This window comes from Tenrec ecaudatus, chromosome 7 (assembly GCF_050624435.1).
Source record: "Tenrec ecaudatus isolate mTenEca1 chromosome 7, mTenEca1.hap1, whole genome shotgun sequence".
Lineage (NCBI taxonomy): Eukaryota > Metazoa > Chordata > Mammalia > Afrosoricida > Tenrecidae > Tenrec > Tenrec ecaudatus.
The window spans coordinates 36,979,191-37,267,548 of record NC_134536.1 but is presented as its reverse complement, the minus strand read 5'-3'; the positions used below and the strand labels follow the sequence as shown (position 1 = coordinate 37,267,548).

The 288,358-nt window shown below is 41.0% G+C and overlaps 2 protein-coding genes across 2 annotated transcripts; both read right to left on the bottom strand.

Annotated features, from left to right (window-relative positions):
- Positions 1-48,239: 48,239 nt before the first annotated feature.
- MOXD1 (monooxygenase DBH like 1) lies at positions 48,240-182,024 on the bottom strand. Its single transcript, XM_075553930.1, has 12 exons — positions 181,761-182,024; positions 144,718-144,864; positions 141,273-141,440; positions 141,002-141,085; positions 94,359-94,538; positions 93,073-93,175; positions 89,045-89,211; positions 87,355-87,546; positions 85,565-85,624; positions 81,811-81,953; positions 51,518-51,686; positions 48,240-50,115 (listed from the first exon to the last, which is right to left on the bottom strand). Exons 1-12 carry the CDS (start codon positions 182,022-182,024, stop codon positions 49,945-49,947), a joined length of 1,848 nt encoding a protein of 615 aa, XP_075410045.1. The 3' UTR covers positions 48,240-49,944.
- A 55,419-nt stretch (positions 182,025-237,443) lies between these two features.
- STX7 (syntaxin 7) lies at positions 237,444-288,086 on the bottom strand. Its single transcript, XM_075554530.1, has 10 exons — positions 287,963-288,086; positions 274,851-275,005; positions 255,087-255,156; positions 252,618-252,711; positions 251,852-251,989; positions 250,803-250,855; positions 249,381-249,477; positions 247,731-247,803; positions 245,643-245,725; positions 237,444-241,423 (listed from the first exon to the last, which is right to left on the bottom strand). Exons 2-10 carry the CDS (start codon positions 274,933-274,935, stop codon positions 241,331-241,333), a joined length of 786 nt encoding a protein of 261 aa, XP_075410645.1. The 5' UTR covers positions 274,936-275,005; positions 287,963-288,086; the 3' UTR covers positions 237,444-241,330.
- Positions 288,087-288,358: the final 272 nt, after the last annotated feature.

Genomic DNA, 288,358 nt, shown 5'->3' with positions numbered 1-288,358 from the left:
GCCTGTGTATACTCACCCAGAACACTCAGAATCTTAATTTAGTAACATGTCTCTTCTCAGAACAGTGTTATATTCTGCTTCATTTAGTTATTGTCAACTCAGCCTTATACTTAATAAAGGATAAGCCAGCACCTACTATGCACCGGGGATTGTGTAAAGCACAAGGATTGCTGGCAAAGCAGAAGCACCACCGCTTGCTGGTTTGGCACGGAATGTTGTCGTTTTTGTCAGGTGCTACAGAGTTAGTTCTCAGTCAGAGCGACCCTACGTCCAACAGAGCAAAACACCCCGATCTTGCATCGGCCTCATAATTGTCACTAATTTTGAGCCATTGCTTGCAGTCACTGTGTCAATCCATCTTGTTGACTACCTTCCTCTCTTCCACTGCCCCTCTACTTTACCAAACTTGATGTCCTTCTCCAGGGACTGGTCTCTCCTGACAACATATCCCAAGTACCTGTCCTGCTGTCCTGGCTTCTAAGAATCACTCTGGCTGTACATCTTCCACCATGGCTTTGGATGGTCCATGGTACTTTCAATATTCTTCTCCAGCATCATAATTCAAGTGAATTGATTCTTCTTTGGGCTTCTTTATTCAAAGTTCAACGTTCACATGCAGATGAGATAATTGCAAATACCATGGCTTGGGTCAGGTACAATGGAAATGAATAAGGAAACCATGACGAATAGATATATTTGAATAATGGTGTGGGTAAAACATAGTGGAAGTACCCTAGTCTGCCACAAGAACAAACAGATCTGTCTTGGAAGAAATACAGCTACAATACTTGTAAGCAAAGATGATGGAACTTGGCCTCGTACTTTGGACATGTAATAAGGAGAGACCAGTCTCCTGCACCACTAGGGCTCCCAGTTACCGCCATATTGTAGTGAACCACCTGAAAATTTGACAAAATAAGCCGCTTATTTGGTCAAACAAACAAACAAAAATGTTATAGCAGGTGCAGGTGGAACTATGGTTCTTTCGATCATCGTTGCAACTATGTAATAATGACAACTCTGCCCAGAGCCCATTAGAGATCTCAAATGTAAATCATCACCATGGGCATCTCAGTACGTTTAAACAGGGATTCCAAGAAATGTTTTTGTTGTTGTTGTTATGGGGACGCAGTTGGGGGAATTTTCAGATGAAACGCTGCACAGAAATCTGTACTCATTTTGGTGTCTCCCATGCTGACGGTTCAGGACAGCTGGTGGTGTGCTGGGTGATGTTTTGGCCTGCGAACCGCAATGTCAGCAGTGCGAAGCCACCAAACGCAGGAGAAAGATGAGCCTTTCTACTCCCATAAAGATACCGTCTCCGAAAACTACAAGGGCACTTCCACTCTGTCCTATAGGATCTATATGAGTCGGTGAGCCTTGATGGCAGTGAGATTGGTTTTGAATTTACTCTAACAATAAACAATATGTCCTGTTTTGGCCCTTACCCCACAAGCCTTCTAGTGACACTACTGGGCCCGCTTTCTTCCCTTGGACTGACCCTCGCACTTCAGCTCTCTTTCTCCCTGTGGACCCACCAACCCAATTGCCTCCATCTTCAGCGTGGCAGCACTCTTTTCTGGGTCTAGAAGGTTTTCCATGCAGAGACGTTGAAGCTGCTGAACTTGCACCACCGTAAACTCTTCGTGATGGTAGTGAGGTCCTCTGAACCTCTGCGAGATGGGCTTTATCTAAAGGAAGCAGGGTTAAAAATGGGACAACCCTTTGGCTGAATCAGAAGAGGCTCAGTCCTACTGGATAGACCAGGGGTCCGCAAACTTTTTAAACAGGGGGACAGTTCACTGTCCCTCAGACCTGTTGGAGGGCTGGACTATAGTTGTTTTTTTTAAAAAAAACTATGAACAAATTCCTATGCACACTGCACATAACTTATTTAGAAGTAAAAAATGGGGCAAAAACACCCGGCGGGCTGGATAAATGTCCTCGGCGGGCCCGCGGGCTGTAGTTTGAGGACGCCTGATTCAAGCCATTATCTGCATACTAAATTGACCAATCCCTCCCGAGATTGTGGCCCTGACAATCATTTTGTTGAAGTTAAAAGAGCATGACTAGAAAGGACAAATAAAAATTATTTCTTGCAGGGCAGATGCTGTGATACATCGATGAATTCGCTCTTATGGGACCATTTGGGTGTGACTGCTGATGCGATTTGGGGCAAGGAGTTATGAGATAATTTTTGTTAATGCTTCCGAAGCTTAGAGTTGAAATACCAACTGCTTCTGCAAGAGGAGCCCTGGTGGCCTAGTGATGGAGTTGAGCTGCTAACTGGAAGGTCAGAAGTTTGAAACCACCAGGCATTCCACGGGAGAAACAGGGACTTCCTACCACGGTAAAGGCAGTCTCAGAAACTCACAAAGAGCAGTGCTGCCTGTGAGATTCCCTACAAGGCAGCATCAACTCAAAGACAGTTAGTTTGTGTTTTCGGTTTACCACTAAAAGAGGACCTGTAGCCATGTTAATACAAAAGAACAGAGGAGGTGAAGTTGAACGCTGTTTCCTTAACCCCAAACAGCAGGTATGCTCACCTTACAGTGATGTATTCCAAGAAACCAAGAGGGAAAATGTTATTGTGTTCACTGCATAGAACTTCCTCCTAATCTTTTATAAATTGAAAATTAACAGCCAATTACCTTCAGTCTACGACTGTTTTACTCAGCTCATTGCCATCGAGTAAATGCTGCCTCAGGGAGCCCTCTGTGAGTTTCTGAGACTGGAACTGTTTACGGGAAAAGGAATCCCAGTCCGTCGCCCAAGTTGCTGCTGGTGGCTTCAAATTGCCAACCCAACACGTGACTGCTGCGTTACCAAGGCTCCAAATCAGGAATGAGAGGTCAAATTGTTAAAGTTAAATTTCAGCTTTTTGGAAGATGTTTTTTTCCTTCAGACTCTATATCCCGGATATCATTCAATAAATAAAATTAATTTCAGATATTAAGTAAAATGGCTCCAGCAGTTTCTACAAGCAAGATGTAGAAAATATTAACTTTGTGTAATCTACATTTTATTCTTGGGTAAACCTAAGTCCTCCTACCAAAGAATGAAGTGCCCAAATCCATTCCTTTTGAAGGTCATTAATGATTTTAGTTACTTGGATGGAACAATAGGCTGCTTTGTGAGAAAACAGTGACATCACTCTATTAATCTGGAGGTAAGGGTGGAAATTGAGCTGCTCTGAATTTTAACAGCCCAATTAGCATTTATTTTGCAGTTAATATTTTTAAACATACAATCTATTTGTCTGTGTTACTATTTTGCAGTTGCTATAGTTTGCAGAGGCCCCAAGATTTATGTCATTAAACCATTACCATATTATAAAGAGATTTTGATCTTAATCAGAAAAATTAAGGGGCTTTATCTTCCACCATTTATTTTCATCTGTAAATCTAAGGTATAGAGATTTACCAAGAGTTAGGGATGGTAACAATACAGAGAATTCAGCAATAAATCAGAAAGAGGTTTTAGATAGCCAAATAGGAGATTTGTTTGGGGTAAGGTTATAGATACTTGTCAGAATTTTGTTAAATCAAATTGTTTCTTTATCAAGGATTCAACCTTTATTGCCAAACCTGTCATTCACCTGCCAATACGTTTTTGATGCATTCTGTTTAATGGTTTCTTCTCCAGAACCCACACATTCTGTCAATGGCACACTAACCACTAATGCTCCCATGAAGTTGGTTCAGTAGAAAATAATCTGCATCTTAAATTTTGTTTCCGACTTTAAGCAAGAAACACCCAATTGAGGTGATCACTCATAATTTAATATATCACCACTCCCAACTCCACCATGTAAAATTGAAAATTTCAAATAAAAGATACCAAATTATGTGCTTTATGATACAATAGACTACCTACTACTGTTGTAGGCACATAAAACCAACCAAATAAACAGTTGCTAGAAAGTTGATTCTAACCCATAGGGTTAAAATAAAACATGTTCCATAAGGGTATCAGGTTTTTCTTTGCAAGCTACCTTTGGGTGGACTGAAGCATCCCAGCGACAATTCTTGGATCATAGAGGGTAGTCCACATCTTCCATGTGGACTTAGTCGATGCCTCACATAGATGGTTGCTTGTCTGAAGACAAGCCTATAAGACCCCAAAAGCCATTCCATCTGAGAGCTGGGCACCATCTAGTTTCTTCATCACACTTTTATCTTCAAACCATATCTTCAGTGATCTCCTCAGGAATCATGTGATCTTTTTTTGCCCTTTATTAACTATGTCTGAAATGGCACGGAAGAAGTACAGCCAAAATGATACTTAGAAACAAGGGTGGTGAGACTTCCTCTCATATACTTTGAATGTGGTAACAAGAGAGGAAAGTCTCTGGGAAAGGACATCAATGGATTGACGTAGTGGCTGCAACAGGGAGCTCAAATAAAACCATAGGATAATACGAGGCTGTGCAGTGTTTCATTCTGTTTTACATAGCATTGCTGAGTCAGAAATGACTCAATAGCACCTTATAACATAATTATTAAATGTCATATAATAATATAAAATTATCATATGTAATAGAATAATGAGGGCTCTATGAGTTGGAACCAACTTGATGGCACCTAACAATAACAACACGGCTGAACTGGACATTACAGAAGACCATAGAGTTGAAAGAAGGAGATGAGGTCCCAAAGCAGAGGGGACAAGTAGCAGGACAATCCAAAAAATGAGTATGTGACAGTGGGAGTAACAGAGTAGCCAACAGAACAAGAGAAAATTGTTTGTAGGTGGTTCATTAGAGAGTCCCAAAATGGACGAGACTGCAGTGTCCAAACTCCATGGGTGCTTTGTGTAGTTCTTAAAGAGACACTGTTCTTAAAGAGACAACCGCCAGCAACGCTTTGCCACTGAGGCATAAAATTCATCAAATCAGACTATGATGGCTTTGGGGTTTGCGAAAATGGATAGGAATTTGGTCCCTACACTAAATGATCCCTACCTCTGTATATACTTTTCAAGTATGTTGGATTTCTTCCTTTCTTTCTTTTTTAGCATTTGCCCATCTTCTCCTGGGAACATATTGGAATCCCCTTGAGTTTTAAATCATTTATGTCTGGAGTAGCAATTAGATACACTGTGTGGCATTGTACGTTGTGAGTCTTTTCAGACCCAGGTTGACCCAGTGGTAATAACTGCACAGTAACAGATAATACAAAGTGAAGGCCTACCATGCTCTCCAATGGTTATTTCTTTGGGGTATGGAATCCCATGCAATACACACAGAGATAGAAGTGAATACTTGGAAACGTGAACATGGCTTGAGATGAATGGAAATTAGAAAATTTTAAAATTATATCTCTGGAGGGTGTGAGGGCATTTTGGAGTCTAGAAAATGTAATACTGTATTTCCACTTTCATCAATATTTTGAAGATCTAAATTTTTTTTTCTTCCAACTATTCAGTCAAGATTTTAGAACACATTTTAATATATAAAAATCAATGTATAACTCATATTAAATGTTTCAGAAGTGAGGTTGACACCAAATTGCTTTATAAGAAAATTTCTAGCTTTTCTTTTAAGACTTTTTGTGCACAGGTGGAGAATTTGTACCATCTTATAATAAGATTGGACTATTTTAATTTTAATAAAGGATTTTGAACTCTGACAAACCCATTTTGGGTTTCAGAACATTGGAATCTCTTATTGTACCAAACTCATGACCAGCCAGTCAATGATGATGTATAGATACATTATAGGATGGAGTGGACCTTCTCCTGTAAGGTTCTGAGGCTGTATACCTTTATGGGAACAAAAAGTCCCATCTTCCTCTTAAGAGCAGCTCGTGGATGGAATAGCTGACCTTGTGGTTAGCAATGAAACACATAACCCACTGTTCCACTAGGACTCTTTATTTATTGTACAATAACTCTTTTTTCTAACCACTTTTAAGATGACAAATTGGAACTGCCTGTTAGTTCCTAATAAAGGTGAAATGATAGCTGGGGAGCACTCCGAGTTCACATAATTTTCACTGCTCAAATATATCTTGGGATCAAAGGACAACATGTGTGATAAATATCTTGACCCAAATATCTAGGACAACTTTAAATAAAGTCAGTGTGCACTTCCTCCTTCTCAGGCTAGCTAACACTACATTCAAATAGTCTGATCCTTTTATGGGCGAGCAGCATAAAGAGCATAATGTGGCGCATGTTCTGTAGCTCAAAACACTAGAGCGGATAGGAGAAAACTGGTCCCACTTTTAGTAATCAGCAGGTCAACTGTACGTAGAAACAAGTCTAACCTTTGAGGCGCCGTAATATGTGTTGGCCAGTGTTACATGGAGAATCCATGACACCATGCCAATCAGCTACAAAGCTCTCAATGAACATTAGCTTTTATATCACTGTTATTGCTGTTTTTGGTTGTTGTTGTTATTGTTAGGTGCTATCAAATAGGTTACAGGTCATAGTGATTCTATGCACAACTGAATGAAATATTACCTGGTCCTGTATCATCACAATCTTTGACAGGTTTGAGCCCATTGTTGCAACCATGGTCAATCCATCCTTTTAGCTGCCCTTCTGATTTATCAGCCATGACGTTCTTCTCCATGGACTGCATTCCCCTGACAACATGGCCAAAGTTGGCCCAATTGAAGACCTTGAGTTGTGGGGCTCTCGGTGTAAACTGTGTCACTGCCTGTGCTCATTATCCATGGATCATCTGGAACCATGCCTCCAGCAAAGACTATTTCCAAATGAATTTCTCCCTGTCTTTGAAACCCCAGGAGAAATTTTTTATCATTCTGGATTTTGGTACTTTGCTTATTCTACCTATAATTTGAGTCACTGGCAATCCTGACTCACCTTCCCAAAAGAAGAAAGCTCCAAATAGGGCAAAAACTATCTTGATCATCTTGAGCCCGAACTTTAAGACCAATCAAAAAATTCATTTTGATTTGATAGTAAAGGTAAATATACGTATTCATCAGCTCTTTTCCTTAACATTTATTCAGACATTAATTCTTAAGAACCCCTGATGGATGATCATCTCATGAGAGAAAAACAAAAAAGCAAACAAACCTGCCTTTGGGCTCTATCGTGTTTACCTGGAAAATAAAGTTGTCTGTGGGCTTGATGAGGCTGCCACCTCTCCGGTCTGTAAATCAGGAGAAACACCAACCCCCATCCCCTAAAGAATGTGAGTCTCGAAACAGCACACCTTCCCTTTTGTGCCCAGACGCTGCTCTGGGAAAGGAAAATCAATATCCTGCGGGGAATTTTCCAGGTGGGTTTCCCCCCCCCCCGCGGTGCCTGGCTCTGGCGTTGCATGTGGACAGCCCCAGGTGGAGAATATTGAAACACTCCTCCAGGTGCTCTCCCCACCACGATGAGCCAAAGGCTGTGGATTATCCTATGGCTGTATCTACTGCTTTCTCACACTCTTTCCATTCCCTGCAGTGAGGAGAGGATGGTGAGTAACATAATAGCTGATTTGTTTGAATTATGAACTGTCCGTTCTCATGCATGGGCAGTTCACAGTTTAAGAGAATGAATGGGCTCTTAAGTCAAATGTGTGTATGGCTGCGGAGAGCAGTGGCATGCTATTGGATATGGGTATTGTGTGGCTGTAACTAAGAACATGAATTTACCTTTGAAACTAGCATAGGAAGAGAGATCTGCAGATCTGGAGTCATTGAAGTGGAGGTGTGAGAGCTATTGCTGTCTTGAAGAAGGAGAGGGAATCCACTGCGGAAGGACCCATGCACCAAGGTTTTCGGCCCACAAGGAAGCAACTCTTGCACGGGCTAGACTTCTGCTTTATGGCCTCTGCCCCTGTACTGCTTCCCTCTCCCATCTGTACAGGAACATCCAGCTGGGCTGAGCTCTTCATACCGCCTGCTGGCAACTTCTAACAACGTTCACAGGCTGTTTTTGTGGTCTCTTGACTCAGAAGTTGTTCCAGAAGTGTTCATGCAGCTCTTCCTTTTCCAGTTAAATGAGTATTTCTCACACCGCTTGATAATTCAAACTTTGCAATATGCTCTTAAATAAATAAAACATAGATGATTTCGCACACACCTGGCTGCTAAATGAGTGATGGGAGTTTGAGTTCACCCTGAGTTGTCTTGAAAGAGAAGTTGACTTTGTGGGGATGTGCAGCCACAGCGTCAACCATTGGACGAATGTGGAGCAGAGGGCAACTCTGACACCAGGGCTTTCAGTCGTTGGTTCAGTCATGGCGATAATATGAATCTGGGACAGACATGAATTTTTGAAATTTGGATTATCCAGAACAGTAACCAGAAGGGGGGAAAGTGTGCTCAAAGTCTTGGAATCAGAAATTCAAAAGAGGCGTGATCGACCTTTTCAGGAAACCCTAATATGTGAAATTAGATTGTTGCCAAGACTGGAGAGAGTCACACACATCCAAGTGCCACCATCGGCCACCAAGTTTGAACTGAGCAGTGAGCTGGCTGCAGTTTCTCTCTACTAAGTTGATCAAGAGATTCGGCTGCTAAATAGTGTACATGTCACCCTTGTTTTCTAAGAGGGAGACTACGTTTCTAGTAGGACTGCAATTTGTCATTTCCTCAATTCCAGTTAGTATTCTGGCTTATTCTCATTTTACAAATATGGGTCCAGTCCAGTGTTGCTTTGCTGGCCATGTCTGAACCAGGCGGAACCGGTTTGATGCCTTGTCTGACATATCCAAGTGAGTTTTTAACAAGAGCATAAGTTGCTCTTCAGGATATCTAATCAATATTTCTATTATCATTAATTTTGTGCTTCTGACAACCAGCACAATTTTATAATATAAACTCTTTCTTAGTTAGAAATGTTAAAACAGAACTATCTCTAGTCAATGAATCAATGATAGTATGAACTATGTAAGATAATAATAAGATAAAATTATAATATTAGGAAGGATGTGCAGAAAGAAAAATATGTTGGGCCTGTTGAGGTTCGCTTAGGGTCTCTGGCCTTCATGCTTACATGTCACCGAAAAGCACAGGTCGTTGCCTACCCTTCTGCTTGTTTAAGCAAGCACCTCTTTAAATGATCTATAACAATCCTAAGCTTACTGTTCTTCTTTCCCCCTTTTAATAAAATTCTTATGAATAACTGATGCCTCCAAGCCTTTCTAAAAGATTCAGTAGCATGAAAAATATATGGCGTGTTTACTTGAAAGGTAAAATCTCCAAACAAGAGAAATGCTGTGTTTGAAAGAGATTCACGAGAGCATTTGGATTCGGTTCAGTGTAGAAGGGAAAGCTAAAGACAAGGAGGTGTCCCTGGATGAGAAGAAATGTTGACTACACAGAGAGACTTGGAGACTTAAAAAGAAAACATCGAATCTAAAGAAGCAAAAAGACATAGAATCAAAGCCACACACAAACCATCCACTGGCCCAAGGGGAAGTGACTTTAGATCGTCCACCATTGGATTTTCCTTTCTGCAGCAAGGGAAGAGACTTAGGAATTCATCCGCATAACACAAACGGAGCAAAATACGCAGTGAGAGTAACACACCCTCTGGATCGTAATTCTACATCTAGACCTATTTGAATGCATATTCTTGGCTGTATGCATTCCATAGAATTCCTTATGAAATAAGGGAAAGCTGACACTGTGTTCTAACCATCGAGATGACTCCGTGTGTAAGCAACAAGGGCTATGCTGGGGTTGGTGACAGTAGTAAGAGCAGATTTCAGCAGATGGTTAGAACAAACTTCATCATTAGGTGAGTTACGGACTTATAGCAACTGCAGATTTGATCCTCCAGTCTGAGCAAGAGGCCTCTGGAGAAAGCTTAGGATGGAGTATGGGATGGGCAGCCTTCCCTAGGCGTATCTCAGTTACGGCAAAGCCAGATTGCTCTATGACCGTTATCTGTTCTAAACTGGATCAGCCATGGGTGTCAGCGGAAACTCCACTAACATAAATTCTAAGTAACATCACAACCTGGTTTACTATATTGTGCTAAGGATAATTTCTCTCTTATAGTCGTATAGAAGAAAACCCCCTCTAACTTGAACGATGACACCCTTGGCAGTATTTATATGACAGTTGGAGCTGAACTTAAAGGTAGTATGGCAAGGAAGGACTGGTATGACATGGTATCTGGCTCAATTCAAAGCACATGGCACGCTATCATAGCTGTCACTCCTGTGGAACACATCAAATGTCGACATGCTGAAATTTCTATTGTGGCAGGCTTCGGCTTGACACTCTTAAAAACTTTTTTCAGCTTTTTGCCAGTAGTATTGTATCCCTTAAAAGAGATGCATTGTTTATGCTTCCAATTAAATGTGTATAAAATACAGGGAAGACACCAAGGGAAGTTGCATACAAGATTCTGACCTTATCCGTGATCTACATATGCAAGTTATGGGTGGTGGGCATTATCAAGGTATCATAACCAGTAGCATGTGATTATAGTCTTCATCTACTATTCTTAGATGAAAATGCAATAATATATGTATATGTGTAATGATATATGTAATATCTCAGCATACAAGTCTTCTTTCAGAAATATTACAGCCTGGGAAACACTGAGATAGGTCTCCTCTAGGGTTGCTATGAATTGGAGTCGACTCAGTGGCACCCAGCAGGACACACAGAGAGTGAAAGCTGAGGAACCACAAAACGGTGGCAAAGAGAATGTCCTCCGTCATGTAATTCTGATTCTCATATGTGCAAATTAAGGATAAGTAGCCTTTGAGTACTGAGTTACATAATGCAATGACAATACTGACTATCCCAGGCACAGACTGAATACACTAAAAATGTCATCTGTAGTCAGAATTAAACTAGATCAGTGCCTTGAGTAGAAGTTGGAAAAAGGTAATAATCTATGTTTTGTTCAAATTACTAGAAATATTAAAAATATTTGAAAGCAGCCAATTATTTTTAATTTAGAAAACATAGACTTATTCTTCCATTTTATTTTAAGCAGCTCATTTCCAAAGTGTGACTAGCCCAGTGCTTTGCATATAGTTATAATAGTATCAGTGCTTGTAATATCAATAAAAAATTTTTAAATGAATGATTAATGAATTGTTATTCATCATATAACATTTACTTTGTGCTTTCAAACCCTCTATCCTATGAATATGCATTTATATTCTGTGTATAAAATATATCGCTATCTTTCATTTTCCTATATGAGAATTATAAAAGACTTAATTGAAGAGAATGAATACTATTTTCTTGGCTTTCATTTATAAGGATGTAGTCATTCCTATTGAGGATTATGTTGGCCACAGTGGTAATACCTTACTATACTAGAATGTCTCCCAATTTTTAAAGCACTTTTACATAAAAGAGTTCAATTAAACATTATAGGTGAAGTATGGGGGGATTATTATTTTATACACAATGGTAAATATTCATGGAGATTGTGACTCATCTAAGTTCGTGTAACTAGTAAATTCTTGAGAAGGAGAATTTTGTACAGGACTAGTGTTCAATACATGGTTTGTGAGTGAATGTGTGGATGAATGAGCCTGCTGTGCATACCCAAAATGTCTTAGGCTTTCTAGTGCATCAAACAGAAATTATAAAGTTGTGCATAGTACTTGACTCTCCTCCTCCATTTTATACATTTTATATGTATAAAACATTTTATATGTTTATGGCAAAATTGCTTACTCTATCAGCTTAGTAAGTCAGTTTATTTTCAAACAATCATGGATTCCTACTACGACTTGGCATTGACAATATATTTGTGAACAGAAAGAGTGACTGTCTTCAAAGACATGTTCTTTAGGGGATTGGAGAACATAGACAATATACATTACTACAGAAAGACAGAAAAAACAGGGTGATCGTTTCATTTTCTAAGACTGCTATAGAGAAGACACAAATGGAATAATATAGGAAGAATTAGAATGTGGGGTTTGGGTTAACTTTTTTGCAGTTTGCTGGGGAACCATCTCTGCAGTGATAAGCAGACAGAAAAGAGTTGGGAAGAGGTTGAAAGGGAGTCAACATTCTCTCCTAATAAGTATTTGTTTCCCAATGTCTTTGAGATTATCTATATCTATTTTCCATGTTAGTGCTTATAAACGCTGTATATTAATATCTAGTAATCACACTCTTGCTTATAAGTGTTCCATCCTACTTATTATAACTAGTATCTAGTTCTTAGTACTCTTGAAATTACTTGTAATTATATTTTTCAGTGATGTTGTTTAAGCTGACACCTTAAAATCTCCTGTATTGTTTTGCTATGTTCTCTGAATTTAATATGTCAAATTTTAGAAACTAAAACTTTCTTTTTGTCCTTTTAGGAAATTTCACTTGCATCCAGCCAATCTGATTAAAACATTCATACAAAATTATTTATGAAAGACTAGAGTAAAATGAGAATATTATGAACAGAGGAGCATGCTCTTTTTTGTCCAGAACTTTATTGATTTTTTCCCAAGAAAATTGTTCAAGAAGAAATGTGTCATCGATGTAATGTACAGCTCAAGAGACTTGGAATTTCTGACCATAAAAAAATGAGATACTTAGCAAAGGCTGAGAGAGAAAGGTGAGTAGCATCTTGTGAAGCTCATCGCTTTACATTTGTTGTATGTTGTTGCAAAGGAATTGTGTCAAACCATGGACATTTCAGCAAATATCATGACCCCCTCCTGTTGGGCACGGTCTTTTGTTGATGCTTCATGAGGTCAAGTCAGGTGCAGAATGCATAGCGTAAAATTTGCTGTGGATTTCAGACAGATGAATCAGCTGAAGACAAAAAGAACCCAGTCTTTGCAGCCTGTCAGTTCATAAGTATGCCAAAAGAAAAGAATTCATCATGTCCAAGAAGACACACTATATTTTATAATATTATATATAAAGAAGACATATAATATCGAAACCTGAGACTCAACGGAGGTGTCTCTGTGTACTCCAATTGCATAAAATGGGAATCACTCAAAGAGACAATATTTGCAGGAAATTGTTGATCAGTAAAGAGCTCCAGTAACACAGCAGCTAAGCACTGAGCTGCTAACCAAAACATCAGTGGTTTGAACCTACCAGCGGCTACGTCGCAGAAAGATGTGTCAGTTGGCTTCCACACAACCGTGGAAACCCTATGGGTCAGTTCTGCTCTGTATTATAGGGCTGATATGAGTCAGAATCCATTGGACAGCAATAAGTTTGCTTGTTTGGAAACAAGACTCTGAATTGGGCAAATCCCAGTAGTTGTTCTTATGTTTGCTGGGATAAGTCAAAGCTAAGAGACTCGTGCACACAACTCTGATCACAAGGACACCCTGCAAGATTGAAATAAGCTCACTCCTACATATAAGTCTAGAAATATCTGGTCCTATAGGAATTAGCCCCTTTCCAAGAAGGGTTATAATTTTATAAAAAGACAAGGATAAAAAAGATCCTTCCTAAAATGTAAAGAAGAACCTAGGGAGAAGTGGTAGGTAAAGACTAAGCATCAGAATAAATGTTTCCAAAGAGCCTATAAAAATGTGACCAAATACATTGCCATTATTTTTTTTAATAATGTAAAAATGGCCTCCATCAAGTAAGAAGTACAAGCGGAAATCCATGATCATCAGGGAGATATTTTTATACTAATTTCCACAGGGGCATGTTTTTCATTAGATGGATTACTAGTCATTTGCAGTTGGCAGTTCTCATTTTCTCATTTGAAAACTCGAGTTTTCAAACTTTAGAAAAAGAATGATATTTATAAACTAAAAGGAAACTGAGAAGATTTAATTGTAAAGAATCAATAGACAAAAATAGTTTGCCTCCTTAAGGTTCTTATGAAGGGTACCTCCCCCAGAACAGAAAAAGCTCCACTGGACAAAGCTTTCTTAGTACCCATTTTTTACCACTAGGCGAGCATCTAGCAACTCGATCTGAGTTAGGGCACCCAATGATGTCGCCCAGGGAGGTTTTCTCTGGTCATAGTGAATTTTTACGTAAAATCAGTTTCACTTGAATCTCGTTTTTAATGTGACGACTGATTTAAGAGAACAGCGTGCTGCTGTGAAATATTGTTTCCTGCTCGGGAAAAATGCCACAGAAACTGTTGTGATGTTGAACACAGCTTACAAGGACAGCAGTATGGGAAAACCTCAAGAGTCCTAGTGGTTTTCTCATTTCAAAATAGATGAAATGTTGACTGATGGCAAAACCTCGTTCTGGATGTCTGCCAATTTCCCAAACAGATGAAAATGTTGACTTGTAGTGCATTTGGAGTTCATTCCACCAAGTCAGACTTTTAACCAAGCTTTCTATTTAGAGATTGTGAAACAGTGTGTGACAAAAAAAGCCCTGATGTGTGGCAGATGGGGGACTGGTTTTGCCACCATGACAATGCACCTGCTCACACAGCCATCTCAGCGCTTCAGTTTTTGACAAAAAAACAAACAGCACGCTTCCCTTGCCCACACACCTGACTCACCTGCCCTCGCTCTGTGCAACTTCTTTTTGTTTCTGCAAATAGAGAGGGACATGAAAGTACAGCAATCTGACAATGGAGAAGAGGTGGAGACTAAAAAAATGAGGGAGCAGCTGTCAGTCATCCAAACAGGAGAATTTGAAAAATGTTTCCAATAATAGAATCACAGATTTGACAAATATATTAAGTATAATGGAGAGTACTTTGAGGGTGATTAGGTTGTTTTGTAAAAAAAAAAAAATTAAATTCATAGCTTTGAAAAATAATTATGCTTTTTGGGGGATACTCCCTCACATATTCCATATGAAATACAAAATTAAATACCACTTGTGGCTGGTCAAGCAGTCTATGGGTAGCACAAATGTCTAAGCCCTGTGCTAGCAACCAAAAGTTTTGAGGTTCAGATCCACCCAGAAGCACCTCAGAAGAAAGATCTGGTGATCTGCCTTCAAAAGATCCAAATCACACTCCCCGCCATGGAGTCGATTCCAACGCAGTGTGGGTGACCTTACAGGACAGGCAGACCTGCCTCTGTGGGGTTCCTAGACTGTAGCTTATAGGAATAGAAAGTTTCACTTTTCCCCTGTGGGGCCACCAGTGTTTACAAACTGCTGGCCTTGTAGTCAGCAGCCCACTATGTCACCATGAAAACTACCGAGCACAATTCTTCCTGGACACCTGTGAGTCACTGTGAGTGGAAACTGATTCCTGGCAATGGGTTTTTGACTGGTGTCTTGTGATAAGATTTCTTTCATAGAAATCATCTCATTTGGGCGATGCTTGTTTCAGAATGCAGTAGGGGCTTCCTGTAACAAAATTTCCCAGAATTCAAGAGAGAGCCAATACGAACATCTTACTAAGAGCACATGGACTTTACAAAACAAAGAGAAAGTTGATGTACATTACGTAGTAGAATGTTCTGATTTTTGTTTTATAATTACAAAGCAAATCTTTGTTATTCAACTAATAGTATCCAATATTTTAAACCACTTGGAATGACAGTGAGTTATCAGGAAAAGTCAACAGAATAAAATGAGTTGCTTTAAGAAAAGTAAGAGTTATAGCATAAAAGACAGCTGATTTTCAAGTAACACTGATTGGGACAATTACATGTCCTTTGGGAATTTTTGTTTTCTACCTCTTCGGAAGGCGTTTTTGGTCAAATGCAGTAACCAGAATCCACAGGAAAGTCATCTTCCGTCCAAGCATTTTTTATGTTCAATTCCCACTATTTTTAGCTGTACGCAGTTGTTCCAAGAACATACCTTTTCTCAGAAAGCAATATTTCTACCACCTTCAAAAGAAAACAGGGAAAGTTCAGGAAGCACAGACTCCTGAAAAATGTACTTGGCCTGCTACTCCTCAGACATGTGTTAAAAAGCGAACTTTTCTTTGGCCCAGTACCTCTGAAGGACAAAGCAGCGGAGTGAGCTAATGTAGTGGGACAATTCAGCCAGCTGTCAAATATCAAACACAGGCCTCAGTCTTATCAAATCACTATGTCCTCACCATTGATGAACTTACCTTGTCTGGAACTTGGCTCCTTATTGTAATTGCCTCTCACGGTTACACTGTTCTTGTTGGTCTTGAACACACTCGACAAAAATAGTTGGTGGTTGCGTTCCAGTTTTTCTTTTTAAAAGTAGTAAGAATTTTCCAGAGGGATCATAATTGATCATAGAAATTATCGTGTGACCATTGGCTAGGATATACAGTAATTTAACTTATGCTTTTTTGTAAAAATATATGGTAAGTTACAAATGAGACCAAGTGATACTCATGTAAAATACCTAGCCAAAGCATAGGCTCAGAATTCAAATATAATCCATAGATATAACATTATTTGACACGAAAACTGACATGGTTATTTCTACTTTTTAGGGAGGGAGGTTCAAGTATTGTAATAATTGATAGCAGTGAGAAAAACTGATCTCTACTCTTCATTCCACCTGCAGAGTCTGTCAGAGCAGGGAAGGACTGACATCACAAAGCCTCTGCTCTGTGTGTGCCTGCTAATGGTGAGGGTGAGGCACACATGACTGGGTCAATGGCTATGCAACGGGCTGCTAACCTTAAAATCAGCCGCTAGAAACACCAGCCTGCGTTCCGTTCTGTTCTATGTATTGAAATCAACTTAATGACAGTGAGTTTAGTCTTTTGACTTGGAGATAAAAAGTGGCTTTAGAGGTGAGTGGGCAGAAGGAGAACTAATTGAGGGCACATTAGACCAACAGTTCTCAACCTGTGGGTCGCAACCCCTTGAGGGGGTCAAACAACCCTTTACAGGGGTCACTCAATTCATAACAGTAGCAAAGTTAGAGTTAGGAAGTAGCAACAGAAATCATTTTATGGTTGGGAGTCATCACAACATGAGGAACTGTATTAAAGGTTGAGAGCAACTGCATTAGAGTATCCAGAAAAAAAATAGTTGAATTGAGAGGGAATGGGCTAAATAACCGACCATAGTCATCTCACTGCCGTGGAGTTGATTCTGACTCTTAGTGACCTGACAGCACAGGGCAGAATTGTCCTTGTGGTTTTCCAAGGCTGTGACTGTATATAAGAGTAGAAAGCATCACCGGAAGATGTTTCCAAGTTAGGAAACATCTCTCCACATGAGACCTTGACCTTCTCAGACGTCTCCAAACTCTTCCAGCCCAATTAGCAAGCAATGTACACTATCTTGTAAGACCCCGAATTACTATCTGAAATTGTGCTGTTGTCTCCAGTCCTGTTACCTTGCCAACCTGATGAGAATGTGGCAGCTAGCTGGAGAGCCAGAGCAGGCCGGAGACCCAGGAAAATGCCGGAGACCTGAAGCATGCCAAAGACCTACATTTAGGCCGAGATCCATGAGCCGGCTGGAGAATTGGAGCAGGCTGGAGAGCCACCAGCAGACAGAGATCCACAAGCAGGCTGCAGATACAGAGCATAGCTGTTATATTCTCTTGGCTGTAGACACCAAGGTAAGTCAGTTTCCAAGGACATCCGCAGTCAATGCAGCAAAGGGGTCAAACTGCCCCATCCTCTTCCAACCCCAAACATCAGAAATATAGCCAGTGTCACCCCAAACAATAAATCAAAACAAAAGAATTATGTACAAAATGTGTATAATTTCTGTGTACTGATCCTCAAAGCAACCAATAAAACAGCAGTTACCAATTTATAAAACAGAGTAGAAATCCTCATTGTTCTCCCTCAGAGCAGTCAGTGGTTTTGAACTTATGCTTTGACCAGGTGTTAGCAGCCCAACATATAACCACTAAGTGACCAGGACTCCTACCATAGCCATTAGGATGATCAAATAGACAGCATGGGCAACACCATACTGTCTTTGAGCTATTTACATTACTTGGCTTTTAAAAACCCACTTGGTTGCACATGAACATTATTAAAATCTGACATCAATACACTGCCATGTTTAGTCTGGTGAACTCTTACTCCCTGTTAGGATTAGCGCAGCTGTCAACTTCCACCTTTGCCTTTGCTCACCAGAGAAAAGTCATATTTTCTTGATTAGTCTGCTCAAAGGACTTCAGACATAACTTCTCAAACTTACCTACTGAATTACAATATAGCTCTGAAAGCCCGTCTTACCCAGAGGACCGTCAATCATGGGTTTTTCCTATTTATCTTTGTGACCTCAAATACCCATCAGTGAGGTTGGAACCTAATAAGCAGTCAATGAAGACAGGTTCAAATGAATCCGCCACGGCATTCTTCAAAAAAGAAGTAAACTCTTTCAAAAAGAAAGAAAATGTCAAAAGAAAGAAGCTGCATTAAGAACATATATGCATACCTACAAGGGGATACACAAAAACAAAATTGAACTGGGCAGAGTGGAGTTTTCATAGTACACATTTATCCTGCTAGGGGAGTTTTGAGCAATTTCCTCTGAGTTAGTGCGCCCAGTGGCGTCACCTAGGAAGTTCCTCTCTGGTCACAATGAATATTTTTTGCTCAAATCTCATTTTTCTGTGATGGCCAATTTAAACGAACAAGTCACTGTGAATTTTTTTTTTCCTGCTTGGAGAAAATGCTGCAGAAATTGTTGTGATGTTGTGACACAGCTTACAAGGACAACATTATGGAAAAACTCAAGTGTAAGAGTGGTTTTCTCATTTCAAAAAAGGTGGAATGGAAATTGATGACAAATCTCATTCCAGATGTCTGCCAACTTCCCAAAAGGACAAAAAAGTTGACTCATGACTCATAGTGTATTTGGAGTGTGTTCCATCAGGTCAGACTGCTAATCAAGCTTTCTATTTAGAGGTTCTGAAAAGCTTGCCTAACGCTATGTGATAAAAAAGGCCCGATTTGTGCCAGACGGGAGACTGATATTGCCACTAAGACAAGGAACCTGATCACTCAGTCATCTCGGTGCTCCAGTTTTTGGCAAAAAAGAAAAGCATGCCTCCCTTGCCCACACACCTGACTCACCTGCCTCACTCTGTGCGACCTCTTTTGTTTTTGCAAATGAAAAGGGACATGAAAGAACAGCGGTTTGACTGTGTAGAAGAGGTGAAGAAAAAAACAAGGGAGGTGCTGTCAGCCATCCAAACAGATGAATTTGAAAAATGTTTCAAGAATGGAATCACAGATTTGACAAGCATATTAAGTGTAATGGTTGTTTTGTAAAAAATTTGAATACCGTCCCTACCCCCAGCCAGTCCTGGGGCTTTGGGGCTTGGCTCAAGGGGAGTCCCTCTGGGACATGGGGGTACAGTGAATGGTATGACTCTTTGCTGGGCATGCCTACACAGTAGGGTATGCTGGCCTCCCCGCTAGGGTTTCCCGTATGGGCTCCAATAAATTTCTTCCCTTTTGCTTAAAAAAAAACTTAAATACATAACTGAAAAATATTTGGTTCATTTTAGGTATCCCCTCATATATATACATTATGTATATATTGTTGTCATTAGGTAAAATTGAGTTTGTTCTAATTCAAACTGACCCAATAGACATTGTTTGATCGTGCAGCAAATAATAAGTTGATGTCAAGTTCATTAAGACCCATGGAAATCCTATGGATGTCTCGGTAAAGCTGTGGTCTACAATGTTTTCAAGTGTGATATTTTCAGAAGATAATCATCAGACTTTTACTGTAAGGCATTTCTGGGTAGACTTGATAACCACTCAGTGAACAGAAACTGTTTGCACTACCTAGGGTCTGACATATATGTGAGAGGAAATTAAAATGAATTTTGTCATAATTGTGTATTATATATTCATATGTGTATTAATATATTCATATGTGTATAAATTAAGTTTATTTAAGTTTATTATAATAGCAATTAGAGTGTGGCTTCTAATTTTCTGCAGATCACTGTATTGCTCAAAACATACAGCACTACTGGGGGAGTGCAGTGGAACAGCAAGGGAATGGAGTGGCAAGGTCCCCAGGGAATGCTGAAAGTGGACTTTGGGGCCAGGGCGTGGTGCCCCAACAGACTGGACTGGAAAACGCTCCTAAGGGCCAGCAAACGATCCTTGAATGAACTACAAGCCTTTCTTTTGTGAAGTGTTTTGTTCTTTGTCAGTGGTTTGTTTTTGTTGTTTTATTGTCTGGTTGTATACTGTTGCTTTGTTTTCCTCTGTCTTGTTTTCGTGCATGTTAGTGTCTCCACAGGTCTGTCTGAATAGGACAGGCTGGATGAACTATCTGAAGGAAAAACAATAGGACAGACAGTTCCGGGGGGAACAGACAGTTCCGGGTGGGGGAGGGGGAGGAGGGTAAGGAAGTGGTGTTAATAAACACAGGGACAAGGGAACAACATGGGGCCCAAAATGGTAGTGAGGGGGGAGTGGCAGGCCTGATGGGGAACGATCAAGGGTAAGGTTGCGTAGAGAAGAGGTATAGCTGTAGCCCAGGTGGGGACGGAGCATGGTGGTGGGGCAGGAGGAAAGTCAAGGGAGATGGAGGAAGGAGCTGGGAGTCAAGGGGCATTCATGGAGGTCTAGACAAAGACATGTACATGCAAACATATATATGAGTATGGGGAAATAGATCTAATTGTCTACATTTATAGGTTTAATATTAAGGTGGCGGAAGGACCTTGGGCCTCTACTCAAGCACTCCCTCAATGCATGAATACTTTCGTTTATTAAATTGGTACTCTATGATGCTCACTCTCCTGACATAACTGCTGAAGCCAAAGTGGGTGAACAAGTAAATGTGGTGAAGAAAGCTGATGGTGCCCGGCTATCAAAAGAGATAGTGACTGGGGTCTTAAAGGCTTGAAGATAAACAAGCGGCCATCTAGCTCAGAAGCAACAAAGCCCACATGGAAGAACTCACCAGCCTGTGTGAGCGAGTGATCCCAAAGGGATCAGTTATCAGGCATCAAAGAACAAAAAATCATCATATCATTGGCTGCACACCTCCATGATAGATTCGCTGAAGACAAATGGGTGCATAAGCAAATGTAGTGAAGAAAGCTGATGGTGCCCGGCTATCAAAAGAGATAGTGTCTGGGGTCTTAAAGGCTTGAAGATAAACAAGCGGCCATCTAGCTCAGAAGCAAAAAAGCCCACATGGAAGAAGCACACCAGCCAGTGCGATAACGAGGTGCCAAAGGGACCAGGTATAAGGCATCATGCAAAAAAAAAAAAAGAATATATATATATACCATATTGAATGAAGGGGGAAGTGCAGAGTGGAGACCCAAGGCCCAAGTGTCGGCCACTGGAGATCCCCTCAGAGGGGTTTAGGAGAGGAGATGGGTCAGTCAGGGTGCGAGGTAGTACCGATGAAGAGCACAGCTTTCCCCCAGATCCTGGATGCTTCCTCACCCCAACCACCATGATCCGAATTCTACCTTGCAGGGCTGGATAGGGCAGAGGTTGTACACTGGTACATATGAGGGCTGGAGGCACAGGGAATCCAGGGTGGATGATACCTTCAGGACAAAGGGTGTGAGGGGCAATGCTGGGAGAGTTTAGGGTGAGTGGGTTGGAAAGGGGGAACTGATTACAGGGATCCACATGTGACCTCCTCCCTGGGAGAGGGACGGCAGAGAAGGGGGGGAAGGGAGACTCCGGATAGAGCAAGATATGACAAAATAATGATGTATAAATTACAAAGGGCACATGAGGGAGGGGGGAGCGGGGAGGGAGGGGAAAAAAAGAGGACCTGATGCAAAGGGCTTAAGTGGAGAGCAAATGCTTTGAGAATGATTGGGGCAGGGAATGTATGGATGTGCTTTATACAATTGATGTATGTATATGTATGGATTGTGATAAGAGTTGTATGAGTCCCTAATAAAATGTAAAAAAAGAAAAGGAAAAAAGAAAGAAAGAAAGAAAAGAAAACGATTAGGGCAAAGAATGTACAGATGTGCTTTATACAATTGATGTATGTATATGTATGGACTGTGATAAGAGTTGTATGAGCCCCTAATAAAATGTTTAAAACAAACAAACAAAAAAAAACATACAGCACTTTGTATGCAAGTTTCTTCCGACACTTAGCTGGTTGTATGGTTTTTAAGTCTCCACCTAGATTAAAAGTACCCATTTCTAGTAGCTGCATAGAACCTGACATGTATGAAGGGACTTCAGAAAGTTTGTGGGAAAATTTAACTCTCTTTTATTTCCATTTTTTGAAGCCTCTTTGTATAGCGACAGCTTCGAAAATAGTTTGAGGAAAGGGGAGTGAGGGGAGGGATAATACAGAATATAAAATTTAAGACCTCAAACCCAAACCCACTGCCACCAAGCTGATTCTGACTCATAGCGACCCTCTATAGGACTGCTGAGGTTGCACATCTTTACAGGAGCAGACAGCCTCGGCTTTCGCCCTCAGAGTGGCTGGTATGGTTTGAGCTGCTGACGTTGCAGTTAGCCATCCAACAGTCCGCGTATTAAAACATGTTATAAAAGCTACGAGGGTGGAAAGGGTCGTCTGTCCAGGGCAAAGAAAGCACTCAGATGTCTAAGTATTTCCAAGCTGACAGTGGTGGAGCCAAAAGACATTCCGATTCGTCCCGGTCCCTTCCTTGCCCCTTAGGTGCCACATACGCATCTGACGAATGTCAAAACAGCAAGCTGGGTTCCTCCGATAAAAATGTGCTGGCAAGACACCCGGTGACCTTTCAGAAGCAATCATTGCAAATGGGCACCCAGACTAGAGGAAATGATCTTCAGCTGGGTTGTTTCTCCCCTGCGTACGCTGGCGAAGAGGCCGGCATTGAATTACAAGGAGCACCGTTCTTGCTTTCGATCTGCCTGCCCAAACCTTCCAGTATTTTCCATAGCGTTGCTGCAAAAAGTAACACACACACCCCAAGTTTCACAGGATGTGAAAACTCCCTGCATGTCCGGATTTTTACACTCCCTACAATTTCCCTCTTCTGTCATTTAGCTCACAGGCCTCTCCTTATTCGGTCCAGTGGGATCTGCGTAAACCCTCCTAACAGCCAGGTGCGAAGAGCAAATGTGTCTTCCTCCTTCCGGTGTCTCTGAACTTTCCCTTTGTCCAAGCGCATCTTGCAACTCATGGAAGAAGGGGCGATTGGCCAGGTCTTGTTTATGAACTCCGTGTGGGTACACACAGCTGCTCTCCAACAGCAGTCCACCATCCTGACTCAGCCCTGCTTTCTCTGCTCCAAGCAGAGGGATGAGCTGTTCCTTCGAAAGGGCCCTTTGTTAGAAGAGCACCGAGTATGGAGTGTCAAGAAGCAGCAGATGCAGAAGATGCTCCTCAGACCTCGAAAACCAGAGAGCAGATATGACTGCTCGAGCAATCGTTTTCCAGAAACATCTTTCTTTGTCATTTTCCAGATGACCTATTTGCCAATATAGGCATTGTTTGCATCTGAATATTAGTGGAAACATGAAAAGGGAAAACTCCTGCTTTTCTAAGGAAGACACACACAGGCACAGTCTAGCCAGAAAGCATGTGGCTTATTTGTTTTCAGAACAGGAAGGAGAATGCATAGGAAAGACGGTGGCTTGTTTTTAAGTTAACATTGCTTAACAATTTAAACACACACACACACATTGTGTGACATTGGACATATTGTTCAGAGATGGATCTGACATCGTAGATCAAATACTACTGATGAAAATTTTGTTTCCATTTTGTACAAATCTGGTTCTGAGTAGAGCTACTTTCTGCCTGGTTTCCACTGACGGATTATTTAGGATGTGTTACCAGTCTTGCCTTCAGGTGTCTCTGGGTGGATTGCAAACCCCACCTTTTGGTAGCTGAATGCTTCGTCAGCTGTGCTACCCAGACTGTAGCACACGCAGCACGCAATGTAATGTCAAGGTGCGAGTAAAGTGTAGTCTGAAATGCTTTTGAATAAAATTCAAACACTATCACCCCCTGAAAACGTTACTGGCATTGTCTTTTCATTTTCATATATTATACGGAAATGGATGATAAAATATCGCATTGTGTGTTCTCTCCTGTTTCTATTGACAAGTCGGAGGGGAAGGTATCCTTGGGACCACAAAGTCACTTGAGCTTTAGGAGTCCATTTCTCTGCTGTCCTCCTAAGCAGGGGGAATGGCTTCTTCGAGTTAAGTTCATGGAAAAGTAGCTGGTCAAAAGGACATCACTCGACTGTCTTAACACCAAGTGCAGATAACACTAATTAAGGAAACTATTTCCTCCTACAGATTATAAATCAGACTCAGAACAATGAGAACTACCCATAGAACTGGAGTAAGTTGATTTCATCTACTAACCTCCCTCTCAATGTCTCACTGAGTTTTGATACCTTCTCTGTCACAGAAGGAGCCCTGACAGCTCAATGTTAGCTGTTAACAGAAGGGTCACAAGTTCAAATCTGTCTTTTACCGCTAGAGAGAAAAGCCTTGCTGATCTAATCTGGTAAAGATGAAAAACTAGGAAACCCTATATAACCCAGTTCTACTTTGGCCTAACTTGTTATTAAGTACTGTCACGTTGTTTCCATTCAGAATGATCCTATGTTCAGCAGAATGATATACTACCTGGTCCTCACAATCATTGCTGAAGGAGTCCATTGTTGCAGCTCCTGTGTCATTTCATCTGATTGAGAGCCTTGCTCTCTTTCTGCATTTTCCAGTAGGATGTCCTTCTTGAGAACATGAACAAAGAACTTGGGAAAGAGGTCTCTTCACCCTTGTTTCCGAGGAGCATTCTGACTGTACTTCTTCTAAGACCATTTTTTGTTCCTTTGGCAGTCCGTGGGACTTGCAATATTCTTTGCCAGCATCATAATTCAAAGGCACCAATTCTTTCTTCTTCTATCATTGCCCAACTTTTGTATGCATATGAAGTGATTGAAAATACCATGGTTTAAGTCAGGCACACCTTAGTCTTCAAAGTGACACCTTTGGTTATTAACATTTTAAAGAGTAATTTTTAGGCTGATTTTTCATCACTATAGGTCATTTGATTTCTTGTCTGTTGGTTGCATGAGCATTTATTATGAATCCAATTAAAATTAAATCATGATGTTGCCTGAGGTAGTTTATCATGATGTTGCCTGAGGTAGTTAGTTTATTGTGCCAATCTGGCCAATAAACACATGTGGGATTAATTGAAGGGCAGAGGGGTAAATGGCTCAATGAGCTTCACCTTTCTAGTTGTCAGAATCTCTTGCTTTCTGATGGTCAGACCAGAGAGCAGCCGCCTTAGCCAGTTGCCTGCTTCAGCTGGCAAGACTCACTTCCTTCAAGACATCCCTGAGGAGAAGCCACATGGACCTACCCCGATGCAGCCCTGGGTGCTGGAGCAGCCGTGTGGAGACCCCTGCCAGTACTGAGATAATTACATATTCATTAACTCGGCTTTCCTCTTGCAGTCGGCATCATTGCATCTGTTTTGTGAGATGGTGGAGGACTTTGTGAATTGTGGTGTTGGACATATGGGTTAATGTTGGACTTGTGGGCTTAAGCAGCACTGGGTTGGGATGTTTTATTGAGGTGCACTTAACCTTTATATAAAATTCTCTCTTATACATATGAGTTTCTGTGGATTTGTTTCTCTAAAGTACCCAGACTAACAAAGTGGTATATTGTACCTGCTGCTTCCCAAATGGACACCAGTTTCCCCCTATCAGCTTAGTTTTTTGAGCTACTGAACATATGCCATATACCAGAATGTGTTAATATAGGGTTAGCTAGCATGAGATAGAGGAAGCGCACAGTGACTTTACTGAAAGTAGTTTGTGTTGTCCTCAATGTTTAGGCCAAGTTATACTTCACATGGTGTCCTTTGATCCAACAAGGGGTTTGACATTTTGAACAGGGAAAATTACATGACCCTGGAATTCTCCCAAATATCATTTCACCTTTATTTAGGACTGAATAGCAAGCAGCTTCAATTCGTTATATTATAGTGGGGCCAGAAATAAGAATGATAGTATAATGAATAAGGAGCCCTAATGGTGTAATTGGTTATGTATTTGACTGCTCACCACAAGATCAGTTATTTGAGACTTTCTGTTCCCATAAATATTGACAGCCTCAGGAATCCACAACATCTAGGAGTCATCATTAACTGACTGGTAGTGATCTTGGTCTCAGAAATAGAGATTCAAATATTCTGAAACCAAAAATGGGTCAGTTAGGATCCAAACTCCCTTATTAACATAAAAAGGTTCTAGTCTTGTTTTAAGATGGCAGAACTTCTCTATCTGGGCACAAAACCATCAAAAGAAAAATCAGATATTTTCTTATAAAGAAGCTTGAGTGCCTCACCTCTGAAACATTTAACTTGAGTTATCCATTTACATGTATATATTAAAATGTGTTCTAAAATGTTGACTGCATAATTTTAAGAAAAAACACTTATATCTTCAAAATATTTATGAAAATGGCTATGCAGCCTTACATTCTCTGCACTCAAATGGCCTTCGCATCTTCCATGAATGTGCCTTTTCAATTTTTTTTAAATTTTCCACTTGTCTCAAGCTGTGTTCTGGGTTTTCAGGACCCACTTGTAGTCTCTTTATGTATAGCACAGTCTCCCACACCAAAAAGACAAACCCAGTGCCATCTAATCAATTCTAAGTCACAGTTACCCTGTAGAACAGTGAAAACTGCCTCTTTGGGTTTCCAGACCTTTAAATCTTTTAAAGGCTGCAGAATGACCGGTGGTGTCAAACAACTGACCTTGTGATTGGAAACTCCAGGTGTAACCAGGTAGCCACCATAAGCACATGTACAGCTTCCACTGGATGTCCCCATTACCCATTTCTTTTTCAAATGTTTCTTACCATTTTTGTCTTATCTTGGAATGTGTGGGTCTGAATTTTTCTCATACTTAAAACTACAATAATAAATTCATAAATTATAACTTAATAGCTAGAAACAATAGACATCCTATCTAAGAAACTAGAGCTGATGTGGTCTGCCCAATGCAATTGTCTGAATCAGCCCCCAAAGAACCCAGGAAGAGGCATAAAAACCGAGACACCAAGAAAACAGTACTTTTGTTGGACTGTATAATATTTAATCTTCCGAACAACCTCATAAGTTGGGGCTTTCCTCTATTTTATAGCAATGACAACGTTACACAGCGGCTACGCATCAAAGTCAGCATTTGCAAGCAGCACAGTCCAATGACAGAGCCCAGTCTCTCTGACAAACCTCACTGTAAAGCTGGCATGAGTCAACTCTTCTTCTGTACCCAATCTACTGAGGAACTTATCCTGTTGGCAACTTATTCATGTGTGACACAATTGTACCCAATAAAGGAAGAAAAAAACGTAAAATCCTTCTGGCTGCTAAACAAAACCTAGCACACTATGTCAAGGCGCCGAGAGCACAGCTGCCCTCCTCTGTATTCTCCATTACTACGCAGACATTTATCTTGTCCTGGTGGTGTAGTCATGACCATGCTATCAGCATGGTCAACAGTTTGAAACCACCAGCAGCTGCAAGAAAGACAGACTAGACTTTCTACATTTGTAAACAGTTAGTCTTGGAAACCCACAGAGGCGTTGCTATGACTAGGCACTCACTTGAAGGCAGTTTGTTTGTTTGTTTGCTTGCTTGCTTGCTTGCTTGTTTGTTCTAATGCAGGCATTGCCACTGAATCAACCTGAGTCACTACTGTGCAACATATCTAAGGGTTGCTATAGACATACATTATTTCCAACTTCAAGGAAACTCAGATATGATCCCAGGGATATTTACATCCTATCGAGAGAAGATGGGAAAATGCTAAAAAATGGAACAAAGAAAGAAAAAGAGAGAAATCCAACACATTTTATATGTCTATATGGAGTGAGGGGTCATTTAGTGTAAGAGCCAAATTCCTATGCACATTAGCAAACCCCAAGGCCATCATAGGGTGACTGAGTGATTTTATACTCCAAAGTCTAGTGGGGTCCATGCGTATTACTAGCCATTTGTGTTAGTGATGGATAGGTCCTTTGTCTGACAGTTTTGTCACGCCATCTTCAGGTGCATTTCTATCACTGAGTTCATATATTCTAGTTACTGACCCTTTTCCTTTGTTTCCAAACTTGGCATCCCAATCACTAATAATAATTAATTATTAATTCAACTTAGTTGCATGGTTGATTGATTTTAGAATACTGCAATTAATTTTTTTAAATCTTCCATATCTTCATTGCTGGGAGTTTTGGTTGGTGTGTACATTTGAATAACAGTTGCATTCATTTGTTTTCTGTCCAAAACCAAATGCACTGCCATTGAGTCAATGCTGACTCGTAACGACCCCACTGGGTTTCTGAGTCTGTAACTGTTTATGGGAGTAGACAGCCCAGCCTTTGCTGGTGGGGCACAGTCTAATGCATATAAATACTATCCTACCAGGGGCAGCATCGTACTTCAGAGTAGCTATTGAAAAGTTCTCTTTGACAACAAATACAAAGGCATTACTCTTCAATGTGTCATCCCTGTCCTCGAACACCACATGATTGTCCACTTGACATTGCCAACACCAGCCCATGTCAGCTCAGAGTCTCGGATATGGATCTTCAAGGGTACCATTTTATTTTTAACCACTTTCAATTTCCTGGTTTCACGCCTCACACATTCCACATCCCAGTGGAGTTGGCAGCTCTTTCTGCACATCTTTAGTTGTGCCACATGGGCAAATGCGGGGTCTCTGCACTGTAGGTTTCTGCACCGCGGCTGTCTGCTTTCTCGGTGCCTGCACTGTTTGTGGGGTCACTATAAGTCAGGACAGTAATCGTCTCCTTCATAATAACCTCAGCACCTCAGACAGCCTGTTTACAAAATCAAGGCCATTCAATGATTGGGTGCTGCTTTTCTGCAGTTCTGTACTAAAGAGAGGAATGTTTTCGACTTCTCCTATTTTATGAGTCAGAGAAATTTCCATCCTGGTCAGCTCTGGGAAAGACCCTGGTCCTGGAAAAACTCACGCCCCAACAGGAGGGCTCCACAGGAGGAGAGGCACATTCTGTTCTTTTTCCTGCTTGGCAAGCCAGACGAAGTAAGAGTGAGGCTCCCTTCTCCTCCCGGCTGCGTTCCAGCGTGGACTGGAGAGGTGCCCCTGACACGCAGACGCTGCTTCCTAGTTGGAAATGTGCTAAAATTAACCAGAGTTCCTGACGAGCGGGCTGGACAGTGAGCATCCCGCAGCACAGTTGGCCTCCCCTCCATCAGCATGCTGTTTCCCTTGCTATCTCGGGAGGGAACTGGTTTTCCTTGGCATTGGGAGGATCTAGAATGGTTGTGTCTTCAACTTGCACCTTTCTAGTAATGACCAAAGAGGGAAGATTTCAATGAGCCGTGCTTTCTACTAGCCCCAGTCATGGGCAACAAGCAGGAAGAAAGATGCTTTTTCTTTGATAGGCCTCTTCTGGCATTGGCAGCCCCGTTGCTGGACAGCGGAGGCAGAACTAGAAGCATCCAGTGCTGGTGTCTGTTACTGATTGGGCCTCCTTTTTAGAATTACCTCTTTTATGGGTATGTAAACCTTTACAATATACTATGCAGAGTACAGATACCTGTCCTGTTAGCAAGGTAAAATATATCAAGTCATGAAGATGGAGGAGGGGAGGCCTGACTTCTGAGGCCTGCTTAGGGGGCTCACACAGCTGGGCTCCCACAGCTGAGCGGAGGGCAGAAGCACCCGCACCAGTTCACCAAGTCCTCGGAGGTAAATGTCCCCAGGTCTCCTCAAAGAGCTTGTCAGGGCATGGTCAACTGCTGAGGCACTTCCTGCTTTCCTAAGCCAAACTGACTGCAAGCTTTTAATACCAACGTTTGCCACTGGATCTGCCCTCCTCTTCCCTACACCCTTCAGCTCTCCCTTTGGCCATCCTTCAGCTCAGGTCTGGCTCTGGGAACCTCTCCCCATCATGGTACCAAATGGTCCCAAATGCTGCCTTCCTGTAGAGTTCGAAGTACTGGCTGGGAGAACTATTGGGTATTCATGTCTGATCTTATATGAAGCTCATAACCTCCCTGAACCTCTGTTTTTCATCCTAAAAAGGGGTGAGGATTAATATCCAAGGACTGATTGTACTGTGCAATCATAGCACCCACAGATGCCTTGGAAGAAAGGCCTGGCGAACTTTTTCTGAGAGGTCACAGCCTTGAACCCCTTATGGAGTACAGTTCTACTCTGAAACACAGGGCTCCCAGGAGTCAGACCTGACTTAATGGCAGTAGGCTAGTTTTGGATAAGTGGTGTAGTAGTAACATATTGGGCAGTCATCCGAATGGTTGGCAGTTTGAAACCACCAGCTACTCCACAGGAAAAAGGACTGGGCTTTTTACTCCTGTGAACAGTTACAGACTCAGAAACCCACAGGGGGTTGCTATGGGTCAGCACTGACTCAATGGCAGGGTGTTTGAGTCCGTTATTATAACTGCCATTGCTGGAGGTGCCATCAACTCAATTCTGATTCCCAGCTACCCTATGTGACATAGTAGAACTTGTTTCCTAGGCTCCTTCCTTGCATTTGGGGTAAGTGTTGGACTGCTAACCTCAAGGTTGGCTGTTCAAACCCACTAACCACCCTTCAGGAGAAAAATGAGGCTGTTTTTAAATAAATTTGTAAATAAAGATTTACAAATCCCTAGAAACCCAAAGTCACTCTGACTTGGAATTGACCTAATGAAAATGCATTTGGTTCTTTTGGGGATTTTATTGAAATAGGTCACCTGGTCTTTCTCCTTCAGAGCCCCTGAGTGGTTGGACCCTTTTGATTAACTGCAAGCACACCACCATTGGGTCACCAATTAATTATTACTACTATTTTTTAATAATAGTAAGAATTCCTACAAAATGAAACAAAACTAAACATTTCCACATCGTTGAACTAAGTTTTTTCCCCAAATTTGTTTACCGATGGATGATTGCCTTTCTGGTGATTAGTGGAAAGTTCTAACTACATGAAATGAAACTCTGTAGAGACGCATGATTCTCAAAAAGAACCTCACGGAGCTGTGGTGTTTTTGCCAGAAGACATTTGCATAAAAAGCCAAAAACCAACTCACTGCCATCGAGTTGATCCCAAGGTACAAGGCTCCTATAGGACAGTGCAGAGCTGCCCCGTGTGGATTTCTGAGACGGTAGCTCTTCTACAGGAGTAGAAAGTCTTCTCTTCCTACCAGGGACTCGAGGACTTTGCCCTGCACTTCCTTGACAAATGAGGTTCAGCATGTGGGGAGAGAAATCTGAGGAGGACCCAGCGATGCCAAATTAGCAGGGTTCAAAGTCAAGATGACTAAAAGCGAGAGCATCCTTGCAGCATGCCAGGAGCTTCACGCTCTGCAAGAGGGGGTCCAAATTCTCCTGAGAACCCTGCTTTCTCTTCCAGATGGGAGGAGCGATCTAGCCTCCCTCCCCTTTGGCTGCTGTGTGAAGGAAGATTGAAGAAGAATCCATACTTTGAACTGTAGTGCTGACAAAGAATATTGAATGTGTCGGGGGGTGACCAAAAGAGTGCACAAATCTGTCTTGGGAGAAGGACAGGTAGAATCAAGCATGGCAAGAATTTGTCTCACATCCTTTGGACATGTTATCCGGAGAGACCGGTCCCCAGAAAACGACATCAGGCTTGATAGAGAAAAGGAGGCGCAAGAAGGAGGAAAGACCCTCGGCAGGATGGATCGAATGATGGGCTCAAATCTAACAGTTGTGAGGATGGTTGTGTGAGTCTGGGTTGACCAGAGAAACAAATCCAGAGACATTCATATGGGTATAAGACAGAGCTTTCTATAAAAGAACAATTGTATATTAAGAAAACATCCCAACCCAATCCAGATCAAGTCCATAAGTCCAATATTAGGCCATATGTCCCATACCAGTCTATAAATTCCTCTTCAGACTCATGCAACACATGCAATGATGCCAAATGCAGGACAATCACAGGCCAGGGCGTGAAAAGTCTGTGGATCCAGTGAGGGTGGAACCATCTTGGCTCTGGCATGGATCTCCACGTGGCTTCTCCGGCTGTAAGACTCAGGTTGCCATCAGCACTGCTCCACGTGGCTTGTGGAATACCTCGCAGGGAGTTTCCGTGTAGCTAGCTTCCAGTGAGCTATTTATCTCCCTGGCCCCTCCAAATGAGGTCTTCAAGCTGAGACCTGATGGGCAGGCTAGACCGCACCCCTCTGCAAGTTGACGCCAGGGGACGTAACTGCCTCCGTGATGAAGGACCAGGCAGTGTTTGGGTCTGTTGTTCTTAGTGTCTCTCCAAGTTGGAACCAACTTGATGGCCCCGAACAGCAACATGTAGGCTATCTTATCTGCGAAGTCTGCGTTCTGGTGACTGCGTCATCAGAACATACCCCAGCGCAACCAAGAGCCACGGCGTAAGTGCCTTTCTGCCCCAGAAGTTGCTCCAGAAGTTATACCCGCAAGAAATCATACCTCTTATTTCTCTAATCATTACATTTGCCTTACTGAATCCCACTGTTGCTCCAGAACAGTGTTGCTCCAGAAGTTATACCCGCAAGAAATCATACCTCTCAGTTGCTCTAATCTATTATGTTTGCTTTACTAAGTCCCACTGCAGTGTAATGGTTACATACTGGGTCGCAGACCCTAAGGTGAGCACTTTGAAACCAGCAGGCATTCTTAGGAAGACAGACAAGCTCCCACTCCTGTAAGCAGTGCCAGTCTCGAAACCCACAGGAGTTCTCTCTACCCTGGCCTGTAGGGTCGCTGTGGGTTAGCATCAACCGGATGGCTGCGAGTTGCCTTCTTATTGCCTTTCTTATGATGATTCCAGAGTAGAGCAGGTGCTGACCCACTGGAGGATTAACGGAAAGGTTGGAGACAGAAACTCACTTGGGGGGCACTCAGAGGACAGGCCGGGTGACCTGCTGGCTTCTGAGCGGTCACGGTTTTGACCACCCGGTGGGAGCTCCACTCTGCACACACAGGGTGGCCACGCTTGGAATCGACGAGAGGGCACCTACCACCACCAACGGTGCTCCCCGAACGATGGAGACTTCAGCGAGATACATGATCCTGCCTGGAAATTCCTCCTAGAAATGAGAACATGTGCCCGCAGCGTATGGCCCCTGCCGCAGAGCTCTGGACCTGCCTGTATTGTTTGTGTTCTGTTGGCCACCGGGACACATGGTGTCTTGCATTGAGATCTTTCGCTGATCCAACTGGTGGTTCTGCAAAGCAGGACTGTCACTTCCCTGTTCTCCCTGCCCTTGGCTAAGGACCCAGATGAGGGCCGCGTAGCAGAGAGGAGAGGTTGGGCTGGTCCTGGGGAAGGAGTGCTGGAGCTTCTGACCGGAGAGCAGGCATCCCCAGCCCAGCGTCTCTCTGCGGTTGTGAGGGGCCTTTGAGTCCGTTCTCATCCACCGCGCCCCGGTGCACAACCAAAGGAAACCCTGCCCACTCGGTTCTTCACCACCCGCAATTGTTCCTGTGCCTGAGCCCGGGGTTGCTGCCACTGTGTCCACCCTTCAAATCCAGATCTGAGAAGAAAGTCTGTAAAGACGAAGCGTGCTTACTCTGTATTCCCTGCGGAAAAGAACGCTAGGTATATCTTATTCTCGCCAATTAAAATATTCTTAGAGTTCAACCTCTAATTAAAGACGCAAAAGCCTACGAATAATTTGGTCCCCAGAAGATGAATTTTCCGGAATTCCTTTGTTCATCGCCAGACCTTCAGTAGTTTCCAAGGAGCTCTGAGGACTTAGTGGGTCAGCAGTTGGACACCACCAGCACTCTTGGCAACAGACAGATGAGGCCTTTTCTCTCAGAGTTCCAGGCTCAGAAGCACACAGGGCTGTTCTACTTGTCCTAGAAGACAGCTAAGAGTCCGAATCAACTCAATGGCAGTGAGGTTTATTTTGTTTTGTTTTGTTTTAGTTTGGTATCTAGGAGTCCTGATGACACAATGGGTTACTGATAGGTCTTTTAAACACACCCTTCAGCAATTCAAAACCACTAGCGACTCCTTGGAAGAAAGACGAGGCTTTCTATTTCCACAAAGATCTGTAGTCTCTAGAAGTATGTGCCACAGAGAACAACACTAATCCTTCAGGTTGGGGAAAGGAACCAACTGACCATGCCCACATGGAAGCAAACCAAGAAGGAAAAGGAGAAAGGGTCCGTCAGCCTAGGCCCTGTGGTGGCGCAGCAAGCCCGGAGGATGATGTCACTTCATGGAGCTGCTAAGGCACAGAGAGGACTGTGGGACCGCCAACAACTCAAGACATGTTGTCCTCCAGCTGGAGCAGACGACGACAGGGGGCAATAATGCGGACACATGGTGGGGAGCTAATGTGGCCTGAATTCCCTGCAGCAGGACAAAACAAGAAGTCAGCGTAACCGATCAGCAATTGGAGCAAAGCCCATCCACAAAGCCCTTGAAGAGTCCCCCCCAAAACACTTCAGACTAGGAGGAGCAGCTCCGGAACACCCCCTCCCCCAGGACCAGTGGGGAGAGACTCATAAAGGCCAGTGGACAGACATGGAACTCTGTATGGTTTTTTCTTCTTTTTTCTCTCCTTTTCTTGTTTCAACCTTTGGTGTCATGAGCAAACAACACCATAGACAGTGGAACAATCAGGGAATTAAAACCAGCATCTAGGAGGCTGTAAAGATCATGTGGGTATTAGAGCAACACCAGTCTGGCTGAGAGGAAGTCCTAAAGAGGTGAGAGGAGGAGAGCGTGATGGTGGGGCAGGAGGAGGCAAAAGGAAACAGAGGAAAGCCCTAGGAGCAAAGCGATAGATATAGAGGTATTAACATAATTGTGTACTTATGTAAATACATTGATCCACAAAAATAGAGGTATTGGCCTATCTACATACATTTATAAGGCAATACACTGAGGCTGCAGACGGGCCTTGGCCTCAGCTCATACCTTCCCTCAAAACAAGAACACTTTGTTCTAACAAAATGGCATTTTGTGATGCTCATCTTCCCCCACACACATGATTGCTGAAGACAAAATGGGTATACAAGCAGATGTGGTGAAGACAGCAGATGGTGCCCTGCTATTCAAAGCTATAGCATCTGGGCTCTTAAAGGCTTGAAGTTAAACAAGCCACCATCCAAGAGTGAAGCAACAAGTCCACATGAAAGAAGCACACCAGCTGGTGGGATCATAAGGTGTCATTGGGACCAGGTAACAGGTAACAGAAGATTCATAAACAATAGACCAAAAAATGTGTTGGTGAGAATGGGGGGTTCTGAGCAAAGACGCAAAGCCCATCTGTGGAAAATGGAACATCCCCCCACAGAGGCGTCGCAGGGAGGGGATGAGTCCGTCAGGGTGCAGTAGAGCATCAATGGATCACAGAGTGTATCCCTGGTTCCTTGAGGGATCCTCACCCCGCACTATGATGACCCAAGTGCTGCTTCATATCACACACACACACACACACACACACACACAATCTCATGGCACACACACAAGCTCATGGCACACGGAACCCAGAACAAGAATGGGAATAGCCATAGCAAAAGGGTAGGGAGAAGCGGGGGAGCAATGAATGACACATAACCACACACACACACACACACACACACACACACACACACACACCGCCAACAGGGAGAAACTACAGGGGAAAGGAAACAGCACTCAGTGTGAGATATGGAAATAATAGCAATCTGTAATCTATCAAGAGGCCACAAGGGTGGTGGGGGGAGGGGGTGGGAAGAGGAGCTGATCCCAAGGACTCAATAAAAATAAATGTCTAGAAAAGAACAATGACAGTACATGTATTTAAACGTCTGATACAATTGATGTATGAATTGTAACAAGAGTTCTAAGAGCCCTCAATAAAATGATCTTAATAAAAAAGTAAAATGAAAGGTCTGTAGTCTCCCCAAACCAATAGTGTTGTTCTACCCTGCCCTGTAGTGTTGCTATGAGTCAGAATCAACTCAATGGCAGTAAGATCAATTTTTGGTTTGGGGTAAGTAGCTTCAAAGTAGCTTTTGAGTAAGTCTCTAGGTGGGGAAAATAGTTTCCTTGGCTACTGATGAGAAGGTTGTTAGTTCAAATCTACCCAGCAGCATCATGAAAGCAAAGTTCGACAACCAGGTTCCCTAAAGATGACAGCCAAGAAAATCCTACAGCAGTCACTTCTGCTCTGTACACAGGAGGTTCTCAGAAGTCCTGATTGTCTCTGGGAGCCAGGTGTGTTTTTAAATTTTCTGTTATTACGGTGTTGTTAGATGCCACTGAGTGGCATGTGCTATGTAGGTAATTTTATACGAAGTCCAGAATTTTATTTCTTTTGCCTTTTAAAATGAGATATTGGAAAAATCAATCGCCAAGCTATACCTCCTTTGGGGTAACTATAAATTAGTGCGTAGTTTATTTTTAGAGAAATGTTGTGATGACTCAGGCTTAAGAGAATAAAAGCCCAGGCAGTATCCTCTACGAAAGCAAGGCCCTTGCCTTTGCTCTGCACCCACTTGACTTCCCATGCTCCCTGGAGATATTGGGGTTTTGAGTTGGGCTGCTAACCTCACAGGCAGCGGTTCAAGATCATCAGCCATCCTCTGGCGAAAAGACAGGTCTTTCTGCTCCTGTAAAGAGCTACAGTCATGGAAACCCATGGAGGCAGTTCTACCCTGTCCTATGAGTTAGAACAAATTCCATGGCAGGTAGTTTTGACATACTTTATAAGCTGTGTGTGGTGTTGGAGAATCCTGAAAGTGCCATGGACAGCTCAAAGGACAAAGGGACCTGTGCTGGGAGAAGTCAGGTTCCTTAGAGGCAAGAACGTCAAGACTTCACCTGATATGTTTTGGAAAGCCTTGATGGCCTTCCTCTCCATCACTGTCCCTCCATGTGGTAGTTATAGAATCACTTGTCAATGTGAGGAATTAGAATGTAGGGGTGGAGTCTGACCTGTCAGATCATAACCAATGAGGTCTCTGTGTGGGCATGACCTTCTTCTGAGAACTCTGGGAAATCCAGCATTTCCTCCTTGCATATGGGATACTCTGCTGACACCCTGGGAGACATAGCAGCTGACAAGACACATGGACTCACCCTGATGCAATCAGACCTCTGAAGCCAGAGAAGCCATGCAGCTGAGATGTTCCCAATGCCACTGGATCCAAAGACTGTCTACCCACTGGCCTGTGATCTTCTACATTTGGCGTCAATGCATGTGTTTTGTGAGTCTGAAGAGGACTTTATGGATTGGTGTCGGACATATGGGCTAAAATATCGGAATTATGGACTTGATCTAGACTGGGCTGGTATGTTTTCTCAATGTTCAATTGCTCTTGTATATTAATCTCTTTCTTATACACATATGTGTCCATGGATTTGTTTCTCTAGTCTACCCAAACTAACACACTCCACTTTACCAAACATGATGTCCATCTCTAGGAACTGATCTCTCCTAACAACATGCCCAAAGCGTGTTAGTACAACGACACATGCTGCTTGTGTTGTAATGTTTAGGTGCCATCAAGTTGGTTCCGACCCATAGCAACCCTATGCATACAGAATGAAACACTGCCTGGGTCTGTGATATTCTCCTATGCCTGAGCCCATCGATACAGCCACTGTGTCAATCCATTTCAGTGAGGTCCTTTCTATTTTGCGCTGTCCCTCTGTACCAAATATTACATTTTCCTCCAAGGCCTGGTCTCACCTGATAATATGTCCAAAATATGTAAGGTGAAGTCTTGCCATCCAAGCATGCAGATTTGTTTGTCCTGTTAGTGGGCCATGGTACTTTCAAAGTTCTTATTGAGCACCATAATTCAAATGCATCTATTTTTCTACAGGCTTCCTTATTCAGTGTCTAACTTTCACATGCATATGATTCAATGGAAACTATGGCTTGGGTCAGATGCACCTTAGTCCTCAAAGTAGCATCCTTGCTCAATACCCTAAAGGTGTCTTGTGTGGTAGATTTATCTATAATGCAACACGTTTTTGATCTCTTGACTGCTGTTTCCATGAACAATAATTGTGGATAGAAGTAAGAAAAAATCCTTGAAACTTAAATCTTCTCTCCCTTTATCATATTACCTATTGCACCCGTTGTGAGGATTTTGATCTTCCTTACATTGGGTTGTTATCCATACCGAAGGCTACTATCCTTGAACTTCACCAACAAGTGCGTCATTTCCTCCTCACCGTCAACAAGCAAGGTTGTGTCATCTGCACATCATATGTTAATAAGCTCACCTCCAATCCTGATGTCCCACTCTTCTTCACAGAAGCCAGGTTTTCTGATCATTTGCTTAGTGCACAGATTGAACAGGTCTGGTGAGAGGGTACCACCCTGACGCACACCTTTCCTGATTTTAACCATGCAGCGTTCCCTTGTTGTGTTCCCACAACTGCCTCTTGATCCCTGTACAAGTTCCTGGGCGAACACACTGAAATGCTCTGGAATTCCCATTCTTCTCAACATTTGGAAACCTCTATCCACTATTGGGGACAAAGATGTGACTGCCTACTCCCATGATGAATTGCAGTCTGGGAAACTCACAGGGGAAGTTCTACCCTGTCCTACAAGGTCAATAGGAGCCAGTGTGGACGCAAGGACAGTGAGTTTGGTTTGGGTTTATTTAGCATACACAGCCTTCATTACTTAATCCAGCGATTTTATGAGAAAGGATCATATCTAGTTTTACAGGCAGATTTTTGTTCATTAAAAAAATCAACGTGAACCAATGTGCTTTTTATGTCAGACACCTGCTAAACATCTACCTTCTTAAGATATTAAAAGTCACTGCCATCAAGTCGATTATGATTCTTAGCAGCTCTGCAGGACAGGGTAGAATTGCCCCAGAGGGTTTCTGAGTCTGAACTATCAGCTCCTTACAGGAATGGAACGCCTCATGTGTCTCTCACGGAGCAGTGGTTTCAAATTGCTCACTCACCTTGCAGTTAGCAACCCCAAATGTAGCCACTGTACCCCGGGCGTATCGGCACTGAAGTTGAGCAGCCGTTCTCACACCTAAGAAGCCCGGGTTCGCTGCTCACGGTCTGGGGTTGGCACCCCCAGCTGCTATGAATTAGACAGCTAAGCTTTCCAGCCATGGGAACACCTGGGGCAGTGCCACTGTGCCCTCCACCGGTGGCTAGGAGGGTGTCTGCCCTTGCATCGGGGCTTCTCAAAAATTGAGGATAAATTTGGAGAGGCTTTTTGTTTGTTTACTTATTTTCATGGAAGTAACACACGGCCATGGTTTTATTCTCAGTAAATTGAACTGATGCACATGAGATTCAGCGAAGGAACCATTGCAGTAAAAAGCCAATAGGTTTTTTTGTTTGCTTGTTTGTTTTAAACTTGCTTTTTAAAAGACTGCACTGATAATAACTTTCTTGTCCTTCTTCTGTAATACTAATAAAAATGAACATTTCCAAGTCCGGGTGTTCAAGATTTCTATGCAGATCCTCAAATGGCCACCTAATCCTCTGACATATTCAAGTCATTAAAATGTTACTTGAAAATCCACTTCAGTAATTTACCACACCCTCTGGAATGTGATGTGTCTACCACAAGAGGGCGCTATACTTCCTAATTCTCAAAAGGTAGTTCAAATTGGCACCTGCGGAAACCCCAGGAGGAAGAGCAGGCTTTCTTCTCCTGTGCAGAGTCAGTCTCTGCATCCCCCACCCCCCGCAGCGTTCCACACGGTCCTAAAGGGTCACGAGGAGTCGAAATTGGCTTGATGGTACTGAGGTTGGTTGATTTCGTTTGCAAAAAGGACAACCCAGAAAGTTGCAACCGTTGCAAAAGGAATGTTTGCGTGTGTCTCCTGCATTTTTGATGAGTATAAAACAGGAAAAGCCATTAAAAGCTCAATAGCCCCAAAAGCACGAAAACAAGAGTGAAAACCGGTTTCCGGACAGCAGTTTATTTTTCACCAGTGCCACAAGATGGCGACGCTTCCTCACTCATAACTATGATGTCCCACTGAGCCTGCCAATAATTCCTTTTATAAAACTGAGTTGATCAATATTGCCACTATGGAAACAATATTTATTATAAATAGAAGTTTTATTAAGAAACATCGTGATAGGCATGTTAATCTTCTTTTCTGTTCTTGATCTCACATGAAAAATTACATTTAGAGAATGTGTTTCTGCCAACCCATTGCTGTCTGTGTGCTCCACACCAAATCACAGACAACTGGATATTAAGAACAATAAAATGTAGCTATCTTTTCACAGTATCTGAGAGAGTCTCATCAGTCCCTGAGTACAGGATCCATTCAGTATAGATAATGTTGAATTTCACGTTGTGACTGGTCTCCAGTGTTAAGCAAAACTGGCAGAAATCCTTATTTTAAAGGAATCAATTGAGACCATTTTCATCCACCCAAATTATGAAAAATATTAGCTTTTGAGGAATACAACGTTATTACTTAATGTTGCTAAATCAGACGCAACTTTTTCCGGGTTCCCTGGATATTTTTCTCCTTTTTCTTTTTGCCGTGCATAGTCCATTATTAACGTGCAACATCCCTGAACATATTACATCATAGCGAGCTGAGGCTTCTCTCGGGCCCCCTCTGCCAATAAGAATACGGAGTTCTTTGGAATAAATCCACACTGCTTAACAAAATGCACCCCAAGTGTTCTAGATCCATAGCAATGATGCGTGAGTAGGTATGAGATGGGGCTGCGGATCTTCAGTTCACAACATGCCCCAGGTGATTCTAACTCACAGGTTTTGGAATCAAGGGCAAGAAAATTACCAGAAAAGACCAAATGGAGGATAATAAGGATTTGAATGCAACTTGTAACAATGAGGGTGGCAGTGTGGGAAATAAAGACTTTCCCTAGCTTTGTTTCCTCCAAAGACATGCCAAACTTTAGAGGCTGATTGCCAGCACTTGGTGGGAGGTCAGAAGCTTAGAGATAGTCTCCCTGAAGGCATTCAGCCTTCAGACTATTGTCTACTCCCACCACAGGTGGGGCTCACTCCCAGCTGTTAGGGAAATGGATTTCTTCCCCTGAAAGCTTGGAGTCTTCAGCTCAAGGGCAATCAAGGTTAGGCTGCCTTCATGAATCTAGGGTCCACCCATCTTGTCACATGTGTACCCCCAATCCCTCCTCTTCCTATAGTGTGTGTACCCCTAGATTGTCCCCCTCCCATTACTGTATTACCTATAGTACAACCCTTTCCTGTGATATATGTCTTTACCTGTAATTAGGGGGCTTGCACACCCCAAGGTATATAAACCTTGGTTAGCAATAAATCTCTATCCTGCCCTGTACCACCAAGAGGAGTTGAAGTGAGCATGCTACCAGGAAATGTGTCTGACTTCTGTATTTTACTCTCTCCTCTTATTCTCCATGACTTTATCATAATCTTTACTTATTATCATTGTTGTGGGGGGCTGGCCTCCCACAGCAAAGAAGAAAGGAACACTTCAGAGGTTAAAATCTGCAGGGAGGCCTTGTGTTCACTGGACTATTAATTCGATTCACTACTGGTATTTGAAGGAACTCTGGTGGTATAGTGGTTATGAACAGGGCTTCAGTCCATATGGTTGGCAGTTCAAAACCACCCGTGGAGAAAGACTGGGCTTTTCTAACCCTTTAAACAGCTACAGCTGGGAACCCACATGGGGTCACTGTGAGTCAGCAGAGCCTCAATGGCAGGGAGAGACTGATATTTGGGGACTTATTGCAGAAGCTCCCATTACCTAACTCATATATCCAAAATAGCAGAAAATAAGGATGTTAATTTCATGTTCATGTATAGTTCAATGTGTATATTTCTGCCAGAAGAAACATGGGATACTAATTTGAACACTTTAAGAAAAATGTTGGGGATAAAAATGAAACAAACAAAATGTTGACATGCAGTGGAAGCCCTGAGGTAGGTACAATCAGCATGTCAGGAATCGAAGAATAAACATCCATCCCACAATAAACGGGTGGAAGCATAGATAGTTGGAGGGAGGAGGGCAGGCTACACCGAGGGAGGTACATGAGAGCCCAGCATAAAGAAGGGGAAGTGGGGCAAGGGGAGGGAGAAACGGGGTGGGGAGAAACCGAGTGGATGGTATGGGGGGAACAGGGTATAACCCACCTGGGAGACAGCATTGGTTGCGTCCCCACAGAACTGGAACATGCATACAGACCCCACCATGACACGCCAAACTAGAAGCGCAATGTAAAGTACGAAGGAATACACACAGACTGGACCATACGCCAGCCCCAACCAGAATTAGCCCAACCCCCACAATCGAAGGGAGTACCACAGATAATGAAAATAGACCGTCTGGTGTGGGAGAGGAACTGACTTACCACACCACACCCAGAAGGAAGCTGAAGCAAAGGAAGGAGGAGGAACTGAGCAGAGCACACCTGGCCCACCAAGCTCAGAGGACGATAGCCCGAAGTGAAGGGCCCAATGTACAGAGAGGACCATATAGCCGGCCCCACCGCGAGATGCGACATCCTGCACTGACCATGGCCCTACACGGGACAGCACTAGAGACCTAATGTGGCACGTGCAACTGAGCTGTCCCCGCCACACTGAGGCAAAACACTGGGGGCCTGCAATGGAGCGGCGGGAGAAGCAGAGCAAGGAGATCCCGAGGGAGTACAATGTATAAAGGTGCCAGGATGGCACCCCACCAGACTCATCTGGAAAACACTCCTAAAGGCCAACAAACAGACCTCGAACTACTAATAGAATTTTTTTTTGGCTGTCTTTTTGTTTTGTTTTTTCTTTTAAATTTTATATGTCAGTGGCTTTTTTGTCTGACAGCGTGTCGGTGTTATTGCTGTCGATGCCATGCTCTTATGCCCCACTTGGGTGCTGCCAAAGCCATCTGCATTTGTATGCACACATTACTATATCTGCAGGTCCACCTCGATAAGATAGGCTGGACAAACAATGTGAGAAGAAAATATTGGGATCAATGGTCCCGGAAGGACATGAGAGTGTGGGAGGTAGGGGTAGGGAGGAGGTGTTGGCCAACCCAGGGACAAGGGAAGAACGAGTGGTTCAAAACCAGTGGAGGGAGGGGACAGGAGGACTGGTAGGGAGTGACCAAGGGCAAGGTAACTGAGGAATTACTGAAACCAGAATGAAGGCTGAACATGGTAGTGGGACAGGAGGAAAGCATAAGGAAATAGAGGAAAGGAGTAGGAGGCAAAGTGCATACAGAGACGCCTAAATACAGACATGTACATATGTAAATATATTTATGATTATGGGGGCAATAGACTTATGTGCATATATTTATAGGTTCAGTAGTAGGGTAGCAGGTGGATATTGGGCCTCCTCACGAACACGCCCTCAATACAATAGCACCTTGCTCAGCTAAATGGCCATTCCATGATACCCACCCTCCCAACATGATCACTGAAGGCAGACGTGTGCATAAGCAAATGTGGTGAAGAAAGCTGATGGTGCCCGGCTATCAAAAAGATATAGTGTCTGGGGTCTTAAAGGCTTGAAGATAAACAAGCAGCCATCTAACTGAGAAGGGGGGGAGGAAAATGAGCTGATTCCAGGAACCCAAGTGGAAGGCAAATTTTGAGAATGACGAGGGCAGCGAATGTATAAGGGTGCTTTACTCAATTGCTGTATGTATGGATTGTGATAAGAGTTGTATGAGCCCCAATAAAATGATTTTTTTTAAAAAAGCTCTGTGGATGCTGTATGTTTTACTTTGGGTTACTGACCCCAAGATCCTAGGCTCAAATCTACCAACCACTCTTCAGGAGAAGGATAGGGCTGTCTGTTCCTATAAAGATTCTCAGGTTCAGAAACACTGCAGAGGATCACTATGTGCCATAATTGACTAGATGGAATTGAGTTGGAGTGTCGGTTTGTTTTTTTTTTGTTTTTTTTGGGGGGGGGGAGTGTTGATCATAGATATCTGCTTCATAGAGTTTTCTTGGCTGTGACCTCTCTGAAACAGGTCACCTCGCCTTTTCATAAGGCACCTCGGGATGGGCTCCAATTGCCAACTTTTGGTTAATTGTAATCCAGTGCCTCACCCTTTGTGCAACCCAAGGGCTCGAGTTTGGGATTTTATTTAGAAAGATATATTTCTATTTATTTATTTACAGCCTTTTCATTATTGGGCTTTAAGAATTCTTTATATATCCTAAATACAAGACCTTTATTAGATATATGATTTGCAAATATTTTCCATTCAATGTCTTCTATTTTCTTTTTCTTTAAACAGTTTTATTGGTAAATAATCCACATATCATACAATAGTTCAGTATCATACAGTAGTAATGCCATATCAAGAACAGTTATACAATACTTATTACAATTTTAAAATATTTTCTTCTTTCTCGTAGTCATTGCTGTTGCCCCTCATTTCTTCTCAACCTTCTGTGCTATATATACTGCTCAGACACGGTTAATCCCATTCCTGTCTCCATAGATTCACCTATCCTGGGTTTTATATGCAGAAAGAAAAACACACACATACACATAAACCACACACAAGCACAATTGCAAAGTAAAATAGAGAAAAAACTCAATTAAAAAGAAAGTAGTAAATATTAAAAACTAAAACAAATTTAAAGTGGTCAAAAGGGAGATCAAATGGTAAGGTGTTAATTCCTAACCTGACGGCACCTGCAATAGTCCACTTTCTGATGCACTCTGCAGGACAGCCAGGGTAGTCACACCCCTGGGCGAGGGTCAGAGGGGATGCTCCAGAGGCTTCATCCGTGGGGATTTCACTTTCACTTTTTGAAAAACCTGAAGCAACTTTAAAATAGTTCAAAGGGGAGATAAAATGATACGGCATTCCATTTTAAACTAACTACATTTGCTATAATCAACTTTACAATGTTCTCTATCTGATGACAAGGTGATTCACATCCCTGGTCAGAGGAAATTCACTGGAGGCTTAATCTATGTGGAGACCCTGCAAACGCATTTTGGCCTTCCATGATCATCCATAGCCTTCTGCAAACCAGGGGTTCACAGTTTACACTCTGATATCATTCCCTCCTTTGGGTTTGAATAATGTCCAATCCTTGGATCACACAACATGGTGTGCTTCCTCCATGTGCACTTAGTTGAAACCTCACTTCCGTGGGTGCTTGTTTGAAAATAAGCCTTAGGGCCCCAGATGCTATTCTCCCTAACAGCCATCTAGTTTCTTCGCCATACTTTGCTGTAGCACCCACATCTCTGTCATCTCTTCCTGATCATCAAGCAGGGCCATATCTAAGAGCTAATTAAATTCAAGCCCCAAACCCATTCATAAGGCTATGTTTTATGTAAGCCTCTTGTTCACCTTAGATATACCATTGTCATTTCATGTTAGAGAACATTAGCAATCACTCCACCCCCACTCGGCAACTCTTCATCTCTATTAATTGTTCAAACTAAAATTTTTCCATTAATGTTTGGAAGCTTATTGTTTTGTGTGTGTGTGTGTGCATGTCTTCATGCAGCTCATACTTCATTCTTTCATACCATTGGCTCTTGTCATACACTGTCTCCTTGAACAGTTGAATGGCAACCAGTTCTCTCAGTGCAGTGACTGTATATTCATGTTTTATTGATGCTTCCTGCACCATTCAATACTTTTCTAGAATCCTTCAACATGGAAGCTCAAGGTTTGAACTTTTTTCCTTAGAAATGCTTCCTTTTTCAGATTCTAAGGCTCTCTTTGCACATGCCAACATAGCACTTCACATTGTCTTTCTGAGTTGCCCTTTGTAACCTCTGTTCCTCTCCTTTGCATCGCCATTTCTCCCATTCCCTTGAGTTCCTCTCCATTTGTGACCTCGTTTCAGATATCATACTGCTCCCTGCAATATCATACTGTTCCCCAAGTCCCCTGTTTGCCACTCATAGCCACTAGGCCAGGGTAAAGTTCAAAACCTCTTTGTTGAAGCTGTCTCCAAGTTAGCCAGGTCCCAGATAAGCATGCTGTGCAGTCACTTTGGGGGACCATATTGTGTTTGGACTGGAAGTAGACCTCCAGGCTCTTCTTTCTGATCTTTCTTAAACTAAAAGCTCTCGAAAACTGGTCCATCATGTGCATCCCTGTTAGTATTTGCAATACTGGTGATGTGGTGCTTAGCATTATGTCTCAAACAGCCTGCAAGCTCTGCATCCTGCCTCCCTCTCCTGCATCATCTCCCTGCTGTCTTCATGGATAAGAGCCAACATAAATCAAATTCCTAAAATGGGAAGATTAATCCAATTTTGAGCTTCTCACTTCTCAATTATGTCTGACACAAACCATGTATGGGGCATTTTCTTCCCCTGCCACTAGTAACCCAGAGCTAGGTCAGAGCTTGCAAGTCGAAAGGATGTGGTCTTTCAGATTTCCAAGTTGGCATACAATAGCTACAAACTCAATAGTCTACACGGCATTCTAATTTCTGATATGTTAACTGCACATATTAATTTTTCCTCACTTATTACCCCTTCAGGGTGTCAGCCATATACCCAAGAGCCGCTCCATTGGTCCTTCACTTTTATTTGCTAGCTCCCACTTCTGTGGCCTTGATTACTGGGATGACTCAGATCGCACAGATTACAATTTTATAGATTACAGCACAAGGATGTAAATTAGGATCCTCATGAGGAAGAGATGCATGCTTGGGGTCTGGAGGGGTGCTCAATGCAGATCCTATCGCCTTATTGAGGGCTGGTCACTCTCCCTTTGCCAGCCAGGAAGCTCTTACAGCCTCTGTGCTCAGTCTTTATTGGCCTCAATCATGATTGAGGCTGATTGAGGCCCGCTGCATATGGATGGTAAGTGAACTCATGATGTCTGGGGTTAGTTGATATCAGCTACCAGGTGACCTTGCTGGTCTGGTCGGGCCCCAATCATTGGCACTAACCTTCAAGTGTGGCCTAGTTAACCACCTGTTGCATTGCGTCTGTTGCAGCTCATAGATTTTCCTTGGTTGTAATCACCCTGAAAGTATATTGCCACATATTTCTCCCATGAAGGTTGATGGGTTTTAATCACTTTCAGTTAACAGCTAAGCACTGAACCACGGAGTCATTGGCTCTCCTTCAGGTCACAAAGTGAACTTATAGGGAACAGAATGAGCCCAGAGGGTTGCCAGTGGTGTGCATCTCAATGAACACAGAGCGCCACCTCTCTCCCATGGGCAGCTGGGGGTGGGTTGGGTGAGCACCACCTTCCAGAGAGCAGCTGAGCATTGCCACTCGCCTCCTCTATTATTCAGGACATCCCTGAGTTTAGAGTTCTCTTTTCCGGAGACAAGGGCAAGATCGCACTGTTTGAGGTACAGTTGCATAGTCTGTCGTACTTTCTGTGTCCCCGACCAATTGTCTTTCATTCAGCATTGCAAATATGCTACCAACACCAAGGGTCTGGGTGGTTTCTACCATCCTTTTGGCCTGGGTAGCTTCCCTGCCTTCTTCACCTGCCTAACACCTGTCTGTTATTCCTTCTGATTTAGGTCAATGGTCACCTCTTCATGGAACTTCCCCCTGAAACAATCATCAGGAAGGACGCCCTGTGGGACCCTGGAGCAGAATCACATGGCATGTTCCTTTCCTTCACGGGTACTCAATCCCGTTTTTGTGTAGACACGCTTTCTTGTGAAATTATTGGATCAGTCCCGATGAGGGGGACTTCAAAAAAGTATGTGGAAAACTCCCGTTTTTTTTTTCATTCTATTTCCCATGAATCTTCTGAACCAAATCACTCTAATCCCTGTCAAGATTCCCTTCTAGGAAAAACGATGACCCAAGTTTTCACCACGCGGTTGTGATGAATAGCGGCTCTTGTGCGGATCAAGCCAGGGACCAACGGACATGGGGACCCCATCCTCCCTTGGCTCTCAGCTTTTCCTTTCTGATGGTCTAAGAAACAGGCAGTGTGACTTGATCCAGGGCAGTGATTAAAAAAAAACCCAAAAAACCTTCTATAACGAGTGGGCTTCTCAGGAATGTTGGCCCAATGTAACTTACAGCACGTTATCTATTTAAATTTCAACTAGTCAATTCCCCAACTCTATTCATATTCATGAAAATGTCCAGGAGTAGAAGAATGTGAGCTTTGTTCTTAGTAAAATCCCCACTGGATAAGACAGGGTCCCTGCCTTGACAAATGTAAACTTCCCCAAACTGTTTATTCTTCCTCAGACCCTATGTCTATCTTCCCACCAAAGACCAAGGAGGAGAATAAAATGCTGCATACTATCCAAAGGAGAGCATTTCACCTTGGCATCTCCAATTCAGAAGTTCGGAAGTAAAAATAAACATGAGACTTCAAATTGAGAATGTCTGGGAATTCTTATTTTTCCCAAAAGTATTTGGATGGAAAATCAGAGAAACTGATATGGCACTTATAAAATAATAAGGATCCCAGCCAACTATAAAATATGTCTCGTAAACATTACAGACATTTCATCCAATGGACAAATTCCAAGAATCAGGAAGGAAATACTCCAACCATAATATTTATTGACGAGGTGAACTGGTCTGGGTGAAGACATTATTTACAAGGGAAAGAGAGCTCAAACACAGGACAGAAAATGTAACACATTGAATTGATGCCCCTGGCAATATCAGAACCTGAATCACGTGCCTGTTCCGTTGCGTGTATAGATCCCACAGAGATCCCACAGAGAAACGTCATTTCATACAGTTTATTAATGTGATCCAGGCACATTCAGCTTGAAAGGTAAGGAAAGGACACAAAACAAAGGTTGGCTGAACTACACAAAGACAGCAAAGAAAGGGACGCGATTGTTAAACGGTGGCAACTTTATTAGGAAAAGTTAGTTTATTGACTAGTAGAAAAATAAATCTACAAGGACAACCATGTCTCAGATTGAGCCCAGGCATACCCCTCCCAAAGAAAAGCGACACCCATGTGAGTGAGGGAAGCGCCCCAGAGCTCACCCCTCCCTGTACTGCCCACAGCCCGACCTTCGACGAGGAGCCTATGAAGGAATTCTCACGGCAAGAGTGTGCAGCCAGCTCCATGTTCTCCTCTGCCTGCAGCCAGCACATACCAGGGCCTCTTGCTGTGGAGGTAGGGCAAGGCTCAAGAAACACAATTCACCCGACCAGTAGAGAGCCAGGAGAGAAGAGAGCAGTCCTTGAGACGGGTACAGGTACTGAGGAGCCCGGACTGGGCACCGGTAAGAAAGCGCTGTGGTCAAGGGGTCTGCGGTGACTCACAGCAGAGGACAGAAGGGATAATGCTCAAAGATGAAGATGGACTCATGTTCGATGGAAATCACACGCGAAGCCCAATAAAGAGGAACATGGGAACGTGGGGTACTTCCTCTTCTGTTTTTAGGATTAAAGCATTTGTTAAAAGGAATTACGTGCCCAAATGTAAAAGTCAAGTCAAAACTGAGCATTTTAAAAGACTGGAACGGGGGTCCCTGGCTAAGACCCATGAGAGAGGGTGGTGGTTGGACCACGGGCACTTCTGCAGGAGAAGCGCCTGACATGCTGCTTCCACAGAGGCTCCAGCTATGAAAAGCCGATGGGTGGTTCTCATGTGTCATGTGGGGTGATTGTACTTTGAAATAGACTTGGTAACAACTGAACAGATGAACAGTGAGGATGTCTTCAGAAGTTAATATTTGATGGAGAGTTATAATAGTAAAAAGAAGGTCAGGTCCATTGTCAAAGCCTGTTGCGAATACAAGGACAGATGGGTTGTTGGCAGGTGCCACCGAGGACTATGCCACACAGAAGGCAGAACTGCCGCATCCTGAGCCATCTGCACAACCGGTCCCATGCTTGAGCCCACTGCTGCAACCACGGTGTCACTCTCTTTCTCTGAGGGTCCCCTTTCCCAAACATGTTACTGTTTTCCAGGTTGCTCTTGGTAACCTGGCCGATAGCATGTAAAACATACGGATTATCATGCAAGGGAAATAAATCCGTTGAATTAGAGTGGAATATAAAAGGAATTGAATTTTTTTCACTTCCATTCCACTTGGTTATTTTGTCTTTTAAAGAAATGCTTCATCAGGGCACTTTGGAGTTAGTTGGACCATCTGTACATTACAGCAAATCTTTGTGAAGGGAAGAAGAGGCATGATTAATATCTCTGGGGTGAACAGGAGGGGGGGACAGAGAGGTGTGAAAGGCAAGTGTCCCCACTCTGCATGCCCACAGTGGACACCACCAGTAGCCTGCACTTTCAATGAGAGCTTCAGATCACAGAAAATAGCGTCACCAAGTATCGCCAGGTTATGACCACACACGACTGCTACTCAGCATGCCACTGAGCACCAGAGAGCACACGAGTGTCGCCACAGAGACACAGCCACGCAGAGAGGAGGACGCCGGAGCTTTACACACCAAAGGCTCCGCTTTGTAGGGCCTGGTTGTCTCTGGGGGTAACGCCGTCATCCCTTGAATCTGAAAATTAAAGAGGAGATAACACAAGTGAGTGAGTGGCACTGCTGAGACGGTAGGAGGCAATGGAGGCCGGGGGCCATGTGGTTGCTGAAGAAGTCAAACTTCAACACCGTCAGCGAGCAGAGTCCGTTGTCAAAGGAAAGAACTACAGAAGAGGTTTCCCTGCATTGGGAACTTCTCAATCATTCCTAGTCCTGCTCCCGGCCAACACTGCTGGCCTTGGATGCCACCCGGTGAATTCTGAATCACAGAACCCCTTGAGACACAGAACTTCCCCACAGGGTTTTCCAGGCTGGAGTTGTTATTGGGAGTCATAGTGATGCAGTAGTTCTGTGTTAGGCTGTGATTTCTGTGTTAGGCAGTTTGAAACCACCAGCAGCTCCTCCGGTGAAAGACTAGACTTTCGACTCTCCTAAACCACTGGTTCTCAACATTCCTAATGCCACGGCCCTTTAATACAGCTCCTCATGTTGTGGTGGCCCTCAATCAGAAAATTATTTTCATTGCTACTTCATAACTATAATGTGGCTACTGTTATGAATCAGGCAGCCCTGTGAAAGGGTTGTTCAACACCTCCCCACCCAAAGGTGTCAAGACCCACAGGTTGTAAACCACTGTTTAGTTATTGTCTCAGCAACCCACAGGGGTCACTATGAGTCAATATTGGCTCAATGGCAGTGAAATTGGTTTCTTTCTTTCTTTCTTTCTTTCTTTCTTTCTTTCTTTCTTTCTTTCTTTCTTTCTTTCTTTCTTTCTCTTTCTTTCATCGTTATAGAACAGAAAGAGGCATAAGGAGTTACAGTGTCTAAAGCCAGACCCTTCTCTATTGGGTCACTGTGGGGTGGATTTCACTCAATGGCAGTGAGGTTTGAGTATCTTTATAGGTGCAGACCGGCAGGTCTCTCTCCGGATTTTTTGTTAGTAGCTGAGTCTTGAAGGACCAGTCCCTGGAGAAGGACATCATGCTTGGTAAAGTGGAGGGGCAATGAAAAAGAGGAAAGGCCTTGACAAGATGGATCAACCCAGTGGCTGCAACAATGGGAACCGTGGTGAGGATGGTATAGGGCTGTGTGGTGTTTCATTCTGTTGTGCATGGGGTCGCTATGGGTCTGAACAGACTCAAGGGCACCTAACAACAAGAACAGTAGAACAGTAGTTGAGTACTTGATACTGCTCAACCATTGAAGCCCAGCATTATTTCTTAAATAAGTCATCCTATTCAAAAGGAGAGGAATCAGGAGTTTCTAATCAACCCAAGTAATCAATGGCCAAGTGAATCGCCAGACATACCAAATCACACCAAACCTTCAGATTTATGGATGTGTTCCTTGGACTCTCCTATTGTGGACTCAGGGGAAAGGTGGCATGTAGCCTCTCACGGATTATAGTACGCAGAGCTTACCGACCACTCAGCATTGTCCGTCTTGGAACACCTCACGTTCACTGGCAGGCCAAGGACCAGCTTATTGAAGGAGAGGCCTTCTTTTTTAGTCCATTTAAACTTGTTCATTGCATCCATGAAAGAAAGGTTTTTGTATTGCTTGGGGCTTTTGATAATGAAAGGCCAGGTCCTGAAATTAAAACAGAGTCATCATTAGTCACAGTCAGAACGAAAGCACTATGCTTCCCTTGCTCTGAAAATAAATGGTTTGAAGGAGCGCTTGTGGCAAAGCATTTACATGTTAAGCTGCTAACTGCAAGGTTGGCAGTTTGAAACCACGAGACATTGTACAGGAGAAAGGACTTTCTACTCCCGTAAAGACTTATGGCCTTAGGAACCCACAGGGGCAATTCTACTCTGTCCTACAAGGTCACTATGAGTTGACATCAACTAAATAGCAGTGAGATTTTTTTGGTCATTTTTATATACATATTGATAAATTTACTAGCAATTGCAAAAGGAAATACATGCAAAATAAGAGGTCTTTGAAAAATAGACTATTCCTGGTTTTAATAACAGATTTTATCATGGCTAATGGTCTGCACCAACTTTGCTAGGCTACGGTGCATAATGATATCTACATGTAATTAGCATTTACAATTTGTTAATCAATTATGGCAGATGTACTTAGGTTAAATGTAATACCTAATCATTTGATCTCCCTTTTGACCTATTTTAAAGTTGTTTCAGCTTTTCATATTTTCTGCTGTCTTTTTGATTTAGGTTTTTTGAGGTTTCATTTAGTCAATATTATTGGATTTGGGTTGTTTGCCTTTGTTCACCTCTGGCTTCTGTCTTGTCTCGTTTTCTGTAAATGAAATTCTGGATAAGTAGCTCTATAGAGACAGTAACTGGACTGGTAACTGCCTATGGGACTGGCAGGGAGGATGCAGGAAATGGGGAGTTAAAACAATGAGCACAAGGTGAAACAGACTGGTGATGACAGCACAAAAGTTCTCCATGTGACTGAACAATTAAATAGTGTGATATATGAAGATTGTGTCGATAATTTTTTTTAATTTACAAATTGTTGATTTTAAGTAGAGGAGCCCTGGTAACACATTGGTTAAAGCACTTGGCTACCAAAAAGTGGGCAATTTGAACCCCTCAGCCATTCTGTGGGAGAAAGATGTGGCAATTTGTTTCCATACATATTACAGCCTTAAAAATCCATAGGACAGCCGTACAACCCTACATTGTATCTGTGAGTTCTAACTGACTTTAAGAATGATGCCTTTGGTTTTTGCTTTAAGGATATTAGCCATATGGTGATAATTTCCTTATAAATCAACCCTCATTCATGTGGATCAGCCTAAGTCAATCAGCCTAAAACCTTAAGACCGAAAGAAGTTCCCAAGAGGAGAATTCTGCCTCAACTTTATAGGGCAGACATCCTGCCAGAGGCTGGCCCACACATTTAAGACTTCAGACTACCAGTTTCCATCCTTCTCCTTGACCTAAGAAGTTGAGGCTTGGAATATATATATATATTAGTATTATTGCATATATTCTTAAAGGCATTTTAAGATCTAACTTCAAGTACAATGCTCTCTTTGATAGGACAATGTCTATCTACATACAGGGAAATCTTATCAATACAACTGCTATTCAAATTTATGGACAGACCACTAAATCTGGTGATGAAGAAATTGAAGAATCCAACCACTGCCTTCAGTCTAACATTGATCAAACATACAATCAAGATGTATTGATAATTATTGGCTATTGGAATACAAAAGTTGGAAACAATGAGGAAGGAACAGTAGTTGGAAATTGTGATTTTGAGGATAGAAATGAGGCTTTCAGGAGATCCCAGATCTGGAGCTGGTATATCCCATGATAGAATTTTGCAAAACCAACGACTTGTTCATAATAAGTATCTTTTTCCAACCGAACAAAAGGCAATAATACATGCAGATTTCTCCAGATGGAATACACAGAATCAAATTGACAACATCTGTGGAAAGAGATGATAGAGAAGCTCAGTATTAGCCACTAAAACCAGGCCAGAGGCCAACTGGGGAAGAGACCATCAATTGATCATATGTAAGTTCAGATTTGAGTTGAAGAAAAAGAAAACAAGTCTACAAGAACCAAAGTACTACCTGGAATCTATCTCACCCCAATTTGGAGAGCATCTCAAGGGCGGATTTGATGCATTAAACGCTAATGATAGAAGACCCCGTGAGCCGTGGGAGGACGTCCAGACCGCACACAAGAAGAAAGCAAAATTTCATTAACAATACAAGAAAGAAAGAAAATATCCAAGTGGATGCATAAGAAATTCTGAAAGTGTTTTTAATTGTAGAGAAGCTAAAGCAAATGGAAGAAAAGATGAAGGCAAAGAGCCAAATCGAAAATTTCAAAAGGCAGCTCTAGAAGACAAAGAATGATATTAGAATGGAATGTGCAAGGACCTAGTTACAAAACCAAAAATGAAAAGCAGACTCAGCATATCTTAAACTGAAAGAACAAAAGATAAAAAGTCAAGCCTTGAGTTGCAATAGTAAAAAATTCTATGGGTAAAATGTTGAATTCTGAAGGAAGCGTCAAAAGAAGGAGAAAAGAATAAAGATTTGCTATACCAACAAGAATTAGACAACTTTCAACCACTTCGTGAAATGAACAAAACAAGAACAACATAATAGATCGTACTGAAGGAAGAAACCCAATCTTCACTGAAAACATTAGCCCAAACTAACGCTCTAGGTATTGCTGGGCTGCCGATGAAATGTTCCATCAAGCTTACAAGCACTAGAAGCACTCGGCCATCTCTGCCAGGAAATTTGGAAGACAGCTTCGTAGCCAACTGATTGGAAGAGATTCATATTTATACCCTTTCCAAAGAAAGTTGACCCACAGAATGCTCAAATTATAGGACAATATCATTTAGCTCACATGCCACTAACATCTTGCTGAAGATCATCCAACAATGGTTGCAGCAGCACATTGGCGGGGAACTGCCAGAGGTTCGGGCCAGATTTAGAAGATTCAGAACAAGGGATATCACTGCTGACATCAGATAGCTGCTTAGCTCAAAGCAGAAAATACCACAGAGATGTTTACTTGTGTTTCGTTGACATGCAAAGGCCTTTGACTGTGTGGACCATAACAAACTATAGATAGCCTTGAGAAGCGTTTCATTCGGTTGTATACAGGATCAATATAAGTCAGAAATAATGTGAATGACACCTCACAAGAAGAACATAATGATCATACGTAGTATAATATAATCTTAAAGAATAAGATCTATATTCTCCCATCTCAATTGTGTTCGATCCCTATATACATAGTATATTGGCTATGTCTCCCGGAGAACCCAGACTCAAACAGCTGCAGATCAACAATTTTGGCAGGGAAAGTTTTCTCAGAGCCTCCCAATGTTGCTACGATTCATTTCGAGTAAGTATAGCGCATAAGACTGATTTCTAAAGACCCTAATACTAACAAATACCATACAGAAATTTAGAGGTTTTAAAGGGTATTATAATATGGGTGTGAATTTCAAGCCATAGAGTTTAAAAATCTCATTCTTGCTAGTTCCCATGGTTCAGTTTTCCTAAGATGTGAGGAGATAAACACAAGATCTGAATTTGAACAAGTGTGTCTCAAATTTTCCCATGGACGAACAATGTCCTATTGATCATGCACTTTGCTTCCACTCTTCACTCTAAAATAGCACATGCTCAATGTCCAAGAAAGATGCAATCCCAGAAGGACGTCAAGTAATGTCTCTCATTAAATGTTTTATTTTGTAAATTCCTGATAAAAGGAAAAGCACAGAAACGTGGCTACATCTATGTGAAATCTGCATGAACTAAATTAACCCATGGATCTACAAGGATATTATCACAGACGACCAGTAGCTAAATGTTTACCATTATAGGTGGCTCCCATGACAACCCCAAAAGGACAATTCTCATAGGCTCCCCGTGAGAAAACAACTGGCCAGGCAGGGTGGACCTTTGCCACACGGAAAGTCAAGGGCAATGTTAAGACATGGAGACTTGTGAGCAACTTATCCATCACCAGAAGTAACTCTCCCGATTGCTTCACATTCTTAAACATCAACGGGTATGCACCTTTCTTAGTCTGAGATTTGGTGAGAATAGTTTTATATATGAGCTTCCATCCTCTCGATTAAAATATCTTGGAAGAAGTAAAAATCTCAATTGTAATGTGTTCTATTATTTTTCCTTTTACATTTTTATTATCGTAAAATATACATAACACACTTGCCATTTTTCCATGTACAATTGACTGAGACCAATGACAGCACACATGCACTGCCACCATCATCAATAGATTGATTGATACTACATAACTGTCACTCAGAAACCTAATCTGATTTTTCTGGCCACAGAGTCTGTATCAACATAACTCTATTTGGCACTTCATATAAATATATAAATTTACCAAAAATCTCCAGCATAGAGTCAGTTCTGGTTCAGAGGCGCCACCTGTGGGTTTCTGAGAGTGAGGCTGTTTATGGAGTAGAAAGCCCAGTTGGACTCCCAAGAAGCTGCTGCTGGTGCACACTAGGTCAACAGTTCGGACCCATCAGCTGCTTCCCGAAAGAATGAGGAGGCTCAACTGTTTCAGCCTCCCCAGAGAGCACACCTGAGCAATTACCTTCCTGGGAATAGAGAGGAGAGGAGGATCCTGAGTGGGAAGGGGGGCTGACTGGGCCTGGGTGTTTCTGTAAAATGAGATGCTCCAGGGCAGAAGCATGGGGTGCCATTGCTTCACTTTCACAATGTCTTCTTTTAATCGCTGACTAAACCTCCATTAAGTGAAACGCCAGTTGAGATACCTACATTTTTTTTGATACCTACATTTTTAATGTGTGCTCTTTCCCAATTCTTCATGCGTCTACCCTCCACTCTCGCACACAAAGACAGCCATGACATGTCACCCGTTGAAGTAAATCATGTATTGGAGTTGTGAAGTTATTGTCATGTATTGGAGTTGTGAAGTTACCTTAATAATGGCTAAACTGAATGACATCGAAACATAACCCGTCCTACTCTAATAGATGACATAGTTTTTTTAATGGAAAATATATAACCAAGATCTTTATATTTTTCTTTTGTAATCACCTAAAGTTAAGTACCATAAAATAAGATTAATTAGCACCACACTACATTAAATATACCCAAGCAAGGACAAAACTACAACCATTTCAAATTAAGGATGCTGTACTGACTTATAGAGGTATGACCTAAAATTAATATAAAGTAAAAACTTGACTCAAAGACTACTGCGCTTAGCTAGAATATTTTATTATGTATCTAGGCTTTATTAAAAATGAAAAAATATTCAATCAAGTGATAAAACTCAAATTTGCTTTAAAAAAAGAGACAATATATTTGAAAAGTATAACCAGGAAAATGCTGGAAGGAAAAAAAATCATGAAACTATAAGCACATGAGGAACCACAAGGTGGCACTGGCGTCTCTGCTAAGAGCTTAGTGGCATAAATGGGACTTTCTGCAGCATTTCGGATAACCGTGAGTAGTGTACTAGTTATACGTACATGGAACTTTATAAAGCTTTGCTGCTTTGAGAGATAAATTAGGATTAATTAAGATGGTCCAGCATTAGCGATGTTGTGTTTTAGTGGTCAAGTAGGTTCCAACTCATAGCAACCTGATGTACAACAGAAGGAACCACTGCCCAGTCCTGTGTCAACATCACAATGGTTTGAAGCCATTGCTTGAGGCCATTGATCAGCCACTGTGTCAACTTATCTCACCAAGGGCCTTCCTCTTTTTTGCTGCCCCTCCACTTTAAAAAGAAGGATAAGGTCCTTCTCCAGGGACTGGTCTTTCCTGATAACATGCCCAAAGTTTATGAGACCACAGCTGGCCATTCTTGCCTCCAAAGAGCCTTCTGACTGCACGTCTTCCAAACAGATCTCTCGTAGTTTAGGCAATCCTCGATACTCCCAATACTCTGACAACAGCGTAGTTACCATGCATCCATTTTCCTCTCATCTTCTTTCTTCACTAACTTTCACATACAGGTGACTGGAAATACCATAGCTTGGGACAGGTGCACCTTAGTCTTCCAAGTGTCACCTTTGCTTTTCAGTCCCCTAAAAGACGACTCGTGCTGCCTATTTACCTAATCGACTCCTTCCCAGGATCACAACTGCCGCTTCCCTGAGCACTGATTGTGGACACAAACAAGATGAACTTGACAACTACCATTTCCCCATTTATCATGTTGTTACAGCTGTGAGGACTTGGGTTTTCTATTCAATGAATTGCAACCCACACTGAAGGCTGCCGTCCTAGATCGTTATCAGCAAATGCTTTAAGTCTTCCTCACAGTTAGCTAGCAAGGTTGTGTCCTCTCCATTTCATAGGTTATTAATAAATCGTCCTCCACGCCTACTGTCTCAACCGTTTTCATTTAATCCATTTTTTCAGTATACATGTTGAAAAATATGGTGAGGGGATGCAGCCGTGACACACGTTTCCTGATTTCAAACCCTGCATATTCCCCTTTCTGTTCTAACGCCTGACCCTTGGCCATGTACAAGTTACTGTTCAATCCGGTGGGCAAGTAGCTGTCTGCCAAATCTCCTGCTTTAGACCAGTGAGTGCTTCCAGTACTTCATCAGATTTTTGAAACATTGTAATGGGTAATCCATCAATTCCTGGAGCCTTGATTTTGGCTCATGCTTTCAGTGAAGCTTGGATTTCTTTCAGTATCATCAGTTCTTGCTCATCTGCTACCTCTGGAAATGGTTGGGTGTCAATTAGTTCTTTGGGGTACAGTGACTCTCCATCTCCTTTTGACGCTTCCCGCATTATTAAATGGTTGACCCAGAGACTCCTCCAACGATGGAACTCGAGGCTTGAATTTTTCTTTCCTTCTTTCCGTTTAAAATCTGCCAAGTGTGTTCTTCCTGTTTGGTTTTCTAACTAGTATCTTGCATATTTCATAATACTTTACTTTGTCTTCACGAACTGCCCCTTGTAATTTTCTGGTCAGTTCTTTTTTAATTTTGTGTTGTTGAAACAGGGTATTTGTTATGAATAAGTCATTGGTCTTGAAAACTGTTCTGTTAAATATTTGCTTCATTATTTCTTCCATTCACCGTAGCTACTCTCATGATTAAGAGCAAGCTTCAAAGTCTCTTCTGACATCCCCTTTGATTTTTCATTTCCTGTTATTTTTAATGACTTTTTGTTTTTTTCATGTAAAATGTTCTTAATGTCTTTCCACACTCATCATGTCTTCTGTCAAATGTGTTCTTGACATTCAGATGGGATAGATGATTTTGGTTCTTCTGACTTGTTTTCATTTTCTTAAACTGCAACCTGCATGCAATTACATATCAGAAACTGATGGTTTATTCCACAGTTGGCTCCTGCTGATATTAGGTTTCTCAATCATTTCTTCTCAGAGATGTATTCAATTTGATTTCTGTGTATTCCATCTGGAAAAATCCATGTGTATTGTCACAATTTGTGTTACTAAAAAAAGGTATTTGCTATGAGCAAATCATTGGTCTTGCAAAATTCTATCATGGACTCTCCGGCTTTGTTTCTATCACCAAGTCATATTTCCCACTACTATTCCTTTTTCATTGTTTCCAACTTGTGTATTCCAATAGCTAATAACTATCGATGCATCTTGGGTGCTTATTTGAGGGACTTCATACTGAAGACATTGGTAGCATCCAATGGCTTCATCTCTATATTTAGTGGTTGGTGCATACATTAAATAATAGTTATTGGATTTCCATGCATGTGGACAGACATTGTCCTATCACAGACAGTACTGAACTTCAAGGCAGCTCTTGGGATGTCCTTTTTGATGATTGAGGCAAAGTCACTCCTCTTGACTCTGTCATTTCTGGAAGAGTCAACCATTTGATTTTCTGATTCAAAAGGGCCAATAAACATCTACGTCAGCTCACTAATGCCTCAAATATCGGTATTTCTGTGTTCCATTTTAAATAATTTCTCTTTTCCCATTTTAATACTTCACATACTCCACCTTCCAATTATTAATAGAAGTTTTCCTTTGTTTCTCTCATGTTGAGTTGTGACCCATCAGCTAATGAAGGTCTCAAAGGCTTTACTCCTCCAGTGTTTACTCCATCCATCTGAATCATTATGATGGACTGTACTTTCAGAAGGCAGATCATCCTTAGGCATATATTGCATGATGTCTCACCTGAGGGGCTTATATTCTGACATCATCTCTAACAATATTTCTGCTTCCATTCATTAGGTTTTCAGTAGCCTACAGTGTTTGCGTGCAGTCCATGGGGTTCTCAGGGGCTACTGCCTCTAAAATGGACAGTGTTCCTTATTCATAGTCTGTTCTTAGTCTGGAAGCTCTGCTGAAACCTGTTCACTTTGGGTGACCCTGCTGGTGTTTAGAATATCAGTGACATCATTTCCAGCATCACAGCAACACACAAGCCACTACAGTAGAACAAACTGACCAAGTAAAATCAAGTTTGTTAACTTATTAAAGATAGAATGTGGAAGAGATCAAACTCAAGGATTCCTATATTGGAGACAAGCTTAATATATAATAGAGCAAAACACGTCACAGTCCCGTGGCATCCTAACAATCATTATGTTTGAGTCCCTCCTTGGTAACTGTGTCCGTCCAACTCCTTGAAAGTCAGCTTCTTTTTTTGCTGACCTTCTACTTTACCAATCACTGTCCTTTTCTACGTTTCAGTCCATGTACAAGTTCCACACGAGCACAATGAAATGTTCTAGAAGCTCCCATTTTTTTCAATGTTATCTGCAATTTGTTACAATCGATGCAGTCACTAAAACACCCTGCTGACAGCGATTTGGCATCAGTAGTGATAGCCCTCTTCTGAATCTGCCTTGAATTGCTAGCAACTCCCTGTTGATGTACTGCTGCAACCCCTGCTGAATGTTATTTGCAATATTTTCTTGTGTGTGATATTAGTGCTATTTTCAATATTTTCCTCAGTGCCGGGTCACTTTTTTGGAATGGGCACAAATATGGAGCTCCTCCACTTGGTTGGTCAAGGAGCTATCCTTTAAAGTTACTGGCATAGAAAAGCGAGTGTTTTTGTGCTTCATTAGATGGATGAAACAGTTCCATTGTGATCCTATCAGTTCCTATAGTCCTATTTTCCCTAATGCCTTCAGAGCAACTTGGACTTCTTCTTTCAGTACCATTGGTTTTAGATTTCATGTTACCTCCTGAAATGGCTGGATGTAGACCAGTTCTCTTTTTGGCGCAGAGACTCTGTGTATTCCTGCCATCTTCTTACAGTGCTTTCTGTATTGTTCAATATTTTCCCCATAGAATCTTTCTGTATTCCAAATTCAGGCATGAATTTTTCTTCAATACTTTTAGTTCAATAACCTCTAAATGTGTTCTTCTTTTTTGGATGTCTATCTCCAGTTCTTTGAAAATGTCATTTTAATACTTTATCCTCTCAAGCTACCCTTTGAAATTTTCTGTTCACTTTTGTCTTCACTTCTTCCACTTGCTTCAGCTACTCTACATTCAAGAACATTTTCCAGTCTCGTCTAACATCCACTTTTCTCTTGTCTTTCTTGTCATTTGAATGACCTTTTGTTTCAAGTATATGATGTTCTTGATATCACTTCACAGTTCTTCAGGTCTACTGCTATTAGTGGTCAATGGGTCAAATCTGTTCTTGAAAAGTTCTCAAAATTCAGGTGAGATAGACTCAAGGTTGTATTTTGGTTGTCATGGACTTGTCTTAATTTTCTTTAACTTCAACTTGAACTTATATAAGAGCAATTAATAACCTGTACCATCATCAGCTCTTAGCACTGTTTTAACTAATGATATAGAACTTCTACAGACGTAGCCAACTCGATGCCTACATATACCATCCCATGAGGTTCATGTGAAAACAGGTATTTCCAATGAAATCCATTTTGTGAAACAATACCATACTTCCTGATTGTTCAATCTATCTACTACCTACCTACATACATAGCTACCTGCGTATCTACTCATTTAACTTTCGAGTTGCCATTGTGCCACTTCTGGCTCATGGAAACTGCATGTGCTAGCTATTTCCACACCCCAGAGACCCTACAGCCAAGCTGCCCAGTTGCCCTTGAGTCAACTTTGACTTGTGGTGTCCCCAGGTGGATCAGATTAGAACTATATTCTATGAACAATTTAATAGCTGACTTTTCAGGAGTAATCACTAGTTGTTCCATCTCAGGCACCTCTGTATAGATTCAAGCCTCCACTCGTGTTAGAAAATAAGCTCTTTAATCACTTGCACTACCTAGGAGCTCCCCATTTCCGGACTAAACATAGAGAAAAGACAAGAAAAGAACAGAAAAAAGGGGCAACCCTGAATAAGTATTTTCTTGTATATTTTTCTAAGAGAGACTAAACTATAAACCAAAAACAATTAACCCTGAAGTATCAAGTTTAATTTCTGCTGTCTTTGCTATGGATATTAAAAGAGTTACATTTCTGTACATCTGAACCGTGGATGAATGTATAATTTAAAAGTTTTTTAATTAAAATGTCATTGTAATTGATTTTAAAAATTCAAGATAAATATTAAGAATTAACATTGATGGGTAATGTTTCTTTATAAGGCTGATATAAATTCTGGAATGTGTTTTTCAGAGAAAAAAAGGCAAAGGATGTGCCAATACCCAATGGTGAAACAGGTCTTGGTTCTCCAACAAAAATTTTAAAAATATATTTGTAAATTCAGACTAATAATTGAAAATGTATATGTTAAATGGATCCCTCTGGTTTGTATAAATTGACCATCACGTGGAAGAAGGCAATTTAGGGGTATATTTCTTTCTTGTATCTCTCTGGATGTCCTATCCTAATTTAAAAGTCTTATTGCCAGTGTCTTACTTGGGAGTAAAGGGGGAGGGAGGAAGAGAAGAAATGGAAAATGTAACCAAAAGAAACAGTTTCCTAAATGAAGCTGCATCCCAGATTCTCCCTCCAGCAATCAAGTAAATAAACCATGCAACCAGAACCTAGTAAAGCAAACAGACACTCATCACTCGACTTCCGCTTCTGGCCAAGCTGGCATAAGTGAGAGCAGATTTACCCACATTCTGCAAATGATTCAGAAACCGAGCAAATGATAGCAAAGAACTGTTTCTGGACACTGGACAACTTGCAGCATAGAATGATGATATCCACGTACCTGTGCATATAGTAAACTCTACATTCATCCGGCTCTCTGCCTGGAGGCATTTTCTACCACAATGCAGAAAGGGAGAGTCCTAAACAAGGAACTAAAATCTCTGTTTTACAGGGACAAAGATCATGATTAGGAAATCCTGAGGCAGAGGACCAGTGAGGATAAAACTGTACAGAGAAATGCACATCAGAAATCTACAGAAGGGTCTCCTGAACCTGGAATTGAATGATAAGTTATTAATAACATCAGCATTGCCTACAAGTATATTCTGACCTCTCCATTTGATCTTCTTGGCTGAGATCTTTATGGAAGCAGATTACCACACCTTTTCCCATGGCACCGAATTTCCAAACATTAGGTTAGTAATTGAATGCACACCACCTGCCCCACCTTGAAATCTTCATGGCTAGAGAAAACTCAGCCGAAAAACTGTTACTCAAATGATTCCTTCAACCTCCCACAAGGATGGCAGACAGTGCCATCAGCCAGAATGGATACCTTTATTGAACCTCCAGCCATTAAGTAGAAACTCAAGTATGGGTCAGGCTTTAGTAACAGAGTTAAATCATAAAAGAGTAAAAGGCTATTCTGGATTCCAATAAGGCTTCTGACAGAGGTTTTTTGGTTTTTTTATTTTTAAATCAAGTACTCATCAATGTCAAAACCCCAGTGTCCAGTATTCAGACCGAGCAAAAAATTACTAGATAGGCAAAAAGCATGTTGAGTGTGACCCTGAACCAGGAGAAAATTCAGAGACTTGGAAGTGGCAGAAATCTAAGAATTAGCACATATGATATTAAAAGAGACACAAGAAATACTACTAAGAAAATACATGTAAAAACCTCTCCGCTAAAAACTACATAAACCATGTTGGGAAAATAAAAAACAATGGTAATCAGAAGGTATGCCTTGTTTCTGTAATATCAGATCCCATGTAATAAGATGTAAAGATGCAAACGAATCCCCTGAGATCTCAGCAGGCTTAAAACAATTGCCAAGTTGATTTTAAAGTATAAGTGGAAACGGAAAGAACCTGGGACTGTTAAAATAAATTTAGAAAAAAGAGAACCATGACAAAGTTTGGAGACTAAATGCTGTTTTCACTTATTATAAGACTTAATTTAAAACCATAGCAATAAAAAATGGCATTAGAGTAAATCTAAACATGTAGAGCAACACAGTAGAAAAGAGAGTCCAGAAATAATTAACTATTTTAACAAAGATTCTAATGTAATTTAATAGGAAAAGGATAGTCATTTTCATTCAAAAGTTTCTTTAATAAATATATATATATATATGAAAATTCAGTGAAGTTTTATATTTACTACCCATCACAGACACAAAGTGACTCAACCTAAATGTAAATACTAAAACTAAAATTTTAGGGAAGCAAGTCAGAGAAAAGCTTCCTAACCTGGTGCAACAGTTCTTAAATCAGACACCAAAAATTTGAAACAGCAAAATATTAAAAGCAACTGCAAAAAATACAGTTAAGAAGGTAAAAATAGGGACTTCCGGGAAGATGGCGACTGAGTAACATGTACCAAAGGGACTTCTCAGAAATCAGCCCAGGAGAGTTACTAAGAGGGAAATTCAACACTGCTAGATTGCAACAGGAGCATTATAAAGATAAGTAGGCACTGATCCACAAGGTTTTGAGGGACTGGGGGCATTTTGGCTTACCACAGTGGAGGCCGGCTAGGATTTGACTTTAGCCCCGCCACTGTCTTAGCCATAGACAGGACAATTTGAAACCAGCGGAGAGGCTTTATCTCAACAGAGGCACAGCTTGCCGCTGCCACGGGCCAGGGATTAAACCCTTGCAGTGCCATGGGCAGGGATCGGGCTCAGCTATATTGCTACTTTTGTTTACCTCTCTTCTCTCTATCCCCCCCCCACATACTCAGCGTGCTTAGTTTTTTATTTTTTCCTCTTTGTCTCTTCCCTGTTCTCTCACACACCACTGCTGACTTCCAGATGATGCCCCTTAGCCTAGGATATTTATATCTGCCCATGAACCAGTTAGGTGAGCGCTACCCTATGCAGCATAGGCCCAGGTCAGGGAAAGACCTGGAACCCTCCACCAGGGGATATTCCACCCAATTTCTTACAGGGGAATTCCTGCATGTGTGGCTGAGGGAGATCCTGTTTTTTCTTTGTGCCCACTTGACTGAGGGAACTTCCTCCCACCTTCCCTAGTGCCTCACATGGCCTAAGGCAGCTGAGTCAACACTCGCCAACGTTCCAAGCTGCTGCAAGAGCTCTGGCCAAATTCTGCAGTGATCTATCTGACCAGGGAAATTCTACCCACCATTCAGTGTTCTACACCAAAGCAGGCAAACCACCAGCCTTTTAGGGCACTCCACTTAAGAGTGAATCCATAGGAGGATAAAGTGGTAAGCTATTTCCATAGTGAAATAAGCTGTAGGCAGTTCAAAGAAGCATTCCTACGAGTCTCCCAGAGCCAGTGCTCTTTAACTCCCTGTAAATTGGCACAGGGCTCCTCTAAAACACCGCAACACAAACAGCAATCAGTCCCAATGACCTCAACGAAAAAAACAGGAGAAACAAAAGGCAATGACAGAAGATGTCTTAAACATAATGACATGCATAGAAGAAGCAGATGTTGATCAGCCACAGAAAGAAATCTTCAGAATGCTGATTGGAGTCATACAGGATATGAGGGAAACAATATAGAAAAAGGATGAAATGATAAAAGAGATAAGATCCATACACCAAAGGGAGATACATGAGCTTAGGGAGGAGATAACAAAACCCAGTAGCAGACTCATGGACCTCAAGAATCGACTGGAGGAAGCAGAGAACCGCACCAGTGACTTGGAGGACAGCAAAGCAGACTTTAACAAACATGAACAAAAATCTAATAAGATCATCAGAGAAGCTGAAGAAAACCCAAGAGCTATGTCTCATGCTATGAATAAGAACAACATCAGAATAATTGGATTACCAGAGGAAGACAAAATGAAGAAGTTATCTGCAATAATAGTGAGAGAATTCTTTCAGGAAAATGTCCCCAGCTTAATGAATGAAAACCAGGCAACCATTCAGGAGGCTGAAAGAACACCAGAAAAAATGAATCCCAAGAAGTCACCAAGGCACATAATAATTAAACTATCCAACTTTGAGGTAAAGGATAATATAATGAGAGCAGGTAGGCGGGGGGAAAGCAATCACATATAAAGCTTCCCAAATAAGAATATGATCAGACCTATCAGCAGAAACTATGAAGACGAGGAGACAGTGGAGTAACATATTCCAAAAATTGAAGGAAAACAACACAAACCCAAGAATACTCTACCCAGCCAAATTATCAATCAAGATAGATGGAGAAGTAAGAGTCTTCCCATCCATACAAGGAAAAACTCAAAGAATACATGAGAAGAAACCCAGTCCTACAGAATCCTTGCCAACCCAGTAGGGGCAGAAGAACAACACTCACCAAGCATAAATAAGAGACCGCCACATAGAACAACCTCACTCAGAGAGCAACAAAGTGAAAACAGGCCCCAAGATAGCATTGGTTTAAGAATGGAAAGAAGTTAAGAATGATCCACACACAAAAACATGTACAACACATTAATAAGAAAGGAAGGTACGAATTCACCCAACATAAAAGGTATAAAATGACATCACAGAGTCCGCAGATGGAGATAATAATCCTGAATATCAATGGAATGAACTCAGGCATTAAAAGACTGAGGCTAGCACACTGATTTAGAAAACACAACTCATCAATCTGCTGCTACAGGAAACACATCTCAAGGTTACAGACAAAAAATGGTTGAGAATCAAAGACTGGAGAAAGGCATACCAAGGAAAGCGCAATTAAAAAACGTAGGGTTTGCAATGCTATTCTCAGATAAAATTGACCTCAAAGTGCAAACCATAAAAAGAGATAAGGAGGCACACTAGATAATGCTCAAGGAAACAATAGACAAAGAACCTCTAAGCATTGTAAACATATATTCCCTGAATGAGAGAACAACTGAATACATCAACCAAACACTTCAAAAAATGAAAAAAGAAATCACAGCCTCAACAATTATAGTGGGTGACTTCAATACATCACTCTCTGAGAAAGATATTTCTCAGGGAAAGAAACTCAACAGGGAGGCTAGAGATCTAAACACTACAATTAGACAATTTGACCTGATAGATAGTTACAGAGCTTTTTATCTAAATAAAAAAAATATTCACATTTTTTCAAGTCCGCATAGCACATAGTCAAAGACACACCATATGTTGGGGCATAAGGTGAATCTACATAAACTTAAGCACACTGATGTCATACAGACCTCTCTCTGACCACAGTGCCCTAAGACTGGAAATCAACAAAACAAAGATCAAGAAAATAAGAGCAAACAATTGGAGGATGAATAACTCTCTATTTCAAAATGAGTGCATACTGGCACAGATCAGAGATGAAATTAGGACATTTCTAGAAACCAATGAGAATGAGAACATGATGTACCAAAGTTAATGGGACACAGCAAAGGCAGTTATCAGAGGAAGTTTCATAACCATATATGCACATCTGAAAAAGGAAGAGAAACTTATGATTGATATGCTGGTGCAAAATTTACAACTACAGCAGAGTAAGCAGGACAATCCTACTAAAACAAAAGAAAAGAAATAATAAAAATCATGGTTGAGATTCAGGAGAGAGAAAATAAGTAAATTATGGAAAAATTAATGCTGCTAAAAGTTGGTTCTTTGAAAGGATAAACAGAATCAACACACTGCTGGCAAACCTAACCAAAGAAAGAAGGGAACAAATTTCAATAGCAAGAATGAGGGATGAAAGAGGGGACATTACCATAGACCCTAATGAAATCTAAAGGATAATTACACAGTACTATGAAGGATTATACTTCAATGAATTCAACAACTGGAAGACATGGACAAATTCTTGGAAAAACAATCCCTCTCTATACTATCCTGAATGGATGTCAAGGTTCTCAACAAGCCCATAGTAATAGAAGAAATAGTCAAGGTTATCAAGGGATTACCAACAAAAAAATCCCCTGGACCAGATGGCTTCACAGGAGAATTCTACCAAGCATTTAGGGAAGAATTAACACCAATCCTACACAAATTCTTCCAGAACATAGAAAAAGATCGCAAGCTCCCTAATTCCTTCTATGAAGCTAGTATAACTCTGATACCAAAACCGGGCAAGGATCTCACAAGAATTGAGAACTACAGACCAAGATTCCTAATGAACATCGATGCAAAAATCCTTTACAAAATACTGTCCAATACAATATAAAAGGGTATAAAACAAATAATTTACCATGACCAAGTGGGATTCATAACAGGATGCAGGGACAGGTCAACATATGAAAGACCATTAGTATCATTTGCCACATTGACATGTAAAACTGTAAGCACCACATGACAATATTTATAGATGCTGAAAACAGACAATATCCAACACCAATTCCTGTTTAAGACACCCAAGAATATAGGAATGGAAGGAAAATTCCTTAAGACAATATAAGCTATATATGAAAAACCAATAGCCAACATAGTAGTTAATGGAGAAAAGACTAAAACAATCCCGCTGAAAAAGGAGACCAGACAAGGATGCCCCTTGTCCCCACTCTTAGTTAATATCGTACTGGAGGTTTTAGCTAACAGCATAATGCAAAGAAAAGACATCAAAGTTATTCATCTGGGGAAGGAAGAGGTGAAACTATCATTATTTGTAGATGATATGATTTTCCACATGGAGAATCCCAAAAGCTCCACAAGGGGAGTATTGGAAACAATAGAATCATATGGCAGAGTGGCAGGATACAAGATCCACAAACAGAATTCCATTGAACTGCTATACACATTGGCTAACACTACAGAAGAGATCAAAAAGGTGGGACGCTTCACAATAGCTAAGCACAAATTGAAATATCTAGGGATATACCTGACTAAAGGAGCAAAACAGCTATATAAGGAAAACTACAGAACACTATTACAAGAAACCAAGAGTGACCTCAACAAATGGAAGAATATCCCATACTCGTGGATTGGAAGGCTTGATGTCAGTTCTGCCAAAGGCACTATATAAGTTTAATGCAATCCCGATACAATCACGCTCATCTTTCTTCAAAGAAATGTAAAACTGATCACCAACTTCATATGGAGAGGGAAGAAGCCCAGAATTAGCAGAGAACTCCTCAAAAAGAAGGACACAGTGGTAGGGCTTGCTTTACCTGACTAGCACATATTATACAGCCACCGTTGTCAAAACATCATGGTATTGGTACAATGACAGATACTCAGACCAATGGAAAAGAACTGACAACCCAGAAATTAAATCATCAGCACACAGACAACTGATTTTTGATAAGGGCCCAAAAGAACATAAAATGGGAAGCAGATGCCCTCTTTAACAAGTGGTGCTGGAAAAAATGGATCTACCTGCAGAAAAATGAAGCAAGACCCTTATCTCACTCCATGCACAAGAATAAACTCAGGTGGATCACAGACCTTGAAGTAAGACTCCAAACTATTAGGGCCATCAATGAGGGAACTGGGACCGACTTGAGAACTTTGGCACAGGGAATACATAGACTATCAGAATTAGGGAAGAAAAAAACACAGAGGAGGCACAAATTGACAACTGGGATATTCTGAAAATAAAACACCTGTGTACATCAAAAGAATTCACCAAGAGAGAATAAGAGAGTCCACAAACTGGGAAAACATCTTTATCAATGACACATCAGACAACAGCCTTATTACTAAAATATACAATACTCTGCTAGCTTCCAAGAAGAAAAAAACTAATTGCCTACTCAAGAGGTGGCCAAAGGACCTGAACAGAAGTTTCACAGAAATCCGAGTGGCCAATAACCATATGAGAAAATGTTCCCTATCTTTAGCCATAAGAGAAATGCAAATTAAAACAACGAGATACCACCTAACACCATCAAAGGTAGCCCAATTCAAAAATTCGAAAGCAACAAGAACAGGAACTCATTCACTGCTGGTGGACCTGTAAGTATGTACAGCCACTATGGAAATTGATCTGGCAATAACTAAAACAGATGGAAATTGAGCTACCATACCACCCAGCAATCCCGCTACTGGGCATATATCCAGAAGAGGCAAGAAACAAACCATGGCCAGACATCTGTGTTCTAATGTTCATTGTATTACAGTTCACAATTGCAAGGAGTTGGAAACAACTCAAATTTCCATCAACTGACAAGTGGATTAAAACATGGTGGTACACATATACAATAGAGTATTACACATCCCTAAATAGCAGCGATGAACATATGGAGCATATTGCTGCATGGGAAGAACTGGAGGAAATCATGCTAAGCGAGGTAAGCCAAGGACAAAAGGACAAGTACAATATGAGTCCACTGAGGTAAGCTTAAAAAACTGCAAAAGGGGCACAGGGAAAAAGCTACTGTATACAAACATTCCTGGGGTGAGGACCAGGTAGTATTGCAGAGACCAGACTAAATCCAGGGATACATATGATAGCCAACTGAAAAGGAGTGGGGGGAAGGAAAAAGAAAAAAGAAATGGGTAGCAGGGCAACAGGGTACTAACCCACCCAAGGGAAGGGTAATATTTATATCTCCACAGGGAATGAGGGACCAGACTTCAACCTGGTGCTCCAAGATATGAATGCAACATGCTGGCATGGAGTAGGGAACCAGTGGAGAGGCCTGTGGGGGCCAGCCCCAAACTCAACTATGTGTACAGCTGCCCCTTCCCCTAGAAGAATTTATTTTAGAGGACAGCACTGAAACGGCAGCTCCGGGAGAGGGACATGTCTGATCAGAGCACAAGAGAGCAAATGAAGGGGGAGGAAGAGAGAGTGGAGCACATCCTGTCCCACCAAGCTTTGATGATATTCCCGCTCAGAGCAGCCAATCTACAGAGAAGACTACATGGCAAGGCCCACTGAGACAAGACATCCCTCACTGACCCATAGCCCTATTGGGGACAACATTGGAGACACAGTGTGGGAATCACACCCCATCTGATCCCACCACACGGAGGCAAAGCACTAAGGGCGTGGAACAGAACAGCAAGAGGAACAGAGCAACGAAGTCCCCAGGGAATAAAAAAAATAGACTTTGAGGACAGAGCTTGGCACCCCATCAGACTCAACCGGTAAACATTCCTAAAGGGCAACAAACAGTCCTTGAATTAATTACGAGCTTTTCTTTTTTGTTGTTGTTTTGTGTGTGCATTTGGGGGGGGGTCATTGGCTTTTTGTTGTTGCTGTTTTGTTTTCTTCTGTTGCTTGGTTTTGCTCTATCTTATTTTTGTGCATGTTACTATATCCACAGGTCTGTCTAAATAAGATAGACTGTATAAACAACATGGAGGAGAAAACAACGGACCAACAGTTGCTGGGGGACATGGGAGAGGAGGAAGTGGGGGGGTAGAAAGTGGTGTTAACAACCTGGGAACAAGGGAACAACAAGTGTTCCAAATCAGTGGTGACGAGGGTATGGGAGGCCTGGTAGGGAATGATCAAGGGTAATGTAACCGAGAGGAATTACTGAAACCCAAATGAAGGCTGAGTATGATAGTGGGACAAGAGGAAAGTAAAAGGAAATAGAGGAAAGAGCTAGGAGACAAAAGGCATTTATAGAGGTCTAAATAATGGCATGCACATATGTAAATATATTTATATATGGGGAAGTGGAAATAGATTTATTTGCATATATTTATAGGTAGTATTCAGGTAGCAGATGGACATTGGGCCTCCACTCATGTATTCCCTCAATGCAAGCATATTTTGGTCTATTAAACTAGCATTCCATGATGCTCTCCTTCCCAATACATTAGATGAAGACAAAGCGGGTACATAAAGCAAATGTAGTGAAGAAAAGTGATGGAGCCTGGCTATCAAAAGATATAGTGTCTAGGGTCTTAAAGACTTGAAGGTAAACAAGCGGCCATCTAGCTCAGAAACAACAATGCCCACATGGAAGAAGCACACCAGCCTGTGATCACAAGGTGTCCAAGGGATCAGGTATCAGGCATCAAAGAACAAAAAAATCGAATCATTGTAAATGAGAGGAGTGAAGATTGGGAACACAAAGCCCATCTGTAGGCAACTGGACATCCACTTACAGAAGGGTCACGGGGAGTAGATAAGCCAATCAGGATGCAATGTAGCAATGATGAAACATACAACTTTCCTGTAGTTTCTAAATGCGTCCCATACCCCGACTATCATGATCCCAATTCTACTTTACAAATCTGGCCAGACCAGATGTGCACTGGTACAGATAGGATCTGGAACCACAAGAAACCCAGAACAGATGATCCCTTCAGGATCAGTGGTGAGAGTGGTGATACTGGGAAAGTGGAGGGAATGTGGGGTAGAAAGGGGGATCCAATTTCAGGGATCTACATATAATCTTCTCCCTGGGAAACGGACAACAGAAAAGTGGGTGAAGGGAAATGACGGATAGTGTAAGATATGACAAAATAATAATTTATAAATTATCAGGGTTCATGAGGGAAGGGGGTTTGGGGAGGGAAGGAGGTTTGGGGAGGGAGGGGGAAAATGAGGAGCTGATGCCCGGGGCTTAAGTGGAGAGAAAATGTTTTGAGAACGATGCGGGCAATGAATGTACAAATGTGCTTTACACAATTGATGTATCTATGGATTTTGATAAGAGTTGTATGAACCCCCAATAAAAAGATTTTAAAAAAAGAAACTTAAAAATAAGACCCCAAAGTTGGGAGAAATTATTTGTAACAATATATCTGACAAAAGACTTCTATCTAAAATACAAAGAACTCTTAGAAAACAAAACAAGAATGTTTACAACTCAACAGTAAGATCCAACAATAAATCTCCAACAAGGAATATATATACATCCAGTAAGCATGTAAAAAGAGTGAATTATAAGGGCAATAGAAATTAAAGCCACAATGACATAGCTCTACATATACATTAAAAAAGCAAAAAGGAATGAAAACTGAAAAAAAGAAAGAAAAATGAATGCAATTGAAAAGATATAAAATATAGTACATTAATAATAAGAGCAAGAGAAACTCAGATACATTACTGAAGAAAATGCAAACTAGTATTTTTTGGAAAAGATTTAGGTGTCTTAAAAAGTCAAACATACACGTGGTGCACAGTTTACCGAGTAGACCACTAGCTGTTAACTCAGGGAAATGAAAACCTATATTCATACAAAGACTAATACATGAATGTTCATAGCAGCTTTCTTCATAGGAGCCAGGAATTGGAAAGAGCAAGGAGTCCTTCACTCGATACATTAATGTGTTAAATATGTTTTGTATCCATACAAGAGATTACTATTCAGTAATAAAAAGGCATAGGCTGCTGGTGCATAAACATATTCTGAGTAAAAGAACACAGGCACAAAAGAGGACTATTACGACATGATCCCACTTACATAAACTTCTAAGAAAGATAAAACATACATTGACAGAAACAATAGTTGCGGTTTCTGGGGTCTAACTTTGGGAAATGAGATATCCTGTAAATCAGTATAAAAGAAAAGGCTCTCTATCTAGTTTGTTGCAGGCTTGCCTGGTTGCTGCTGCTGCTGTCGCGAGGTCCGGTTTGGTCATTCTGAATGACAGCGACCCTGCTACAACAGAATGAAACACTACCTGTCCTGCTTCATCCTCAAAGCATTGTTCTGCTGCACCCATTGCATTATTTCCTTGAGGCTTTCTCTTTTTCACTTATTCTCTACTTTACCAATGTACTTTCAATAGATGCCATTATTGAAAGTCCACACGGCACTTTCAATATATAAAAATAGTTAAAGTAGTATGGACTGCCAGGAGAGCAAACACATCTGTCTTGGATCCCTAAAAGCGCGGATAGAGAGATTTCATCTCAAGGACTTTGGTTATGTTATTAGGAGAGTTCAGTCCCTGAAAAAGTGCACTGGAAAAGTGGGTGAGGGGCAACAGAGGACAATGTAAGATATGGATATAATAATCTATAACTTATCAAGGGTTTGTGATAGAAGGTGGGTGGGGAGGGAGGGGAAAGAAATGGGGAGCTGATATCAAGGGCTCAAGTGGGAAGAGAATGCTTTGAAAATGATGATGGTGGCATATGTGCAAATGTGCTTGTCACACTGGATGAATGTATGGATTGTGGTAAGAGATGTAAAAGCGCCTCCAATAAAAAAATTTTAAGGGCACCGAGCTTGGTAAAGTAATATGGATTGACAGAGTGGTTGCAACAATGGGCTTAAACTTGTGTGGTTCGCACAGGACCAGACAATGTTTCGTTCTGTTGTGCATAGGTTCATGGGATGGCTGGGACTCAGAACCAACTCAATGGCCCCTAACAACTACACTACTTTATCCAACCAGATGCCCTTCTCCAGGGGCTGGTCCTTCTAGTAACTTGTCCAAAGTACTTAAAAGAAACTCTCACAATTCTTCCTTCTAAGGAGAATTCTAGGTATAATTCTTCCAAGACAGTTTGTGGTATATAGGACATTCTCTCTCCATCAACGCCCTAACTCTAAGGCATCAATTCTTCTGCAGTCTTCCTTACTCATGGTCTCACTTTGCATTCCTATGAAGTGACTGAAAATACCATGAGTAAGCGCGGGTCTAGCTTAGAGTTCAAGTGGCATTTTTACCTTTTAACACCTTAAAAAGTTGTTTTGCAGTAGATTTTCTCCATGCAATATGCTATTTTATTTCTTGACTGCTGGTTCTATGGTCTTTCTTTTTCAATGCTCAACTTTTATATGCACATGAGGCAATTGAAAATATGTTGGCTTGAGCCAGGCACCTTTACTTCTTAAAATAGCATCCTTTTTCAATATTATAAAGCAGTCCTGTGCAGATTTACCCAGTGCAACACGTCTTTTGATCTCTTCTGCTTCCATGAGCATTGATTGTGGACCCAAACAAGGCAAAAATCCTTGACAATTCCAATCTTTTCTCCATTTATCCTTCAGTTGTGAGGTTTTTGGTCTTCTTTACATTGAGCTACAATCCACACTTAAGGCTACAATCCTTGATCTCCATCAGCAAGAGCTTCAAGTCCTCCTCACTTTCAGCAAGCAAGGTTGTGCCATCTACACACCCCAGATGGTTAATCAACCTTCCTCCAATCCTGATGCTACCTTCTTCTTCATACCAGCCAGGGTTTCTCCCTGTTTTCTCAGTGCATAGATTGAACAAGTATGGTGAGAGGATACAACTCTGATATACACCTAATTTTAGACCAGGCAGCATTCTCTTGTTCTATGCACACAACTGCCTCGTGATCCATGTACAAGTTCTGAATGAAGAAATGCAGTGTTCTGGAGTTCCTATTCTTCTTATGGCTTTCTATAGTTTATTATGGTCACACAGTTTAATGTCTTGGCATAGTCAATAAAACACAAGTAAACATCTTTCTGGTAGTCTCTGCTTTGAACCAAGATCCATCTGATATCAGCAATGATATCCCTCGTTCCACATCCTCTTCTCAATTCAGCCTAAACTTCTGGAAGTTCCCTGTCAATGGTCTGCTGCCACCATTGTTGGTTGATCTTCAGCAGATATTTGCTTGTATGCATTATCAATGATATCGCTCTGTAATTTGGACATTGTTGGATCACCCTCATAGAATCCTTTAACATTCCAACTTTAGAGGCCTGAGTTTTTTTCTTCATTGCTTTTAGCTTGATAAATGCTGACCACATTCTTCCCATTGGAGTTCTAATTCCAAGTCTATCACACTTCACTATGATTATTTTGTGTTTCTTCTTGAGCTATTCTTTGAAATCTTTGGCAGTTCTCATACTTTGCCATTTCTTTTGTCCACACAATCTAGTCTATAACTAAGAGCACGTTTCACAGTCTCTTCTGGCAGATACCTTTTGTTTTATTTCTGATTGACCATTTGTTTTCCTCTTCTAGGGTATCCTTGATGTCATTCCACAACTTGTCTGATCTTCAGTCATTGGTGTTCTATCTGTCAAACCTATTCTTGAGATAGTCTCTATATTCAGGTGGGATGCACTTAAAGTTGTAATTTGGCACTCATGGACTTAGTTTTAGCTAAAACATGGACTCATGTTTTAGTTTTTCTTCAGCTCTGAATTGAATTTAAGAGTTATTGAGAGTTTGTTCCACAGTTGGCCCCTGGCCTTGTTCAAACTGACAATATTGAGCTTCTCCAATGTCCCTTCCTCCAGAGTCAGTTAATGTTATTCCTGTGTAGTTCATCTGGCAAAGGCACAGTAGAGCCAATGTTTGTGTTATTGAAAAATGATATTTCCAATGAATAATTCAAGTCATTGGTCTTGAAAAATTGTATGATGCAACCTCTCACCCCATTTCTATCACTATGATTCTTTCTCTAATGATTGATTCTTTTCAGGAGCCACAGTGAGTTAAAAGCTGGACTGCTAACTAAAAGGTCAGTAGTCAAATTCATGAGAGTCTCTTTGGGGAAATGAAAAAGCAGTGTGCTTCAAGGATTTGCAGTCCCAGGAATCCTATGGAACAGTTCTTCTCTGCACTCTAAGGTCACTGTGTGTTGGAATTGACTTGTTGACCACATAGGCAGGACTCTTTCCTTTATTGACAGCTTTCAAGTCCCAATCCATGCATCTTGAGTGAATGTTCCATCCGCTTCAGATGTTGGTAAAAATCTGCAATTTCTTCATCTCTGGCATTATTGATTGGTGTATAAACTTGAGTAGTACTAGCAGTAACTGCTTTGTTCCCTAGATAGACATGGATATGTTCTACCTTGAACAGCATTATTCTTCAGGATATATCTTGAATTTTTTTCAGCAATGGCAACACCATTCCTCTTCCACTTGTCCTTCCCAGCATAAAAGATCATATGCTCATCTCATTCAAAGGGACCAATATTAGTTCATTTCTACTCACTAATACCTAAGGTTTCAAGCTTAATGCACCCCACTTTAAAAGTATATACATAAAATGAATGACCCACAACCCAAACTTCGGTGTGTAGACAAAGGAAATTAGTCGCATAAATATTAGTAAGGAAGTCATACTGTACCTACATTGTTCCATACCTAAGAAACGTTTTGGACAGAACTCTGACATCATATAAAAGTAATGTCATAAACCACTGAAAACATTGGACAAAAAGGAAATTGTATCTCATTAAAAAATGCAGATCAATTGTACAATGGCTTTACCAATGGGCTTAAGCGTAACAACAATTGTGAAGATGGTGTGGAACTGAGCAGTGTTTGATTCTGTTCCATCTAGGGCCACCACGAATCAGAACTGACTTGACTGTACTCAGCAATAACAACAATGAGCCACCAATATTTCAAATGCCAACAGTTTTGTGGAGCATCTACACCAAAACAGTCTAGCAAGCACAGTCTGTTGATCCAGCTCCAAAAATTGACCAATAAAGCAGACCCAGTGGATCATGATACACACTATCGCTTGATATGATCCTAGAAGAGGAGACCCTCAGTTGGAAGGCACTCAAAACACACTGGCCATAACAATAGAGTCAAATACACCAATAGTCATGCAGGACCAACCAGGCATGGGTCCCTTGTGTTGTACTAAGGCCACCGTGAATCAGAGCCAACTTGACAACCACAGACAACATTAGCAAAGCATATCTCTGTAGTGAAATTTGAGGTTTTACTTTTGCCTTCTTTTTAAACAAGATTCTTGACAATAGAACATATGATATTTTACACATTAAAAATAAGATGCTTTTTCGTGCAAAGAAACAACTTCCTTGTTTCTCGTTCAGAAATAGGAAAAATAACTCAGGAGCTTCCCATCACGTAACCCCACGAGGACTGAGTAGACAGTGTCCATGTGCAGCATAGCAGAGTACACAATATATCGCAAGGCATTAGCTATTCTGTCATCTGATCACTGCAGGCTTTTGTTTTGTTATTTTCCTTGAGACTTGCCAAATCTGAATGAGGCAGAGAAAAACTGCATCCCCAAGAACAGACAATGAAATTAAGATAGGATGTGGTTTTCTTTATTTTCTACCTCTAATCCTAAGATTGCTACAGAATGTTTACAATAAACCACAGCACCTAATTAATCATTACATTAAATGCACAAGATAAAAGATTTGGAAGAATAAACTGTATGATATCCCCCCTTTTGGGCACTGTACCCTGAAACCAAAATAGCAATATCCTTTTGAGCAAAGAAAGGAAAAAAAACTTCTAAGCCATTTACGGTCTTCTGATCTTTTAGCCAGCACCTTGTTGGTTTGGCTGTCAACATCATTTAAGTCACTGTGGTGATGAACTTGTCCTGAAAGTCTGATTTAGAGTCGAAGCATGTATTTTAAAGAGACTCTTTTCCACTTGTATTTCTGATGAATAAATAAATTTAACCATAACATCGGTTTATGTGGGCAATGGCAACTGAAAACCGGCCTTGTCCGGTGGAGCAGTTCTCCCTCTTCCCCAAGGATGCAACCTCAACTTCTAGATTTCTAGAGGCAACTGAGCATTTGGACGCTGACAGGCTCCTTTGGAAATGGGAGGGAGAGCATTTGGGGAGACTTCACACAGGTTAAAACACAGAAGACGAATTACACCATAGAATTAATTCCATTCATTTGCAACCAACATTGAAATGAATGTCCGTTTCAACATTTTCTAAAATTACTCCTAAGAAACATTCCTATTCTATTTGTAAACATTTCTTCAAAAGAAAAAAAAAAGCAACTCAGTCTCAGTAGGAATGATTTCATACCAATATTTTCCAAACAAGGCTATATTTTGCTCTTTGTAGAATGATATCTTAGTGATAGAATATTTTTAATTAATAATTTATTGATTTACTTGCATTTATACTTATTTATTTTTCACCTAAAAGTAGTAGGATAGATGTATGTCAGGAAATCACACTTTCAACCCTAGCTTCCTTATTGTGTTCTTTGTGATGTTGAATAGCTTCTGCATCTCTTACTCTTTATTTCATCCTCCTTAAAACTGGGACAACCCAATGTCACAATGATGTAAAAATAAATTAAATGAATTGATTTACAAGGAAGTGCTTGATAAATTATAAGCTAATTTACTTCGCCTTTTTGTTAATGGTATTTTATAACGTTGTTATTTGATGGATATTGGTTATTTGGATAGGAACTCAGTAGAGTTTATCTACTAATGATACCTAAAGAAGAAGGCAGTTTTCTTACAATTCATAATTTATCATCTATTTCCCTGTCATCGAGTCATTCTGACTCACAACAACCCCTGTGGGTTTTTGAGACAGTAACTGTTTAGAGGTGCAGAAAGCCTGGTCTTTCTCCTGTGGAGCTGCTGGTGGTTTCAAAGTGCTGATCAAGAGGATTGCAGCCCAACATACAACCCACCTGGGCTCCTTTATAACTTATAGTTATGTGAAAAAAGCAAAAAGTATTTATGTTCAGTCATTCAGCATTTGGAACCACATCCTTGTTATGTGGTCTTCTTAGTCCCCCTTAAATATACTCCCTTAAAAATTGCATATACCATTTGAATAATCATACCCATCTATTTCATTTTGGAAATGCATATTTATTAGAGAATTCTTCCTTCCATTGAAGTAAGATCTCACCCTTCCATACTCACTCATGCTCTCTGCTTGATCCCAGCCCAGAGAGGCCCTACAGGGTAGAGTAGAACTGCCCATAAGCCTCTGAGATTGTATGGGAGCACACAGGATCCTCTATCTCTCTACATTCCTACTAGTGAAGCTAATTCTTCTCCCAGAGTTAACAAGAATAGACCTTTTAAAAACAAATAGACCATAATACATCAATAACAGACTTATTTTTGTTTGAAACATGCTCCCCTAATGCTATCCAATCATGACAATAGAGCCTTTATTTTTCTCTTGCTCCATCACCCTTGAGATGCAATCTATCAAAAATTCCTATGGGTGCTACCTCCAAAAGTGAGCCTCACTGTAACCACTTCTCATCAATTCCAGGGCCACCCCCTTGGTCTCAGGTGTCCGCACCTCTCAACAGGACAATGACAGCTGTCTCTAGATCATATTCTTTCCAGTCTTGACCCCATGGAGTCCTTTCTAAACACAGCTGTCAACTTGACTTTGCTGATACTGTAAATGGCTTCCTTTGCACTTCAAACCAAAGTCTCTGTGCTGCCTCTAAAGTTCTACCTAACCCAGTTCCATCTTTTCCTGAACCTCTTCATTTACTCTCTAGCTCACTTCACAACTCCAGCTCACTTCGCCTTCTTGCATCCCTTGAGCATGCTAGCTTGATACCCACCTTAGCTTCTCTCTCATAGAATGTACCTGCATATCTGTCCAAAGATAGATGCTGATTATTTAGTTGTTTGTTCCAATATCCCATTCCCAGAAAGTCTACTGAGGGTGGCAACACATAGCCTTCATGGTTTCTATCGTCCTTATAACACCTACTATTAACTTTTTAAATTTGTATTGGCTTGTTTATTACCTCTCCCCTTTCCAGAAGGTACTCATACGAGGATACGAAAAAGATCTATCTTATTTATAATTTTATCTTTGGTAGCTCCTGTGACCTGCCATTATGTTCAAACAAGCCTCAGCTTGCTGACTCTTAGAAACAGCCTCCTTGGATGGCTGACCATTCATTGGCTGGTGTTAGAGATTGTGTTATGTGTTACAAAACCTAACTCCTACCTGTGCTTCTAATCCCAGTGGGGAATGGGTTTTTGGTGCACGTTTCTTAGGCAGTATTAGTGTGTCTTAAGTAGACCTCTTTTGAGCCGTTGAAGAGCAAGAATGGTGAAAGACAGAAGCAGGCCATATGAAGGTCACCAAGGAGAAAAGAAACAGAAGCGGAAAGAAAAGGCACAAGGATCTTCCTGAAGCAGACCAAAAAAGCAAGTCTTCCCCAAGAGCCAGCAGCCTGTTTGTGAAAGCCACTCATTTGTGTTTCTGTGAAGCACCACTAGGGAACTAGGGAACTTTATCATTAGACTGGTTCCTTGCGCCAAGGTGCCAAGACTAGTTGTGCAAACGGTGTAGTTTGTTGAGTGTCTACTTTCTTTCTAGGCATCTATAATTTGGGTATGGGTAGCCTGCCTCTACTGACTTCTCTGTGCATTAAGCACGCAATGAGTGGCCTAAATGGATAAATATCATAAATACAATTAGATAACGGTGGCATCAAGCATGTCCTGTGTGATTCTAAGAAGCCCTGGAGACCCTGTTTGTAAATATCGCACTGCTAACCAGCAGCCACTCCTCAGGAGAAAAATGAGGCTTTTTACTCCTGTAAAGATTTACAATTTGGGCAATCCACAGCTGCAGTTCTACTCCGTCTCATAGGGTCACTTTGAGTTGGGATTGGGAGTGATGGGATGCTGAATTCTTTAGGCCCTTCAAGCAAGTCATTGAACGTGAGTGGTCTTGGGGGTTTTACAACTGGGCAACCACGAAGCTTATCTCAGCCTCAAACAGTTCAGAACAACTGAATAGAACAACACATAAAAGAATCCCATAGAGTGGGAACAAATCTGTTATAAAAATAAAACATCCTTCTTTGTCACATACTCCCCGGTGGTAGTTACATAACATAAGCTGGTGTCAACTTGAGACTATTAAGAATGAAGGGGTGAAGTTTAGCCTGTCAATCAGGTTGCAACTTGATGATCTCATTTGGAGGCACTAAGGAGATAAATAGCTCTCCGGAGGTGGGACACACAGACTCCCTGTGAGACATCCCATCTGACAAGACACATGGAGCTACATTAGTGCCCTGGAGATGAAGGAGTCACGTGGATACACCTGCCAGCAGTGAGATGCTTCCACTGCCATTGGATCCACAAGACTTTCCACCAATTGGCCTGTGATCTTCCTTTATTTGGCATCATTGCATAGCTCTGTGAGTCTAAAGAGGCATTTATGGACTACTATTGGACATATGGGCTAATATTAGACTTATGAAATTGATCTGGATTGGGCTGGGATATTTCTCAATATACAGTTGTTCTTTTATATATAAGCTCTTTCTTATACACATAAGAGCGTCCATGAATTTGTTTCTCTAGTCAAACCCAGACTAACACGTCCCATACCAGGAAAACAATTCACTACTTACGTAACCGGCCTGTAGATTTCCTTAACACCAATGAACTGAAGTTGTTCCATTATGTCTGGAATACTTGCACATCGAGTCAGATTAATTCTTGGGTAATAAAGAAGGTAGGAGAGGCACATTTCATTCCTGGTGCTTAGTCCTCCCTGAAATTGGAAACATTGTATAAAGAAAGTTGTATGTTCTACCAATTATGACATTTATAACATCTAAACCAGTAATATCACACTATTCCTTCCAACAGTGATATATAATACATTTCAAACCTGAGGAGGAATAATCTAAATGATGATATAGCTATTAAGAAGATAATGACACTCACGCAGGAGATAGAAATATCAAAGTAGGAGGACTTAATACCCTCCCATAAACTAAAAGACATTTGATCAAGAGGACTAAGGTGCTCCCAATTTTTGATTCACTAAGCGGCTACATTCTAGTTCACTGCAAATTCTTCTTGCCCAGCCATGAGCTCCCTATTGCATGAAGAGAGAGAACAGGTCGGCTAGTCCATGGATATGCCATTTTATCACCTGTCCTGCGTCTCTAAGTAGAAGAGAAAAATTAGGTAGAGGGTTATAAGAATCAATAAAGGAACTATGAATCATATTTTGAGTGTTCATAATAAAAATCAAGGTGAAAAAGAAAAGAAGGTATTACCACATTTAAAAATTAGCAAATCGTTCCATCTCTAAAAGTTGTCTTTCTTTATTAACTAACTTTGTCATCTCTTTATGCAACGCAAAATCCTCACTACAATGAACATTTCAGAGATCTATGGGGATGCTGGGATAACATAACACCAATTAGTTTGATAGCTTTTTGCCTGATTATATTTTACAAACCTGAGGCCATCATATGTATAAGCATGTCTAATATAGAGGAGTGACATTTCACTTTTTAAAAAAAAACCCTTGCCGGGTGTGGTGGTGCGTGCCTGTAGTCCTAGCAACTCAGGAGGCTGGGGCTGGAGGAGGCTTCAGTGCAGGAGCTCTGGGCTGTCGTGTGCTGTGCCGATCAGGTGTCCGCACTAAGTTTGGCATTAATATGGTGACCTCCCGGTAGTGGGGACCACCAAGTTGCCTAAGGAGGGGTGAACCGGTCCAGGTCGGAAATGGAGCAGGTTAAAAAAATACCCTTAATTGTGATTTGGGTGGAAGTTTACAGAGCAAATTGCTTATCCTTTCAAGAACTGTACACATTTTGTTTCGTGACATGGAATGCAATCCCCATAAATTCGCAGCACTCTTCCCACATCCTTCCTTTTTAACTATTTCCATTTTTCTTTCCTTCCTATTCCTTCTTGCCTTCTAAGCTCTCGTTCTCGCTGGGCAAATGTTGCCCTTTCATTTCATAGAGTTGATTGTTCTAAAGGGTGCACCCCTCCATGATGTTATTGCTTACCATATAGGCCTATTATTTGGCTGAATGTTGAGCCACTGGCATGAGTTCAGCTTCAGGCTTGAAGAGCATCTAAGGAAACTTTATCAGGGATTCCCCCAGTCTCTAATACACCCACAGATATATATGTATACACACATGCACTTATATGTGCTACAAATATACTTATGTATATCATGGAGCAAAATTAAAGCTTCTTGGATAAAACCAAACACTTTGAGGGAATGAGTCACTGAGGCAAGGAGCACAGGACTGTCTTGGGAACACAGGCAATTGGCACGCCATCATCAAAAAACATGCTCTACAGCTTACTTTGGTGAGCAGCAGCTGGGGTCTAAAAGCTGTGAATGACCATCTCAGGTGCAACTATTAGTTTCTCCTTGAGCAAGAAGGGTGAAAAAAAATCAAAGACTCATGAAATCCATTGGTCCAAAGGACTAAGGGACCATGAGCAGTCTACATGACCCTGAGACCAGAAGCACTAGATGATGTCTCCCCACCACTCTGGCCACTCTGAAAGGATCATAAAGGAAGTCCTACATAGAGTAGGAAAGAAATGTGACTCAAAGCTCAAAATCAAACCAAGGGTCAGGTTGACTGGAAATATGCCACATTAGAAATAAAAGCAAATTAATGATCTACTAAACTTGGTTACTATTGCTTTAATCGGTCTTAATAGACAGAAACTCATTCCCCAACTGGCTTTTCCTTTTGTGGAATGGATTGCCGCTCTTTGAGGGATCCTGGCAGTGTGGTGGGTATGTGCTCAGCTGCTGAATGAAAGTGGATAAACTCACCAGTCAGCCATTGGGCGTCCATCAAGATTACAGTTTTAGAAACTCTGAGAGGCCATTTTACTTTGTCCTTTATGAATGGCATCAGTCAAAACCCATTCAGTAACAAGAGGGCTATTGCATATGCTTACACCTTTGCTCTTCCATGTGGATTATAGTCAACTCGTTACATATAAGTGTAAAAAATTGTGAAATTTTTAGAAATAAAGAGATAGAAGGAAATATACAAGTTTTCCTAGGTGAAGATCTCTTAGGTTACCAAATTTTCAATTCATATATCGCTTATATATTTTTTAGTTACTGGAATCACATCAAATTTATAGATCAATGCGAATATAGAGAATTTTAGTGAGTTTTCTCTTAATTCCTTAGGTATACATTAAAATCTATCAAAATTTACTATTTACCTTCACAGAGACAGAACACATATTACATTAAATCTTCTTTCCACATAACCTATCATTTAAATAACATTGTTTTGAAAACAGTTGACTGAGCACTAAAATGAAATATATTTCATAAATTACCAATTGTGTTGTGAGAGTGAAGGTAACAAATCACAACGCCTGTGAATAACATGATTCTTCCTTCTTGGTGCCATGTCTCCTACATTTTCTTTTCCAGTAAAACATTATACAGAAGCAGTATATATTCTGTGTTCTTCCAGATTTTAATAAATTCTTCTAAAATTCTATTAACTTCTAATTTTCTATCAGTTTTCTTAATGCTAGGCTTTATCTAGTTATGGCAATTCCATTCTATTCCTCATTTGTTAAATGTCATTTTTCCCCTCATTAATGATTTAAGGTTTATAAGTGCCTTTTCTATCAATCTTGAAAGAATCAGACTTTTTTTTACCCTTGCATCTTTTCCCCTTAATATTTTCTAATCTAAACCAGTTTCCCATTCTTTACCTAAACAAAATTTGCTTCTGGCAATGCACTTTTACCCCTCATATTTTTATAAAAATATGTCCATCTAAGTGGAAGCTATTGGCATTTCTCAAATTGCTTTAATCAAGTTTTAGTATTGAGATCATGACAGGTTCATAAAATGAGTTGGTGGGAGGTGCTCCCTCTTGCTGGGTTTGCTGCAAGACAGTGAGTGAGTTGGAGCTTATTTCTTGAATATTTGGTAGCACTCCCACTAAATCTGTTGACACAAGGTTTATCTTTGGGTCACATGCCCCAGAGTTATGAAACAGAAATTCTTCCTTTAGGAGTCTTGGTTTGTCTGATTAAAACCAGACTCAAGTACATACTCATTTCATGACCACAAGCATTTTACTAAAATATTTGGTGAGGAGATGAAAAGATAAAGGATAACTTGTCATAAAAGAGCTAATAAATCACATTGTACTTATTACCGTCATGTCATTAATTAACACCACATCTGATAAAACACTGAAACAACCCTGATTTCACTTTTACAAGATTTCATGCTAGAAATTTTGATGAATTTTGTTCCCAAGCAGAAATGCTACTTGATTTTTGTTTATTCTTCGAAAATCAAAGTATACCACTCCTCTTCAAAATGAACTTTAATCATAAAATGTTTCTTACCCAAGTCATCCGAGCTCTGTCCTTTGTGTTATAGCGGCACTCAGTAATCAGGTTATCTCCCTAAAACATAAAAGCAAAAGCTTTTAAACTGAAGTGGTTTACTGTTTGTTTGTTTGTGTTTTATCTGATTCACTTGTAGGCCAGCGGTTGACATTTGCTGTATGAATGTCTGCATCAAGTATTTCATTCAAAAGGAGGCCTTTGATCGATTTAATTGTAGGATAGTTATATGATAACCTAGCTCACCAACAAGTCAGGTTCTCTGTGCTCAGCTCAGACACTGCAACTAGCTTGTGCGTAACAGCAGGTAATGACCTGCACCACCTTGTTATTTTAAATAATTCTGAAAATAGCCCATGCCTTGCACTATGATTGTGGGGAGATGATGGTAGGTGCAAGTTTGCTTTTTAGCACAGATTAAGCACTTAATTAATGTAATGAGAGCTACCAGCCATTGTGTTCACCCCTTCATTTACATTTTTCCTTTGATGGTGTGTAGTCATGCTTTACTGCCTTGAAACAGAACGATGAGGCACATTAATAGTAATTTTTCCTCTTAGCGCCTTTCAACCTTTTAAAGATTACAGCACAAGTAGAAAGCAGTGACAGGTTTATGGCTCAGCACTCGGGCAAACAGCGGAAGTCACGCAGTCATGGGCCACCGTGAGGCAGCCAAACACGGCTTCCCTGTTCAGGTGCTACCATCCGACTCTCAGTGGACCCCAAGGTCAATACCTTTACACACACACCCTCCTTGTGGCTTCCCCTACAGAGGCTCTGGGGTAAAAGGATAGAGTGGGTGGAAGTGCCCGGAACAAGGCAATAAAAGAGAAGTATAGGCATTAAGAATTTTGAAGGATCATCTTTCCACTCTTAGAATATGTCAAAGTATTTCTGAACAGAATATTGACTTAGCGGTGAGTTAATGGAACAACCACTGGGCAAAAAACAAAGGGAGAACCTCTCCTTTTCCGTACCTTTTTGTTTGTTTGTTTTTTCACCTTCTCACCTAGTAGCATATGGTGCTATGCCTTTTCCCCAACTGCTCAGCCGATTAAAAAACCCCTGTCCTCAGCACCATGCTGGAAAGATGCTGATATTACTCTCATTCCATAAACAGTGTAAGAATTTCATACATTTAGGAGCAGAATAAAGGTCCACAACTGTATGATGACTGAGCTTGTAGTATCATGCAATAGAAATTGTTGAGGAAACAGATAAGACTTGGTAAAATAAACAAAAACAACTTTCATTATTAGAAGATGTAAGATTCTCTTCTAGCCTTCCACCACTCCCCTAAATACTGTTGGATTACATCAAACCCTTACACCCAAACCCACTGCCATTGAGTTAATCCCAACTCATAGCAATTTATACAGTACCATGTAATCACCTAAGTCTGGATGCCTTTCTCAAATGAAAGAATCCTCATTAGATTTTACTTAAATGAGACTTCTAAAAGTATCCTGTCTAATCAAAATGTTATAAGAAAACTTCTGATTTTTACGAGTGACACACGAAGGACTCCTTACCGGAAAGTCAGAATCTAAGTCCGTTTTAAAAATCAACAAGTTGACTTCCCTTGCGAACCTTTAAGATAAATGAATTTTACTTTTGTGAAGCAGATCAAACGCATTCCATCTAGGTTGTGCAACACCCGCGGTGGGTGGCTTGACGGATAGGGATATGATGAGCCATTCATTTCACCAGAAGCAACCTAAATGAATCTCAGCAGATGTACGTGTCATGAGTTTTATAACATTCATGGGAAAAAAAACAAATATTCATACTGGTAAGATGGTTCGCTCTTCCTTTAGATATTGAAATTCTTGGAAATTGAAGTCAAAATCATCATCATATGAGAGTAATTTCATCTCCTCCCCTTTCCGCAAATGTCGCAACCTGATTCCTCTGCCAGCCAGGTGAGCGTGGAGGAGAACGGCAAACACATGGATTCCAGTGGGCTTTTCAGCTTCCAGGGCCTGCGGGGACCCAGAGGAAGGGCTGATTAGCCAAAGCAAGTGCATGTTCAGACAGTCTGTGTTGGAAGGTACTTGGGTGGGGGCGGGGAGGGAAAGGAGGGGGCCTGGGGCTAACGAAATCTGAGTAAATGCTTAAGTGCTTGAACTGCCAAACAACATTTTTAATTTGAATTTTTCATGACTTATTTCAAACAACAGGGACTTTGTGATGTGATGTTTGTCAGGCGAAAAGAAAAGGGACAGATCAGCCTGAGGACCATCTCTTACGCAGCTCTCGTTTTCCTTCTCAGAGAAGGTGAAAGGGTAGACAAAATGATTCCACTATGTGATTAACCTACGAAGCACAAATCTTAAAAGGGAAAATTATTTCCAATTTTCTAGATGAGAAGACAGATGAGGGTCAGTGGAAATAAGCCAATTTCCGCTGGTCCCACGGCAAGCAAACAATGTAATAAAACAAACAAGCAAAAACCTCCTGGCCGTCAGGATGGTTCTGACTCACAGCAACCCTCTAGGGCAGGCCAGGACTGCCTCCCCCTGTGGTTCCCCAAACTAACTCTTTACGGGAATGGAAGCCTCATCTCTCTCCTGCAGAGCCACTGGTGGTTTCAAATCGCTGACTTGCGGTTAAAAGCCCGACAAGTAGCCACGATGTCATCTCTACCTCTAAAGAAGGGGACGGCAGTTTGAGCTGTGGTCTGAGTCATTTAGGACATTATCGTTCCAATTCACCCGTCTGCCATATTGTCCGCCGCTTCAGAATAACGACGTCCTTAAATAGGAACCACAGAAACATGTTTTGGATGGGGGCAGGGGACTGTAAATAGAAGCAACCGTTCTTGAACACTTCTCTATGGTGTTCTTTTTTTCAATTTATCTTTTTATGATTAAATATTCTTACCCGTTATTAGAGAAGAGACAAACTGTAAAGAAGTACACACACACTGAAAAATATATTCAAATGAGTGAAAGAAAAAGAATGTGAATAAAAGGTGTCATAGGAGAAAGAAAGAAGAGGCAACACAAAGGTGGAAATTGTAAGAGATAAAATAAAAGTGTCCTGTATGAAATAAATCAAGGGGAAAGACTAGGGAGGAAAACATCCAGAAATTACTCTTCTCAGAATTCCACTCCTTTGTGATGGGTGCACTGATTAAGTGCTGGGTTGCTAACCAAAAAAGGCGAGAGGTTCAAGTCCACTTGCTGCTTCTTGAGAGAGAAGATTTGGTCATATGTTGTCATGAAAATTACAGCCTAGCGTCCCCTGTGGAGCACTTCCACTCCATCCAGTGAGGTGACAGTGAGTGGCTTGGTGGCACTCAGTAACTAGAGCAGCAAACACTGGAAAAGGGAATTGAAGGTCCTGCGAAAAGCTTAACAGTTTTGCAAAGTGCTGACTAAATCGGGAAAAATGATTAGCAGGCATAACGTTTTTTACAACACCCTTTTCTGAGAACATCACTGTACCAGTAAACAACAACTCATAGAAGCTGCGTACCTCTTCTAAGCATTCCCGAGAGCAGTGACCCTCAGACCGGAACTCGGGCATCCCTGGAGGGATGGTGTGGAAAAGGCTTACCCAGAGGCCAGCCTCAATCACCCCGGCATCATATTTCCTTATATCAGTTGTATGAAATAACTTCAGTCCCGAATTGTCTATTAATCCTGGAACAAGAGCACATCATTTAAAATTGAGCTGGACTTCTTTAAAAAGTTCCCCAAATTTAGTGAGAATGAGTTCATTCCTATTCCTTGGAGCCTCCACAATGGAAATGAATAAAGTCAGACACAACCTTCCACTTCACAAATATCCTGGCCCCAACCACAATGGACTCACACCACCCACCCCGGGACAAGTATCTGTTCTGTGACACCTTTCACAATTCCATACTTCGCAATTCTCTTACATGACATGTGGGAGTCCTAAGCTCATTTATTATAATACAAAATAATGTACCCAAACTTATTTTATACTGTTCCTAAGTGAAGTTTAATAATATTTACTTTAAGGTGAAAGTTCTTTGGTTGAGAACTATCTGTGTGTGGAGAAATTTGCTAATGATGGGCTTTCTAATTTTATGTTATCATCATCCACCAGTTCATTCAGAAAGCAGCCATCCAATAGAAAGTTCCCAGGAGTCTATGATCTGTGTAGCTCTCTCTGTAGGCTTGGTAGAGAGAAATAATTAATAAACTCCTCGCTGTCACAGAACTATAGTAAGGAGGGAGATGATGAGTTCCAAACACTTCATTAGTCTCCCCCACTAACTCTGAAATTAATTGACTCCCCTCCTTTAGTGAGAACTTAGTTACACATGACTACCAAATTGACCCTTTCTCCTCATTCTGGTTTTCCGTCATCTTTAAATTGACCAACTTACTTATTTCACTTAACATCAAAGACTTTATACTGACTACTTTTCATTTCGTATTATATACTTCACAAATGTACACACACATATTTAGAAAATATACATTACTTTGAATGATTTGGGCTTGATGGGTTATTATAATTAACACATTACTTTGAATGATTTGGGCTTGATGGGTTATTATAATTAACTATCCCAGTATCTAATTATCCCAGGAAATCCTTAACTCTCACTCAACCTCTTTAACAGCTTTGAAAAAAATAATAATCCAAGCTTCTCTTGTGTAGTGAGTCTGTGATCACGAACACACATTAGTTATTGATTGTTGACTCGGGTTGATTCGGATCTTCAGAATCCTCATGAGGATGAAAAGCAATGCCTCTGGAGTTGACTTCCTCAACTTCGAATGCCAGCTCTGTGCTTTACCAGCTGTGTGGTCTTCAGAAAGTTACCTCGTGCTTCTGTGCTTTAGCTTCACAATCTGTAAAGTGGAACTTCATAGCAACAATGCTGTAAGGGTGGCATGAGGATGAAAAGCAAAGTACTTAGAATGCTGTTTGGCACAAAAGATGTGTCTTTGATAGAGAAGGACATCATGCTTGGTAAAGTAGAAGGGCAGCAAAAAGAGGAAGGCTCTAAAGAGATGACTTGACACAGTGGCTGCAACAATGGGCTCAAGCAGAGGAACAGCTATGGGGATGGCTCAGGACCGGGCAGCGTTTCCTTCTGTTGTGCAGAGGGTCACTGTGAGTCAGAATCAACTCAGTGGCACCTAAACACATAGCAGTGGCAGCTAATTCACAAGGTCCCAGAGGCTACTGTCTGTGTCTTTCTATCTTTGTATCTCTAGGACCTGGTGGGTAGACATATACCAGGGACTGACTCTTCTGTTATAAAAACAAATCATGAAGTCAAAATTTATTTTTATATTATCAGTGCACATACAAATGTACAGTGCAGTAGGGAAGGACTAGTCCAGCTTTAAAATATTATTTGAACATATTTAGGGCAACTTTTTTTGTGTTTTATATATGTCTTCAATATGGTCCCATTTTTTACAAGTTATAAAAAGGAAAAATAACTCCAGTTCCATTTTTCAGTTGTTAAATTCATTCATTGCATTAGCTGTCTAGACCACTAATAGGTCATCTAGTGAAACAAAGTAAAATTTTATTAAGTAAATAAATATGTATTAAAAGAGCTTTTCTAGTAATACAAATCCATATAGCACAATACCTTTGGAGGCAAAATTAACATAATTCCAAGAATACATTCTGATTATGACTATGAAAAAAGAGTACTAAAAATATTGAGTTCTAGATTAACATATTCATAGGGTGCGCTTGCATTCCATTTATGCACTAAAGCATCATGAGAAATAATTTCACTGAAAACACACAAGGCAAATCAAATACTCTATCTTTATAATTCTTTAAAAAATAAATGGTACATGTTGCATTTCTAATTGCAGAATTTTTGTATAGTGCATGAAACATTGCTACTATGGATAACATAGAGTTTTTCACGTTTTTAATTAAAATTGCAATATAAACAAGATATTTATGCATTCTCTATTATCAATATTAATGAAACCTAGAAGCGTGTTAGACTTTTACCTATTAGATATATTTCCATAGGTATGCAAATTTTTAAATTGGTAAAAGGTGACTCAAAATTTTTTTGATTTTATGAATATTTTGCTTTAATTTGTACAAATTCAATGTTCAGAGTAATTGGCATAATTTATGAGTGAGACTGAAAGTAAATTCAGGAAAAAAAGTATGTTGTTTCAATTACTTTGGACATAAAAATAATTCATAAGTGAGCTAGTAGACACAAAATCTTGATCATTGCTCTGAATGCAGAGAAATGTCACGTTTGAAAACTTTCCCAACAAGAGTCCTCCTTATTTTCCAAGTCGCAGCAGAGGAGTCCCGTCTCAATCTCTCGCTCCATTCTTTAAAGTGCTTCAAGCACTTCCCATTGCCCTTACGATGAAGATCATATTGAAACTAACATTATAGGGGTTTTAGAATTTTACACAAATTTAAAATCAAATTTTACATAAGTAAATATAAAAACCCAATCAAAGAAAAGGTTAAAATCCCTTCTACTTAATATCCTATTACACAGTGCCACTACACAAATATTTCTTAAGTATATTTATGATTTTTCCCATCACACAACAAAGTGCTTAATACCTTTTTAATGGAACGAATAGCAGCATTTTTGCATGTTCAGTTAGAAAGTAAATGTTGAAATAGTTAGGACAAATTTCGACTCCACACCCAAGAAGGAGCAAGAAGTAGGTCCTGATTAGCAGTGTAGACAACACTTTCTAAGATTCGGAACCACACATGACCATTCCTGGTTCAGTTCCAATTAATGTTTGGATGTAACTATTAACACTCTTAAAATGTATCTCAAAAGTATCTTTATTTGGATAATATACTATAGGTTTACATTAACTCTACCATCCACCGTTCATCTGTCAATAGGTGATTTGCTAGGTAAAAGTCTATTGCTGGTATGTCAATGCCAGCAGGTTTACCTGTGATGAACATGTTTCAGCAGAGTTCCAGTCTACGGCATACCAGAAATGAAAGCCTGCTGCTATACTTCTAAAAACTAACCAATGAAAGCCCTATGTGTCAAAAATATATACATTTCCAATATAGTCTTGGAAAAGGAGCCTCCTAGTTTGGAAGGCACTCAAAATACAGTAGCTAGATAGGACTACAGTTTACCAATGATCACAGCATTGTAGGAGTGAGCCCTGAATAGTGGGTAATGAGTCAGGCTGTTAACCACAAGGTCAGCAGTTCAAAACCACCAGCTTACTCCACTGGAGAAAGATAAGGTTTTCTACTCCTATGAAGATTTACAGTCTCAGAAACCCACATGGACTTTCTGTCTGTCATACAGGGTTGTGATGAATCGGAATCGACTCGATGGCAGTAAGTATGTTGTTATTTTTGTTTTGTTTTGAGGACTAGACAGGTTTTGGTCTCTGTACGTGGGGCTGTTGTGAGTTGGAGCCACCCCCGGGCAGCTGACAAGCTACTAGCATGTGCTGCATCTTTGCTTAGCAATACTAACATACGAGCTACAGAACAGTTTTTAGAAAGCAACAGTATATGAAAAATAGACGCACCTTCTTTATATGTTGGGTTGTCGTAATGGACCTCCAGGAGCACATAATGAGGGTCTAGTGGAGTACCAAGGGATAAGCCAACGTGAGGTGGGTAGGAAAATCCCTGCGCATGGAGAGATGCAAGAATCAGTGTTGTACAACAGCTGTAAGGAGCTCTATTCCACCCAAACCCCGTCTATTCTCAAAGACACGTCAATATTCTAGAACTGCCACTTATCTATCATCAAATAAAATGACTTAAAGAAAAAGTCACCTCCCAGAAAATTGGATATAGCCACTTTTATATGAAAAAAGTGCTTTACTTATAATTACAACATAGTCAAGCTAAAATGAACCCCACCTCAGGACCATCAGTGTATCTGGAACACGGCCTACTCGTGGAAAGAAGTTACAGGGAAATGCGTGCAAGGGACCCAGGAAAAATTGCTGAACTATGTGAGCACGCTACATGCATGGAGTCGGGACGATATGATGTCCGAGATGCATGCCAAAGGGACCCAAATGAGAAGAATATGGAATTCTGAACTGGATATCGACAACATTTAACAACTCAACGATCTCAAAGAAGGGGAACCGACAGAGCAAGGCTAATGGATTTTGAAGAGGAAAGAAATGCTGAAGAAGAAAGAAATTATAAGAAAGGGAAGGATAGAACTTGTCAGTTTTTTGTTTGTGTGTTTGTTTTACAGTGAAAAGAAATTTCTCTAAAATAAACCAGGGGCTGGAGTTGCTTGCAAACATGGACTCAAATGATGATTGCTTGACCAAAGTTAATCGGTCCATTCAGGAAAGAGTGGGATGTGAAATACATTATTGAAAAAAGAAAAGGCACCTGGAGATAACACTCACTAACTTCCTCACGAGAAATGCCTACCCGTTCCCCAGGGCAACCCAGGCGCCCAGGCACCCAGGCGGTCCAGAAGCTGCCACAGGCGAGTTGCTACCACAGCTGACAAAAGGCCAATGTCAGTCACCATTTCTAAATTTTTATAACGTGTGTACTTCTTAATACCTGCATATTTGAATTAAAATATATCTGTAAGTCTATAGTGTTTCCAGTCCCCAAAGACAAATTCAGATCCGATTTTAAATGATGCTTATAATAATGGAAATAATTATGAAAACTAAAAACAAAACAAAGTTCAGCCTATATCAGAATCAACTTAGGATGGAGTCATTGTGATGGAGCCCTGTCATAGCCAGGGACTACGTATATTAGAACCTTATTTTAGTGGTGCATGTGTGGACAATTAATTGTACTGCCTCACAGCTAGCGTCGACCTCACCTCTCCACCAATGGCCCAGGCAAAGATAACGGTCTCGCAGGTGAGGAAGGCATCAGGCATGTTGGGGTGGTAGCACTCATGGCCATGGTCCAGGACACTGTCGTTAAAGTTGCTGCTGCACTGGTAGAGCAGGATGTGATGGACCAGACTCTCATGGCCTCTCTGTATCACCGGCTCAACCTGCACAAGCACAAATGAGAGGGCGGATGCAATAAATAAACCAAACCTCAACCTCTAGCAACAAACCCGAAACAAGTCAGTTATCATCAGGGGGCTGGTGTCCTTCATCAGCAATCAAAGTCGCTTTCCAAGGACTGTTCTTCTCTAAGTTCTCTGAAAGGGCCGTGCTCCAGTATAACTGATGCTGGAGATGATGACATTGATAATGATGGCGGTGGGAAGAATGAAGATGGTGATAACCATCGGCTTCTAGAATCCTAGGATTTTGCTAATCTATCATTCTTAACTTAGCCTTGTTTCCTTGACCCATCCTCATAGCGATGGTATGGACACAGCGACTGCCCTCTTCCAGAGATTCCTCAGCCCCCCTCTCTTTCCCTCATGGTGTTGTTGTCTTTCCTACATACCAACTGGAAGTGACAGAGGCCATGTCCCATTCGCTTTTATGTACCTGGTGCTGAGCACTACGCCAGGCTTTGACTTGGCTCAATAAGTGGTGATTAAGTGATTAAGCATGAGTTGTAATAACAAAAGCAAAGCAAAACCTGTATCAATGCACTTCCAAGACATTGTTCAGGTAAGGAGAGGCAAGCTAAAACTGGTTTAAAAAGAATGGACCATGAAGGTGGTCCTAATATTAAATCATGTGATCCCTAAGCTGTTCCCATGTCAGTCCCCTTTCTAACACTTGCTCACTGCAGTGCAGAAACCTGGGGACCAAGTGAGAGTGATCTACTTTAAATCAAAAATAAATGTACAAACCCAAGCTCATGGTAGTCAAATCAATTAGGACTCAAAGCGACCCATGTGTTTCAGAAAAAAAAAATGGAGCTATAGATTTTCTTGTCTGTAATAACTGCAGACACAGATCTCCAGGTCTTTCCTCTGCTGCACTCCTGAGTGGGTTCATACTGTCAACCTGGAGCTGGGCAGTCAAGCACGATCCATATGCACTATCAAAGGATCTTCTAATACCCCCAAACTAAAACCAGAACAAGCCCACTGCTCTCTAGTCGATTCCCACTCACAGCAAACCCATAGGAGAGACTAGAACTGCCTCACAGGATTTCAGACACCATAAACTTTCATGGAAGCAGGCCATCTCACCTTTCTTCTGAAGAGTGGCCAGGGGTTCTGAAGCACCAGTTAGTGGTCCCCTACATAACTCATCCTGCCACCAGGCTCTCTCAAATAGCTCAGAGGCTCCTACAGCCAGAGGATATAGGAGCTGTGTTATGAGGGGGCTCAAAAAAGTTTGTGGAAAACTTTTGTTATCTTTAAATTTAAATTTTCTATGAACTTCTTGAAAGCCTCTTTGCTGAGCCTACCTGGGCTCTAGGTGTTGTCCTCAGTTACAGGGCTCTTTGAGCTTTCAGCCTGAAAGCTCCACAGTCTGTCCATGGTAGAGTTTATCCACACAGGCGCTTGTGGTCCTAACTCTGAATCCCTTGATGTGCTCTCTAGTTTACATAGACACGGGAAAGACAAGACTTTTAAGCTCTATACTCCTAGGGCACTCCGTTTTCATTTTCTCCCTTGTGATCTTCTTGCTTTCCCCCCATCTCTCTCTTTCAGTCCCTTCCTTCCTTTCCTCCCCTCTGGTCCCCCCCCCCCCTCTTGAGTCCTCCCTTCTTTCTTTTAAATGGGAAAGCGAAAGTGGCCTGAAGGGGCAGGGGGCCTGTAGTGCATAGAGGTGTGAATGGGCAGCCAAGGAGCTAAGGTTTGAATCGACTCTTTCACTGTGTTACACAGTGAGTCAAGCCCCATCCTGTGCCCATTTCCAACACCACAGGCACTGTGGCATTGAACATGGCATTGCACGTGGCTTTGTTTGCACTTTCTCTCTCTCTGAAAGGTCACGTATTCTGAACGCAGAAATGGGTTTTTATTTTCCTTGCAAATGCCATCATTATTGTTGGACCATGTTCGCATGAACATGAACTGAACCTGGAGCCTCTGCTGGTTCTTAGCTTCCACCTGTAGTTGACGGTGACCCGTGGGATCTGATTGTTGTTGGTGCCTCAGCACTCCAAGGAAACAGGGTTTTGCTCATGTATCAGTGATAAAGCACTCAGGAAAACTTGGGGTGCTAGTAAAGGCAGAGCATGCAGGGTGTATTTCAGATCCTGGGGAAGAGCCATAAGCACACATGAGAGTTACCTGTTTTCAAGGTAGCAAGAGAAAGTCGTGACCTTCATTAAGGGTGAGCAAGAGGGAGCTAAGAGAGTGGAGGCTGACCACCTAATGCTGGGTGGTGCCTGACTTGACAGTGCTTCAAATAAGCTGCTTAAGAGAAACTCATAAAAGCAAAGCAAAGACTTTTTTTTTTAAGTAGGGTCTGCTGAAAGTAACACCCAGATGTCAAGCCACTGATGCTTTCTAGGAATTCATTAACACCTACCCTTTCTTTGGGATGCCCTGGGGAGTAAAAAGGAGCACTGGTGGCATAGCGGGCTACACACTGACCTGCTAACTATCAAGACCAGCAGTTCAAACCCACCAGATATCCCATGGGAGAGAGGTGAGGCTTTCTGCTCCATAAAGATGTACTGCCTATCAAAAGATACAGCGGCTTGAAGATAAATAAGTGGTCATCTAGCTGAGAAGCAACAAAGCCCACATGGATGAAGCATGCCAGCCTGTGTGATCACCAGGTGTCGATGGATCAGGTATCGGGCATCAAAGAAGAAAAAAACATATAATTGTGAAAGAGGGGGAGTACGGGGTGGAGACCCAAAGTGCATCTGTAGGCAAATGGACATTCCCTTACAGAAGGGTCACAGGGAAGAGACGAGCCAGTCAAGGTACAGTATAGCACCAATTCCTCCCCCCACTATCATGATCCCAATTCTACCTTGCAAATCCAGCTAGACCAGAGTATGTACACTGATACAAATCAGAGCTAGAAACACATGGAATCCAGGACAGAAAAAAACCCTCAGGACCAATACTGAGTGAGATACCAGGAGGGAAATGGGAAAGTTTGGGAGAAAGAGGGAACTGACCACAATGATCTACATATAACCCCCTCCCTGGGGAATGGACAACAGAAATGTGTGTGAAGGGAGATGTCAGAAAGTATAAGACATGGAAAAATAATAATTTATAAATTATCAAGGCTTTGTGAGGCAGTGAGGGTGGAGGAGGAAAATGGGGGGCTGATACCAAGGACTCAAGTGTAAAGAAAATGTTTTCAGAATGATAATGGCAACAAATGTACACATGTGCTTGACACAATGGATGGATGGATGGGTTGTGATAAGAGTTGTATGAGCCCCCAATAAATGATTTATATTAAAGAAAGAAAGCAAGAAAGAAGATTTGCAGCCTTGGAAATCCACAGGGGCAGTTCTACCCTGTTCTACATAGTCACTCTGAGCCAATCTTACAGCTCAATGACCATGAGAGTCTTTTGTGTGCTTGGTAGTTCAAATGGTTAACACACTCAGTTGTTAATCCAAATGTTAGAGGTTGGGGTCCACACAGAGACATGTTTAAGATAAGGCTTGAAAACTCAGGCCCTTGGCCTCCTGGGGGAGGGGCGGAGCAGAGTCTTGCAAGGCCCTCCTCTCTGAGGAGGGAAAACAGCAATGTCTCTCCGTGAACCCCAGCGAGGACTTCAAGGAGAATTACACAGCAATCTGGCCTGTGGATCGAGGCCCAGACTCCGAAACAAGGATGCCCTAAGAAAAAGTCCCCTCGGAAAACAACCCCACGCTGTGCTGCATGCAAACCCAGGAGCCGGTCATTGAAGAGAGGAGGAGCGCTCAGACAAAGCGGAGCCCTTGACCAAGCAGACAGGATGAGGTGCTGAGAGAGAAAGAAGCAGAGGGTCTGAGAATTACATGGAAGGGTCTGCTGAACTGAGGATCGAGCGTGTCGTCCCTGGGTGGTGCCAACAGTAAAACACACAGCTGCTGCTGCTGCTACGCCAGGCCCTAGAAGTAGCTCCGCAGAAGAAAGGCCTGGTGCCTGCTCCTGCACACTCCGTCGCAAGCCTGATGGCGCGCTCGAGGTCTCCCTAAGGGCAGTCGACACAACTGCAACTGGTGTGAGGATGCTTACTTTTGTGTGTGTTTTGTGGGGAGGGAAAGGAAATGATGGGGGAGAGTTAACTGAGACACAAAAACAGTATCTGTAAAAGCAGAGGACCTGCTCTGAGATCTCTGATCCCAGGAGGACAGGGTTGTTGTCTCGCCGTGCCCAATACGGAATGGAGTTTCCCAGGATGCTCCAGGTCCTCCAAGCTGCTGCCATACTTACAAAGCCAAAATGATAACAGTGCCTGTCGACCAATTCCGAAACCCTCAGCCCGTGCCACAAGCATGTTTAGCAGGTATCCGACTCCTAGTTTAAAGTCCTGATGTTATTCTTGAGTTCAACTGAACCTGCGGAGGCTTACACAGGACCAGCTGAGGAGAGAGGACCACCAGTGTTCCGTGACTAAGGACCAATAAGGACACAAGAGTTTGGTGACTAAGAGTCTACTTTGGATCCCTCCTGCTTGTCGGCAGAATAAAATTCCCAAACCCACTGCTGTTGAATGGATCCCAAAGCAGAAGGACTCAGTAGGGCTGAGCAGAACTGTTCCACAGGGTCTCTGAGACTGTAAACCGTTATCGGAGCAAACTGTGCCCATCTTTCTTCCATGGAGCAGCTGGTGGATTCGAACTGCGCACCCTGTGGTTAGCAACCCAACATGAAATCCACTACGCCACTGTTCTCTTTCATATACTAAGTCACTGTCCATGGGAGAAGACAATTTCCTTTTGCATCATTGCGTTGGTTAGAACAAAATTTTCGTAGTGAAAATATGCCTGAGATAATACTAATTATGTGTTATGCGAAACAGCCCTTCACTGCTTTGCCTTCTTTTGGTTTTTTCCCAGATGTCGAATTATGATCACAATCAAAATGGAATGCTAAAAGTTGCCTCTTAATTGAAAAACTATGAGAATTACAGAAATCATTCAATGAAATCTAAGCAACATACCTAGAAATCATTAAATGAAATCTTATAGATAAGTCAGTATATCTGAGATAAGAGTGACATTTCATTTCATTCTACTTTTAGTGTACCTCTATAATGGTAGAGCAAATACAAAGAAATACAAGTCAGTGCAAATGGAGTGGGCGGCAGTGATGCAGACACGGAAATAAATCTACCCAATTGCATTGCAAGTTGTGTCCTGGAATCACTGTATTATTTCACATCAGCGAGGTTTCCAGACCAGGCAGAGGGTATATCCACTTGCATATGAGACAGAGACTGAGCCAGGCTGGCCTGGCAGCTGTGGGTTGCCTGTTAGCCTCAGGGCTGAAAGTAGTGGCTTGGGAATCAAAACACAGATGAAAAAGAGAAGGAAAGGCAGCCACCTGAAAGATCCTTTAAAGAAGAGTGACACAGTCCCTCCAGTTAGTTCCAGTAACCAGAGCACAGCCAAGACCAAGTTGGAAATTAAGACTGACCATGAAACTGAACCTAAAAAAATGAAACGCTCTAAATATTAAGGCACTTTCTCCAGACCATCGCCTCCTCCTCTCTTCATCCAAGTAAAATATGCCCAGGGTAGCCCCTGCAACTCAGAGTTCTTAATAACTATTCATTGAACTGAAATAAACACTGCCCTTCCCAGGAAGCTAATATTCATGAGGATGAGTCATCAAATTAATTTTCCTCCTTCACTGGGCCTGGGGATTCAGGATCATAATCTTGAGGGACACAAGTTAACTGGCCCAACAGTCCACAAAGACAATATCCTAAGGCCTAAGTTAGTGAAGAGTGACTTGGGACTTAGAACCTTGTGAACGGCCATATAATGGCCAACTATTGGTCTCGCCCCATCAGGAGCAAAGAAGAAGGAAGATAAGTGAAGACACATGGATACACCTGGATGAATGGCCCAAATGCACTTCTGGACGACAGGAACCTAAGCATCTGTGGATGGTGTCTGACTACCACTGCCAACTGCTCTGAGGGCCACTTTAGAAGGTCATGGAAAAGTGGGAAGAAAATGTGTAAACCAACTCAAAGTAAAAAAATAAAAATAAATAACCACAACAACAGAGATTACTGGTTGGCTAAAAACTAGTCGACCCTCCAAGACTAGGGACCTTAGTGAGGTCTGGAAATGAATTCATGCCTGTGGCTCAATTTTCAAAACTGAACAATAACACCCAGGAGACATTCACTCCTTAGAATAGTCAACCATTGGAGATCAAATGGGCAATAGTTGACCAAGGACCAAATTCAGAAGGGAGAAAGGGGTAGGAAAGACTGACGAGATGTAGAGTAGAAAGAGAAGGGGACATTACTGACATCACATTGTGGGGACTGCAATCGATGACAGAAAACAAAATGTGTGTGGATTATAAAGGGAAAACTGAGTTGGTTTGTAAACCTTCACCTGGTTCCCAATAAAAACTTTCCATTTGCCTACTAGCTTCTCAATGATCTCCACCCAATCCCATTGTCACATGCTGTTCTATAGCCACCCCAGGCTGATCAAACTCTGACACTTTTTCTGTGCCTTTCCCCTGTTCTTTTAGCCCCCTCACATCTGTCTCCTTACTCAGCCCACTGTTTCCCCTGAAACTCGTTGGAATGCTCAGAGAATCCCTAGAGACTAGAGGAGAACTCTCCATAGGATTTCCAAGATGACAATTCCTATGAATGCCGTTTCCCACATCTGGTTTTCCTTAGTGAAGCAGTTAGTGGTTTCAAACTGCCAACCTCCTGGTTAGCTGGTGAGCACTTAACCACAGTTCCACCTCAACAATTGAGGAGTACACCCCTCAGCAATTCAGGTAAGACCTCAAAATATGTAATATACACTTTGCACATCACACCTATATATGCTTTGCTTTACATTCTGTTCCTTTCCCTGCAGTAAATTCCATTTTTTTGCCTCTGCGCATACCTCCTAATCTCAATCAGTTATTTTAGTAAGACAAAAACGGTTTTCATCTGCTTTGTCGTTGTCTGTGGGCAGAGCAGGGACTGGAGCCTGATGCCAAGGGCACAGTGTGATATTGACATTCTTTACATCAGCAGCCCATTTTAATACTTAATAAGTGTTGGGAAGCATAAAGCGAAGGAAAGCTCCTCAAGTCAGTATCGTCTTCCTCTAGTGATCCTGGAGGGCACAGATTGGGCGAGATAAGGAGATCCAAGGATCAAGGGCCTCAACGCTAGGATAAGACAAAAAGGCTAGACGCGATAGAATTCCTGGGAACTCAACTAGGGACTGTCAAGTTGATTCCGATTCACGGGGGCCCATGTGTATCAGAGTAGAACTGTGCTCCCTATGGTCTTCGGTTTCAGAAGCAGAGCACCAAGACCTGCCTCCAAGGCATCTCTGCGTGGTCTGTAACCTCTAACCTTCTGATTAGCAGCTGAGTGTCTACACTGTCTGTACCGCCCAGGGACTCCCCTGCGGATTTACAGCCAGCCAGCAAGCTCAGAACAGACGGTAAGAAAACCTTATCTGAAACGTGTTATGGTGCTATTATCCTTGGAGGAAGAGAATTTTATTTTTTAAGTAACCCCATGACGTTTCTACCTGCTTGTCTCTTCTCATCGTTTGTGAAAGCAGACAGCATAAAAATGACTTCCTTTGATAGTCAAAGCAAAACAGCAAATGAAACCTACATGATGCTCTTTCAGATTTCGGATGGCCAGTGATCTCCACAGTGACCAACACTGGCTGTGGAGAACATATCTTTTGGTCCGTTCCCCTATCCTTGCTTCGCTCTCAGCACCTCTCACTTGGCAGGTTTGTACACTTATACCCGGGACTCGCGTGTCCCTGGACCTGTTTGTGATTTAGATCACATACATGTTTCCCTTACCATGATCGAGGTCAGGCACGTTTCATTCTCTTTAGTTAAATATGTGTATTTTGGTTTCATTTTTACTATTACTACTATTTTTATTATTAAGGTGGGAAATGGTCCTTCTTTTCTAGGCACACCGAGCTCAGTGTGTGGAAAACAATGTTATCAGAGCTTTCATAAACAACTTTCCTATGCTTTCCAAGTCACTCCTTTAAGATGTGGCTCCTTGCTTGTTGAAACATGAGCTAAACATGGTTCTCCAAAAACAACGCTGAACTGAATAAATTAAAATCTAAAACAAAAGGAAGATGTGGTGGGTGGAATGTGTAATGAGGTGGAATTTGGTAAATCCCCATCACTATTCTTCCTGTCTGTTCTTGTTCCTGGCACCCTGCTCTGCCTACCCACCCAGGCCTAGGTTGCTGTCCAGGTGAAAGGGAGTAAAGCATCTCTGACAAAGGTTATCAGAAGGTCAGCTACCCAAACAGAAATGCTTCCCAGCAGGGCACGTTCAGTGAGCCAATAACTTAGACCCATGATCACGCTCTTCTTACAAATGTGGGATCAAGTTATCTGCCCCATTAATCTCTCTCCCTCCTCTTCTTCCAATGTTCTTAGGAAAGCTCTTTTGTATACAAGTTATCCAAAGGCATTGTTTTTCCCCAAAGACATTGTTTGTGGTACCATCTAGTCAGTTCAGAATCTTGGTGACTCTATTGGCAACAGAACAAGTCAACGCCCAGTGCGACATCATCCGCACAACTGTTCTTTTGTTTGAGCCCACGCTTACAATCCATCCATCTCATTAAGGGCCTTCTTCTTTCTCATTGCTCCTTTGCTTTCCTAATCATGCGGTCCTTATTCCAGGACTAGTCTTTTCTAATAGGTCCAAAGTAGCTGAGACAAAAATCTTGCTATTCTTGCCTCTAAGGAGCATTCTGTCTGTACGTCTTTCAAGACAGATCTGTTTATTCTTTTGGCAATCAATGGGGTGTTCAATATTCTTCGCCCACACCATAATTCCAATGCATTGACTTTTTCTTCCACCTTCCTCCTTCTCTATCTAACTTTTACATGCATATGAGGCAATGGCAATGACCATGGCTTGGGTTAGGTGAACCTTGTCCTCAAAGTAGCATCCTTGCTTTTTCCAACACGTTAAAGAGGCCATGTGGTAGATTTTCCCAGTGCAATGTGTCCTTTGATCTCTTGAGTACTGCTTCCATGAGCATTGATTGCTGATGCAAGCAAGATGAAATCTTGACAACTTCAATCTTTTCTCCATCCAAGAGGCAACCAAATTTGCCATGAGACTGGGATCTTTATCCCAAAGGCAATGTGCGCTGAGAAAAGATGAGGATTTGGAGCTAAAGACAAAGTTCTGATGCGGTTTCAAGAGGTCACAGGATGAATGAAATTAGCATCGAAGGCACCAGTCATGGTGTCAAGATGGCATCCAATGAGATAGAAATGATGAAAAAGGTCCTATCATATGTTTAAAAACCAGCGTTTTCCCCCAAGAGAACACTAAGCATTATGTATGACGAATGCCAAAGAAGCATGACTTGACATATTTCCTATTTCTCATCTTCAAAATGGCCTGTAGTGTTGTTACTCTGTAGGCACAGGAATCATTCTAGCTCACGCTTTCCATCCATCCTGACTGACACACTCTGAAAGCCCGTTACTTAGTCTTGAATATTGAGGGTCCGGCCTTCTGGTCGGTTTGGCATACCTGAGCCAAACAATCTTCTCAGATCAGCACCTCTCATCTAGTCGGCCCTCGGACAAACAGTACTCACCGGGCAGCTCTAAGCCACCTCTGTTTGGAAAAGTCCACCCTGTTCCCTAATATTGAGGTCCCTCTCTCATTGGTCTAAAATTGACTCTACGGCCGTGAGTGAGTGTCACTGATGGAGAGCTCTCGTGGCACTATGGGCTGGTTAGTCATTGGCTTGCTAGCAAGGTCAGCAGTACAAACCCACCGTGTGAGAAAGATGAGACTGTGCTCCTGTGAAGATGGACAGTCTCAAAAACCTTATATCGGGAACCTATGAGGTTGAATTGACTGGTTGGCAATGACATTTTGGCTTGGTCATCAATCTACCATAAGGCAGTGCGCTTGACTTGCTTGTGGTCTCTGACTTACCAAAAGGCACTGCAAAGAAAGGTCTGGTGATCTTTTCTCAAAAAGATTACTTGTTGCCACTGAGTGGATTCCTATTCATGATGGCCCTATAGGATCGAGTAGTACTGCTGCATAGGGTTTCTGAGGCTGTAAATCTTTACAGAAGCAGACTGTCACAACATTCTCCCACCGAGTGGGTGTTGTGTTCAAACTGCCAACCTTTTGGTTATCAGCCAAGGGTTTAACGACGGGACCACTAGGGCCCCTTCCATTACAGCCAACATTTTAGCTCAGCCAATCCTCTGGAGCTCAGTTTTACTTTCAACTCACAAAGCCTCCACGGGTTGGAACTAACTCAGTGGCAAAGGGTTTCATGTGAGCTCTGCTCACTGCCTGCATTTAGGCTCACGATCCCATGTGCATGAATCCCAAGTCATCGGATGGATCCCTTCCCTGCTATGCCCTCCCTATGTTCACCTCCATGGTTTGACTCCCTGTTTTGTCCACATCCCCCAAAGCCTCCTCCTTCAGCTTTGCTCTTATTAATTTTGGAAAGCCCCAATCTCGTTTTCCTGGATGCCTTCGGTGATGATCTTGGCTGATATATTTCTTGCTTCTCTGAACTTCTTTCAGGATGTAGTATTGTGGGGTGGCTTGAAATCAAATCCAAAATCCAGTTTAGAATCCGAAATCTGCCACGTCGCAGCTGTGAGATCTTGAGGCACGTTACTGAACCTTACTGAAATTCAGGTTTTAGTACATGACAAAAACTGAAGAGAAAATATGTTTAGCCAGTTGTAGAAAGCATTGATTTAAAAACTCTACTTAGTTCTGTCACTTTACCACTCATGTAATTTTGTTATCGAATATAATTACCATATATACTCATGTATAAGCTGGGTTTTTCCAGCACATTTCTTATGCAGTTTTTGTGGTAAAATTAGGTGCCTCAGCTGATATTCAGGTCGGCTTATACTCAAGTATATACGGTATTTCATGTATGAGTTGTTGTTTTGGGGTTTGTTTGTTTTTTTCACTCTTGGGTTAGAGTAGCAACTCTTGTTGTACCACTTATTACCAATTCCTCACTCAAACCAAACCAAACTCATTACCATTGAGTCCATTCTGACTAGAAGACTTTTCCAAAACCTTTTTTGATATGTGTGTGAAATTAAGAATGATTAATATCATAACTAGATCTTGTTTGTTCTTCTTTGATATGTTGTATACAGTTTTACAAGTCTGAATTGTTTAAAGTAATGCACTGAATTGTTCTTTAGGTTACCTAGCATTCAAATTCTAGTAATAAATAAAGTAAAAATTCCATACAGTTCATATAAAGTACATTTGATATTGCTGCTTCCCATTGCTGCAAAATAGTTCAAAGACATTTTCCCAATAGTTTTATTGGTCACAACATGCTCTTCAATAAAACAATACATTAAAAGGATGAGTGTGCCTGGATTTCTGCCCATCTCATGCAGGACAGATAGACACCCGGGGATCAACATGCTTTCTGGGGAATTAACATTGTCAAGTGTAGACCATCTTCTTATGAACACAGGTCCACATCCCAGAATCTCAAGGAGACAGAACTGTGCATTCATTCACTTGCATAGACACTCCAACTTTGTTTTAGATAACCCATCTTCCTCACTTGGAAAAGGAAAGGAGAGGATAGTCGGGAAATACGAAGCAACGTTTAGCTAAGAAAAGATAAACAAGCATCATGCTGCCAAGACAACAGAGAAAATAATGGTAGTATCTAAGTCAGACAAATGTTTAAATACCTTCATATTCGAAGACTTTGATTTTTTAAAGGAGACTACAATGAAAATGGGCAAAGTATATAGACAAAGAGTTCATATAAAATGTTAATTTTATATAAATTTTGGTTTAAATACATAGTACTTGACTGACCTGCAATGAGTTAATTAGCTATAGACACCTCTAAATCCTACTTACCAAGCGAGCTGAGATCTGGGGAACCAGCATAGGGTATTACATATGCAAAGAATTCATCAAATGGTAGTCTCATGTTTGCCATCTATAAAGTACCTATGCAGGACCCTCGAAAACCTGTATGTCTTCTACTAACCCTCTGCTATTATGCTCAGTGAAGCAGAGGGCCAGCAAACGAGAGGAAAGCCATCAACAAGGTGGCGGCAACAAGGACTCAGACACGAGAACTATTGTGAGGACGGCGGCACAGGACTGGGTGGTGTTTTCTGTTGTGTATAAGGTTTGGACCTGACCTGACAGCACCTACTAAACAATCATGTTTAATTATATAATAAGGAGTCCCCCCAAAGCTTTTGAAAACAATGGTTTTTCTAACAATGAGTCAATGCCATCTCATCGACCTCCTCTCACCCTTTTATAAGTTCATCTTGAAAGCAGTCATTGAGTGGGACAGGCTGAGGGTTAGGTTTCTGGAAGAGCATATTGTTCCCCTGAAAGCCCTTATTTTGTGTTTTGAGGTCTTTAATCAACCAGTAGCTGCTGAGTTGACGCTGACTCATGTTGACTTCATGGCTTTTCCTGGCTGCTTTTTCAGGAGACCATCTTGTGGTTGGTTCTTCCCAGGTATCTGGGAGGGCTTGAACCACCTACCTTTCCGTTAGCAGCCAAGGTTATAAACAATTACCACTTCCCAGGAACTCCTTAAAATCCTGAGTGAGTTTTCTTCCCCAAACCTTCTCTCCAGGCTTCACAACCTCAATAACAGATGTCAGGAAATGGGTCTACCCCTGGGCAGTGAGAGGCTCTACTCTCTTTGCCTGGTTTTTGCCTCCAACTTTTTTTGTTGTTCTCTCTGGGTTGATTTTTGCTTTTGAAGTTAGAGTTATTAGTCTGTTTTGTTTTGTTTTACAATTTCAGGTCTAATAATTCCATCCTTGAGAGGGCAGAACTTAATTAATAACACATGTTCCTCATGATAAAATCCATAGTCCCGAATTAAGGGAAAGAAAACATAAACAAAAACAAAATTTACTTTTTCATTGAATCTAATACAATTTTTCATATAAAAATAACCCACGTAACTCAGCATATTAAAAAATAACCTATCTTAAAATTGCCTTAATGCTCAAACATTTCTAGTACCTGTATTTATGTATAATCTAAAATGCTTGAAAGTCTTAAATAAAGTGTATTATCTTAGCACTGATTCATCATGATTTAAAGATTTTTACCTCTTGGAGAAATTTAATACATGAGGGTTTTTTTTTTTTTTAGGAGTCAGGAAATAATCACTGAATGACATTTTTTATTCCTTAAGGCCCAGTTGTAAGATAAGATCTAACTGTAAGCAATGCAAACTCATAACGTTGCCAGAATTCTTCACTGGCTTTCATCGGGGCTCTTCAAAATGTCTACAAAGTGCACTATTTAATATTGCAATTAAAGTAAGAGACACTTATATAAATTGTTCTCATTCTAAGATAAAAAATAAAGTTGTCTTAGATCTGGCAATAAATCTAGACCTACACATCACAGCCTGCATTATTAAGCCGTGCACTCCCTCTATGGAACATCTTCCAGTTGCACAATAGCATCATTCAAGTCAATCCTTAAATTAGATACCTAATCCATGGCTTGCAAATGCACAAAGTTCATTCATCCCAGGGATAAACGGATTTCAAAACATCATTATGAACCCCCTTAGTGGAATTTGAGTCTAGCTTTGAGTCACTTGTCCAGAAACATTCATCAAGCACCACTGCTCTGAAGTGCACACAGGGCGGACCAACTGCAGACAAGGGTGGCACGGTAGTCTGGAGGCTTAAGTTCTAGAAACGAAAAACGCAACTGCCACGAAGTGAATTCTGACTCATAGCAACCCTGGTGGCATGCAGGTCTCTGTGTTGGACTACTAATTACCAGGTCAAATAGTTTGAAACCACCAGATGCTCTTATGGAAAAAGAGGAGACTTGCTACTGGAAATATTTACAGCCTCAGAAACCCACAGGGGCAGGGTCTTACAGGGTCACTATGAGCATATGTTCTAATATGATGAGTCCTCTGAAAAAAATACAGGTGGCTGCTTTGGTATCAATGTTGTTGATTTTGTCAACTGCTGTTGAGTTGATTCCAACTCATGGTGACCCTATGGAAAAACAGAGAAGATTATGACCCACTCCTGCAACATCCTCACAATTCCCAGCATGCCTGCTGTCATCGTTGCAGCTACTGTGCCATTCCAACCCGCCCAGGGTGTCTCCTGCCCTCAGTGATTACTTCACCAAGCATGCTCCAGTGACTGATACCCATAGCGAAGGAGTCAGACAATGCTCTGTTAAGAAGCATAAAATTTTTCCCTATGTATGCATGTTTTCTCAATTAATACTTTTATCAGAGTTGTAGTCTTAGAAAACATGAAAATTGAATCTATTTATAAAGGAAACCAAAAAGCTCCAGTGACTTAAACCAAATTTCTTCAGTCAGCTAGAAGTCACATTCACTTTGACCTTCATACAAGTAATCAGGCCTCAAAGTTCAGTGATTTGTCTCCATGAACATATGTATTCCAAGAGAAATGTGCCATTTCTGAAATGTGAACAGGAACCTGTTGATGAATCTCTTCTGTTAATAGAAGCCTGAAAGAGATCTGATAAACCCAACTATTGCTATCATTCCAAAAGAAAACTCATCATTGTTCTCCAACCCCCAGAAAAGAACCCTGTTGAGGGACTTATTTATTTTTAAATCATTTTATTGGGGGCTCAGACAACTCTTCTCATGAACCATCCATCCATCTATCGTGCCAAGCACTTTTGTACATGTGTTGCCATCATCATTCTCAAAACAGTTGCTTTCTGCTTGAGCCCTTGGTATCAGCTCATTTCCCCCTCCTTCCCCATTCCCCCTCCCTCATGAAACCTCGAAAAATTGTAAATTATTATTTTGTCATATCTTACACTGTCCATCATCTCCCTTCACCCATTTTTCTGTTTTCCATCCCCCAGGGAGGAGGTTAAATGTAGATCCTTGTAACTGGTTCCCCCTTTCTGCCCCACCCTGCTGGTATCGCCTCTCTCAGCACTAGTCCTGAAGGGATCATCTATCCGGGATTCCCTGTGTTTCCAGTTCCTATCTGTACCAGTGTACATCCTCTGGTCTGGCCAGATTTGTAAGGTAGAATTGGGATCATGATAGTGGGGTGAGGTTGGGGTGGGGAGGAAGCATTTAGGAACTAGAGGAAAGTTGTATGTTTCATTGCCTCCTGACTGGCTCATCTCCTCCCTGCGACCCTTTTGTAAAGGGATGTCCAGTTGCCTACAGATGGGTCTTGGATCCCTGATCTGCACTCCCACTCATTCACAATGATATGATTTTTTTTCTTTGATGTCTGATACCTGATCCCTTCGACACCTCGTGATCACACAGGCTCATGTGCTTCTTCGATGTGGGCTTTGCTGCTTCTGAACTAGTTGGCCGCTTCTTTAGTTTCAAGTCTTTCAGACCCTAGTGCTATATCTTTTGATAACCTGGCTTTGTTTATGACTGTGCTTTGTCTTCAGCCATCGTGTTGGGAAGGTGAGCATCATGGAATGCCAGTTTAATAGAACAAAGTGTTCTTACATTGATGGAGTACTTGAGTGGAGGCTTTTAGAGGATTTATTATTGAGCCCTGGAAACATAGTGCTTATAGGTTGGCCTGTGGCGTGAAGGGTCCGGAGTTTGAAACCAACAGGCACCCCATGGGAGAAAGTCAGGGTTTTCTACTCCCTTAAATCATTACCGTCTTGGCAGTTCTACTTTGTCCTATAGTGTTGGTATGAATTGGCACTGACTTGATGGCAGTGAGTTTGGGTTTTTGTGATCCTTTAACATCTGCAAATATTCCAAGTATTTCATCACTTACCTCCCCAGCAATCCTTCCACACATTCGTTCCTAATTTCCAATGACCTTTTCCCAGTTAAGGATGCCTTTTCCTTTCATCTAAAATATCCTTATTGGATTAAAAAATACATTAATCTAAAAAACCTAGTAAGATAAAATAAAATGTCTAAGTGGGGCTATACATTAAGCATTGAGCTGTTTACTGAAAGTTAACAGTTAGCAGTTCAAATCCTCCAGCTGCACAGTCAGAAAAAGCTGAGGCTGTCTGCACCTGGGAAGATTTTCAGTCTCAGAGACCCTGTGTAGGGTTGCCACGAGTCAGACTCAACTCAGTGGCAGTGGGATTTACATTTCCCTAATACATAAGGAGCTCTGATGGCATCATGGGTAGATCCATTGGGCTGCTAGCCACATGGTTGGCAATTCAAACCCACCAGCTGCACTGTGGGAGACAGATGAGCTTTCTGCTCCCATGAAGATTTACAGCCACAGGGGAGTTCTACTTTGTCCTATAGGGTTGCTATTAGTCAGAATCCACTTAGTGGAAGTGAGAACTCAAGAAAGACACATGCTAATTCATCCAGACTAAATTGTTATCGGGTATAATCTTCTGTGTTCTAAATATTTTGCAACAAACCATGCACTTCTCCAAACAAAATTTCAATAGCTCTACTTATCTCAAGAGTGACTCACTTCTTGGATTTTGTGACAACATCGCCAGAAGAGAAGTACAAAATCTTCGAGAAGTATCTTTGCCCTGTGTCTTTAGTTATGTCATCACAGCCTTCTCTATTCTCATGCCAGCAAAATTGTATCTGTCAGAATGTGCGCTTCCAGCAAAAGGAAAACTAACTGAATCATTACAATAAGTGTGTTTTAAAATGTATTGCTAAATTCAGTAAAAGGGTGAGGGGGTAGACATTGAAATCCACAGGATCAACAAAAATAGAAGCAATAGCTGTTCTGAAAACACTACTCACAGAATAACTCAGGAGTTTGCTGGAATAATAGCCATATACAGGCTAAGAGGAACTCTGGTGGTGTAGTGATTATGTGTTGGGCTGATAACCACAAGATCAGCAGTTCGAAAGCAGCAGCCACTGTGGGAGAAAGATGAGGCTATCTACTCCTAGAAAGACTTACAGTCTCCAGCAACACGTTCAAGGTATCTCAAAGATCTGTGGGACCTGCCTCCCTGAGTCTGCTCGCCTTTACAGTCTATGAGGCTCCAAAGAATAATTCACCCAACACAAATCCTCTCAAGATTGGTGAGCTGTTACTCAGTTCCAAAAGATCAGTCTAAGTGTATGGAGGAGGCAAGCCCGGCCTTTAAAGATAACATGTCAGAAGTCCAGGGACACTTTTGTGAGCCATCTCTAAAGTGGTATAAGGAAAAGTCCTTTCACGTGAAGCCCGAGGCACAAAACGTTGCTCAGTATGTGATAGAGAACTATGATTATCTGCAAAATGCACTTTCTGCTTAATTTTCCAACTTGGGGTTATTGATTTTGCTGGCCATGTTGGACTCCTCTTCACTAGAGGTTCAAAAATAAAGTTGATATATCCACCCGGTTCCATGGGATTCACTGTTTCTATTACCCACAATAGGTGGTCAGGTCTGCCCAGGCCAGCAGGACGTCATGGATGAGTGGGGTTTGCAAGGACACATTGCTATAGCACAGTGGTTCCCAACCTTCCTCATGCTGTGGCCCTCTAATGCAGTTCCTCATGTGGTGGGGACCCCCAACCATAATTATTTGCGTTGCTACTTCATCACTGTCATTTTGCTACTGTCATGAATTGGGCGATCCCTGTGAAAGGGTTGTTCAACCCCCAAAAGGTTGAGAACTGCTGCTGTAGAAGATTTGTGAAGAACTTTCAAAAGTCAGGAAATGTGAAGACTCCACTTGGAAATCAGTAGCCTGCACCGGGATCTAACTATTTTGAACAGTTACAGATGAGCATCAGAAATTCCATCTGTAAATAAGTATTTCTACAGAAAAAAATGACATCAGTATTGAATGTAGTAAATTGGCACTCTTCTTCAGGAAAAACTCAACTGCACTGTGGGATACAGAAGGATTTTTCCCAAGCTGTCTCCCCCAGATATATGGCAAATAACTGCTTGCGAATGACTACACTTGGAAGTCATCAGAAGTAGGTCCAGGGGTTATTCCCCCTGAGAGCTATCAGCCATCTAGAACCAGCAGTCACCACTGTTTATCCCACAACAAATAGGGCCCACTCCCTTCTGATAAGGATAGTAGTTGTCTGTTTCCTTGTAGGAGACCCCAGAGAGGTCAAACCCACCCAAGGATGACTAAGGCTAAGTTGCCATCTTGAATCTAGGGTCCGCCCATCTTGTTACATGTATACCCCCAATCCCTCCTCTTCCTATTGCATTATTTCCCTAGACCACCCCTTCTCATTACTGGATTACCTATAGCACAACCCCTTCCTGTGATGTATGTCCTTACCTGTAATTAGGGGGCTTGCATGTCCCCAGAGAATATAAAAAGCCTGGACTGGCATTAAGGCTCTCTCTCTCCCTCCATGTGGACCATCAAGCAGGACAGAGGTGAGGGAGCACGCTACTATGAATCGTGTCTGACTCCATTTATTTCAATATTTCACTTCTATTTCTCATGCTCTCAATAACTTTATTATAGATCTTTATTTATTATCGCTGTACACTTGCACCTACCGGACCCATAATGATGCGTTAGGGCTGGCTCCCCCTGACACTGCACCTTGATTTATCTTGGGTGATGCCATATTATATGTGGACTAATGTGGAATCCTTTCACCGAGATATAATATACAAGTCTTGGAACTCCTTGTTTTCATATTGCTATTTATGCACATAATAAAATTCCGAGTCAAAAGAACAACAAAAACAAAGGAGTTACAGTCTGGGAAAACCACAAGGGCAGTTCGACACTGACGATGAGTCAGAATTGACTAGATGGTTCCAGCTCAAAATCAAACTCACTGCCCTCAAGTCAATTCTGACTTAAGGTGACCCTATAGAACTGCCTCATGTGGGTTTCCCAAATGGCAACTCTTTAGGGAAGTAAAAGCCTCATCTTTCCCCCAAGGAGCTGATACGTGTTTTGGACTATTAATCTCAAGGTTAGCAGCCCAACCCATAACCACTAGGCCATTGGGCTCTTCAATGGGTGATAATGATTTTTTTTTTAGATGAGCCAAGAACATCATGGGAAGGAAAGTGAACTTGAGATGCACCACCTTCCCCACACAGCACCTAGACCCCACAATGAAATGTAAAAGTAGAAAAGTCTAGCTGCTGGTAAAGACAGTAAAATACCTCTTTGTCTCTACTACAACTCAAAATAGAAGTGCATAATAATAATAATAATATAGTGATAATAATAATATTCTCTACACCTGTGTAAACACAGGTCCACTCTCATGTGACACTAGGGTTTGGATTAATAGACCTGAGTGGCTGGAGGGTTTCCAGCCCCTCAGAGGATCCCATCATAGGATGCTTTCCCTGGAATTTGGCAAAAGTAAACACAAACATTACATTTCCTGGAGGAAAGCATCCCCAGTCCAGCACCCTGGGAGTTTACTTCGTGAAAAATTAGAAATTACTTGAGGGAACTTTCCAGGACAGTTAGATTCTGAGGACTCCCTTCAATTATTGGACATTTATTTTCACCATGAAATAGAAAATAGCGATGTACAAAACATTTAAAGAAATTAAAGAAGTAAAAACTGGGCACAACAGAAGGAAACATTGCCCAGTCCTATGCTTCCCTCACAATGGTTCCTACGCCTGGGGCCCTTGTTTTAGCGACAGTGTCAGTCCATTTTATCGAGGGCCTTCCTCTTTTTCAAACCCCCTTCCCTTTACCGAACATGATGCCCTTCTCCAGGGAGTAGTCTATTGTGACAAAATGTCCAAACTATGTAAAAGAAGTCTTGCCATCCTTGCCTCTAAGGTGTACTCTGTTTGGCTTTATTTCTTCCAAGGCAAATCCGTTTGATCTTTTAGCAGTCCATGGTACTTTCAATATTCTTCTCCAGTAGCATAATTCAAATGTATTGGTTCTTCTTTGGTCTTCCGCATCCGATGTCCAACATTCACATCCATCTGATGCAATGCAGAACACAATGGCCTGAGTCAGGCACACCTTACTCCTCAAAGCATCATCCTTCCTCTTCAATATGGTAAAGAAGAAGTCTTATGCAGCAGATTCACCCCATGATACACATCTTTCAATCTCTTACGTTTCCATGAACATTGATTGTAAATTTCAAAATGTCTGGCATCAAATAAAACATTATCAGACATATGAATAAGTTTTTTAAATCTATAAAGGGAGAAAAACTAAATAATAACTAATCATATAATTGATGCAGTATATAAGGGCATTGAAACAGTTATTATAACTAGATTCCATATTTTAATAAGATGATAATAAGTAAAGACATGGATGACAAAAAATGACACCCAAATGTGGCTTTCAGAGACTGAAATAATGTCCAAGAAGAATAATAAAGTACAGATGACAAAATGAAGAAGAGCCCTTGAGTGGTTCACATAAAGAGTTTGGCTGTTAACCAGAAGGGTGGTGATTTGAGTCAACCCAGCGACATCTTGCAAGAAAGGCTTGCTGATGACTTTCAGAAAATCAGCCAGTCACTCAGCACTCTGGAGCATAGTTGCACTCTGATACACATGGGTTAGCAGGAATGAGAATCAGCTGAGGGGCAACTGGTTTTAAATAATGAAGGAGAAAAGATGGGTGAATGTGAAAAGACAGCCACGGAGCTATTCAAAATAGAAACAAGTAAACAGAATTTCAGTGACTCCCAGGACAACTAGAAGTGGCCACAGTCTGGTACTCATACAATTGGAGTCACCTGGGCAAGAAGAGATAGAAATATCTAGAGTTGACCTCATTCCTCATAGTAATAGACTGACAGGTTTCTCTCAAAGAGAAGGAACGAGCAAGGGATACAACCTCACCATTTCTATTCATCAGTTTACTGGAGGTTCCAGAGTGCAGAAGGGAAGGAAAATGGAAAGGAGGGGAGAGAAGGGAAGTGGGAAGGGAGGATGTGCAAGACTGTTTACAGCAGCACCGAGGGCCATGAGCTCCCAAATGGAAGCATCCACTGGACTATGAACAGTAGAAGGCATGTAAATTCATTTTAAAACTTGCCTTAAATGAAATGATAAATGTTTGTGTCAAATCAGTTCATATCGATGCAGATTTCAGAAAGCAAAGACAAAAAATAAAGCCTCCTCTTGCAGAACTGTGAGTAGAACAAATTCTTTAATTTATTAAGGAATGAAAAATGACTATTGTAAATGCATTGCAAAGTTGTTAAAGGCCATGCCAGAAGGATAATCATATCACACATGCATTTAATATGATTATTAATTAAAGATTAAGAAATAAATTCCATAAAATAAATGTATTTGGGATACAAATGAATTTGGAATAAATCCAGTTGGAAAAAATGTGATGAACCAACCAATGGTTGGAAAATTTTATTTGCTATATGAGTGGAAAATATTACTCAGAGTACTGACATTTCCTGTTTATCATTTGGGGGGGAAAGAAACAGTATTCTAACATTGCAATTTTAATTTAATTGTGAATTTTACAACCTCTTGCAATGAAAGCTTGTATTGCATAATAAATAAGATTCAGTTGGCAGATTACTTTTTTGAAGAATTAATATTTATATTAAAAGTGAACACAGAAATAAAAAGCAAAGAAGGTATAAATAGTGAATTAGAACTTATAAGGAAATTAATATAGCATATAAAAGCCAAATGGATTCAAACAAATACATTTCAATTTTTCCCTCTTTTAAGTTTCACAAGAACAATGGAATCAAAGTGAATTTCAAAATGGCTCTAAATTATTGGATAATTATATCCAACAAATTAGGGGCTTTCTAGTATGTTTTAAAAATTCTTTCACTGTAGATTTTCAAAAGATTACACAGTAGGAGGAATATTAATCTCAATTACATTTTCTTTTTACTTTTTCTCTTTTGAATTTTATACAGTGAAAGAAAAATACAAATAAATAGCAATTTGGGTCTCGTGACCTAAATTTAAATCCTCAGAACTCAGCTCATATTCACTGCCATCAAGTTGATTCTGACTCCTGGCGAGTAGATAGGACAGAGCAGAACTGCCCTGGGGAGTTTCTAAGACTGTAATTCTTTTTTTTTTTTAAGTGACAGTGACGTTTTTATTGGGTTTCCATTCACGGAGAATGAAGGAGATATTAAAACACTGGGCAGAAAGAGAGAAAGATCAGGGGCGGGGGATGGGCAGACTATAAGACTATAATTCTTTATTGGAGTAGAAACCTTGCCTTTCTCTGGTGGAGCTGCTGGTGGTTTCAAACTGCTGACCTTATGGTTAGTAGCCTGATATGCAACCACTTTTCAATTAATTAACTGGATGGGAAAGATTACTTTCCTCAACTTCATTTTCTACAACCATGAAAAATGGAATGTTGAGAAATGCAAGCAATCTTGCGAGGCTTCGAGGTCATCATAAAAGGAGAATCTGTAGCATCTACCACACCTCAGGTATTGCACGAGCATTTTCTAGCCCACAGTGTTCTTGTGTATAGGTAGCATCTCCATTGTATAGAAGAGGAAAGCGAGGCTCCAGAAGTTCTATAGTTAGCCTATGTCATATTTTCAGGGGCAGGGAATTATTTAATGTTGCTCTTCTGGCCAAAGCCTCTACCTGCCATGAAATGACCATATCCTGCATGGGTCTGGTAATAGGTGGAAGAAGATACTGATAGAATCGATTGTAAGTAGTTGTGAACATGATTACCTGGGGTGCCATCTAGCTGTGTATAAAATGAGCCCTCTGAGAAGCAGGAGGAGGGATCTCATTACCAGAAAGAGCCAAGAGTGGAGCACACCCAGCTCTGGACATGAGCTCCCAGTGCAGAGAACTGCCTGGATCCAGAAAAGAGCTTTAATAGCACAGGAGCAGCAGCAGAACCAGGAGCCAGAGCATGGAACAGAGTGATAGGCTTCCCAAACCACAGAGCAAGTAAAGCCGAATGTTTCTGTGCAAGAGGCTGGCTTGTGGAGTGGAGTGCCCCCTCGACACTTAATTGGGATAGCTGGGCTTGCCGATCCACTGAAGTCAAGCCGAGTGCCCTCCAACTGAGACGTATTGGAGTACAGTGCCTCTGGGCACTTAATTCAGAGAGCCAAGTTTGCTCACTACTGGAGCTTTTGGCTGAAGCTTGTAACACAATGATATGCCCCTCTGAGCTTTTATTAGTAGACTTGAAAGAACTTTGTAACATATCCTGGTAAACAACTATCCTGAGTGTTTCTCATTGATATTACAATTTCTTTAATAAATAAATTCATGAATTTTGTGTGTGGGTTCTGTGTAGCCATTTCAATGAATGTTAGATACTAGGAAAGACAAATAGAGACCATTCATTAAAACAACTCAATGTTAATATTAAATGTTAAATTGAGGATCGAATCCACGTCTATGTCACTAAAGAGGAAAACCCTCCCAAAGCACTGCCACAGAATAGAATCTGACACACAGAGTAATCTCAGAAACCAACAGCCTCAACTTTCTCCTTTTGCGTGGCTGGTGGGCTTGAACCATCAACCTTGCAATTAGCAGCTCAAGGCTTAACCTACAGCCACCATTTGGGCTCCTTACTAGAAAGATGATGCTCTGTAAACATAGACTCAGACAAATACTAGTTCAAATTCCCACAGACAGACTAAGTAATGGTGCTTTATAACACTAGTAACACCTAAATGTATAATGTACTGCTTTGAAAAGAGTCCACCACAATGGTGAAAAGTTTGAGCATGAATATCACACAAGTCCGCGTTTCTATCCATGGTCTGCAACTTTAGAGAAGTCATCTAATTTTTTGACTTATTTTCTCATCTATAAAATGGTATAGTTGTTTTGGATTTAATTGTATTCCCCCAAACATGTGTTATAAAATTTAACACCTATACCAATCCATAGGTGTAGGATCCTTGGGGGTGTAATGATTAGGACTTGGACTGCAATCCACAAGGTCAGCAGTTCAAAACTACCGGTTGCCCCGTGGGAGAAACACTGAGCTGTCTACACCCACAAAGAGTTAAGTCTTGGAAATCCATGGGGGTAGTTCTGCTGTGTCTATAGAGCCATCGCGAGTGGGTATCAACTCGGGGGCAATGAGTTTTGAGTTTTTTACCTCTGGGCTAAAGCCCTGGTGGCACACTGGCTGCGTGCTTTGCTGCTAACCAGAAGGTCAGTGGTTTGAGCAAACTAGCTACTCTGGGGGAAAGATGTGGCAGTCGTTTGTACAGTTGTATAGCCCTGGAAACTCCATAGAGCAGTTCTATCCTGCCACAGAGGGTTGCTATGAGTCATTACTGACTTGAGGCAATAGGGTTGGTTTAGGAACTTTATACCTCTGGATTATAATCCTATTTTGGAATAGGGCGTCTTTGTGATGGTAATGAGGTGGTATGAATGGAAGGTGTATCTTGTTTATCATCTGAGAGGGCAGATGAAGCAAGCAAACCGAAGCTCAAACGGAAGCACATGCCAATTGATTGCCAAAACCAAAATCGAACTCATTGCCATCAAGTCATTTCTGACTCAGAGCAGTGCAGGTCAGGGTACATTTGTCCCTGCGGGTTTCTGAGCCTGGAAACTTCTCCAGCAGTAGAAAGCCTCATCTTTCTCACTTGAAGCAGTTGGTGATTTGGAACTGCTGACCATTAGATTAGCAACAGCCCAACACATGCCTATTACACTCCCAGAGCTCCTCCGGGAACTGAGGCTAAGAAGTAGAGAGCAGAGAAAGACTCTAGTGAGAACACCCTAAAATTATTCCTATTGATTCCTAAAATGTGAGAAAATAAATGTATGTTCATCAAAGCCACCCACTTGTGGTGTTTCTTCCCAGTACTAGATAACTAAGAGTAGTTAATAAAGCAATATCCGACGTATAGTAAGTAATCAGTAAATATTTTCTAAAACTCAGTGTTGTTGTTTTTTACAACCCTCTCAGAGCATTTCTGAGTACCAAAAACCAAACTCACTGCCATCAAGTCAATTCTGATGCATAGCAACTGTCTCGGACAGGGTAGAACTTCCCGTGTGTTTCCAGGTCTGTAACTCTTTACCGGATTAGAATGTCTCATCTTTGCTCTGCAGAGTGGCTGGTGGTTTCAAACTGTTAACCTCATGCTTAGCAGCCCAACTCACAAACCACTACAGCACCAGGTATTGCGTTCTCCCTAGCATATGGGTACAGTGATTCTTGTAATGAAAACGTCCATGTTTCACTTCTGTCTACACACCACCAATTTCAACTTGACATTGAAGACCATCTGGTCAAACTCAGTTGTTCTGGAAAAAACACCCACTCTCACTAAAGAAGATAATTTTTAAAGTCTCTGGAAATTTTTGTTATTTATGAGAAACAAATCTTTGGAAAATGCTTGTAAGGCAAGAAATTTCAAACTGTGAGCAATACATAAATAAGCAATCTCAGGAGAATATTATTAGGTTTATGATTCCATGCAATGGAAAGCTAAATGTTACAAACCTCATTGGTAGAGCCCATATATATAATAAATATTTAAGTTATTAAGTAAACACGTAGGGAGTGAGAATGTATACCCGTTACTAACAGCAAACTCAACAGCCAGATCACTGTGGCTCAAATGCTAACCTTCTCATCCCCACAAGCCAGAATGGCCATTATCCTTCCTTTGAGGAACTGCCGGTGGTTCTACTTTGTAGGACTGGGTGGTGATGTACTTATATATGTGCAAGGAAGAAGTAGACTAGATTTCTGCTTGAGGATCTGACCCAACTGGCTCGAGTTTTAACACTAAGCAAAATGTAGAAGCTCAGCCTGGGGACAAAAGTCATACAATGGTATCATTCAAGATACAACCAGGGCCCTCATTTAGGTGGTAAGGTCAAAGTTGGAATCCCGCTCCATAGTTCACACTGGAGGCTTTGGTATGGTCAAAGCATTCCCTGATCAAAATAATACAGTTTCCTTGACAACTCACTGCAAGGATTCTGCATTCTAATCTTGCATAACTAGACTATGGGTTTACAGTTTGGCCAGCAGCTGCTAGCGGGCTCTAGCACAAGCAGATGTCGGTTGTAACATCAATTATTCTTTGCTTCATGTGAGCCCAGATGGAGCTTCTGCACAGGCTCCTGTGTAATGCCTCCAATGTGCAATATTCCAGAACTTCAATCCTGTGGCAAGCCTTACTTTCCAGGCTCGATCTTGTTTTTCACAGACCTGAAATTCATGTTTTATGGCTGAATCAGAAGACATGCTTTTATCAGTTGTTTTTCAAAATGCACTACCTTCCTCAGGAATAAGTATACAAATGAGAAAATTATCAACAACGGGCAAATGATTAAACCTCACTGGTCTTGCTTTACCACTTCGGTGAAATGAAGATCATGACTACCTACTTTACAGGTTTGTGCTGAGCATCATCCAGATGACCCACAAAATACTCTCAAAAATCATGGGTTCTGATTCTCTAATTGCATCTTGACATTTCAAGGCATAAACAGAGGCTGCCGGCTTCTTGCCATTCTCACCACAACCACAACTCATTTCCAAGCTCAAGTCTTCAACAGCCCCACTCTCCTGCCACCCCACCCCCACACCCACACCCACCCCACCCAGCCTTATACACACAGCGCTTACCGTCAATCAACTTTATGCTTTTCCTCTAAACTCTTCTTTCTCCAAGGCCCGGGCAACCCCGAAGCCCTCACGGCGCTCTCCTTCTTTCCTGCATTTATTGCCTGTGCCACATGATTTAGAATATGCTTTGCAAGTTAGTGTTGTTATGTGAAGGGGTGCCTTCCAGCACATTAAGATACACGGTGAACATATTAAGTTTCTGGCTTCAGAAGCACACCGCAAATAACGGTGCCTAGTCTGCAGTTGACAGTCTCGGGACTTCCTCGGGCAAAGCTCAAGAACCAGAGGCTCTGGGTAGCATTGGTTATTTGCTAAGTCATTGGCTTAGTTTTGCCTTTACTTGATGCTTAAAATGTCATATTGCGCACTTCAATGATTCATCAGGGATGCGAAAACCTCCCTTGAACCATAAAGCTGTATATCCATTTTAGCATCGGTGATACCAGTTTAACGTTGGCATAAAGTTTCTAAACTGTGTCCATGACATTAAAACATTAATGTACAGAATTAACTTTAATGTCTGAATTTCAATGGAGCATATATTCTTTTCCTTCATAGGACATATTTTCCCTTACATCTGAATTAGTTTATATTCAAATTTCATAATGAAAAGCAGCTGTAGAAATACCAGGAAACAGCTGTGGTTTCTGCATCTCCATTTCCACGAAGAAATAAGCAATACATCAAGGAGGAAAATATCTCAGAACAACGCACTGCTGAAGTCTTCCTTATGTGCAGACACCTAACATATTGCATTTCAGTAAAAAAAACAACAAAACTCACTGCCACCGAGTTGATACCAACTCACGCAGATCCTGAAGGACAGGGTAAAACAAGCAGATGGTGCTTTTGAACTCCTGACTTTGTAGCAAGACGTCCACCACATAACCACTATGCCACCATGACTTCTTGCATATGAATCCTCGGGGTTTAATGTTGGTCAAATCTTATTCTAATGGACATAATATTTGAGTGAAAATGTGCATCACTACAATAATATCTATTAATGCTAAAAGATAAAGAAGATCTTGCTAGAGACAAGAAAATAATACTCAAATAGAGTCCTATGGACATTTGTAATACATCTGAAACAATGATTCTTAACCAGAGGTTTGAGATGAGTTGGGGGGCTGTTCAAAAGAGACAATAAGAAGGACCAACGGCACAAAGATCTGGATCCTGTCCCAAGAGATTCGGGTCCAAATGGTGCAATGTGAGCACTTCATTCTAAACCAAGGAACGTGCAATCATTGCTCCAGGAGGCAAGATGTGACTGTAATGTTTTGATAGCTGGTGTAAAATTTTCCTTTATAAAATAGAACACTTATTATACTCTTGTATATGGGCTCATTATATGTGATAGAGATACAATAATATTAAATGCACCAAGTAAGGTCAAATATTTTAAGATGTATAACTGTGCAGCTGTTTTTTAACTAACTTGCGTTAAGGGTGTATAAAATATCCCTTAAATTTATGAATTTTATAAATTCAAATATTAAATGCCTCATTTATTTTAAATTAGTTTGCACAACACATAGTTATTTTCCTGCTAATTGTTGTGCTCCATTCCCCAAAACCATTAAAAAATGCCATTGTTGCATATGCAAGGAAAGAACAGGCATCCTTTTCTTTTTGTTTTTTAATTTTTGTTCATTTTATTGGGAGGTCTTACAGATAGCATAACAATGCGTAGTTCAACCACATCAAGCAGTGTTGGACACTTGTTACAAAACATTTTCTTTCTTCTGAATTCCTGGATGTCATCTCCCCTTTATCCCCTCCCTTCCCCACCCTACCCCCAGGAGCCTTTAATTTCCCCCCTATGATACTTCTGTTTTGTTTTTCCATAGCTTACACAACCCAATATATCCATTCCCATGTAATTCTGTTGTAAGATCCCATCGAGTCGGATTATACAGTCATCAACACTATCAGTTCTCTATTCTACCCCCCTCTTCCCAGACTGCCAGGGATCAATTACTCCTGTTACTGTTTCTGAAGGGTTATCTATCTTGGTTTCATGTGCTGAATGATCTTAAATATACAAATGCATATACCCAAATCTAACATGAATAATGAAATAAAATGAATAAAAACCATAATAGTAAAGGGAGGGAATATTAAAGAACTAGAGGATACTTTAACCATTGACGTGGTTCATCAGTGCCTGGATTTTTCATCCCTTCTGTGTGGCCCTTCTGAGAGGTACTGTCCAATTATCTTACAGTTGGGTTTGGGGTCTTCACCACATCCAAGCCCCTTAGCATCTATTTGGTTGCTTGTTTGTGAACTTCTGATACCTCTTCCTGGCACCACCTAATGATCACACAGGCGGGTGTGGACTTTGTTTAAGTTCCCTACTTGTTTAACTTCAAGCCTTTAAGACCCCCGAGGCTAAATCTTTTAATAGTCAGGCATCATCAACTTTCTTCACCGTATTTGCTTAGGCATCATTCTGTTTTGATAGGTATATAAGTTTTTACAGGGAAAACGGATACTAAAATAAAATTGGCATATTAACTCTTATGAAGATAAACACAAAAATTATTGTTATTCCTGTTATGAACTTTTATGGAAGTTTATTACAATTAATTTCCTAGTTTATTTTATAAATTTCCATATTATCAACTCCAATATTTAAAGAACTCATAGAATTTTAAGGGTAAAAGATCACTTAAAGCAACCTCTCAGTTATACAAATTGTGATGGCTTGTGAACTTGATTATAGTAAAACCTGAAAATGCCAGAACTTGTACAACGTGAAAAACCATCAGAGCAGGAAAACTCCCTGGGTATTTATGAGGCAAGCTTCTTAATGGGGAAAGAGAAAGCGTTGAAAATCACTAGCGACTTGGAAAAAGAAGGCTTGTTCCATTACATCCCATCATGTTCTAGCTCTCACAGGTTTCCCTGTCTTGACATGAATTCACTTACTTGACAACACACCTTATTTTTCAACTGACCAGACCAGCAGAAGCCAGAGTTAGACCTAGACCTTCCATCTGGCTCTTAGACCACACTTCTATCTCTCAGTATCTCAATCCCTCTTCTGATTTTCAGGGAACTTTTCTCTAAATGATGTCTTTGAATGGCTTCCGAGGTTAAGTGTCCATCTACTAATTAAGAGGTTGGTAGTTCAACCCTACCCAAAGGCAGCTAGGAAAAGAGTATTGGCAATCTGTTTGAGAAAGGTCACAGTCATGAAAACCCTATGAATCTGTCCGCAACACTGGGGATTGCCATCATGCAAAATCACCTCAAGAGTCATGTGTTGATTTTTCTAGATAGTTTGTATGAATTTAACTGTCAAATGATGTGTTAACATTTATTCTCATATGTATTTTTATAGACCAATAGAGTGAAGAGAGACATTCAAATAGTTAAGCACTTGACTGTTGACAAAAAAAGTGGAAATTTCTCTTAAAACCCACCAGTGGCTATGTGTGAGAATAACTGCTATTGTTAGTTGCACAGAGTCTGTACCGACTTATCTCAGTCTTAGGCACAACCGAACAAAACACTGCACAGTCCTGCACCTTCCTCACAATTGTTCTTATCCCTGATCCCATTGATGTAGCCACTGTGTCAACCATCTCACTGAGGGCTTTCCTTTTTCATAAATCTCCATAGCTTTGCCAAACATGATGCCTTTCTCCAGGGACTGGTGTATAGTGACAAAATGTCCAAACTATGTAAGATGAAGTCTTGCCATCCTTGCCTGTAAGGAGTACTCTGTCTGGCCTTACTTCTTCCAATACAGATAGGTTTGTCCTTTTTTCATTCCATAGTACTTTCAATATTCTTTTCCAGCACCAAAGTTCAAATGCATCGATTCTACTACAGTCTTCCTTATTCAATGTCCAAATTTCACATGCATATGATGCAATGGAAAATACCATGACTTGGGTCAGGCTCACATTAGTCCTCAAAATGATGTCCTTACACAGCACAATAACCTAAAGCAACATGTCTTTTGATCTCTTGACTGCTGATTCCAAGAGTGTTGATTGTGGATCCAAACAAGCCAAAATCCTTGACAATGTCAGCCTTTTCTATTTATCATAATGTTACCTATTAGTCCAGTTGTGAGAATGTTGGTCTTCCTTATATTGAGTTGTAATCCACACTGAAGCTCACAATAATTGATCTCCATTAGCAAGTGCTTCAGCAAGAAAGGCTGTGTCATCTGCATCCTATAGGTGGTTCAGAAGCCTTCCTCTAATCCTGATGATGTCATACTCTTCTTCATGTATCTAGCTTCTCTGCTTATTTGTGCAGCATACAACTTGAACAAGTATGGTGAGAAGATACAACCCTGACGTACACCTTTCTTGATTTTAAACCATGCAATACCCCTCCTTCTGTTTGCATAGCTGCCTCTTGATCCATGCACAAGTACTGAATGAATACAATGAGGTGCTATAGATTCCCATCATTCTCAAGGTTATCCATAGTTTATTATGGTCCACACAGTTGAATGCCTTGGCACAATCCATTAAAGACAAGTAAGTACCTTCCTGGTATTCACGGCTTTGAGCTAAGATGTATCAGACATCAGCAATGATATCCTTTGTTTCAAGTCCTCTTCTGAATCTGTCCTGAAATCTGGCAGCTCCCTATCAATGTTTCGCTGTAACCGTTGTTAGATGATCTTAAGTCAATTTTAGTTGTGTGCAGTATCAATGATGTTGTTCTCTCGTTTGAGCATTCTGTGGGGTTACCTCTCTTTAGAATGGGCACAAAATTGGATCTCTTCCAGTCAGTTGGCCAGGTGGCTGTCTTCCAAACTTCCTGGCATAGACAAATGAGTGCTTCCAGTGCTTCGTCAACTTTCTGAAATATTTCGATGGGTATTCCATCAGTTCCTAGAGCTTTGTGCTATTCAAAATACTGTCTGTTGATCAGTGCATATGTTCCACGAGGACGATCGAGTGTTCTGGATTACCATTCTTTTAATGCTTTCCATCGTCTTGTGACCCACTTAGTCAATAAAACACAAATGTACCCCTTTCTGATATTCTCTGCCTTCGGTCAATATCTATCAGGTGTCAGCAATGATATTTCAGTGATATGTGGGAGAAAGTCCTGGCAATCTGCTCTCATAAGGATTAGAGCCAAGAACATCTGATGAGGCATTCCACTCAGTTACACGGCATTGACTGAATGTTACTCCACAACAATAATTTTAGAGGAGAAAAACAGGACTTTACCACTATTTCACTACATTCCAAAAGGTTTTTCCCAGAATTTTATTAACATATAATTCACAGAATACTGTTTGTTTAAATATATTTAAAATAATGTGCAATCATCATTATAATCAATTAAAATTTTTTTCTTCTTTCTTGTCATCTTTATTATTAGCTCCTCATCTACCCCAACCTATCTAATCCTAAGGAGCTATTAATAGTTACTCCCTATATGGATTTACCTACCAGGGATTTTATATAGAGAAAACCCTAATAAGGAAAAAGCTCAGTAATGATGGCATAACAAAACACAGAAAAACCTCAGTTGAAAAGATAAAAGAATCTAATAATAATAGAACAAATTAAAAGTGGGTAAAAAGGGAGAACATATAATAAAGTGTTAAATAGTACCTAACTACATCTGCATTAATCCACTTTCCAATGAACTCTTTCTGACAACCAGACTATTTACATCCCTGGTCAATGTTCTGAGGGGATTCAGCAGTGGCATTAATGATAATGTTCTCTAACATAAAATGACAATTTGGCTCTAAGGTTGTGGTAATTACATAATCTGGTGTCCATTTGGGACCTGAGAGGATTAAGAGTGAAGGAGTGGAGTCTAGTCTGTCAATCACATCATAGCCAATGAGGCCTGCATGTGGGTATGGCCTTCTGAGAATTTTGGAACTCCTGTATTTCTTTCTTGGAGGCAAAAGACACACTCTCTCTGTGTTCATTCCCTGAGAGAAGCTCTACTGACAAGACACCCGGCACTATGCTGATAGACCCCACTCCCTGGGAACTAGAGGAGCCACCCTGCCTGCTTACTGAGATGCTTCTGAATCCACCACTGAATCCACAAGACTTTGCACCCACTGGCCCGTGATTGTCCTGCTTTTGGCGTCATTGCATGTGGATTGTGAGTCTGAAGGGACTTTATAGATTGCTATCAGACATATGGGCTCACATTGGACGTGTGGACTTGATCTGCTATAAAGCTCTTTTTTTATACAAGTGTCTATGAATTTGTTTCTCTAGTCTACCTAGACTAACACAAAGGCGAATTAGAGATACATATAAACCACAGATACATGATTAGATTTGGGGCTTGCACTTAATTCTAGCCCCAATCTGAGAACAATTAACAGGTTCTTATGGCATGGCCTTGCTTGAACCTCACCCGCACAAAGAGGTCACTGGAGAAATGGATGCGATAGAAAAGTGTGGTGAGGAAGCTAGCTGGTGACCAGTATCAGAAAGAATAGCACCTGGGGTCTTAAAGGCTTCTTTTCAAACAAGAACCCATCTAAATGAGGCATCAACTAAATCCACATGGAAGAAGCACAGCAGCCTGCTTGACCCAAGGATGGTAAATAAATCATCTAAATCTAAAATAATCAAAATCTAAAGGAAGAAATGGGATCAGAGTTTAAATTGTGAATACCTAGTTTGCAGAAGGCTATGGATTACAATTCAAGGCCAAAATCCATTTGCGAAGGCCACATATGGTAAATCCCGTTCGATCATAACTGAGGGATGGGACTAGCCTGTTATCGAACAGAGAGCGTTGTGAAGCCACTAGAAGCAGGTGTAATTAAGTCACAGTGTAATAGCTTATCCTTTGATCTCCCCTTTGACACATTTTAAAGCTACTTCAGTTTTAAAAATAAGTGAAGGAAAAATACACATGAATTACCCCTGGCGAATCCCCTCTGACCGTGGACCAGGGATGAGAACAGCCACGCTGTCATGGGTTGTTAGGTTAAAATTTAGCACCCTGTCATTTGGTCTCCCTTGTGTTCCAATGAAATTTGTTCTAGTTTTTAATACTTTTCTCTCTTTTTGATTGAGGTTTTCATTTGTTTTACTTTGTTATTCTGGTTAGTTTTTGTTTGCTTGTTTGTTTTAGTGTTTTTTCTGCATATGAAAGCCAGGATAGGTAACCCTATAGAGATAGCAACTGGGTTGATGGTTCCTTGGGTATGGCAGGGGAGGTTGGGGGACATGGGGAGCTAATAATGATGAGTACACGCATGAAGACAATGTTCTCCAACTGATTGTGGTCATGATTGTCCAACTCTTCTTGGTGAAATTGAATTATTTAATTGCATGGTATGCCAATTATATGCTAATACAACTGTTGGAGAAAAAATCCACTCATGTAGCTATGGTTTATATATGTTGCCGGTTCACTTTAGAGACATCAATTTCCTTTTATTGGGGAATATTACATATGATCCCTATGGAGCATGTGGTAATTCTATTGACAGTATCATTAATTTAACTACTGTTATAGAACTCAAATACTGTTTAGAAAAGGAATGTATACATATATGACAGCTTTTTAGAACAAAATACATGGATTATTGACTTGTAAATATCAAAATCTCAATTGTCTGTCCACTATTTACACAAACACTGAGGATTAGCTATGGGAAACACCTGAGCTGCAACACATGTCCGATAAAATAAGCAGGCTCTAATTTCAGAGTGATGATTTCCCACAAAAATTAACTCTAATTTATCTTTTCCTAATATCTCTGGAGTTCTGGTAGCACAAAGATTATGCATTGGGCCATAACCCATAGTCAGCAGTTCAAAACCATCAGCCACTACATGGGAGAAAGATGAGACCTTCTACTTCCATAAAGAGTTAGGGTCTCATAAACCCACAGGGGCAGTTCTACCCTGTCTTCTAGGGTCACTCTGAGTCAGCATCAACCCAACGACAGCGAGCATATCATCCCTGGGGAAAGATGTGGCAGCACATTCCCATGGAAACTCCCACCTCTGGAAGCCCTATAGGGGAGATTTACTCTGTCCTGTAGGGTCTCTATGAGTCAGAGTCAATTTCATGGCAACAGTTTTGTTTCTTGGTTTTAATAATATCTTGTATATCTAACAGTCTGTCCCTTGTTGTACCCACATCCATCATTGTTAGGCTAGTCATTTAAACTATAATCTACTTAAATGACTTCCCAAATCATAAAACTTTACTTGCATCATTTCTTGTTAGGGAGCATTTTCCAACCCCCAGGGCTGAAAATACCAATCCTGTGTGAATTCATACTCATCCAACTAGGTCTAAGTCAGTTTCTAGGACATTTCAGGTTTTCACTCTAGAAGGCCCTGGTGGGGGCAACTCATGTTGCCCTGGTCTATGCACTGGTCCTGTAGATCTCAAAAGCAGCCACAGCTATGAAAAGCTTACTCCAATGACCCACGGTGTGATATACACCAAGCTATGTGGCATCTCAAAAGGTGATTTTTCATTATAGCTGTGTTAGTCAGGGTTGACTAGAGAAACATATTCATAGACACTCATATGGATATAAGAAAGAGCTTTGTATACAAGAGCATTTGGATGTTGGGAAAATATCCCAGCCCAGTTCAGATCAAGTCCATAAGTCCAACATTATCCCATATGTCCAACACTAGTCCACACATTCCTCATTAGACTCTGAATGCAGGAGGATGACAGGCCAGTGGGTAGACAGTCTTGTGGATCCAGTGGTGGTAAAAGCATCTCAGCACTGGCAGAAGTCTCCACGTCGCTCCTCCAGCTTCCAGGGATCCAGCTGCCATCAGCGTAGCTTCATGTGGCTTGCTGTCCACATGTCTCTCAGGGAATGTGCATGTGTCCTGCCTTCAGAGAGCTATTGATTGTAGAGCCTCGGCATAGGTCGCCAAGCTGCGACCTAATTGACTGGCTAATCTCCACCCCATTCGATCGTAAGTCTCAATTTGACAAAAGATTATGTAACTACCACAATAGTGTATATCATCTTGAAAAATCATTAGGTCATAACTAATAGGATCATATAGAAAAGAACACCCATTATATTTAGAAATGGGATTCTTTCATCTAGAAAGTGGTGGTTAATTCAACTTAACCTCATAGGAAACTGAAAATATAATGAGCTGATGTATTTTAATTAGCCAAAGATGTACTTATTTTACTTCAATCTTCCTTATATACAAGTAAAAGTTACTCAAATTTTGTTTTCATATCTCTTAATAATATAGTGTCAACAACTAGAATTCAACATAAATATCTTATGTCTTCAGTAAAAGTGCTATTAATCATTTACCAATTTTACTGCCCCTAATTGCCTATAAATGTGCTAATACCTTTCAATTCTGTCATTTGAGCCTTTGGATTAATTGGAAAAGGCATAGTATGTTTAGGTAGAGTTGGGTGGTAGAACTAAGGAAAAAAATACCTTTTTTGTCTGGAAAATGGAATTATTCAAAGTCATAAAATGGAAAGTTAACGGGTGACCTAAAACTGTGGAAGAATAGTTCCCAGAGGACAGTCTCCAGCTGGTTCTCATCCTTGCTTAGGCAAGAACAGGAGGACATTAGCTTCGATTTCATTTGCTTAGAACAAAGGGTAGCAAGCTGTGAAATGTAATTCCCAGAGAATTTTTTTCTGCAATATATAATAGAGACTTGCCGACTACTGTGGCTTAAATTCTGCTGATGCGCAAGTATGAGAAAATACTAGATTAAGTCTCAGCCATTCTTCTCTATAATTCCCATCAAGAGAAGAAAACAAACAATTATGAGCCTATTATGCCACAGGTGTTTGCACTTGTACTCATGTAAGCTTCATTAGAAAGCATTTTCTTTACTTGGCAAGTGTGGACACAATCTCTGAGAAGTTGGTTTGCCCAAGTCACAAAACTAATGAGAAACAGAGAGAGAATACACTTCTACCTATTTCCAGAGTCCTTCCTTACACACTGTACCACCCTGTCTCTGAGACTGTAAATGTGCCAGAAAACCAGAGGGAATTTAGAATATAGTTAGAACTTATTCAGCTCTCAACTATATAAGCACACTAATGATTAATCGCATTTGATACAAACAACTACCATTTCAGACAAGTACTATTAAGAAGCTTATTTTTCTATGGAAACCTGAAACCCAAAGAAGTTAAATTACTTACCCTGGATCACATACAGGCAAATTATAGAGCCAAGATTTGAACAGGTAGACTGACCCCACTAGTGCTGACCTCAGCCACTAGCCAATATAGATTTTATAAAGATTTACAATTCCATAGTCTGATTTTAAATTTCCACTTTTGCTTTTAAATGCTTTTAAATGTCCACGTTTGCGTGTGTTTTATACATACTGGTCATACAAATTTGTTGTTAGGTTCCATTAAATTGCTTCCAACCCACTTCGACCCTACATTCAACAGAAGGAAACACCACCTGGCTCTGTGGCATCCTCGTGATCTTTATTACTTTGAGTCCGTTGTTAAAGCCAGCAGAAGCCCCGGTGGCAGAGTGGTTATACATTGGGCTGCAAAGTCAGCAGTTCAAAATCACCAGCCACTCCTCAGGAGAAAGACAGGGCTTCCTACTCCGGTAAGGAGGCGCAGTCTCTGAAACCCACAGGGGTGGTTCTACTCTGTCCTGTGGGGTCACTGTGAGCCAATGTCGACTCCGTGGCAGTGAGCGAGTTTGCAGAGTGGTATCATTGCAGCCCCTGTGTCATCTCATTGGAGGGGGGCGGGGGGGTGTCTTCCTCTTTTTAGATGCCCTTCTACTTTACCAATACATACTTAGTAGTCATTAATCATATAATTTGAATGATGGACTCACTTAATTACACAGAAACTTAAAGATTACAGAGTACCGTATATACTCGAGTATAAGCCAAGTTTTTCAGCACCTTTCTAATGCAGTTTTTGTGGTAAAACTAGGTGCCTCGCCTGATATTTGGGTCAGATTATACTTGCATATATACGATAAGTCATTTATAGCCCAGAAATAAGAAAATCCATGAACATCTTTTAAAAAAAGTCATGTTATTTTCTTAATAGGCCAAGAAGCCAGAGAGAGGATGTTCTAGATTTTCTTCAGGAAAGTAACAGGACACCGTGACTTGCTGGGAACCAGTGGAGTCATGAGCAGACGCACTCGGATACTCCCTGGAGCTCTGAGAAGCAGAGCACCCAACACCACAGCACAGATTTCCCTTGGAGGTTTTATGAAGTCACAGACACTCAGCAGTATAAAGAGCCAATTGAGATCATCGCCTCCAATCCCTTTGTCTTATAGATGAGGAATTCGAGGACGGGGGTGAGGTTAAGGACTTTCATTGGGGTCAGAAAGCTAATTGGTGACAGAGTTGGCAATATATCACTTCCATGAAAAGCCATGCTTTCAAAGTGAATTCATTTACCTTGGATGTTCAAGTGGTGACTAAGACCAGCCATGCAGCTAGCAAATGCCCATTTTTGTGTGTGAAACGGATGTAACCTAGAGCATCTGGGATGGGCTTTCCAACACCGGGCAACCTGAGCTTGTAGTCTAATGGACAAGAATTGAAGCAAAGGACGGGTGGTAAGGGCAAGAGTTTCTACCAACTTTTCTTGGCCAAAGTTATAGTTCAGCCTGAGTGTTTCATCTTTTCTCTTGTCCTAAAAAGAGATGCTAAACAGCTGGTATACATAAACATAAGAGATAAAAGTTTTGAAATATTTATAGACCTTGCATGACAATTTCCCAAAAGAGAGGATTAAATGATCCTTAGGATTTTAGGGCATATTTTTTCTAGCTCAAGAAGTGTCCTTTCTGTCATTCAGTGATGAAATCCGCAGGTGCTAATGGTAATGCATTGGATTTTAGGATTTAATAGCCAATGCAGTTTTGCAAAGTGTCTAAGAAAGATGCAAAACATTTTCACACGAATCATATTCTAAAAATAAATTCATTCACATACACATGGAAATTGATCTAGCTAAACAGACAAAGCTCCAAACATTTTCACTTGGGAAATATGGTCCATTTAGTAGGAAAATATCAATAAGCAAAAACAAACTGCCAATCTGAAATGGAAATGGGTGAATAGACAATCATTCAGTCAGTGGTGTCTGCCTGGTTTAGATCATCACCCATTTAACAAAGGGAAGCAAAAGTGAAAACATGAAAAGAAGATGAGAAAGTAAACTGAAGAATCTATTAAAATTTACCCTGATTAAAAAACAACAAACTGCTAAAAATGCCACCAAGATGCCACATCAATTACAGTGTTTTTGAAACATCACTTCAGGGATAAAAAAGAAGAAATACATAGTAATCAAGAAAAAAGAATTCTAATCGGTGTAAACCTGTATATTTTGACACTGAGGATGCTCAAATTCTCACAAAGTGCTAAGTTGAATAATTAGCCATGAACTTTCTTTGAAGCCAGAGTGTGAAAGGCTTATCCATTTTCAAAACTAAAAACTGTTGATCATACTTGACATTTCAGAAATGTGTTCATGCTGAAGTTCTTCATTTAAGAGTGATTTTCATTTTTAAAATGGGAAAGGAGGCTGTGACGCCTGGTCTGCAGAGTCTAGAAAGTCAGTCTTCACGTTCTGTGCCTGGAATCAAGGGGATTCTGAACGACTGTTTCACTGGTCGGAGCCCTGGTGCTGCTGTCAAAGAAGCATTCGACCGCCAATCTTAAGGCTGGAGGTGCAAACCCACGCAGGGCTTCGTGGGAGAATGATGAGGGGCTGCCTGCCCCTGTGAGGACCCACCGTGTGGGAAGTCTGTACAGGGCTGCTATAAATTGAAATGGACTCCAGGGCAGTGGGATTGGTTTTGAGGATCTCAAAGTTACACAATCCCTTGGCTTTAAGGGCATTTCATGCCTATCCAGTGTCAATTATTCTTAGATTCGCCTGTTCTGGAAAATATTCCCTAAACAAAATCGCTCAGATTTCTGAGTGGCACCGATAAAAGAACACAGTAGCATGTTATTTTATGTCAAGAAAAATGTTCTGCTCAGTAGCAGGAAGTAAGCCTAACATTTTACTTCCTGGATCTATCAGCGGAGATACGAATGATGGTAGTATTTTGCGTGCTTCAGCTCCATATACATTTCTCCAAAAAGGACAAAAATAAACAAAAATAAACAGAAACTGAGTAACGTCTGAAACTATATAAAGAAAGGATTGGTTGGCTGGCTTGGAGTTCCTTCCGTAATTGAGAAACCCATGAGCAGCAGATGAGTGATTATGTCTTTCTAGAGATCTACAAAATCGTATACCTTATTAGACAAATTTATGTACCATGCACAGTCTAAAATGCTTTACGAATAGTGAATGCATATGATTCATTTAATAGTCATAACAGGTCTATTAAAACTCACTACCAATTAGTCCATGCTGACTCATAGTGACCCTATAGGGCAGGGCAGAACTGCCCCTGTGGGTCTCCAAGACAGTAAATCTTTACTGGAGTAGGAAGCCTCATCTTTCTCCTGTGGAGCAGCGGGTGTTTTCGATCTGCTCTCCTGTGGTTAGCTGTCCAACAGATAGCCCACTATGCCACCAGGGCACCTCTTTAAGTAACTACTGTGATGATCTGCATTTTGCAGATGAGGTCACTGAGCTATAGAGAAAAATAATGTAGGAGTGAATAATCCTCCAAAATAATCCTCAGTCTTTTAGCATGTGTTCTACCCTATTCTGGGCCTTGTCACTAAATAGCAGTTTTCAGTAAAAGTCCAGAGAGCAGTACATTGAAAATAAATGGCCTGATCAGTAGAGTGCTTTTTTCAGTGTTTTAATGTGTCTGATAAGCAAGCTAATACGATCCCCTATATAATCCTCAGCCTACACAATTCCATAAGTAACTCACCCTCCCATTTAAATGAGAAAATTGAGCTTTGCATGGTTAGACGTTGCCATTGCTAGACTACTACGTAGGAAATCAAAACCAAACCCACTGCCATTGAGTTGGTTCTGACCCAAGAGTGATTCTAGAGGGTTTCCAGGGTGAGTTTGAATTACTGACTTTGATGGTTAAGGGCCCCAATCGTTACCTGCTGCATCACCAGGGCTACTAATACTTAGAAAGAATTCAAACTTGGATCTTTGCATGCAGGGGCCCCCCCTACCAGAGCTTTCTGCCTCCTCTCAGGAAGGAAGGAAGAAGGCCAAAAGAGTAATGATTCTGCCCACTGGGCTTCCTTTTGCCTCCTCTTTAACATAACAGCGGCACCTCAATCACTACCTAGCACATTGATGTACAAATAATGAATGAATGAATTAAATGAATGAATGAAAAGTTGCGATAAAAGATAACTCTTTTTAAAAATCATTTTGTTGGGGGCTCATACAGCTCTTATCACAATAAATACATACATCCATTGTGTCAAGCACATTTTGTATATTGGTTGCCATCATCATTTTCAAAACATTTTCTTTCTACTTAAGCCCTTGATATCAGCTTTTCATTTTTATTTCCCTACCTCCACCATGAACCCTTGATAATTTAGAAAGCATTATATATATTTTTTTCATCTCTTACACTGACCAATGTCTCCCTTCACCCACTTTTCTGTTGTCTGTCCCCTGGGAGAGAATTATATGTAAACCATTGTGATTGGTTCCCCCTTTCTCTCCCACCTTCCCCTTACCCTCCTGGTATCACTACTCTCATTATTGGTCCTGATGGGTTTATCTGCCCTGGATTCCCTGTGTTTCCAGCTCTGATCTGTACCCGTGTGCGTGATCTGGTCTAGCTGGATTTGTAAAGTAGAATTGAGATCATGATGTTTGGGGGAAAGAAGCATTAAGGAACTAGAGGAAAGTTGTATGTTTCATCTGTGATATACTGCACCCTGACTGGCTCATCTCTCGCTTGTGGCCTTTCTGTAAGGAGATGCCCAATTGTATACAGATGGGTTTTGCGTCTCCAGTCTGCATTCTCCCTCATTCAAATTGATATGATTTTTTGTTCTGAGTCTTTGCTGCCTGACACTTGATCCCATCCACACCTCGTGGTCACATAGGCTCATGTGCTCCTTCCATGTGGACTTTGTGCTTCTCATCTAGATGGGCTGTTGTTTATCTTCAAGCCTTTAAGCCTCCAGCTGCTATATCTTTTGATAGCCAGGCACCATCAGCTTTCTTCACCACATTTGCTATGCACCCATTTTGTCAGGAAGGTAAGCATCGTGGAATGCCGGGTTATTAGAACAAAGTGTTCTTGCATTGAGGGAGTACTTCAGTAGAGGCTCAATGTCAATCTGCAACTTTTATACTTAACATATAAATATATGAACATAGATCTATTTACCCATCATTATATATAAATAGATTTATATACTATATATACTCTAGTATATGCTGAAGCACCTAATTTTACCACAAAAGTACTGGGGGGCTTTTTTCAGCATTAAAATGTGCTGAGGTACAGATGGGATCTGGAAACACAGGGAATCTAGGACAGATGAACCCCTCAGGACCAACGGTGAGAGTGGCGATACCGAGGGAAGGCGGGTAGAAAGGGAGAACCGGTCATGGGAATCTACATATAACCTCCTCTCTGGGGGATGGGCAACAGAAAAATGGGTGAAGGGAGACGTCAGGCAGTGTGAGATAAGATAAAATAGTAATTTATAAATATAAATAAATAAATTTCCTCAAGTATCTATGGTATGTACATGCCTGTATTTATTTAGGCCTCTGTAAATGCCATTTAGACCTCTGTAAATGCCAAATAGTCCTTTCCTCTATTTTCTTTTACTTCCCTCTTGTCCAAAGGGCCAGCCCTACCATGAGACAAGATGTGCCTCAATGATCCATATCACTATGAGGTTCAACACTGGAGGCACAGTGTGGGAATTGTACCCATCTGAGCCCACCACATCGGGTGAAATGTTAAGGACGTGCAACCGAGCAGCAAGGGGAGCAAAGTAATGAAGTCCCTGGGGAATACCAAAAATAGACTTTGGGGCCAGGACATGGCACCCCATCAGGCTCGACCGGAAAACACTCGCAAAGGTCAACAAGCAGACCTAGAACTATTTACGGGCTTTTCTTATTCTTTTTGTCGTTGGTTTTATTGTTGTTGTTATTTGGGGTTTTTTCTTTTTGTTTTCTTTTGTTATTTTGTTTTGCTCTGCCTTGTTTTTGTGCTTATTATTGTGCCTACATGTCTATCTAGATACGATAGGCAGGATAAACAATCCAAAGGAGAAAACAAGGGAACCAATAGTTTCAGTGGGGACATGGGAGAGGGGGAGGTGGGGAAAGGCAGTAGTGTTAACAAACCCAGGGACAAGGGAATAACACATGATCTACAAATCGATGGCGAGTAGGCTGTAGGAGGCCTGGTAGGGCTTGATCAAGGCCAATGTATCAGAGAGGCATTACTGAAACCCGAAGGAAGGCTGAAGATAGTAGGTAATTCCTAATTTGCCTGTGAGGAGACTCGTGAACAATAAAAGCTCCCCATAGAAGCCTTGTTTTCCCTCTGGCTGGTACTCCAGCTTCTAGCAGACCATATCCTTACCTCACTCTGGTGTGATAGTGACCTTACTCGGGAAAAAAAATTATGCAGAAAAAAATCACCTTCTCTAAAAATTTTAAATTTAAGATCAAGTCACATATTTAGTGGCTCTCAAGTGTGAGACTAGAAATTAGTTCATGTGAAAATGAGATTTTAAAATAAATTTGCAAGAATTCTCTTTTCTACAGTCTCCCTGTAGTCCTTCAACTCTAATATGCTGTTCTCTGCAAATACTAACATTTGAAATATTTATTTTTTGCAAGAAGCTAATTCTCATCAGTGAGTGAAAAGGACTCACCAGTAAATACTCCAATGTTTTATAATCCAACCACCATTGCGATTATTTAGCTTTGTTATTTACACTTTAGTAATTTTAGAAGTTGTTTACATTTTATTCCACAAATTTACTGGGGAATATTTTATCATCACTTAAATATAATTTGAATTACAAATACACTTTTGATTTGAATTTTAATCTTTCCCATCAAACGTATTCATCACCAAACCACCGATTTAGTTTGTCTTCCGAGCATTATAGCTGCTTGTAACTACAGAAAGTACATTGGGCAGTACTATCAATGTGTAAACAGAAAACATACGCTATTTCTTTGTTTGCATTGGAGTCAAAACACGAAGTGGATTTCTCACCCTACTGTAATCAATATATTCTTTTAAGATTATAACTGACTGACTGTATAGTATAAGAATAAAGCAATGTTCTCTTTTCTGAGAAAACACTATTTAGTTCTCAGAGAAGAACTGAGGTTTTTTGTGGCACAGTGATTTCTGCAACATAAAATATGAAATATGAAGAAGCACTTGCTAGATGGCCTTTCAAAACATATTAGTCCTTGGTTTTGTTCAAAGAGGATACACTTTTGGTAAATTATTAGAAATCAATCCTGCTAAGGAAACGAAAATGGAAAGCATATTGTGTTTTAAAGGCTAATTCTAGACTGGTAAACTTTAGTTCTAAAAACATGTATTAAATTTTAAAATAATCTGACATACCCTACAAATTTTAACTGATTTTGAAAGATTTTCTGATTTTTCAGAACAATTTATACAACACATATTTTGAATTCATTTTGCCAGTTGAGTTTCCTTTGTATTTTGAATTTTCAGGGGGGTTTATTCTGTGTTTTGTTGGTATGTTTTACATATTCTCTGGAGATCGTGTTAAAAAAAATACTAGGAGGAAAATGTTTCAGAATCTGAATGAATTTTGGAGGATTTCAGGATTTAACAAGCTCAAGAATCTACACTCTGCAGCATTCTTAAATAATAACACTTTAAATTCTAGACACCGAATCTTTGATGCCACCAACTACAATAGGACTTAAAAAGCACTCCTTGCTTACCTTCTGTCCCCCAAACCTCCTCTGGCGGACATGAAAGAAAGTTCACACATTGGTAGATCTCCAAATGTTGCAAAAATGCTGAAACCTTTCAAGTTAAACCTTGATAGAAATGCCTATTAAAGACAGCTATTTGATTCTACGCAGCCATTTTGGTGATAAATGGCCACTTATCTGAGTGTTACAGTGACGAGTGGTAGTAATGGTAGGAAAAGAAATTCCTGGAAGAGACTTACAAGCTAATATCTTATGTAGGGGGAAGAACATATTTAAATGTAAAAAAGCAATTATGTTTATTTCATTATATAAATGACTTAATATTTTTGATGTCTAAGTGAAAATATATTCATGTAAATGTTTAAGAACTTTAAATCCTGTCATTAGTGAATGAAGGAAGGCAATAAAATAAAATGAATGGATGGATGGGTATATAAAATGAATGAGTAAATAAAATAAATGACCTTTATTCTAAAAAGGATTGAATGAATAAAGGAAATAGTATGTGGAGCATCTGGTTCATTTCTGAACCTGCAACTTTTTATCTGTCTCTTAAAGCAAGTCCCAGTTATATTTACTGTGAATGTCACTCAGAACATTATATGTATGTATATATATATATATATATATATATATATATATATATATATATATATATATATATATATATATATATACCTTCTCTTTTCTGAAAAACACCTTTTTGTTTTCCTGAGGGAAACACAAGTCCTGTAAGAAGTGTTATACAACTAGAATTTGCATTTCCACATTCACAGACACAAAGTAGAAAGAACATGTTTCACAGAGGTACATGACTCATACTGTCACAATGATGGCAAGTCTTCTGGTGACAAAAATATCCCACAAATACTTTGAACTATGCGCTAAATCCATAAACATGCCCTTACCCTGTCCCTCCTGCCCTACCGACATGGTTATGAATCATTCTGTCCATAAAGGGCAGGCCTGCTCAGCTGGGCAATTACAGTAAGGAAGACGGAACAGGACCCTTCATAGAATGTGCTCGATGTTCCCAGCTCTGCCTAAATGCGTCAGGACAATGTCATGACTGACCACCTTACATAGATGAGAAACTGAGGGCGGCAGTGTGACCTGAGAACTCAGTGGGGAGCTCCCGCTAATAAAGCCGTGGGCCTGTGATGCAAACCTCTGTATTTCCCTCTCGAGTCCAGGCTCTACAGGTTGTTCCCTCATCCCATCCACACTGTTTCACTACATGGTTTGGAGGCTCCATCAAAGAGCATTGTCATTATCTGGCCTGGCTTTCCAGTTTTCTGAAAGGTTACAAAATTTTGCCAGCACTATCTAATTTTTATTCTTTCTTACATCCGGGTCATGTCTACCACATTCTCACTTAAAATAATTCATCTTCATCTACTGTGGAACTGCCAATGATTCCTAGCACAGTGCTAAGGACCTGCAAATTTTCCAAAAACTTGCTTCACCCACTAACCGAATACAAAATTGTTCAGGGGCCCAGCCTAGAGGTGGGAAGGAATTTTAAGTCGAGCAATGGGCTTGTTTATTACCCAATTATTTTTTAATTATGTAGATTTCTGATTGTCCTCCCAATTTTCAAAATGATAAAATTATTTTATGAAATATCCAATATTTTCCATCAGTATATCCAATATGTCCATCAAAATATTCAATATTTTCAGTTAACCCTCAAGCAATATTGGTATTTAATATAACTTTTCTGGGTATAATTTATTCATATATAAATATTTTATTTAGAACTGCAAATCCAAATTATAGAAATTGCCAAAGAGATTATTAATGGTGTTCGAATGCATCCAAAATATTTTACCTTTGATAGGTAAAATAGGAGACTAAAAATCAAAATACTAGCTCCAATCTCAACTTTTCCACTAAATTCTGTGACCCTTCAGACAATGTGTAGGTCATCCAAAACAATTCTTGTGTCTCTAAATAGCTTTCATATAAACAAAACATACTTGTTCGTTTTATGGGAAAACAGTTCATCCTCCATCTGTACGAAGAAAGCTGGCCTTTGAGTAAATCACATACCTTTATTACTTGTTGCTTCTCTTGGAACCCAGGGATCTTAAACATTTGACACCAATACGTTGTACCCTTGTTTGGGATGGGGACCTGTCTTAATGAAAAGGGGAGGGAGACACAAAGTCACATTCATTTGACATGTGATCAAACACAACATTTTAAGGAAAACTTTCTAGTTCATCTTCAAAAATCCCACTTCTACAATCATAAAGATTTGAATTAGCATAAACTAGCAACAAGAGCAATCATCATTAAAAAAAAATAAATAAAAACTTACGTTTTGATTTACCAGCTCAAAATATGGTAAGGCCAAAGGCAACACATTGTTTTTCTCAGGATTCAGTAACCGAAGACTCTTGGTCCCCCGATTGGAGTCATGGTACTTGGGACCGGCTTCCCCTGCATCCTCATGGTGGTAAGCCCAAATCACTCTCAGAGTGCTGTCCTAGTGATCAGACAAGTGCACGATTAGGTCTCCTGAGAGCACTTCCCTGACCACTGAGTTGAGCTAAAAGAACTCTATTTCAAGCAAAATATATAAGTGAAAAGAAAGAGAGAATAAAGGAATTTGAAGTTCTCGGTGTGGTCTCTAACATCAATTGTATAAATCTGATCAAGTCACTTAATAGTTATCGAGACAAGTTACTTTTTGAAAGATACTGTCTATCACACCACATGCAATTGTGCTATAAAATAAAGTGTAATGAATTTAGTTCTGCTTTAGTGAACACAAGGTTAGATCAACGTCATGCTAACATTCCAAACTAACACCTAGTAAAGAAGCCCTGGTGGCAGAGTGAGCTGCTAACTGTAAAGTCACCAGTTCAAACTCACCAACTGCTCTGAAGGAGGAAGACAAGGCTTTCTGCTCCTGTAAAGAGCAGCTTTGGAAACCCACAGGCACAGTTCAACTCTGTCCTATAGTGTCACTATGAATTGGAATTCACTCAGTAGTAGTGAGTTGGGTTTTGAATTAAGAAAAACAGCAGTTGCCAAGCAAGCATTCTTGTGTTTTGTTTTTCTGTCATTGGCTTGTTGTTGTTTTATTTTGTTGCTTGGTTTTGCTCTGTCTTGTTTTTGTGCATGTTATTATCTACACAGGTCTGTCTAAATAAGATAGGCTGGATGAACAATCTGCAGGAGAAAACAAAGGGACCGAGAGTTCCTGGGGAACATGGGAGAGGGGGATGTGTGGAAAGGAAGTGGTGTTAACAAACCCAGGGACAAGGGAACAACAAGTGATCCAAATTGGTGATGAGGAGGGTGTTGGAGCCTGGTAGGGTATGACTGAGGGTAATGTAACCGAGAGGAATCACTGAAACCCAAATGAAGGCTGAACATGATAGTGGGACAAGAGGAAAGTAAATGGAAATAAAGGAAAGAGCTAGGAGGCAAAGGGCATTTATACAGGTCTAATAAAGGCATGTACATATGCAAATATATTTATTATGAGGATGTGGAAATAGATCTATGTGATATATATGTATAGGTTAAGTATTAAGGTAGTTGAAGGACATTGGATCTCCACTCAAGTACTTCCTCAATGCAAGAATATATTCTTCTATTAAACTGGCATTCCATGATGCTCACCTTCCCAACATAATCGTTGAAGCAGGTGCATAAGCATAAGCACATGTGGTGAAGAAAGCTGATGGTGCCCGGCTATCAAAAGATACAGCGTCTAGGATCTTAAAGGCTTGAAGGTAAGCAAGTGGCCATCTAGCTCAGAAGCAACAAAGCCCACATGGAAGAAGCACACCAGCCTGTGCGATCACGAGGTGTCAAAGGGATCAGGTATCAGGCATCATCAGTACAAACAATCATATCATTGTGAATGAGAGGGAGTGCAGATTGGAGACCCAATGCCCCATCTGTAGGCAATTGGACATCCCCTTAAGGAATGGTCAAAGGAAGGAGGAGAGTCATTCAGGGTACAGTGTAGCAATGATGAAACATACAACTTTCCTCTTATTCCTAAATCCTTCTCCCCCTCCCCCACCCAATCATGGTCCCAATTCTACCTTACAAATCTGGCTAGACCAGAGGATGGACACTGGTACAGATAGGAACTGGAAACACAGGAGAGAGTGGCGAGGGTAGGGTGGAAAGGGGAATCGATTACAAGTGTCTACATATAAGCCCCTCCCTGGGGGATGGACAACAGAAAATGGGTGAAGGTAGACGTCGGACAGGATAAGATATAACAAAATAATAATATATAAAATATCAAGGGTTCATGGGGGGGTAGGGAGAGAGGGGGGAAAATGAGAAACTGATGCCAGGGGCTTAAGTGGAGAGCAAATGTTTTGAGAATGCTGAGGGCATGAATGTACAAATGTGCTTGACACAATTCACGTGTGCATAGATTGTGATAGGAGTTGCATGAGCCCCTAATAAAATGATTTCAAAAATAAATAAATAATGATAAGAAAGAAAATATAGTTCCTAATCATTTTTTCTCGAGACTACCATAAGGGGAAAAAAAAGAGAAGAAGCAGAGGTTTTAAAAGTATAAAAACTGCTTTAATATCATGGACTATGTTAGAGGAAATTAATAAATAAAATTTAAATTACCTTCCAAGTCAGGACTTTCCCATCCTCATTTAATGCTTCTAATGTTCCACACCAGTGCAATGTATATGAATTGGCAGAGAGTGAAATATAGAGGAATTTCTAATTCTGGTTTGGCTGTTACACAGTATACTATCTATAATCATTTTATGAGTCCTGGGGATTTCCAAGGGGCTGGGGTACTCCAATTAGAGAAAGTACTGTCAGGAGAAATTGTTTTGTTTTGAGCAAACAGAGAGATTGGCAGAATGTTGGGTGAAGGATTTGTTGGATGCAAGGAAGCTTTCCTGTCCTCCCACAGACAGGAGTGTTTTCGCCAGAACATTGTAATAAGTACTTTGAGAAAGAAACAATAAAGCAAAAGCTTTTTATCTAAAATGTCCTCCTTGCTACACTCTTTTTAATAAGTCAAATAGCTGTAATTATTCCAATTGAAATATAATTGCATATATGACATCAAAAGTGATCCATGCCTTTGCATGTGTTTTTCTCCTCTTATTACACTAATGTCAATAAGAATGGCTTCAGGTTTACATTCCAACTTCTAAAACTTTAATTTTTAAAACAAAATATAATCATCTCTGGTTTACACAAAAATAAAAGCAATTTGTGGAAATTTCTGAAGTATTACATGAATTCTATACCCTCTAGATGATTAGTTTGTATGCATACAGCGGTTTTAATGTTTGCATGAAGCCTGTAAACAAGAAATCTTGTTCAATTCACCAGTAGGCAATTTTAATCAGCCTGCTATTCACCATGATTTTACAGGTTTACACAAATAAATCAGGTATAAATCAAATGAACCATATCCTGATGTTCTCCAGTAAAACTAAATTCCTCCAAATTTTGCCCAATCTTTTCAAATGTTATAGAGAATAAACTAAAAACCTCTTGTAGGCAAAAGCATAAAAGCTTCAAAGAGCTCTTCAACATTTCAAATTCACATAAAAATTGTCTATTGAGATGTATGTAGTCAGATATTTTTGTGGGTGGCTCTAAAGAGATTTCAAAAGTAGTCTCAAAAGCTCTAGGTGCCTTTATCAAAGATTGTCATTAAATAGCTATTCTCTTCATCCTATGGCATGCATCGCAAGGGTACATGTACACTGTATCCACTCACCCAGGGATTCAATTCACAGACTCCTTACCGTAATATGCTTGTCATTTATGTCACACGTATACAGTTCTCTCGTAAACTCCATTACTGTGTGGGTACTATTTTCCATGGCATATTCTAGGTGGTAATCTTGCTGAGCATCTTTTTTCAATTCTCTCTTTGCATCTGTAAAATAATCCTATGGGGGAAATTGGAAGAGAAAAGCCAAGATATTCTAAATTCAGAATGAAAAAATTTGGAGTATGAATTTTTATAGCATCTTTAAAAGGTGGTTCAGCATTTCCTTATTACACAGTTCCGTATCTATAGTCCTTTTGTAAATCTGGGAATTTCCCAGGGGACGGAGCCTCTCCAGTGAGGAATTTCCACCCTTTTAAAAAGGTCGCTTCCTTTGAGAAGACATCAGAGCCTGCATGATCACTGATATTTTTATTCCTTGTACAAAGAAAGGACTTTAACAAGGTGAAGTGTCTTGCCCCAAGTTCCCAGCTAGAGCCTTCCCCACGCTAAAACACTCTTTCCACTCCAGCACTCTATGTGGGACTACCCTTCATCAACCCCCTAAACAAGGTGACCCATCTGGAGGTCATCAATTGCATCAGTACAGTTTTAAGTTCATGAAAATGAAATACAATAGAAAGTATACAATAAACTTAGTTGAATTACAAGGTATTGAATAACTAAGGTACTTTCATTTTTGAATAAGCCATCATTTTGTGCCAAACTCATTCACTGCACTTCCACACATTAGCAGTGGGTGAAGGAGAGAGCATGCTCTTTGACCCCCAGCTCTATCCTTAGAGAATTCTGAAGAAGTATTGAAGTTCAAATTGGTGAGGTTATCTTTTAATTCTAGTAAAATGGGGGTAATATATGCTCTTAGAGATCTGAAAGTCAATACGCAAAATATCATACTAGGAAAAAATGTCTACCGTCGTTAAAGCTCATTTGATGCCAGTTGGTTTGCCTTTTTTTTGCTTTTGCAGTGTAACTTCCCCCACCCCCCAAATACTTACCTATGCTTTTTACCATAGCTTGCTTTGTTAGAGGTTATGAAACTCATGTGGTTGATTTCCCTCACATATAGAAAAAGAAATCCATCTGTATTATTCTTTTTTATTGGATGTAATACTTTGTTTTGAAAAATTCGAGTTGACTTAGAATATGCATGCTGAAACATAATTGTAATTACTTTTACTGTCATTAAAGTTTCACTTGGCGAAGTGACTGCTATTCTTTGCAGGGAAAATGTAATATACAAGCGGAAAAAATATCTACAAGTCAGATTCAAACCTGAGACATCTGGCAATTTTAATCCTATCACCCTTTTTAAGGTATTTATCAAGTGGTGGAAATTTGACATCCAGAATACAAGATTCAGATATTCTTCAATGTGCCCCAAACGCATGTTCTAGGCAACACACAGAACCTAACTGATCTTTTCTTATTTTAACCTCGCTACCAATTGACTGACTTACTGTCTATATTATTCACAATCCCTCCTATTCTAAGCATCTTGTATGCATTAATTCACTTATTTTCACATCAATTCTATGAGAGAAAATGATTTCGCCATTTTACAGATGGAGACACTGAAGCACAAAGAGGTTGAAGACCTTGTGCAGGATTGCCAAACTGTTTAAAGACACAGCTAGTGATGCCAACCCCAGCAGTCTGACCCCACCATCTCCATCCTTCTCTACTATCCTTCTTCTTACACGGGAAATACTCATAAACACTATCTTTTATATAAAATGTAACATTTTGTATTGCTAACATTGGAATTTGTCAATAAGAATTATTCTGACAACCAGGTTATCATTGGAAAGAATGAAATATTCCTATGACATATTCATTTCCCTATTTATTATAACATATAGGCTTTTTCCATCTGTAAATGAAATAATCCTGCCAAAGGACAAATAAATTTAAATCAACTCACCATGGCTTTATATTGTACTCATAATTCATTACATGATTCAAGCAATCAACATTTTTGTCAAAAAAGGGAACACAATACCAATTATAGTAAGTTCAAAGAGTAGAATAATTATCTAGTAGAGTAAATAGGTCTCATAAAATGTTCAGTCGGCATGCCAGTTTTCCATGAACTCTCTTTCTACTCAACAAACCAATTCTCTGCATCTCCCCCTCTTTCCTGGCTTTTCATAGGACCTGGATAGCAGAAGCCAGTAGAAACTTCACTAAGTTCTTACTGCCAATCTCCCCTTAAGTTCATCCGCCAAATTGCTGAATGCTCAACATTTAGAAATGATGGATGCCAAGTATTTCAAATTTTAGGCTCCTGGAAAAACAGGATTGTCCAGAAAAGGCTGATCTCCTCCCACCTTGTAAGGGGAGAAGCAGTTGAATTGTATTACAACAAAATTTGCCATTTGAAATGTCCGAATCGCCATCGTTATTCCAGGATAGTATTTCCACATGTCCCAAACATTGAAGGCCTATTGAAGAAACATAGCTTCAGATTTGACCATAGAATCGCTTCACTTTCCAAATAGTATTATTATTTACTTAACATATATATTTAAATATAAGCCAACCCAAGTATCAGCGGAGGCACCTAATTTTACTGCAAAAAATGGCATAAAAATTATGCTGAAAAACTCAGCGTATACATGAGTACATAGAGTATATGTATTTCATGTTTATTTTAGCAAAGCCCTCACTAATGCTAGGAAATTCATGTATTGACTCTTGCTTGCTTCCCAGCTGATTTCCCAGAAGAAATATCCATGGGGGGTTAGGAAAGGGTCTTTCCAAAAACAGTTTTATTGGCATATACTTCATATAATCATACAATTTAACTGTTCAATCATATTAAGAAAAGCTGTGCAGTCATCACTACCATTTGAGAACATTTTCCTCTTGTTTTCTTTTTTAGCTCCCACACCTCCCCTAGCATGGCCCTTGGTAGTCAGTAACCCAGTTACTAACGCCATACAGTCATTTTTCCTGGATTGCCTATACAGATAATCATACAAATCATAAACAGGAAGTAAATAAAACGACTCGACAAAACAGAAAAACCTCAACTGGAAATATAATAGTAAATATTACAGACAAATAACATTAAAATGGGTCAAAATGGAGACAGAACGATAAGGTGGTCCATCTTAACCTAACGACAGCAGTCATCATCGACTTTGCATGGCTTTCTTGTGCTACCCTTGTCCGATGACCTCATTGTCCTCAATGTAGGATGGCACATTTCACTCTCCGGAAAAAATTTCACTTATGATAACATGAGAGCGCACATCCAGCCTTCTTCTTCTACACACACACACACACACACACACACACAAACACACACACACACACAATCCATCCATCTTATAATTGTGACAAACATTCAAGCATTTCTAAACAAGAGTAGGAAAAGAAAAAAATAACCCAAAAACAGCTATTACAAATAGAAAATGAATGAAAGGAGCAAGTGGGATGAAAGAAAAGTATCACAATAAATCCTACAGACATTCGGAGGTTAAAATTTTACCCACTTTCATACCAAGAATTGAGCAGGGCCCTGCATGACACACCTGGCGTCCTGGTGCCCTGGTGTCCTGGTGTCCTGGTGGCATTGTGGGCAATGCATCGGGCTATTGCTTCTCAAGGCAAAAATGAGGTTGTGCGTTCCCACAAAGATGTTTTATTTGTTCATTTTCTTTTTGCCCCCAACAGTTTTATTGGCATATAATCCACATATCATACAATCCAGTAGTTCATCACATCAAGAAGAGTTATACATTCTACTGCCACACCTCCATGAACGTGCCTGATCTCATCTGATCTCGGGAGCTAAGCAGGGTCAGGCCTGGTTAGTACTTGGATGAGAGAGTTATACAATCATCATCAAAACCCAGCTTAGATCCTGTAGAGGTTTAAAGTCTCAAAACCCAAAGGGACAGTTCCTTTCTTTCTTATGGGATTGTTAAAATGTATGGATTGTGATAAGAGTTGTATGAGCCCCTAATAAAATATTTTTTTTAAGAAAATGATTAGGGCAAAGACTGTACAGATGTGCTTTATACAATTGATGTATGTATATGTATGGACTGTGATGAGTTGTATGAGCCCCTAATAAAACGTTTTTAAAAATGTTGGAATTGATTAGATAGCAGTGAATCTCAATCTTCCTCCCTTCCTTCCTTTCATTCATTCTTTGTTTTTTTAGTTGTGGGGTGCAAATGTTTTGTACTTGACTAATTGATGCCTTGCTCCCATGCAGGTGAACTACTGAAGAAAGGAGCAGTGAGCTGCTTCCATAAGTATCAGAACCCCCCAATCCTCTGCAGGAGTGCTCCTTTGTAACACGTGGAGTTTTACACCAGGAGTCAAAGCCACGGCTTTATATTGCCATAAAATCGGATCCTTTCCATGAGAAATCGACAGAGGCCTTGACAGCTACACAACAGCAAAATTCCCTCAGGAAAACCCATCCAAATAATCTTATAATCTATGCATAGGTAAACACCTTCCTACAAAGGAAAATCTAGATCAAGATACTCCCACTTATGGCTTCATCAACTATTTAAGAGTTAGTACCAATATCCTACAAACTTTTCCAGACCATAGAAGAAAGGAAAATACTTCCCAACATCTTTATGCCAGCATTACCTTGGTATCAAAATTAGACAAAGATTTTTTTTTAATTACATGAGGAAATACTGAAGTTGCCAAGGATTTCATGTTCTTTGGCTCTGAAGTCAATGCCTATGTGAGCAGCAGTGAAACAATCGAATCTTGCACTGAACTTCTCATAATTCTGATACAAAAGACTTTTACAAAGTGTTAAAATAAAAAAAGTGAAGCTGTCACTTTGAGGTCTATGGCTGTGCCTAACGGAAGCCATGGTATTTTCATTCATGCTATGAAAGATGGACAATGAGGAATACTGGAAAATAATTGATGATTTGAATTATGGTGTTGGGGTAAAAAATGAATATACCACAGACAGCTCGAAGACCAAATACATCCATCTTTGTAAAAGTACAGCCAGGGTGTTCCCTGGAAGCAAGATATCAGGACTTCCTATCACGTACTTTGGACAGGAAATGGGAAGGACCAGCTCCTAGGGAAGGACATTTTGCTTAGTAAAATGGAAGGACAGGGGAAAGGCAGACCATCAGTGAGACAGGCTGACACAGGGCTGCAGCAATGGGCTCTAACAGCATCCGTTGTGAGCTTGGCAATGGATCAGTCAGCATTTCATTCTGTTGTACACAAGACCCCGATGAATTGGAACTGCTTCAGTATCACCTAATAACAACGCAGCATCCTCTTGAACTTAGATTTAGATTTTTAATACATATACTTTTATAGATATCCAAATTTAAACATTATTATATGTATGTACATACATAAACATAAACTAAAGTTATTCTTAAATTCCATCAAGTCAGTTCCAACTCATAGTGGCCTGATGTACAACAGAAAGCAACAGCCCAGGCCTGCACCATCCTCACACTGGTCCTAGGCTTGAGCTCATTGCTGCAGCCATCGGGTCAATCCATCTCTTTGAGGACCTTACTTCTTTTTTTAACTACCCTTCTTTTTCACCAAGAATGCTGCCCTTTTCTAGGGTCTAGTCTCCTGAAAATAGGTCCAAAGTACATGAGGCTAAATCTCACTACACTGGCTTCTGAGGAGCATTTTGGCTGTACTTCTTCCAAGAAAAGATCTGTTTGTTATTTTAGCACTCTATGGTACTTTCAATATTCTTCACCAGGACTGTAATTCAATGTCCAACTTTGACATGCATGAGGTGATTGAAAATACCAAGGCTTGGGTCAGGTGCACCCTAGTCCTCAAAATGATATCTTTGTCTTCAACACTTTAAAAAGATCTCGTACAGTAGATTTGCCCAATGCAATGCATTGTTTTATTTATTGACTGCTGTTTCCATCAGTGTTGTTTGTCGATTCAAGCAAGATAAAAACCCTTGATATAGCAAATGTTGTTGGCCTCCTTTGTGTAAAATAAACAACAAAACTTAATGCTTCAAAAAAATCCTTGATAATGTTCATCTTTTCTCTGTTTGTCATTATCATACTTCAATATGGATTATAAGGCAGTGGAAAGAAAACACAACTGAAGCTCATAACTGGAGCACTAGGTAGCTTCGTGATATTAACAAATAGTGCCCAATAATATTTATTTTTAAAGGATGATATGATATACCATGACCAAGTGGGGTTTATTCCAAGGGTCGTGTTGGTTGGTTCAACAGTGGAAAATCAATCAAGATAGGTCATCATCTCAAAGTATTAGAAAAACATATATGCTCATTCCAATTGATGCAGAAAATGGCATTAAACACTTTAGGAATTCACAGCAAAATATCTATGTAAATTAAGAATAAAAAAGTGCTTCTTAAATATTATAAAAGTCTATAAAAAGCCGACAGCTCACATGATGCTTATGATGAAAGACAGAGTTCTTCCACTCTATGCCTGAGAACAAATCTTAGGGACAAGGACAGAATGTCTACACTCATCGCTTTCAGAAAGCCCACCTTTTGAATGTCCAATTATGACAGTTTGTTTCTAATATTCCCTGGCTCTTTTTTTTTACCTCAAATCCCTAACTATGGGTTTTGATGTCCTTGTCATTACACTTGTCTGTCTTCCTATTTCATCCTTTGGGAATCTCATCTTTAAGACTATCATTCTTCTTGAGGATGATATCTCCAAAAGTCAAGTGGAAATCTTGCTATTGTTACAAAAATGTATTCACCGCTTGCCTAGTTTTCCTAATTTTCTTTAATAATACTACCATTCTTCCAACTATCAAATTTAAAATTGAAGAAAAGAGGGTTACAAAAATTAGTGCCAATTTTTGTAATATAATTCAACTTTCCATGCTGGGAAGGATACAAGAAAGAGGATGGGAGGAAGTGAGGGATAAATGGAGGCAGGGGGAGAAACTAGCCAAAGAAGCCTCAATCATGAAACCCTAAATTATATTCACTTGGTTTCCTTTGGGTTTAAGAATATACATTGATCAAGTGAAAGCTATGCTAACAGTACATCTGCAGGGTCACCAGGGTGGACAGATTTCAGTGGAATTTTGCATGTATGTATTAAATTTATTGTAAAATGAGAAGCATTATTGTAAACAAAAGTAGGCTTCAATGAAGAATCATTAAAAATGAACTCTGATTATGAGAATTGAGGAAAACTCAAAATTCATGATTCTGTAAATATTTAATGAGAATTCAAGAAAATGACATGTTAATAAAATGCTATATAAGCATACATGCTTATATTCAGATGCCATTCTTTGCATTAATTTCATTCTGTAAACATGAAACTGAAAAAATACTATACATAAGTAGTTTTATGTGAATCTTGATCATATTATAACTTAAATATCTATTCTAAGGACTGCTTTAATGTGAAATGTGGCCGAGTTATTACCTTTTATTTTACTGAGAATTGTTATATTAGTCATGTATTTCACTTTATACATTTTTAGGAAAAATATTACCTCTTCCCTTGAACATCTGAGGTGATGATTGTGTTTGTTGCTGTTGTTAGGTGCCATGACGTCAGTCCTGACTCACAGCAACCTACCTACAGAAGATTGAAACACTGACTGGTCCTGCACCAACCACACTCACAATTGTTTTTGTTCCAGCCCAGTGCTGCAGCTCATGTTTCAATCCATCTCCTTGGGCCACTTTCTCTTTTTTGCCACCCCTTTACTTTACCAACCAAGAGGTGCTTCTTCCAGCACTAGTGCAAAAGAAGTGAGATGAAGTCTCACCATCCTTGTCTACCAGGAGCATTGTAGCTGTACTTCTCCCAAGACAAATTTGTGTGTTTGTTTGGCAGTCCATGGTACTTTAAATATTCTTCTCCAGCACCAAAATTCAAACACATCAATTCTCCTTCAGTCTTCCTTATTTAATGTCAACTTTCACATGCACAGGAGACCACTGAAAATACCATGGATTGGGCCAGGTGCACTTGAGTCCTCAAAGTAACTTGCTTTTCAACCCTGTACAGAGAATGTGTGTAGCAGATTTACTCAATGCAATGCATCCTTGGACCTCTTCAATGTTGCCTCTTTGAGCATCGATTGTAGATCCAAGCAAGGCAAAGTCCTTGACCACTTCACCCTTTTCTACATGTATCATGATGTTATTTATCTGTGGTCCAGTTGTTAGGATTTGGGTTTTCTTTACAATAAGTTGTAATCTATAATGAAGGCTGCAATCTTGATCTTCATCAGCAAGTGCTTCCAGGCCTCCTCACTTTCAGCAAGCAAGGTGGTGTCATCTGCACACTGAAGGCTGTTAATACGCCTTCGTCTGACCCTGATGCTACATTCTTCTTCATCTAAGCCAGCGTCTCTGATGATTTGCTCAGTATATGGAGTGAATAAATACAGTGAGAGAATACAACCCGACGAACACCTATCCTGATTTTAAACCCTGCAGTATTCCCTTGTTCTGTTCACACAACAGCCTCTTGTACAAGTTCCAAAGGAACACAATTAAATAGTCTGAATTTCCCATTCTTCTCAAAGTTAACCACAGTATGTTATGATAGTCAAATGCCTTGGTAGAATGAATAAAACACAGAACCTTTCTGGTATTCTCTGCTTTCAATCAAGATTTAGCTAACGTCAGTAATGAGATCCCTTGCTCCACATCCTTTTCCAAATCTGACCTGAACCTCTGGCAGCTCCCTGTCAATGTACTGTTGCAACCATTGTTGAATGATCTTTAGAAAAAATTATACTTGTGATATCAATGATATTTTTCTCTAATTTGGGCATTCTGTTGGGTGACCTCTCTTTGGATGGGTGGATCTCTTCCAGTCAGTTGGCCAAGTAGCTGCCTTCCAAATTTTCTGCCATGGATGAGTGAGTGCTTCCAGTGCCTCATCATCTTGTTAAAACATTTCCATCAATATTCCATCAATGCCTACAGCTTTGTTTCTAGCTAATGCTTTTGGTTCAGCTTCCTTCAAAACTACTGATTCTTGCTCATAAGGTACTCACAGTTCTACTCTGTTTTATACGATCTCTATGAGGTGGCATCCACTCAAGGGCAGTGTGGAGTGTTTTGCTGTGGTTTGGGGTGGAGGGGGATTGTTTTTTTTGTGAGTGGTGACCTGGATGTCATCCCATAGCTCATCACATTAGGTCTTATGTCATCAGTATTAAATTTTGAGGTGCTCTCAAAATCCAGGTGGGGTAGACTCAAGGTCATATTTTGGCTCCTGTGGACTTGTTTTAATTTTCTTTAGATTTAACCTAAACTTACATATGCACAATCGATGGTCTCTTCCAAAGACAGCCCCTGGCCTCCATTGCTTCTTCCTATGGATGTAGGCAATTTCATTTCTGTGTATTCCATCTGGAGAAGTCCATGCATACAGTCAGCTTTTCTATTGATGAAAAGGTATTTGTTATGAACAAGGCATTGGTCTTGCAAAATTTAATCATGGGATCTCCAGCTTAATTTCTGTCACCAAGTCCATATTTCCAACAACTCTTCCATTCTCTCTGTTTCCAATTTTTGCATTCCAATGCTCAATAATTATCAATGCATCTCAATTGCATATTTGATCAAATTCAGATTCTAGACATTTCTAGAATTCAATTTCTGCATTTCTTTATTTAGCTATTGGTCAATAAATTTGAATCATAATTGTATTGATTGAATTTCCATGAATAGAGAGAGATATCCTATCACAGGCAGCAAGAGAGATATTAAAATGTCCTTTTTGACAATGAATACAATACCATTCCTCTTTATTGTGTCATTCCCAGTATAATAAGCCATATGATTTTCTAATTAAAAGTGGCCAATTCCACTCCATTTCAGTTTACTAGTGCCTAGGATATTGATCTTTATGTGTTCCATTTCATTTTGGAAACTACCAGTTTTCCTAGATTCATACTTCCTACATTTCAAATTCATCATGTAGAGATTTGTGCATCTGTTTCTTCTCATTTTGAGTCATGTAGGTTCTGGAAGCTTTACTTCCGCAGGCTGTACTCCCTGCACATCATTAAAGGCGACTCTACTTTTAGAAGGCAGCTCTTCTTATTTTGAGAGCCTTCTGATCTGAAGGTTCACCTTCTGGCACTCTCTCTGACAATGTTCTGCTTCTATTTATGTTGTTTTCAGTGTCTGGCAGTGTTTTTGGTGCTGTCCATAAGATTTTCTGTAGCTAATTCTTCTGAAGTGAACAGCTTATATCTTCTTCATAGTTGTTCTCATTCCAGAATCTCTGCTGAAACCTGTTCACTTTGAGCGACCCTGCTGACATTTAAAATACCAGCGACACAGCTTCCAGTGTTATAATACACAAGCCACTGCGGTATTGTCAGGCGTGAGGTGGGAGTTGATAGTTAAACTCCAGTAACAAAGCTAATCTCCAGTTGAGTCATAAAAATATCATTCCAGAAACATGTCCTCCCAGGATATATTTTTATTTTGAATATTTTGGTTTTGAAAAAATTATGAAATATATAGCAGAGGTTTCGAAATGCTATGTGGCAAACAGCATAGTAAGTCAGCATTGTCAGAAGTTGGCAGAAAGTTGACAGTTGTCATTTAGTATGAGAACGTGAGTCTTGACTACCACTTTCAAGCTAAAATAACATTCCACAAAAAACCTAGCTTCCATAATCTACAAGAGGCTATGACAGCTTAGTAAGAAAATAACCCATAATTATCCAGATGTTGATTTGATTCTCACTCGGCAATATTCTCCTTGCCCCCATGAAGAAAACCTCTGCTACACAAAAGAGCTGTGACTGATGCTGTGTTAAACAAAATGAAGTGAAAATTCTTAGGGGTGTAATAAAAGATGTTACTAGATCTTGGATCAGCCTAGGAGTTCAGAATGCAAGCACAGCTGCAGAAAGAAGCCCAAGAGAAATATTATCATCTGTCATCATTTTCTTCAACAGGTGCTTGCAGTTTTTCTTCTTTTTTTCTAAATCTAAAAGTCTTCTTATTTCAAACATGTTTGTTTGTCATCCCAATTATTATAATACATGTTCAGAGGGTTTAATAATGTTGATATTGTAATAATACATGCATTTGTATTAAAGAGAAGCTTTGATCCTAAAACTATAAAGCTACAAAACCAAACTATACAAACACAGTTTTCAAATTTCAATAAAAGCTCCCCTCCTTCCTCTCTCTCCCTTTCTGAATTTCCCTTATTCTTTCTTCCTGCCCATTTTTCCTCTTTTATGGTTTTCTCTCCCTCCCTCTCTCCCTTCTTTTCTTCTTTCAAAAAAAATATTTTAGTGAATGTGACTTTCCCCAACTCTGTTGTAGGGCTGAGGATAATTTTACAGTGTAGCACACACAGTTTCTACTATAGGGAAGCTTATCGTTTAGTTGCAGAAGGGACAGTTAAAAATAATTACTAATAAAACATTTTATATGAAAAATAATAACATAAAAATATAATCTAAAATGTATACAACAAGGACTTAGATGAAAATAATGCATGTTCTACAGAGAAATCAAGAAGCCTCTTTAGGCTAGTGATTTAAAGTCATTACTGAGACAGGGATAGTTAAAGCAGGAAATAAACTACAATTAGGAGTGTTTCACAAGAAGACGTGGAGAAAATAGATCCCAGAAAAACAGAACAACTATGGAAAGGAGTCGAATAAGTAAAGGTCTATGCAGTTGATACAGCAAATGAAAGCCAAATCCACTACCACAGACTTAGCTCAGACTCATGACCACCCTCCAGGACAGACTAGAATGGCTCCACAGGCGATCTAGCCTTCGTGGGTGCAGACTGCCACAGACTTCTCTGCAGAGTCATTGGTGGGTTCACACCATTAACTTTTTGTTAGCCGTGGAGCATGTAAGTTGAGCTAAGCACTTAACTTGGAGACCAGGGCCTAACATAAGAGCTAGTGGCTACATTAAAGATTTCAAGAGGGGGAAATGAGCTTAACAGATCAGATGAGGTCCCAGATACTGAAGTGTCTTCTCCAAAATGCAAGTTGGACATTAAGTACAGAAGACCAAAGAAAAATCAATTCATTTGGACTATGGTGTTGGTGGAGAATGATGAATGTACCACGGACTGTTGAAAGAACCAACAGATCTATCTTGAAAAACGTACAGCCAGAATGCTCCTCAGAAGCTAAGACAGCACATCTTGATCTCATGTACTTTGGACATGTTGTCAGAGACCAGTCCCTGGAGAAGGAGGTCATGCTTGGTAAAATGGAGGGGCAGAGGAAAGAAGGAAGACCCTTGATAAGATGGATTTACACTGGCTGCAGCAATGGGCTCAAACATAAGAACAAGTGTGAAGGCAGAACACAATCAGGCGGTGTTTTATTCTGTTTGCCGTAGGGTACCTACGAGTCAGAAATGACTGACCTAACAACAACATCCAAGAAAACCTTCCCCCAAAAGCCCTCACTGCCTTTGAGTCCACTCTGACTCATAGTAGCCCTATAGGACTGAGTAGAACTGCTTCTGTGGGTTTTGAGGCTGTCAATCTAGATGGGAACAGAAAGCCTCCTCTTTCTTCCAAAGAGTAGCTGGTGGGTTCCAACTGCTGACCTTATGGTTAGCAGCCCAACATGTCAACTACTATACCACCAAGCTGTCTAGAAATGCCTATTGTTGTTAGATGCCATCGAATCAGTTCTGACTTCAAATTGACCCTTTGTGAAACAAGGGGACACTGCCAGGGCTGTGCCATCCTCATACCTGTTCTGCCCTCAAGTCCATTGTTGCAGCCATGTGCTCATCCATCTTGTCTGGGGCTGTCCTCTTTTTCACTGCCCCTCTACTTTATGAAGTACGCTGTCCCTATTCAGGAACTGGTCTCTCTTGACAACACGTCCAAAGTACAGGAGACAAAGGATCGCCATCTTTACCTCTGAGGAGCAGTCTGGTCATCCTTCTTTCAAGACAGAGCTGTTGGATCTTTCAACAGTCTGTAATACTTTCAACATTTTTTAACAACCTCGGAGTTCAAATGCACCAATACTTTTCATCTTCTTTAGTCAATGTCCAATTTTCACCTGGGCTGTATTCCAGGCACACCTTAGTCTGAGTAATAGCATTCATATAGGCCTGGTTTTAAACGCACTGTCATTACGTTGATTATACCTCAGAATGACCCCAGGGAGGGTTTCCAAAGCTGTAATCATCACAGGAGCAAACAGCCTCATCTTTCTGCAGGAGAGTGACTGGTGTGTTTAAAGTGCCGGCCTTGTCCGTAGCAATGCAGGGCTTACCCAACGGCACCCTCAGGACTCCTTACGGGTCAGGGTAGGAATTGGAATTGAACATGTAATTGAACTGAATATATAAATTATCTGTATTTTAAAGAGTGAGTGAAATATTCTAGAGCTAAACGTAGTATTTAGGAAACACTTAGGAGTCTCTTGCTGTGGTGTGAGCTTACATGGTGGTAGTAAACTCCAGCGAGGTGGACAGGTTTTAGATTTAATTTGTAGGATGAGTTAACAGATCCCAAAGATGTGCTTTATATATGGCCTGAAGAAAACAAAAGGAGCGAGGCTGGCTGCGTTTTTTACTTGAGCTACCAGATGGTGCCATTTACTGAAAGGGGGAAGGCTGGGAAGAGAGAAGGTTGGGGATGAATCAGGTTAACTCTGAGAGGCCTAACTAAACATCTGCGTGGGAAGTCAGGAGTCAGACAGCTGTAGACTGTCCTAGGATACATCAAAATAATGCACCAGTTCGGGCTTTGGAAAGTTCATCGGCATGACACTCGGCTGTGCTCCTAAAGATAGCTGAAGTCTTGTTCTTTTTAAATATACAAGTCTTATATTTTTAAAGATCTTTTCTTTATGTGTTTCCAGATTTCAAAGCAACATACATTCATTCTAATTCAAATATACCAAAATATATAACAGGAAAAGAAAAACACAAATCATCTCATAATTTCAGTCACATTCAAGTGTAGCTCTGACCACAGGGACCAGGAGGACTTCTTGAGGCTGGCTTAAAACAATCTCAATAATTTTAGTTGATAATTGAACAATCTAGAAGGACAAAGGTGAAACGGATATTTTCACATCATACGCATGTTGGAAGACAACTTGAAAGATACCTAATCTCCGTCCCCATCACTGGAACAGCTCGGTCCAAAAGAATGTAGAAGACAACCCTGAGACCAGGGCCCTTAATTAAACTTCAAGTCTGGAACGGAACTCAGCACTGTGGTATAATAATAAGCCATTAAGTTCAGAGGGATTACTAAAGTGAGAGAAATGGAAACAGGAATTACAAAGAAAAAAGTCGAAGAAGCCCCCTCCCCCCAGAAGAATTTGTTTCAAAGGACGACATTGATTCTGCAGCATCCAGGGATGGACATATCTGATCAGAGCACACGGGAGCACATGAAGGGGGAGGAGGAGAGAGTGGAGCACAGCCTGGCCCACCAGGCTGTGAGGATGAAGTTCCTGATTAGAGCAGCCAGTCCACAGAGAGAACAACATGGCTGGCCCCACTATGAGATATGATGCCCCTCAGTGACCAAGGGCGATACAGGGGACAGCACCAGAGACACAGTATGGGAATTGCGCCCGACCTGATCCCAACACACTGAGGCAAAGCACTGGGGGAGTGCAGTGGAACAGCAAGGGAATGGAGTGGCAAGGTTCCCAGGGAATGCTGAAAGTGGACTTTGGGGCCAGGGTGTGGTGCCCCAACAGACTGGACTGGAAAACACTCCTAAGGGCCAACAAACGATCCTTGAACTAACTACAAGCTTTTCTTTCTTGATGTGTTTTGTTTTGTTCTTTGTCAGTGGTTTGTTGTTGTTGTTTTGCTGTCTGGTTGTATACTGTTGCTTTGTTTTCCTCTGTCTTGTTTTCGTGCATGCTATTGTCTCCACAGGTCTTTCTAAATAAGACAGGCTGGATGAACTATCTGGAGGAAAAACAACAGGACCCACAGTTCCGAGGGGACTTGGGATAGGGGGAGGTGGGGGGTAAGGAAGTGGCGTTAACCAACACAGGGACAAGGGAACAACTAGGGGTCCAAATTGGTGTGAGGTGGGAGTTGCAGGCCTGGTAGGGAATGATCAAGGGTAAGATAATAACAAAGAGGTATAGCTGTAACCCAAGTGGGGGCGGAGCATGATAGTGGAGCAGGAGGAAAGTCAAGGGAGATGGAGGAAAGAGCTAGGAGGCAAAGGGCATTTATAGAGGTCTAGACAAAGACATGTACATGCAAATATATATATATATATATATGAGGATGGGGAAATAGATCTATGTGCCTATATTTATAGGTTTAGTATTAAGGTGGCAGAAGGACCTTGGGCCTCTACTCAAGCACCCTCTCAATGCATGAATACTTCCTTCTATTAAATTGGCATTCTATGATGCTCACCCTCCTGACACACCGCTGAAGCCAAAGCGGGTGAACAAGCAAATGTGGTAAAGAAAGCTGATGGTGCCCAGCTATCAAAAGAGATAGCGTCTGGGGTCTTAAAGTCTTGAAGATAAACAAGCGGCCATCTAGCTCAGAAGCAACAAAGCCCACATGGAAGATCACACCAGCCTGTGTGATCACGTGGTTCCAAAGGGAGTGATTATCAGGCATCAAAGAACAAAAAAATCATATCATTGGGTGCACACCTCCATGATACAATCGATGCGGACAAATGGGTGCATAAGAAAATGTGGCAAAGAAAGCTGATGGTGCCCGGCTATCGAAAGGGATAGCAAATGCTTTGAAAATGATTAGGGCAAAGAATGTACAGAGGTGCTTTACACAATTGATGTATGTATGTATGGATTGTGATAAGAGTTGTATGAGCCCCTAATAAAAGGTTTTTTTTAAAAAAAGTAGAATAAGCGATGGTACCATCAAACAAAATCACAATTGCTGAAGACAAAATGGGTGAATAAGCAAATGTGGTGAAGAAAGCTGATGGTGCCCAGCTATCAAAAGATATAGCCTCTGGGGTCTTAAAAGCTTGAAGTTAAACAGGTGGCCATCTAGCAGAGAAGCAACAAGCCCACATGGAAGAAGCACACCAGCCTGTGTGATCAGGAGGTGTCAATGGGATCAGGTAATAGGACTCAGAAGACCATCCCCAAGAAAAGGGTCGGAGCAGAGACCCCAAACCTATCTGTAGACAATAGGCCATCCCCTCACAGAAAAGTCACAATGAAACACTCACCCCCAACTCTCATGACCTCAGTCCTGCCTTTCAGTTCTGGCTAGCCTGGAGCATGTACACTGATACAGATGAGCTCAGGACACACAGAATCCAGGTCAGATAAACCCCTCAGGAACAGAAATGGTAGTCACGATACCAGGAAGGAAAGGAGAAGATAGGGAGGGGAGGGGAAGGGGAAACTGATTGCAACGATCGATGCATAAGCACACACAACCTCCCATGGGGATGAACAACAGAAATGTGGGTGAAGGGAGAAAACAGTTGATATGGGATATGAAAATAATAATTTATAATTTATCAAAGGGTCATGAGGGTGAGAGTGGGGAGGGAGGGGAAAAGAGAAGCTGATACCAAGGGCTCAAATAGAAAGTAAATGTTTAGAAAAAGATGATGACAACATATGTACAAATACCCTTAATACAATTGATGCATGGATTGTTATAAGAGCTGTAAGAGCCTCCAGTAAAATGATCTTTAAATATATATACACATATGAATTGTTGAATAAATCACTGATGATCTGCTGTGTAAAGCTTTATCTAGTCACAGTATAAAGTTTTAAAATAAAGAAATAAATGGTTAATAAACATTTGTCACACATTATTTTCTTTAACAGTTCCAGTGACAAGCTCAAGGCAGCCATTCAATGCTGATATCTCTGATTGTTAGAAAATTATTTCTTCAGTAGGCCAAAATCTATTCTGTATTGCATAATAATCAGGGTTCCTGCCCCCCCCCAACCCCCGCCTTCTTTTGGAGCCTCATAAATTGTGTCTAACCCAGTGATTCTCAAACTATGGGTCATGATCCCTTTGGAGGTAGAATGACCCTTTCACAAGGGTCGTCTAAGACCATCAGAAAACATATATTTCTGATGGTCTTAGGAACCAAGACACTGCTCCTCTGTCTCCAGGCAGGTCCAACAACATGCAGATACACCCACATATGAGTACCTGCATGACGACATCATCACACCAACCCTATCACATACACCCCACACAAATACAGGTATATGTGACAGGGTTAGCGCCATAATGTACTTATGCAGACCAGTCACACATGTGTAGAGAGCAGCTACTATGTAGAAAGCATCTGCTGTGTTGAAAGCAGCTACTCTGTTAAAAAACAGCTACTGTGTTAAAAGCAGCAGTATTGGAGGTAAAATGACACTTTGTGAATTATAATTACTGAGTAAATGTAAAATCACGTACTATAAAACCATCAACTACTTGTATGAATTGTGATAAGAGTTGTATGAGCCCCTAATAAAATGATTATTTTTAAATCATCAACTACTGCAAAAAAATTATTCTGTACCATGGAAATTAATCTGGATACTGATCAGTCTTTTTATGTTCAGCTGTGGTTGATGTGAATATTAATCCTTTGTGATAGTAACAGGTATGTTAAAAAACAACAACAAGGAGAATAGTAAATCATAGGAAACTAATGAACTTTATTTTTTACAGTATGATTTTACCTCAATAATTACAGCAGGAATTGAGAAACCGCAATGTGTTGTTTGTTATGACGTTCTATCAGCTAAATCTATGAAGCCAAACAAACTAAAATGCCATTTTGATAGCAAGCATCTTAACTTTGCTGGCAAAGATACCAACTATTTTAGAAGCAAAGCTGATGGAATCAAGAAAGCCAGACTTGACACGTGTGGCCAGTACCACAAACAAAAAGTAGCAGCCTTTGAAGCTTCATATTTGGTGTCGCTCAGAATTTCCAGAGCTATGAAACCTCACACCATTGCTGCAGATTTACTGTTGCCAGTGGCCAGACATGGTTCGGGTTATGATCGGAAATGAATTTGTTATGAAATTGAGTGCAATTTCCTTATCTAATGATACTGTCCACAGAAGAATAGATGACATGTCTGCTGATATTCTTGATCAGGTAATCCAGGAAATTAAATCTGTTCCACTTCCAATATTTAGCATACAGCTTGATGAATCTACAGATGTTGCAGACTGTTCACAGTTACTGATTTATGTGAAGCATATTAATGAAGGCAACTTTAAAGATGGGTTTCTTTTCTGCAAACCTCCTGAAACAACTACTGCACATGATGTCTTTGACACAGTTGGTTCCTTTTTGAAAGAGTATAAGATCTCTTGGGGAAAGGTTTGTGGTGTTTGCACAGATGGTGCTCCAGCTCTAGGATGTCGATCTGGATCTCAACATTTTGTACTGAATGAGTCACCAAAAGTCATCGGAACTCACTGTATGATTCATTGGCAAATATTAGCAAGGAAGATGCTGCCACAGAGTTGTAAGGAGTAATGAAAAGCATCCTAAGTTCTGTCAGTTTTGTAAAGGTGAGCACGTTAAGCAGTCAGCTGTTTTTGCCACTGTGCAAGTTGGATGCACCTAATGATGCTCTGCTATTTCACACTGATTTGAGATGGTTGTTGAGAGGAAAAGTTTTAAAACATGTTTTTGAGTCTCATGATGAACTCAAAATGTTTATAATAGGAAAGCAAGACTGCAGTCTGCCACACTTTTCAGTGATAAAAGTGAACTGCTGAAAATAGCTTATTTGGTTGACATCTCTGTCATCTTTAATGGGTTCAATTTATCACTGCAAGGACCATAGCAACATGACTCAATTTATCTGAAAAGATCCAATCATTCCAAATGAAATGTCAGCTTTGGCAAAAAAAAGGGGGGGATTAAAATAAAATTTACATGTTCCCTACCTTATCTGCTTTCTTTGAGGAACATGACATTGAACCAGACAAAAGGATTACGATGATAATTTCTGTAAAAGGACACTTGCACATGCTTGCACACAATTGCGTCGTACTTTCCAAATCTACCTGGCACCCCATTTGCACTTGCCAGAAGCCCATTCACAGTCAAAGGTGAAGATGTTCCTGAGACAGCACAAGAGGAAGTCATTGAACGTATTAACAGTGATGCAGCGAGAACTGATTTCTCTACAATGCCAGTTACGAGATTCTAGATCAAGTGTTTGCAGTCATATCCTGTTCTGTCTGAGACTGTGTTGCACCTTCTTCCATTTCCAACAACATATCTTTGTGAAACAGGGTTTTCCAGCTTGTTGGTTATCAAGTCTAAATACAGAAGCAGACTTGTTATAGAAGATGAATTTCGTTGTGCTCTTGCAAAGACTAGCCCCCAAATATCTGATGAGAAAGAAGTTATCTCAACTTTCCCATTGACATTGGCTTTTTATGCATACTGTCGCAAAATGTAGCAATGTAGTTTACCATTGTTATATTGAGACTGTTACCCATGCTAACCATGCTTCAAACAAAATTTCCTTTATTTGTCATTAGAAATAAATATTTCACAATATGTAATTACATAGTTTTTGTAATTAATCACTATTCTTTAGTTATGTTCAATCTGTAACAAGGAAAATGTATCCTGCACATCAGATATTTACACTATGATCCATAACAGCAGCAAAATGACAGTTCTGTAGTAGCAATGAAAACAATTTGATGGTTGGGGGTCACCATAACACGAGGAACTGCATTGAAGGGTTGTGCCATTAGGAAGGGTGAGGACCACTGCTCTAACCCATAATTCTTGGGAAAGGCTGCCCACTATTTTAAATTGCTCCTTTCGGGCAGAGCATTGCCAGCTATCTCCCGCAGCTCTGGGACACTCTGGCTTACAGAAGTTTCGCCATTCTTGTCGTTTTCTCCTAGAACGTTACAGTTTACCCACATGCCCTTTGAAAATGCTGTTCCTAGAAAGGATACTCTAGTGTGGCCAGATGAATATAGAGTTCAGTGTCTCTATTACTTCCGGTGTTGTGAGCAATAGTCCCACACTAATAATGCATTTGTCTATTTACCGTCAGCTCCTATGGAGTCTAAAATAAACGAATACTTAGCCATTTTCCCGAGGAGTTTGAATTAAATAACATTTTAAACATTTTGTAAGCGTTGGAACTGTTAATCTCAAGGTTGGCAGTTCAAACTCACCAGCTGTTCCTCAGGGGAAAGTCAAGGCTGTCTGCTAGTGGGAAAACTTGCAGTCTCGGAAGCCCTATATTGGGTTGCTATGAGCCAGAATGGGCTCTATGACATGGGCTTGGTTTGGTTTGGTTTATATACACACAGATAACGTCTTCCCAAAGTGCAGAAATTCACTTTCATTCCTACAGAATGTTTAATCTTCTGTCAGTGTTTTAATATGTGACTGTCTACCTTTCGAGTACTTATTCTGGAATCAAATGTAGCCAGTCAGTTGGCAAACACCGAGGATATGAATGTGTAAATATTTATCATTACAGTGAACTCGACTTTAGTACCCCATCTCCTACAAAGAGATAGTGAGAAACTTGACAACATATCTTATTGCCCTGCAGACGTACCTTTCACTTCATAACTCCAGCAAAGCAAAAGGAACCGCAATCTCCTTAGTCTAATGGAAACCAGGCTGGCCACAGGTCTTCAGTGATTGCCACGTGCCTATAACCTGCCTTCTCAGAGCTGGGCGGTAAATTTTCTCAAAAAGTGCTCCCCATCTCTCCGATTACATGATTAGCACTCACTTTTTCCTTCAGTTGAAAAACTAGAACATTTGTCTTCATATGGTCTCTGACAGCCCTGACATTTATCTAAGTGACTAATTCATTTTATTAGTACCTCATATTTATCAAGTGCTTACAGCATGTCCTATACTCTGCTAAGAGTATTACATGCTTATTCCACTTAATCCTCTTAATATAACACTGTGTGTTAGATGTCATTATCCCCCTTCTTCCCAAAAGCAATGCATCACTTAGATAGGCCACTTAGGAGCTTGCCAAGGGCTGCACGCATCTAATAAGTAGCTACCAGCAGTGGGATTCACACCCTGTCTCGAAGACTTCCTGGTGTTAACTGATCAACAGCTATTCATCAGTATTTCTTGAGGACAAGCCAAGCACATGAAATTGTTTCTAGTACCTGCGAGGAGTTGGCAGCAATAGCACAGTCAACAACTGGTAAATGTCCCATCCACCCCCTCATTAAGCACTAATTACCCTCCACCCCACTTACGCTCTTCCTCCTGCCTTCAGAGTTAGGGCTTCGGGCCATTTCGGGTTCTCATTAATAACCTGGGAGAGCAGTAAAGCAAATGCCTCAGAAAGGATCTGACCCCGGCACCCGTGTGTTGCAGAGGACAACCGAGCCCCATGGAGCGGGCCAGGCGGTGGCCTTTCAGAAGGGCCTGATTTTTCTTCCAAGACACCGCCCGGAGGAGTCCAAGGGCCAATCGGACAGAGAGCCAAGGGCTTAACCGTCTGTGCCTCTCAGGGACTTGAGAGCTGGGCTAAAGATTATCGACGTACCTTCTCAGACACTTCCAAATTTCCCCATGACCCAGGGGTCCATGTCACTACTGTTAATTCTCAAAACAAACAAGAGAACAAACAAATCCGTCTTAGAAAAAGTACAATCAGAAGATGCCTTACAACAGCGGTTCTCAACCTGTGGGTGGCGACCCTTTTGGGGGTCGAAGGACCCTTTCACAGAGGTCACCTCAGACCATTGGAAAACACATATCTCCGATGGTCTTAGGAACTGACACACTGCACCTCTATCCCTCTCCAGGAGGGTCCTCCCACGTGCAGAAACACCCACATAGGAGTGCCCGGTGTGAAGACTGTTACCCATGCTGCACCATGTTGCAAGACAAAATTTCATTTCTTAGTCATTAGAAATAAATATTTCACAATATAGAATTACATACTGTTTTGTGAATAGTCACTCTGCTTTCATTATATTCAAGTTATAACAATGAAAATACATCCTGCATAGCAGATATTTACATGACGATTTATAACAATAGCAAAACTACAGTGATGAAGTAACAACAAAAATAATTTTGTGGAGGGGGGTCACCACAACCTGAGGAACTGTATTAAAGGGTCGCGGCATGAGGAAGGTTGAGAACCACTGCCTTAGAAGCAAGGATGGAGAGATTCCGTCTTGTGTGCATTGTGCATATTGTCAGGAGACTGGTCCCGGGAATGCCCTCAACAAGATGGACTGACCCAGCAGCTGCCACCGTGGGCTCACCCAGAGGAACAATTGTGAGGACGGCACAGGACTGAGCAGTGTTGGGTTCCGTTGTACGTAGGATCGCACTGAGCCGGAACCAACTCAGCAACACCTAACAACGATTCTAAAAACGGCGTTTGGAGGAGAGTACTTCTCTTGGTTAATATAGAGACTCAGGACTAGCTGAGATTTTCATTTACTTATATTCCTCTGTTGCCTGAAGACTACGTATAACTGCTAACTAGTAGACTGTGCGGGCAGATATTTTTGTTGCTTAGAAATAGACGCCGGTAAGAGTTGACAAGAGGGGCCTACAACTGGAGAGTTATGAAGAGGAGAGCAAGATTGTTGAGCATGGTTTAAAACAGACACCCTCCCTCGCATCTTCAATGACTGCTCTATTTCATCAAATACGTTGAGAAAATACGCACAATTTAAACAAATTTACTAGACTCATTTCAGAACTGAGTCCATACCAAAAACAAGCAACTTATTTCCCTATTTTCCAAAAATGCCCAGGCATTTGCTAACTCTTGCTTCAAACATCAAATGGTCACTCTGAATGACCTTGCATGGAGTCCCACTTTACATCAGAATGCCCCAGACTTGGAGTGCCCTAAGCTTCTGCAGGACGGTCACAGGGCAGCTGCCCAGTCTTAGCAGAGAGCGTGATAGGAATACGAGTTGATAAACTTGTCTCCAAGCAATGGAGACACCTGGGAAACCTGAAAACTTAATTATGCCTGTTTCCCCACCCCTTTTTAATTGGGATGAGGAATGACCTACAGATTGAAATACATGTTTGAATGATTCCCGAGTGTTTGTAATGTACAGGTCAGCCTGGGAACTACAGAGACAGGAAGTACCTATTCCAGATCTCAGATCTCTATTGGTTTTCCTCTGCAGCTTGACCCTGTCTACAGGGACCTGAGTCGCCAAAGGCCAGAAGGCATCGCTACTAGGGGGTCTCATCTACCGTAAGTTTCCTTATATGAGTGAGTGCTAATATGTAATTTGTTTTTTCCCAAGAAACTCAGATTTCAAAGTTTTAGTTTAAAATAGCATTAGGGTTAGAAGTCTCCCTAGACACATGCTGTTTTGCTGATGTAGTGTCTCAGAGACCTGTGTTGTTTTTGTGTGCCTTCAAGTCAATTATGACTCACAGTGACCCCCTAGGACTGAGCTCTTTCTTATTGAGGGGGACAAAAAAACCCAAAGTATATATGAAAAGTATTCACACCTAGAATTAAGAAAGAATTTTTATAAAATCACCAATTTTCTACATCAAAGCTTAAGAGACTCTAATCGACTTACTGAACGCCCGTGCAGTAATGCCGCAGAACTAGGAAGAAGGGCTCAGGCGGTGTTAGACACGTTTAAAAAAACATTAATTATATTTCCTGCAGGTAGGCAATTTGCTGTATTCAATGTCTGCAGGATTCTTTGATGTCCATGCCAGGTACTTCATAGTCTATAATATTTTGAACTGTATACCCTATGGTTAACCTTGAAAAACAACCTACAGGACCAGGAACAATCCTTTTCCTTCATGATTGTATCATATGTATCCTGGTCTGAAATGGGGACCCCGGGTGTCTTCATGAGTTGGAAATGACTCGATGACAATATTGGGTGTTGATTTAGAATCAAAAGTAGCCACATACTAGCTCCTTATTACTCTTTACACCTTATTTTAGTTCTCTGCACTTTAGTCCTCAATGTAACATCCTTATTCCCAAAACCAATCATAGTCACCCTACCAGATAGGATAGAAATTTCCCTGCGACTTTCAGAGCCTGTAGCTACTTATGGGAGGAGAAAGTCCTGTCTTTCTTCTTGTAGTGGCTGGTGGTTTTGAACTGCTGATCTTACAATTAGCAGCCCAGTGCATAACTACTATGCCACCAGGGCACCTTTACTACTGAGACAGCCAGGTCAAACTCACAAAGTATCCCAATGCTCTGTGAGCTAGTTACTCGTTTCCCTGTCTACTAAATGGGATAAAGTACAGATTTGTTAGGGCTCTTGTGATACTTGCATGAGATAACTCACTTGAAGGATGTATCACAATGCATGCTATCTCTTAAGGGCTCAATGAGTGAAAACTCATCTTAAAATCATAAAAGTTTATACCTAGGACATTTTAGAGTAGAACAAAAATAGTAAGAAAATACCATGATAGTATTTTATGAATCTGTGAGGGGAAAGTTTTTTTTTTTTAACAATACACGATCTTTGACTATTTAGAAAGTAAATTGGAATATAGCTTTTATGTGAGGTGCAGCTTGCTTGTAGGTATAGAAAGGGCACCTAACCAGTACTTGGAGAGAATGGCTCCAGACTACTGACCTGTGTGGCACTGAGCAAGTCGCTTAACTTACGACTTAGGAAGGATGTGGGCTCAGCTGTACAGATGCGGGGTAGGCAGGAGCTGCACGCTCTCCAGAAGCAAGAAGTAGAGACATACAGCATGGACATTTGTTAGTGCACCTTTCATCCCAATAAGAAAAGCTTGAATAGCAAATTAGATTAAGCTCGTATATTTTTTATAGTACAGTACTTTCTAGATATAATTTCAATATTGCAGTTAACAAAAGTATCCACTTTAAATTATTTTTAAATGATCTGAAGACATGATTTTATGCTGTCCTTATGAATAGTTTTGGAGGGTGGGCTTATTGCTGTACTGTAGAATTTAACAAGCAAAAAGACATGGAAGAAGCTTCTGCATACATCTTTTTTCCTATTTGAAAGTTCTTTACTAGATGTTTTACAACAATTATGCTAAGTAGCACCCTGAGGTGTCTAAAAGTCGTTCATTTTTATATTACATCTGGATCAGACACGTAAGGTGTCATTTATTCTTCCCCTGGCCAGGAACTTCATTTTCACATGACTATTAGAAACGGTGTACTAATAAATGGCTGTACATTGTCTTTCAGGAATGAGCCTATGGTTGCCCGAGGCCTTGAATGCCGTTTGCCCTTTCAGGTGCACTGTCCCCTGGTGTCCCCTGTTCTCTGGTCTGCCTGTTTCCCCAGGCTGGCCTTTGGAACTCATCTGCTCCTCCAAAGAGAGCCACACAGCTGAGGGGCACCCGCATGTGTTCGAATGGGACTCAGAAGCAAACGCACAAAGCATGAAGCTCGGGTCCCTTTGTCATCTGAAAATGTGGGACATACCCCAAGACTTATAAATATCTCTTTACAAAGCACCAGCTGAATTGTGTCAGGGCTGCGCACTCTCTTCAGCACTCCCTGACAGCCTCGCAGTTTGCTTTCCAAACATTTCTTTGTTGCCCTTGGCTGGGATGCACTTAAAAGAAGCCCATCCTTCGCAGCGAAGAAGGCCCAGTGTTTTCTGTGATTTCAGATCACTTCCGAGCACTTCCTCAGCGAGCAGCAATTACCAGGCTGCTGGAAAACTCACTCCTGATCACAGAAAGGTTTCAGTTTTCGGACCAGCCAGCCAGCAAGGCTCTAACAAATGATGACAGATGTTCCAGCCTCCATTCACTAGCTATTTATACCCCCAAAGGAAGGGTGAATCAATTTTTGTGCAAATTCACCAGACACATCCGACAATGCTGCTCTCTTCTCTCACCCACACAAACTAGCCATTCATCAACCCGGATTACTTGCTTCTAATGGGGGGCTCACAGTTGCTAAAGGGTTCGGGTGGGGGTGGGGTTGCTCTGTGTCAAAAGGGGCAAAGAACAAGGAAAGGACACGAATCCATCAGGAAAGCAAGAGTTGAGTTGATTCACTGAAACAATATAGTGAAGTTTTTAAAAGCTAATTCCAAAGGAAAAAATCAGACAAGTCTGCCTCCCATCCTCTTCCTTGCATGCCTGTGGGAGGTCATGTGCAGCAACAGACGTTGTCAGCCTCCGTCCATGAAGGTGAGCCATTCCAGATCAAGTCATCCTGCAGACTGCCCTGTGACGCGTTTCACTTCACCACCACGCTTGTCTCCAGCTCCCTTCCACTCACACCTGGTTATACGGTCATAAAGGACCGCGCCAGACAGGGTGAAGTGTGTCACAAAATGGTGGTGCTGGTGCTGGTGCTGGTGGAGCTGTCCGTCGGATCTGACTTGCAGGGATCCCATGTAAATCGGAGCAAAAGACTGCCCCGTCCCACACCATCCACTCAACCCCCCTTTTCTGTAATGTGAGCCCATTGCAGCAGTCACCGTATCGAGTCACCGTCATGACGAAAAGTCGTGAGCGTTTTCCTCTGTTGTGTTGACCCTCTGCTTTACCAAGCAGGCGATCCTCCTCCAGGGACTCGTCCCTTCTGATAGCTGCTGGGTGTCCTCCTTCTAATATAGGTTTGTTTATTCTTTAGGTAGTCCATGGTATATTGATTTTTTCCCCAAATGCCATAATTCAAAAGCTCAAATCTTCTTTATTCATTGCCCAGCTTTTGCATATACATAAGACAATTGAAAATATTATGGCTCAGATCAGGCCCACCTTAGTTTGCAAAGTGACATCTTTGCTTTTTAACAGTTTAAGTGTTTGTTTGTTTGTTTGTTTGCAGTAGATCTCACCGATGCAATATGTTGCTTGATTTTTTGACTGTTGCTTCTATGAGCAATGATGGTGGGTCCAAATAAAATGAAAACCTTGAAAATTTCAATTATTTTCTCAATTTATCTTGATGTTACTTATTGGTCCAGTTGTGAAGAGTTTTGTTTTCTTTGTAGTGAGTTGTAATTCATACTAAAGAAGTCTTTTTAAAAAAATGATTTTATTAGGTGCTCTTACAGCTCTTATAACAAGCCATACATCTACTGTGCCAAGCACCTTTGTACATATAGTGCCATCATTTTCTAAGTATTTTCTTTCTACTTGAGCTCTTGGTATCAGTGCCTCAATTTTTCTCTCCCTCCTCTACCCTCCCCCATCCTCATAAATTCTTGATAAATTATAAATTATTATTATTTACACCATCTGCTGTTTCCCTTTACCCATGTTTCTGTTGTTCATTATCCTGGGTTGAGGGTGGGGGGAGCTGGGAGGTTATACATTGATCATTGCGATTGATTCCACCTTTCTCCCCGTACCCCCATGGTATAGCTACTCCTATTATTGTTCCTGAGGGGGTTATCTGTTCTGGATTCCGTGTGTCAAGAGCTCTTAACTGTACCAGTGCACATGCTTTGGTCTAACTGGATTTTCAAGGTAGAATGGTAGTAAGGGGTCATGGGGTAGCAAGGGGTCATGATAGTAAGGAGTATAGGGGGTGGGGAAGCATTAAAGATCTTCAGGAATGTTGTATGTTTCGTAGGTGCTATACTGCACCCTGGCTAGCTCATCCCTTTCTTGTGACCCTTCTGTGAGGGGATGATCAATTGTCTACAGGTGGGCTTTGGGTCTCCAATCAAACCCCCCCTCATTTGCATCAATATGATTCTCTGTTTGGGGTCTTCTGATGCTTGATACCTGTTCCTGTGAACGCCTTGTGATCACACAGGCTGGTGTGCTTCTTCCATGTGGACTGTTACTTCCCAGCTAGATGGCCATTTGTTTATCTTCCAGCCTTTAATTGCCGGGCACCATCAGCTTTCTTCACCCCACTTGCTTATGCACCCATTTTGTCTTCAGAGAACGTGTCAGGAAGCTGAGCATCACAGAATGCTGGGTTATTAGAATAAAGTGTTCTTGCATTGAGGGAGGGCTTAAAGAGAGGCCCAATGTCCATCTGCTACCTTAATACTTAACATATAAATAAATATATGTACATAGATCTATGTCTATCATTATATATAAGTATATTTACATATGTATTTGCCTGTATTTATATTTCTATAAATTTCCTTTGCCTCCTAGTTCTTTACTCTATTTCCACTAAAGAAGTCTTTGTTCTTCATAAATTAAATTTTTCTTCACTGTCAACAAGCAAGGTTGTGTCATGTGCTTCTTGCAGGTTACCAATGAATTTTCCTCCAATCCCAAAGACCCATTTATTTTATATACTCCAGCTTCTCATATAATTTGATCAGAAAATAGACCAAATAGGAGTGCTTTTAGTGTTTCATTCATTTTTTGAAGTATCTTCACTGGTACCTCGTTAATTCACTGAGCCTCACTTTTCACAAATGCCTTCAGGATGTACTATGCGTTCTTCCTTCAGTGCTGATGACTCTGGACCATACGCTGTCTTCTAAAATGGTTGAGCATCAACCAGTTCTTTTTGGTATAGTGACTCTGTGTATCGCTTTCATATTTTTTATTCTTCCTGTACTGTTCGATATTTTGCCCAGACAACCTCTCAATATGGCAACATGAGACTTGATCGTTTTCTTCCAGCTTGATAAAAGCCAAGCATATGTCTCCCTTTTGGCTTTCTAACTGCAGATCCTTGCATATTTTGTTATAATAACTTACTTTGTCTTCTCAAGCTTCCCTTTGAAATACTCTGCTCAGTGATTTAACTCTAGCTCTTCCTTTGGGTTGAGCTGCTCTGCATTGAAGAACACGTTCCAGAGTGTCTTGTGACATCCTGTTTGGTCTCTTCTTTCTCTCCTGTCTTTTAACTGATCTTCTGTTTTCTTCATGTATAATATTCTTGATGTCACCCACAATTTGTCTGGTGTTCAATCGTTAATGTTCAATGTGTCAAACTTGTTCTTGAAATGATTTCTGAATTTAGCTGACATCTCCTCAAGGTCATACTCTGGTGCTCACGGACTTCTTTTCATTTTCTTCAGCTTCAACTTAACTTTCAGATGAGCAATTTGTGGTCTGTTCTGCAATCAGTCCCTACTCATATTCCGGCCAATAATATTGAGCTTCTCTATAGTTTCTTTCCGCAGATGTAGTCTGTTTGATTCCTTCCTGTCTATCCATCTTGTAATATATATAGTCACCATTTATGTTGTTGAAAAAGTCGTATTTCCAATGCATAGGTCATTGGTCTTTAAAATTCTATTGTGTGGTCTCCTGTGTTATTTCTATCACCTAAACCATATTTTTCAACTACTGATTTTCTTCGTTTCCAGTTTTCTCATTCTAATGGTCAATGACTATCAATGCATCTTGATTGCATATTTGATCAACTTCAGATGGTAGGAGTTGGTAATAAAAAACCCTTCAGTTTCCTCACCTTTGTTACTAGTGATTGGAGGTAAATTTGAACAACAGTCGCATTAACCAGCCTTCCTTGTGAGTATCGGAATATATCTTATCACTGACAGAGCTGCCCTTCAGGATAGGTCTTGAAATGTTCCTCTTGACAAAGAATGTGACACCATTACTTTTTAGTATTTCATTCCCAGCAGTAGACCATGTAATTGTCTGAGTCCAAGTGGCCAATACAAGTCCATCTGTATCCAATACAAATCTATGACATCAGTAATGTAAAGCATAAGTTTAGGACTAGGAGAGTATTAATAATGGATAGAGATAATATCATACCCATAATACATAAAAGGGAAGCTATTACATTCCATTTCATTTTTGATCATTCTAATTTTCCTAGATTCATACTTAACGCATTTCATGTTTCAATTACTAATAGATATTTTCAGCGCCCTCTTCTCATTTTGAATCATACCACATCAGCATATATTTTATACCTTCCACATCATACTGGTCAATTCCACTTTGCAAAGAACGCTCTTTTATAGCTTCCAAGCAGAAGGTTTTATCTTGCAGCTCTATTATCAGAAAATGTGTTGCTAACCAAAAGATTGTCACTGGCCAATTCTTTCAGATGTTGTTCACAGGGACTTTCTGTGTGAGTCTGGAAGCTTTTCTGAAATCTGTCCATCATGAATGACTCTGATGGTATTTGCAATATTGATTGGATAACTTCCATTATCACTAGAGGCAAGGCACCATGGGATAGCAGGATAAGTTTCCATAACACCAGGTTTCTAGGTATACTGTAGAATGAAGAAGAATTGATGCATTTGAATTCGTTACCGGTGAAGAACATTAAACTACCATGGACCATCAAAAGAATAAATACTTCTGTCTTGGAAGAAGCACAGACAGAATGCTCCTTAGACTAAAGAGTGGTAAGACTTCATTTAATATACTTTGGGCATGTTTTCAGAACTTAGTCCCTGGAAAGTGGCCTCCTGATTGGTAAAGGAGGAGCAGTGAAAAGAGGAAGTCCCTCCACAAGATGGATCGACACAGAGGCTGGAACAATGGGCTCAAACAGAGTAACAATAGGGAGGATGGTACAGGACTGGGCAGTGGTTTTCCTTCTTCTGTTATGTACAGGGTTGTTATGCGTTGGAAGCCCTTTGAAGGTACCTAACAACCACACTACAGGTATAGTGCTAAATGTGGTTATGCCTATTGCCTTCAAAACCTGGGGGGGGGGGGGGAGTTATACCACACAACTCCCATCAAATGTCAGACTGCCCTCTAGAGGTATTCTCATTGGGTCTGAGCTTAAGTTAGTGATTGGTAATCTACTTGGCTTCAAGCCTTCTTTGCTTTCAGCAAGCAAGGCTGTGTCATCTGTATACCCAAAGATTGTTAATGAGCCTTCCTCCAGTCCTGATGCCAGGTTCTTCTTAATATAATCCAACTTCTTTTTTTTTTTTTTACCTCCTCCAAGTTCCTTCCAACTTCTTAAGTTATATGCTCAGCATACAGATTGAATACGTACTATGGAAGTATGTAACCCTAGTGGATCTCTTGTTCTGCTCAAGAGATGGCTTCTTGGTCTATGCATACGTTCCTCATGAACATAAGTAAGTGTCCTAGAATTCTAGGTCATATCCATAATTTATGATCCACATAGTCAAAGCATAATCAAGAAAGCAAAAATAAGCAGGTTTTCCTGGTATTCTCTAATTTAACCAAGATCCATCTGATGTCAGCAATGATAACCCTTAGTTCATGTCTTCTGAACTTGGCTTGAATTGTTGTTAGTTCCTTGCCAATGTGCTACTATAACAAATTTTTAAGTATTCAAATAAAGCTTTAGTTGAATGTGATAGTAATGATATCATTCAATATAAAACACTCTATATTCTGATGGGTCATCTTTTTTAGAATGGACACCAAATGGTCTCTTCCAGTTCCTTGGTGAGGTAGCTGTCTTTCAAATTTCTTGGCATAGACAAGAGAATGCTTCCAATATTGTATCAGGCTATTGAAATATCTAAGCTGGTATCCTGCCGATTTTTGGAGCCTTGTTTTTCCCTAATGCCTGCAGTGTAGCTTGAACTTCTTCTTTCAGCATCATCTGTGTTTGATCACATGAAGCATCCTGAAATATTTGATGACTGAACAATTCTTTGATAAAGTTTCTGTGTATTTCTCTCATGTTTGTTTGATACTACCTGCATCATTCAATATTTTGTCCATGAATTCTTTAATATTGTAACTCAAGTTTTAATTTATTTTCCCTTCAGCTCTTCCAGTTTGAGAAATTCCAAGTCATAGTCTCCCTTGCGTGCTGAAAACAAAGAGGACCTGAGCACTTACTAATAAAAGTCAAATATCATAACTTTCTTTATGGATGACACCGCAACATAAAGAAAATGAAAGTCCTCACTCCTGGACAAATAAGAGACATCAGGGTTATGGTGCAATGAATTATTCCAAATGACTCTAATAGCCATAATCTTTGTACCTTCCATTGAGGGACTGGGAGGACCTTACAAATAGAGTATACAAAACTCTAATATGAGAATTAGTCAATTTTGCCACCTCGTCAGGTTTAAAATGGGCCACATCACAAGCAGGGATGAAGGATCTCACAGTCATCACAAAGAGCCAGAAGTAAACTCTTAACTCTAAATCTTGAATCTATGACACAGAGTTACGACACCAAGGTCAGTGAGAGATGAGAGAGACATGGCTGAGATGCGGCAACAACGTCCAAAGCAGAGGTCAAGAAGGAGCATGGCTTAGAGGACTTGAACCACAACTAGAGCCAGGCCAGCCTGCAGGCATGGCTGGGAAGAGATGGTCCTGACTGGAAGAACTCTATCCTGAATAGGTCCGATCCTGAACCATAACCTGTTAATTTCCCTAAAAAAGCTCATAATCTTGAGTGCTGTCTGACTTCTGTGTAGCCACTGCAGTGAATTATTGAATGCAGTAGAGGAGAGAATGCTGCGTCAATGGAGAGACAATAAGGGTCAGAAGGCATGTGGGACCTCCACTTAGGAATTGGTGTTGGCCCATGAGTTTGACTCTCCTTTCCCCTTGTAAAGTCAAAGGATGTCAGACTCTGCACACACACACCCCACACACACCATTCTTAAAATGATAAATACAGAAAAGATGGAAATGGCAAGGATTTCATTTCACTTAGATCCATAAGCAATACCTATGGAAATAGTAATCTAGAAATGACATGATGGATCACAATGGGAAAATTTGTAGCAATGTTTTTTACAGGTTGAAGGACAATGATGTCATTTTGGGGACTAAGGTATACCTGCCCCAAGTTGTGGCACTTTCAGTTACCTCATATGCATGTGAAAGTTGGACAACAAATAAGGAAGATCAAAGACTAATTAACGTATTGAATTATAGTGTTGGCAGAGAGTGTGGAAAGTACCTTGGACCACCAGAAGAACCAAAAAAATTGAGCTTAGAAAAGTACAGCCAGAACACTCCTTGGAAACAAGGATGGTGACATTATTCATTTAACTTGGAAATGTTATCAAGAACCTGGATAATGTAGTGGTTATGTGTTGGGCTGTGATCCACATGGTCACAGTTCAAAATCACCAGAAGGTCCTCGGGAGAAAGGCTGGACTTTCTACTCCTGTAAGTGGCTAAAAACAGTCTTGGAAACCCACAGGGGTCGCCATGAGTCAGCACTGACTCCATGGCAATGCGTCATCAGGAAGAATCAATCCTTGGAAAACGAATATTATGTTAGGTAAAGTACAAATTCAGTGAAAAAGAAGAAGTAACAACAAACAGAAGAAGTAACGCAGGGTCTACAACAATACGCTCAAACACAGCCATAATTAATTATCAGGATAGCATAGGAGCAAAAGGGTTTCATTCTGTTGTACATAAAACTGCTATGAGCCAGAACAACTCTGCAGCACTTGCGCGCGCGCGCACACACACACACACACACACACACACACACACACACACACACACACACACAAACAATGCATGGGGGGAGGAGCTCAGCGGTCGCCTGGGGAAAGAGATGTGGCAGGCTTTCTCCATACAGATGCAGCCTTGGAAACCCCACAGGGCAATTCTACTCAGTGCCACCGGGTCGCATGAATTGGAATCGACAAAAATAGGTTGGTTTAGAACAGTGGTACTCAACATGGGGGGTCGCGACCCCCTTGGGGGGTCGAGTGACCCTTTCACAGGGGTTGCCTAAGACCATCAGAAAACACATATTTCCGATGGTTTTAGTAAATGAGACACCACTCCTCTATCCGTCCCCAGGCGGGTCCCTCCACATGCAGATACGCCCACATGCAAGTACCCTGGCATGAAGACTGTTACCTATGCTGCATCATGTTTCAAGACAAATTTTCATTGATTTGTCATTAGAAATAAATATTTCACAACATATAATCACATACTGTTTTTGTGATGAGTCACTATGCTTTCATTATGTTCAATTTGTAACAAAGACAATACATCCTGCATATCAGATATTTACATTATGATTCATAACAGTAGCAAAATGACAGCTATGAAATAGCAACGAAAATAATTTTATGGTTGGGGGCGTCACTGCAACATGAGGAACTGTATTAAAGGGTCGCTGCATTAGGAAGGTTGAGAACCACTGGTTTAGGATGATCTCTGGTAGTGCAATAGCAGCGCACTCAGCAGCTGATCAAAAAGTTTATAGTTCAAGCCCACCAACCACTCCACCAAAGAAACAGTCTGCAGATCTGCACCCATAAAGATGACAGTCTGATAAATCATAGGGAACAGTTCTACTCTTTCATACTGGGTCACTTTGAATTAGGACTGACTCAGTGTCATATTAGCCCTATCTTCCTGCCCCTGAGTCATCATTCCAACTCATGTCCCTTTGGGACAGATTAGAACTGCCGCGGTGATTTCCAAAGGCTGTAACTCTTTACAGAAGTAAAAAGTCTTGCCTTTGTCCCGTGGAGCAAGCGATGGTTTCGAACTGCTGATCTTTCAATTAGCAGCATAAAACACATAACCACAATAATTAAAAGGAGGAAGGCACTGGCTATTCTCACTTTCCGAGCAAGGAGCCGAGGCTCCATGCGGCAGGCAGTTCACTTCACGCACAGCCATTGTTCATGTAAGTGGAGGCTTGCATGCTGTTATGATGCTGAACAGGTTGGAGCAGAGCTTCCAGACTAAGACAGAGCAGGAGAATGGCCTGGAGAGCTACTTCCAAAATGGAAACAATGAAAACCCTAAGGATCAAGGTGTTCTTATTAGGGGGGGGTCAAGATGAGTTGAGACCAACTCAACTATAGCTAAAATCAACAGCCAATGAGAAGAGTTCCTGAGTGAGTGGTACCAATGGCTATCACGCACACCTTGGAAGAAAGGCCTGGAAATCTTCTTCCAAAAACCCCATGAAACACAGTGGGACTCTTGTCACACACACAGCTGTTCTGGGTCAGAACTGACTGAACAGCCGCTAGTTTAACCAGTAAAAACTCTTTCTGGGGGCAGGGCAGATGGAGAACAGAATCATGGGATATGTACCAAGATTGGGCACATTCCTTGGTAGATAGTGGTGTGTGTGTGTGTGTGTGTGTGTGTGTGTGTGTGTGTGTGTGTGTGTGTGTGTGTGAGAGAGAGAGAGAGAGAGAGAGAGGATGTGGAGAAAGAATGGCTACATGTGATCAGGTAATATGAACAAGAAGATTTTTCACATTAGCAAGGGCAGATGTGGTAGAATGTTCTTTTTCCAAAGTTAACCTCATTAATATGTAGAATACTTAAAGGAATAAAATGATGAAAGATGTCAGTCAACTAAGAAGATTCTTACAATTTAATTATGGAAATAAGGATTTGATTACCATAGGAATGAAAATGTACATTAAATTTGTTGAGACAGTGTCCATTTTCAAAGGCTTATGTCACAGTGATATGCATTCATCAATTACATTAAGAAAAGTCCTTTGTTTCAACGTTAAAAACACTTGACTGCTTCTTATGCTAACTTTATCAAGTACCAACAGGAAAAAAAATCACTACCATCGAGTCAATTTGGGACACACTGACTTTACAGAACAAGCTAGAGTTGTGCCTGTGGGTTCCAGAGACTACCAATCTTCACAGGAGCAACAGGGTGAGAACGACCTCTAGTTTAACAACGCCTCTGGCATCTTCCACTTGTGACTCATCTTTGATATCAAATTGGGATGTTTGCTAGAAACACTACTCTTTGGGTGACAGACAGGAAGGTGGAAATCCAGTGACTGCTTAAAGTGCCCCTGTTTTATGAAGCACCCTCGGAAGCATTCTTTCCCTCTACTGCACAGCATGCCAGGGGTAGTTCAAGGGTTTGTTATGCTTCCCATCAAAAACAAAACCAATTTTTTAATGAATTGACAAAAACTCACATCTTTAAACAAGGTCTTGTCTACATCCTATCACAGGAGGGTGAGTTATTCTGCTAGGCAGGCCTATGCCTTCTTGGCGCACAAATTGAAGGTCTGAGACTGCAGTAAACCGGGTTTGTTTGTCTGTCCTTCAGGGGCTTGGGCAGCAGAGGGTAATCGTCATTAGAGTTTATTTTATCAAAGTTGTCGTGTTTTTACCTTTAAAAAGAGTGGGAGTCTTTTTTTAAGCAGCCAATTACACAGCTTTGAACTTTTGCTCTTTTTTTTTTTTTTTTGCGCAAGTAGCTCAGTGACAGGCTCAGAGTTCAAACTCGGTGGCATGTCAAAAATCAGAACTCTGTGGAAGTTGAATTTACAAGTCAGGAATAAATAGACTAAGAATTGCACTCTGAAATTTGCCGTGTGTTGATTTTAATATTACCCAAGGCTTAGTAAAATGCTGGTACAACTAGGCGTTTTCGTTTGGACCAAGAAACTGCGCCCTCCTTGGTGGGCAAAAAGTGCGTATTCACCAGGAAAAAGGGTTCAAGTGCTGGTTAAGACAAGATGCCCAGTAGTGATGTTGAGAAAACCTAGCCACCAGCTCGTTCTGGTTATCGCAAAATCCCTCTTTGCGTAGTCAGCAAGACTGCTGTCTATGAGCAGGCTACTCCAGTTCTTTGAATCTTAAAGTTTGCTGGCTGTTAAAACAGCTGAAAAGTTCCTCCGAGAGTATTGAGGGGTTTTGCCTGGAGACCATAGGTGTTCCAGGAATCTCTGTACGCAGCTTCAAATGCACCTGGGCCGATCACAAAGTTCCTAAGCAAATTTGGGGGCCCTCCTTTCTTCGCGCTTGGGATTGTCTTAGAAAGCCCGCGATGTGGGGGGCGGGGGGGCTCCACACAGCTCTGATTTGGAAAGATCTCAGCTAGCCAAGCCCAGCTATCTGGATAGCAAGGTGTCCAGGTTCCTGGGCGCCCCTTTAGGTTTCCAAAGCCAGGGCCCCTCTCCCTTTTCCTTTGAAATGAAGGAGGGCATGCAGCAGGTATGGGCAATGAAGTTCTATAAAAGGAGGCGCTGGAGACCAGTGTTCCCTGAGGACAAACTGCCCGAAGTCACCCTTGTGCGCGCTCTCAGTTTCCCCAGGCGAAAACTCTTGGAGCCCCCTGGCAAGCGCCAAAGAGTGCAGGGCAGGGGATGCACGACAGCCGGGCCACTCGGGTTTCCAGCCTCCTGCTGGGGAGCGGGTGTCTGGATCCTGCGCCCCAGCCCCAGGCACCTTCCCGGGATCGGAACAGAGAAGAGCTAGGTGGGGCGGGCTCCGGCAGCAGGGACACGCTTACCTGCAGGTAGGGTCGCCCGTGGGCTACTCCCCCCACGACGATGTCGGCCGAGGCCATGCCCCCGGTGGGCGAGAAGCCCAAGCCCACGTAGCCGGTGGTGCGCACCTCGAGGCGAAAGGCGAGCCGGCTGCCCCGCTGGCCCCAGCTCAGCCAGTACTTGCCCTCCGAGTCCAGGAGGCTGCGGTGCGGGTAGGGTCGGCCCGCGCCCCCCGCCGCCGCCCGCGGGAGCAGCGCGCACAGCAGGAGCAGCGGCCAGCGGCACATGGTGGGGCCGGACACTGAGCGAGCGAGCGCAGGCACGCGGGGCGCCGCGGTGGGAGCCTGGGCCCGCCCCTCGGCCCCCGCGCGGGAGGGGCCCCACTCGCCCCGCCCCGTCCCGTCCCGTGGCCCCGCCGCCCACAGCGCCCCTCTGCCCACCTTCCGCCCTCCAGCTCAACCTTGACCCCAAGCCTGCCCTCAGGGTGAAGGAAAACGACAGCGCTTTTCATGTTGGAGAACAGGAGGCGGTGTTGACGTTGAGCGGGAAAGCGGGCTGGGGGCCGAGGGGGTGGGGATTCGGGGTCGGTGGAGGGTGGTTGGTGCTGGAGGAGCTGGGGCCCTGGTGCGGGAAAGGGTGGCTATGAGGCGGGAAAGAAGGAAAGAATGCGCGTTCAGAGCGAGTTCAGCAGAGGAGAGGCGCAGAGCCAGCACAGGGATCTTCCTGGGGGGCGGTAGAGGGAGAGTCAGAAAAAGCAGCCTGTCAGGTGGGCTTGGCTTACAGTTTCCAGAAACCATGAAACTCGGCGATGGCCCTGCCCCAGCGGAGGGTCAGGGTTCCTCCCTTAACAGCAAAATCGCCTGTGCTTTCACTACAAAAGCCTCGAATTATTCTTCCCTCCGGGCTACAGTCAGTCCCCTGTTGGTTGCTTGTTTAGGGGGGTTATGTTTTTCCTCATTGTTTTGTTTTCGAAAGGACTAATTATGCCACACTATGAGGTCTTCAGCAGAGTGGCTTAGGGTCAAAACGTCATTTGAGAGTTAATTTGACGTCCTGTAATTTTCAGTTTGGCCGTGGTCATGTTTATCGAAACTGTTTGCCCGTCCCTTTGAACACAACAGTCTTTGACACGCTCAACTTCAAATTACCTAATTTACTCATTCCTCTATTTATACCCTACTGTAGGAGCACGGAAAGAGTCCTGGTGGGGTAGTGGGGTAGGCGGCTAACCCACAAGGTCAGCAGTTAAAATCCACCAACTGCTCCAAGGAAGAAAGTTGAGGCTTTCTTCTCCAATAGAGACTGATAGACTGAGAAACCCACAGGTAGGTCTACGTTGTCCTTTGGGGTTGAAGAGGACAACTCCATGGCAGTGAGCTTGGTTGGTTTGAAAGGAGCGATGCATGGTTTGCAATGACTAACCCCAAGGTTGTCAGTTCAAACCCACCAGTTGCTAGGCAAGAAGATGAGGCTGGCTGCTCCTATACAGGTGTTAACGTACTAGAAACCCGATATTGGACCATGGTACGTGGGGATTGACTCCATGATGTTGGGTTTGGTTTGACTGGTATTTCAACCAAAGTTTTAAGTTAAATTAAAAAGTACAAAAAATACAATATAGTAACACAAGTAGAAGAAAGAATCAGATGAAAATAGAGGCAATTATAATACTACATTATGTACCATATTCCTTGGGTATTGAAGGCTCCATATAAGCCACCTATTATGTTTTATTTTCTCTCCTCTGGTCCATTTTCCGCGTGCTTCTTGTTTCTTTTCCCAATGTTACAGGAGTGGATCTAGCCTGTGTTCTCCCAGGGTTTCAGGCATCCTTGGCCATGTCTGGAAAGCAACCTGTAAGTGCAGCCATTTACTTCGCTGATAGTCAAGGGGGACTCGTCCCAAGGAGAGAGGGAATCGAGGTCTACAGGTTTAGTCAGTGCAATAGGCTAGCATCTGAGAAGCGAGATGTGGAGACCTTGGGGTAGGAGAGCAACAAAGGAGCCTGTGAGTCCTTGTAAGAACGGAAGCATGGAGAGTATGAAAGGACAGCATCCTGGCCCTCCCCAAAATGCCACCCACTGGGCAGATGCCAAGAGCAGCAGCATCAACTGCAGAAACATTAGAAGAATAACTTTAGAAGTGTTTCTAGGAGGGCCTTTTGGCAAGCACCCGAGGCATGGCTGCTGCCGGCGGGCAGCAAGAAGCGAGGGAGGATATGGAGAGAAAGAGGGACAAAGTGGGAGACATGGAAGGATGGGCATAGAGTGGATCATGTCCCTAAGGGGGTCACCAGCAGCCTCTGGCTATATTGGTGAGGATTTTAAGAGAGTTTATTACCTGGGAGGCACAAACCATAGGAGCCCTGGTGACATAGCTGGTGACATATCAGACTGCCAGGCGTAATGTCCGTGGTTCAAAGTCACCAGCTGCAGCTTCTCCAGAGAAAAGGCTAGAAAATACGTGCACTCTGCCCTACAGGGTCAACAAGAATTGAAATAGACTCCAGGGCAGAAGGTTTGGTTTGGGGATTTGGAGCACAAACCATTGAATGTTTGAAGACTAGCAGAAAGGTTATTAGCTCAAACATACCCACAAGAGGCTCTGAAGCCAAGGCCAGAAATCAGCTCCTGAAAGGTCAGCCAGCCAGGCCAGCTGCTCTGCTCTGCTCTGCTCTGCACACAGGCGGGGCTTCCTACTCCTGTAAAGGGTTCCAGTCTCAGAAACCCACAGGGGTGGTTCTACCTTGTCCTTTAGGGTCACTAGGAGTTGGAATCTGCTCAACAGCAACTCCCAACAGCAAATTACTATAAAATGATCAAAGGCAAACTTCCAGTTTTGTGACCGTACTTTTATTCCTAAGATGGAACATGTGGGTATATCTGCTTCGTGCGATTATTTATTTAAGTCCTCCATGCTACCAGGACATTTTCCGTCTCCTAACTTTAATAATAATAATAATAAATAATGCAATGCCTTCTAGCATCTCACCCCCATTTACTACGCCAGCTTCAACTTTTACTGCTCTCATCTCTCTCTCTCACAAACCCAAGCAAACCCACTGCCCTTGAGTCGATTTCCACTCATGGTGGCCATATATCGGGTTTCTGAAACTGCAAATATGTATGCAAGAAGCTAGCCTCATCTTTCTCTTGCAGTGTAGCTGCAAGGGGGGAGGGGTGGGGTGTTAAATCACAGACCTTGCAGTTTGCAGTCTAATGCGTACTTGTCGCAGCCATTATGACTCCTTCTCAAAAAACCAAACTCACGGCCATTAAATCAATTCCAACTCATATGCCCCTACAGGACAGAGTAGAACTGGCCCTGTGGGTTTCTGAACCTGTAACTCTACAGAAATAGAAAGCCTCATCTTTCTCCCACAGAGTGGCTGGTAGTTTTGAACTGCTGACTTTGTGGTTAGCAGCAAAACCCAAAACCCCTCCATCACCAGGGCTCCTCTAGACATGTAACACTGACCTTTCAGATCCTCAGAGGGAACAATGCTCGTTCACACCTCTGTGCCTTTGCAGGTGGCTTTCACTCTCCTGCACCCTTTCTCTCCTCATTTTTTTGAAGAGGATTTTCTTCTTTTTTCTGGTCTTCCTTCCCACATTTCAACTCCGGGAGGCATTGGCCTTTCCACTGCAGTGCCCTGGATGGCTCCTTACAGGCTTTGTTGTGGCTCCTTACCACTGCAGCGCCCTCCCCGCATACAGCTGTTTTCTACCGCAGACAGTAAGCCTCTGGGACCCGGCACAGGTCTCTAGTTCCTTGTTGTGACCCCATTGCACGCTATGGGTGTTTAATCAGTTCTTGTAGGATGAAGGAATAGACTGCTGTCTCGAGTCTCTTAGCAAGATTGGAATGTGGGGAGGAAGCTCAACCCCACACATGACTCAATGCCTGAATTGGTATTGAGGCAAAAAGATGTCTGAATAGAGAAAAATCCTAAATTGTGTTATTTTTCCATTCAGTAACATCACTGGGTGTGAATGTCTTGTCACCTGTGACTCACATTGCCTCTAACACCCTCAAATCCTCAACAACAAAAAAAGTAAATATAATCATCCTAAGATTTGGTCAACAATAAAAAGCATGATTAGCATTTATTCCCTAGAGACACACAGGGCTTCGGCTTGAATGGCCTCAGTAACTGTGAGCGAAAGAGACATTTTTAAGTAAGTGCTATGCAAGGGGCTGAATTCTCTGGGACAGGATCATCTCTCAGGTTAGCCTGCACGGTGGCCTGTTTCAAAATTTGGAAATCAATTATGACATAAATGTGTACCTTAAATTTGTAAGGAAACCTGGAAGAAAGCACAGTATACTAAAATCTTGGGTCTATCCGGGAACAGGAAGGGGAGGGGAAAGGTGCAGAGGCGAGGGGAGGAAGCAGGAACCTATCTCAGTGATCCACATATAACCACACCACACCACACCACCACCACCACCATCTGGCATGAACTACAAAAACCATGGGGGAAGGGAGACAGCAGTTGGTGTAAGACATGAAAATAATAATAGCTTATAATTTTTCAAGGGGTCATGAGGGTGGAAGGGGGAGGGAGGGAAAAAAGAGGAGCTGAAACCAAGGGCTCAAGTAGAAAGTAAATGTTTAGAAAATAAGGAAGGCAAGTTATGTACAAGTCTGCTTGAAACAATTGATGTATGGGCTGTTGTAAGAGCTGTAAGAGCCCCCAATAAAATGACCTTTTAATTTTTAAAAAAAGTACAAAAAAATAAAAATATGAACTCTGGTCTAAGTAGAGAGGAGAAAGAAATCAGTGGTAAGGGGATTCAAACTTATTTTTTAATATTGTTTTTGTTGAAATTATACATGTGCCTTGTTTAAACAAAAGTCTCCAAAAACACAGAAAGGCATTAATAAGAAAGTAAACTAAAAAAAAAAAGATCATCTGAAATTCCAGTATCCCCAAATAGCCCTTTTAGACATTCCAGGAACATCCTTCCAGAGCTCTGCTCCATCCAAACCTTGAAGGAATAGCCTTTTGGAAAAGGATTTGCAAAAGAAACAGGTGAATTCCTGGTCTAAAGCCCCTCTTTTTATCAGCCAGAATTACCCTAACCCATTACAGTCACATTTTATAGCCTTCTCTTCATATGAAGCCCCCCCAAAAACAGAATAGACACAGTCCAAGAATCAGTGGCTTTCTTCAACTCAGAACCTTTACTCAAATGACTCATTCTTATAAGTCATTTCTTAAGCTTTTCAGCCAGGAATTTTTAATATTCTCTTTATTTTGAATCCTCCCGCGTTGTGATCCACATCTTGAGATCCGCACCTGTGACTTCACCCCTGCTGAGTGCCCTCACCTCTAAACCTCTGGTGTTGAATAAGGCTCAGTCATGGTTTGAACCAGGGGCAAAGGTGGGGAGGAATGGAAAAGGAAAGAAAGGCCAATGGACAGTGCCAGTCAATCCGGAGTCGCTTGGAAGGAACTCGTCTTGTCTAAAATGGGCTGTCTCTCCTTCAGAATATCGTAAGGTTCTGTCTACTTTCACTTGAGGTGCAACAATAATACTAACTTATAAAGCATTCTTGTCTTCTGGTGTACGAAGACAAATATTTACGTAAGTGATCTCACCCGTCGCTCTGCAGCATCCCCTCACTTTAGTCTGTCAACTCTCCATCCGTGTGGTAGGTGTCGTGCTCCAGCTCATATGAGAGTCAGTGGCAGCCGTGACAGAAATAGAACTTTGGTTGCTCCCCCTCGTACGTCTAACTCCGTGCTTTCTCTTGCTCTCACCTCATGTCTAATGAAAAACAATGACTTCACAGGCCACCAGGTTATGAGCATTCCACATTCTTTCTACAAAGAAAATATTTTTTATATGGGCAAGACACGATGGCCCACTCGGTAAACCCCTTATTTCGATAACTGGTCATGGCGGCAATGCCGAGGGGCCGGTAGATGGGAATACATCGTTCATCTTTAGGAAGCTGCAGTTCTTCAGAAACAGAACGCCGCCGGTTGGCGCTCAAAACCGACCACTGAGCCTCTTCCATACAAAAATCGCAGCAAGAAAACTGCTTTTTCTGTGTAAACCTATACTTAAAACATGTTTAATGGTTAGAGATCTGTGAACAAAATCCTCTTATTTATTACTGTTGGCCATCTTTTAGCAATTTTCTTTAGAGGGAACCATGATGTGCATCAATAATGTATAAGGAAACATTAACCTACATTGTGGTTTACTCTGAGAACTTTACCTAACTTTACCTTTCTATTCCCATAAAGTGTTATCATCTCGGAAACTCAGAGGGCCATTTCTACTCTGTGTTACGGGTTCACTAGGAGTTGGCAGCAACTCAATGTCAGTGAGTTTGGTTTGGGTTTTGGACTTTACCTAGACCAAGAACTTCAACATGCTTGTGTAAAAATTCGGCTGTCTTTTAATTCCATATTTCTTTAAATTCTTAATTTGATGGGTAATGGAATTCTCTAAGAACCCATCAATATGTGAGGAGAAATGACTCATTACCATTGAGTCCATGATAACTCATAGTGAACTGTCCCTGTATTTTCCCAGACTCTAGCCCTTTATTGGAGTAAAAAGTTTATAATCTTTCTGCTGAGGAGCATATGGTGATTATGAACTCATTAACTTGCAGTTAATATCCCAGTGCATTACCCACTATGGATTCTTCAAGGAAAAATGAGGTATGATCAAATGTTCATCTATGAGCAATGTTGAATTAGGTGCCAGACTGATGTTTTGGAAGGAATTTAGAGACCATCTTACCTACATAAAAATTAATGTATTCACGGTTCAGTTTATAAAAACACTCACACACATACGGGGATACCCTCCTCCAAAAAATGGGAAAGAGGTTTCATAATATGCAGTTTTCTTGCTAGGTTAGCATCGAGCAACTCACTTTGAGTTAGTGCACCTGGTGGAACTGCCTGGGAAGATTCTCTGTGGTCACAGTGAATATTTTCATAAAAGAAGTTTCACTCAAACCTCATTTTCTTGTGATGACTGGCATGCAGCTGTGAAATGTTTTCCTGCTCAGGAAAAATGCCACAGAAACTGTTGATATTGAACACAGCTTACAAGGAAAGCTCAAGTATAAGGGTGGTTTTCTCATTTCAAAAAGAATGAAATGTGGATTAATGACAAACCTCATTCTGGACACCCATCAACTTCCCAGACAGACAAAAATGTTGACTGGTAGTGCATTTGGAGTTTGTTCCACCAAGTCAGACTGTTAATCAAACTTTCTATTTTGAGGTTCTGAAAAGATTGTGTAACCATGTGCAACAACAACAACAAAAGGCCTGGTTTGTGGCACACAGGGGACACAGGTTTTACCACCATGACAATACACCTAGTGCACCTGCTCATGCAGTCATCTCTGCACCAGTTTTTGGCAAAAAGAGCATGCCTCTCCTTCCCCATTCACCTGACTCACCTGATCTCACTCTGTGTGACTTCTTTTTGTTTCTGTGAATCAAGAGGGACATGAAAGGACCGCAATTTGATGATGTAGAAGAGGTGATGGAAAAAATGAGGGAGGTGCTGTCAGCCATCCAAACATGAGTTTGAAAAATGTTTCCAAGAGTGGAATTGCAGATTTGACAAATATGTTAGATGCAATGGAGAGTACTTTGAAGATGATAAGGTTGTTTTGAAAAAAAATTAAACACATAGTTTTTTTAAATTACTTTTTTGGGGGGTAAGGTACCCCCTCATGTAGGTGTGTATGTCTGTGTGCGTATGTATGCATGCACGTATATATTTATACAAGCAGGAAAGTAGTTTGCCTGACATAAATGAAATCAATATCTGAATTCTTCCCCATTCTCTTAACAGTTATTTTATGAGGTGTCTCCTTGATCCTTAATATTTTGATTTCATTATTGGTAATGGTTTTTCCAAATGCCTTAGCTTCTTTTTATTATTGTTAGATGAGTTCCAACTCATCATGACTATATGTATGTACAGCAGAATGCAGCACTGCCCAGTCCTGCACCATCCTTACATTGTCCTTGTGTTTGATCCCATTGTTGCTGCCACTGTGTCAAGCCATCAGGTCCAGGACTCCCTCTTTTTCACTGTCACGCTTCCAAGCATAATGTCCTTCTCCAGGGTCTGGTCTCTCCTGACAATATGTCTCAAGTGCTTGAGACAAAGTCTAGCCATCCTTGCCTCTAAGGAGCATCCTGCCCAAACTTCTTTCAAGACAGATTTGTTGGCTCTTTGGGGAATCCATGGTACTTTAAATGTTCTTCACCAGTACCAGATTTCAAATGCATAAATTATTCTTCAGTTTTCCTTTTTCATTGCTCAACGTTCACATGCATATGAAGTGATTGAAATGGCTTTGGCCAGGCACACCTTAGTCCTCAAAGTGACATCCTTGCTTTCCAACCCTTTAAAGAAGATTGTGAAGCAGATTCACCCAATGCGGTACATTCTTTAACCTCTTCACCATTGCTTCCATGAGCACTGACTGATCCACGCAAGACAAAAGACTTGAGAACTTCAATCTCTCTGTTTATTGTGATGTTATCTATAGGTACAATTATTAGGGTTTGCCTTCTTTCCATTTACTTGTCATCCACACTGAATGCTTTCATCCTTGTTCTTCATCACCAAGTGCTTCAAATCCTCCAAGTCCTCCTCACTTTCAGCAAGCAAGGTTTTTGCCTCTGTACATTGATGACAATAAGCCCGCCTTTGATGTTGATGCTACTTTCTTCTTCATAGTACGCAGATCTCCGATTATTTGCTCAGCATATGGATTGAATAAGTAGAGCAAAAGGATGCAACCCCGTCATGCACTTTTCTTGATTTTAAACTGTGCAGTATCTCCCTTTTTTGCTCGTACAGCTGCCTCTGGATCCAGGTGCAAGTTCTGCATGGGCACAATTAAGTGTTTGGAACTGCCATTTTTCTCAAGGCATTTTTCTCCTTTATAATAATCCACAGGGTCAAACGCCGTAGCATAGTCAACAAGGCACAAGTAAACCGATTTCTTGTATTCTCTGTTTTGAGTCATGGTCAATCTGACATCAGCAATGATGTCTCTTGTTCCACATCCTCTTCTGAATCTGGCCTGAACATCTGGAAGCTCCTTATCAATGTACAGTTGAAACCACTGTTGGATGATCATCAGCAAAAATTGCTTGCATGTGATACTGCTGATACTTTTCTCTACTTTGAGAACTCTGTTGGGTCATCTTTCTTTGGAATGTGCACAAATATGGATCCTTCCAGTTAGTTGACTGAGTAGCTGTCTTGAAAATTGCCTGACACAGACACATGACTGCTTCTTGTGCTTCATCAGCTTGTTGAAACATTTCAATTGGTATTCAGTTCCACAGACTTGTTCTGGCTAATTCTTCCAGTGCAGAACTTCTTCCTTCAGCACCATAGGTTGTTGCTCCTGTACCACCTCCCGCAGTTATGGAATGTGGACTACTTCTTTTTGCCACAGCGACTCTGAGTATTTTTCCACCTTCTTTTGAAGCTTCCCGTTTCATTTAATGTTTTGCTCATGGAATCCTTCTAGACTGTAACTTGAGGCTTCTAGACTGTAACTTGAGGCTTCTAGACTGTAACTTGAGGCTTCATTTTGTCTTTTGTTCATTCAGTTTCAGATTTGCTGACGAGTTTCTTAGTGGTGCTAGAACACAAACATCCAAATAATAACTTTAGCAAGCCAAATTTATTTTTTAACAAATGCAGGGTTAGAAGCCCAAAGGCAGGGATCCAACTCTGATATTCCTCTTCCACTTATGCTCCTGTGCAGACAACTCTTTGGGACATTACATGAATTTGTATTTTGTGCTTTTGCTTCATGTTGATTCTAGGGTAAGTTGCATTTCTCTTTTTAGCTTCTGTTCCTGGCTCTCTTGGTGATCCTCAGGTGGCATCTGTCGTCCTTATTTGTCCTTGGTTCTGTGCTTAACTTAGTCTTTTTTGTCTCTGAAAGGCAATTGACTCTAGACACCCTGTACTGATATAGTTTCATTGACATAAAAAAATAATTCCAAATGAAAGACATAGAGTTTAGGATTTACACTCCATACTTTTGAGATGAACAGTTCAATCTATAGCACCAAGGTTTAGCTTGCACACAGGTGTTGAGAAGAAAGGAGAACACAGTGAACACACTGATTCCTCAGGGACTCCAGATTTACCCTTCCGGCTGTGCTCCTGAATTAAAGACGACTTGGGACTTTGTATCGATTTGTATTTTCATGCACACCAAGGGGGTTGCTTTGCATCTGCTGGTGCGATAGTTGCTAAATCTATAGTAATACTGCTAATATTTTCCATTTTATTTTCCACAGGCTGTGTACTATTTTTCATTCTCAAATTATGTCCAGGGGCTAATTAGTTTTAAAGACAAGCTATAGCAAGTTTCATTGATTTGCAAAGAATGCTAAAGTGTTTTTAAAATTCATTGTATTTTTAAGATCATTTCATCTGGTTTTCTAGCATTCTATTTGGGCTCCAAATATCTCATTTTGAAATTATGTAGCAGAAAATAACAATGAAAGCAGTTAGCCATATAGAAATAAAATAAGTGAACAAACATACCTTGATTTGGTATCAAGGTATGTTTTTAGATTGATGTAAAAATAATTTCAAGTTTGAGTCAAAAATTGAAAATTTTCTCAATAGTGTTGAAAATTTTATATACATTAATGCTTACTAAACTGAACACATTTAAACACAGCTTATAAAAACAACTCAACTCTTCTTTAATTAATGTTTCTCTGTCTCTAGCACTTTCAATCAAAATATGTAGAGTGAAGCAGCATCAGAATGCAGAATTCTTTATAAATAATATCTATGAGTCAATGGCTATACAAGGATAAGTCAAGAAGCATTGCTATAAAATAATAGGAATAAGAATAGGCCTTTAGGAGTCATGGAGTAAGGTTTCCCAAGGAAATTACTATAGGACAGCCCATGTTACACCCAAAGAGTGAATAAGTACATTGTTGTAATGAAGAACCATTCCTGGCATAACTCTCCTAGCATTTTTCTCACCAATACAATTTGTATTTTCTTTTTTTTAATTTCTATTTTCTTAAAAAAAATTTCAGAATCCCTGTGTAAGCCACTGTTTTGAATCAGAAAAATCATATGATTTACTATGCCAGGAATAACACAATCAAGAGGAATGACACTGCGCTTGTCAAAAACGATATTGCAAAATGAATCTTGAAGTATAATGCTGTCTGTGATAGGATTATATCTATCCAAATTCAGGGAAATCCAATCATCACAACTACTATTCAAATTTATGTACCAGCCTCAAATGCTAGTGATGAAGAAAATTGAATAACACCAACACCTTTAGTCAGAAATTGATCAAATATGATATCCAAATATATTGCTAATTATTGGCTATTGGAATTCAAAACCTGGAAATGAAGAAAATAATGTAGTTAAAAATAAGCAATTGGTGATTGGAACAAAATGGAAGAACCCATGGTAGAGTTTCGCAAAATCATCAACTTATTCATAGCAAATACCTCTTTTCAACAACACAAAATGTGACTGTACACTGGACTTCTCTAGATGGAATCGAGAGAATAAAATTGACTGTATCTGTGGGAAGAGATGCTGGAGAAGCTCAATATCATCAACTAAAACTAGGCCAGGGCTGATTGTGGAACAGTCCATCAATTGCTCATATGAAAATTCGGGATAAAGTTGAAGGAAATACAAAAAAGTCCAAGAGAGTCAAAATATGGCCCTGAATATACCCCACCTGAATTTTGAGAGCATCCCCAGGACAGATTGGATGCAGTGAACACTAATGATAGGAGCTTTGAGGAGTTGTGGGAGGACATAAAAATATCATTCATACAGATAGCAAGAAGACATTAAAAAGACAGGAAAGAAAAAAAGATCAAAGTGGATGTCAGAAGATACTCTGCAATAGTCTCTTAATCATAGCGTAGCTAAAGCAAATGGAAGAAATGATGATGTCAAAGAGCTGAATAGAAAATATCAAAGGGCAACATAAGACAAAGCCAAATATTATAAATGAAATGTGAAAAGATCTAGAATTAGAAAAACAAAAAGGAATAACATGGTTAGCTTATCTTGAACTGAAGTAACTAAAGAAAAAAATCAAGCCTTGAATTGTGATCTGGAATATTCTATGGAAAAGAATATTGAATAATTGGAAAGCATCAAGAGAAGATGGAAAGAATACATGGAGTCACTGTGTCCAAAAATAATCTACATTCCACCATTGTAGGAGGACAAATATGAACAAGAGTCGATGGTATTGAAGGGAGAAATTCAAACTGTATTGGAAGAATTAGGCAAAACAAGGCTCCAGGAATTGATACCAATTGAAATGTATCAACAACCGATGAAGCAGTCACTTGTCTATACCACGAAATTTGAAAGACAGTTACTTGGTCAACTGACTGGAAGAGATCCATATTTGTGCACATTCCAAAAGAAGATGACCCAACAGAATGCTCAAAGTATAGAACAATATTGAAATCATATGCAAGTAAAATGTTGCTTAAGATCACCCAACAAAGGTCTCAGCTATACATTGACAGGGAGCTTTCAGACATTTAGGCCAGATTCAGAAAGGGATATGGAACAAGAGATATCATTGCTAATGTCAGGTGGACCTTGGCTCAAAATAGAGAATACAAGAAATATGTTTCCTTGTGTTTTATTAACGATGCCAAGGCACTTGACTTCATGAATCATAACCAACTGTAAATAACCTTGAGAAGAATGGAATTTCAGGACACTTAATTGTGCTTTTGCAGAACTTGTACATAGATCAAGGGACAGTTATGTGAGCTGAACAAGGGAATGTTGAATGGTTTAAAGTCAAGAAAAGTGCATGACAGGGTTGTATTCTCTCACTCTACTGATTCAATCTGTATGCTGAGAAAATCATCAGAAAAGGTATCATATATGAAGAATATGGCTTTAAAATTAGAGAAAGGCTTATTAACAACCTGAGATATGCAGATGACACAACCTTGCGTGCTGAAAATGAAGATGACTTGAAGCTCTCGTTGATGAAGATCAAGGACGACACTTTCAGTATAGATTAGAACTCAATGTCGAGATCACCAAAATTCTCACAATGGACCAATAAGTAACATCATGATAAATGGAGAAATGGTTGAAGTTGTCAAGGCTTTTATTTTGCTTGGATCCACATCCAATGTTCATGGAAGCAGCAGTCAAGAATTCAAAATACAAGTTGCATTAGGTAAATCTGCTACACAAGATCCCCTTAGAGGTTTGAAAGACAAGGATGTTACTTTGAGGACTAAGGTGTCCCCTTTTCAAGCCAAGTTATCAACTGCCTCATATACATGTGAGATATGGACATTGAATAAAGAAGACTGAAAACGAATAGATACATTTGAACTGTCATCCTGGAGAAGAATATTGAAAATGCCATAGACTGCATAAAGGAAAATTGATCTGTCTTTGAAGTATGACCAGAGGGTTTATTAGAGGCAAAGATGGTGAGACTTTGTCTTACACACATAGGAGACACCAGTCCCTGGAGACAGACATCCTGTTGAGTAAAGTAGTGTGGCAGTGACAAAGAGGCAGACCCTCACGGAGATGGATGGACACAGTGGCTGCAACAATGGACTTAAATTAGGAAAACTTGTAAGAGTGGTGCAGAACCAGAGAGATTTTCGTCCTGCTGTGCATAAGGTCACTGTTGGTCTGAACTAACTTGATGGCACCTGCAAGAGCAGAGACAAACACCGAGAGAACTTGTCTGCAGGCATCACTGACTGCAAAGACCTATTTAAACACATTGTTGTGTGGAATAAACTACTGTGTGAATGAACTGGAGTCCTGGTAGCAATACTATTTTACTTACCATCGCACAAATCCTCTTCAAGGTCTCTGAACATGGTTCTGAAAAGCCATTATTTTATGCACAGTTTGAATTCCTATTGACTCTAAACTTTCTACTGACATATGAGTATTTATATTGAGGCAAGACTCCCTCTACACCATTCTTCAAAATCCATTTGGGATCTGTTCTCTACCTCCATACCGCTCACCATTTGTTAAACACACAGAGACACATGGACAACATATATTTTTGGGGTTTCTGAAAAAGAGACAATTGGAAATTCCACTACCACTGAGTCCATTTTGATGCCCAGTGACTCCATAAGACAGAACTGTCCCTGGGGGGTCCAGGACCAAATCTTTACTCTGGAAGCAGATAGCTTTATCTTTCTTTCAAGAGACAATGGGAAACGACACCCAAAATGATGCAAAACAGGGCTACATTAGAAATGAACTCTTCCTTCCCATCTGAATCATATAAAATAGCCTAGATATTCTCTAAAGTGATCTCTTCCTATTAAAGTAAGTCGTGTGTAGACTTGGTTATATATTGTAAGATCCCAGAAGACAATCATGATTTTTTTTAGATTAGTGACTTTACATTTTATCAGTACAATCTAAGTTTAAACGGATATTTGAGTGCTGGTTTAAGAAATATAATGCATTTACTGCTTATGGCACCTAAGGAAAGCTACACATAGAAGTTCAGTTCACATTCAAAAGAGCACATGGAACAAGTGAAATCATTTTATTGACTATGGGGAGGTTTTAGCTGTTTGGATCAGAACAAATTATGAATGACATACAAAAAGCAATTTTAAAATAAAATTTAAGGTATTCGGAACCTCTACATGGATCAAGAGGCAGTTGTTTAAATAAAACGTGGATATAGTGCATGATTTAAAGTCTGTATGCTGAGCAAATAGTCCCAGAAGCTGGACTATATAGAGTAGGCAGGCAGCCTCAGGATTAAAGACTCATCAACAGCCTAGGAAATGTAGATGACCCAAGCTTGCTCACTAAAAATGAAAACACGTGAATCACTTAATGATGAAGGCCAAGTGATGGGTTAACAACAAAAACAAGAAATATGCTCTCAACTCTACCAACAAGAAGCGTCATGATCAGTAGTGAAGAAATTAAAGCTATCAAAGATTTCATACTACTTGGATCAACCAGCAACATCCACAAAGGCAGCAGCCATGAAATCAAGTGACATATTTCATTTGACAAATCTGTTGGAAAAAAAATTTTTTTACATCTTAAAAAGCAAAGATGTCACTAAGGTATGCCTGAATTGGCCATGGTATTTCAGTCATTTTATATGTATGACAAAGTTAGACAACAAGAAAGGAAGACCAGGGAAGAATTGGCACATTCAAATCGTGGTGTTGGAGAAGAATATTGACTCTACCATGGACCACCAGAAGAACAAAAACATCTGTCCTCACAAATTAGGAACTTACTCCTAACTTGCTTCCAATCCACGTTGGAAGTTAGGAACAAGACGTCATCTTGCTGACTTGGGACACACAATCAGGAGGGAGCGATCTCAGGAGCAAAGACACCATATCTGTTAAAGGGTCAGTGAGAAGAGGAAGCCATCATGAAATTGAATGACAGACACACTCTAACAATGGATTCAAAACTAGCCCGCGATTGTGAGGATGGTGCATGACCTAGCAACTGCTATCCAGAAAGTGGGAGCATTCTAAATGCATCATTGCTGACCACAGCAACTGACAGCAGCAAGGAAGGAGTAGATTTGGCATTTAAACACTTCCACGTGCTTATATGTCTTTGACCATCATAGAAAATAAAAGCCTATTGCTTGGCTTAAAAAACAAGTTGTCAATTCAAAACTAAATACGTACTTAATCATACACTGTGAATGATGAAAAGATTTACTATAATTTAATTCCAAAACCCCACGAATGGTTTTTGGACTGATTTGAAATCGTCTATATTGTAATGAAACAATACAAAAAGTAGAAATACAAAAATAAAAGTTGAATTGTCCCAAACTTTAAATAAAAGCATTACAATTTTTGACAACAAAGAGAAGTTTCCTTAAATAAAAAATTGTAATTACCTTGAATTATTTTCCCATATGGGATATAATAAATAGAATACACATTCTGGGAATAAGCATTAAACAAGGCTTTGAAGCTCTTTAACCAATACTTGGGTAAATGAAAAAAATTTATATATATATATATATATATATATATATATTCACATCCTATAAGACTTCATTTTATCTAAATCCAAGTTGTACACTCATTTATTTTTAAAATTTCACACTGGATGATGCAAATTAGATCATTTACTAAAATGTACATAAGTGCAATTTGATTTTCCAGAGGTATCTTTAGCCTTTCTTAAACAATTAGATGAAAAAACAAAAATGTGTCTAATATTTTACAATCATGATTGTAATTTGCCAGTCATTAGAAACCATTTTTGTCTAGACAGAATTTATCCAAACTCCAGACCATTACTAAATTAGAGTTAGGGATAATAATGATTTTATTGTTTATTCATGGGTGTTGTAAATATGCTACATTATTGTCTCATTTCATCTTCACATCAAATTTAAAAATTCAATGTTACTCCTCTTCCCATCTGAAGGAAACTGAATGGAAAATTTGTTTTTCAATTTATACAAGAAAACAAAACAAGACAAAACAAAAAGAAAACACCAACTGTTTTTGAGTGGATTGTAAGTCATAGCAATCCTATAGGGCAGAGTTGAAGAGCCTCTAACTGATTTCCAACACCGTAGATTATTATGGGAATAGAAAGCCTCATCTTTCTCCTGCACAGCTGCTCGTGGTTTCGAACTGCAGAGCTTGCTGTTCACAGCCCTACGTGTAACACACTATGCCACCAAGACTCTTTATACAAGAGCAAGAGCAGCAGTATTTCCTCTCGATTTCACAGGAGGTTTTACTTATTGATACTAAGCATTTAAAAATGTTTTACAAACTTGTTTGCTTCCCTAAGTAAACAATCTATCAGCAGTGTTATGTTGACTAGAAATAAAATACTAATTTATGTGGAATATAATTTGCTACAGATGTAGTTTGGATCTTTTCTTGACACGAGTCCTACTAAAGCTTTATGTGATTACTGAGCCATGAGAGCAGTAGCCATGGATGATTTGTTGTTGTTGACATTGAGGTGTCTCTCATTCATAGTGACCACGTATATAACCAAGCAAATACCAAACCCTGTGCCATCCTCACAAGATTAGATATTTTGATCCTATTATTTCAGCCACTATATCGATCCATTTCATTGAGTTTTCCTCTTTGTGATCACTCTGCTTTATCAGGCATTTGGACCTGCTCTAGGGATTTGTCCTTTCTTATAATGTGTCCAAAGTAGTGAGATAAAGTCTCACCATCCTTACTTCTAATGCTCAATCCACTTATAATTTCTCCACACATATTTGTTATTGGTGATATGGTAATAGAACACGAAAACTTTTAAATAACATCAACATGTTCATGGTTGGCAGGAGTGATGTGGAAGCGGGAAATGAGTCGGCGTGAAACTAAGGAGTGGCATCTTCCCATTATACACACACCTAATTTCTTTTCTTGTCTCTATCTCCTTCAGACACTCATACACACACACACACACACACAAACATAGGTTAGCATAGCACAATTATTCTTGTGACAAGGAAATGGTCATCATCAAATCTATTTCCTCTCTTCAGAATTTAAAGGAAAGAGAATTAGACCTGTTGGAAATTTAAAATTCATGAAAAATAAAATGAGAATGCACATCTTGTAAACTTCATAAAATTAATAAAGATGCCCATGTCTCCATTAGTATATAACCATTTTGTAGGGTTACAGCAATAAAAGTTACGGGAAGAATTTCCATGATGACATTTTTTAAATTATGAGGTTATTCTGTGATCCCTGGTGACACCGGAGAATGATGTGACATAACATTAACTAGCTGTTGTTGTTGTTAGGTACCATTGAGTAAGTTCCAACTCATAGCAAGCATATTGATAACAGAACTAAACGCTGCTTGATACAGGACTGCCCTCACAATCATCGTCTATTTAAGCCCATTGTCGCAATCACTGTGTCAACCTATTTCCTTGATGGTATTCCTGGTGTTCTTTTTTTTTTCCCCCATTGATCTTCTACTTTGCCAACCATGATGTTTTTCTCTAGTGTGTTAGTCTGAGTAGACTAGAGAAATTAATTCATAGACATTTATATGGTATAGGAAAGAAATGTATATATAAGAGCAATTGAATATTGAGAACATTAAGAAAACATCCCAGCCAAGTCCAGATCAAGTCCATGATTCCAATATTAGCCTGTATATCTGATACCAATCTATAAAGTCCTCTTCAGAGTCACAAAACACATGCAATGACACTGAATGCAGGAAGATCACAGGCCAGTGGATGGGAAATCTTGTGGATCCAGTGGCATTGTAAGCATCTCAGCACTGGCAGGCATCTCCATCTGGCTTCTCCAGCTCCCAGGGCTGCATTAGGGTAGGTCCATGTGGCTTCTCCTCAGAGATGTCTCCCAGGGAATGAGCAGAGAGAGTGTCTTCTGCCTCCAAGAAGGAAACACTGGAGTTCCCGGAACCCTCAGGAAAAGGCCATTCCCACAGAGAGGCATCTTTGACTATGATCTGATTGACAGGCTAGCCTCCACTCCGCCACTCTTAACCCTCAAATTGACAAATGATTATATAACTTCCACACGCTAGAGACAGTCTCTCCTGATAACATTTTCAAAATATGTGAGATGAAGTCTAGCCATCTTTGTTTCAAAAGTCATTTTTGTTTCGAAAGAGCTTTCAGGCTGTACTTCTTCCCAAACAGATGTTTGTTCTTCTGACAGTTCAAAGTACTTTCAATATTTTTTACCAATACTATATAATTCAAATGCAATGATTCTCCTGCAGTCTTCCGTATGCCTTGTTCAACTTTCACATGCATATGAAGTGATTGAAAATACCATGACTTCGGCAGACCCACTCTACCCAGCAAAGTGATGTCTCTGTTAATCTTTCAACTGCTGCTGCTATAAACATTGGCTGTGGGTCTGAGCAAAATGAAATCTTTGCCAACTTTGGTGTTTTCTCTGTTTATCATGATATTGTCTATTGGGCCATTTAGGAGAATTTTGGTTTTCTTTGCATTGATTTGTACACCATACTTAAGACTCTAGTCTTTTATCTTCTTCAGCAAGTGCTTCAAGTCCTCCTTGGTAGTGGATTAAAATATCTTATAAATCTAATTTACAAATACTTTGTTTTAAAAATATTTTTCTTTCTTTTGTAATTGACAAGTAATGTTTTATTATAACACTGACCAACTCACATTTTAGTGCCTCAAATGTTTGCCTTGTTACTGGGTATATTTGACTTGCTGTTTCAAAAAAATGGCCTTTCTGAGCCATTTATCTCTTTGCCTTCCAATCAAGCTGCGACCTGATTAATCACATGTGTTCCTATTGACCAGGTTGGCACAATAAATCTAACTATCACAGAAAATGACTAGTATACTGACTTTGGTACAACAACCCAAAATAGGTCTATCATAGTTCAAAGTCCTTTATTTAAAATTAAAACATTCCAATCTTGTGATAAGATAGCACAACTTCTCAACTTGTGCACAGAAACACTTAACAGAAAAGTTAGAATATTCCTATAGAGAAGCTTGTAGTCAACCTCACCTCTGAAACATTTAACCTGAATTATCCACTGACTTTGATACATTAAAATGTGTTCTGAAATGTTGACTGAATAATATGAAGAAGAAACATTTATTCTTTAAAATGCTTATAAAATTTGCAATGAAGCTTTATATTTTCCATACTCTAAATTGCCCTCACATCTTCCATCAATGTGCCTTTTAAATTTTCCATTTTATTTTCAACTCATCGAGGTTGTTTTCTGGCTTTGCAATATCCACCTTGTAGTCTCTGTATACATTGCATAATCTTCCATTCCAAAAAGAAAAACCCACTAACATCTATTAGATTCGAACTCACAGAGACCCTATAGGACAGAGAATAAATGCCCCTTTAGATTTCCAAAACTTTAAATCTTTTAAAGATTACAGAGTGGCAGGGGAGTGGGGTTGGGGCGGGGGGTTTGAACTACCGATCTTATGATTGGCAGCTCAATGCAAAACTGACAAGCCACCATGGGCCCATAGATAGCTTCCTTTGGAAGTCCTTTAATTCATATTTCTTTTTCAGCTATTTTTACCTTTTTTGTTTTGTCCTGTAGCTTGTAGCTCTGAACTCATTTTTAAAACTATGATGATAAATTAATAAATTAGTACAACTCAATAGCTGAAATGTCGCAAACACCATATCTTAAGAAACTAGAGCTGATTCAGTCTCTCCAGTGCAATTTTCTGAATCAGCGCTGCAAATAGCCCAGGTCCAGTCCTACACACCATGACACCAAGAAAAAAAAATTTGTTGCTGAACTGTTTTATTGCAAGTCTGACAAGTTGGGGGTGGGGGGAGTCAAACCGGTGGCAGTAAAATAATAGTATTTGTGATATAAATTACACACACTGAAATATGATGTCTATGTGCCCAATGCTACTGAAAAGCGTTTGAAAGTTACATAGCTAATGTTTCCATTTGGAGATACTTCTGAATACCTACCCTTGGCGGCAGGTTTTCCCGTGTGAAGATAGTTTCAGTGCCAGACACTATGATACGAACTCAGGCTCAAGGTTGCCCTGTGTGTGTCAGGGTGGGGCTGTGCTGTATTGCAGGGTTTTCAAAGGCCCATTTACCCGATGTGTACATTTCTGAGCTGTTCTGCGGAGGCACTTTTTGGTGAGCTCAAAGCTCCGGCCTTTCAGCTAGCAGCCACTTAACCACTGGAAAATATTTAACCCCTCCCTGCCACACCACCCCCCCAAATCCACTGCTCTCAAGTCAACTCTAACTCATGGAAACCTTGTAGAATAGAATAGAACTACTCCCTAGGCCTTCCGTTCATCTTCACAAGAGCTGACAGCCTCATCTTGTTCGCACCGAGTGGCAGGTGGGTTTGAACTGCAGTTAGCAACCCAACATATAAACCACTGCACCACCAGGGCTCCCTAAAAAGTATTTCAACTCATTCAAAAGGTCACTGCCATCAAGTCGATTCTGAGTCATAGCAACCCCATACGACAGGCTAGAACTACCCATGTGGGGTTTGGACAGTGTGAGCCCGATTGGGGTAGAGAGCCTCATTTTTCTCATTTTCTCCAATGAAGTGGCTGATGATTTCAAACTACTACCCTTGCAGTTAAGAGTCCAACATATAACTCACTACACCAGTAGTCCTAAATATACAAGGCATGGGTTTGACTTAACTTTCAGTCATCCCATTGATCTGTTTCCCACACAGAACATGCCATATGGTCAGTCAGTTGAAACTCCATTTTTCTGCTCCTTTTACCAATACGTAATTTAGTCTAGCAGAAATCCCCAGAGAAATAAATCTTCCAAAGAAATAAAAAGGAAGTTTTAGTAGTAAAGACTGTCAGTTTTATTTAATCAATTCAGTCTGAGCAAGAGCAGATACATGTGATAAAATGCATGCTATTTGAAGTTGGCAGAATTAGATAAGTTGATAAACCACATAATAATGTTTAAGGCATCTTTATGGTCAATTCTGAATTATGTAATGAACCAAACGGCCCCTTTAAAGAAATCACCTGACAACTGTATGTCCATGGTAGTATTGAGTGGTAAATTTTTTTGATGTCTGAAAATAGGAAAAAAGATCAAAGTAGAAAAGCAACAGATTTATTCCCACTCAGTGAGTCAGAAGGCGAGTGGGAGATGTGTAAAAATGAATGGGACCAGTGTGACAGCTGAGCACTAGTCTTGCCAGCATCTAGCATCGATCACATCACTTCAACCCACGTCTTCTTCACCTCCTTCAGATAGTCCATCTGAAGGTACCTCTGTGGTCACTTTCCTGATTGGGCTAGTTTGTGACATTTGACCAGAGATTTTCTGATCCAGGAGAGCCCCTGAGTCCTGCCAGCATCCATTGCATCATTTCAACCCACAACTAACTCGGCTCCTTTGAATATCCCGTTTGAAAGCATTTCTCCATCAACTAAGGTGAACTTGGCTACATTGAAGCATTTCACAGTAGAGCTTCTAAACCATGGATCCTCCCCAAACCAACAAAGCAAATCTTAGCTGCTGACTAGACTACCGGAGGCAATGGCGCCTGAACAGCCTGACTATTGAGGGAAGGGATAGAAAGTTGGTGCATATCTTTTAGTTTTACATAACATTATTTGTTTGTATTTCCTTCTAATATTTCTTATTGCTAACTATCAATGTTATTTAAATATGTAATCTTATCACGATATATTGGCTTATAGCAATAATTCATGCACTTACTGTCTTGTCCTCCTTTTTAATAGAAAACTATGAAGCTTTTAGAGTAATCCTGTCACGAAAATGTTGTTTATTATGATCATTCATTATTGTTCAAAAATAAGCAAATAAAATGTGAAGAAAATATTAAATAAACAAGAAAGGAAAGCTGCACCTAAAATCAAATTAAAAGCAGTGATTTGACATAATATCTGAGTTGCTGGGGAGGGTGCTTTTTCTAAAAAAAATTGAAAGAAATATTTTCATCTAGACACCAAGTTTAAGTTGGGGAGTACCCGTACCTTCAAACTAGAAACTAAGGCAATGGTGATTCTTTTTTCTTTTGTGGAATCAAACCCACACCACACTTGTCCCTCGAGTGACGGCTGACTCACTGGGACTCTATAGGACAGGGTAGAACTGCCCCTGTGAGTTTCTGAGACTGTAACTGTCTGCAGGTGTAGAACACCTTGACTTTCTTCCACTTTTGATGGAATGGGATCTTTAAAATTTAAATGTTGACTGTTAAAAAAAGTCAATAGAGAGCATAAATTCTACAGATTTTTCTTTAATTCAGGCTTTTATTACTAGTTGCCAAGATTTATACATTTCTTTGGTTTTAGAGAGGATTAAAAATCACTAAAGCAGATGCACAACTTGAAGAACATAGCCAAGGCCAATGACGTAGAGTGCTAAAATGTATGTTTTGTTGGATATATTCTCAACAACAGCAAAATAAATAAATCTTAGAGAGAAAGTTCCTAGAGAAGTTTATTATGCTGTAGTTAGAGAACTTCTAAATAAGCAAGCACAGAAAAAATAAAATATTAAACTCTTCAAAGTGCATGGTGAAACAAAACCTTTCTCAGAAACCACCTTATTTATAAAGCAAACTTCTCTTGGGGATTTGTCTGTATATAATTTTTGGTGGAATTGGCTATTTCAAATGTATTTTATTCCGAAGATGTCTTTGAAATCCTACTGTGTGCCCTCATGGAGCTTTTGTTCGTTCCATTGCTTTAAGTGACTCAGAAATCATTAGAGGAGAAATTAAAATATACATTGATAAAGCAACAGTGAGAATAGTTTAATGCAAGACACTGGCAACATTGAATGTTTAGGAGGAGGTGGTGCAACAGGTAGTAGAAAACTCTCATTTGTAGCTGATGAGATTGCAGACAGAGAGGGCCACATCGAACGCTGTTGGACAGTTCTTTAGGAAGTTAACTCACTGCCAAGTCAATGCCAACGCACAGTGACGCTACAGGACAGAAAAGGACTGCTCCTGTGGATTTTGGAGACTGTCAGTCTTTACAGGAGTAGCAAGTCTCACCTCTCTCCCTCAGAGGAGCTGGTGGGTTCCAACCACTGACCTTGCAGGTAGTCATCCAACGCCACCAGAGCTTCAAAGTTAAATAGAGGCTTACCACATGACCCCACAATGGAACTGTTTGATACTCAAATGAGCTGAAAGATTAGGTCTTCGCGGAAAATTGTGCAGGAGTGTTCCACAATTTCCAAAAATTGGAAGCAACAAAAATATCCTTCCATAAGCAAAGAGATAAAGGAACTGGGATTTACCATGGAATATTTGCATTATCACAGCATGAAAAGACACAGAAGAACTTTAAATGTGTGCTACTGTGTGAAAGCAACCGGTTTTAAAGGGTAAACACTGATGATAGACACACATGTAGCTGGACTCAACCCTAAGAGAGGAGGGGGACTCTATACAGAGGTCCCTAAAGATTGAAAAACTGGCCTGGAACCAATCTGAGAGACAGCATTTTCTTTTCATCCAGGGTCTTACAGACAAGTATGCAATATAGCTTCCAGGGGCAGCCAGCTGGACAGGAACTTTTTTCTCTAGGGTGTCATTCTGGGGCTCTCTCTTATCAAGCTAGTGAGGCGGACTACAGATGGACTGCTAAAATCTGTTGAAGCCATTAACTCTACTAGGCTAACATACCTCCAATCCGAGAAACTCAGATAAGGGAGGGAGCAGGAAGCGTCCAGGAAGCCTCTGGCTGTGCTGTGGCTCTCTGTAGGGGGAAGAGTAGAATTCAGGCAGGCAGAAGGACACAAGGAGAGTGGCTGCTTAGCTGAGGTGTTCATCTTTAGAGCTTTAACGCATGTCCCTACAATGTGACATCTGGAGAACACAAAACTAAGTAGATCAGCGGCTGTTAGGGGTTTGCATGGAGAGAAAAGAAGGAATTGGGGGAGATGTAGATCATTTTTAGGCAGTGAAATTATTGTGTATGCTATTGTAAGAGTTGACATGTAACCACCTATATTTGTCTACATCCAGGACATTGTATAACAAAGATTAAATGCTAATGTAAATTAGTTGATAATCATGGATCAAAACTGAGTCACCATTTGTAACAAATGGACCAACTAAAAAAATTATTGGGAAGGTAGAGAGAGGAGCTCTATGGGAACTGTACTTTCCCCAGAACTTTTCTCAACACCAAAACCTACTCTAAAAAACAAAATCTTATATATATGAGGGAATACTCCCCCAAAAACAGGGTTGTGCAGGGCGAAGTGGAGTTTTTGTCATACACAGATTTCCTGCTAGGCGAGCATGGAGCTCCTCGCTCTGAGTTAGTGCGCCCCCTGGTGTCGCCTGGGGAGGTTCTCTCTGGCCACCGTGCATGTTTTCATAAAAGCAGTATCACTCAAACCTCATTTTTCTGTGAAGACCATTTAAGAGAATACCATGCAGCTGTGAAATTTTGTTTCCTGCTTAGGAAAAATGTGGCAGGAACTGTTGTGATGTTGAACACAGCTTACATGACAGCGCTATGGGAAAAACTGAGGTGTACGATTGGTTTTCTCCTTTCTAAAAAAGCGAAATGCCGATTGATTACAAACCTCATTCTGGACCTCCATCAACTTCCCAGAGGTACAAAAAATGTAGACTTGTATTGCATTTGGAGTTCATTCTGCTAAGTCAGACTGTTAATCAAGTTTCCTATTCGTTTTGTTCTGAAAAAGTTGCCTAACAGTGTGCGACAAAAAAGGCCTGATGTCGAAGAGGCGAACTCAAAACCAGCGAGGTGCTGTCAGCCATCTAAACAGATGAATCTGAAAACGTTTCCACGAATGGAATTGAAGATTTGACAAAGGGTAATGGAGATTACTGTGAATGTGATATGGTTGTTTTGTAAAAAAGAAATTAAGACATAGCTTTGAAAACAAAATTCTGGTGTTTTGGGGGTATACACATGTGCATGTCTTATATACACATATATACATACATATACATATATATATATATATATATATATATATATATATATATATATATATATATTACCTAAACCTGAAATTTGTTTCTTCTTTTGAGTTAGATTTGGACGGTTGCTGAAATAACATGACTTTTTTGTGAGCACCATCAAAGAAGGAACAGGGCAAGGGCCTTCATTCTCCTGTATAAATAGTGTTTAAATGTTTTTTTCTTCATGTGGTAAGAATTATTGGAACAAAGAGAGTAACTAAAACAAAGGAAACATTTGGGGGAAGAGTATTTATATAATAGAGAACTGTTTTAAGACAATCTATGTGGAGCCAAGATACAAAGATGTTAAACCACCATAAAGAAATAATGGGGCCAGTCATGAAGGAAACAAGTGGAGATGAGCCATTCAGAGAAGGGCTACGGACTGTGTCATGTTCACCAACATCTGAGATGTTAACGCATTTTGTAATGTGATATTCCAAAGTGCAAATGTGTACCCTTATTAAATTAATTTATTAGAAAGACAGTTCAGTGAACCAAGAGGATGGATACTTGGAATCATTAGATCTGTTAGGTAAACATTCTCAGTCTCCACACACTCATTCAGTCATCCCTTTGGACACCACCAGGGTCAGCATGAGGCTTTATCCTCCCATAAAGAGTTGAAGAGTTAAATCCACAGAGGCAGTGCTACTCTGTCCTGTAGGATTGCGATGAGTTAGCATGGTGTGATAGTTACATAATCTGGTGTCAATTTGAGGATTAAGAGTGTAGGGGTGGAGTCTAGCCTGTCAGTTAAGATATAGCCAATGAGACCTCTGTGTGGTCTTGGTCTTCACCTGAGTGTTCTGGGAACTCCTGTATTTCCTCCTTGGAGGTGGGAGACACACTCTCTCTGCTGACTACCTTGGAGACTCTCCATTGACAAAGGCTCATTCTCTGTGAGACATTTCTGACTAGAAGCCATATGAAGCTACCCTGATGCAGCCAGAACCCTAGGAGCTGAAGGAACCACCTGGAGACCCCTGCAAGCATTGAGATGCTTACAGCGCCACCGGACCCACAAGACTTCTACCCAATGCACTGTGATCTTCCTGCATTCAGCTTCATTGTATATGTTTTGTGAGTCTGAAGAGGACTTTATATATTGTACTTATGGACTCGATCTGGACTGGGCTGGGATGTTTTCTCAGTATTCAATTGCCCTTGTATATAAAACTCTTTCTTATACACACGTGTGTCTATGGATTTGTTTCTCTAGTCTCCCCAGCCTAACACACATGGTCTCCATGGCAGTGGGTTATTCTAGTTTTACTTCTGTGGTCAGATTTCTGCTAAATCCTGACATCTCTATAGACTACTGACTCCACAACACACTTGCAAAGTTAAAGTCCATCTCCAATTTTGTAATATTTTTTATAACCATGTGCATAACAACTTCCTAATGACAAGTCCATGCTGTGATTGTAGGTGCCATCAAGCTGGCCCTGCCCCACAGCAACCCTAAGAACCACAGAAGAAACACGGCGCAGTCCTGTTGTGCCGTCCTCACTACTATGCAAATGCCTGAGCCCATTGATGCAGCCATTGTGTCAATCCATCTCGTTGAGAGTCTTCCTTATTTCTTGCTGCTCTTCCACTTTACCAAACACGATATCCTTCCCCAGAGTCCGGCTCTCCTGACAACATGTCCAAAACATGGAAGACAAAGTCTTTCTATTCTTGCCTTTAGGGAGCACTCAGGCTTCATTTCTCCCAACGCAGATCACTGTTTCCCTTTAGCAGCCCCCAGTATTTTTGATATGCTTCTCCAGCCCTACAATTCAAACGCATTAATTCATTTTCAGTCTTCCTTATTCAATTCAGAAGGCGATGGGATAGCTTTATTTACTAGAAGACATGGCTCAGGACATCTCTCTACTATCCATTTAACCTATTAATGAAAACCTTAAAATTCATTAACTTGAAGCTTCATTTTAAAAGAGAAATCATGTGCAGTTTTTAAAGAAATATAATACAAATTTTAATTGTGTCTTCCCTTTGCCCATTTGTGAGATACTTCTGAATCTCCTAAAAAATATTGTTCCCCAACAATCATAATTTACTTAAAACTCACTGCCATCGAGTCAGTTCTGACTCGTAGCATAAAATAGGACAGGGTGGGACTGCCCCTGTGGGTTTCTGAGACTGTAACTCTTTATTAGTGTAGAAAGCCTCATCTTTCTCCCCTGGAGGGCTGGTGGTTTCGAACTGCTGGCCTTGTGGTGAGCAGCCTGATACACAGCCACAACACCACCAGGGCTCTAAAATACATTTGATTATTCAAATCTAATGAATCCTCTCATTGCTTTCAAATAAATAGAATCAGTTCACTGTACAGCATATACAAGATTACACTGGAAACATTTTGGAATGCTAATACTTTAAATATATGCCACTGAATATATAAATCAACTCGATGATAGTGATTTAAGTGACAAATGATAGCTTGAATGATCTATGAGTGATTCCATCTCTTGCCTCACTCGTTCCTCTCTTCCATTTTTTCTTTCTCCTTTCTTTTTTTTCTTCCAACCCTGTTTTGACTTTTGTCAGACAGGAAGCACATGGCTTTTGGAGCAGGGGTCACCTGGAATTGAACCCCAGCCCAGCCACTTTAGTCTCTGCAACCGTCGGTAAACAAGTTAACCTCAGTCACACATGGAGTTGTTGACTCAAAGAGCAATGGTTCAATCACCGCTTGTGTCTTAGGAGAAAGAAGACACTATCTACTGTAATAAGGATTTTAAAGTCTCAGAATGATTTAAAACGTTCTACGGTGTCCTACAGTGTATCGATGAGTTGGGACCAAGTCAACGGCAGTGGGTTTGGTTGGGGTCCCAGTGCCTCATTATTATTCTTCATAAAATGTCGATGTAACTCAGATGATCTCAAAGCATTCTTTGGATTCAACGAGTCGATTTTTGTGAAGTGTTAAAGCTTCACATTCCTGAATGTTATATAAATTCTGCTGAGGGAACTGAATAAGCATAAAGATGAAATTGCCCTTCACCCCTGCAAATAATTGCTGTAAGATGGAATCATGGAAAGTTAGTTAAGCCACCTAAACTTTATTGCACCCGTTCTTTCATACTAAATACATCCTATTTCCTGAAATTAAAAAAATGTTCTCTTTTTGCCCATCTAATTCAGTTGTAAAATTCCAGAAATAACCCATAGGTTCCACTCAGTGAGCAAATAGTGAAAGCACAGAGTCTTCCGATGTGAGCTGACTGGGAAAGAACGTGGAAGGGAAGAGAGTGCAGCAGAAGTCCCTCAAAGTGAAACGCAGAAAAGCAGAAGAAAACATTTTAAAGCCCTGTAAATAAAAGCATGCATGAGTCCTGTTCACCTCAGCTGATTCCAACAACATATTTTGAGAGCAATGGTCCCCCCCCCAGCATGTTATTAAGTGTAAATATAGAGGTGAAGAGTTCCGGGGCAAATAGTATCAAAGGCAAAGGCACAGTGTGACGGCGCAGGGCCCACCCAAGCGCCCTGGAGCAGCTGGCTTAATGCAACTTTCCCAGGAGCCTGGACCCTCACTTACCAAGAGCTGCTATAGCAGAAACACCACAGGGAGGATGTTAACAAACAGAAGTTTACTGTTTTACAATTTGGCTAGAAGTCCAAATTCAGGGGCAGGCTCTAGGAGAAAGCTTGCTCTCTCTGTTGACTCTGGAGGAAAACCCTTGTCGCGCTGAGCTTCTGCTCCTGGACAATCTTCCTGTGGCTTGACCTTTCTCTTCCTTCTCTTGCTTTTTTAATCACTTTTACCTCTCTAAAGATCAATTTAAAACACATCCTACACTGTCTCATTAGCATACAAAGACTACCCATTCCCAAATAGGTTTAGAAACACAAGCATAAAAACCGAAACACAAGCATAAAATCCGAACCGAACGCTCTGGCATCCAGTCATTGGCAACCCAGTGACCCTATGGGACAGGATAGAACTGCCCTGTCCTGTGAGTTTCGGAGACTGTAACTATTTGTCAAAAGCCCCATTCTCCCTTGGAGCAACTGATGATTTCAAACTGCTGAACTTTCAGGTAGCAGCCCAATGTGTGGCCAATACATCACCAGGCCTCCTTAAAATAGAAGTTAGGATTTGGAACACGTATTTAGGGGGACCATAATTCAATCCATTTCATCACGCTCTTTGCCCCCCCCCCAATGCCATGTTCTTGCCACATGCGCCCCATCACAGCACCTCAAAAGTCTTAAATCAGCGCCAAATCCAAAATATAATTTTTTGAATTATCTACATTAAATATGGTTGAGACTTCAGGCATACTTCATCATGCAACAAAATGTCGCTACTTCTGTGAACCTGTGACATCTCTATTACAAATGACCACTTCCAAAATACAATGGTAGAGAGCAGGCACAGTGTAGACCTTCCCATTACAAATGGGAGAGATTGGAAGAGGGGAGAGTAATAATAGGCACCAAGCAATCCCCAAATCCACCTGAAAAAGTTATGTTAGCTCTCACTCAAGATTGGAAACAGTCCTCTGATCGATGGGATCAACTGTACACGAGCGCCACCCTATGGACTCTGAGTGTTGGCTACATCCTCCAGGATCTTCATGAAAGCTCCCAGCCTGGAGTTCAGTTCCCTTTTCTGGGACCCTGGGATGGCATCTCTGCTCCCTTTTCTTTGGTTCGATCCATTCCCTGAGTGGTAACTCTATCCCTGTTCCTGCCCTCACCCCCTGGCTTCTGTTCCTTACCATGGCAGTCTTAGCACCTGAATTTTGAGCCATGGCTCCACCTCTGGCCCCTGCACAACTTATGGCAGTCCAAGTCCACTCTGGAACCAAGATGGTAAAGATGCACCTCTTCGAGACCTATGAGATGGTGGTCCTACCCTTTGAGATGCAAGAGACCATGAGCACAGTCTTTGAAACCAAGAAGGGCCTGCTTCCCCTGCTCTTTCCAGCAATTGCCGGATCTCCAAGTTGCTCCTTTTTCTTTTCTTGGGAGACAACAAGTGGAAAACCTTTGGCCTGTTCCTGTCGACAGAATTCCAAGAGACACAGAGCATTCTCCCCACTTATTCTTTCTCCGTCTCCTTCAGTCTAAGCTGATGGATTTTCTGCTGTGGTTTGATTAGATTCATGAGTGACAGGATTATTCTATTAAACAAGATATTGTATAGCCATGCCTCAGTGAATAGTCAAGGACACGCCCTGGGTTTTACAACAGAATTTTCTAAATTTTTCATTTAATTTTCATTTTTCACAATTCATTTTTATATCCATTTATTTCCTTTTGCATTTTACTTAAGCAGTGAGGAGAAACCACCTGGCCCCTTTAAGATCTTCCTTAGAAATGTCCTGAAATTCATCACTTACAAGTTCTACTTTCCAATAAGCATAATTAAAATAAGTCCTTGGCCATTGTATAAAAAGCATTGCCCTTTGTGGTTGTCGGTTGTTATATACTCGTTTGTCAATCTGAGAGGATTAAGAGTGAAGGGGTGGAGTCTAGCTTGTCAATCAGGTCATAGGCAGTAAGGCCTCTGCATGGGCATGGCCTTCCCCTGAGGATTCTGGGTACTCCTGTATTCCTCCTTGGAGGCAGGAGACACTCTTGCTCAGTTAACTCCCTGGGAGACATTGCAGCTGACAAGGCATATGGAACTACACTTGTGCCCTGAGCTGGAGGAACCACGTGGAGACCCCAGCCAATGCTGAGATGCCTCTACCACCACTGGATCCACAAGACTTTTCACCCACGGGCCTGTGATCTTCCTGCATTCAGTGTCATTGCATGTGTTTCATGAGTCTGAAGAGGAAGTTATACATTGGTATCAGACATATGGGCTAACTATCGGACTTATGGACTTTTTCTAGACTTGGCTGGGAAGTTTTCTCTATATTCAATTGCTCTTATATATAAAACTCTTTCTTAAACATACATGAGTGTCTATGAATTTGGTTCTCTAGCTCACCCAGACTAAGATACCCTTCCTTCATTGTCCAATGATATGTTCATCATTTGTCAAAGTCTCACCAGAAGCACATTTAACCTCCATGTTTCTAGCTACACTTTCTTCTGAGTTCTCCCCAGAATTGCCTTTTATATCCATCATTCTACCAACAGTCTCTTCAGGAAATTTAAGTCTTTACTATGAGGCATCTTGAAACTCTTCCACACTCTGCCCACTATGCAATTCTAAAACCATTTTCACATTTTAGATATTTGTTAGAGGGACATTCCCACTTTTCGGTACCAAATTCAGTCTTATTTACCTGGCACTCCTGCACCAAAAATACAGAAATATAATTCCTCACAGTCACAGAGACTAGAAATCTGAATTCAGAATGCTGGGCCAGGGGAAGACTCTCTCTGTTGGCTCTGAAGTGTCCTGTCTCTTCCGAGTTTCTACTCCTCAATAATCTTCATGTGGTTTGGCATTTGTCTTCTCCAATCTCTGCTTCTGCTCTTGCTTGATCTCTCTCTCTCTTTCTTTATCTCAAAGGAGATTGATTTAAGACAAAAGCTATACTAATCCTGCCTCCTTAAATAACTAAAGCAATCCATTCCCAACTTGGATGATAAGTATAGGCATAAAGGACAGGAATTACAAAACATATTTAGAGTGAATACAATTCAATGCATAACAGGTCCTAAGCGTGAAGTTTCACCAACTCTGGCAGATAAGTCTGCAAATGGAGTTACAGGCGCTTACCCAGGCAGGTTGATGGGATACACTGAGAATAGGGACAAACTTATTCCCCTTGTTTCCTGAGGGATGATTACTTTGGGAGACTTGAATTTGACTTGGATGAATAAAGACTCTCTCAGAACTTTAAAATTCCCTGAAGGCTCTGGACATCACTTGCAAAGCACTTGCCTTTCATGAGTTGTGTCAGGTTGATCGCTGGCTAAATGGAGAGATCCAGTTTCGGAGAATTCTGAGATAACTATTCATTTGTAAGACAGTTAAAAGACAATCCTAGGGGGTCTACAAAATTCATTCAAATTAGTCGTTCCTTCTGGAAATTTTAAATGTGACTTCTTTGAATTGTTTTGAAGAAGGGCAGTGAGAAAGAAGAAGGCCCTTGACAAGGTGAACTGACACCATGATTGCAACACTGGGCTCCGACGTAAGAACCATTGTGAGGATGGCCCGGAACGAGGCAGGGCTTTGTCCTGTTGTCTGCAGAGTAGCTATGAGTCAGTGCCACCCCACAAGCACCGGGCAACATCAGCAACAAACACAAATTTACCAGATAGCTACTCAATATCTATGCTGTAAAAGGAGAGAGAGAAAATTAGGAGGAATAATATATGCAGCAAAAGAAAAACTCAGCCCCTAATAAAATGTAAAAAAAAAAAAGAAAGAAAAAAACTCAAGTGTGTGTGTGTGTGTGTGTGTGTGTGTGTGTGTGAGAGAGAGAGAGAGAGAGAGAGAGAGAGAGAGAGAGAGAGAGAGAGAGAGAGAGAGAGAGAGAGAGAGAGAGAGATTCATTAAGAAAAGAATATTCACTCACTGGCATCACACACATTGATGCTGACTCTTAATGACCCGGTAGGAACAGGGTAGAACTGCCCCCATGAGTTTGTGACACTGTCACTCGTTACCAGAGTAGAAAACCCCCTCCTCCTCAGTTTTCTCCCTTGGCGCTGTTGGTGCTTTCAAACTACCAACCTTGTGGATCACAGCCCAGGCCATCTAGTAACCATTACACTACCAGGACTATTGAGAAAAGAGCAGAAGTTTCTTCTTGAGGTTAGGAAAAATGTAACATCTCTGTGTATTAGAGAAAGATTCCATATGGCTTTGCTAATTATGCGAGGATGTTTCAAAAGTTCATGGAAAATGGAATTCAAAGATAATGAAATCTTTCCACAAATTTATGAACCTTCTTCATAGAGTGTCATTTTATGATAACCAATGGCCTATCTTGTCCTGAGTACATCTATTTTTGAGTAGTACCATCTCAGGAAAAAGTTTTAAGAAAATGGAAAACTGGATGGACAAGAAAAAAGCCTCATTTTTCTCATGCTGAGCAGCTGGTACTCATTAGAGTGGACTCTGGAAATTAGCCTGGATATGTGTGTGTGTGTGTGTGTGTGTTGCCATAAAAATTTAGAGTTTAAAATATATTCTATTTTGGTAGAACAACAACAATAAAATTCATTGCCATTGAGTCAATTATGACTCATAACAATTCTGTAGGGCAAGGTGGAACTTACCCCGTGGGTTTCCAGGATTGAAATTCCGTTTCCATCTACCATCAATCTATCAATGGTCTATCTATCTCAGCAGTCGATGATCGGGAGGTCGGGGTGGTGTTATAGGATCGCAATGAGTGGGACCCAACTCAACAGCACCTAACAACAATATGGATCTGTGGTTTCACCTTTCGGTTGTTTTATAAATCATTGTAAGTGAGGAAACGGTTTGAACTTAAGTATAATGTGAAAAAGAATTATGACTTGCCGACTCTGCACATACGGCTCCGTTTGGAGGGTTTATAGTTTCTGAACTGTGTACAAAACTTAATGTGGGTCTAGAGCATGGTTTATGCAAGTATTTGCAGATCTCTTTAAAGTTATTAAACATAACATATAGTGAATTTTCCGAAGTGTAAACAGTGTTGATTTTCAAATGTCAAAAGTCACTCTCTCAACCAGTTTGTTTCTTCAAAGGGAGCCAGCTGGGACAGCAATTACCACTGTGCAATAGTGGTTGAAACAAAAGCTGAGGCTACAAACAGAAAATGATCTTCTTTAAAGATTTTTTTGTAAGTTAGAAAACAGCATGGGTATTTACAAACATTTTATAATGTATGGGTTTTATTTCATATATAAGACATATCTTAAATATTATCTATGTTTTAAAAAATAACTTCAAATAGCTAGATATGTTCCTTGCTGGAGTAGTTGATGGCACTGAGTTTTTTCTGTGAAGCCTCTCCTTTATCAATGGTGTCCACCCGTCATTGACTGAGTCAAATGTGAAATCAAGTAACAGGACTTAGGAAGCTAATGAAGAAAAGCAAATCACATGTTTAGTGAAGTTTCTTAGTATGAATAAACTCATTACTGAAACTTTTGATTTCTGTTGTAGAGAAAAATCACAGTATTATACTTGAACCCAGAATGTATATTTATTCTGTGACAGGATTATTCCATTCACCTTCTAAGAGCTTGACTATTTTAAATATTTTTTATTATTAAAAGATTATTTTATTGGAGCTTTACAACTTTTATTATAATCCATATACCAATATATGACATATTTATACATATATTGCCATTGTTCTTTTCCAGACATTTACTTTCTATTGAGCCCTTGTTATCAGCCCCCCTTTTCTTCCCTCCCACTTCAGAAACCCTTGATAGATTATAAATTATTATTATTTTCTTATATCACACCGACTGCTGTCTCCCTTCCTCTCTGGTTTCTGTTGTTCCTCCCTGTGGAGAGGTGTGTATGGTTATGTGCCAATCACTGCAATTGTTTCCATCTTCCTACCCTTTTGGTATTGCTATTTCGATTCCTGTTCCTGGATTCCATATGTCATGAGGTTTATCTCTTGTTTATACCTGTGTACATGTTCTGGTCCTGTCCAGAGTGGAAAGTAGCACTAGATTCATGACAGTGAGGGGTGAGGAAGCCTCAAGGAACCAGAGGAATATTGTATGATCCATCGGTGCTCAACTGCACCCTGGTTGACTCATCCCTTCTCTGAGACTCCTCTGTGGACATGATAATATCAATAGATGCAGAAAACGCATTTGACAGCATCTAACACTCATTCTTAATTAAGACATGCATGAAGATAGGAATGGAGGGAAAATTCCTCAGGTTAATACAAGTTAATCTATGAAAAGCCAACAGCAACATCATAATCAATGAAGAAAAGAAGAAAACAACCCCACTAAAAAAGGGGACCAGACAAGGATGCTCCTTGCCCACACTTCTATTCAATATCATACTGGAGGTCCTAGCTAAAAGCAGAAGGCAGCAGAAGGACATTAAAGTTATCCAACTGGGAAAGGAGGAGGTAAAACTACCACTATTTGCAGACAACATGATTGTGTACATTGAAAACCCCAAAGCTCCACAATAGGAGTACTGACAGCAATAGAAGAATTTGGAAGAGTGGCAGGATATAAGATCAACAAACAGAAGTCTATCGGTTTGCTATGTATATCAGACAGGACCATGGAAGAGGAGATCAAGAAGGCAGTACCCTTCACAGTAGCCAAGAACAAATTGAAATACCTAGGAATACATTTAACTAAAAAAAACACAAAATACTTATATGAGGAAAACTACAAGATCCTACTATAGGAAACCGAAAGTGACCTCCCCAAATGGAAGAACATCCCTTTCTCGAGGATTGGAAGACTCAATACAGTAAAGATGTCAATCTTACCGAAAGCACTTGATAAGTTTAGGGCTATCCAATTCAAATACCACCAACCTTCTTCAAAGAACTGGAAAAACTGACCACCAATTTCATATGGAGAGGGAAAAGCCCAGAATTAGCAGAGAACTCCTCAAGAAAGACAAAGCTGGAGAACTTGCGTTACCTGATTTTAACACCTACTACACAGCCACAGTGGTCAAAACAGCATGGTAATGGCATAACAACCGAAATTCAGACCAATGGAAAAGAACAGAAAACCAGAAATAAAGCCATCAGCATATAGACAACTGATCTTAGATAAGGGCCCCCAGCGCATCAAGTGGGAGGCAGATGCCCTTTTTAACAAGTAGTGCTGGAAACAATGGATGTCCACATGTAGAAAAATGAAACAAAATATCTACCTCGCTCCATGCACAAGAAGAAACTCAAGGTGGATCCCAGACCTAGAAGTAAAACTTCAAACTTTTAGGACCATCAAGAAAGAATCAGGACAAACCTAAGAACCTTGGTCCTGGAAATACATAGGCTAATATCGCGATAGGCAAAGAAACACACGCAGGTGGACTGGAAATCGACAAGTAGGATCTACTAAGAATAAAAGCTTGATTTTTAAAAGCCCAAATCTTTTTAAGAATTATAACACTGAAGAAATAACCCTCAAAACCAGAAGCTAGTTAAAGCAAGATTTCTGATCTGCCTATGTATAGACTCTACATATCAACAGTCACATACTTCCACAGAAGCCAAGACACATACCTCAATGGGATTAAAAGGAAGGTGGCCAACCAACAAGACACACAAGCCGTGAAACTGTCATCTTCAGGTGGGTGTTTGAATTCAAAGAAGGGTTGGCTTAATCCTTGAAGCTTCCTATCAAACCATTAACTTGTGCAAGTCCTGGGAAAGGCTGTAAAGAGGCTGAGAAAACCAAACAAAGCTGCTCTCTGTTAAATAAACATGCCGAGTGAGGAAATGGCTGGGGCTGCATCTGACCTCCTCTGGCTACACAAGAAAGACGGAGGGAGGCCCCCAGCTCCACATCTGGTTGCCACAAGGCAGAGGTCAGACCTGCTCCAAGTGAGAATTGGCTCGACGATGGTGGGTTTGAGTTGGTCGGGCTAACACAGCCAGTCTCTTCGAGTCATGTTCCACACACCTTAGTCGATGGTCCCACCTAATCATTTAGCAGGAGTTACAAAGGCTAGAATAGCAGACCCCTAAGTGAGAAATTTCACTTCACCACACCCATGCCTGCTGACATTTATGTTTGTCTTTCTAAACTATACAAAATAAATGTAGAAAATAAGACCAAGGCTTGATGTTTTTTCTTAAACAGAAAATGGATGATGGTGTCTCTTGGGGAAACATTAAGAGTAAAGCCAACTTGGAAGTTGTGACATACAAACGACACTGGGTCAGCCAGCTGCTCAAGCTCTCTTTAGAGTGTTGAAAAGCAAGGATGTTACTTTGAGGACTAAGGTGCGCCCCACCCAAGCCACGATATGTTCCATTGCCTCATACGCTTTTGGAAATTGGATATGGAAGAAGGAAGTCTGGTGAAAAATCAATGCATTTGACTCGTGGTGCTGGCGAGGAATATTGAAAGCACCATGGACTGATGAAAGGGTAAACCGATTGTCCCTGGAAGAAGTATGGCCAGAGTGCTCCTGAGGGGCAAGGATGGCAAGACTTCATCTCATGTAGTTTGGACATATTTTCAGGAGGGACCATCCCTGCAGAAGGACATCTACTTGGGCAGCTAGAGGGGCAGAGAAAAAGAGGAAGGCCCGCACTGAGATAGACTGGCACAGTAGCTACAACTTTGGGCTCAAGCACAGGATCACTTGTGAGGATGGAGCAGAACTAGGCAACATTTGCTTCTGTTTGTGCCGAAGGTCAGAGCTGACAGGACGGCACCTATCATGAACATGGTTAGAGGTGGTTTAATAGAGATAGAGAAAAGACGTCCTCTTCTGGATGTTATAAAACATTTCCTAATAGTTTGGTATATTAAATATTAAAACTCAAAAGATAACCTTGACATAAACTTGCTAGCTTATCATCTTGTTACATATTAAACCTTGTTATCCCTAGATCATGTATATGGAGAGCTATAGGTATTAATGTTAAGTGAGGTAAAATGGTTATCCTGCTGTTAATCAAAATACTAGCAATATAACATAACTTAAGCTTCAGGTTTTTGGAAATCCAAAATGTAACACTCCCCACCCTTGCAGGAGGGGTGGGCTTCTAATACAGGAAGGCAGTAAGCTAGGCCAGTAAGATAGGTAGCCAGGCCAGAAGCAGCCCCCATTTAGATAAGCAATGGAATAATGGTGCTCGAGATGGTGGTATGGTTTCCCCTGAAGAAATGTATGTATAGATCATTGTTTCCAGTTATTATTGCAAAATCTGCTTTTGTTGCAGTCTGTGGTATATAACTTGCTTGATTTTCAAAGCAGTTTGGAGGTAGCACACTCTTCTGTTTCCTTCTCTCTCACACTTTCAGAATGAACTTAGAGCTTCTTGAATCAATGTGGTCTCTGTCTTTATCTGAAACAGCGATGAGCAATCCTGGACCCTTATTCCTGGCAACGTTGTAAGTGGAATACAAGTTAGACAATGTTGACATATTGGCAGGGAATGTTAGATCCTACTGGTCCTCTCCACGTCCAAATATCTCGTCTCATGGTTGGAGCGCTGGTGGGTAAGCGTTGGACTAACTGCAAGGTCAGTAGTTCAACCTCACTAGCTGCTCCCCTGGTGAAAACTGCACTCAGAAACCTTGGACAGGGACACTGAACAGACTCTGTGGCAATTCTGTTTGGGTTTTGTTCTTCTTCTCATGGCTGGTGAGCTGAAGTGTTAGAGGGACAGGGGAAAATATGGAATAGTCAATGGAAAGCTGCCACAACAGGATGCTTTTCAACACCACCACTCTCAAACAATCAGGTAGTGGTGTAAAGCATGAGAAAAACTGAAGTATAAAACCCAGACATCCTAGGGGTCTATCTTAGTTTCCAGTACTGCTGTGAGAAGGCCTCACGTGGATGGCTGTAAAGAGAAGAAATCTATTTCCTCCAAGTGCAGGAGACTAGAAGAGAAGGTGGTAGCCTAAAGCAGCCCAGTCTGTGACATCGCCAGGGGCCCACCAGAGAGGTGACTGCACCGCATGACCCTAGCAGAGGGAGTGACTGTCCATAAAATGGTGTGCGGTGTTTCAGCATAACTTTATTATTTTTACAAAAAGAATTCCAGCAGTTATTCAAAACAGCTAAAACTCTCTGCTACTTTATGTTTTCAAAGTTTGAATGTGCTTGGATCAGAGCTTTGTCATTTTCGCAGTTACAGTGATGCTTAGAATCATGTGGGTTTTGTGCACTCGCTACTGTACGGCATAGTTTACTTTTGCTAGTTGTTTATGTCAGTACCATTGCCATTAGTGATATACAGGGATGCCAATAGCATTAACACACACACAAAAAGAAAAGAAAACCCCTTATTAAGGATTCTTTAGGTCTAGTATGGGGAAAGGTCTATGAGAGTGGGGTGAGGGGGAATGGCAAGAGGGAAGCAGACCTGTGGACTTGTCTGGAAAGTTTGCTAAAAATACTAATTTCTGACCCCAAACAAGCAGGTTTTCTGGGGCTGAAAGACAGTCCTGGTTATCTGCTTCTAAAAGGTGAATCCTTGGGAACCCAAAGGAACAGTTTCCTGCTCTGCGCCGCTGGGATTACCATGAGTCGGGATTGATTGAATGTAACAAACAACAGATTTAGAATAGACCCACAAACCCGCATCTTAACAACTGCCTATATAAGATGATATATATATACATGTATATATATATATATATACATGTATATATATATGGCATTAAAGAATATAATAGCTAATTAATACACACAGCAATACGGAAGGCTCAGTCCAACTTACTTCCATGGAATAGTTAATATACTGGAAATCCTTCACCTCAGGAGGGCTGCTGGGTCCAAGGTCAAGGAAGCACACAGCTGAGTCTTCCCTGAAGCAATGTAGGCAGTCTGTCCACAGGCAGCAAACAGGAGGGCGGATCACCAACAGTCAGCAGCTCAGGAGCTTAGCAAAGCAGGCACAGATGGAATAATGAACTGAAGCAATGCACGACAACAGGATCCAACAGCCTCTAGCTCAAACAATGTACACACTAGCAGCGTGGCGAAGCAGGTCTTGAAGGAACCTCAAGCTTTAAAACTCTAGCTACAAGATCCACAGGTTGGCTGTCCCACAGATAGTGTAGCTCGCAAGTTGTGGTAGAGATCTAGCTAAAGCAGCTGCATGCTGGTCTGATCAAGAGAGCAAGAGAGAGAGAGAGGGACGGGCCTTGTCGACCCATTTATCTATTTGCCCTCCAATCAAGCTGAGACCTTATTCCTCACACATGTTCCTATTGGCCAGGTTGGCACAATAAACCTACCTATCACACTGCTAGAAGTGATTCTAATGCAAAGTGTATCTAGAAACTCCAGCTAAACAGACTGTTTTAGTTGATTGACATAGCCTTTCTAGCCATGCTTCCTTATGATATAGTATCATCCTGGACTCTAAACCTGCTATAATCCCATTTAGAAAGGTGTTCTCTCCGATACTAATTGACAGGATTGGGGTGGGATTAAGGCTTGACTTTAGTAGAGGGTGGAAACCAAGTCACACGCTTTCTTTCATTGGGGACATCATTGGGACTACTAAAGTAGAAGGTTCGATTTAAGACCCGGTCCTTTGTTTTCCTCAGATGAGGTCCATGTAACGGTACCGCTGCAGTTCTTCCGCACATGACCTGGAAAGCCAGACTTCTATTTCCTGACTGAGCTTTGGGAGAAGCACGAAGACTTGCTGTGACTTTGGACACTGTTAGCCCCTGGCTCTGGACCCTGCCTTTGGCTTGCCTCTGTCTGCTTTTTGGATTTGGGACTAAGCAGCACCCAGCACCATGAGATATTTCTTACCGTTTCACGAGCTTCTGTGGGATCGGTTGCAGCCAATTGTAGAACCCAGGGACATGAGAAAACATACTCAAGGAGGAGTAGGGGAGAAATGGAGCAAATTTGCATCTTGGAAGAGACTGGGATGTCTTTAATCTCCAACTCATTGGGCCTAGTCTGGTATTAATTCTTCCAAAAGAAAGTATTACCACAGTGGGTGGTGGAGTGGAACTACAAAGATTGCCCATAAGGCATGAGAAGTTCCTAGCATATTGAGAAACTTTTAATTCTCTGAAATCCAGTTTTCTAGGGTCCATGGCAGTGGAGGGATTCAGCCAGTTCGCACCAGGTCACAGAACCTATACCTAATTGTTAATTGAATTCAGCTAGCCTGTTGTTAAAATGGAACTTGTAATTAGGGTTCTCTTTAAGGTGGGCAACTTAAAGGCAATGTGGAAATCACAACTTTACATTATTTACTTTTTTAATGTTCATATTTCAACAGCATATTCTAAGCACCTGTAGTAATGTTCATTCTGTCCACAGGTATAAAAAATAGACAGAACTAGGCTTAGGATTTATTACTTTCATAAAATTCATATACTTTTGATGAAATGGTATATTTTTATTCCCTTGAGTTTGTTACCTCAGTAAGCAAACATATAATGTAAGGCAGAAACAGTGCTAAACAACCAGAGGGTGACACGCTGTCATTCCTTTCAGCTTTGTGTTTAGCCCCAAATTCCCATGACTTATTATGAGTGAATTGTGTAATTCTTGAGCATGTTCAAAGAGCTACAACATATTGTTAAAGCAACTGCTGTAAACTCAGCAGCAGCTACAGCAGAAAGAGGATTTTCAAAGGTGAACATAATATGTTCCAAGAGGAGAAGTTACCTGTTTCTCATTTATCAAGCACACTGACTATTGTCTTAATTGGTCTCACCTCGAAAGGACTGGGATCCTACTCCGACAGTGAAAAGCTGGTTAAGGAGCAATCACACAGCCGATGATGCTCAGACAACATGGAAGAATATTGCATGTGAGGAAGCAAGGTGGAAATATCTGAACTGTTTTGTCAGGTATTGTGTAATATTTTTCATTATTATTTTAAAATTAGTTTTTAATAATAAACTAGTTTTGTGTACCACTTTTCTTGTTCTCATTTAAGTATTAACTTGTATGCAATAATAAAGTATTGTTTATTATATTTTATATATATATTTAAAATGGTTATTTGGACATTGAACCAGTTGCTAAGTTATTGGCAATCCCACCACTGGTCCCCGAAGTGGAGTTGGGGTGACCTACCCAGGTCATTTGCTGTTAGGTGTCATTTTGAACCTTGATTGTGCCTTTAAGGGATTGATTTTCCTAAACACACCTTAATGACGAAACTATAACCTAGTAAGAAGTTTAGCAAGACTGTTTGCCCTGGTCATTATGGCCTTTTAGAGAATTGTTCTGTGGACACTCAACGAACATCAACAGAGATGATGTGCATGATACTGATACTCATTAGTCATCCAAACCAAACTGGCTGCCTTCTGGTCCATGCTGACATAGCGACCCCTGTGGGTTTCTGAAATGGTAACGGTTTAGGGGAGCAGAAAGCCCAATCTCTCTCCCTCAGAGCTGATGGTGCTTTCCAACTGCCGATTGTGCAGATCGCAGCCCAAAGCAGAATCCTTATATTTGCCACAAATAGCACAGGGCTTCATCAAACAAAACCGAGAGTTCAGTGAAAGCAAAATTTATTTCTGTCTCTTCTCCAAAGGTCCCACCTTTTAGTATAATTTGCTTACATACAATTGTATGCTAGGAGAGCTTTGGGAAACAAGGGGAAACATTGTGGTCAGATCTTTAAGAAAAGTCAGCCAGAGTAATGGGGAGCTGCACAGACACAAAGCAAACCACATGCCAAGTCGAGTCCTTTCTGCCTCACGGTAGCAGAAGTCAATAAGCATTTGAGCTGGAACAGGAGTGCAGACTGAGCGGAAATAAAAGAACCAGCCACTGTCCCAGCATCCTCCTCTGGAATCGTTGAAGCAACTGAAAGAAATGTTAAGTTAGCAACACTACCAATGATAGGGACTCAAGCTATTTGATTTGTAATTGATATAATAAGACCTCAGAGTCCTGTAGAAAACATTACATAGACAGTTATATTCTTATGTCCATATAGAAAAAAAGTTCTTGAAGCATATCAAGATTTATTGAGGTAAAGTATTAATGGAAACTTTTTTTACTTTATATATTTTATGTTGTTTATATATACATAGGTTGTCTTTAATATTATGGAAATAAATAAACATGCTCACGATCGTGATTTTTTGGTATAAAATCATAACCCAGGATGATACAGCTGATGATGTTGGTTACATGATATCAACTTTGTGATTCTCACTCCCTACTGCTGGCTCTCGTGGACAGGAGACTAAAGCAGCCTTCGTCCCTGGCATTTCCCCGAGGAAGAGCACAATAGCACTTACTCACTGACTTCTCTGAAGTTTTCAGTTTTGAAACAAAAACACAGAGCTGGTTGTATCTTGATCTGGAGATCAGCATGTGATGTTCAGTACAGGTGGGTCTTTCTGGAGAGTTCCTAGTGTGAGTCAGCTTGGACGTGTCATCTGATGCCCCCCTGAACTTCAGGGTCCTGGGTATGGTTACTTCTAACCTTCAAAGTGACTGCTCATTGTCCTAATCTGTCAAGTGATGAAATCTCAGGCCTTTCCATGTTGTCATAAGAGTTGGAATAAGCTAGATGGCACTGACTTGATGGTGGGGAGAAGCTTCTCCACTATTGAATTGCTACTGAGAATTTCCACCAAAGACCCCTGTTTTCCTCTCTGCTGTCTTCTTTTGAGTCTACACTTACCCTGGGAAAGGAATCTTAGGGACACTGTTGAGAAAGTGATGGACTGATGCAAGCCAAAAGGTCAGCAGTACAGAGGGCACTTGTTCTGCAGGAGAACAGGAGGCTCCAGTAAAGAGTGAAGGTCTCAGGAGCCCTCTGGCCATCATTAGGAGTGAGAATCAACTCAACAGCAGTCCATTCTGAGGGTCATGCTACTCAGTAAGTTCATTAGCATATTTGCATTTCCAAGGGATTTTCTTTTTATTAAAGGAACTCATGTTGATGTGTGCGTGTGGCTAATTGCCATCTCTCATTCATGGCAGACATAAATAAGCTTTGATATCCCCTTAGAAGAAAGGTCAAACAACAAATGGTCCTCTCAGCAGACACAAAGGAATCAGAGAAGTCACCTTCTTAAGGAAAGGGCAGGGCCACCACCCAGTGTATTCCCCTTCACCATCACTGGGCAGAGTTAAAAGAAAGAAAAGAAAAAGAGAACACAGGCCAAAGCCAGTGTCTGCTATCCGCCTCCGACAGAGCAAAGCATCAAGATTCCATAAGAAATCTTTCACCAGAATAGATCATTGATGGTCTAGAATTTATTCTAATATGTGAACCCAGATTTAATTGTCTTTTTGCTTTTGGAATAATTTACCTAAAACAAAAGTGTTATAAAGTGTAGCACCAGGGCTACCACATGAAGCTGCATTATTTGCAGCCTAACGAGCCCTAGTGGTGTAGTAGTCATTCATTGGGCTGCTAACAATACCTAAGATCAGCAGCTCAAAGCCACCAACCACTCCTTGGAAGAAAGATGCACTTTTCACTCTGGTTAAGAGTACTACAGACTTGGGGACTCACAGAGGCAGTTCTACCCTGTCCTATAAGATCATTATGAGTCAACATCAACTTGAGGGCTGTGAGTTTGTGTGGTTTTTTTTTTGTTTGGTTTGTGTCCTGCAGAAATGACCACCACCACCACTTAACACTGAAGAGGAAAATTTTTAAAAACATCTGACTTTGATTTTAAGATTCTTATTATCTAGGATGTTGGTTAAGCTACTTATCCACTGCTCCTCACAAAATCAGCAGTCAAAACCACCAGTAGCTCCATGGAAGAAAGAAGAGGCTGCCTAGTCCTGTTGTTCGACAGTACAATAGAGACCCCAAATCTCAAATATAGTTTATAGAGAGCACGCATTAATTCTAAAGCAATAGCAGGCTCAGCCATAACTGATTCCTTTGGCAGATAACCACTGCTGGGCTGTGTTCCATCCTCACATGTGGGGGGTTGCTATGAGTTGGAGCCAACAGTAATGATTAATTATTTTTTCCATTAGTTCATTTATTGTTTTATTTATATTTTCTGGTGGTGTTAGGTGCCATTTCATTGGTTCCTACCCAGTGATTCTATGTGCGCCCTGACTGGCTTGTCTCCTCCATGAGACCCTTCTGTAAGAGAATGTCCAGTTGCCTCATTCACAATGATATATGATTTTTTGTTCTTTGATACCTGATACCTCATCCCTTCCACACCTCATGATCATACAGGCTGGTATGCTTATTCCATGTGGGCTTTGTTGCTTCTGAGCTAGATGGCTGTTTGTTTAACTTCAAACCTTTAAGACCCCAGACACTATATCTTTTGATAGCCAGGTACCATCAGCTTTCTTCACCACATTTGTTTATGCACAAATTTGTCTTCAGTGATTGTATCATGGAGGTGAACACACAATGATATGACTTTTTGTTCTTTGATGCCTGATATCTCACCCCTTCAGCCTGCCACGCTCCTTCCAGAAATTGATAGTAAGGATTATCCGATGTCCAATTGCTTAAACTTAATCAAGTTGCTTTTAATTGCATGAAAAATGTAAGACAGACTTCTTGTCTCATATTGACTTACTTCTGCTTGTTGAGGGCTCCTGTTTGAAATCTGATTCTACTAACGCTCACTGTCAGGCTGAATATGCCATTGCAACTTCTGCTTGAAAATCAAGCCCTTCTCGGGGAAGGGAGACTCCGGATAGGGCAAGATATGACAAAATAATGATGTATAAATTACCAAGGGCACATGAGGGAGGGGGGAGAGGGGAAGGAGGGGGAAAAAAAAGAGGACCTGATGCAAAGGGCTTAAGTGGAGAGCAAATGCCTTGAGAATGATTGGGGCAGGGAATGTATGGATGTGCTTTATACAATTGATGTATGTATATGTATGGATTGTGATAAGAGTTGTATGAGTCCCTAATAAAATGTAAAAAAAGCAAAGAGGAGAAAACAATGATTAGGGCAAAGACTGTACAGATGTGCTTTATACAACTGATGTATGTATATGTATGAACTGTGATAAGAATTGTATGAGCCCCAATAAATTGTTAAAAAAAAGAAATGTTAAAGTGTTGAAACCAAGGTCACTTTGAGGATCTAAATGGGCCTGACCTAACTCAAGGTATTTTCGATTGCCTCATAAAAAAAAATAAAAAAAGAAAATCAAGCCCTTCTCAAAGCTACTTTGGCCCAACGAACTGAACTGACTACCCTTATCAGGGCCTGTAAGTCGAGCCTTATGAAAGTCGGAATATTTACAAGGAGTCAAAGTATTGTTTGGAATTACACATCATCTCCAAATGCTGTGTAAACAGAGAAGATGTCGACCCTATTCCAGGACTGCTATCCAAATGGAAATTTATTGACAGGTCTTTTAGAAGCTTTACCACTCCCCTCTGAGATAGTTCTAATAAAAAAAGAAAAGCAAATCCAACAACTTAAAGGAGTCGCTCAGACTACAGGAATGGAGAGAATAACCTTTCTGATAAAGCAGCTAAACAGGTGGCCCCTCAAGTTATCTTAGCCCAGGTGGATATAAATATGGAGAGGACTTTGATTTGTTCATAATTATAACCCTAATGAACTAACTTTAGAAAAAATAAGAAACCTACAGTTAGCTAAAACTGAGAAAATTGGAAAATGAAGGAAAAGCAAATTGCTTGCAGAATCCCATAATCAAATTATGGTTAGGGCCTGTAGAAGCTTGCCTTACCTAAATAATTTCAGGTCCTTTTGTGGAAAGAGATCCTCTTCATAGACGATCTCACTTAGGATGAGATAAAATTAGTGAAATTTTAGGGAAATACTGGAAGGGATAATTTTTTTGAGACCACAAAACATATGTTGTCTCAATACTCTATTTGTTCCTGCTCTAACTCAGGGAAATCTTTTAAAATTCCAGCTTGATGACCAATGCTTGAATGATGATTAAACTTTACCCAGCTCCCACCTGAAGTAGTTATAAATACATACTAGCGATGATTTGTAGATTTTCACGTGGGGTACACGTCTTTCCCAGCTTCCACACCACTGCAGTCTTTGGAGCTAAGAAATTAGCCCCAACAATTCTTTGTGTGTGAGGTGACTTATTTTACTGGACAAGTTAATAGAAAGATATTCCGAAATTTTCCTCTTACAAACAGCTCACCACCCTCATCATCCACAATTTAGTGGGCTCATTGAACTAACTAATAGAATAATGAAAATCCAGTCAGCCAAGATTTCTGAGTCCTTAAGTTCATCAGGGACTAAAGTCTTTCCTTTGATCCTTCTACATTTGACGTCCATTCTACGTGGGTCACACAAATTAATTCCACATGAAGTAATTATTTTTCCATCATATTCTAATTCCAATTTAATTCATCCTGAATTGCTAAAATGTTGCCAATCATTAATGGAGTACCCTGAAGAATACTTGTCACAGATTAAAGAAGCGTTTAATACAAAATTTTGTAATGACCCAGACTCTTACTGCTGAATTGGGTGGCTATTTATGTTGGGAAGATACCAATGAAGGAATTTGTTTGGGTCTCACTGAAAGGATTATACCTAGTTTTTCTGATTAACCCCTTTGGCCACTAAATTACCCCTGCCATCCAGGGGACTTCAATTCATAGAGGCTTTTTTTTAACCTACTAATTTTTATCATTTTGTTGGGGACTCATATAGCTCCTGTCACAATCCATCCACCCATCCATTGTGTCAAACTCATCACAAAGTCTTTCTACATTGGACTTCTGAAGTTGTACCTATTTAGAGAAGCAGACTGCTCCATCTTTCCTCCCTGGGGTGGCTGGTGGGTTTGAAAGAGGAGCTAACTTTACAAAGCTAATATTTTTCATAACATTTGCTTGATTGCATTGCTTTTAGTAATCATTCTTACACTACTAAGCCTTACTTAAGTGTTCTCTTACTGTGTAGTCTGACACTCATGGATGCTTGACATACTAAATAATGCTTTTGTTAAGTTAGTCAAATGTTATGAATTGGATTGTGTCTCCTCCAAATATTGTCATTTTTTCCTAGGGCATAATTCTCAGTATTATGCCATTTTCTTTTATTTGTGATCTGATCTAATTATGTACATTTTGGAAATCCCAAGCTCTGTGATGTTGATGCAGTTGGATTAGTGGAAGTTCTATTAATTCTCCAGGAATTCTGAATTCTGGGTTTATGAGACTGGAGTGACATAGCCACATCATCCACCCATAGGTGTCCTTTTGAATTTTGAGTCTTTGAGAAATGGTTTTCCCAACGTCCTTTGAAGTAAAACCTCACCTCGTGCACAGGACAGTGAATGTTGCTTTGCCTGAGGCACTGGACTGTTTGGAGAGGTATGTGTGTGCAGTCAGTGTCAAGGAGTAGGAATGTCGATGTCTAACTGGAATACTGATGCCATGCCCTTGTTGCTGCTGTAGGGTGCTTTCAAGTTGGTGCAAACTCACGGCAACCTCGGTAAGACGGAATGGCACTCTTGTTTCAGTCCACTGTGGTAGAGCCCGTGTCTGTTCATCTTGTCAGGGGCTGTCTGCTTTTATGCTGCCCTTCCACTTACCAAGCATGCTGTCCTTTTCCACGAACGAGTCTCTCCTCATGAGATGGCCAACATATGTGAGACCAAGACTCACCATCATCACTTCTAACTGTACTTCTTCCAGGACAGATTTGTTCACTCTTTAATACTATGAATACTTTTTTGAAAATTTGAAAAGGTCAATTGAAAGGGCAAATCATACTATGTTACAAATCATAAATAGAAGTGAGGAAGAATAGACATTCAAGTGATCTCTTGTTTTTTTCTTAATAAAAAATAACAGGTTCCACCTCTGGCCAAGTCTTTGAAGCATATTCCTACCGAGTCTTAGACTAGCAATTACTGGAGGAAAGGCTGGACATGTGAATAGCAATCAATGGTCCTTACCCACCTAAGTGTCACCTCCAATCATGTTTAATCTAAGCCAAACGTTTTATAATGAGAACACTACGATCTGAATTGTCCTCTCTGAAATTAACATTATTTTGTTATATAAGGAGTATATATTTAGAATATAATTATAATTAGGGGGCTTAAAACTATTTGGGAAGAAAATAAGAATCGAGTGAAGCCAAACTCAAAACATATTGTTTGCTTTGGTTAAATTCCTCTCTGAAAATCATATAACAATTAATAGACACAGGCAGTGCACTCAATGCTGAATTTTATTAGCCAACAGACACGTATGTGCTTAGGGTATGAGCAAAGCAGAGCAATTACAAAAGACTATGAAACATTTATGACATAGAACAGGGGTTTAAATAGTCCTGCAGAAAGCATCAGAAAGTGGATCATTGAAAATGCAGTTAGGTTACAAGTTCACACCTTATCATTTGATCTCCCTTTGGCCCATTTTAAATTTGTTCTAGTTTTTACTATCTTCTGTTTTGTTTTCCATTGAGGCTTTTCTCTGTTTTACTTTATTATATTGTTAGGGTTTTATTGTTCTTTTAAAAAAATTTTTTCTTTATATGAAACCCAGGGTAGGTAAATCTAGAGAGAGAGTAACTGGCTTGAGAGTAAGGCAGGAAGGTGGAGGGGCAAGGGGGAGCTAATAACAATGAGTCTAAGAATGAAGAAGGTTCTAAAACGTATTGTGGTGTGGAGTGTTCAAATCTTCTTAATGTGATTGAACTATGGACTTGTATAGTTTGTGAAGTGTATTCCAATGAAACGGTTAAAACAAAATATAGATTCAGGACAGATTTTGTGTTTGCACTGAATCCTAGCTCCCACTCAAGAACAATTAATTTTTGCACCATGGCCCAGCTCGATACTCCCCCTCAGGAAGGGAATACAGAAGATAGAGGTGCTAAAACAAAATGTGGCAAAGAAATTAGAGGGTGCCCAGCTATCAGATAAAATAGCATCTGGGGTCTTAAAGGTTTGTTTCCAAATAAGCAGCCATCTAACTGAGATGTCAACTAAATCCACATGAAATAAGCACACCATCATCAATCACCGAAGGATTGGAATTCATGTAATCTAAAATCGAAGGAGGAATTAGTATCAGAGCCTAAATGGTGAGAATCTGGTTTGCAGAAGGCTCTGGATGACAGTTAGAGCCCAAGATTCATTTGTGGGAACAACATAGGAGCTAAGCCTCTGGTGGACTTCCTTTATCCACAATGGAGGGATGGGGGGAAAGTGGTTACTAAACAGAGGGCATTAAAGAGATGAGTATATAAGACCAAAGGCACACATCTGACTTCAACAGTTAAAATCTTGTTAGTTGATTCCCTCCCCCCTGACGCATGCTAGACCTCATCATTTTCTGTATTTTTGCTTTGTTTAGTTTGCTCATATTAGGGTGTATCTCAGAGGTGTTATGTCCTTGAGGCCACCCTCTTGAAGTTGTGTTATATGTTTTTATGAAACCTAGGATTGATGAACCTACAGGGACAGCAAGTAGAATAAGGGTTTCAAGGGGGAGGGGTTTTTTGGGGGGGACAGCATAAAAGGGAGACAATGTCAAGGAGTCCAGGGAGAAAAAGAATGTTTGGAAACTGATTGTGGTAGCAATTGTACAATTCTGCTTGATGGGATGGAACTATGGAATGATATACTTTAACTCTCAATTAATCATAAATTTAAAAGAATGAAGTGTTCAAAAAAACTATAAAAATTAGCTTTGCTGAATTATGTGGCATTTTGAAAAAAGAAATTATAGAAAAAAGCTAGTTTAATTTTAGTACTCATGTGTTTTACATAATTTAAAAATATGTATTTTTTCCTTAATTACCTATGGAGTTTTCATCATAAATTTTCAATGTTTGGAACTTACAAAATTCTCCATCCAACCCTGGATGCAAAAATTCTAAATACAGAGGATCAAGGCATGAAACATGAAAGCTAGTACTCTTACAACTATTTATATTGCAAACGCTTTGCCCTTCCGTAAGAACAAGCAGTTTCCCAAACACTAACCTCTCTTTACAAAGTTATGCTTATTAGCTGGGATTTGTAGCTCAATAGCAACACTGTTCATCCTTGGTTCAATTCAGATTGTAATTTCTTTTTAAACTACCTGACCCTGATCATCATATAGTAAGTAGGTCTGCTCATTCATCTTGCCGAGGCCAAGAACTGGGTCTGAACACACAGTAGCTTGTGTTTCTAAGGCCCCCTCAGCATGAGGATGATTGGGGTGGAAAAACTTGTCAATTGAGAAAAGTTTGAAAGAAACCTTTCATCCAACATTTTCATTGTCTTGCTCTTTTTCTGGAAATTAAATTTCCGAATGGGCAAACAAAAGTTTTCCTGGATACAAGGCTGAAGCTTTAAGAAATGACCTTTGCATCCAATTAAGTGTGCAAACTCCACTATGATCTTTAATGTCAGATCTGCTGAATGAGATGGTGCTTTTTCTCAGGGTCTAGCATTTATTAAGAATACAACAAATGCTGATCGAATGATTACGTTGTTCTACTCAACTTCATGCCTCTGTCTTAAAGCTGTATCTTGCTTTTTCTGTCTCAACTGTGGTGAGCTTAAACATAGCCTACATGAACACTGCCTCATTACCAAAACCAGATAAATGCATTCCCAAATGAGATTATACACACACATGTGCTGTTGTTAGGTGCCATTGCATTGGCTTTGAGTGAAGCGATGCTGTCTGGAGCCGTCCTCATCATTGCTCCTGTGCCTGAGCCCATTGCGGTGGCTAGCCACTGTGTCGATGAGGCTTACTGTATTCCTCTTACTCACAGACCTGCTTTACCTAGCATGATGCCCATCTTCCAGATGAAAGAGACATTTGTTTGCTCTTTGTGCTGGGGTATTTTCAATATTCTTCACCAGCACCATAGTTCAAGTACATAAACTGCTTTGCCATCTTCCTTACCCCCATTGAACTTCCTGACTTGACCTGGCTCGGGTCAGGCTCTCCTTAGCCCTCACAATGACATCGTTACTCCGTAATGCTTTCACAAGGTTTATACGGCAGCTTTGCCCACGTCAATACATACTTGGGTTTGTGACTACTGCCCTGCTGAGCATTGATTGTGTATCCAAGTAAAGTGAAATCCTTTCTGAATTTAATCTTTACTCTATTTATCATGATGCTATGTATTGTCCCAGTTGTGATGATTTTTATTGTCTTTATATTGAGTATTAATCCATACTGAAGGCTGTAGTCTTCTATCTTCATCAGTAAGTGCTTCAATTCCTCTTTGCTTTCAGCAAGCAGGGTTGTGTCATCTGCATGTCAGAGGTTGTTAAGGAGTCATCCTGGAATTCTACTGCCATATTCTTCTTCATATTACATAATTTCTAGTATCAGATAGAAGATATTTCTCATCACTCATTATTAATTTTGATATATTTTCCATTGCAACAAAATTATTAAATGTTAAAATAATAACCTTTAGGGTGATTAAAGTATTAAATTTGGTACTCAAAATTTAGGTAGGCATATTGAAAAATTCATGCAGTTAAGTTCAAATTACTTTAGCACTTGGGTTTGGGGAAAGAAAAAATATAGATATAATATTTCTTACTTGTAATTTGACTTTATGTTTCCAGAATCATTATTGACAAAAGGATCAAGTGTGATCTGAACAATCTTCATAATTAGGTTTTAGCTGTGTTAATTTACTGAAAGGTCAAAAGTTTGCATTTTATTAATTTGAGATTAATTCTCTAGTTTCCAAAGCTATAAATCTGGTTCTCTTAATCCTGGTCTGACTTTAGTATTACATTTCTATCATTAAACACTCGGTAGAAAACCTCCAGTGAGCATCAGACACTGAAACTAGAATCTGTGTGTCTTGGATAATGCTACATCACTGCATTGCTACACTTCCCATCAATGGTAATAGGTTTGGGAGTTACCAACACTGTCTAGCAGCACTTACAGTAAACACTTAAAAGTTTGTACTTTGGGTTGGCCAAAGTGGGAATTCATTCCCTTTTAAGTTTATTTAAAGACTCAGTCGAGTTCTAGCAGACTCCCTCTAAAACAAGCACGGGTGTTGTGCCGATAAAGACGGAGCAGGAAATCTGGTTTTGCCTCCTACCACACACATTTTAAGCAGAAATGACATAGCTACACAAAACCTACAGGGATCCCACTCTGAGTAATTAAGTGACCAACCTCTTAAAAACTTGCCAGAAGCAACAGTGTCTATAAAAACCTATTTAGTGTGTCCAGTTATTTAGTTCTATTACTTCATTTAAAATTAGGATTACTTAGGGAAAATGTATTATACAGTCTTCATGTCAACAAAATGACTACCAATGGATTACCAGTGACACATGGATATTATATTTAAACCATGAGAATGAGTCATCATGAATATTAAGATTTTCTGTATTTTGTTCCTATTTAAACAAGTAACTACAAGACACTTTTAGACTTGCCTAGGGATGTGATAGGGTTAAATTACAAACACGTAATGAACATTTTAGTAGACACCCACTTAAGGCATTTGCTTTGATTCAATTCTGATGAGCGGTCACACACACACACACACACACACACACACACACACACACACACACACACACACAACTTCCTTCCAATGCTCTTCCCCCTACTGGGAGCAAGAGCTCTGTGAGTGTTCTGCACAAGACAGTACATCAGGACTCGAAGTCAGAATTACACGGTTTCTGCCACCAAGAAAAGGTTGCCCTTGGAGCCATTGCTTCCAGAGGACCACTGAAATAGCTGCTTTTTATAAACTATCAGTTTCTCGTCGTCTCTTAAAAAATAAATCTCAGTTACTTAGTTGAAAGCAGGTAAACACACCAGTCCTTCAAGAGTGAATGCTTCTGATTTGTTAGGGCAGCGGTTCTCAACCTTCCTCATGCTGGGATACTTTAATACAGTTCCTCATGTTGTGGTGACTGCCAACCATAAAATTATTTTCCTTGCTATGTCACAATTGTCATTTTGCTACTGTTATGAACCAGGCAACCCCTGTGAAAGGGCCGTTTGACCCCAATGGGGTCATGACCCACAGGTTGAGAACCACTCAGGGGTTAGGGCTTTTCCACTTTTGTAACTAAGGGCCTTACGGACTAGTACTGGCCTTTTGCACTTCAGCTGGATGGCTGGGATGTTTCATTGCTGCACAATTACTTATTGATATACAGCTCTTTCTTACACATCAACGAGTGTCACTGGATTTGTGTCTCGAGTCAGCCCCGCCTACACAGTTGTTCTAGACTCCAAGTCCATCTCAAATTTACTTTTCCTTGACTGGTTCTTGTTCGTTTCTCTTTCAAGCCACTCAAACCACTATCTAGGTTTGAGGGATAAGGAACCTGGAATTTCTTTTCTCTTTAAGAAACGTGGTGTATTACACAGCCCATTTCAAGAAATGAAATCACCATCCTGTTAAACGCTCTATGCCCATCCCTCCCCTCTCCCTCTCCCACAATAAGGTGATCATATTTCAGGGTAGACTGAAAGGTCTAGGATGCAAATGTCAGCTTGCTTTTTTTTTTAACTGAACCACGAAACTACTCAATGCCCCCACCCACCCACAGCCACCCCCCAGGAAAGAAATCTCTCTACTGAGGTTCCTTATTCACCACTCATTCACTCCATCCCAATGAGTCGATGGCAACTCATAGTGACCCTAAAGATCAAGGTAGAACTGGCCCAATGAATTTCTAAGAGTAGAACTCTTTACGGGAGTGGAAATCATATGTATATGGACTGAAAATACCATCCAGTTTAGGTTGGTTGCTAGTTGCCCTTGAGTTTTGACTCATAATGGCAGAGTAGGGCTGCCCAATGCAATTTTTCTGGACTGTAAACTTTATGAGGAGATCGCCAGGACTTTTATCATGGAATAATGGGTGGGTTCAAGCCCTGAACCCTTTGGTTAACAGTCAAGAAATTAACCATTGCACTATCCCACCTCCTATTACTCATTCAACTCTTAAATCTCATTCTGAAACTTCATTTTTTGGAGGAAGCTGGCAATGTGTAAGAAAATACTTTCAACTTTGCATTTCAAAAATACATGGAGAATAAGGTAACTTTGTGAATAACTCATTATATTGTATTAGAGCTTAAATTCTGAACATTACATTTGCAGGAAATTTCAGTAGTAAAAGACCCAGACCCTTTTTTGATGAGTCTGTACACGGATTCAGCTTCCACCGAATTCTGACCATTACCTGGAAATGTGACCAGCTTTGCCATCAGGCAGTGTTAGAAAGTGGCTTACTACCACTTCCCTGGCCAGTCTAGAGAGGGGCAGTATAACCTGTGGGACTTGCCTCGCTCTTTCCTTGATGGAATTTGGGGTACTAGGGTCCACTTGACCAGGAATCAATATATTGTCTTGATCAGCGGACTATGAATCAGTCTTCAAATCTCTTCTAGCTAGAAACGTATACATCCAATGATGGTCCCTTTCCTGCTTCTGTGGTCTCACCTGAAACTGTGATGCAATGATCAGTCATGATTTTCTGAGTTTCCCTTGTGCTCTACATCCTATTGAAGTGGCTGCTTCTGTAATTCCCTGGCCATTACTGCCTCATGCAGATATATGTATCTTTGTGTTGTCTAAGTTAATTTGAATTTGGGGGAGCTTTTCTCCCCCAAGAACTCTATTAAAGCAGACAGCGACTTATTTTCTTTATGCAGGTGTTCTCGTTTATTAGATTACTTCTTATACATGAAGACACACACAGAATTACACCGAGTACAAAAACGATTTTTCACTTCTTAGATAAGCCATTAGCCAACTTTGTGGAACAGGAAATTTTCAGTCACTTCTTCAGTATAAATTTGTCATAAAAGATTGATATTCAGAGTACCACTTTCCCCCACAGATTATCAAGCATTTTTCAGAAAAGCAATGAGGTCCTGGGCCTTCGGCGTACCGTTCAGTTGAGATGCTGACCCTGCTGAGGCATCCTGTGCTCTGCGGTCCTGGCTCCAGATGCTGCGGCCTCCAAGGTCTGCTGTCCTACTTATGCTCACTCTCATGCTTTTTCATTGTGTTCAATGAAATCTAAGTTTTATTGAATCCTTCCATGAACACAAATTTGAAAATACAATCATACCCAAGAACAGAAACCAAACAAACTTTGAAGGGCTGATTTCCACAAGAGGTGAGGCGTTAAGACACGTTTAACATACTTCTAAAGATGCAAACATGATTCAATCAAAGGTTATTTTCAATATAAGAAATCTTTAATTATGTGTACTTTCATTTCCTAAAACTAAGACAAAGCATTAGCTTGTATTTTTTATCTCTAGCATACCCCACTTTAAGGAATATATCCAAAATCCCCAAAATGAAATTGTTCCAAACCAAAGGTTCTACAAAGCCATGATTGAACCATATGTCCAGCTTGTTCTGAAGCAAAAGGAAGCCTGAAAACAGTTACAGCATCGTAACCCCCAGAAGGGAACTCTGAAAGCCCAACGATGCCCAACACATGATTGAAGTGATGAAAAATAAAGACATGACCACATACACCTTATTCATTCTTCAGTCCAATATACAGAACAAATTGCTGCTGAGATGAACCACCTAATATTTTAAACAAATATCCACCAAGCGCCTAGCATATCTTGCTATTATCATTTTTAGTCTCTTACTTATTTCCACAGTTGCCCTTATGTACCCTGATAAAACCCCTGGTTGCCATTACTGAAACCATAGTTACCAGAATAGTCACCTGCTTCCAGAAGCGGCTGAGTCACGGAGCGGGTCCCATGTTTCCTGGTCACTGCACCGATGGGAGTAGAGTTGGTTGTACCCGCCAGCCCTTCTCTTGACTCTGAGATTGGGCCCCTTGAGTTCTATGGGAACACACACCCTCTTCCCAAAATGACTTTTACAGTAATTAATGACTAGTACAGTAGCCAAAGGGAGTCCCTGTGTGGTGCAAATGATTAATGTGCTCCGCTGATCCTGGTAACTTACTTCTAGAAAAATCAGGTGAAAAATTTGACAGCAACTGCTTTTATTCTTCACAATGGTCAAACACATGTTATTCTACTTAACTCAGAGGCTGGTTAATCTTGGTCTGAGTCACTCAAGTATGTCTTCTGAGTTCACGGTGAGCAAGTGTGTCGCTTGTTAAGGAAACTTTTTCAGAGAGAGAATCAATTTGATTCAAAATGGCCTCAAGGCAGATTCAGACATGTCCATCAGAGAAAAAAAATCTAATTTTATTTCTGATATGCTAAGCTTCACCTTCCAAAGCAATTCTGAATCTAATCTTAAGAAAAACTTTATGAAGAATGTTTTTTTTCCCACTTTACTACATATTTTCTAATCGAGAATGTACTTTTCGTGTTCTCAGTGTTCTGTAGAATTTCCAATCAAAGTCTACATGCCACTAGAGTCCTTGTTAAATTAATAATTGTTAAATCACTATATTTTAAATAAAGGTTAAAAATCATGCCTTTTCTCTTTAGAGTTTGCTGTTACTGGGAACTCATTAAAGCGAACAGAAGTTTATGCAATTTGTCATAATGTGAACAAACACTTTATTAAAGCCCAATGTGCCCGAAAGCGGAATTGGCAAGGAGCTGCTACCCACTGCTATTTAGCCGGTCTTGGCTGTTACCCTACACAGGGTTCCCCAGACTATAAACCCTATGGGGCAGATGCCCCCGTCTTTGTCCTATGGAGGGCCCGGGGATTGAGTCCCTGATCTTGAGGCTAGCAGTCTAGTGCTTCCCTGACAGCACTACCAAGCCCTAGAGAATTGACAAGACCCCTTTTTAAAACAGAGGAAAGTACCCTTTTCTGTGGATTTACAGAGAGACGTGTCTGAGCCAGGCCCATGCTAAATGCCTTGCACCAACCTCAGAACAGGGAATCTATGCATGAGTTCTCCTGGCTGCATGGATCACCCTGTTAATTCATGCAACCTGGTTCTCTAGGAACACAAAATCACTGTTTTGAATCACTCACTAACAAACGAGTTTTCTAAAGTCTTACTTTTATGGGACAAACAAAACCATTTTTTTCTGACACCTCTACCAAACAGTTCCTACCTGTTAGGGGCAAAGCCTTTTGCGGTCACAGAAACACAGCACTTTGACTAGATCATTGCCCCAGGAAGATGTGGAATGGTGGCCGTGGGATTGGGATTGCTTCCCATGTGTCGTGATTACAGGTAGGTCAGCACCGAGTGTGTGCTAAGCATCTTCCATCCAAGCAGAGTCCTCATGACTGAATACAGACCTCCAGAGGCTTTTGGGGGGTTATTTTTACTTTGGTTGCAGGGATACAATTAGGTACTGAGCATGGTCTTTGTTCCCCTGTGAAGAGTCATAGCTTGCCATGTAAAACATTGCCTTCACTATCAAACTGCTATATAAGAACATTATAAAATACAAATTATAAACTTAATTTTCTTTACAGTATTCAGATTAGTGCATTAAAACAACGTTGATTTAAAAAGGCAAAGTGAGTCAATTGGCAAAACATCCAATTCCTTTTCTAACGAAGGCTGGTACAAAATGGCACGCAAGTTAAGCTCTAAATTTACTACTTTGTATACCTCAGGTGCTCAAAAACAGTCATCGTAGGAGGGTTACTTTTCAAAAGTAATTCTGATCCAAAGACACATACACAAGTAACCATTGTTCTATGGGTCATCAAGGAAAGTAAATAACAACCCACAAAGCAATACTGTATTTAAGACTTTCAGTGGGGCAGCAAGTTAAGAATTTTCAAATCCAAAAAGTGGGCAATGATTTTTCATACTCTTCTTCAAAATTAAAATGATCATTTATGAGGGCTACACTTTCCCCAGTAGATGTCAGACCTAAAACGAGCCTATGAATACAAACTCTACCTTTAGTATTTCACTAGGCAATCTACAGCAAATGCTTAATATGTACACAAGAGGGGCATGATATATTAGGTAATTATTTACTGAATTCTTTCATAGTAAACAAAGGTCTGAAGAAAAAACCAATAATAAAAATTAAACATGTAATTTGTCCTGTTGTGAACAGAAAAAAGAAAATAAAAAAGCAACCCCCACAAACACATAAAAAGCCAACAACAAAAACCAACACAAAACTAGGTATGCGAATTCTTAAAAGTTATTGAGAATCCTTTCTCTGCTGGTCCACGTTGAAATTGGATTTGAGATTTTTAATGAAAATAACATAAATCGGGTGCATATATTCACAGTGACAGAGAATGCATTCAGACACAAACACCCTTAGTCTACCAATTCTCAAAACTAAGCCCACAGGGATAATAACTTATCAATGACAGACATATACGTCAGCTACAACCGAACAGTTAATAGGTTGAAAACCAGGGAAGCTAGGCCAGCGGGGGTATTTAGAAAACCTCTCAGTGTTAGAAAATATCCGATTTGAATCCAAAGGAAACGTCTCCTCAAAGAAAAATAACAAAGAATGGGAGCCATTCTTTACTTAACAGCTTTACCATAATCGTATTAAAACAGAAACATGACTCAGGAGCCTCCCTAGTTTACAGAGAATGTGGCGCCGCGGTGTGTGCCTCTCACGTTAGCCCTTCACGCCATAGATGATGAGACCAATAATCACAGCTCCAATGACAACGATGGAGATGATGATGCACATGGTTTTCCTGGATTTGCGCTGCCAATGCAAACACAGACACAAACACGGGTTTACAGATTGGACGGAGCATCTGCATAGCAACCGAAGCTGATACGGCTCACCCTTAGAGGAGGAAAGCAGAGTACTGCGTTTCCCTCAAATTCTTGGTTATATTTTTTCCATCTCAAAAATCTCTTCGATATGGCACTGTTCGTGCAAAAATATTCCCGGATTGTCGTAACATACAGCTTCTAGAGAAAGTCTGCGTTCTTTCATTTTTACACTATTTTCGATATGGCTGCTACTCATACATAGACTGAGCAGCCTTGGTACGGAGCGGGTCCCAGAAGGTCAGCAGTTTGAACCCAACTTCATGAGGCTTGCTATTCCCCGTAATGTTTAGTCTTGGGAACCCACCCAGGCAGTTCTACTCCGTCCCAGAGGATCACTAAGAGTCAGAATTGAATTGAGGGCAGTAGGTTTGGTTGTTTTAAGAGAAGACATCGCATCATTTTGGGGTATTAAAAAAAATAGTTCTAGTCTTCTTCAGATGGAAGTTTGCATACATGTCTAAGTAGTTTCTATTACTTTGCCCCTATATAATGTGCTCTATGATACATATCTAAAGGAGCTTTAAAAAGTTTCATCAATCATTCAATAAATAATAAAACTGGTTACAATTTCTACAACATGCAAAAGTTTCATCAATCATTCAATAAATAATTAATAAAACTGGTTACAATTTCCTCTCTGGACTTCCTGTTTCCACTCAGCCAGTTCCCTTGCCCTCCCAGTCTTCTCGCCTTCATTACTGGACAGATGTGGCCCTTTTGGCCTCCTCTACTTTATGGTTCTAAGGAGCATAGTCTTCGCTGTTCATTTTATAGTTCTGTCTATTATTTGGCTAGAAGCTGGCCTTGGAAGACACTTTAGTCTCAAGTTAGAAGGTTTTCTGTGGGCAGCAGCCTCAGAGATTCCTCTACCATCTTTTTTAGGTGGTGGTGTGGCGGCACTTTCCCTTCTACATTCCTAAAAACCCTTGCTAACTGGGACTGTCTACTGTAATCTTGATCAGAATGGTTGGCAGTGGTACCTGGGCCCCATCTAGTTCTGCTCTCCATTTAGAGGAGGTTGTGATTCGTCAGGGCCATTCGTTTTTTAGGTAATTGCTTCCTTGAGTTTCAATTCTCCTATGCTTGGGGGGGGTGAGGGACGATGAAGACCAACAACTGTATCTTAGATGACTGCTTGCAAGATGCTAAAGACAAAGTCACATATTATCTTGATCAACTAGATTTTACTAACTAACCTCAGATGTCCCCCGAGACTAAGGCCCTTCCTTAGCCTTCAGTTCCAGAGGTTCAGTTCTGATGTCTAAGTAGCTTCTATTACTTCCCCCTTGTATGTTCTACTATATAGATCTAAAGAAGCTTTAAAGAGTTCAGGAAACAAATCTATTATCTTTTTTAAAGAACTTTTTATTGATAAATGGGTAAAGGTTTACAGAGCATATCATCAGTTCACATCCAACAATTGATACGCATTCACTGAAATTCCCTCAATGTAACATAACCGATCCCACATCCTCCCTCTGTTCCTGTGTGCATTCCCCGCTCTTCCCTCACCCTTCTGAACCGAGTCCTAGTGGAAATGCTGCCCTTTGGATCTAAAACGTTCGGGAATTCTAGGGGGTGTGGCCTCCCTCACTAGTGTTCCTGTTCCCTGTATAAACTTGTCTATTCTTTGGCTGAAAGCTGAGTCACGGACGTGAGTTCGGTTTCAGACCTGAAAGGTGACTAAATCTATTATTTTTTCATTCCATTTTCCACCAACTTTTTGAAGCTCTCTCAAATGAGTATTGCTGCACCATTTGCAAATATGTATATAGAAATACCAGCCACTAAATACACATACACAGGCATCTGCTGATACGACCTCATACAGTCTGTCGCCCTTCCCTTTATGAGAATGAAGGCTCGTTTACTATCTAGTGTCTCTCACACCCTCCCTTCCTCTGCCCTCCCCTGTACCATCACGAGTGCTTCTTTCTGCGCATTAGCCTGTTCGCAGCATCTTACGTGTTCTGACTTTTGACAAGAATCCCTCTGAAGATGTTTGATTTACAAAAGACGTAGAAACAAGATTTACTGTGTTATGCAATCCACTGACATGACCTTTACATGAAAACAGAGAAGAGCTATAAAAAGCTTACCTCATTTTTAACTTAATATTCTCAAAAAGTTGCTCTTAAAAATTGAGTTCCCTGAAAATATCAGCTTAATCAACTCGTATGCAGATGTAGCAATTATCTTTAAAATAAATTTGTTCAGTGTTTCTAAAATCAATCTCATTATTTAACAGTAATAGAAATGGAATTCAACAGCGTAACCCACAAAGAAAAAAACAAAGAGCTAAAAAAGTATAATGCTGTCATTTAAACTAGAAAAGTTAAGGATCTGGTTTCTTTCTTCAATTCTGGTCCAACTGTGGATTTCTGTGTTTCTTAAATGGCTTGTGTATCTCACAGCAACATGCACGAATCATTTTTCTTACAAAATAGAAAAGTGGTTAAATTTAATTTGTGTCAACTAAAAGCACCATAAGTTTATTTTTAAAAGACGTTTCTGAACTTGAAAACAAAAGACCCAGGATTCCACCTATTCATCTAATTTTTCAACCATCTTCATTTATTAAATTAAACATAACTTCTCAATTTTTTTCATATCATGATGTATAAATGTTATCCTCGATTCTGTGTGGTGACTGCAGAGACTACAGATAGGCGATGCTTCTTTGGGGCAATCGCCGGTATTCCTTGAGAGGAGATTCACTGCACAGGGCACTCTCTAGTGAGGGTGCTGAGGTCACCGAGAGGGCTATAACAGTAAGAATACGCGTGACGTATTGACCCAAACGATTGAGAAGTGCCACACTTTCCAGATTCAAAAGCTTAACATTAAGGCTTAGAAGTCTAAGTAGTAGAAAGCCAGTCTTGTGTTACATGCTCTTCTCTTGGTTTCTCCAAGGGCTGTGTGAATGCAGGGGGTGGGGTGGGCTCAGATGTGCCATTTCCCCAGTGTAGGCTCTTCCACAAGGAAGAGGGAAAGGCAAACCAAGAGACCATCTACGTTCCCCAAACACAATACCAAAACAATGTAACACATACGCCTAGCCAGTGGTGAATTCTGCTAGCTACGGTCTGACCAGAATTTTCAAACAGATCCATGACACTTGGTATTTACAGCTTACCATCTGTATGTGTTCTCAACTATTCCTGAGTGACACAAAAAGTGCACATATATTATCAGATATTCCACGGGTCTGCCTGTCTAAAATACATGCACAAAGCTGGTACTTAGGAGTTACTTAGAAAGTGCAGCTTGCTGCTACAACTCAGCACCTTCTAGATGGCATTATTGCTACAGATCCCACGTAGGCCCTACTCTGGGCACTGAAACAATGGCGCTGCAGTGACAGGCAACCCCCAACTGAAAACACCTAAAAACCTGACTATGCTAAAGGTGTTTCCTAAGAAGGTGATAAGCGCTGGAAAAATGTTACTTATGAGCCACCGCCCTCAAAATGGGAGTTTTACAGGGAAATTAACTGCTACTTTATATTTAGAGATTCCCAAAGAGCCTGGTCTTTTCCTTACTGAACATCAAAGGTCTGAACATTCCTTTATATCTGAATAATGTATGGCCCTAATTTCTGCATAGTCCTTCGTGCATAATCTATATTTGAAAGACATGTATGGACTTCCTATGTTAACCAGATCCACTGAGAGAAATAAAATTAATTCCTGGGGGAAGGGTCTGCTGAATGCTGATAGAATTTTGTAGTGGTCAGTGACATTCTGAGCGGATATAATTTCCTTAGGACTTGAAGAGATTTTTCCAGAACAAAAATCTTGCTTTAGTCTGGAATGCAATGGACAGCAAGTTCGAGTCTAAGGGAGCATCGAGGAATGTAGGGGAAGGCTATCACAGAGACTTCTGGGTTGGAGAGTCACAATGACATTAGAGGTCACCAGCCATTAGCAAGGTCTAGAATCCGCTACCTAGGGCTCTTTACCCGAAACTTGCTATTGCTGAGGGCCACATCACTGGTTCAAAGCTAACAGTGTGCAGGTTAAAACCAGTTTTAAACTGACTGGGAATTTCTGTGATTTTATTATCTCCAGCCACTTAAACCAGACAAAAAGCGTACACACACACACACACACACATGATTAAGAAACCGACTACATGAACATTACCTGATATTCTGCTGCTCTGGACAGCTGCTGGTTTGCTTGTTGAACATGGACCTCCGCATTTTCTACATTGGCTTCTATGCTATCTTTAGAATAAAACCCACACAGAGTCAATTAGCTATGTGTTAATGCTGCAGGACGACATGCATTATTACATTTCCTTCGTGAAGGTGAAATAGCCTCAATAATCCAAAAGGGTACTATTCATATTATCACAAAGCTGAATTTAGTTGAACCATTGTATTTTCTTTGAAAACTAGACATACCACTCCCTATACCATTTATCAGGTGGCCCAAGTGAGACTTGGCAGCATTTTCTTCACTTCATTCCCCAGGCAATGCCCATGGCTTCCCCTCCATCACTGGCTATTCCTGCTTAGTCTTTGTGGGTGGTTGGCACTCCATCTGCTCTCTGAGTTCTAAATCAGCAGTCAGCAAACCTGCTCTAGAAAGTTCAGGTAAGTTCAGCTTCGCAGGCCGTGGGATCTCTATCACAAAGACTCAAATGTGCCTCTGTAGTACAAAAGGAGCCAGAGATGATAGAGTCCATAGGAGTGGGCTTCACCAAGTTCAAGTTCATCTTTTATTTCTATTTTTCCATGGACCTTTTGAGAGCCCCTGGTACACATATGCAAGTAGTTGCCGACCCACTCTAAAACAGTTGTTGGGCGCAGAACCCCATCTTTCCATCTACATCTGCCAGGGGCGGGGAGGCTCGGCCAGTTTCGAAGAGCAGACATTGTTCTTCGGTGCTGCAGAGACACTTTTGACCCAGAACACCCCCATGTGACAGAGTAAAGGCCCCATAGGGCTCTGTTGGCTATAATCGCTATGGGAGAGGATAGGGAGGTCTCTCTCTCTCTCTCTCTCTCTCTCTCTCTCTCTCTCTCTCTCTCTCTCTCTCCCTCCCTCCCTCCCTCTCTCTCTCTCTCTCTCTCTCAGAGCTGCTGGGCAGGTTCAAATTGCCAATCTTTTGGTTAGCAGCCTAGCATTTAATTATTATGCCATCAGGACTCCCATCTTAATACCTCAGCCCAGACTTCTCCCCTGACCTAGATTGCTTCTAAGCTAGAGGAGTGTTCAATAAATAATTGTTGAATTAATCAACTGGATTTTGAAAATCTACCCTGTCACCTACTGGGGCTAGAGGGAAGGGTACGGATGGACAGGCAATAGTTATATCATAGTAAAGGTGAAAGATTTCAATTAAACAAAACTCAGAAAATATATAAAATTCATCATTGAACATGCCTGGTGGCAGAGTGGATAAAGTACTTGGACTGCTAACAGAAAGGCCAGCAGTTCAACCCCAGCAGTCACTGTGGGGGCGACAAATGAAGCACCTGCTTCCATAAAGATATGTACCTTGGGAACCCTATGGACCGCTCCTCTGTCCTACAGGGCCACCACGAGTTTGAATTGAATCCACTAAAGAGCAGTTGGGTCTAAACATGCCCAGAGATACCTCCATGTTTCAAAATGGTAAAAATCAAGCACAGTAAATGATTTTAAGTTCATAAATGAAGAGCCATTTCATTGACAGTTTAAAGGGAAGTATAGTCATTGCTTTAATTTTGTCTTCTTTTCATAAAGAATCCCTAGCATCGGAGTAATGCTACTAAATTAATCTAGCAATGAGCTATTCCAATGACCAGGTAAATGGCTGCCTGTTTCTTCTCATCTAATAAGCAAGATAGCACACCGAATTCTAAATACTTCAGGTTCCCCAAAGTCCCTGGCGAGTGGTAGCAATCAGCGAATGTCAGAAACCAGGGACAATCAAAATCAACGATGCGGGCATTACAGGGCTCCTTCCGAGGCTGGAGAATCAGTGGAGCCTGATTAAATTTAATGCTTCTTAAAAAAATACATTAAAGGAAGTTGGTCATGCCAAGTGGTTACGAGTAAAAAGTAAAGTCTATTTTAGATAATGCCCAGGGTGATCTCTACTGTATTGTAGAGCCTGTCCTTCTGACTCCACGGAGCACCACAAGAGGGGGAGGAAGCAGTTGGTCTTGTCCAAGAAAGTTATCATAGGTAAAGGGCAGGGAGCCTGCTCCCAACCCAGAAAATTACATCAGTAGGGCTTACCTATCACATCCCCTTGCTCATGAATCATCATTCCCAAATCTTTAAATATTTCATTAATATCCATAATATCGGCCTAAGAGGGAGAGGAACATAATGTTATAATCAGAAATTCAGCTCCTGTTCTGAAGAGGGGGAAAAGAGAATAAACCCTAAATGACCACTCCCACATCCATGAGTGTGTATCTAGACCTGATACCTAAAGTTGGGGCATCAAGAAGCAGTTTGCTATACGCAACCCTCGGTAGACTTTACCAGGCATCTGTCTTCTAAGAAAAGTTTGTGGCATCAAAAATATCAGGTGAGGCAATAATGGATCTGTGGCATCCAGGGGGCCATGGTGTGCTGGTTTGGTTTCATGCCAAGTGAAAGTTTTATTTTATTCTGCACTCGTAAGAAGAAAAAATTCTTCTGACTTAAATTCTAATGATTCACACATCAATTTGACATTTTAAAAGAATGGAACATAGACAGAGAGTCTCACATTCATAAATCTGACAATTCAATGATGAAGAAATATATTAAAATGTTTATTTCTTCAACACATGGTAACTATTATTTTATCTGATTAAAGAACAAAACTGAAATGCTTTACTAAAGGTGGGGGAATAATTTATATCTTTGCCCCTGTGTCTTAATTTCCTGTTTGTGCAATGGTGATGGTGATACAGTAACTAATCCATGGAGGTTTGGTGACCATTGAGATCACTACAAAAGGAATTTATCACACAGAACCTAGTATATGGCAAACACTCAATACACTGGGGCCACTGTTGCTATTAAATTTAGCCTACTTCCTAGGAAATAAGCTCACTGCCATCGAGTCAGTGTCGACTCGCAGTGACCCTACAGGATAGGCTAGAACTGATCCTGTGGGTTTCCGAGACTGTAATTCTTTCCTGGAGTAGAAAGCCCCATCTTTCTCCCAAGGAACAGCTAGTGGTTTTGAACTTCAGAACTCCTAGATTATAGCCCCGGTGGCATAATGATTATGCATTGGGCTGCAATCCTCAAGGTTAGCAGTTCGAAGAAAAAAAACAACCAGCCAGCTCCTTGGGAGAAAAACCTGCTTTCTACTCCAATAAATAGCTACAGTCCCAGAAACTCACCGGGCAGTTCTACCTTGTCCTATGGGCCCACTATGAGCCGGCATTGACTCTTTGGCAGTGAGTGAGGCTTTTCTAGGAAATAGGTAGGCTCCATGGGAACTGTGATTCAATACACCTTTTAGACCTCTTTGATGTCACAAACATACAAAGGGGAAATAAAACAACTTTAAATCTATGTGGAAAGTCCCATTCATCCAGGTCTGATATGCACCATGTGCCATGGGACATCATCGACTCTCTCTGAGCCGTTATTTAACTATCTGGACAGCTTAATTCTAGATTGATATTTTCCCGACACCAAGGTAACTTTTAGATGACTCAGCAACGACAACAAAACATTGGGCAGGGGGGTCAGCAGGGACACAACTACTCATCAAGAAATTAACATTATTGTCCCAAAATTATTCCATTGTATGCATTACAGACGCAGCCACACTTATACATGTAACCAGTGTCCTCTGTGGGTCCCTCTTTCAGCAATACCGACACATCAGGAGAAGAACCGAGCAGCAGCACAGCCCAACGCAACAAGGGTAAGGCTTACTTCCAGTTGCCTAATAGACGACTCTCTCTCATGAATAAGACGCAGGTCATCTTCTGTAATCTCTTCATCCTGGGCCTGCACTTGAAATTGAGGTTGGCTAATGGGAAGCACGGAGTAGGGAGGAAGGAAAGACTGGTATTAAAAACAGTAGGACTTGTCTTCTACTTTGTAAATACTTAGTAAATAAACTATTTTGCTTTGCAGGCTCAGAGAACTGCTGCTTTGTGAAATGCTTCCGAATGCAACTCCGGTACAAGCAAATCATCATGCTTCTTCAGTCCACTGGGATTATTTTACTTTGCATAAAGATCTTACAGGTATTATTTGTATATTGGAAGCAGCATTTGGCAAATGAATAGTTCTTATTTGGTTGAATTAAATCTCATGTAAAGGAACAATCTATTTTAAACAATAATTAAGCCAACAAATATTTATTTGAACTTTACTTTTCAAATGCAACAATAACATTTTATAAATATTTTAAACTTTTTCCCATAAGCATTCACATATATTGTTTTCGATGTATAATTAACTTGGCTATTTATGATATTACATGATGCTGAACAATTTCATTCTGTTTCAGGAATGATACTGATACACTTGAAAAGTTATCTTAAGCTCTTACAGTGAATTGTAAATGATGTGGCACTTCTAGCCACACCCTCTCTTACGTCCATCAAATGACCTTTTTCCTGAAGGGTTTGGGTAAGAAGGTAGGGAGGGTACTAAGGGATTATATGATTCAGCTGTGAGTAATTGTTAACAGGGTAACACCATCCTGATGAGTATAAAGTGAGCCACTGAGAAACAAGAAGGTGGAATCTCATTATCAGTGAGAAGAGAAGAGCCAGGAATGGAGAGTGTCCTTGGGACTCCAAGATTTCTGCTCATTGAACCTCCTTCATCCAGGACACAACTTTGATAGGGAGGAATGGCAGAGGAGCAATAGCAGCAGTTCCAGGAGCCAGAACATGAGCTAGACGGACTTTCCTGCCCATAAAGCAAGTAAGGCTGAGTGCTTTTGAGCAGGCTTGTGGGGTGGAGTGCCAACGAGGAAGCTGGGTCTGCTGAATGCCCTCGGGTTGAGCCTGATATCGGAGTAGCATACCCTCTGGGCATTTACTGGCAGCCCTAAAACAGTTCTGTAACATTGTGCAAATATGACAGAGGCCAGACCAAGTGGCTGAAAGTCAGAGAGAGGCTTATCCACAGGCCGAAAAGAAACTATCATGACAGAACAGCTGTATCCTGAGCATTTCTCACCTGAACTGTAACTTGTTAACTTCCATAATAAACCCCATAATTTTTAGCACTGTCTGTTAATTCTGTGCGGCCACTGTGAACGCAGCAGAAAAGAGGAGAGTGCTGCAGGAGACAGGGCAATGGAAGGAGAGTGCTGACGGGGACAGAGCAGTTGCTTACCTTTCCCAAGATACAAAATTCTTGTCTTTGGAACTGTCCTCCGGAAAACCCCCCTGAAAAATTTAATAACAGGATGGATTGAGATTGGGTAAAGAAAGGCAATAATCATCACCACCAAAAACATCTCATGTTTCCCCCTCATATATCCTTAGCTTATTTATGAAGATGGATGGATTTATATATATATATACATATATATTTATATATATATATATACATGATGTATGAATGTCTGTGTGTATACATCTGTGACACACACATATGAGGGGGCTTCAGAAAGTTCATGGAAAAATGGAACTTTAAAGATAATAGAATTTCTTCACAAACTTTTTGAAGCCACAAGCAAGAGCGGAGTGTGAAAGGTGAAAGAGAAAAAAACTAATTTCTTAAGTCCACTGCTTCAAGGACTAGGTATACAATGCTTTCTCTCTTAATTAGACAAGGAAAAAAATTCACTAATGCTTCTCAAGGGTCAAATAATAAATATTAATTAGTTAGAACTTAATGTTGTCTTGGAACTTCCACATTAATAACTTCTGATCATTTCTAAGGAATTTTAATTTAAATTAACTAAAAATTCCACTTTAATATTATCATTTTTGTTTTCCAGGCTTATATTCACTCTTTACATTAATGATACATCCACTCTGTTCATTTCCATCTTCTTCATATCATACAAATGTGCCGTGTGACACTATTGGCATTTAAACACGGAGGTGGCCTCACGTACCAAGTCAATGTGGAACTCCTACTCAGAATGTGGTCCTGATCTTTGGGGTAAGTATCTCTCTTTATTGTTCTATTCTCTGAAAGCTTTTGCTGCACAACCTGGGGAAAATCCACCAGGGTTACATAACCTTCCCTCTCATAAAAACAGACAGAGAAACCTGAACATAAAAACTCAAAAGTCCAAGATCTTCACCGGTCTTCGTGACTTAGAATTACACATGTGCCAAGGCAATCTCTTGCCCTCTGCTATATACATGCTCTTTTCAAGTGCCCTCAGAGGATATCCGAGTCAGTTTTACGAGGCAGCTTTAAATACTTACAGACACCCTGGAGCTGGCTCGTACTCGAGCAACAAACTCCTTCTCTTTCTCAGCAGCTTGCCTCTGAACCTTCTGAAAATTTGTCAGTGAGGTAGTGAACTCCGCCACTAAGCGGTCCTTCTGGATTTTCCTTTGACGCTAGAGGAAAGGGCGAGAAACAAACCTACTGGAATCAAGTTGTGAAGTTCTATGGGATTTGCAAAAGTTAGCGATAGGGGGGACTACAGTGACCACAGCTCCCCGTATAATACTGAAATTACCATTCACTCGCCAACCAGATGCCTTTACTAATTAACCCCCAATACCGTTTGACAAGAACATTCAATGGCCTAAGTATTTACATCGAGCAAGAAAGCTCACAGTGCTATCTATATTTCTCCTTTTCACACGCCAAAGGAACGGAGTCAAGAGTTTCATGTTAGTTGTAAGCAATTCTTCTGCAGGCCTTCGACTCTCACCAGAGCTGGAAATGCATGCTCCAGGATGCGTCACACTGTGAGCAAGTGCACGCAGCACGCAGTCAGTTCTGGACGCTGGGACTGCCTACTCAGGAAGCATTTTCCCTGCACTAAATTATGGGGCAGGGCAACTGTCTTGGCAAACGTATTGCCTTATTGAACCCCTGGATACTACCTGAGAATTAAATGTATTTCTTGCGCTCGGTGAATGAATTTTCCCTTCTAATTTCTCCTAACAGTTCAAAGGTCCCACGATACATTTGATAGCTTTCACATTCAGTACATCAAAGTGTCTTAAAGCCTGATACCTGTTCGCTGGGGGTGGTGGGCAGAGATCCAAACTCTTTAATGTACTTATCTGTTTCTTTGGCAAGCTGGTTAGTGTACTGCTGCTTCTGTTGCCTGAAGGGAGAAAATGTGTTACAACCCAACAACAAAACACTGCTTGAAGCTACAACTCTGTCACTTGAATTGTCCCTGATGAATACTTTTCATGAAATTTGCTTTTTATGGACTAACTCTAAATTTTCCCCATGTATACAATGTATTTGGGTTATGGTATTCGATAAATATTGAATAAGAAATACTACATGGATGGGTCTTTCCTCACAGAAGGTAGGTAAGTTCAGAAAAGTAAACAGAAGTCATTAAAAAATAAGATGATTCAAAGTGGGAGGGAATTAGTTACTGGATAAGGAAATGTCTGCTCCTCTGTGAGAGAAATTTTGTGGTGGAGGAGCCTTCATCTGCCTCCAGCAGCTGGGATTCAGGCGAGAGCAAGTCGGGAGAACGTACTGTCTCATTCCCAAGCCTTAGGGTATATATGGGATTTACAATCCATAAATACTCAGAAAACAAAAACAGGGGAGGAAGTAATAAATATTAAGATAAAAGTACTATTATTTAAATTTGCTATTAAAAAGCTAATTTTTGGAAAGACAACACTTAATCAGAGGTAAATTATATTAGCTACCTATAAAGTGGAAAGGTTTTTAAATATTAAAGAGCTTAAGAGTAACAAGAAGGCACTTGTATTAATGTGACACTTTATAAATGACAACATCTGTATCCCTCACATATATTATTCATAAATTCATATATATGTAAATTTCACACATGTAAATTCTCACATGAACCTTTTGAAATCTTGTGTATTACAATAACGACTTACAAAATCTCATATTAAATTCAGATTTTACAAATTGTGCATCGGAACTAACATACACCACATAGCACACATCAGAAGCTTCAAACAAAAACTCGTGGGAAATTTCCATTACTTTTAAATTGTATTTTTAAACAAATTTTCTGAAGCCCCCTCATATGCACAGATTTACAACCCACTGTTGTCAAGTTGATTTCAACTGCTATGTAGTGTATAGGCCAGGGTAAGACTACCCTATCGGGATCCTCGGCTATAATCTTTACAGAAGCAGACAGTCACATCATTCTTCCTCCATGGAGCACCTGGTGAATTCAAAGCACTGACCTTTCAGACAATAGCCAACAGCTTAACAATGCTACACCATGGCTCCTTATAATGTATTATAACATAACCTAGCATAAGTATATCTATTCTAGATATTTTCTTTAAAAATCTGTCATTTTAGTACATATTATATATTCTTTAAAGTGATACAATACTTTATAAAAGTATATTAAAGAATAGCTTTCTCTATTTGAGTGGTAAGGAAGAATTGTAACTTTAGTTAGAAATCACCAAATACCTTATCTTTAAGATGCTTTTAAAATTTTTGAAAAAGGTTACAAGCAACTCTTTAAAAACACCTCAATAATCATATCAAGACAGTCAGAATTCCCCTATTAATTCCATCAAAACATTATAATTATTAGGATTAGATACTTTCATTTTACTTTAATATATTATGGCTTACTATTTTTAATTGGGGCATTTTTACCACCCTAATTATCTGTCCACTGCAAGAAAAATACAATATAAATTTCTGAAACTGTGCTTCACAAATATGAATTCTTATTATCCACCTTTAATGTCTTCCTTTTTGCAATATTTCCTCATAATTAATACTATCAGAAAATGCCACTTCCTACATATTACTTGAAATTGTAGCAGTAACGTCACTGACTTAAAATTAGATACTGAAGAGTTGGTCAAATCATCAAACCATTAAGAGATGTATTTTCCTTGTGAACAAAACAGAAATAGCTTTGAGGCTCTTTCTCACTCTAAGTGTGTAAGACACAGATGAGGAAATCTGTAAAAACAATCCAAAAATCTATTCATATAACCAAGAGAAAGTATTACTGCCATTCTCCTAATAGCACACTACATACCTAGAATATGCATCAGGCGACTCCATGAAATTTGAGGATGTAGATAAAGCTTTTGTGGGGCTAAGTTTATATTGGACATGTATCTCAACCAGATAAAAATATGGTCATGGGCAAGACCATTAGATTTCACTTAAACGGAGAAGCCTAAAGCATGATTTTCCGAAAGCTGTCAGAACTTGAAACAACCTATCAAGAAGTCTAAGAAAGCCAACCGAAGAAGTTGTGCTTGACAGAGAAGTCAAGGTCTCTCCATCGAGCACAAGAACCATAACGAACAATAACACTGTCCTCTCTGGACAGGGAAAAGATGCCACAAAGAAATACACCTGGTGGTCAATGTAGGGACAAGACAGCAGAAAAGCCCGATTCACTTTCCATGTTTTCTCTGACAGACATACTACACACGCTCCAAGCAACGCAACAGTCAGCAGGTTTTTCCTCCTTTTTTCACATTAAATACTTACAGCTGCTGCCTCAATTCAGGTGAATCTTGAGGTGTTCCAAGTTGATTTAGGGTCCTTTGTATTTCCACAGCTATTTTAATGAAAAAATAACATTTGATTATTAAAAATATTATGGAACAGACATATTAGAAATTAAACCACACAATTGAACATTTAAAAATGATTTAAAATGCAGATTTTGAAGACATTCCATTTTTAAAAAAGAAAAGGTAAATGGTTTGTTTAAAACAAATTAGTGACAATAATAGATTAATGTTTACGTGAAAACTATATGGGATGTTAACATGTGGAACTGACTTATCCAAAAATATCTTCTTCCTCTGTTATCAACAATGGCACACAGAAGTTCATTCTAATAAATGTGAAGGAAATAATGGAATTAAAAATTTTCCCCATTTACCTATGTAATAATATGGGAGAAAGATGAGGATTTCTACACCTGTGAAGATGTGCAGTCTGGGAAACCCACAGGGACAGTTCCACTCTGTCCTACAGGGTTACCCTGCATTGGAATCCATCGAAGGCAGTGAGCTTAGGGTACGGAACACATAACAACTGATTCAGGAAAGGAACTCCGGGGTATTCACTCACATAGCCTCAAATCCCTGCTGTACTAATCACATCAGAATCTCTAAAGACAAAAGATAACTTGATCGTACATAAATCTGTTTGCTTAAAAACATATGATCAACCAATAGGGCAACCTGACATTTTAACTTCCTGGCATGACGCAGTGAGGAAATGCAAGATGCCGTATGTATTTGCCGTGCTAAAATGTTTAACTTTAGTCAGGATGGAAAAAACCCAGAGCAATCTAGACTGGGCTCTGGACTTTTCAAATCTATTAATATCACAAAAGGAAGAAACAAAGATGAAGCAGCAAGAAAGGCCAGTGGGCTTTCCTCAGACTAAGACCACTGCAGCGCCGACCGCTGCAGCGCCCACAGCTCTCAAACACTCAGCCAGCTCGGTCTCCTTGTCTGACCCTGAACCAGAAACAAGCAAAGAAGCTATTTAAAAAAGAAAACGTGGAGTTTCCTTTCCCTTAAATGGTGAATACATGGAGAAATTTGAATATGAAGAGAGAAAGAAATGCATTAAACAAAAGTTGAAAAATTTCAGTAACCAGTGAACCTAGATTATGGGTATGAAAAAGTTATTGTACTATATGTTTTTCTACAGGTTTAAAAGGGTCACTTGGGGGTTAAATACTGATGCTAAATTCACAGTCCAGAAGTTGAGGAGCACTGCGGCACAGAAATTCAACGGGGAACAAACTGAAAATCCATCTCAGAGCAGAGAAATTCATATTTCTAAGAACTGAAAACATTAGCAAAAGCTCAAAATAGACAACGTACAATAAAAGTTTTTGTCCAAGTTCAAAAAAAAAAAAGCCTAAGACACTGGTTGTGTAATAGTTACACATTAGGCTTCTAACCATGAGGTCATCAGTTTGAAACCACCAGCAGCTTCTCAGGAGAATGAGGAGGCCAGATGCATAGCCCTGGAAACCCACAGGGCAGTTCCACTCTGTCCTACAGGGTCACTTCATTCACTGGCAGTGAGAATAAAAGAACTAAAGAAAAAAGAGCCATCGATTCTTTTTATTTAAAGTTAACTCATGACTTGGGTACCTTTAATACAAACCAAACTCCAACCTTAGTGGCTCTGAGTGGATTCTGACTCATAAGTGACTGTGTGACAGACAAGTAGTGCTGCCCCCGTGGGCTTCCAAGACCGTACACCTCTGCAGGAGCAGCATGCTTCCTCTTCCTCCTGACCTGGGATCATAGGCTATAGTACAAAAGCCTTTAATTGTATGGGAGGCACTAAGCAGTTGTTTTTCTGAAAAGGCGACAATAGGCCAAATTACTTTGGGAAGCTGCAATGTAACATATAGTCCCAGCATTTTTGGGGCCAGTTTCAAGGGCATTTCTCTTTGCTTTAACTTTGTGCATACGAGGTATTCCTTTCATAAGATGAATAATTTTTGTTTGTTACTTTTAACTTATCCTTGCTTGCTTGTAATTAGTTCTGCATTTCCTTCTGACATCAACATGTTTTCTTAAAACTGCCAGAGGTTAAAGCTTCTATAGCAGAGAAAGGGAGGGGCATGCAAAAAAGACAAAGAGTAGTGTGGTGTGGCCCTCCATAATAGAGCCTGCCATCTGGTTCATGTGTTGCTTAAAAAGAAAAATCACATGAGAAACAATGTTTAATAACTGACTAACCATTGGTGGGATACCTTACATCATAGTACAAAATAAATTCCCAATAAATCATTAACATAAATACTCACTTCCACACAGTCAATTCTGATTCATGGTGACTCTATAGGACAGGGTAGAACCATCCCCAGGGGTTTCTAAGATGACAACGCTTTTCAAGAAGAGAAAGCCCAGCCTTTTACCCAAGTAGCAGCTGGTGATTTCAAACTGCCCACCTTGTGGTTGGCAGCCAAGGCACAACCACTGAGCCCTCAGAACTCCTTAACATATTTATATTAGTATTTATAACATGAATACTAGAACATAAAAAATGAATTGCTATGATGACTTGTAAATGTATAGTTATTATATGATCTGAAACTTAGGGATAAAATATTACCTAGGGATGATTAAAAATTAGGTGTTTCCATGGAGGAAGATTCTTACAAACTGGCCTAGAGAGAAACAAAACAAACCCCACCAGCAGTTATTATGGAAAATATAGGAGAACAGAGCCACATGAGAGAACAGATCCACAGCATGTGAAAAGCAGCAGTGTTAATATTCCCAATACTGAAAAAAATTCCTATAAATAGCTAAGGGCCTGGGGGTAAGCACAAGAAAAGAACAAAGGATTCAATCTTGCATTTTATTAAAGGTCTATAAACATGTATGAGAAATTCAAGTCCACGGACACTAAACATTTCACTTATCTGATGGGCATAAACTAAGAAAAATAAGCAGATTAGAATAGAAATTGTTATAATCAAGTCTTTAAAACAACAGGTAGAGACTATATAGCATATGTAAAAAATGGAGGCGCAATATCTAGAATGCACAAAGAACCAAAACTAAGAGAGGCTAGACAGGAGAAAATGGGGCAAGAACAGTAATAGGACTTTAATAATATCTGTTAAATAGATGAACAGCAAAAAAAAAAATAAAAGACTGAGGGTTTTGTTTGACTGCATTTAACTTTCCAAGTTAGAAACAATAGGAAAGTATGAAACCATTAAAAGAATTAAGTAGAACTGATAGGCCCAGTAGGAACCTAAATACACTCTATTTCCCAACTTTTTGAGCAGCAAGCCCCAGTTCCCAGAAAGCAGGGATTCTTAAAAGAAGGAAGAGGTAATTGGGAAGGCCCTGTGGGATCCTCAGTGGCAAAATAGTAAACCATGAATGGCTGTTCCCCGGGAAGGCAGGGGGATGCTCAGAAATGCCACCACAAAGGCAAAACGGGTCATTCTTTTCATGGTGGTGCCCGTTCTCCTCCCATCCCCATCCTGTCTGCAGAAGACAGGGCCAAGTGACTCCAAGTAGCTTATCTGATCACATAAACCATACAGTCAAGTTTATAGAGCCACGAACAGGTCCTTGAAGAAAAACCCACCTGAGCTTCAACAAAGGTGACTTTAAAGTGGAAAGAGATATTACAATGTTATAGATATATATACACATGAAAAAACACTAGCTCCCACACATTCTTAAAGGAACATACTCTATTTCTTCACCATCCTTTTCAGTAGCACTTAGGATGCATTCTTGTTGCACTTGGGTCTACCGCCATCTAGTGGAATATAAAAACTTTATGGGAATGAACACACATCCCAAATATATATATGAAACCCACTGACACAGAATCCATTCCAACTCAAAGCAACCCTATGGTAAGATACAGCAGGGCTGTCCTGTGGGTTTCTGAAGCGGTAAACCTTCATGGGAGCAGACCTTCATGGGAGCAGACCGGCTCAGCTTTCTCCCTCTGATGGCTTCAAACAGCTGACCTTATAGTTAGCAGCCCGACACATAACCCCAAAGTGCCTTGGTGGATAAAAGGTGAAAGGAGGGCTGGAGGCATGTCTGAGCGTTGTCTCATGATAATAGGAGGCCAGAGGTCAGATGTGGCCCTCTGTGTTGACTCAGTATGCATATAGTGCTTTCCATAAAATTGTAGACAGAATTTTGTATCAATGACTACATATAATGTGGCAAATTCACATTTTTTATTGGGGAAAGGGGAGCATTTGCCAAAGCTGTTCAACCAGCACGAGGGGTCAGGTTCTGGGATATTTTAAGTAAAAGGCTAACCCATTGTCATGGAGTAGATTCTGACTCATAGTGACCCTATAGGGCAGGGTAGAACTGCTCCTGTGGGAACGTCTCGTGCTGCTCCCATGGAGCAGCGACCGTTGCCCACTGCTGACCTTGGGGCTAACAGCCCAATGTATGACCATGACACCACTTGGATTCAACTGAATACCTTAGGCTAGCCTTAGGTCTGTAAACAACTGTCTCTGCAGAACTGAGACGTATAGCTATCCTCTTCAGTAATAAACATCGGCTGACCAACTCAAAACAACCCGCAGGTGAAATAGTCAAGCATACAAAAAACCCTTGGACAGGTGATTTGTGAGCTATCACACAAGGAAGGAGTTTATCGCTAATCAGAAACCTGTTTGGAGCCAGAAAGCTGGGTTTAGAAACAGAAACACAATCGCAGTTGACCTTTGGCACTTCAGCTAATGTCTCCAAGTTGGCACTGCCTCAATAGTCCAAAAAGATAAAAAATCACCATCTCCAAAGTATCATGAAAATTAGCAGAAAACATGAGCACCTTCTAGTGAAATACAAGAACTCAAGAAATAGAGATTAATAATATGACAGTTATGGTTTTCTCCTGAATGTTAAAGAGGAACAATAAGAAAATATTTATGAGCACATTATTGATCTAATGTCAGTCATGTTTTGAGAAAATTAAAACGTAGCCTCTGATGTTATTTTTACCTCCTGTCTAATTGGCTCCAAGTCATAGTGACCCCAAATAGACAACGGAGCAAAACGCCGCCCTGTCTGCTGCCAACCTGACCATTGTAGCCACGCTTGAGCCCATTTTGCAGTCACCGTGTCAAACCATAGTTTGAGAGTCCTTTTTTGTCTCGCTGACCACTGGTTTACTATGATGCCCTTCCCCGGGGCCTGGTCTCTCCCCTGATAATACGTCCCAAGTGCGTGTTGCCATTCATTTTTGTAAAGCGTATTCTGACATATTGTTTGCTTTTAGCACGCAATGGTATATATTCTTTTACAACACCATAATTTAACTGCAGTATTTCTTCCATGTTCCTTATTAATTACCCGGCTTCTCCATGAATATGAAGTGAATGAAAACACCATGATGTAATCTGTCCCCTGATTTCCTGGTTGCTGCTTCCTTGGGCTTTGACTGATTGTGGGTTTAAGTAAAATAAAACCTTTGGCAACTTTAATCTCTTTCCCTCTTATCATGATGTGAGTTACTAATCAGTTGTGAAGATGTTTTTATGCTGAGGTTTAACTCTAACGAAGGCTACAACGAAGGCTAAACTCTGGTTTTTATCAGTATGTGCTTTGAGACCTCTTCCATTTCAGTAAGCATGGCTGTGTCACCTGTCTATCAAAGACTGTTCAGGAACCTTCCTTCATTGCTGATGCCATGCTACAGTCTCGTATATTAGAGTGTTTCAGATCATTTCCTTGGCATACAGACTGAAAATACAACCCTGACACACACCTTTGCTGGTTTTAAAGCCTCTTGGTCTATGGAAAGGCTCTATATGAGCCCAACTTAGGGTTCTGGATTGCCATTCTTCTCAATGCTAGCCCTAGTTTGTTAGGATACACACAGTCAAAAGCCTGTGTTGCACAGTCAAATACAGTGCAGATGAGCATCTTTCTGGCATTCTCTTCTAATCCATTTGAAACCAGCAGTTAAATTGCACCATTCTATGTCCCCTGAATCTTTTGAATTGCCGTATATACTCGTGTATAAGACGAGTTTTTCAGCACAAAAATGTGCTGAAAAACTGTGGGTTTGGCTTATACATGGGTCAGTGGTGCCCCAGCGAGGTGTAACATCTCGCTGCCCCCCAACCCCACCCCACCCCCAACTGGACAAGCGCCTGGTATCTTGTGGGTGACTGCCCTTTCTCCTCATTCAAAGCCCCGCTGACACTGCAGAGCTTTGAATGTTTGCTTACTCACATCTAACCAATCAGAGCCGTCCTATGACGTGCATCTTTGAATAAGCCTTTTAAAGACCGTGTGCGAAGGATGTGGAATGAATGGATGTCATCTGGTCAAACCCGACTAACAAAAGGAGGAAATCTCATGAAGCCTGACATAGAGTTAATAGCAAAGTGGGTTTGAGATGCATGGGAAGACATTCCAGAAGACATGGTGCGACGTGCCTTCCAGAAATGTAGTATTAGTAATGCTATGATGGCAGTGAAGACTGCGCTTTGTATGAAAATGACAGCAGTGATGGTGATGATGGCGATCTCAGTGAGGACAGCGTCTATGATGACCTCACACCAGCTGAAGCTCTGCATTGGGATACGGATGATGATGAGGAATCCAGTTTTGAAAGATTTTAACTCTTTACATTTTAGCTTGGTTGCTGATTGAGCTCCGGGAATAGTACTCATAAGGCATCATTGTTGATACCCTCTTGTTTTTGTTGAACCTACTTTCCACTTACTGTGCTGGTTTACTAATGTTAAATGACTTGTTGTCCTTTTATTTATGTTTTTTAATTTAAAATAAATATTTAAATACATTATCCCACTGATGTCTCAATTTTTAGTCATTTTATTTTCATTTGTTTTGATTATTGAAATTCACCAATAGTTTCTGCATTTTCCACCCTAGGTTTATACTCAAGTCAATCAGTTTTTCTGGTTTCCCAGGTAATAATTAAGTACCTCGGCTTATACTTGGGTCGGCTTATATTCAAGTATATACGGTATCTTCAGCATAATTTTCCTCACATGTGATATTAATGATATTATTCAATGATCTCTACAGTACATTGGGTTGCCTTTCTTTCAAATAGGTGCACACATGGCTGTCTTCTGGTAGCTAAGTAGCTATCTTCCAAATTTCTTGGCATAGATGAATTAAGTTTTTGCTTTAACAATATCTCAATTCGTATTCTGATAATCCCTGTACCCTTGTGTTTCATCAATGCATATACAGTAGAGCTTGGATTTTTTCCTTCAATACCACTGATTCTTGATCATTTGTGACCTTCTGGGATGGGTGACCACTGAACCATTCTTTTGGGTATAGTAAGTGTATATTTCTGCTCTCCAGTTCTTTCCGTTGGAAAGAAGCTGAGTATATGCTTCCTGTTTCGTTCTCTAACTCCAGCTGTTTGAACATATCACGTACTACTTTGTCTTCTAAGAAGTCCCACTTGGAAATCAGTTCAGCTCTTTGGCATGCTCGTTTCCGCCAATTACTTTAGCTGCTAGATGTTCATGTAAAAGTTTCAGAGGATCCCTGACATCTCTTCTGTTCTTTACTTGCTTTCCTGTTTTTGTTTGTAAATTAACCTTCACTGTCTTCATGCAAGATGCCCTTGATGTCATCCTCCAATTGGTCTGAGTGTAAGTGTTGCATAACTTCTGCTAGAATTAGTAAAATCGTATTGATAATGGTATCAGTTAATATAAGACAATAACAGACCATAATTAGGAGATAATCAGCCATCTGAGTGACAAATATCTAGCAGGTAAATGCTAGTGATACAGTTCAAACAAATGATATAAGTGAAACAGAACTATAAAAATGAAAAACACTAAAAATTAGGAGAAACAAATTTCCTTCTAATCTCAAATCTGTCCTCCTCAATCCAATTCTGTTTTAAGAGACAATTTGGAGTATGAAATGAGGGGAAATATATGGAAACATTTGGAAGTGGCATTGTTTTCTATAAGAATACAGGATGCTATTAGGAGTAAGTTTACTAAAATTAGAATTAGAATACAAACTTATTATCAAGTACAAAGCAAAGAAGAAAATACATGTATCACTCAAAAATATTCTTATAAGCTAGCTGAAGAAAACAAGTAGAAGAGCAATATAAGAAGGCTTTAAGAAGTCAAATGAGCTTATTCATTTATTTCGTATACAAGGAAATGTAATATATATATATATATATACACACACACACATATTGAAAATGGTACTATAATTCTACAAAGCACATAGCAAAGGCAAAATTTTTAAAGACTCTGGAACACAGATACGAAAATAATGGTGGGCTTTTCCCCAATGTGTTATCTGTTTCATATGATCTTGTGACTCCGGCAGGGAGTTGATCTTCTCTAGGTAAAATCATGGAAACCAACCATGAAAACCGAGGAAGACAGATGGATTTTCTAAAGGATGGGTCAGCACACTTGCTACTCTTCTCCCCTCCCCAGCACTAGACTATGCACAGATACAGCCTACTGCCGCAGAAGCATCTCAAACTCAGAACAGAAATGTTTGCATTCAAATTTTTCATTGGGTTTTCTTCCCAGCTATGTCAAAGGTAGAAGAGAGCGCAGGTGGACAAAGTAGGAATTTATGGCAATTTAAAGCTCTTGTAGATTAACAGTGGGTTTTATCTGAAGGCACTATTCTTAAAATAAATCAACAACTGGACCAATTAGATATTAACCTTCAGCAGTCAGCAGATGATAAGAACTCAGAAAAGGAGGGGGCGAATGGGTGTGGCACTCAAAGAACGTATTCAATGCCACGAACTTGTACCTAAACTACTTAATTGAATGATTACAAAAGTAGGGCATTCGAAAACTGTCTGCAAACAATACTTTGGATTTCCACCTGAAGAAAACACTGCAAGCCTTCTCACTCTTTGCACAGAAATTTCAGTCCTGGGATTTTATCCCACGGACCTGCTCAGTTAAACTACTCCGAGGTAGCCTAGGCCAAGAAGTAACAAGGCTCAGAGGAGGAGCTGGCCCCTTGAGGATGTGATGTCTGTAAGCAATCAACATGCAGGGATGTAGCAACCACACAAAGGACTACAAGGAAACCTGTGGGAAAGAACAGCAAAGCCAGCTGCAAAGAACACCTGAGAGGGGTAAAAATGTTACCCAGAATATCAACACCTTTTACGATCAATGAGGCAATTAGAGTACACAAAAGAACTCCCGAATGAGTTTAAGATGTACTGTGCAGTGAGGAGTAAAACTAGGGAAACTCAGGAAAGAAAGGGGGGACATTTTTATACAAAGATACCATGACCAGGAACCACAGTGAGCACACAGGCAGCACTGTGCATTATGCCTCTGCAATACCCACGGCCAGCTTTCGGAGTTTTTGGTGCCCTCACTGGCTCTCATTTCCGCGTTAATGGTTTGGGCTCCTGGCTCTAACACCGATGCTGTCTTTGGGAGCCTGAGTCGGTCCCGACCATGGAGTCCCTGGCCTATGCACAACAGAACAAAACTCTGCACGGCCCTGCACCTGCCTCACAATGGTTCCTGCGCCTGAGCCCACTGCTGGAGCTGCTCTGTCCATCCATCTCATTGAGAACCGTCCTCTTTTTTCGCTGCCCCTCCGCTTTACCAAACATGACGTCCTCCAGGGACGGGCGCCTAACGCTATGCTGCTGCTGATTCTTGGTAAATTTAATACAAGTTTTGATTATGTGTATTCCACCATTTTGGCCTTATTTCTGTGAATGATTTCCTTCCAATAATCTTGTCCTTCACTCATCTTAGCCATTCACTTCAAGTTCGTAAAAAATATTTTCTCATTATGAATAACTATGATTTCCATAATTAGTTTCCTACATACCACTTGTATGTAACCACCTCCTAACATGTTTAGCTCACCCCCACAGACATGCTGACTTTACCAGTCCTCTAATCCACCAGGCCCTAAAGACCACGGGTTCGACCACTTTGACATTTCCCTTAGCCCCTAATGTTTTCACCTGCCCCCGACTCAGCTTATCTCCTGCACCTTCAATCCTCAAATTGCTCCCTCCCTACAATTTTCAAGCTCAGCTCCCTTTTTCTTAAACACTTGGCAAATCTTAAGACTCTCATTGTACCCAATGTTCTGCTTCCTCTAGATCTACAACATTACTCAGTCACAACTCGGGGTTCCCCTCAGTCACAGTGTATGGCCTCAAAACTGCAAAGTACTAGCCAGTGTTGGTACCCCAGCCCATACTCTGTGCTCCAGACACTTGTCTGACCCACCGGGTGCTCCCCGCTGTGGGTCCTTGGCCTTGCTCCCCTATGAGGTCATTATTTCTCCAAACACCATAGGACTTGCTCCCTTACCACTTGTAAACATTTGCTCCACTATCTGCATCACGCTACCTCGTTCTCATGTACTCTATCAATGCAACCCCCTTTCCAGCACACTGGACCTCTGCCCAGACGTTTGGTTGCTTTTATTGAAATCTATGTCTCTACTTGGTGAAAAGGGAGGGGGACAGAACTGCCAATGATATAAGGACGGAAATGTCACACACAGTTTCAAGAAACAAAAACTAAACAGCGAAGCCTTACTGCTGCCGCCGCCTCCTCCCCTGGCATCAGGAGGACTACATGTGCCCGGCGCTGTCCCAGGGCACTTGAGTAGCTATTTACCAATAAGGAGAAACTGTGTTTTATAGGGTTTTATTTTATACTTCAACTGTACTGACCAAATTAAATACATTTAAGGTGTAAGAGTCTGATTCGATTACAATTATTACATTTAACTAAGTTGAGTGGTGAAACGTGCATAGCAAATTCTATGCGCGTGGCACATCACTTGACTGGATCCACGTGGATCTCAGAAGGATTCGATTAAAGAAGCAACAGAAACCATGAGCGCATCACCTGAGGAGAAAAGGACCATGAGCAGGAGAGTCACTGTCAAAATCTTTGAAAACCATAATAAAACAATCGAAGACAATGAGGGTTTTCTCCTCAAAATCTCAAACAAATGTTTGCAGAAGTGGGGTTGTGGTAAACAGACGTTATCAAATGGCATTTTAGAAGTGAGGTAAGAATAATAAAACATCTAAATTCCTGAGCAAGTCCATAGTTTCGGTAAATTGATTGTTTCTCAAGACTAGTGTCCTTTAAAAAAAGAGAGCGAGAGGTGGGTGAGATGAGCTTCCTTTTTGTGCAGTCAAGTGATAAGGAGCAAAAACAAGCTTCTTCCTCAGGAGAAGCCTAATTAAGAGAACTGTTATTATTCTCAGAAGTGACAAAATGACTCATCTTTACAGACAGCTTTTCATTTCATTTCAAAGTCTGATCAATGTTAGGGAAACAAATGTCACTTCTTATTAATCAAAGAAAGTAAGAGCCTGGCCTTGGAACCTAATTACCACCCAAACTTTCTTTTTTATTATTATCATTATTTTTAAATCATTTTATTGGGGTTTCTCACAATTCTTATCCCAATCCATCCATACAACCACCCATTGTGTCAAGCACATTTGTACATTTTTGTCATCATCATTCTCAAAACATTTGCTTTCTACTTGAGCCCTTAATATCAGCTCCTAATTTTCCCCCTCCCTCCTCGCTCCCCCACTCCCTCAAGAATCCTTGATAATTTATAAATTATTCTTATTTTGCCATACTGCCTAATTCTAAGCAAGCCTGTGTTGGATGAATAGCTTTCATCTGCAGGAGACAAGGATGAATAGTGACAATAAAGATTCATTTTCAACATTTTCATGATACTTCTTAAGTCTCATAATACAAGCGTCAGTCCACACTTGATGCAGCACTAGAAAAGTCCTCAACGGCCCTGGCATTGCAGGGGCTCAGCTGCTAACCGAGAGGCTGCCCGTGGGCGCCACCAGCTGCTCCACTGGAGAGGGATCTGGTGAGGAAACCCTGGGGGACAGTTTTACTCTGTCCTTCCGGTCCCTATGACTCAGAATCCAGTCTACCGCAGAGCAGGCTGGTTTAGTGCATTTAAGAAGTTCCTATTTCCCCAAATTTTCTAGAAAAACATACACACCAGCTAGTATGCAACCTTTAGCAGAATTTTTTCACCACAGATTCTGGAGAGTAGGCTTTACGCTGCCCATGCGTTTGTGCTGTTCACCTTTCACACCATGTCTTCTTGGCTCACGTTTTTAATTTTAATATTGTTACTCAAATGCTGGAATTCTCATCTATGTCGGTGGTAAGCCTACTATTATGTGTACGTATGGAGACATTTTCTCTCCTGGCCTGTGTTTCACGGTCAGCTGTTCCATTTCTACTTCTCAATTTCCTTGAACTTTTTCCACACTGAAATTCCTTGTATTGCTTGGCCCTTACAATTCTTCCTTCCCCTACTAACTGAAAAAACAGTGCACACATACCTTTGTGGAACTCCAGCTGGTCTCATGAATGGCTGCTTCCACTGTGGGCTTAGGAGCCTGCACTGGAGGCCCAGGCAGGCTGACAGACCTCTAAGTAGCAGAAAAAATCATCTTGTGCCTGTGAGAACCTTCAGATCTCTTAAAAAACCTCTAATTAAAAGGATAGTCTGTCAAAACTGGAAAGTCCCTTAATCTAGTCCACAAACAACGAGGACGACAATGACCACAAAAGACAAGTCACGTCCTGGAAAGTTAGACAGCTCACTCAAAGTCACACTGCTCCTTGGATCTGATTTCAGGAAGCGCGCGTGCTTACACACAGCTTGGCCTCATTCGAAACTTTTTCTCCTGGCTCACCGATTTTCCTAATTCAACACCCTTCTCCAAACATCAGATCCTGATCATAAACCGCAACTTGAACCCCAGTAAGATTCCACTGTGGCTGAACCGACGACAAAGGGAAAGCCTGGCGAGCACTGCAGGGCGCCCCTGTCGGAGAGCGTAGGCGTGTCTGCCACAGTGAACGCATAAATAGCCTGTGCCCTAGTGAGCCAGCTCTTCACGGGGTCCTTACGCAGCAAAGCCATGGGCAAGACACGACATAGCAGCATCGCCCGTGAGGGTGGGGAACACGGAAGCGGTGCAAATGCTCACCCACACAAGTCGGTTCTGCCTGAGAGGGACCCTCTGTCACACCGGAGGAAACAGTGCCCGGTCCTGCACCGTCCTCACAGTGTTATGTTTGGGCCCACTGTTGCGCCCATGCGTCTGTCAGACCATCTCCGAGGGTCTCCCTCACCAACGGTAGAAAGGGTAAATAAGCTGTGGTCTATTTAAATATGAAATGCGGCAGAGAAATGAAAACAAATGACCTGCAATATCCTACATGTTGCAGCTACATAGATGTATCACACAGACCTAATGCGAAAACCAAGCCCCACACAAAACAAAACATACACACCACAAACCCCAGGTATCATCAGCAACAGCGTGTGAAATCAAGACGCTGCTTATGGCAATGGCCGAGGTAGGCACAGGGTAAAAGAGGCTTCAGGGGGCCAGTCAGGTTTCATTTCTTAAATCTGAGTATGACCCTTTCTGATAGAAAACTGGTATATGCACTAATAATCCACATCCTACTCAATATGCATTATATTTGTTTTTAAAAGTTCCAAAGTATTGAGGGGTTTCAAAAGTTCACGGGAAAACGAAATTAAAAGAACTTTCCTAGGAACTTCTGAAGGCCCCTCGGCGATCCCTCCCCTTAGTTGTGTGGTGGGTTTCAATATTTTATTCTGCTTCTTTCAAACCCATGACACTAGACCTTCTTCTGTGCGTTCTGAAACGTCTGTGTCTATGCTTGTGAGCCATAGACCCCTGGCCCTGTGACGATGTCCTACTCTGGCTGCCCTTACTGAACAGCCTTAGCCGTTTCAGCCTGCAAAGCCTCGCTATCTGTGCAGCATATTTCTGAGGTAAAACTGTGCCTCAATGGCAATTTCAGGGGGATGAGAATGGCAAATGAGTATATTATCTCATTTCCCAATAGTGTAATAAGATGCTCTCTTTTTACAATCATCCTGATCGCAGACTTGAGAACTAAAATAGACCAAACTCACTGCCACTGAGTTGACTCTGACTCGCAGTAACCCTGTAGGACAGGGTAGAACTGTGGTTTCCTAAGGCTCGTAAATGCTTTAAGAGAGTACAAAGCCTTGGCTCCACCCATGAAGTGGTGGCTTTGAACTGGTCACCTTGTGATTAGCAGTTCAACACATAACCACTATACCACCAAGGGGCCCCTCTTTTGAGCACTGGGAAGTAAGCATTTTAAAAATTTAGCTCTTGGATGACAGTAGGTTTCATTTGCATTCCATCTCTAGTTTACTTTGAATCACTAGATCCCTGTGGTAAGAGAGACTAAGTGTTACCTCAGGACTGATGGCAGACAAGGCCTTTGCCTTGTGAGTAAGGGAGCAACAGTGACACAATAGCCTTGCCAACACTGCTACAGAGTCAGCAAAGCAAGCACACCCAGAGGGCACACGTTTTCTCCATCTTTTTAAATGCCCCATGGAAAGATGCACAGAGAAAACCCTCATGAAGTTCCCATTTACTGCACCTCTTTAAAAGCTTACCCTTATCCAGTCACACTATTTTCATCGAGTTATAGCTGGACTTAACATATTCATATTTAAATATTTAAAATGTTGAGTGTAAATTATCTGAATAAGTTCACATACTTTACTACTAAGGCAGATAAAATTATAAAATTTTTCCAAGTAGTTTGACAAAAAATATATAAGTTTAAAATGATTATGTTTCATATATTCTAGTTTTTGGCAAAGAATCAAGTACTAGGTGATAATATCAGTCAAATAAAGGGACTTTCTTTTACATTTTACTAAATAGTATTCATTAATTTTTTGGTCTTCCAAGAATCAATCTTTGTTATTTTCTCTTGTAGAATCAAGCAAATCATACAACTCAACAGTTTCCAAGTGCTCCCTTATCGTAATGAAATCTAATCTGAACAAAAAACTGTTCTCACTGAGGCACTAAGGAAGACTGGGGCTTTAGTTGAACAGGTTTACATATTCAAACTACACCTGTCAATCTAAACTGTTCCCTTACCTAATCTTCCCTTTACATTTCTTTACTAAAGCCATACAATTCACACCGAGGCAAACTTCCACAAAACGCAAAAGTACAGGAGAAGCGCAACCAAAGGTGGCACAGAGCCTCGCCTGACTGGCTCACGTCCAGTATTGTTAGCACCGCCAGATGGGGGAGAAAAGTGAACCGAGAGTGGGCACTGCTTTCTTTCACTTCCACGTGATTTCCGCACAGCCCTTCGCGGGGACGCTGGACTTACAGACAGTGAGTTACTCAATCTAAATCTTCACTTTTCTCCATCTAGACGCTGGAGCTCAGGATCAGAACAAAGTACCCCGTGCTGGCTGCGTTCATGAAATTCATAATTCCGAATTGCAGATGAGTAGTCAGCCTGCAAGGACTCTTCCCCATTTCCCTGCTTAGCTCAGTTTTTAATGATCAGAAGTCATCAAATTTTCCCTCAGATGTCATTCAGAATCAGAACTGCCCTGGCAGGGAGGGGCTCTAGCGCCACCCTTGAGCCTACAGAGTGAATGGGTGGCCCTCTTCCTTCAAAAGCCCATTCCTTAGACCCCATTTCTTCCAAAATATTTCTTTTGCAATTAAACCTTCATTTTCTGCTAGCTACTTTCTTCCTTACTTCTGGACCATATCTATTAGTATAACAGTGGTATTTTGTGGTAGAACACAGACACATGCACACCGTTTCTTTGAAACCCCTACAGTCGCCGGCTAGTTGCCTACAAGCATCTGTTCTTCCCTCTCTCAGATGGGGCAAACACCAATTGCCGTGAGCACACAACAATGCAGCTAAAAGATGCTTGCAGCCTTCCGAGCAGCTAGATGTAGCCATGGAAGCAGCAGTCAAGAAATCAGCACTGTACTGCACTGGGAAATTCTGCCACAAAAGACACATGTGACGTCCTACAGAACAATGTCACTTTGAAGACTGATTCAGACCATGGCATTGCCAATAGTCTGAGATGCACGTGAAAGCCGGACAACGTGAAATTAGTAGAACCGACGCATTTGAAGGAGGTTGCTGGAAAAGAACACCAAAGCACCACGGACTGACACAAAAACAAACAAATCAATCTTAGTAGTGTCGCTGAGTGCTCATTGGAAGAGAGGCTGGTGAGACTGTCTCATGTACTTTAGACCTGTTATCAGAAGAGACCTGTACCTGAACCAGGTCATCATGCTTTCGAAACAAGCTCCTTGACACAATGGATTGGCACAGCGACTAACAATGGGCTCAAACTTAACAACAGTGAGGCTGGTGTAGGACCGGGTCACTAACAGAAGCAGAAATGAGGAGGAGCCTGTGATGGCAGTAGATGGGACTCCCTCCCTCCCATTTGGCTTCTACTTCGCACATGGACACAGTTTTCAATGTGATCTGTGATCTCCACTTTGCCAAACCTGATTCTCAGCCTCTGGGCAGCATTAGGCACAGTTGACGCCGTAACTCATGCCTGAAGCATCTTTTTCCATCTCGGGAAATCCACCATATCCTGCTTTTCCTTCTGATGCCGCATTCCCTCCTCCGACTGCTGGTTTCTTCCTGGCTCTCCCCAAAGTTCACGGTTTTAAGGCCATACCTCTTTTCTCTTAACTCTGTTCATGAAACTATTATAGGCCTGCAATTGTAAACAGCATCTATACTCTGAAATTCAAGTTTATTTCACAAACTCAATATTTGACATCCCGGCATAAGATGTCTAAAAGACACCTCAAAATTTACTTGGCCAAAATAAAATTCTTCCCTGTTTCTCCCGAGTCTTAGTCCTTCCCATCTCAGTACCTACTCCTCACGACCCACGCAGCTGCGCAAAGCAAAAAGGATGGTGCCATCTTTGACGCGTCTATTTTCCTCCACCCCCATCTACCTTCATCAACAAGGCCTTGTGGCTCTCCCTCAAAATGCATCCATCACTTGTCTCCTTTTTTTGTGTGTTGCTGCTGCCAGTCTTGTACAAGCCAACATCAATCATCTCTCACTTCTGTGTTCCCCTCCTGGTCCCCCAAAGTCTAGTCTCTAACCAGCAGCTGACAGTCTTTACAAAATGCAAATCAGATGGTCTCTCTTCCTTTCTTAAGATCTTCTAACCGATTCCCACCTAGAACCCAAATCCAAACCCTCTGCACGGCCAAAAAGTCCCAATGTGACACCCCGCCTCCTCTCTAATCTGTGTCCCAGCATCCCTTTCCTTAAGTACTGTGTCTGGCTACACAAACGTCTCTCCTTTGCTCCCAATTTTCTAAACACCTCCAGGTGTGCATAGCTTTATGATTGCTGGTATTAATTAGTCCCCCATCCTAAACGCACCGTCCCTGTATCTTCACACCACTGACACTTTCTCATCCACAGTCAGGAAAAAATGGGTGTTAACTCACTCTCACAGCATCTTCATTTTACTTCCTTCACAAGAAATCAGGTTGGTCATTTATTTTGTTTACTGGCTTCTCATTCTACACTGCAAACTGGAGAATACTGACAGTATCATGTACTATCAGAAAAACAAACAAATCTGTTTCCAAAGAAGTACAGCCAGAATGCTCCTTGGAGGCAAGTATAGTGTGACTTCATCTCACATACTTCGGACATGTTGTCAAGAGAGGTCAATCCCTAGAGAACACCATGCGTGGTAAAGCAGAGGGGCAGCAAAAAATGAGGAAGGACTCTGATGAGATCGATTAACACAGTGGCTAAACAATGGTTCAAACAGACATAAAAACACCTGGGGGATGGTGCAGGGCCGGGCAGTGATGTGTTCTGTTGTACATACGGTCACTAGGCGTCAGAGCCATCTCGACGGCACCGAACAACAATCACAGCAGTGCACCTTGTGTGAGAGCAAGGCCTTTTGGGCCCTGTTAGCTAATGTCTTCCCAAAGTCTAGACAGCTCCTAACACACATAGGTGCTCAATAAAGAATTTATTTGAATGAACAAGCCAGAATCTCAAATTAAAAGTCCCTTGACCAGGAGCACTATGTCAAAGGTTTAATACTCTTAATAAACCTGCAAAGTGGGAGACCTTCACATGCCACTCATTTTTCGTAACAGAGACCTCTCTGTTCGTGATGCAGTCCACCCCACCCCAACCAGCCTGGGTTATTCAAAGGTCCCTTCTTTCAAGTTGACGTCTGATCCCTTATAGCTTCCATTTCTTTGGGGAGGTCTTCATGTGGGTAGTACGAATGGTTAAGCACTGGGCTGCTGAGCGAACATCGGTACTTTGAGTCATCCCAAACAGAAGTAAGTAACCCAAGCCAGGCATTTTTTAATCAGCTCACAGGAATGTGAACGAGGGACACAGAATAAGGAAGATCGGAGACGAATGCGGTAGGTGTCCTGGACTGCCAAGAGAACACACACGTCCGTCTTCAAAGAAGTGCACCAGAACATGCCTGAGAAGCAAGGATGGTGAGACCTCGTCATTATTTGGAGATATTATTAGGAGAGACCAGTCCCTGGAAAAGGACACCACGGCTGGGTAAAAGGGAGAAGTAGTGACAAAGAGGAAGACTCTCAACAAGACGGACTGACATAGTGGTTGAAGCTAGGGCTTCAATAAGAGAACAACTGTGACGATGGGACAAGAGACAGTTTCGTCCTGTTGAACACAGGGTTGTTACGAGTCAGAGCTGACTTGAAGGCACCTAACACCAGCAACAGAGGCAACTTGGAAGCAGAGGACCGGGTGCAATCTATCCGACAACTCTTCCCAACATAAATTACTGGCATTGCATTGAGATCATCCAGAGTAAGAATTGTGGGGGGATTAACGATGGCCATATATTTGCCCTAATAATGCACACCATCTCTATCAACCACTCCCTCCCCTGGAGGTATTTTTATAATTGCTATTTTTATAGGATTTGGAAAATCTGTCAAAAGCATTTATAAGAGATGTCAACAGACTGGCATAAGGGTACTTCCTCCCGGGGAGAACGAATGGTTGGCGAACAAACGTGAAGGCCCACACTATCTGCACAGTGGATGAGCGGATGACCAATGGAAAATGGAAGGAAGAGCTCGTGGAATTTTCCCACAAACTTGGCAAAGTCCCCTCCTACACAGTATGATCATTCGCAACCACCGTATCTATCAGCAGTGCATTCACATGTTCCTATGAAGAAAGTCACGCTAAGGTAGTAGACCCAAGAAGGAAACGTGTAACATCGTCCAAAGGGGTTCAGGTTGATGCCCAAGGGGCCAAACACTGCAAAACAACTGCCTGGCATAATCCTCAGTGTGTAATTAACTAGCAACACAAAAAAAAAATCCAAAAGTTCAAGTCTGCTATACTGTCTGTATTTTCCTCTTACATATTTTGACCTGTGATATTTCTGATAATAAGAAATGCCACATTGTATCATTGTACTGGTGGTCTGCCTCTGACAGATGTAGTCAATGCCATTGTTAAAATCTGCCTCCATATTAAAATGCACCCTCTTAAATCCTCTCCTACTCATTAATCATGTATCGTGTGTTTCCCTTTACAAAGTAACCTAGATCCTATCCAATCAGATTTTATTTTTAATAAACATATCCTTTAAAGTCTCGGTAGTGTGCTATAGTTAAATCTAGGATTCTGTTAAAAATTTTCATTAATCTCATTTAGAACCAAATGATTTTTGAGCAAATATAAGCACCTCTTTTGACCTAGATTTCATTAATGTGCCTGCCATTGGTAATCAATATGACCTTCCATTAAGTTAAAAATTAAAAAAACAACAACAACGAATTAAGCCCATTTAAAAATCAACTCACAACATTGTGTAATCTTCTGGATGTTGGAAGAGATACGCTGGGCCAGCAGGGCAGGGTCACCACCGATCCCTGGAGTATAAGACATGGCGGGCTTGCTCACTCTCTAAGGTCATCAGAGGGTGGTGGGCTGTCCGGATTCTGTTCCAAGCACACACCTAAACAACATAAATGGAAAGTCACATAATTGTATTTTCAAGTTTGTTAGCTTACATTTTTTGCATTGTCAATGAGATTACAAGCAAAAACTTGAGAAAGTTAGCAGGAAATTTAGCAATAGCAAACTCTCTTATCTAAAGAAAGCACCTGAACAGTCACGCTACAGATGTTAAGCAATTAAAATAATATTCTTTTCGAAAACCCCCTTCATCTTTACAGGGCAGTTTTTAGGTTGCTTTTGTCTATATCGCTTTGTCTATTTATTTTAACTAAAACTAACCTACAAGCAACACTAATGTAAGACTGGGGTATTAGTTCTTTTCTTTCACTGCCACCTAGGATGCCTACTGGCACAAAGCAGGCATTTACATATTTGTTCAATGGATACAAGCCTTAGACTAGCCCTAGAAATGCCACTACATCAAAATTTAACACGCACAGAAAGGGCTTAGGGACATATGATTAGTTCATCTCTACCATGAAGGGCAAAAGGCAGAATTTGAGAAAGCAGAGCCAACTACTGAGGAGAGAGCAATAGCCCTGTAAAAGGGTCAGTACACCTTCCCAGCAGAGTGAAGAAAAAGAACAAGTCTTTTCCAGAGACCAGCATTGTAGGACCGTAAACTAAGCTGGGATCATCTTCAGCCTCCTCGGGGGCTGAAAACATAATCCCAAAGAGGTGTCTCTGCATATAAGACCGTGGCAGGGATAACTTTCAACTATCTCAGCATCCATCTTTTCCTGGCTTGTGCAAAGCTAGGTACAGTCAATTTCCAAGCCAACTCTGTACTAAGAGCCTGCTATGTACTTAGAAATATAGTGAGCACAGGGGAAATAAAAATAACAGACTGAAATAAACTATCTCCTAGAATCAAGTTTGTATTTTAGGAGAAGTGGTACACTTAACAATGTAAAACAGCAAAAAACAATACAAAGAAATAAAAAGGTTAAAAACTCAAATGCCCCCCTCTACACACACACACACACACACACACACACACACACACACACTCCATCTTGACTCATAGAGACCCTATAAGAAAGAGCTCCCCTGTGGGTTTCTGAGACTCAGTCTTCATAGGAATAAAAAGTCTCATCTTTTCCCCAAGGAGTAGCTGGTGATTTTTAAACTGCTGACCTTGCAGTTAGCACCTAATACGTACTCCACTAAGTCAAACAGGGCTCCTAATAAAAGGTCCAGGACTTTTTAGAACTGATGTGTTGCAAAAAAATGACAGTAAAGAACCCTTGAAACAAAGATTCATGAAAATCAAAGAATACCACCTTCAAAATAGATTTCATCTCAGTATAAAGAAAATAAAAATCCTCACAACTGAGCCACAAAGCAACATCATGGTAAATGGAGGAGAGATTGAAGTTGTCAAGGGTGTCACTTTACTTAGATCCATAATCAGTGCCCGTGCAAGCAGCAGCCAAGACATCAACCAGCGTTTTGCACTGGGCATGTCTGCTACGGAAGACCTCTTTAGAATATTAAGAAGCGAAGATGTTACCCTGAGGGCTAAGGTGCAAGTCATGACATTTTCCATCACTTCCTATGCAGAGGAAGGTTGGAGGATTAAGAAAATAATGGATGCCTTTGACTTAGGATGTTTGTGAAAAATACAAACATCCCATAGACTATGAAAAGAATGAACTGCCTCTAAGGAAAGATAGCCAGTATATTCCTTAAAAGTGAGGGTGACAAGACGTCATCTCACATGTTTTGGACGTGGTAGCAAGAGAGATCAGTCCTTGGGAGAAAGACGCCATACTTGGAAACGCAAAGCGTCAGCAAAGGGAGGTGAACTGACACAGTGTCTACAATAATGGCTAGAACGGAAGAAGACTTGTGAAGTGTTGTTCTATTGTACATAATTAGTTGCCTCTGCACTGCCACAGAAAGCTGCCATGGAAAAGGGAGGGTCTTAGCTACCAGGTTTAGTGGGTTTGCTGTATAAGGAAGCCACTGTCGGTTTCTGGGTAGGAGAAGAGGCCACAGTGAGATCAAAGTCTTTATTCTCAGAGCAGAAGCACAACAGCTGAATTGGCCAGACAGACACAACCGGATAGGTCCCATGCAGAAACGTGGCCACATTATGAAATATGTCTGTCCACCTAAGAAGTCCTGCTAGATTTTTGATGCTTTTGATTCTTCTCCATTATTCCAATGGACCAGGTTAGCTATTTGGGGCCCACCAGCTTTCCCAAATCCTAGAGATAAATTCCAATCCAATCTTACAAATGGGTACTAATTCAAAGCTCAACTCAGATGGTAAACTGCTAGGGCAGACATGAAAAAACTTCAATCCAAAGAGCCTTGGACTTGGACCTGTGGCAACCTGAAAGCCTGGGGTCAGAACAACTGGACATGGGAATCCTGAGTATCCTCCAACCTATCAGTGGACTCCTAAGTTCTCTATCTTTTCTTTTTTCTTTTCGTTATTCCTTTATTTTTACAATATTATAATTGTGTCAATATTGCACCATTTCTTTCCTTTTTTAACATTACGGGCTTATACAACTCTTATCACACTCCATACATATACATACATCAATTGTATAAAGCACATCTGTACATTCTTTGCCCCAATCATTTTAGAAGCATTTGTTCTGCACTTAAGCCCTTTGCATCAGGTCCTCTTTTTTTCCCTCCCTCTCCGCTCCCCCTTCCTCATGCACCCTTGATAATTTATAAATTATTATTTTGTCATATCTTGCCCTATCCAGTGTCTCCCTTTACCCCTTTTCTGTTGCCCATCCCCCAGGGCGGTCACATGCAGATCCTTGTAATCAGTTCCCCCTTTCCAACCCACTCACCCTCTACCCTCCCAGTATCACCCCTCACACCCCCCTGGTCCTGAAGGTATCATCCACCCTGGATTCCCTGTGCCTCCACCTCCTGTATGCACTAGTGTACAACATCTGCCCTATCCAGACTTGCAAGGTAGAATTCAGATCATGGTAGTGGGGGGGTGGGGGTGGGAGGAAGCATTTAGGAACTGGAGGAAAGCTGTATTCTTCATCGGTGCTACGTTGCACCCTGACTGACTCATCTCCTCCCCTAGACCCCTCTGTGAGGGGATCTCCAGCGGCCGACAAATGGGCTTTGGGTCTCCACTCTGCACTTCCCCCTTCATTCACTATGGTAAGATTTTTTTTATTTAGCTATAATTCACACAACAATTTATACATGTAAAGTATACAAGGAAATTGTTTTTAAAAAAATACATATTCAGTTATACAACCATCATCACAATCAGATTGGGGCATTTTCATCACTCCAGCAGGAAACCTTATGCCCATTAATAGTCATTCTCCCATTTCCTCTCACTGATGGCTAGAGTCGATGTTGACTCACAGTGATCCCATAGGACAGGCCAGAACTGCCCACAACTCTTTATATGAGTAGAAAGTCTCGTCTTTCTCCAGCGGGGCAGCTAGTGGTTTCAAACTGCTGACCTTGTGGTTGGCTGCCTAATATGTAACTACTATGCTGCCAGGGTCCCATAGCATCCTGAGTCATCACTAATTTACTTCTTCTTTGTAGGTCATTCTTTTTCATTGCCAAATAATTCTCCACAGGACAGGTATGCCACATTTCTGTGCCTATTCTTCATCAGTTAATAGCTATGCGGGTTCATCCTGGCACTTCTTGGTTATTATGAATAACGCTGCTATAAGCCTTCATGGACGCATTTATGTGTGGACATATACAAATGCACATGTTTTCCTTTCTTTTGACTTCACAGCTTGGAGAGGAATAGCTGGGTCCTGTGGCAGGTCACGCTATATTTAATCTTTTAAAGTGTCAAGACAGTCTTCCAAGGTTGCACGATCTTATAGTCTTAGTGGAAATGTCTCCATATCCTTGCTAACAATTATTATCTATTGATGCTTTTTATTACAGCCATCCTAATGGAAATAAAATTAAACTCTGTTGTGGTTTTGATTTACATTTGTCTGATGGCTAACAATTCTGAGCATCTTTTCAAGTACTTACTGGCCATTGGGACTATTCTTTAGAGAAACGTCTGTTAGGAGTCTGTACACTTTTAAGTGGGCTGTCTTTTTATTACTGTACTGAGTTCTTTACATATTTTAGATACAATCTCCTAGTCACATACAGCATTTTCATATTTTGCTCCCTTTTTCTGGGCTCTCTTTTTTCTTGTTTGTATTTTTTGAAATCTATATTCATTTTGATAAGATTCAGTTTATATATTTTCTTTTGTTCCTTGTGCTTTGGGTATAAAATCTAAGAAACCTTAGCCTAGTTCAAGGTCACACAGATTTACTTTTATACATATTTTAGCTCTTACATTTAGGTCTATGTGTGGTGTAAAGTCCACACATCTACTGATTTTAAGTGTGTTTCTCTTTGAGCTCAGCTATACAACTTTGTCCACTGGATTTCAACAATAAGTCCTTAGGTTAAAGGCTGTAAACTTGATTTTTTTTAAAAAAATCTATTAAATGGCAAAATGTAAGACAATGGGACTGGCCCAAGGATATTTCTTTTTTCCTTCTCCACTATCAACTAGATATCTGTAAAAAAAAATTGGCCTTGAGCCTACATAAACACACTGAGTGAAGATATGTTTCTTTTTCTTATTTGTGTAGCACTCAACACTGGTTCCTCTTAGGAAGGCTCATTTACCGGCATGGTTCCATGTCATCTATACCCTTCTGAGCCTCAGGTAGATCTCTCCAAGCCAAAATCTTAACTCTCTAGTGCCTACACATCTTTGAAGCTGCAGGAAATCACCGACCCCCTTTAGTAGAAATTCTAAGTCAAATGGAATGTTTTGCTTTGGACAAGACCCTTAGAATTGGGGCTGCAACCAGGAAAGAAATGAGATTGTGGTACAGGGACCAAGTGCTTTTGTGCCCTGCACAGATGAAAGTTACGACCTACTCCTGCCCCTGCGGGGTCCTTACTAACAAGGCTGAGACAACCATGCCTGCTTTGCCTGCTTCAGGACCACACAACCACGTAACTACCCGAAACCCCGCTTCCCTGCCAGAGAGAGTAGGAGCCTGCCAAAGTCAAGCTTTAACAAACCAAGTCATTGTCATCCAGTCATTTCTGACTCAGGGGGACCCAGCAGGGCAGAGTACAACTTCCCCTTTGGGTTTCCCAAGGCTGTTACAGGGGCAGAGGGCCTCCTCGTTCACGCTCAAAGGGGCTGGTGGGTTCAACGTTTGACTCTTTGGCACCCCTAGCACATCAGGGAGAAGCCCCGGTAAAGTAGTGGTTTACCCACTGGGTTGCTAACCAGAAAGAAGGTCAACACCTTCAAAATCACCACCTGCTCCTCTGAAGAAAGCTGAGGCTTTCTAACCATGTAAAGAGTTACAGTATTAGAATCTCACAAGGGCAGTTCTACCCTGCCCTATAAGGTCACGATGAGTTGGCGTCCACTCAATGGCAGGGAGGGGCCCCAGCAGGACTGAAAGTAATACTGCAGAACCTGATTTACCACTCAAAACTCATGCCAACGGAAGTATTATCATTTATAAAAAAAGAGAGAGAGAACACCTAATAATGTGTGTTAGTCCTGGTAAACTGGAGAAACAAATTCATAGACACTCATATGTGCATAAGAAAGAGCTTTATATACAAGAGAAATTGAATACTGAGAACATCCCAGTACAGATCAATCCCATAAGTCCAATATTAGCCCATATGTCCGATACCAATCTATAAATTCTTCTTTAGTTTCACGAAACACATGCAGTGATGCTGAAATGTAGGGAAATCAGAGGCCAGTGGGTGGATCCATGGTGGTGTAAGCATCTCAGCGCTGCCATGGGTCTCCATGTGGCTCCTCCAGCTCCAGGGCTCTGTCTGCCATCAGCATAACTCCATGTGGCTTGTTAACCAGAGTGTCTCCCAGGAAGTGAGTGTGTGCTCCCACCTCCAGTGAGTTTATTGCCTTAGCACCTCCAAATGAGGTCATCAAGCTGTGATCTGATTAACAGGCTCAGCTTCACCAGTTCACCCCCAGTAGTCTCAAATTGACAACAGATTATGTAACTACCACACCATGCACGAACCCGGACGATATGACAATGAGTAAAAGTATTGTTGTTAGGTACCGTTGAGTATACTCTGATTCAGAGTGACCCTGTGTACAACAAGAGCAACACTGCCTGGTCTAGCACTATTCTGACAATTGCTAACGTTCTACCTCATTGTTTCGGTTACTGTGTCGTCAACCATAGAGTCAAAGGTCTTCCTCCTTTTTGCTGACCCTCTAGTTTACCAAGCACAATGTTCTTTTCCAGGTACTGGGCCCTCCTGACAATATCCAAAGGACCTGAGGCAAAGTTCACTAGCCTCCCTTCTAAGGAACATTCTGGCTATACTTCTGCTAAAACAGATTGTTTTATTTTTCTAGTAGTATATGATACTTTCAGTATTCTTCATCAGAACCATAATTCAACTACATCCATTCTTCCTTATTCACGGTCTAATGTTCACGTGCATATGGAGTGACTGACAATACCGTGGCTGGGGTCGGGTGCACCTGAGTTCTCAGAAGCGACATCTTTGCTTTTCAACACTTCAAAGAGATCGTGTGCAGGTGTGCCCTATGTGACAGTCATCTGATTTCTTGACGGCTACTTCCGCGAGTGTTCATTGTGGGCTCTGCAAAAGGAAATCCTTGACCTCAGCCCTTTCTCCCCTTTCCACGATGCCAAAAGGCCAGTTGGGAGGGTTCTGGTTTTCTTTACATTGAGCTGCCATCCACACTGACGGTTGCAGTTCTTTCCAATCCTTCAGTGTTCCTTTCAGCAAGCAAGGTTGTCTCGTCTACAGTTTGCAGGTTGTCAGTTAAGCTGTCCTCCAATCCTGATGCTGCACTGCTCTTCAGGGAGTCCAGCTCCTGGGATGATTTTCTCAGCGCACAGACTGACTAAGTATGGTGAACGGGTAGGACCCTGACACGCACCTTTCCTCATTCCTCATTATAAACCACGCAGTACTCCTGTGTTCTGTCTGAAAAACTGTCTCTTGGGATATGTATGCATTCAACATGAACACAATGAAGTGTTCTGGAAATCCCATCCTTCTCAGTGTGGTTATCCAGTGAAACTAGCCAATCACACAAAAACCAAATGTTGTTTGAGATCAATATTATACAAAGTACAAGGAAGGTTTCCATTAAGGAAGCAGTCTGTGGTGGTTGTCATGGGTGGGAGAGACAGAAGCATTCACTGGGTAGAGGACAAGGGTCCACCTAAAAGAAGGGGAAGGTAACACGCAGGAAGACAATCAAAACAAAGCCAAATGCCTTTGGAGTCAATTCTGACTCAAAGCAATACAATAAGGGGAAGGTGGCACACACCAAAAAGGAGGTGGCGGGGGAAGAAATGGGAAGTTTGCAAAAGTTAAAGGCAACAGAGGCATTTACTCTTATATATACAATTCTGTAACAGCAGTGATCTATGAATAGATGCTTGTATACACGTGCAGACTAAATAGATATGGGTGAGAGAGTGAGAATACACCTACAAATATATAAAGGATTATGAGAAGATATCTGTATCTGTGTGTTTACCTTTGCTATAAATATGCCCATGAACCTGGTAGAGCATACAGGGGTAAAGTCATGAAAACCTAGATATTACCAAATACCTTGAGGAAATAAGTCACTGGGCCTGGGGGATGATGACCACGGTCTCAAGGAACACCAAGGTCAATTAGCACAACACAGTTCACACAATAATCTACATCCTACATTGGGGAGTGGCAAATGAGGTCGGAAAAGCTCATGATCAACAATCTAACATATGACTATTGGTCTCTCTCCCTGTCCACAGCAAAGAAGTTTGAAGAAAAATTAAAAGTCATTCAGATCTAAAAGTCCATGAGGCAAAAGGAGAATGAGCCCATCAGTTTCTACCACTCTGAGACCTAAGAATACGAGGTGCCCACCTACCACTTGGAACTGCTTGGAAAAGGAACGTCTTTGGTCCTTGATAGAAGGGAGAGAAATTTGGAATAAAATGCATCTTCATAGGATAGACTAGGCTTGATGGACCCCTTGGTCATGCTTCAGGTCTAGAGCTGAACTCAAGCCTGGGTTTGAATCACCATCCAAGGGCAGCATTTACTCAAGGACAAATTTCAGAGGTTAGGAATGGAAACAGGAAACTCAAGGAGGAAGTAGGATAACATGAGGGTACACTGAAGGGATCAATGAAGAAATAAATATAACCAAAAAATCATGAATCTAGTGCAGGACTGGGCAACCTTTCCTTCTGTTATGCTGTCACTATTAGTTAGAGCTAACTCAGGAGCAACTAACAATGTATGCCCAATTATGCATGTGTACTGGTCAGCTACAAACTACTCTAAAAGATAAGGGTTTTTTTATATAGGCTCAATTAATTCAGTTATTCATATAATTTGCTTTCTATTATTCTCCAACCTTATACCCTAGAGTTGATAAGCACTAGTAGTGGTTACATGTTGGGCTGATAACTGCAAAGTCAGCAGTTTGAAACCAAGAGCTGCTCTGGGGAGAAAGATGGGGCTTCGTACTCCCGCAAAGAGCTACAGTTTCGGACACTCACAGGACAGTTCTACCCTGTCCTGTAGGGTCTCTGCCAGTCCGAATTGACTCAACCACAGTGAATAAATGAGGATTCTTACTCTTGAAAATCTGCTTAGAACACTTCCTATTATCACTCAGATTAACGAGCGTAAATGGTTTTCAAAAATTCGTGGGAAAAGTCTATTCCTTTAAAATCTGTTTTCCCAAGAAGTTTCAGAAGTCCTCTCACAGATAACTATATCATCTACACTTGCGCCATCCCATGAAGCAACCACCAGCAGGCCTTCGGATGGATTTCACCCGGTTCAGTCACGACTGAGTAAGTGAAAACCCAACAGACGTGAATCTGTGAAATAGGCGTGATCTGGATGACGGGCGGAGCTCTGGAATGGGAGACTCAGAAGAGCCATCCTGTACCCTTTCTGGAGTCTGATGGGCAGCACTAGCTAAGTGCCGGGTGTGTGCACAGCAACATGAATTCCAAGCTTCCAGCTCTGCTGCCATCTTTGACCCAGGTGAGATAGTTAACGCTTTACTGTGCCAACCTGACTAATGAACATGTGGGATTAATTGAAGGGCAGAGAAATAAATGGCTTTCTTTTCTCTTGCTCTTTGATCATCAGACCAGTGTGCAGCTGCCTTGCTTGTTCTGTGCCTTAATTTGCAAGCTACACTACATGTGGGACACCTAACTCGTGGACTGTGTCTCTGTCACTTGAGATTCCTTCAAGACCTGCTTTACTGCACTATTGGAATTTACACTTCTTGAGCTGGGGACTGTCGGACCCTGTCATCTGGCTGACTGTTGGTGACCTACCTGCCTTGCTGTTTGCTGCCTGTGCCCAAATAGCCGGAATTGCTCTACAGAGGACTACCCGGTGGCCCTCAAGACTTGAAGGACTGCCAGTGTCTCACAGCTGTCTCAGGGTACCGAGTTGTATTGCTTTGGGTTTTCTATTTTCCTAGGCAATGGCAGTTCTAATGGTTTCCACTTGGCCTTTCCTACCATGATAGCCCTTATCCCACATTTCAGGAATCCAATATGGGGGTTCTGCCAGTTACTAAGTAAGTCTATTCCAATGATGCATTCTGGAACTGGGGAAATAAACACAGGATGGGATCAGGGGCCCAGTGGACCCACACTCAGGCATACCTGAGCTAAAACTCCATTGATAACTTGACCTCCATAACTTGACCACCAGTCTGACTGGTGGGCCTTGGAAACATTTTGGGTCTCCTGGAATTAGTGTCAGTTCAGAGCCAGTGACCAGTAACCCCCGAAGGTCTGATTATTTCATTTCCCCCAATGAAAGTTGCTCTTGTGGAAGGCCACAGGTCCCCTTGGGGAAGGCTAGAAGAAAGACTAACACACCAGGCTTGTTTCCAATTCAGCTGGTTAAAATATTTGCTCGCAATACAATGCACATGCACCCCTTGTTTTCTAAAACAGAGATGAAGCTGCTATTTGAAATATTTCCTGTTGCCCCACATTATTTAATTCCAGGCCCATTCTGGTGTCACTCAGTCAAGCATGACAGAACCAGATGACCCCTTCAAAGCTCTGCCACTAATTATATGTGGCTACAAAAGAATTAATTAACATTCTGTGAATGAAAAAGGCAGTTTCTCATTTAAACTAGCCATCTTTCATGTGTCAACTTCCATCATCACCGAAAGTCTGTTGGGCAGTGCTCAATTAGACATCACTCCCTGAAGATATAAAAGTATTATGCAGAGCAAGGGGAAGGGGGACTCAAAGTACAGTACTCCAAGTGAGAGTCTTTTCAACCTGTTTCTAGAGAGCACAAAGAACATTTTAAAGGAGAATCCTGCATTCCAAACACTACCCTAATTATGGAAACTTTAGACTTTCAGTTAAGCATCAACTTCCATCCTCTACATTTAGCACTGGAGATGGAGCCAAAGTGGGCAGTTTCATGTCGCTCACTGTGAGTACAGAAAGCACACGGTGGGCTGGGGCTGTAGATGCTTCCACCCTCTGTATCTGACTACCAATGAGGTGCATAAATATCTGCAGCCTCAAAATTCTGTGGATCAAAGCACTCATTTCCCAGGAACACACTTCTTGTCTGAGGGTAAATATGATCATTTCAAAGAATTCATTCCAAGCACCTTCCTTCGGCCCTGGGATGTCCCAGGCTGCCTTGGCCTTTGCTCAGGGCCATTTCCTTTCCCTAGAAGGCTCTTCCCTCATGACCTCCCCGTGACAAGCTTCTTCTCCTCAGTGTGAGAGCTCACAATACAGATGCCTTCTCTATTTGAACTGAGAATTCCCCACTTCTCCCACACTGGTCAGTCTAACAATGCTTCAAAGCATACAGTGAAGGAGTCCAAGTGGTGTTAAGGGTTGGGCTGTTAACCATAAGGTCAACAGTTCAAAACCACTATCTTCTTGCTCTCAGAAAGATTCACAACAGCAGAATCCTACAGAGGCTGTACTACTCTATCCTGTAGTGTAGCTCTGAGTCAGAACAGACTCAACACAATGAGTTTGGATTTGAATTTGGTATGTTATTTAGTATCTATTCCAACCTCCCAGGTGAAAAACATGGGAGGCCGACCCACCCAGTCTGGGAAGGTGATGTTGATTTTAAAAAACTCCCTACTTGTCCATTTAATTCCGACTCCCAGCAACCCCAAGGACGAGTAGAACTGCCCCGTGGGTCTCCCAGGCTGTACATCTGCATGGCAGCACAGTTTCCTCTTTCTCCCACGGGGCAAATGGCGGTTTCAGCTGGCTTACCAATGCTTAACCCACCAGGGCTGCTGTGAAGGCAAAAATTCCATGGAAGTCTTTTAGCTTTGCTCCTCTATTCGCTGAATGATTACACTCTTGGGTTTTAATAGATAATATTTTTTTTCTAAAAAATAACAACAACCAAAACACCCAAACTCACTGCCACTGAGTGATTCCAGCTCACGGCAACCTTGAACTGGCCCTGTGGGTTTCCAAGACTGTAGTCTTTATGAGAATAAAAAGCCTCATCTTCTTCCCACCGAGTGCCTTTCTCATCGGCAACCCAACATGTTCCTACGACACCACCAGGGCTCTGGTGTTCACCGTGTCATACATCATTTTCACCCCTTCCTAAAAGTTCAAATTAAATGGAATCATAATAACTTTGACTCAGATTTACTGAAAGTGTGTGGAATGCTCTTTTTAATCATGAGCACTCGGCGACAGGGTTGCTGGCTTAACCAAAATGAAGACTACCATTTCCTCATCTAAAAAGAAAAAAAAATGTTAAGGCTAACTTTGTTATCAGGAGAAGCCTCTGAAAACTACAGATGATGCAGATATTCATGAGTTAATATGGTATTGCATTAACTTCTACAGAAACCGTGAAACAGCATAATTCTTAACGAGTCACAAGTCTGAGGCCCACTCCTCCAGGGGGGGCCTGCCAAGCCACTTGTCTCAAGACAGTGCAACACTGTGATGACCAGGCTCGGAGAGCAGCGCTGCGCTTCCCCAGTGAATCAATGATCACCTATAGTACCAAACTGCACAGCAGCTCATAATTATTTATTTCCAGATTCTGCAGAAGCCCAAGATTGTATCAATAGCTAAGACATAACGATGTAAATAAAATCTAGTTTAAGTAATATGAGTTAACCAACTAAATGTAAACAACTCGGGGGGGAAAATACAGCATTTGAGCAATGTGTCTTTCTATTGTTTTTTTGCCCCCTCCTTTTTGTGTGAGTTTTAAGGAACGAAAACAACCTGAAAGGCAAGTCTTGGGACATGTCATGTCTTTTTAAGGTCCTCCTGTGAACCAAAGATTAGTGAAGGCCACAGAGTTCAAGTGTCCACCATTACCGTCGCACCAAATAGCAAACCGAATCCAAGGCGCTTCTGGCATCAAACGTTCACGGTTCGCTCACTACAGCCATCGCGTTTTCTGTTCCTCTCTAGCCCTGACGGGAACCTTCACAGTGCGTTTATTAAATTCATGAACACAAAGAGGAAGAGGGCAATACGTTCCGCGCAGCACAAGCATCCGTCTCGGTTGGATGCCGGCGCTCAGCCCGAGCCTCCGAGCGCCCGGCCGGCGCGGCCCCGGGGCGGCGGCCCAGCTGCAGCCCAGCCAGCGGGCCCGTCGGCTCGGCCTCGGCTGGCTCCCCGAATTCGGACCGGCGGGGGCCCGGGGCCCGGGGCCCGGGCCGGGCGGGGGCGGGTCAGGTGCCGGCGCCCTCAGAGCCCGGGCCCGTCCCCTAGGGATCTCCAGGCGCCCAGCACTGGGCGGCGGCCCCCGGACGACACGCACGAGCCGGGAGACGCGGCAGCTGCTCGGACACCGCGCCTCTGGGGCCCTCGACCAGGGCGCCCCCTCCCCTCCCCTCCCCTCCCCGGGGTGCTCTTACCGCGACCTCTGGTGCCTCCTCCTCCTCCGGCCGACCCCCCGCGGCCAGCTCCCAGGCTCAGCTGACGGGCGGTGGCGCTGGGGCGTCCAGTGCGCATGCCCGCAACTCAGCCCAGGGAAGGGGGCGGGGCCCGTCGCTCTCCCATTGGCCCGCTAAGATGAGTGACAGCGCCCTTCTCCCGCCCCTTCTGGTGCCATGCTAAGGAATGGCAGAGTACAAGCAAAACTGACAGGGAGGTGTTGCTGCGGCTTGGTACAGCTGGTGAAGGCCTTAGTCTGTATGCAAAAACGAAGGGGCGGGCTTGGAGGGCAAGCTGTGCTCTTTATCAGTGGAAGCCAGCCTTCCTCTTCGCGTCCCTTCGCCCCGCCCCATCAGCTTCTGCCTATCTGGTTTCCT

Bases quoted from the DNA above. Each gene is read 5' to 3' on its own strand.
- MOXD1 (XM_075553930.1), bottom strand. From the start codon at position 182,024: ATGTGCCGCTGGCCGCTGCTCCTGCTGTGCGCGCTGCTCCCGCGGGCG. The intron at 141,441-144,717 runs GTAAGGAGTCTG...TCTGATCACTAG, and splicing joins TAAATGACAAGCATATTACG to GACAGCACTCTGAGAGTGAT. The intron at 51,687-81,810 runs GTAAGTAGTGAA...TTTTAATTTCAG, and splicing joins GAAATCTACAGGCCGGTTAC to GACCTGGCCTTTCATTATCA.
- STX7 (XM_075554530.1), bottom strand. From the start codon at position 274,935: ATGTCTTATACTCCAGGGATCGGTGGTGACCCTGCCCTGCTGGCCCAG. The intron at 252,712-255,086 runs GTAAGTATTTAA...TTCTCCCTTCAG, and splicing joins CCTGAATTGAGGCAGCAGCT to GCAACAGAAGCAGCAGTACA. The intron at 251,990-252,617 runs GTATCAGGCTTT...CCTTTCCTCTAG, and splicing joins CCACCACCCCCAGCGAACAG to CGTCAAAGGAAAATCCAGAA.